The 288,358-nt window shown below is 37.8% G+C and overlaps 3 protein-coding genes across 7 annotated transcripts; 1 reads left to right on the forward strand and 2 right to left on the reverse strand.

The window, feature by feature from the left end:
- The first annotated feature begins 19,917 nt into the window (after nt 1-19,917).
- arhgef10la (Rho guanine nucleotide exchange factor (GEF) 10-like a) lies at nt 19,918-182,509 on the forward strand. Of its 5 annotated transcripts, XM_067388019.1 has the most exons (28): nt 19,918-20,096; nt 48,785-49,039; nt 52,473-52,494; nt 58,523-58,677; nt 64,214-64,303; nt 66,102-66,229; nt 69,822-69,905; nt 78,415-78,523; nt 79,709-79,812; nt 80,913-80,990; nt 84,478-84,657; nt 89,266-89,382; nt 90,641-90,733; nt 93,001-93,171; nt 97,503-97,648; nt 98,414-98,586; nt 103,015-103,130; nt 105,685-105,812; nt 110,469-110,540; nt 115,062-115,162; nt 127,808-127,929; nt 142,868-142,954; nt 150,586-150,797; nt 153,694-153,851; nt 157,596-157,738; nt 173,247-173,418; nt 176,588-176,710; nt 179,507-182,509. In XM_067388019.1, the coding sequence occupies exons 2-28, from the start codon at nt 48,790-48,792 to the stop codon at nt 180,040-180,042; spliced, it is 3,870 nt and encodes a 1,289-aa protein (XP_067244120.1). In that variant the 5' UTR covers nt 19,918-20,096; nt 48,785-48,789; the 3' UTR covers nt 180,043-182,509. The 5 variants fall into 5 exon arrangements, with proteins under 5 accessions (XP_067244120.1, XP_067244121.1, XP_067244122.1 ...); XM_067388020.1 differs by lacking the exon at nt 110,469-110,540; XM_067388021.1 differs by lacking the exon at nt 69,822-69,905.
- On the reverse strand, nt 34,812-46,407 carry LOC137021861 (fap1 adhesin-like). Its single transcript, XM_067388837.1, has 3 exons — nt 46,353-46,407; nt 38,038-42,478; nt 34,812-37,920 (listed from the first exon to the last, which is right to left on the reverse strand). Exons 1-3 carry the CDS (start codon nt 46,405-46,407, stop codon nt 34,812-34,814), a joined length of 7,605 nt encoding a protein of 2,534 aa, XP_067244938.1.
- Nucleotides 52,537-57,145, reverse strand: LOC137021503 (uncharacterized). The gene is made up of 3 exons (XM_067388024.1): nt 56,331-57,145; nt 56,206-56,255; nt 52,537-56,131 (listed from the first exon to the last, which is right to left on the reverse strand). Exons 1-3 carry the CDS (start codon nt 56,357-56,359, stop codon nt 52,590-52,592), a joined length of 3,621 nt encoding a protein of 1,206 aa, XP_067244125.1. The 5' UTR covers nt 56,360-57,145; the 3' UTR covers nt 52,537-52,589.
- Nucleotides 182,510-288,358: the final 105,849 nt, after the last annotated feature.

The raw sequence follows: 288,358 nt of genomic DNA on the forward strand, positions 1-288,358 counted from the left end.
AAAGAGAAAGCCTTCCCTATTTGCAGATTTTTCCTAAAGAGAATTGCTTGTTGATAGCAAAATGCCAACTGATTGACACTACTTAATTTTAAAATTGAATTAAATGTTATTTAATTAAATTCAAAAATAAGTGTATGAAATAAGGGAGGCTTGGGTGTGCGTGAATATTATTGCCAGCCAATAACACACAGGACCCAGAACTAAGAGTGAATAAAATAAAACATTAAGTAATAAAGGGAATGAATTTCCAAAGTAAACTAAAGAAATAACTTGAGAGAGAGAAAAGACAAAAAGGGAATGGATGAAATAACACAAAGTGGAATAAAAATAAAATAAATAAACTGAAATAAAATAAAATAAAGTAGATCTGTGAATACAGGAAAAAGAATACAAGGGAAAAGAGAATTGACTTATCTGACAGTGTCCACCAGGGGGCGCACTCTCAGAAAGTGAATTCCCTTGTTGGAAGGGAAACAATTTAAATTAAAAATTTAAACGTGTTTAAATTAAATTTAAATCAGTAAACCACATTCCAACAATGATTGGAAAGCATAACCACCAAAAGCAAATTACTTTTACAACTCCCCGCAGTATAGAGAAGCAAAAGATAACTTGGAAATAATTTCAGTTCAAAGTATGGAGCGGCTTTAACTCAGAACGTCCACGCGGTGGCGTCACTGAGTCCACACAACCAATAAGTAGGGAGGGGTGGCACACCTGAGCAGACTGCCCTCTGGCGTCTGGTCAGAGTTACTGCATCCCCTTTCTTTAATTCGTGATACAAAAACGAGCGCGCTTGTGGGTTTCTGACCCTTACGCTGTTTTAACTGCACGGTCACGATTACAACTATAGAACCTCAGCGGATTCTTTCATAAATATATGTGTACCGTTTTACTCACGGGTACACAACTCTGGGAATCAGTCCCTTTGGTGCAAACTTTAATGCACGCGAATATGTAACTTTTGCGGGATTGCTTCGCCGCTGTTACTAATCAACATTGGATCAGAATGCTGATATAGCTCCAAACTCTCACACATCAATCGATAAACCAGACGGACTGCTTTTCCGATTAGATCTGTAACGGGGATCACGTGGTTTTGGGTACCTAGTCCAAACGACGTAACCCAGGAGCAAACCGGCTATTGTGAATTTTTGGACGACACACGAAATTCAGATTTAATAGCGGGTAAATATAAAGGCCTTTAAAAGAGATTTAGTGGGAATATTCGCCACTATACTCCTTTCAAAACGCGTTGAATACGATTCAATTCGTTAATTCAAGCGGAAATTAATATTCAAAACTGTAACTTACTGCAAAGATTGTCGTCCTTCACAGATACGAGCTTGAAATATCAATAGACTGCAGTGTATTTCACGGTCAACCAAGGCTAGGCCTGCAGTGTTTTTAGACACAAACAGCAGCTTGTTAACGGTGCGTAGAGAGGACTCGTGCGTCTTCTCACTGAATAAAGCGCGCATGTAAGTTAAATCATACACAAATTATTCTACATTGCTCTTTTACCGAAAACCAAGTTTAAAACGTTGCCCGCATTCTCCACCAAATAATATATGTAACGAAATGTAGCGGTTATTAATCAATTTATGGATGAAATATGAATATAATAATTCATAAGGTTATGAATAAATTATGATTCATCATCGACCCAATGGGGAATTAAACATATATTGTGAATCAATTACAACGAATTATAATCAATTACATATATGATTAGTTCTGGTTTAATAATTATTTAGAGAAACTGCTCGTTTGTCCAGCAAACTAAGTCCCTCACAGAATATTATAAACGGAGTTATTCTCTGGCCATGAAAATAACTAAAGCATAAAGCGATCGAAAAAACGTTAAAGTGACTTGGGTTTTCCGCTGAAAGAACAAACAGAACAATCGAGCATGAATAACGTTTTAATATATGCAAACTACGAATACAGAGGTTATACATCTAAATATATATACAAGAAAATACACACCTATGTACAAGAATAGAAGTAGAGAAGGAAAGAGAGAGAAGGCAAGTAGCAAACTCACAACCAGTCCTAAGCCAGCACGGAAATCAGTTTCATCATCTAAGATTGAGAAACGGCAGTATACTTGCATTGGTTGCGTGTGTCGAATTTCAGGTTAGCGCTGGTGCAGTTCGTTGGCTTCCTCCGTTCAGCGGGAAGATTTGAACTGAGGACGAGAGTGAGTTTCGCTGGAAGATGGCGATCCCGAAGCTGAGCGCGATGACAGCGCGTGGTCACCGGAGGGGTCCGGGAAAAACGTGCACGAGATGCTCGTGAGACAATCGGGAGAGAACACACAAGAAATTGTGCGTCTTTGCTTTTATGACAGATAAGCCGACACACCTCCTTGAGGTGGGGTAGCCAATAACATGGGTGCAAAGTTGGCGGGAAAGCTTTTCCTTTGTTTGGCCTCACGACTTAATCTGCATGATTTATGACTCTCAGATCAGATCTCCAAATGGAGTGCGTTCTTCACAGTATCATTAAACACATAGAAAAATGCATTTATCAGCGGTGTGACATATCTCAGTGAATAGCTCGTGTCCGGAGCTTTACGGAGAGACCAAACTCGATAGGTCAGAAAGGCATAGGAGAGAAGTTATGGTTTACAGACAAAATTATATCGTTAAAATGCACACTAGCACAAATACACTCATTTAAACACTAGGAAACATGCATAGGCCCTAGAAATATATGAAATATATATTTCAGCATAGTGGTAGTTTACAAATACAGTTCAAAATGTATGATTGTGTGTTTCTGTGTCTGTCTGTGTGTGTGTTTTTGTGTGTCCCTGTGTGTGTGGGGTGTTGGAATGTGGATCTGGTCAGTCTCTGGGGGGGTTTTACAACCCAGTCCAGCATGCTAAAAGCGTTCTGAACATTCCAAAGTTTATTGATTATCCTGATACGTGTGCATACGCTACAGATGGCAGGCCACTTGGCTGGGATACAGACTGGTAAGAGGCCTGTGCTGATTCAAGGCCACTGGTCTGGACCACAGATGGGTAGCGGTCTTGTGCTGATTGCAGGCCACTTGGCCGGGACACCAACTGGTAAGAGGCCTGTGCTGACTGCAGGGCACCGCGCTGGACCACAGATGGGTAGCTGGCTTGTGCTGACTGCAGACTGCTGGGATGGGACACGGACTGGTAAGAGGCCAGTCCTGGTTGTGGACCACTAAGCTGGACCACAGATGGGTAGCTGGATTGTCCTTGTATGCCACTAGGCCTGGACACAGACTGGTAAGAGGCTTGTGCAGATTGTAGACCACTGGGCCGGGACACCAACTGGTAGCGGGCTTGTCCTTGTTTGCCACTGGGCCTGGACACAGACTGGTAAGAAGCTTGTGCTGATTGCAGGCCACTGGGCTGAACCACAGATGGGTAGCTGTCTGGTGCTGATTGCAGGCCACTTGGCCGGGACACCAACTGGTAAGAGGCCTGTGCTGACTGCAGGGCACCGCGCTGGACCACAGATGGGTAGCTGGCTTGTGCTGATGGCAGGCCACTTGGCCGGGATACAGACTGGTAAGAGGCTTTTGCTGATTGCAGGCCACTGGCCTGGGACACAGACTGGTAAGAGGCCAGTCCTGGTTGTGGACCACTAAGCTGGACCACAGATGGGTAGCTGGATTGTCCTTGTATGCCACTAGGCCTGGACACAGACTGGTAAGAGGCTTGTGCAGATTGTAGACCGCTGGGCCGGGATACAGACTGGTAATGGGCTTGTGCTGACTGTAGACCGCTGGGCCGGGACACCAACTGGTAGCGGGCTTGTCCTTGTTTGCCACTGGGTCTGGACACAGACTGCAAGCTGGCTTGTGCTGATTGCAGACCACTTGGCTGGACCACAGAAGGGTAGCTAGCTTGTGCTGACTGCAACCTGCTTGGCTGGGACACAGACTGGTAAAGGGCCCATCCTGGATGTGGGCCACTAGGCTGGGACACAGATGGGTAGCTGGCTTGTCCTGGTTTGTCACTGGGCTTGGACATAGACTGCAAGCCGGCTTGGGTTGTTTGTTGGATGCTTGGCTGGGCTACAGTCTGATAGCTGGCTTGTGCTGACTGCAGACCACTGGGCTGGGACACAGACTGGAAGCTGGCTTGTGCTGATGGCAGGCCACTGGGCTGGACCACAGATGGGTAGCTGGCTTGTGATGACTGCAGGCCACTGGGCCGGGACACAAACTGGTAGTGGGCTTGTCCTGGTTTGCCACTGGGCCTAGACATAGACTGCAAGCCTGCTTGGGCTGGTTGTTGGATGCTTTGCTGGGCTACAGACTGGTAGCTGGCTTGTGATGACTGCAGGCCACTGGGCTGGACCACAGATGGGTAGCTGGCTTGTGATGACTGCAGGCCACTGGGCTGGACCACAGATGGGTAGCTGGCTTGTGATGACTGCAGGCCACTGGGCTGGACCACAGATGGGTAGCTGGCTTGTGCTGATGGCAGACCACCCGGCTGGGACACAGACTGGTAAGAGGTTTGTGCTGACGGCAGACCACCTGGCTGGGACACAGACTGGTAAGAGGTTTGTGCTGATGGCAGGCCATTGGGCTGGACCACAGATGGGTAACTGGCTTGTGCCAACTGCAACCTGCTGGGCTGGGACACAGACTGGTAAAGGGCCGGTCCTGGTTGTGGGCCACTAGGCTGGGACACAGACTGGTAAGAGGCTTGTGCTGATGACAGGCCACTGGGCCAGGATACAGACTGGTAAGAGGCCTGTGCTGATTGCAGGCCACTGGGCTGGGACGAAGACTGTGAGCTGGATTGGTCTGGGTTTTGGATGCCGGACTGGTCCACAGATTGAGAGACAGCTTGTTCCAAGTTCTGACTGCTGGCTTGAGATGATTGGAGGCTGAGCAGGGCCACAGTTTGGTATCTTGCCTGTGCTAGTTGCACACTGCTAGGCTGAACTGTGGAATCATTGCTTGACTGCAGTAGTTGCTGCCCACTGAGCAATGACACAAGTCCAGACCCATAGCTGCTTTGTCCTAACTGATAGCTGGGTAGTGAGGACTCGTTTCTTTGCTTCAAGTTCTACCTTTCTCATAAAGCCTTTGAAGTCTGTCCTGGTACGGTACCAGAAAATAACTTGGAACCAACTTGAAGTCTACTTTGAGGCTTGACAATGGGCTGCACTGGAGACTGGTAGCGGACTTTTACTAAATGGCCACTGGACTGGGAGCTGGTCTGAATTAGTTGCCGGCTACTAGATGCCACAGACTCACTACTAGACTGTCCTAAAGTTTGATAGTGGAGCTGTGCTGGTTTGGGTAGAGACTCAGTGCTCATACTTTTTGATTCTGTGGCCACTGCAATGGGTACAAGACTGCCATTACCAGCTGAAGATATCAGAGACCCTTCAACTTGACCTCCAGCATCAGAGTCAGAACCAGGCATATATACATTAGTCATTGGTCCAAAACTAGAAAGTCCATTTTGAGGACTATAGCTTACACTGCTATAGACACCCTTAACTTGTGCAGCACTGTAAGTGAAATTCTTAGACTTTCGAGGACTGATAGGATCTGATACATCTTCGTAGCTATACCAACTATAGGAACTCTGCGATTTCACATCCTGCTTGGGGAGACCAGCCTCATTGTTATTAGGATAACTTCCAATCCTGACACCAACTGAGAAAAAAAAAAGAAAAAAAAAAAAAGAGGGGAAATCAAACAGACATGTTGACAAACCGGAATTATAGAACTTACTTGAATATACCTTACCACTTCCAATAAGGCCATGGACACAAAGACTGAGAAGTGCCAAAGAAAATCTGTAAGAGAAAAACTTGTTAGACATGTTTTGCTTTACAGAACAAGTAAAAAAAAAAAAAAAAAAAACACATTTAACATTATACCTTAAAAGTTGGATAGTGGTACCCTCCATGTCCAGCCTAAACTTCAGCAACAAACCACCTGAACAACACCACTACAAAATCATAAAAAACATACTTGCACCCCAACATATATAAGTGCTGCTGAACTGGACTTTTTATAGTGTCAGGAATTGCCATTTACCAATTGTTTCCTGACAATCAGTTGTCATGGGAACATGTAATACTCAATTATTAGGTTTAGCTGTCACCACCCAGGTGAAAAATATACTCTATTTTTGTGTACTAATTTTGTACTTAATATACTAAAAATTCTTCTTTAGTACTTAAGATAATCTTAAGAACATCTAAGTGTATTCAAATGTGCTATTTTGAGACACCATGAAATATGAACTACTTGTAGTACACTATTGGTTCAAATGTACTATAAGTAGTATCTAAATACATTGTTTAAATACAGAGATATTACATTAAAAGCACATTCTAGTTTATATTTCATGGTGTCTCAAAATAGCACAGAGTAGATATTCTTAAGATTATCTTAAGAAGAATTTGTAGTATATTAAGTACAAAATTAGTGCACAAAAATAGAACACTTTAAGTACATTATAGAAATGTACTTTTTCTTCACCTGGGCAGTGTCTGACCATGACAACTACCATTTCATTTATATTTACTTTTTATATACTATAATTTCTGGACACACAAACTGTTTTCTGGGATTAATTAAAATATGTTAATTTTTATTCTATTTAATGTCAGAATACATTTTAGGGAGCAGTACTATGCTGAATGTTCATAAGACTTATAGCATTAATCTGGTCAAGCACCAAATTAATGTGTTTTCTTTCAAATTTGTACCCATGGCTTTTTGTTGTGTGATGGTATCAGTGATTTTAAAGTATATTAAGCATATCGTCTTTTGCAGTAGTTTTAACTTAAGGTTCAAGATAACTGCGTAAACTTCAAATGTGGGGAAAAATTCAGTTAAAAGTTTGCACACCAACTCATGCTAGAGAAACCTCAAATGATTTCTGTGAAATACAAAGTCAGCGTCCACAGTCAAGGGACCTTAAATCCAATGTTATAAAAAGATCCACTAACATAAACTATTGCTATTTTGCAGAGATAAGAATGTGGAAAACAGACAAGTGAACCATTATTTTGATTTGTAGCTTACTCAGTGTATTTGTTTAATGTGTTATAAATTCCCTCCAATAAGATTCACACTGTTGCTTTTACTAATATTTCAAATGTTTGAAAATTCCAGTGGGCGTTTACAACATGAAAGCAAACCAATCAATGTTGGGGGTCCTTCAGGACAGGTTTGGGAACCAGTGCTCTAGAGGTTGGGAACCAAGACTGTAAACATTTTTTCTGTGAATTTACAGGTAATTACTGGCAAAAAAGTTGCCAATATTTTACTGTTAATTTTACAGTTACTGTAATCTACATTGCAGTATGTTGCAGTAAAAATACCATGCACTAACTTAATTTGCAGAAATCGACTGCCTTAAATTGTCTGATTGCCATTTAAGTTCATAAACTTATATTTATAACTGTATGAGCATATTATTCACACTGTAAAAAATATTTCCACAATTTAGTTATTTCAACTTGTTTTTTTGTGTAGAGATAACTAGATTGTCCAGACAACAAGAAATTTTAAGTTTTCTTGTCCTCAACTAGACTGAAAGTTGAATGAACAAGTAAAATGGTTATTTTAACTCAAAAATGTATGTTTAAACAACTGCAATAGACTTTCTGTTGAATTAACAAGTATAATTGTTATTTTAATTTATAAATGTAAGTTGAAACAACTGCACAACATTTTCTGCAGGTTTTACTTCAATTATAATGCTTTCATAGCAGTAAACTAAACAATTTACTGTGTAAACTAAACTTAATTTATCTATCTATCTCGCTGTCTGGTAGATTGCATTGTCTTAAACCCTGAACTTCAAGCTTTTAAAACCGCTGTAAACATACATCTTCAAACTTAACGACATTAAATATATTTCAAACTTTCTGCTCAGGTTTTCTCAAGCCAGTGTCAATGGTTGTCTTTTAGTTATCACTACTGTGGTATATATAGATTAATTACAGTGTATTTTATTTTAGTGTGTACATTAAAAATAGTTGTTTACAATTATGAGCACAGATTAATTAAATTACACCAAAAATTTGTCAAGCTGCTTCAGTTTTTATTCATGGTCAGATTCCAATTCATCATGGGCGGAATTGAGCGATTCATGAACAATGAACCGCTCAAGATGATTCGCTGAATCATTTTTTTTTCCTTTGAGAATTTTCGAGAAAAGCCAGCGGAAACCGGATGATTTTCCATGTTGGACAACACGTGTCTTCAGAAGAAACTGAGTGATACAGAGTAAGTGTGACATTTTATATTGTTAACGTGGATTGCTGCAAGTTTTTATTTCGTAATAAGCGTTTTATAGTATTGTGTTATCGAATAATATAGGATTTGTAAAGCAATTAAATGTTTGTTATAGTCGCAGTGTAAATATTGTCCACAAATCCGTCATTTCTGAAATCATACATTAAATTCATAAGTGCAAATGACCATTATTAAAAGCAGATTTTCAGAATTATATTATCCATTTCGAGTCAGAGTGTTTTGCAAATAGAAGATTCGCTCATTGTAACGTACTTCTTCGTGTTGACTCACAGGTTCAAAAGTTGATTAAATGCTGCTCGTTCTCCAACTGGACCAAACCGGATTTTTACCTCAGTCACTTCATCAGATGCAGAGCGCCAGATATAGGCAAGTTTTCATCACAGTCTTTGAATTAAAAAAGTAACTGTCAGATTGAATCGATATGGGTGATAGAAATAATTAATATGTCTGTGGTTTGAAATGTCACGGTTTTTCATTATTAACGTTACTATTCAGAGTTTGGATTTTGCGCGGCCTTGAGCCATTTCGTCGCGCTTTCGCTCTTGTTTTAAGAAATCTAAATAATAGGGAGAATTACACACAATGTTGTCAAGAATGTAAGATTATATATGTGTATAGAAGATTCGCTCATTGTACTTCTTCGTGTTGACTCACAGGTAAAGTCAAGTTGATTAAAAGCTGCTCGTTCACCAACTGGACCAAACCGGATTTTTACCTCAGTCACTTCATCAGATGCAGAGCGCCAGATATAGGTAAGTTTTCACCACAATCTTTAAGTGACTGTCAAATTGAATCGATATGGGTGATATAAATAACAATTAATATGTTTGTGGTTTGAAATGTCACGGTTTTCATTACTACTCGGAGTTTGGATTCTGCGCGGCCTTGAGCCATTTCGTCGCGCTTTTGTTCTTGTTTTAAGAACTCTGAATAAAATAGGGAATATCACACAATGTTGTCACGAATGTACGATTATTGAGCGTATTTCTGCAAATAGAAGATCCGCTCATTGTAACGTACTTCTTCGTGTTGACTCACAGGTTCAGTCAAGTTGATTAAAAGCTGCTCGTTCACTAACTGGACCAAACCGGATTTTTACCTCAGTCACTTCATCAGATGCATAGCGCCAGATATAGGTTTTCATCACAGTCTTTGAATTAAAAAAGTAACTGTCAAATTGAATCGATGGGTGATAGAAATGACAATTAATAAGTTAGTGGTTTGAAATGTCACGTTTTTTCATTATTACTATTCAGAGTTTGGATTCTGTGCGGCCTTGGGCCATTTCGTCGCGCTTTTGTTCTTGTTTTAAGAAATCTTAATAATAGGGAGAATTACACGCGATGTTGTCACGAATGTACGATTATTGAGTGTATTTCTGCACATAGAAGATGAGCTCATTGTACTTTCTCATGTTGACTCACAGGTTCTGTCAAGTTGACTAAAAGCTTGTTCGCCAACCAAATTTTTTACCTCAGTCACTTCACTTCATCTCAGTTGCAGAGCACCAGATACAGGTCAGTTTTCACAGCAATCTTTGGAAATTCTTTAAATTAACTAAATTATCAATTTGTGATGCGGGTAACTTAAAGGGATGGTTTGGACTAAATTCAACCTAGGGTCATTTCCACCATGACCTCCAGCCAAACACCTTTGGCTCTTTTTAACCTTTTATTCATCAAATATATTAGACAGCAGAACTGTTTCCAACACTCATAATAAATCAGAATATTAGAATGATTTCTAAATGATCATGTGATAGACTGTATGTTACATGTGACACTGAAGACCGGAATAATGATGCCGAAAATTCAGCTTTGCATCACAGGAATAAATTATTTTTTAAAAGTATATTCAAATAGAAAACGTATTTTAAGTTGTAATAATATTTCACAATATTACTGTTTTTTCTGTATTTTTGATCAAATAAATGCAGGCTTGAGGAGCAGAAGAGACTTCTTTCAAAAACATTAAAAATAGTAATGTTTCCAAACTTTTGACCTGTACTGTATATACAAACAAAACACGTCCGTCAAGTGAACACATTTTTTTTGGCAGAGTTGTAACCAGAAGAAGAGGGGAGCAGTTATTTTGGGCCTTCCATACTACATGAGGGAGAAACCAGAAAACATCTTCAAAGTTTGTGAGGTAAACATTTTAGTACTTTTTTCCATTAACACTGGAATAAGGATGCACCAATATCACTTTAGTATGATAGTGATGCTTTTATTTGGTACTTTTTATATTTTGGTGATACCGATTATAGATACCTGTATTTTCATTGAAACCATAAGAATATGAATCATTATTTGGCTTTCCTTCAGTTATGTTATGCTTAATTATGCCTTTTAAAATGTATTGTATTGCTATATCATATTTTATCTTTCAAGTAGAGGTGGTCGCGTGATATAGCAAAAATATCACAGCACGATTATTTTCAGGAATATCACGATTATTTTTCATGTTGGTTTTACTATTTTTCATGTGACTGATCAGTACATCCAAACTCATTTCACAATATTAAAAACGCAAAATGCAGAATCGAATCATTAATTGTGAATCATCAGTTTTAATTGTGTATTGTGTTGAATTTTTCTGAATTTGCAAAAATTACTATTGAATCAAATCATTTCGCTGTAAATGAAGATAAAAAAGTACCAAGCAAACTGGATCTCATTCAACAAGTATGTGTACAAATGAATTTGCATATGAAATCTGCATGCTAACATTTTCACAAACAAATAATCCTTTATCAATAACTTCTATTCTAAAACTAAGGGGCTGTTTACACGAAAACTGAAGTGAGCACTGAACACGAAGTTTCAAAGCACAAGGTTTCGAAAATGATACCGTTACCTTCTTCATGTAAACAACAAAAACATGAATCTGAAAACGGTAACATAATGCGCGTATGTGTAGGTGTTTTTTGATGAAGTGACATCGCCAACTACTGACGTTTTCGCAGATCCGTGTGAACAAGGATCATTTTGACAATAGCCGCTTTTCCACTGTCGGGCCAGTGCGAGCCAGGGCTTAAAATGGGCGGGGCGGGGCTAATAGCCTCGGGCCTGTAGCACGAGGCCAGAATAGTGCAGCGTTTCCAGTCAGGCCTGAAGCTCCGCTGCTCGTCACTAAAACCCGCCCTTTACACGCCTCTCAGGAACAACGTCATGCAACCCCATCGTTTCACCAACAAAGAGAAGTTATTACAAAACTAAGAAATAAGTCACTGGAACTAGCGCGCTCACAAAACGAACACGATAACAGCGGCCTTATGTGTGCATGCTTTGTTACATATTCAAATTCAAAAGCATCAATGTTTTACTATAGAATAAATGATACATTGATCATAATGAATCAATTTATCAGGACTCAAAATTAATCACACAGAAATAAATGTATTTCTATTTTATTTATTTATTTTAAACACTTATGAAAATAGCCTGCTTATTCAGTCGAGACTGTTACTGTTTATTTGTAGCCACAGTAGCCTATATACGTCACATTTAGAATGAAGGATAACTCTATTTTCACTCCTCTAGCCCCAGCTGGCCCGCTTTGGCCCAAGGTTTTCGTCGGGCCAAAAAACCCTGGCCGTTGGCCCCGAGAAAGCCCCGGCGAGGCATGATCAAGCCCCAGAAGTGACAGTGGAAATGCGACTGGCCCTGGCATGCACTAGCACGCCCGCTTTAAGCCCGACAGTGGAAACGCGGCTAATGTTGTTGTCTGTTTTTAGTACATCATTGTCATGTAAACGTACCCTTATTCTGAATTTTAAAACACAGCTGATTGTGCATAGTGCACACCTCCTTTTGACATTTTTCTGTGATTTTTATTTGATAAAAAGTAGAAGAATATTCATCAGATTACTTGAATAGCTCTATTTGGAAAATCATTCTAGAAAAATTTGATTTGCATAGACAAACATTTTATTGGCATAGACAGTAAAAAAAAATACACGATCAAAATGTAAACTGGCGTAAAATGTATGTTTAATGTGGTAATGAAAGTTCTAGTCTACTGCTAAATCTTTAATCTCTCTCTTTTTTTTCAGCCAACTGACAATGAGGTCGATGTTGTTCAGAGTGTTAAGGTGGGCATCTTGTCAGTGAGCGAGGACACCAGACAAGATTGTGCCTTCCCAGGTAACGTCGTGAATATGGCTGTGATACTGGAGGGGGAGATTGTCATTGTGGATCTCCAAGACATTCCAAATGCCTTTGTCACATTGTTTGGACTGCTTTACGCTTTAAACATTAGCTATCCCAAAGAGCTGCGATACACCTTTGAGGTGATCCAGCGGATCTTCATGAACATTGATGGGGAAAGCTGCTCCGCTCAAGTTCATGGACTGAAAAACAAACTAATGCGGTGAAGTGCCTGCAACCATTGCTATTTCCTTTTTTTTTTTTTTTCAAGAGTAATGTTCAATTTAATTGATGAATTTGTTAAAGCATCAGCTTAGTTGAGATTAAGGTGGTATGAAACCAATTCGTACGTCTTTTAATGTGTTAATGCTTTTCAACATTCCTTTCAAAAAGAAACTCTGTGAACAGGATTTTTCTATATTGTATGAGTTAATTGCAATAAACTTTGTACTGAAAATTGTATTAGTGATCGTTAATTTGCCATACATTTTTGTTTAAATCAAATGTAGCTTACAAATTAATGTTCAAGTAGTAATTCATTATTTGGTTCTGCTGCAGGTTTTAAAGTTTCAAAACACCACTTTAGTTGGCTGAACTTATTGGATGTAGTTTAGATAACTTAACTTTACTTGGCTGAACTTATTGGATGTAGTTTAGATAACTTTAACTTTAGTTGGCTGAACTTAAGTTTGAAGTTTAATTAACTAAATTAAATCAGTTCATTGTACTTTATAACTTGTCAGGTAAACCTTTCCAAATTTGTCAGGTACACTTTTCCAAATAAGTTAGTTTAACTCAAAAAAACCCATGCAAAAAGATAACAAAAAATAATGAGTTAAGTCAACAAATTTTTTTTTACAGTGCACTTGAAATTTTTTTCAACTGAGTCGACGAAAAAAAAAAAAAAAAAAAAAAATTAAACAAATTCATTAAAACAAATAACATCATGTTAGCTAATAACAGCACATATGCAATTAGCTAATAGATCACTGCATCAACAATCACACAGTTACTGCTTTTAAACAAAGCAACATGCAGTATAACATCAGCGTTTCTGGATCATCATTGACTAAACACAGGCTCTACTCTTCTGCACAATGGTGACACGCAAAATCCAGACAACAGAACCCCTTTAAATCCCAACAAAACATTAAACACCAACATCTAGTGCAAAAACACATTAAAAAAAACACTTTAATTCAACATTTACTGTGATCAATTATTGAGTTGTATTAACTTAATACTTCCGTGAAATTAACTTGTTTCATTTAATAAATTTGACTGTTATGTTTTACAGTACATTGCCGTTTTTTCATGATTTTACAGAAAACTAAATGTTTTTCTACAGTTTGTTGCTGTAAAATGAATTTACAGTTTATTACTGTAGAAAAGTGTTTTGCTATGCGTGTTTATTCGTCTTACACCTTTAACCCTTTAAACGGCACAACAAAACCCCCATTGTATAATGAACACTTATAGTTGTCCACACTACAGAGACAAATTTTGCAAATCCTAAAAGATTCCTATAATCCTAAATCTGTAGTCTGTGATCGCTAGTTTGACATTCACAGACAGCCGGTTAATCATTTTGTGATAAAATTTTACCTCAGACGAAATTCTGGCAGTGTCAGAAGATTTGGCGAACAATCCTCCAGTGTGACTTCTCCTACGTCGAACATCAAATTATCTTTGTTTTTCAAGACAAGCCGCGTTCAAAATTAATGATAGAGATGTCTTTGTTAGCCACCATTAAAGTCCCGTGTGTAACGCAGCTCATTGTCATTGAATGTTTATGTTTTGATAATGTAAAACTGCAGACAAGTTTTCATGCGCACGTCCATTTTTAACGCGTCTTGACTGTCGTACAGTTTGACATAAATAACAGCTGAGATCCCACAGTGTGACATGAGGATCATGTTCGTACAGTCTGAAAAGCAATCATTGTAAAGGACTATTATAAATCACACAGTGTGAACCCAGTTTTAGAGTAACACTGAAACAGTGTTGAAGTTAATAAGATAATTCGGTGATGTCTGAGAATTAGCAATAAACACCAGCTGTTAACAAGCTCTGAATCACTGAAAGAAAAAAAAAAAATCAAAAACAGAAAAGAAAAAAAAAAACAATCAGATGAAATCAGTTAAAAATTCATCAAGAATCATCATATGAATCTCAACAACGGTATCAATCAACAAAAAAGATAAACAGATCAACTCTGAACATCATAAAACACACTACTAAAAGTCAACACAAAAACAACAGCAAAAATAAAGGCAAACAGTAAGAATTAAAGAAAATAACCAGGCAATTCAGCTGCATAATTTATTCATGCCACAATGCATGCTGGGAGTCATGGATGATTTTAGTACTATGCTGGTACCCAGCATGCATTGCGGCATGATGCTTTTGTCACCATTGTTGTGATTCATATGCCAATTCTTGATGTCTGTGTGACTCTTTCAGTAGTTCAAAATGTTTTCAAATAATTTTCATTATTTTCTGGTTGTAACAGGATTGATTATCCTGGTTGCCAGCCCAAACTCTTCCCACAACATTTTTTGGACTGGAAGTTCTGTCTGGACTCGATCCATTGTGGAGTAATTATGCTCGGTTACCAGTAGGCTGAGCTAATCAAATTGCTAAGGTGGGCTTTAATCGATGATGGACAGGCTATCTGCGGTTACGTAACCACCCACGTCATCAAAAAGCGTTTGGGTTGAATTGGTTTTCACCAACCAAATCTTGGGAAAGATGTGTTTGCCGTCCTTCCAACGGGATTCGGCAAAAGTTTAAGTACAAGTTCAACATACGTCACTTACTGCGTTGCTCTGATTGGTTGTAGGTCTATCCAATTGAGTGCAGAGTTGTTTTTTTTACTGGTTCGGTTAAGACACGCCCCAAAATTCAAGTGCAATGGAGCAGTATCAGACTCACATTCTGCCTAGAATATGAGTATGACGAAGTCAGGCTAATGACTGATGGATCTCATGTGTAAAATCACAGGAATTCCACAGTAAAAGCATAAAACATCACCTATATAATACTAGATTAGACTCTGATGAGATCAAGATCAGGCCATAAAATGATGATTGCAAGCATTAATAATGGGCCAACATCATCTGATCACAGTTTCTCTTTCACCGTAACAAATGTGTTTTGAAAAAATATTTACAGCAGCCAAAATAAAAATAATGTTAAAGAATCAAGGGTCAAGAGTACAACTAAAACAAACGCCTCCATCGTGGTAACATCAAATGAAACAATAAAACAACATCTAAACCTCAGTTAATTCTCAATAAGAACTTCTGTAGACGTCTGACAGAAATAAAGTCAGTCTGGTTAGTTATAAGTGAAGCTGGTAATGCTGTTTGTGGAGTTGTTTAATCAGATCTTGATAGATTTAATGTCTTCTTTTATATTCAGTTGATTTAATCTTTTTCTGTTCTTGTTGTTTCTCTTTCCTTCATTGATTCTGCTTATTAACAGCAGGTGTTCATTCACTCTCTCAAGTTTACTATATTAGTGAAATAATGTAGGATATAGGGTGTGATTTGGAACACAGCCTCAGAGTGTCGACTTTGAGCGAAGTTAATTCATAGGCTGCGTTCCACTCTAGCTTTAGACACGCACTCGCGAACTTCCCTAAACACTTCCCCTCAGGGGAATCCCTGCCGCCATTTTGAAGCGTGTTCCACTTCGTGAAGTGGATGAGGGAAGTTTATATGGACAGACCTACATATGAGTTTACTTCATATGTCTACTTCTTATGTACACTTCAGGCAGCTCCATAACCCACAATGCAACACGATCGTGACCTCACCACAAATCATGTTTAATTTACCCCACCACAAACTCTATGATATATTAATAATTTTTTTAAACATTTAAAAAACACATATATGCATATAGAATGCTGTATTAAAAAATTCTGTAAGGAGACAAAATCAATAATAAATCAGCTCCATTGCGGATTCCAAGTGATCAAGGGCTTAGGATGTTCCAGTTCAGCCCATCGCATAGGTTCCGCCAGTAGTTAAGAAATGAACTGGAACGCAGCCATAGTATATTCCTGTAGGCTACCTTCTCAAAAATGTCACATATTACCCAGAATGCATTGTTTTCTACAGTATATTATTGTTTTGATGGAAAACAGCATGTTACTGTAGAAATTTGGCCTTTTTTACAGCAATTTTTTACATTGTAGTTGCGCACCGCTAGGCTGAACCATGGAATCATAGCCTGACTGCACTAGTTGCTGGTCACTGGGCAATGGCACAGTGGGCCTGGACACAGACTGCAAGCTGGCTTGGGCTGATTGTTGGATGCTTTGCTGGGCTACAGACTGGTAGCTGGCTTATGCTGACTGCAGACTGCTGGGCTGGGAGACAGACTGGTAGCTGGCTTGTCCTTTTTTGCCACTGGGCCTGAACACAGACTGGTAAGAGGCCTGTGCTGACTGCAGGCCACTGGCTGTGAGCTGTATTGGGCTGGGTGTTGGATGCTGGAGTGGTCCACAGACTGGTAGCTGGCTTGTACTGATGGCAGGCCACTGGAATGGTCCACAGATTGTGAGACAGCTTGCTGGCTGCTGGTTTGAGAAGATTGTTAGGAGGCTGAGCAGGTCCACAGGTTGGTATCTTGCCTGTGCTAGTTGCACATCACTAGGCTGAACCATGGAATTATAGCATGACTAGCTGCTGGCCACTGAGCAATGGCACAAGTCCAGGGCAGCGTTTCCCAAAAGCATCGTAAGCTTAAGTTGATCGTAGCTCCATTGAAACCAATGGAGCTACGATCAACTTAGGCTTACGATGCTTTTGGGAAACGCTGCCCAGACCTGTAGTTGCCTTGCCTTAACTGAGCAAATTACGTCCAGAAGACGTCTTTTTGAGGTCTTGTCTCAGGTTGAAAAGACGTTCATTGAGGGGCCAGAATGAAAGTTTTTATGACGTCTTTTTTTGACGTTTTCTGGACAATCGATATAGACGAACACACAGAATCACCAAATCAAAATTTTTAAGCCACCATCGTGGAGATGAGTGTTTGTTTTAGTTGGGCTCTTGACCCTTGCCTTATTACTATCAGAGTTTGTTTGGGCAGTTATCTGAGTCATAACAGCCAGACATGGAAAGTGAAATGATCAGGTGTTGGTTATGGTTTCACATAACCATTATTTGACCTGAATCATTGAACTCATTTAGAGCCCAATCTCTGAGATAGATTTACATTGTTGATTACAGTGGAACTGTGATTTTACAGCACAAAATCAGCTTTTACAATATGATTCAAATGATTTCAGAAAAGGTGTGTTGAACAAGAAAAAACTATTCATTTAAGGCACACACAGACATCAAGAATCAGCCTGTGAATCTCAACAGTGGTGACCATAAAAAAGCATGTTGCAGTGCATTCTGGGAGCCACCAATCAAAATTCATCCATGGCTCCCATCATGCATTGCTGCATGAATAAATTATGAGCTTAATTGTTTCAGTAATTTCATTTATTCTCATATTTTATTTTGTTCTGTTTATGTGACTTTTTAGTAGCTTGTTTTTTAATGTTCAGAGTTGATCTGTTGATCAGAATATGTTGCTTGTCACCGTCATTGAGATTCACAGGCTGATTCTTGATGTCTGTGTGTGCCTAAGAGAATTTATATTATAGAGATTTATATTATATTGATAAAGCTGAGCTTCTGCTGTAGAATCATGGTTCTGCTGTATATATAATATACTCATATAATATAAATAATAACAATAATATAAAATTAACTCAGAGATTGGGCTCTAAATGAGTGATTCAGGTAAAATAATGACCATGTGAAAACATAATCAACACCTGATGATTTCTCTTTACTTGTCTGGCTGTTATGACTCAGTTAACTGCTCAAACAAGCTCTAATATTAGTCAGGCAAGGGTCAAGAGCCCAACTAAAACAAACACTCATCTCCACAATGGTGGCTTAAAAATTGTGATTTTTCTCCTTTGGTGATTCTGCGTGTTCATCTATATCGGATGTCCAGAAGACGTCAAAAAAAGACGTCATAAAAACTTTCATTCTGGCCCCTCAATGGACGTCTTTTCAACCTGAGACAAGACCTCAAAAAGACGTCTTCTGGACGTAATTTGCTCAGTGGGTAGGTTGTGAGGACTCGTTTCTTTGCTGCAAAGGCTTTATGATAAAGGTAGATCTTGAAGTGTGCACTGGCCTGGAACCAGAAAATAACTTGAATAATGAGCAGTTCATCAGAAAATGGAACATAATGTGTTATTTGTATGTGTGTAGAGGGTCAGTTTGGTTGCTGGTCCATAAATTAATAAAAAATTATAAAAAAAAACATGTTCATTTTGTTGAATTTTGCTGAGTTTTACATACAAACTGTTGGACTTTTGAAATGAAATGTGTCTTCATTAATGATGTTGTTACATTTTATTTATTTTAATGGCCTTGAAAACAAATGAATTCAGCATTGGGAAAATGTCCCCTAAGTAGCTAATTCATTAAAATATAGTTAAATGTTACCACATTTAAAGTACTGTATTGTGTAAGATTATGTAATGTTCAAAGTACATGAAATGTAAAAATGTGCGCACGATTTAGTAAATTGAGGGGACAAATTAGTAAATCGTGCATATGATTTATTATTTTTTTCTTGCATATCATGTGCGGGACTCCGTAGTTCTCTGATCACTCTTGCGATACTTTAATGTCATACACCGATCAGTCTGTACAGCGCTGCTTCAAGTCGAACAAGACTAAAAGCGTCGCCTGTGGTCGGATTTCGAGTCGTGGTTCTCAGATTTCATAATGTTTAAGAACACATATATAATTCACGACACTTTCTGTCCACTGTTCTTCTAAATATACATCAATTTTAATCGAACCACAAGTGTGATGCTTTTTTAGTTATTCTTTTAGTGGAAATACCTAAACCTCAGCATCGCATGTTGAAATAGGTGACATTGAAGAATCTCTGTGAAGTCGTCTGCATGGCACATGCATATATAAACCATTTTCCAAATATTTAATTTATACAAATATAAATTACAGTGATATGCTTTTAATGCCATTATTGCAGAATACTGATTGATCACCAACTTAGCTAATACTATTTATTCCGCTTTTGGCCAGCTTGGAGATACTGTAATCCCTGTATCTCTTTCTGTCTTTCTCTCTCTCCCTCCCTCCTTCTCCAGGCTTGTCCTTCTATGTTTTTCCCTTTTAGACCCTCCCCCTTGGTCATCTAACCTGACTTTAATTGGACCACAAGTCTGCCAGCAGCTTAGCCATTGGTGGAGCTTAACAGCTATTATGCTTGTTCTGAAAAGCCTAACTGTCCAACAGCAGGGGAGGGAAGGAGCGAAAGAAAAGAAGGGAGTGACAGGGGCCGGGGGAAGAGGGGGGCTCATTCAGCCTACGAGAGCAAGGAGGAGTGAAGCAGTTAGTCTGGAACTTGCTGCCTGTGGGAAAGTAAACAACGGTATTTGCCGCCCTCTCAGAGGCCTCGGTCCGACAGCAGCGGATAAACAGAGGATGAGGATGTGTTCAAGGAGGCAGCTGATTTCATAGCAGGAAGTGCATGGGAGGTTGTTGGGATTAAAGTCCCTCTTGGGAGGTGCTGAAGCTTTCCTGTGGAAGTACTACTGAGGACAAAAAGGTGAGTTGTGCTATTTATTGGTCTATCATTCTCACATTTTCTCTCATACACTAACACTCTAAGTTTGCTCCCCTTTCATACAACAATGCATGGGTACCATGAAAAGGGGTCTTTTCTGTAGAGTGGGGGTAGGAGAACAGAAGACAGAAGAGGAGGGTGTGCACTCTTCCTCATTTCAGTGGCTCGCTGGGGAACAGAGGGGTCTTACAAAACTCATTAAACCCAAAGAGACCCCCTCACAGACAGTTAAAGCAATAGTTAACCCCCCAAAATGAAAAATTCTGTCATCATTTACTCACCGTTTCAAAACCTGCCTGAAAAACAATTTTCACTCCGAAATTGCTAGAAAGTTTCACAAACAATTACAAAGAAATGACAAGTATCACAATAAACATGACGTTTTAAAGTAGAAAAAATGAAAGAGTATTTTCTTGTAAAACATACTCCAATAATCTTTGTTTTATTTACAACGTTTAAAAGTCCTTTTTTACAGTATGACTTTTTCAGGAACAGTGGAAGTCTATACAGTGGAAGTCAGTTGGGTTGAGTGCTGAAAAAGTATCTACTTTTCTGTGTTTGACAGAGGAATAAAAGTCTTATAGGTTTGGAACGACACAAGAGTGAGTAAATGATGCAATTTTCTTTTTTTTAGGGTGAACTATCCCCTTAACCCAGTTGTAACCAGCAGAATTTCTAACACAGATGGAACCATGAGGTGGTAAACGCAATCCAGGACCTGTCATACAACCACATATCTGATTTAGAGAGAAATAAGAGTGGAATTTCAACGTAAGATCCATAATCACACACATTGTTTAGTACAGAAGAGCCTCAAAATCCTGGAACTCCTAATCTGAATCTAGCAGCCATTCAACTTTCAATGACTTCCCTTTGCATTTCCAAAATTAGATGGTTTAAAAAATGGGCAGTGTTCCATTTCCCTCCCTTTCTCTGACAGTTCAGCGTTGTTAGCAGTCCATGCATGTCCGTGAGAGAACTGCAGCACAAATGCACCCTCTCAGTGGTCTCTCCAATCCAAAGGGACACAGCTGGGCTTTTGGGGTCTGTGTACGATTGCAGGGGCCTCCTAGCGGATGTCATACTGGATATTGGGTGGAGGGAGCTCCATCCACATGTTAGCGAAAATTTGAAGGTTCCTGCCTGACATCCTGAGGTGTGTGAGAAACTCGAAAAGTCTTCTGAAAGTGAAAGGTCCTCTTTTTGAGAACACATTACACAACAGCTTGAGGGAAACGAAACACTATATGTTTAGCAGGTGAAAGAGGAGCTTGTGCTTTTTATGTGATTGTTTCAATAGACATAAAGACAGAATTGAACGGATCTTTTGAATCTGTGCACACCAAACCACATCATTCTTTGAATGTTTGAAGATATGATTGAACAATCTGAATGAACAATAACCTGTTACATGACTCTTTTTGTTGTGAGTTTTGTGGCTATACTGTGTTTTAGCATGCATCGCTATTTTACCAGGTGGCTAATGGAATTCCTTGCTTCAGTGATTTACACATGTTGACTGCATTTTATTTTAAAGAATGAGAAAAAAGGATAAGGTCAAACATTTTTTTTATTTTTTATTATTGAAACACATGCATGGATAAATTGTTCACAGCAAGATCTATAACATTTATTTAGAAAATAGACAGGGTTAATTTACATTTCGTGCCAAGTTTAACATGTTAATTTGGAAAAGTACATTACAGACAACCCCAAGGATGAATAATGCATCCTTGCATGTCTGTGGTCTGCAGAATCAGCCATTGCTGAGCTGGCACATTTAGAGTATGTGCGTTTGTGACAATAGAGGACATGTAGAGGTGTGTACACAGCCAGCCCACTGTTTAAATAGAAGGTTAAGGTGCTGTTTCCATGGACCCTGCCATTAAGTCAAATGCACTGGTGTTATTGTAAATAACTTTTGTCTCTTAAAATTTGACACATTTTAAAATGTTGCAGTGTGTTCATTCATCCTGAGCACATGTGCCAGTTTAATACCCTGTGGGCAAAGATGACATCATCAAACTGTATGAATCACAGACGGCATATCTCTGAGCTGTCTTGCAATAACTCCAGCTATTTCATGAGATGGACACTTGGGACACTGATAAGAAGTGGAAAAGGAAGTCTCCTCCTTGTACTGATACACTTCCACTTCCATATATAACATGAACCAGTAATTGTCAAATGGTTCAAAAATGGGTTGCAGACTGCAGGGAAAAACAATAATAAATGTGAAATAACATATATCTTCTGTTATGTTATGTTGCTGTCAGAAGATGTCAGCAAATTGGGAATGACACCAGGGTGTTAGATTGCAGATTTTTCAGAAAGTTATTGATCAAGTTGATGTGGAGGTCTTGGAAATTCATGTATTCAATATGATACAGTACATTTTGTTTTATAGTGTTAAAAATTCATCTGTCACTTACTGTAGTTGAAGCTAGGAAAATTAGGCAGAGTTATTGATCTAGAGAGTGCAGAGAATTGTACTGTACTGGTTTGGTTCCGATTGGGCAAAAAAACCTAGGACTAGTTAGCAAAAGTATATTTTTTTACATAATCGTGAATATTTAATGAATGATTTGATTGACATCAGTGGTTCTTGAGACAAAGTTGTTCAGCATGAGGAGATCTATCAAATTATATGAATATTGTGTGTATGCGTGAAACACCCGTGATTACAAAGCCGTAAAACTTGTTAGCGCCAACTAGTGGCTGATTTCTTTCAAAATTCTTAAGGACCTCTAGGCCCATAGTATTGATGCTGCAGGGTCCTGCCTTGTAGGCCTAAATAATATTTAGCTATGTAAAAGCCAGCATTATATTCTGGATTTTAAGAGGATTCCAGTTTTAGATTGAATAATTTTGCCTAAATTATACTTTTATTGATATGTTATTGTTACAAATGAAATTAAAATATATATTTTAGTTTAAAACTGTTAAATTCAATATTTTGTAATGTCTTTTCGAAGATTGGAGAGATACATGAAGAGCAAGGGAGCTTTTATCTGAAATGTACATACACTGTTCAAATAAATTTAATTTGACAGGTAATGGTTTGTCATTATACAATAAAATACCTGTTGTTTTACAGATATTTAATGTAGCTTAAATAAACAGTAATATACCATATGACACACTGCATTCTTGGTGATATGTTTTTTTTTTCGAGAAAGTGGCCTACAGCAGTATAATGTGAATTAGCAGCGCTCAAAGTTGGCACTCATCACACCCTATACCCTCATTCGCTATTCCTTACATTAGTTTACTAATAAAGTCTACTTGAGACAGTGAATTACACTGATGAACACCTGCTGTTAACAAGCAGAATCAGTGAAGGGCGGAGAAACAAAAGAGCTACAGCTGACTTCTGCCACTGCCTTGGACGAAATAAACTAAAGGTGAAAGAATAAATGAAAAGTTTCAAGATCTGATTTAACAACTCCACAAACAGCGTTACCAGCTTCACTTATTACCCCGCTAGAAAATGTACGTTCCCGGAACATTCTCAGAACATCCCCACTGGTGTTAAGGATAAACAAATTACCTCTGAACATCACAAAACAACCTCCTAAGGTCACAATTTTTTTTTTTTTTTATTGTCACCATTGTTGAATTTCATATGCTTAAAGACACTGATTAAAACTCTGTCTGTAAAAAACTTGTAAAACAAAAAACTAACAGTTAACACACAGAGTTTAGACTTAAAACAGCGACTCAGAATACTCTATGACAATGAAATCACCATTATTATATAAGCAAATTCATCTGATCAGATTTTCTCTTGCAATCTTTGTTATAACAAGTGTGTTTTGAAAACACAGTTAAAACAACCAAAGAAAATCTAATGTTAAAATACCAAGAATCAAGAGCACATTTAAAGCAAACGCTCACCTCCATAAAGGTGACTTCAAACTTATTTTCTTTAAAACATCAACATCTAACATGTCACCTGGTAATGTTTCCAGAACGTTCAGAGACGGTCACGATGTGGAGTTCTTTTAAGGTTTGGGGGACGTTATTTGGTGGACCTTCAGGGAACATTCTGGGAATGTTTAGGGGACTATTACTATAGGACATTCTGTTAACTTCCCAAATGTCCTTTTTGTAATGTTCTCACACGACCATAAAATAACCAAAATAGAACGTCCCCCTAAACTCATATCGGGAACGTTATTAAATGACCAACAGAGGACCATCGGGGAATGTTCTGTTAATGTCCCAAATGTCCTCTTTGTTCTTATGTGACCGTAAAATTAATCAAATTGGAATGTCCCTCTAAAGTCGTATATTGAATCTTGAACTGCAGCACTTTCATTACCAAAAGAGGAAGTTTAAGGAACGTTCCGAATGTTCTGTAAAGGTTCGGAATTTTCATCACCTTTAGAGAACTTTTAGTGAACGTCGCCTTCTATGTGGGTACTAACCAGACTGACTTTATTTTTGTCAAACATCTACAGAAGTTCTCATTGAGGTTTAGATATTGATGTTTTTTTGTTTTATTTAATGTTACCATTGTGGTGGTCAGTGTTGGCTTTGGTTGGGCTCTTGACCCTTTTCAACATTATTTTTCTTTGTCTGCTATAACTATACGTTCAAGGTATATTTGTTAAAGCAAAAAAAGTACAAAAAAATGTGATCAGATAACTTTGGCTGTTTATTACTGATCTAATGGCCTGATTCACTGACCTCTTTCTAATCTATAATTATATGGGTGATGTTTCTGTGATTCTACAGCATGATATACATCAGTTTCATCACAATCAGATAATATGAACCATTTTTAAAAGAGTTTGTACTCATTCAGACACATACAGACATCAAGAATCAGCATATGTTGACAATCAATAATGGTGACAAGCCATGAAGCCAAAAGTCAATTTACTTACGGTTACATTTCTTAAACAAGACATCCTTGATGATGTATGCAGCCTTCAAATGCGACCTCCGGAGGACGCAGCCTCCGAAATGAGACGCAGCTACTGACTCATTCATGACTCCCAGCATGCATTGCAGCATGATTAAATCATTCCACTGAGTTGTTAATTCGTACTATTTGCTTTTGTTGTTGCTGTTGTTTTTGTGTTGACTTTTAGTGACTTGTTTTGTGATGTTTATAGCTAATCTATTTATCTATTTTGTTGATTGTCACCATTGTTGAGATTCATATGCTGATTCTTGATGTCTCTGATTTTTGCGTATGTGCGTGCGAGAACAAGATTAAAAGTCTTTTATAACTGGTTGCTCAAACACTGCTTCAAAACTAAGGTGTATTAATGTAACCCTTTTGTTAAGAAACTCAATGAAATCAGAGAATTATGCTATGTTGTTGTCAGAACATAACTTGATCACATTTCTTTCTTGCCTTTTTTTGCTACAACAAATGTGTCTTAAAAACACAGTCGCATATGTCTACAGAAGTTCTTCTTGAAAATTAACAGAGATTTAGATGCTGTTTTATTGTTTCGTTTGGTGTTACCATGATGGAGATTAGTGTTCACTTTAGTTGGGCTGAATGAAACAATAAAACAACATCTGAGACACTGTTAATTCTCAATAAGAACTTCTGTAGACATCTGATAGACATAAAGTCATTCTGGTTGGTTAATTAATTAATCTGTTAATACTCTTTTTGTTATTTTTTATCTCTTTTTTCTATGGGACTTCTTTTAGAGACAAAAAAATAGGATTCCTCCATGCAAACCTTCATCATACTGGTGTTGAGACCAGCGGGTGAAGGTTTGGCTAGTTATGCTGTAACAGCATCTGCAAACTATTTATAGCCATTATTAGCTGTGTATTCTTGCTAAATAAGAATTTCTGAAAGCAATATGCATATATTAGTAATATTCATTATATTGCCTGATTATATTTCAAGGAAAATGTGAAATGAACATATTTCCCTATATCTGCTGTCTTGGACATCAAGACACAGCTCTACACAGCTCAGCGGTACACTTCCCAAAAGCATTGTTGACCAACTATGTTCGCAAGTTCTGTTGTTATCAGCACAATCCTTTCTCTCCATCAGTGCTTGGATCCACCATTTCTCACATCACATACCACTGACCTTTTGACTTGTGATCTAACAAATAGCCAGGCATTCCTCAGTGATGAATGCAGAAACAACGCTTTGTGAGTTTGTTCCAAGGTCTGATCACAAGAGTGCCATTGTGTGTGGTGTAACATGAAGTGGGTTTGCTGGAGAAACTGTGTTTGTGGTCCACTGTAAGGGACAGAAGGCCTTGGACACAATGGCCTTATCAGAATTTACATGAATAGGGTTTCTAAAAAACATGTCTGGTGTCGGTCAGGCTCCCTTACTTACACTATAGCATTTTTATGCATAGTAGGCTCCATATATGGTTATTTCGGGGAGGAGATGTATGCACAATCTTCTGCTGACTGGGTTTTATAAAAGGAATTTGCGCATGTTCTGGCGTATGCTTGGTTTTATAAATGTGAAAACTTCTGTGCTCACGCAAAATCTAGCTTTTGTGCGTGCGTACACTTTTAGGATAAAATCTATGTAGAAATTGTAGGGTCATTTAAAAAAAAAGAAAAAAAACTTTGCACATCAGTTTTGGCCACTATGTTTAGTGTGGTAAGTTTAGCAATAGTACTATTTAAGAGCCTGCTTACTGTGAACTGATGGGTCCAAGTCATCACCGGTGCACTGCTGAATTTTTCCAGTTATCAACAAAGGTAATTACTATTTCATTTCTACAGTCAGAGCACTGACTTGAAGAGTGGGAGAAGTAATTACAATTAAAGTTATAAAAAGTTTATTCAAAGTCATTAAATGTATTAAAATGCATTATTAATTATTGTTTAAGTAATATTTATTAAATTTATTTAAAGTTATTACATTTCTTGTAAGGTCAGTTACAAAAAGAATTGTCAATTAAGTTCATATTGTTTTATCAACTCCATGTCATCATATAATTCCAATACATAATATCTTCATTGGAAAGCATGTGTCTCCTCTTCTTTGCTGCCATCTAGTTACTCCTAACTAGGTTAGGAGACCTCTCCTAAATAATTTAGGAGCTAAGACCTAGTCTTAACACTTAAGAATAAGTATGATTCATAAAGTTTCCTAAGTCTAGGAATAAGAGTAAAATTACATCATTCTTAGAATTTTGATGCAGTTAAGACTAAAAGTTTACTCTGAGCGGCTTAATACATACGGCCCCTGCTCAATAACTCAACCCCGAACTTCCCGCTGCCCTGTATCTTGCTCCCTCATTGGTTGTAGGTCATCGCCGATGTAATTTACAGTCACAACACATTTCACACAGCAGGATTTTTAATTGAAGACATGTCCAGATATTTAGCATGCCAAATGTCTCACGGGCATTGGTGATGCATCATTGATTCTTTTAGATCCGCACACTATATGATTGTCACTCACATGAATGAGCACCTATTTGCCTCTGATTCCCAGCATTTGTCAGCGATTTTGCAAAATTTGTCAGCAAGTGAAAATCAGTGTGAACTTGGCCTAAGACACATTCAAGCAAGTATATCAAATAATAATCCATCCCAAGTCATGTCTCCTCTGCAGTCAGGAGTGTACCAGTACTTATAGCACTGGTAAATTTCTAGTTTCAGTCACTCCCACACATCTGAAAGAATTCACTGCAGAGCTAACTTGTTACTGGAAAAATAATGACGACATTGATAAAATACTGTAAGGTTGCGCCATAGCTTACTATTATAGCACATTAAATTTAAAGGTGCCCTAGAATTAAATACTGAATTTATATTGGCATAGTTGAATAACAAGAGTTCAGTACATAGAAAAGACATACACTGAGTTTCAAACTCCATTGTTTCTTCCTTCTTATATAAATCTCATTTGTTTAAAAGACCTCCGAAGCACACGCAAATCTCAACATAACACAGACTGTTACGTAACAGTCGGGTGTACACCCCCAATATTTGCATATGCCAGCCCATGATCAAGGCATTACACAAGGGCAGCCAGTATTAACGTCTGGATGAGCACAGCAGAATCATCAGACTAGGTAAGCAAGCAAGAACAACAGCGAAAAATGGCAGATGGAGCAATAATAACTGACATGATCCATGATATCATGATATTTTTAGTGATATTTGTGAATTGTCTTTCTAAATGTTTCATTAGCATGTTGCTAATGTACTGTTAAATGTGGTTAAAGTTACCATCGTTTCTTACTGTATTCACGGAGACAAGAGCCATCATTATTTTCATTTTTAAACACTTGCACTCTGTATAATTCATAAACACAACTTCATTCTTTATAACTCTCTCCAACAGTGTGTAATGTTAGCTTTAGCCACGGAGCATACTATCAAACTCATTCAGAATCAAATGTAAACATCCAAATAAATTCTATACTCATATGATCCAATCCATGCACACATGCATGACGAACGCCTTGTAAAGATCCATTTTGAGGGTTATATTACACTCAAAAAAAAAATCAGGCTAAACATAAGTTTTATGTAATTGAATTACATATAAAATTTCCATCCATTTGGATTACATAGTTTTTACATAAACAAACTAATAAACTTAATGTGATTCATATTTGTAAGTCATATGTAAATGAAATAGGTAAGATTTATCTAATAGTATGCCCAGTCTAACACTGCTTAGTGTTCATGTGTTTGTGCACTACTGAGTTAAAGTACCATTGAAGCATGTGTCAGAGTTAATGAGATAATTAAGTGATAAATTGAGTGATGATTGACCATTATTGAAGACACCTGATGATAACAAGCAGAATCACCAAAGGAGAAAATCACAATTTTTAAGCCACCATCGTGGAGATGAGGGTTTGTTTTAGTTGAGCTCTTGACCCTTGACTATTTAGGGCCTGAGCACTGATGGTGTGAGGGTCCTATTGGAATTGCTCAGTGCCAATTATTCTTCTTCTCCAAAATGAATTGCATTTTTGAGGGCCTAAATGTTCTCGAAAACTCATGAAACTTTGCACACGCATCAGAAGTGGTGAAAATTTACATCTGATATGGGTTTCACAATTAGGTGTGGCAAAATGGCTCGACAGCACCACCTACAAAACTTCAATTAAGCGCCCTTCGTGCTACGTTTCACGTACAGTTATGAAATTCGGTAGACAGATGTAACAGCCCAATACCTACAAAAAAGCCCCTGGGTGCAAAGTTTGTAAACCCAACAGGAAGTGAGATATTTTGAATTTTCTCTACAAAATTTTGGCAGTTTTTACCATTTCCACATGTTGTACTTTAACAAACTCCTCCTAGAGCTTTAATCAGATCAACATCATATTTGGTCAGTCTAATTTAAAGGCCTTTGAGACCTTAAATTGCAAAGATCTAGAGTTTTCGCTGAAAGGCATGTCCGTGGCGGACTGGCAAAGTTCGATGTTTCGCCATGAAACAGGAAGTTGTTGTAACTCGGGCATACAATGTCTGATCTGCCCCAAACTTCACATGTTTTATTAGAGTCCTGACCTGAAGACATCTATATGACAATATTCAGTTACAGTCATAGCGCCACCTGGGGGCAACAGGAAATGACATGTTTTACACTGTGATTAACTCCTCATAGAGATTAAACCAGATGAACATCATATATGGCCAGTCTAATCTTAAGGCCTTTGAGATGTTAAATTGCAAAGATCTTGAGTTTTCGTTGAAGGGTGTGTCCGTGGTGACCGACAAAGTCTGATGTTTCGCCATGTAAGGTGAATCACTTTTTTTGAGGGCCGAAACATACTTGAAAACTCATGAAACTTTGCAGATGCGTCAGAAGTGGTGAAAATTTACATCTGATGTGGGTTTCAGAATTAAGTGTGGCAAAATGGCTCGATAGCGCCACCTAAAAAAATTCAACGAAGTGCCCCTGACACTACGTTTCACGTACAGGTATGAAATTTGGTACACACATCTAACAGCCTAATATCTACAAAAAAGTCTCTTGGAGTGAAATCTGAAAACCAACTAGAAGTGAGATATTTTGAATTTTCTTTGCAAAATTTGTGCAGTTTTTGCCATTTCCAGACGTTGTACTTTAATGAACTCCTCCTAGAGCTTTAATCAGATCAACATCATATTTGGTCAGTCTAATCTAAAGGCCTTTGAGACCTTAAATTGCAAAGATCTAGAGTTTTCGCTGAAAGGCATGTCCATGGCGGCCTGGCAAAGTTCGATGTTTCGCCATGAAACAGGAAGTTGTTGTAACTCGGGCATACAATGTCTGATCTGACCCAAACTTCACATGTTTTATTAGAGTCCTGACCTGAAGACATCTATATGACAATATTCAGTTACAGTCATAGCGCCACCTGGGGGCAACAGGAAATTACATGTTTTACACTGTGATTAACTCCTCATAGAGATTAAAGCAGAAGCACATCATATATGGCCAGTCTAATCTTAAGGCCTTGGAGATGTTAAATATCAAAGATCTAGAGTTTTCACTGAAGGGCGTGTCCGTGGTGGACTGACAAATTCTGATGTTTCGCCATGAATGATGAAGCTGTTGTAACTCAAGCATACAATATCCGATCTGCTCCAAACTTCACATGTGTGATAAGAGTCCTGGCTTAAAGACACCTATATGACAATATTCAGTTAGCCATAGCGCCACCTGCTGGCAACAGGAAATGGCATGCTTTACACTGTAATTCACTACCAGATTCACGTTTCATTATGCCACGAAGTACCAAACATGCTAGAAACACATTAAATATGCAACACTTGGCTGAGTGCTAATGTATGCAAATAACGCCACGAAAGAAACAGGAAGTTGTTGTAACTCAGGCATACAATGTCCGATCTGTTTCAAACTTCACATGTTCGATGATAGTCCTTGCCTGAAGTCATCAACATGGCAATATTCAGTGACGGTCAAAGCGCCACCTGTTGGCCACAGGAAGTGTGGCATTTCGAAATGACTTTGGCATAATTCTCCTGTATTCACTCGCTTACATGCATGTTGCCCACCGTTCACTGTTTTCCTAAGGCCAACAGGTGGCGGTGAGCCCGTGTGCGAGGGCCCTTTCATCGCTGCTTGCAGCTTTAATTAATATTAGATTTTGTTTGGGCTGTTGTAACAGCTAGTCAAGCAAACAGAAAAGATGATCAGGTGGTGTTGGTTATGTTTTCACGTAATCATTATTTGTGTGAATAATTGAACTAATTTAGAGCTCAATCTCTGAGATAAATTAACCTGATTGATTGCAGCAGCACTGTGATTTAGGGATGTGCACATCGATGCTGCAGTATAGTGATGAGAAGTTCGGATCATTTTACTGACTCAGACTTTTGAGTCTCGTTCAACAAAATGAACAAATCTTTTTTCGAGTCATTTCGTTCATTTTAGCAAAATGTAATTAAAATGTTACGTGTTACTTCCCCAACACATCTACTACTTATGCAAACGCTGATCCCACTACAAACAATACAAAACTACAATGCTATAAGATTCAGAAATGATTAATTCATTACCTGGGTCTTCAGTTTATGACAAGCTGATAAGCTCACCTCACCTCTTGTCTGACAAGTCTTCGGGTTTAAGTCATTCCTTAATGACGTGACAGGCAGTCCCATGCTAAACCAACGTATTCTGAGCCAGTAAGAGCATTGATTAGTTCATCTCATGAGTCTTTCGGGTTTTTGAGTCGTTCCTTAAACACGTGACAGACCCATACACTAAGCCAATGCATTCTGAGCCGGAAAGAGAATTGATTAGTTCTTTTTATGAGTCTTTTGGGTTTTGAGTCGTTCCTTAATCATGTGACAGACCCATACGCTATTTCTGACATTTCTGTCACTGTTTTTGTTACTGTTTCTTGAGGATCTGTGGTGTGTTATTATAAATAAATAAAGCCCTGTTATAAATAAAGTATTGATTAATTTATCTTTTTGACTGTCTATCTGTAAATAAACACTAGGCTATATAATAATATAATAATCCAAGCCTACACTACAAAGTATTTATAGCCTAGTTTGTTCATTTTTACTCCAATTTTGAGTTTGCTGTTATAATAATTGCTTTTCCTAGTCAGACTTGACATATTAGTCTAATATATGTATAAGAAGATTGCTCAAAAAGGACATAATGACATAAATTAAAAGCAAATAACATTTTGAATTTGAATTATTAATGTTAGTTTAAGACATCAAGGTTATGATAACTTCAGCTTCAGCTAACAGTTGTAACACAAACTCAAACAAAACTGAAGAGATAACGTTATTTACTAATAAATATAATGTGCTTGGGTCACACAGCATATGACGGTGTATGTATGATATATATATATATATATATATATATATATATATATATATATATATATATATATATATATATATATATATATATATATATATATAAAGGAAAAGCTCTCGCGGACGCGGTGGTATGACGTTACACACCGATCGGTCTGAGGCTGCGCACAGTGCAGTGTGCCACAGTCACAACCTATGGTCACAACACGGCACGCAATGTCTCACGAAAAATGGCATGATGGCAGAGAGCAGAAAACGTAGCGTGGTGTGGTGCTACTTCTCAACAGCTGAAAAAAGTATTGCCCGATGCAATATTTGTGATAAGAGAGTCACACACTGCAACAATACAAGCAACCTTTTTAAACATTTGCAAACAACACATCCTGAAACGTATAAAGAGGCTTAACAAAAACAAGTTGCCCAGTTTTCAGCTGCCCAGTCTTTCTCTGCCCAGCCTCCCTCTGTCCGACAAAAGACGTTATACAGGAGAGTTTTCAGGGAGGCTGGCAAACCCTATCCAGGTACAAAGAGCACAGTCTTTAGTTAACTTATTATAACTCACTGTCTCTGTCGTAACCATTAGACGAATAAGAAAAACAAATATAAAGTGCGTAGGCTATTTGTGTGGGGTGTCCTGGTATTCCTTACGTTATGGGGGACAAAACGTTACCACTAATCATAATCAATAATATGTTTTTTGAAAATGTTACAGTGTTTTCAGTGACGTAGATTTAGAGGAATATGTTTGTACAGTATAAAAATCAGTATGGAATGTCCCCTTAATGGTAGGAATACCAGTATGTGTTTATGTGTGTGTGTGTATTTTATATATATTAAATTTTATATATATTAAAAAAATAGTACAATAGAATTTTGAAGAATAAGAAAAAAAAAACTGCCAGTTTAAAAATAAGAAATAAGTAAAAATATGCAATTTATGTTGTTGGTATTTTTGTTTTATTAAGATTTATGTTATTTAATCATTATTTTTATAAGAAGGCTGTTTAAACATTTTATTTATTTGTTGTTAAATTTGATTGTCTAATAAATGAGTTATTAATGGCCAGAATGTGTATGTAATTTGCCTTTAAATTAGCCTTTAAATTAAAATTAAAAAAAATGCCTTAAAATTAACATTATTTTGAAAAAACACATACACAATTAAAATTATAAGCAGTATCGGTATCAGTAAAATTGTAACAAAAAGTGTCTGTATCGCATCACATGAAAAAAATGCGGTATCGCCCATCCCTACTGTGATTCAATATATCCAAAGCTATTCTCAAAAGTTGTTCAGAATAAAAAAAAATGAAAGTTTTTCTGTTAGGCACACACAGACATCAAGAATCACCTGTGAATCTCAACGACGGTGACAAACAACATATTCTGATCAACAGATCAACTCTGAACATTAGAAAACAAGCTACTAAAAAGTCACATAAAAACAGAAAAAGAATAGTGACAATAAAAGAAATTACTAAGACAATTTAGCTCATAATTTGTTCATGCAGCAATGCATGATGGGAGCCATGGATGGATTTTGATTGGTGGCTCCCAGAATGCATTGCAACGTGCTTTTTGATGGTCACCATTGTTGAGATTCACAGACTGATTCTTGATGTCTGTGTCTCTAAATACATTACCCAAGAGCCCAGCTAAAACAAACACTCATCTCCACGATGGTGGCTTAAAAATTGTGATTTTCTCTTTTGGTGATTCTGCTTGTTATCATCAGGTGTCTTCAATAATGGTCAATCATCACTCAATTATCTCATTAACTCTGACACATGCTTCAATGGTACTTTAACTCAGTAGTGCACAAACACATGAACACTAAGCAGTGTTATATAGCCTGGGCATACTATTAGGTAAATCTTACCCATTTCATTTACATATGACTTACAAATATGAATCACATTAAGTTTATTAGTTTGTTTATGTAAAAACTATGTAATCCAAATGGATGGAAATTTTATATGTAGTTCAATTACATAAAACTTATGTTTAGCCTGAAATTTTTTGAGTAACTCGGTGAACTTTGTATTTGCCGTTTAAGGAAAGCGCGAGCTCCGGGGTGGGGGAGCACAAGATTTAAAGGGGCTGCAACCTATATATCGGTGCATAGTTAATGATGCCCCAAAATAGGCAGTTAAAAAAAAATGAATTAAAAAAAATAAATAAATCTATGGGGTATTTTGAGCTGAAACTTCCCAGACACATTCAGGGGACACCTTAGACTTATATTACATCTTTTAAAAAGAAGTTCTAGGGCACCTTTAAAAGGGCCAAGAAGTAAACCTGTTCAGTGGAAACGTTATACCATAAACCAAATAAAAATTATAAAAAAAATAAAGTTTCCACTTCAAACACCAAAGAGACAGACATTTGCCAATGATTTTATTGGTTTCAAAGGACAAAAAAAGAAAACCGCTATTGTTGCAAGAGCTTGAACCTGCTCTGGGCTGAATGCTGCCTTCGAGCAGGTGCAGGAGCATTTTGAACTGTGACAGACTGGTAATTCAGAGGTGTTGGAAACTGAAGTGTAGACTGCACTGACTGCAACACAGACCTGTAGCTTGAAGACTTGAGACTGCTGGGCTGCTCCAGGGCTTGGGAACTTGATCTGGATTCAGACTGGTAATTTGATTGCCCAGGCATTGAAGAGGTCTGGAATCCAGGCTGAGAGACAGCCTCATAATTTGACTGCACCTGGGGCTGGTACCTGGACTCCACTGGGATGGCTGCAGGACAATAGCTGTGTTGAGTTAGAGACTGGAGGCTGGGCAGAGTTTCAGACTGGAAACCTGACTGCCCTGCCATTGAAGACATCTGGTATCCAGACTGAGAAACGGTCTCAGAACTTGACAGTGCCTGTGACTTGTAGCTGGACTGCACCGGCATGGCTTGGGGATTGTAGCCCGACTGACCTAGAGACTGGGGGCTAGGCAGTATTTGAGGCTGGTAGCCAAGAGGCAAGAAGCTTGTTTGTACCTTTGGAGCAAGAGGCTGTCGGCTTGGAAACACTAGGGGCTGGTAGCTTGGCTGTTCAGGCAGCTGAGCTGGTCTGAGAACAGACTGGAGTGTGGATTGCAGTGGTCTGGGAGGGACTTGGTGGCTGGGTTGCACCACAGACTCATAGGTAGGCTGCCCAGACTTCACTGGGGCCTGGTAACTTGGCTGTACAACAGATACAATTTGTTGAGCTAGGGATGGAGAACTAGGTCTGGATGGAGGTTGAGAACTAGACAGTCCTGGTTGGCCTGCAAGCTGGTAACTGGGCTGCGATACAAATTCCTGACATGAATAAAGCTTGGAGTCAATCTGATAAAGGTGTCCACCTTGGGACTTCACTGGCTTGAAAGTTTGTCCACTCTCCTGGAGTTCAGACTGGTAGCTGGCATTTGACTGTTGGCTGCTGGCTTGTGCATCCTGTGACCCAACTTGCTGGAACACAGATGGGTAGCTGGCTTGAGCTGGTTTTAGGACACTGGGCTGACCCACAGACTGGTAGCTGGCTTGTGCATTCTGTGGCCTTACTTGCTGGAACACAGATGGGTAGCTGGGTTGAGCTGGTTTTAGGACACTGGGCTGACCCACAGACTGGTAGCTGGCTTGTGCATTCTGTGGCCTTACTTGCTGGAACACAGATGGGTAGCTGGCTTGAGCTGGTTTTAGGACACTGGGCTGACCCACAGACTGGTAGCTGGCTTGTGCTGGTTGTTGGACACTGGGCTGGGCCACAGACTGGTACCTGGCTTGTGCTAGTTGTTGGCTACTGGACTGAACTACAGAGCTAAAACTTGGTTTCTGAAGTGGCCTGGTACTAGAAAAGTCATTAGAGCCAAACTGCAAGCTACCTTTTTTGGGCTTGAAAATAGTCAGGCCACTGGGCTGAGTCACAGACACATAGCTACCCTGTGCTGGTTGCTGGCCACTGGACTGGGTGACAGATTGGCTGGCTTGTGCTAGTTGCTGGCTCAAGGTCTGGGCTGCAGACTGGCCACTGGCTTGCACTTGTTGACTGGCCTGTGCTAGTTGCTGGCTGGAAGTCTGGGCTCCAGACTGGCCACTGGCTTGCATTTGTTGACTGGCCTGTGCTAGTTGCTGGCTGGAAGTCTGGGCTGTAGATTGGCCACTGGCTTGCACTTGTTGACTGGCCTGTGCTAGTTGCTGGCTGGAAGTCTGGGCTCCAGACTGGCCACTGGCTTGCAATTGTTGACTGGCCTGCGCTAGTTGCTGGCTGGAGATCTGGGCTCCAGACTGGCCAATGGCTTGCACTGGTTGACTGCTAGGCTGAGACACAGAGGGGTTAATAGCTTGTGGGAGTTGCTGGCTGCTGGGCTGAGGCACAGACTGAGAACTGGATTGAGCTAGTTGCTGGTTGCTGGGCTGGACCACAGACTGGTAGCTAGCTTGTGCTGGTTGTTGGACACTGGGCTGGGCTACAGACTGGTAGCTGGCTTGTGCTGGTTGCAGCCCACTGGGCTGGGCCATAGACTGATAGCTGGCTTGTGCATTCTGTGGCCTTACTTGCTGGAACAGAGATGGGTAGCTGGCTTGAGCTGGTTTGAGGACACTGGGCTGACCCACAGACTGGTAGCGAGCTTGGGCTGGTTGTTGGACACTGGGCTGGGCCACAGACTGGTAGCTGGCTTGTGCTAGCTGTTGGCTACTGGACTGAACTACAGAGCTAACACTTGGTTTCTGAAGTGGCCTGGTACTAGAAAAGTCATTAGAGCCAAACTGCAATCTACCTTTTTTGGGCTTGAAAATAGTCAGGCCACTGGGCTGAGTCACAGACACATAGCTACCCTGTGCTGGTTGCTGGCCACTGGACTGGGCGACAGATTGGCTGGCCTGTGCCAATTGCTGGCTGGAGGTCTGGGCTGCTGACTGGCCACTGGCTTGCACTTGTTGACTGGCCTGTGCCAATTGCTGGCTGGAGGTCTGGGCTCCAGACTGGCCACTGGCTTGCACTTGTTGACTGCTGTGCTGAGACACAGAAAGGTCAATGGCTTGTGGGAATTGATGGCTGCTTGGTTGAGCAATGGCCTCATAAATGGCTTGTACTGGTTGCTGGCCACTGGACTGGGAGACAGGTTGGCTGGGCTGCGCTAGTTGCTGGCTGGAGGTCTGGGCTGCAGACTGGCCACTGGCTTGCACTTGTTGACTGGCCTGCGCTAGTTGCTGGCTGGAGGTCTGGGCTGCAGACTGGTCACTAGCTTGCACTGGTTGACTGCTAGGCTGAGACAAAGAGGGGTTAATAGCTTGTGGGAGTTGCTGGCTGCTGGGCTGAGGCACAGACTGAGAACTGGATTGAGCTAGTTGCTGGTTGCTGGGCTGGACCACAGACTGGTAGCTAGCTTGTGCTGGTTGTTGGACACTGGGCTGGGCCACAGACTGGTAGCTGGCTTGTGCTGGTTGCAGCCCACTGGGCTGGGCCACAGACTGATAGCTGGCTTGTGCATTCTGTGGCCTTATTTGCTGGAACACAGATGGGTAGCTGGCTTGAGCTGGTTTTAGGACACTGGGCTGACCCCTTGACAGCAAATTAGTGTCGGCCCAGATCCGGCCCACATCCGGTCCGCGTGTAATCCACATGTACCAGATGTGGGCCGGATCTGGGCCACACTATGTTGCTGTCTGGGCCGCAGACTGGTAGCTGGCTTGTGCTGGTTGCAGCCCACTGGGCTGGGCCACAGACTGGTAGCTGGTTTGTGCTGGTTGCAGCCCACTGGGCTGGGCCACAGACTGGTAGCTGGTTTGTGCTGGTTGCAGCCCACTGGGCTGGGCCACAGACTGGTAACTGGCTTGTGCTGGTTGTTGGACACTGGGCTGGGCCACAGACTGGTAGCTGGCTTGTGCTGGTTGCAGCCCACTGGGCTGGGCCACAGACTGGTAGCTGGTTTGTGCTGGTTGCAGCCCACTGGGCTGGGCCACAGACTGGTAGCTGGCTTGTGCTGGTTGTTGGACACTGGGCTGGGCCACAGACTGGTAGCTGGCTTGTGCTGGTTGCAGCCCACTGGGCTGGGCCACAGACTGGTAACTGGCTTGTGCTGGTTGTTGGACACTGGGCTGGGCCACAGACTGGTACCTGGCTTGTGCTAGTTTTTGGCTACTGGACTGAACTACAGAGCTAAAACTTGGTTTCTGAAGTGGCCTGGTACTAGAAAAGTCATTGGAGCCAAACTGCAATCTACCTTTTTTGGGCCTGAAAATAGTCAGGCCACTGGGCTGAGTCACAGACACATAGCTAACCTGTGCTGGTTGCTGGGCACTGGACTGGGCAACAGATTGGCTGGCCTGTGCTAGTTGCTGGCTGGAGGTCTGGGCAGCAGACGGACCACTGGCTTGCACTTGTTGACTGGCCTGCGCTAGTTGCTGGCTGGAGGTCTGGGCTGCAGACTGGGCAGTGGCTTGCACTGGTTGACTGCTAGGCTGAGACACAGAGAAGTTAATAGCCTGTGAGAGTTGCTGGCTGCTGGGCTTAGGCACGGACTGAGAACTGGATTGAGCTACTTGCAGCCCACTGGGCTGGGCCACAGACTGGTAGCTGGCTTGTGCTGATTGCAGCCCACTGGGCTGGGCCACAGACTGGTAGCTGGCTTGTGCTGGTTGTTGGACACTGGGCTGGGCCACAGACTGGTAGTTGGCTTGTGCTGGTTGCAGCCCACTGGGCTCGGCCACAGACTGGAAGCTGGTTTGTGCTGGTTGTTGGACACTGGGCTGGGACACAGACTGGTAGCTGGCTTGTGCTGGTTGCAGCCCACTGGGCTGGGCCACAGACTGGTATCTGGCTTGTGCTAGTTGTTGCACACTGGACTGGGCCACAGACTGGTAGCTGGCTTGTGCTGGTTGAAGACCACTGGGCTGGGCCACAGACTGGTAGCTGGCTTGTGCTGGTTGTTGGACACTGGGCTGGGCCACAGACTGGTAGTTGGCTTGTGCTGGTTGCAGCCCACTGGGCTCGGCCACAGACTGGAAGCTGGTTTGTGCTGGTTGTTGGACACTGGGCTGGGACACAGACTGGTAGCTGGCTTGTGCTGGTTGCAGCCCACTGGGCTCGGCCACAGACTGGTACCTGGCTTGTGCTAGTTGTTGGCTACTGGACTGAACTACAGAGCTAAAACTTGGTTTCTGAAGTGGCCTGGTACTAGAAAAGTCATTGGAGCCAAACTGCAATCTACCTTCTTTGGGCCTGAAAATAGTCAGGCCACTGGGCTGAGTCACAGACACATAGTCAACCTGTGCTGGTTGCTGGGCACTGGACTGGGCAACAGATTGGCTGGCCTGTGCTAGTTGCTGGCTGGAGGTCTGGGCTGCAGACTGGCCACTGGCTAGCACTTGTTGACTGGCCTGCGCTAGTTGCTGGCTGGAGGTCTGGGCTGCAGACTGGCCACTGGCTTGCACTTGTTGACTGCTGTGCTGAGACACAGAAAGGTCAATGGCTTGTGGGAATTGATGGCTGCTTGGTTGAGCAATGGCTTCATAAGTGGCTTGTACTGGTTGCTGACCACTGGACTGGGAGACAGATTGGCTGGCCTGCGCTAGTTGCTGGCTGGAGGTCTGGGCTGCAGACTGGGCACTGGCTTGCACTTGTTGACTGGCCTGCGCTAGTTGCTGGCTGGAGGTCTGGGCTGCAGACTGGGCATTGGCTTGCACTGGTTGATTGCTAGGCTGAGACACAGAGAAGTTAATAGCCTGTGAGAGTTGCTGGCTGCTGGGCTTAGGCACGGACTGAGAACTGGATTGAGCTAGTTGCAGCCCACTGGGCTGGGCCACAGACTGGAAGCTGGTTTGTGCTGGTTGTTGGACACTGGGCTGGGACACAGACTGGTAGCTGGCTTGGGCTGGTTGCAGCCCACTGGGCTGGGCCACAGACTGGTATCTGGCTTGTGCTAGTTGTTGCACACTGAACTGGGCCACAGACTGGTAGCTGGCTTGTGCTGGTTGAAAACCACTGGGCTGGGCCACAGACTGGTACCTGGCTTGTGCTGGTTGCAGCCCACTGGGCTGGGCCACAGACTGGTACCTGGCTTGTGCTGGTTGTTGGACACTGGGCTGGGCCACAGACTGGTACCTGGCTTGTGCTAGTTGTTGGCTACTGGACTGAACTACAGAGCTAAAACTTGGTTTCTGAAGTGGCCTGGTACTAGAAAAGTCATTGGAGCCAAACTGCAATCTACCTTCTTTGGGCCTGAAAATAGTCAGGCCACTGGGCTGAGTCACAGACACATAGCCAACCTGTGCTGGTTGCTGGGCACTGGACTGGGCAACAGATTGGCTGGCCTGTGCTAGTTGCTGGCTGGAGGTCTGGGCTGCAGACTGGCCACTGGCTAGCACTTGTTGACTGGCCTGCGCTAGTTGCTGGCTGGAGGTCTGGGCTGCAGACTGGCCACTGGCTTGCACTTGTTGACTGCTGTGCTGAGACACAGAAAGGTCAATGGCTTGTGGGAATTGATGGCTGCTTGGTTGAGCAATGGCTTCATAAATGGCTTGTACTGGTTGCTGACCACTGGACTGGGAGACAGATTGGCTGGCCTGCACTAGTTGCTGGCTGGAGGTCTGGGCTGCAGACTGGGCACTGGCTTGCACTGGTTGACTGCTAGGCTGAGACACAGAGAAGTTAATAGCCTGTGAGAGTTGCTGGCTGCTGGGCTTAGGCACAGACTGAGAACTGGATTGAGCTAGTTGCTGGTTGCTGGGCTGGACCACAGACTGGGAACTGGCTTGTGCCTCTTGCAATCCACTGGGCTGACTCACAGACTGAGAACTAGATTGAGCTAGTTGCTGGTTGCTGGGCTGGACCACAGACTGGGAACTGGCTTGTGCCTCTTGCAATCCACTGGGCTGAGTCACAGACTGAGAACTAGATTGAGCTAGGTGCTGGTTGCTGGGCTGGACCACAGACTGGGAACTGGCTTGTGCCTCTTGCAATCCACTGGGCTGAGTCACAGACTGAGAACTAGATTGAGCTAGTTGCTGGTTGCTGGGCTGGACCACAGACTGGGAACTGGCTTGTGCCTCTTGCAATCCAATGGGCTGAGTCACAGACTGAGAACTAGATTGAGTTAGTTGCTGGTTGCTGGGCTGGACCACAGACTGGGAACAGGCCTGTGCTTCTTGCAGCCCACTGGGCTGAGACACTAACGGAGAAATGGTTTGAGCCATTTGTTGGCCGCTGATCTGTGCACGGTGCTGGCTGCTTGGTTGAACTATGGCTTCGTAGAGGTTTTGTACTGGTTGCTGGCCACTAGCCTGCACCACGGACTGGTCACTGGACTCAGTTAATTGCTGGCTGACTAACTGACTTCCATGTTGCACTATTTGGTAACTAGGTTGTGACTTGGACTCATTTTTTGGCTGCAAAGGCCTGGGAACGCCAAAGCTTGGATACTGAACTGGCCTGGAAACTGAAAAAAGTTTGGAACCAGTTTGCCAAAGTCTATCTCTCTGAGGCTTAAGCATCAATCTACGGTCCACTGCAGAATGAGAGCTGGCTTGTGCCAGATGTTGGCCACTAAACTGGGGCATGGTTCCAGAGACTGATTGTGCTAGTTGCTCACCACTGATCTGGGAGACAGACTGCACTAGCTGTTGACTTTTGGGCTTTGCCATAGGCTCACTGCTGGTTTGCAGTGAAATTTGGTAAGCAAGCTGCACAGGCTTAGGAACAGAATCATTGGTTTGCTGAAATGGCATCAAGACCAATGAAGAATGCATGGTGTCAGAGCCTTGAACACTAGTTGACGGACTTAAACCATACCCTGATGTGCCCATACTCGCTGCACTACCCACAGAGCCATAAACATGACTGCCACTTCCAGCTGAAGCAACTTGAGGTCCCTGAAGTTGGCTTCTAGTGTCAGAATTAAAACCAGTTTTTTCACCCAAAGAGCCAGTCTGAGAACTGTGGCTTCCAGTACCATATCCTACCCTAACTGCAGCACTATAAATGTTCTTGGAACCCAGGGGCTTGGTTGGTTGTGCTACATTTGGGTCACACCAGCTGGAGAAACTCTGTTGCTTAACATTATCCACTTTAGGGTTATGATATCCAGGATAGTCTCCATTGGTGACAGAGCTATAACCATAAACTATAATAAAAAGACAAAAGGCATTATTAAAACTGTGTTGACAATTAATTTGCATAGTTTAACTGGATAAACTTACCATTAGAAGCACTGTCACAAACAAGGATTAAGAGTACTGCCAAAAAAATCCTGTAAAACAAGTTATTTTTAGCAACTGGTAGAAAAAAAATGTACTAATAAATACATAAATTAATTCAAAACAACATACTTCAAAAATTGCATAGTGGCATCACCCATATCCAACCAAAACTACCATTAACTATTCTCAACACCCACTACAAAAAGAAGAAAAGTTGAACAATGTAAAATTGTTACTGAACTGGTCTTTTTTTTAATAGTTCCTGCCTCTAATGATCACCAATCACAGTTTAATAGCTTATTGCCTCAGACCAATCAGTTGTTGCAGGAACCTCTAATGGATCATTATTTGTTTCAGGTGTCAGATGGTTGGTGCCATATATTTTATTTTTTATTTAATTTTTAAATAAAATTCTAATGCATTCATTTGGTGATGCTGACCTAAAATCATTATTATTATTATTTTCAGAATATAGGAGTAGGCTAATGATTTGGAATAGAATATGATGCTGTGTTAATCAGCAGATACTTAAATGCAAAGATAAATTCTTGAAGAAGTTTAAAGTTGCATATTAAATAATTTAAATGTATTATCCAGTCTAAATGTATAGCCCAATTTAGTTCACATATATTATGAAGAAATGCATGCTATTAGAAAGATCTTTTTTTTTAGCTCCAGCGGCGGTATAAGCTGCTACACGACTGTAACAAAAATGTTGAACTTGAAAACTACTTTTGAGCAAGTGCAATTGATAGTTGATGCTGACTGTATGAAATGGATCAAACAAAAACGTTGTTCATTAAAGGTACAGTTTGTAAAATTTTTGCAGTAAAATATCCAAAAACCACTAGGCTAGTGTTATATATTTTGTTCAGCTGATTACTAACAATATCTCTAATGTTTTCAACTACTTGTAAATCATGAGAAAATTCCCATTCTAAACAGTGACACGGGGCAGTGCAGTCGCCTGTCAATGACGTCAGTTACCTTTGTTACCGCCTTTACTGAGGTAGAAACCACATAACAACAGTGCCGTGGACAAATACGGAAGTAGTGTCTAGCGTCCAGCAAACCACTAGCTTGCTTTAAGCAGTTCCTTATTTACTTCTTGCACGTTTTATGGTGGATTGTGTTAATTATTTCTGGAACATAATTACTGTTTACCATCTGCCGCTGGTTCTGTCGACAAGGACAGCTCCCGTAAACTCATGACCGGAAAAGCGGAAGCGGCGCCGGCGACTGTGTCATAATAAAAGTCCCGCTGCTCGTGAGGCGTGTGTTGATCAATCGCTCCAGCTCCTCGTTCAGCTCCCGCAACACTCGGTCCTGCGCTACTTCATACTACAGTAACGTTAATAATCGCATCCACGAACATGAGTTCTTCCAGACTCCAATCCCTATTCTTTTGCACCGTCCGTTGATATGGAGACCACATGTCCCAAGTTTCCACTCTAAAACGTTACGTCATCAAACTACGCCTTTGTTTTGAATAGGCTTCTAGCGACCTCTAGCGGAAAAAAAATATCACAAATTGTACCTTTAACAAGCTCTAGTTTTATCACATCACGCTCTGATGCACGTGTAACGCCATGGGTCATCAATGAATAATGAATTTGCTCTTCCAATTTCAGTGCATTAAGCCATGGTAAGCACATGGTTCCACATAAGCGCTTTAGAATGTCCCCAACATGCGCGCGAGCGGGAGACGTGCATTTCGCGCATCTCTCTATATAAATGTAAATGGCATTATGAACGTGGCAATTGCGGGAGTTATACGCAATACCCACAACCTCGCAGCAAATTGCAGCCCCCGCTAGCCTATACAGTTAATTACATTTACATTTAGTCATTTAGCAGACGCTTTTATCCAAAGCGACTTACAAATGAGAGTAGTAGAATCAGTCAAATCAACATGAGAACAACAGTATGTAAGTGCTGAGTGAAGTCACAGTTATGTTAGTAAAGTGCTCATAGCGAATTTTTTTTTTTTTTTAAATAAATACACAGATAGAAGATAGAAGAATATTAGTCAAGGTAAGTGCTACTACTACTGGGCCAAGTGCTGCCGAAAAAGATACGTCTTTAGCCTTTTTTTGAAAATGGCTAGAGACACAGCTGCACGGATAGAGCGTGGTAGGTCATTCCACCAGCCAGGAACAGTCCCGGAGAAGGTCCGGGAGAGTGATTTTGTGCCCCTAAGTGATGGCACCACAAGGCGCCGTTCACTTGCAGAACGCAAGTTTCTGGAAGGCGCGTAAGTCTGAAGTAGTGAGTTAAGGTATAACGGTGCAGAGCCAGCGGTCGTTCTGTAGGCAAACATCAGAGCCTTGAATTGGATGCGAGCAGCTACTGGCAGCCAATGCAGACTGATGAAGAGAGGAGTGACGTGCGTTCTCTTCGGTTCGTTGAAGACCAGTCTTGCTGCAGCATTCTGGATCAGTTGCAGAGGCTTGATAGTGCATACTGGAAGGCCAGCCAAGAGAGCATTACAGTAGTCCAGTCTGGATAGAACAAGAGCTTGGACAAAAATTTGTGTGGAATGTTCCGATAGGAAGGGTCTAATCTTCCTGATGTTGTACAAGGCAAATCAGCAGGACCGGGTCGTTGCTGCAACATGATCTGTGAAGGTTAGACAATCATCCATCACCACTCCAAGGTTTCTGGCTGTCCTGGAAGGAGTGATGGTTGAAGACCCAAGTTGAACTGAAAGGTTGTGATGAAGTGTTGGGTTTGCACTGATCACAAGCAGTTCCGTTTTTGCAAGGTTGAGTTGGAGGTGGTGGTCCTTCATCCAGGCAGAAATAGCTGTCAGGCAGGCTGTGATACGACCAGCAACCGTCGGATCATCTGGTTGGAATGAGAGGTAGAGTTGTGTGTCATCAGCATAACAATGATAGGAGAAACCATGATCCTGAATGACCGATCCTAGTGATGACGTGTAGATGGAGAAGAGAAGTGGTCCAAGCACAGAGCCCTGAGGTACCCCAGTAGCAAGATGATGTGACTTGGACACCTCACCTCTCCAAGATACCCTGAAGGACCTACCTGAGAGGTAAGACTCGAACCACTGGAGCGCAGTTCCCGTGATGCCCTTCAACATGAGTGTAGACAGGAGGATCTGGTGTAAGCAGAAGCCCTAAATTTACCTTAACATGTTTCTTCAAATAGAGGAATATGCTGACATCTCTATTAAATTGACGCTTGAATGTGCTTCCACAGCAGCATGAATAACAGCAGTTGGCACCATCTACTGCTGTGGTTTGATTTTTCTATGAGCGATTTGATTTGAGGAGTCACGAGACCGATTTCTCTCTCCCTATCCAATCACATTGATAGATACAAAAAAAATTAAAATTAACAAACATGTAACGATCAAAAGGGAGGGAAAGTAGAGGAGTAAAGTACAGAGATACACTCTGTAGGCCTACTCAAATAAAAGCACACAATTTTACTTAAAAATTACCATTTCTGATAAAACAACGTAATTACAGTAACATGAGTATTTGTAATTCGTTACTTTACATCCTTGCTCAGCACATTTACACAGATGTGCTGCTGCTAGCATCATCTGACTCAGTTTGTATTGAATTCAGACTCGAATCAATACAAACCGAGTCAGATGCTGAATGTTATTCACACAGGGATTAAATATTGAATTATTCAGTCACCTGTGTGAATAACACATGGTTAACAAATCCAAACTATCCAACACTTTTTCATTCTTCCAATTTAGCACAGGAACCACTTCCCTCACAATTCATCATTTAAATTAGGGGTGAAACAGATTGTAGTTGTTACGTGATCCGTACGGACCAGCCCTCACGCTTGCAGATGAGTTGCTTAGTTTAGCCATCATAGTAAAAGTTTATAATTTGCTCCTGCTTTGTCTCCTGCTTTGCACAGCTGCACACACCCGAAGCATGCACACATAGAGAGGCATGTTTCAGATAGCTTGCAAACACCAAACTGATTCCTCTTTCACATCTTCTTTAGTGATTGGCGATTCCGAAACACTGCATGAAGCTTCGAAACCTTTATGAATCTTCTGTTTCAAATCAGTTGTACAAAGTGAGTATCAATCTGCCAAAGTCACCATTTCGTTACATCATACTGTAACGAAATACATGTGCGTTAATGGACACATACACACAAAACTGTCAAAATACCCGCAAGTATTCTCGTAAACAGTCGGTTGTCTTAACTACACAGTTGATCGAATGTGTATCATTATATTGGATCTGTGCATTAGGTCTTCTTCTTTTCTTTTTTTTTTCACTTTATTGGCAGTTGGCAAACCAGTTTTGGTGATTACCGGCACCTGCTGAACTGAAGTGGAGCATCTATAGGAAATAAATATTTTTTTCTCTCTCTCAAAAAAAAAAAAGATTTTTATAACTCAATTCCTGTCTCTTATAAAAATCTCAATGTTTTATTTTCTATTTTCTGCAGCTCCTTTAGTAGGCCTAGTTTCATTTTTATTTGCTTTGCAGTGTATAAGGATGTGTTCAACTGTTTTTGGTTCATTACATGTATTGCACTTCCCTGTAGGATACTTATTGATTATTAGCATTTAACATGTGTGTCCTGTGCGAAGTCTTAGAAATTATAGATTCAATTATTGATTCTTCTTTTCTTACTGATAATGAAACCCAATCTCCTTTTCCTAGTTTTCTCTGAATCTTAAATAGGTGTCTCTTTCCTTAAGATCCTGACAGGTTTCATTTGCTGCCAAGAATAGAGGTCTTGGCTTCTGATTTACTCCTACGTGCATTACTGCATTTAAGTGAGTTCTTTGTTAGTTTGTTTATCTCATTGCTGGAACACAATGGAATCGGATGTAAATTCTTCTGTTATACAACCTGTAATAACAAATACACACTGCCCGGCCAAAAAAAAAAAAAAAAAGAAAAGTCGCTGTTTGGATTTTAATAGGCAAATACTTAAGAATCTATGATTGGATCATTATTACATTGATTATTATGTTTCTAGAATGTTATATGTTTGGCAACGGTTCTTTTAACCCTTAAAGATGGAGCTTTTAATTTCTTAAACAACCATAGGAAGACACATCATGGCCATATTCCAGGATGTCAAAATTCACCAGGGTTAAAATTGTGAAAGAATGGTTCAGAGAGCATGAAGAATCATTTTCACACATGAATTGGCACCTCTGAGTCCAGACCTTAATTTCACTGAAAGTCTTTGGGATGTGCTGGAGAAGACTTTACAGAGTGCTCACCTCTTGTATTGTCAACACAAGATCTTGACCAAAAATTGATGCACCTCTTGATGGAAATAACATCACAATATTCATCGTTAACCTGGGGAAAAGTGTGTTTAGTGGGACTGGAAAAGCAAAAAAAACACTGATGCATGAGCATCTGTAGGTAAAAGAGGTATTCACAGCTGTCTTATGTTCAATCTACTGCAAAAACACCTGCTCCTTCCCCTAGCAACTACGGGAGCTTGTGAGATTAGCTCTGACAGCCAGCCTTTATGATGCCATTACACACATTTACGTGGAATAACTGCAGTTAAAAGGATGTATGTCATGCTTCCTATAATGTTACAGAGCTCATTTATACATTTGGCATATTTAAGTGCATCACTCCTCTTGAAATGTTAAGTAAAAGGTGGAGTGAACTGATATAAACGTGTGATGACGTCATTGGAGGCAATAGATGATTACTCTTAAATGCACTATTAAAACCTGGAGTAGACTGAAACTCATATTGTATGGTTATCTTACTCTCTACATATTTACAATTCAAATACTCTACTCTAGTTTAAGCTCCCTACAAAACACAGTAGCACTCATAATGAAACACAAGTGCTTTTTGTGATACTGATTATTTGGGGCTTATGGCATCTGAACTCATTCACTTCTCTCCTACCACACAGCATCCAGTCTTAGGCTTTAAAAATGTGTTCAGTTTATGTCTCAGTTGTTGAATCTTTTTATGTTCATACAAATATTTTCATGTTAACCCCTCTGTTGATTCGCAGCCACACATTGCACAACCCATACACCAGTTCTGGTTTCCACTTGTATCATTCCTCATTCATAAGTAACTTTGGATAAAAGCATTTGGTAAATTAACAAATGACTGTCGACTTTGTCCCACATTCACAGCACAAAGGCCAATTTGGTCAGTAATCGGATGCTACCTTCTAAATTTATATAGCATGATGAACAGAATAACATTTTGTCATAACATCTTGTTTTACAGAGCCTATGTCCAAAGGTTCATCTCATCAGCAGCTGGAGGAGGATGTGGAGGAAGATGAGCAAAGAGAGAAATTCAAATTTGAAGATGAGTTTGGCAAACAAAAATGCAAGACTGTATCTGGAGAGGAGACATCAGGCAAATGTAGTGAGCCTGAGACACAGTCAAGAAAATTGGAAGAGACTCAGGAAAAACACACAGATCATCAATCTCAAGCCATCATTACAGTTACGGCTGCCGGTCAGGAGTGTACCACAAGTACGTTTCTATTTTCAGCCATTCCCACACATCTTTAAAGGGATAGTTCACCCAAAAATAAAAATTCTATCATTAATTACTCATGTCGTTCCAAACCCGTAAGACTTTCGTTCATCTTCAGAACACAAATGAAGATCTTTTCGATGAAATCTGAGAGCTTTCTGTCCCTCCATGCAACTGACACTTTGGCGTTTCAAAAAGTTCATAAAAAGATCCTAAAACTAATCCACATGAATTGAGTGGTTTAGTCCAAATTGCTTAAGAGATTTTATTGCTTTATATGATAACAGATTTAATTTAGGATTTTATTCACATATAAACATTAATCAATGAACATAAACAGAAGCTCAACTGAACCTGCTTGACATGTAAGAACAAACCTCTTGCTGTAGCTCAAATGTGCTGCGTAACACACAAGAATGAACCTCATTGGTTCTCGCACGTCAAGCAAACATGCTTGAGCTTTCATTTACCACAACTGATGTGTGACTAAAGCCTAAAGTCCCATCAGAAAATTTGTACTAAACCACTCAATTCATAAGGATTAGTTTTACGATCTCTTTATGAACTTTTTAAAGCAAGGCAAGGCTTATTTATATAGCACATTTCATACACAATGGAAAAGCAAAGTGCTTTACATAGAAGGAAAATAATAATTCAAATAATAAAAATATTTACAACAGATGCATAGGAATTAAAAATAGCATGCATAAGAAATAAAAATAACAATAAAAGTTTAGAATAAAAATTGATATAAAATATTAAAACAGTTTAGAATAAAAATAGGATACATAAATATAATACAGTGCAATCAGTCAGACATAGCGCAATGCACAGTTAAACAGATGTGTTTTGAGTCTGGATTTGAATGTGGCTACTGTTGGAGCACATCTGATCTCTTCTGGAAGCTGGTTCCATCTGCGGCTGGACTTATCGTACTTTGAGTGAGAACTTGGTATTTCTTACTGATGTGATCCTAATGATGGTTTGTTGGGTTTATATTCAGTGAGCATAATATCTACAATGTATTGAGGTCCTATGCCATTGAGTGATTTATAAAAAAGTAATAATACTTTAAAATCAATCCTAAATGTAACTGGAAGCCAATGTAAAGACTGAGGACTGGTGGGATATGTTCATATTTCTGGTTCTGCTCAGAATCCTGGCAGCAGCTTTCTGTATGAGCTGCAGCTGTCTACAATGTTTTGGGAAGGCCGGTGAGGACTTCCATGATACTTGCAACTGATCATGCCTAAATGCGCTGAGTCAGAGCCAGTTGCATTCAGTCTGTGTTTACAGTTGGTGTTTAAATTAGTGCAGTGTGCTGTCTAAAGATTCTAGTCTAAGATTTTAAGAAACAGTAATTGCCAGTCCTCACAAAGATTTTTCTACAAACATTTAATATTTGTGACTGATGCCAGCAATCATAAAAATAGCTTAACTGAACAGTTTACTCACCTCCAGTTCTCTGTAGAGAAAGTCCACATTGCCTCTCCAACCAGGACCTTATCCTGCACATTCTAGCTTCATTTTTTCTGTACAATTGGAACTGCAGATAAATAGAGCCAGCTATTTTACATCCATGTTTTGGTACAAGATTGTGTCAGGGCTCTCTAGTTTTGAACTGAGTTCAGAGTGAGATTTGAGCGGTGGCAGCGACGGGGGTTTGGGTGGGGACGGGGGTCTGATATGAAAAATGACACATTCGTACAAATAAAAAAATATTTATTTAATTCAGCATTTTAGTGTGTATGTGAGTGAGTGAGTGAGTGAGTGAGTGAGTGAGTGAGTGTGAGAGAGAGAGAGAGATAATGGTAATATAATCATACACATTATATTGTTGTTTTTCCTCAACATTATAATGTGAAACAATATAAACATGGTAACCATATTCCGCTTGAGCTTATAATGCTTTTGTTCTTTAGGCCTATAGTTTTTGTTTACACATATTGTTTAATGTTTTAAACTGAATGAAAATCTTGAGATAAAACGTAAACTTGTTGTGTATATTACCTAATTATAAGTTTGTTCAGAAATGGTGACGACAACTTGAATAAAAAAAAATTAAAAAACGTCTCTCTCATTTTCTCAAAATAACATAATTTAAAGCTGCTGTCCGTGATTTTTGGCCCTCTAGCGGTTAATAAACAGAACTGCACGCGTCTTGCGGAGGAACATTCTAGCCGGAGCTACTTTTCTCCGTGTATGTCTCTATGGCGAGTCACAAAGTTACTGTGATACTCTGCGGCGGGTCCTACCAGTCTGGTCTGAAATAGTCCGAATATAAACACTTATTATAAGTGTACCATAATGATTCAGGGCAAGACAAAAACACGGTTTGGAAAATGGATTTATGTTGTATATTCTCATTATATAATTTTTGTAAATTTTTAACACAAAAAAAAAGTTGCGGACTGCAGCTTTAAATACACGAATATTCGTTTTTTTACTAGCCCAAATATTCAAATACAATATTTTGGAAAAATGCCCATCCCTACTAGCTAGGCAAGTTCACGTAACGTACTCTGGTCAGACTCTTAACTAACCTACCAGCTGCCTGGACACAAATATTCCCCAGCAATTTGATGAGATGACTGTACTCATAGGATATGGTCCCACGTCGATCGAGATCAGTCTGTAGCCAGATGTGAATCAATGTGACTGACAGATGTCCTCTTCTAACTACTTCAGCGAGCCTCTCAGTGAGCGAGCCCGTGAATCACAGAATGTGTCGTTGGAATCAGAACGTAAACGTTGTGGCGGGAATATCTAAATCCGGATACAGCAATTCTATTTTCTGATTGGCTGTTCGGTAGCTATATTTTTTTTATTAGATTAACTGGTGCGTGGCAGGGCCTTCTGAACTCTATGGGGAACTCGCTTGATTCCTCTAATAGCAGTGCAACTTGTTGTGCGTTATCCTGGAGATTTCCCTGCGTGAGAAATACAAGGTGTGGCGTCTGAGCATGTGAACGGGTTGAAATGCGTGTGTCTCACGCCCAATGCATGAGACTTGAGAGCCCTGTTGTGTGCAGTTGAGTTATTGCCATGTTTGCCCATCATGACTCACCAATTGTTTAGCGTGTTGTGTAGCAGTCTGACTTCATTGTTAACATTTTTGCTCTAAGATTAAGATCTGTTTCAGTCAAAAGGAAAGGGTCTAAGTGTTTTTAGTTCAGTCTAAGAATGTTTCAGCAGCTTAAAGTCATGAGGGCAAGTAATTAGTGACAATATTTGTGTGAACTATCCCTTTAAGTATTCACTGCAGAACCCATTTGTTACTAGGAACAAACTATTGAGAACACTCAAGGTTTTGCTATAGATAGAAAGCACATTTTTTAGTAGACCTGTTTATTGCAACTGTTACACCAGTTAAACTAGTTGACTATGCAAAATGCTCACATTTTTCCCCCACCTCCTAATTTCTTTGCAGATTTGTCAGCCAGCAACAAGAGGTAAGTAACAGTTCACTTCAAACACCAGACAGACATTTGCTAATGATATTTTATTGACATTTCAAAACACAAACAAGTCAAAAACAGGTAGTCAGCTATTGTTGCAACAGCCTGAACTTGCTCTTGGATGAATGTGGCCTTCTTTGGGCAGGTCTAGGAGCATTCTGACCTGTGACAGACTGGTAATTCAATGGTGTTGGAAAAAGAAGTCCAGGTTGCACAGACTGTGAGACAGACTCAAAGCTTAAGAGATTGCTGGGCTGCTCCAAGGCTTGGGAACCTGATCTGGATACGGATTGGTAACTTGATTGCCCAGGCATTGAAGTCTGGAATCCAGGCTGAGAGGCAGACTCATAACTTGACTGTACCTGGTACCTGGACTGCACTGGCATGGCTAGGGATGAGTAGCCAGACGGAGATAGAAACTGGCGGCTAGGCAGCATTTCAGGCTGGGAACCAGACTGCCCTGCCATGGAAGACATCTGGTATCCAGACTGAGAAACCTTCTCAGAAAGTGACTGGTACCTGGACTGCACTGGCATGGCTTGGGAACTGTAGCTGGGCTGACCTAGAGACTGGCGGCTAGGCAGTATTTGAGGCTGGACGTTTCTAAGGGTTTCCAGCTTGCTTGAGGGTCCATAGCTGGATTGTATAGGTTTCACTAGGGGCTGATACACCTCTTGCCCTGGCCAGGCCAGAGGCTGGTAGCCAGGCTGCTGCATTTGTCTAGAAGGTTGACCACTGGGCTTAGATACAGAACCATAACTGGATGGTCCAGGCTTGGCAGGAGGCAAGAAGCTTGGTTGTACCTTCAGAGCAAGAGGCTGTCGGCTTGGAAGCACTGGAGGCTGGTAGCTAGGCTGTTTAGGCAGCTGAGCTGGTCTGAAAACAGACTGGAGTGTGGATTGCAGTGGTCTGGGAGGGACTTGAAGGCTGGGTTGCGCCATAGACTCATAGGTAGGCTGCCCAGGCTTCACCGGGCCCTGGTAACTGGCCTGAACAGACTCTATACGCTGAGCCAAGGATGGAGAACTAGGTATGGACGGAGGCCGATACCCATTCTGTCCTGGTTGGGCTGCAAGCTGGTAACTGGGCTGAGATACGAACTCCTGGCATGAATAAAGCTTAGACCCAATCTGATAGAGTTGTCCGCCTTGGGACATTACTGGCTTGAAAACGGTTTGTCCACTCTCCTCCTGGACTACAGACTGGTAGCTGGCATGTGACGGTTTGCTGCTGGCTTGTGCATCCTGTGGCTGAACATGTTGGAACATAGACTGGTAGCTGGCTTGTGCTGGTTGAAGCACACTGGGCTGGGCCACAGACTGGTAGCGGGCTTGTGCTGGTTTTAGGACACTGGACTGGGCCACAGACTGGTAGCGGGCTTGTGCTGGTTTTAGGACACTGGGCTGGGCCACAAATTGGTAGCGGGCTTGTACTGGTTTAAGCACACTGGGCTGGGCCACGGACTGGTAGCTGGCTTGTGCTGGTTGTTGGTCAGCAGGCTGGGCCACGGACTGGTAGCCAGCTTGTGCTGGTTGTTGGTCAGCAGGCTGGGCCACAGACTGGTAGCCAGCTTGTGCTGGCCGTTGGTCAGCAGGCTGGGCCACGGACTGGTAGCTGGCTTGTGCTGGTTGAAGCACACTGGGCTGGGCCACAGACTGGTAGCGGGCTTGTGCTGGTTTTAGGACACTGGGCTGGGCCACAGACTGGTAGCGGGCTTGTGCTGGTTTTAGGACACTGGGCTGGGCCACAGACTGGTAGCGGGCTTGTGCTGGTTTTAGGACACTGGGCTGGGCCACAAATTGGTAGCGGGCTTGTACTGGTTTAAGCACACTGGGCTGGGCCACGGACTGGTAGCTGGCTTGTGCTGGTTGTTGGTCAGCAGGCTGGGCCATGGACTGGTAGCTGGCTTGTGCTGGTTGTTGGTCTGCAGGCTGGGCCACGGACTGGTAGCTGGCTTGTGCTGGTTGTTGGTCAGCAGGCTGGGCCACGGACTGGTAGCCGGCTTGTGCTGGTTGTTGGTCTGCAGGCTGGGCCACGGACTGGTAGCCGGCTTGTGCTGGTTGTTGGTCTGCAGGCTGGGCCACGGACTGGTAACCGGCTTGTGCTGGTTGTTGGTCAGCAGGCTGGGCCACGGACTGGTAACCGGCTTGTGCTGGTTGTTGGTCAGCAGGCTGGGCCACGGACTGATAACCGGCTTGTGCTGGTTGTTGGTCAGCAGGCTGGGCCACGGACTGGTAGCCAGCTTGTGCTGGTTGAAGCACACTGGGCTGGGCCACAGACTGGTAACTGGCTTGTGCTGGTTTTAGGACACTGGGCCGGGCCACAGACTGGTAGCGGGCTTGTGCTGGTTTTAGGACACTGGGCTGGGCCACAGACTGGTAACTGGCTTGTGCTGGTTGCACCCTGGAGGTCTGGGCTGCAGACTGGCCACTGGCTTGCACTGGTTGACTGCTGGGCTGAGACAGAGACAGGTCAGAGACCTGTGGGAGTGGCTGGCTGCTGGGCTGAGCTACAGACTGGGAGCTAGCCTGCACTTCTTGCGGTCCACTGGGCTGAGCCACAGACTGAGAACTGGCTTGAGCTAGTTGTTGGCTGCTGGGCTGGACTACAGACAGGCCAAAAGCCTGTGGCTGGCTGCTTGGTTGAGCTATGGCTTCATTGATGGCTTGTACTGGTTGCTGGCCACTGGACTGGGAGAATGAGTTGCTGGCCTGTACTGCTTGTTGGCTGGAGGGCTGGGCTGCAGACTGGCCACTGACTTGCACTGGTGGTCTGCTTGGTTGAACTGCAACAATTGCTTGTACTGGTTGCTGGCCACTGGCCTGAACCATAGATTGGCCACTAGACTCAGCTAGTTGCTGGCTGACTAACAGACTTCCTCGTTGCACTATTTGGTAGCTGGGTTGCGATAATGACTCATTTGTCTGCAGAGGCATGAAAAAGCCAAAGCTTGGATTCTGAACTGGCTTGGAACCTGAAAGAAGCTTGGAATCAGTTTGCAAAGGTCTACCTCTCTGAGGCTTAAGCAGCAGTCTACGGTCTACTGCAGACTGGGAGCTGGCTTGGGCTAATTGTTGGCTACTGGACTGGGCCATGGTTTCAGAGCTTGTTTGTGCTTGTTGCTGACCACCAGACTGGGAGACAGACTGCCCTAGCTGTTGACTGATGGGCATTGCCACAGGCTCATTACTGGTTTGCAGTGGAATTTGGGACGCTAGCTGCACTGGCTTAGGAACAGAATTATCGCTTTGCTGCAATGGCATCAATACCGAGGAAGAATGCGAGACTCTGATGCCATGAACACTAGCTGACTGACTTAAACCATACCCTGACATGCCCATACTCACTGCACTACCCACAGAACCATCAATAAGACTGCCACTTCCAGCTGAAGCAACTTGAGATTCCTGAAGCTGGCTTCTAGTGTCAGAACCAGGTTTTTCACTTGTCACGGGACCACCTGAAGATCCAGTCTGCAAACTGAGACTTCCAGTACCATATCCTCCCTTAACTGCAGTCCTATAAATGGTCTTAGAAGCCCGGGGACTGATTGGTCCTGCTACATCTGGATCATACTGGCTGTAGAAACTGTGTTGCTCAACATAATCCACTTTAGGATTATAGTCATAAGCTATAAAAGACAAAGTGGCATTATTAAGACAGTGTTAACAATTCACTTGAATAAAGTAAACTGAATAAACTTACCATTCACAATACTATCATGAACAAGGATTATGAGGAGTGCCCAAGAAAGACTGTAAAACAATATATATTTTTTTAGCAATTAGTAAAAACATTAAATAACAAATACATATGTCAAAACAACATACTTTAAAATTCGCATAGTGATTTCACCCATGTCCAGCCAAAACTACTGTCAAAAAACCTCAACACACCAACTAAAAAAAAAAAAACACACTTTTAAACACCCATGTAGAACTGTTACTGAACTGATCTTTTATAGTGCCTGCCTCTAACGATCACCAGTCACAGTTTAATAGATTATTGCCTTAGACCAATCAGTTGTTGCAGGATCCGCTAATGGATCATTATTAGTTACAGGTGTCACCAATTTCACATGATGATATTTGGTTTGTGCCATATATATATATAAATTCATTTTTAAATAATATTCTAATGCATTCATTTGGTGACTCTGATCTCAAATGATTTTTATTTCTTGGCATATATAGGAGAATAAAAATAAAGTTTAAAATAAGTTTAAAAACTAGAGAAAGTTGCATATGAATTAATTTAATGTAATAGTTTGAATGTACAGCCCAGTTTAGTTATGAGGAAATGCACGCTAAAGATTTTGTAGTATCATTCCTGTGAGCTTTCCTGTGGTGAAAGTTGCTTTCAAAAAGAGATCCTCTTCAGCTTATGCTACCGTAAAATTCTGCTGAATGGATGTTTCCACCATGAAGTTGTCAATACTGCTGCAGGTTGGACCTATCAATAGCCTTTTCCATTGGTGGGGTGTGTGTCATCACTGTTTATGCAGATCTATTTCAGCATCTTGACTTGGTTTGTACTGTATTCAGTATTTCAACCCTGTGTGAATAGTCTTGCTTTTAACATGGTTAACACATCCAAACTATAGTAGAACTTACCTGTTCACTCTTCCCCTTTAGCACATAAACCACTTCCATCACAATTCATTTAAATTTTTTATTAGATATAAGCATAGTTTAATAGTTTGCTGTGTTTTGTGCTGTGTAACTCTGTTTGCAACATGTTCACAAGGCAGAGGCATGTACACATTACCCATGCAACATCCTTTCCCTGTTAACCTGGGGAAAAGTGTGTTTAGTGGGAGTGGAAAAGCAAAAACATTGATGCATGAGCATCTGTAGTTAAAAGAGGTGCTCACAGCTGTCTTATGTGTGATCTACTGCAAAAACACCTGCTCCTTCCCTTAGCAACTACGGGAGCTTGTAAGATTAGCTCTGACATCCAGCTTTTATGATACCATTACACACATTTACATGGAATAACTGCAGTTAAAAGGATGTCACACTCCCTAAGTCCCTATGTTACAGAGCTCAATTACATTTTGGACTTGGCATGTTTATTTTATTGCATGTCAAGTGCATCACTGCTCTTGAAATGTTAGGTAAAAGGTGGTGTGAATTGATATAAACGTGTGAAGACATGTCATTGGGGGCAATGGATGATTACTCTTAAAAGCACAAATAAATCACAAATGTGCATACTATCCATCCTAAATTGTATGCAAGATTTGAATAAGCATGTCCCAAAGCATAGTATATTGAAAAGAGTATGCCAAAAGTCCCCAGATGGCCTACTATTTCCGGTAGATTTTTGAAGTGTGGATCCGTGCACACTCTAACAGCTAATATTGCCCACAACCCATTGTGCCTTGGAGGAGGATTCGGTTCAGAACTGCAAACACAAATAAACAGTGTTAAAACACTACAAGCATGGCAGATGTATGTGGCTGACGGTTAAGAGGAGATGTTTAGATGAAGGGGATTGAAAGACTAATAATCAATATTTAACCTGATAAAAAAATATTTAATGTTATCCATTATTTCATCTGCAACAACAGTGTGATCTTTTATAAAGGTACGTTTGGCCATTAACTTTTAAATGCATCAGTATGCAAAATTATAAGGAGAATTCTACTCATTACAGACCCACGACTGGGAGATTAACATACTACTTCTTTTCTCTCCGAAATTGTAGGAAATGAAATGTGGTGGATGTTAACTCTGACAACATGATTGTTTTTTTTTTTCACGTCAATTTTATGACGTGATAGGAGGTCCCAAAGCTTGCCTACTCTTCTGCTACACACTCAAAAGTATGTACTTTTTCTTTACAAAAAGAGTACGTACTTTTAGGGTGTAGACGCAGCAGAGTAGACTGTGGAAATTGAATGTTGAAATACATTGTTCCTACCACGCCCCACCCAGTCGTAGGCTTGAGCTGATCTCAGTACAGTTATACCCTTGAGAGGTCAGCAATAATATGGCTCTATTTTTGGGGAATGTTCCAGAGATCAAGCTTTCACAGACTCTGCTGCACCAGAAGAATTAAATGAAGAGGAAGACCGGACTTGCACTGTGCTGAAGACCGAGAGGGAAGCATGCTCTATTAAAATTAATACAGAAACAGAAAATATCAGACATAGCCCAGCACAACATGCCGAAGGTAAGAGACAAAAATCAAATGTTTTACAGCTTAAATATCTAATGTAATACCTGAGTGATGCAGTTGGCTTCATTTGTTTTCTTTCATTATTATTCCTTTAACCACAATTTTTGGTTTAATTAGATATTTAAGAAGATAATACATATGGTGTTAAAAACAAGAATATGTTGATTGCTAATTGAGTATTCCATTTTTTTTACCAGATTTACATTGATGGATTCAACAAAAAGCAAAGAAGTGCTTGCTATTTATCTCTGTAATTCTTCACCACTCTTTTATTATTATTATTATTATTTTGAACTTGAAAAGAGGTCCCTTCTTCAAACCTTGCATCTGAGATGATTTGACAGATCTTCTAATCGTCATAACTGATCTCTAGCTTATTTGGTTCTTCAAACAAATTTGTGGATCAGATTAAAATATCTGGATTAAGTTATCTGAGATTACTGCACGTTCTTGTGTTCAATGGAAAGCGCAGATGTATCAGTACTTGAAACCATAATCTTCAATGCAGCCATTGGCTGGCGGCAACGTAATGACGTCATAAAAGAACATCACACACCTGACAAAAAACTTGATGGATTTCTGGACCAAGCGATCAAAAAACAAAAGTTATAATAGGTGAAATACTGTGTGCCCAATTATTTCCATTATTTCTAGAGTTTGCAGGCTTTACATTTTTATTTCAGTGTTGTAATTAGCAATTCATTTAATTTTACCTGTGAAGCAGATTTGTTAGATGACAGCATTAATAAAAGTTTATTAGGGACAAGAATGTTTTTTTCATTGCACAGCTGGCAATTTTTTTTTAATCACTCTCGCGATACTTTGATGTCGTACGCCGATCCGTCTGCGCAGAGCCGATGCATCTCGAACAAGCCTATTTGACCGGTACTTACCCCCTTTCCACCAGCACGAACCAGGTGCTAGTTCGGAGTTGGTTCAACTAAGAACCGGTTTGCCTTTCCACGGGCTTGAGAGCCAGGTCTTACGTCACTGTATACGTCTCATATTTCTTAGCAAAGCTAGCGCTGCAGCGCCAAACACAAACACACCAAGCTTGTTCGAGATGCATCGGCTTCTCGCATAGCGATGGGCGCATGACATCAAAGCTTCACGAGAACGATCTAAAAGCACAAGGAGTCGTATGCTCAACAAACGCTCCCGCGGATCCGCGGCACCCGCCGAATCGGTCCGCGCTGCTCCGATGCTTCTATCAACAATCGCGGATGTTTAACTACTGTTGATGCTCATGGCTTTGCGAACCTACATCAGCTCAAACACGGCTCGCCGTAATTTGTATATGGACGGAGATTACAATTGATCTGCTATTAGCTCGATTAGCTGCTATTTCAAAAATGGCGGTCACAAGTTTCTTGTTGGTCACAGTAACCCCGCCCCTAGCTCCTGACGCAAGCGGTTCTTACTTCTAGCCCAGCAATGTTTTGATGCTACTTACGAACCACTTTTCCTGGTTCGGAGCTGGTGCTTTGTGTGTCGAAAGACAAAGAACTGATTTGAAACTAGGCTCTGGCTCCGAACCAGCACTCAAACTGCCTTGGTGGAAAAGGGGTAACTGAGGTCTGAAGCCATAACGCTCTCACACAGTGGAAAATACATCGCGGAGCAAAGAGGACACTGACAACGCGTCGACAGACAAGACAGAGCAGGTTACTTTTGATATGAAACAAAGTTTCAAATTTTGTATTTTTCAAGAAATTTAAGTAAATACCGTTTTGTGGCTCTTTAATAGGGGAGAGCGGGGTAAGTTGTCACAGTCTTCATAACTCCAAAACTAGAGGCTCTATCTCAAAAATCGCCACTTTGTGTGACTTTTTCTATATAGTCAACTTCCTGTTCACATGTGGTCGCTCTAATCTGAGGTTAGCACAATTTTCGTATTTTTTGGCTTAAAAAGTAAAACATTTGCACTTTAAATTTTATGTAATACAACTTTGTTAAATATGAATGTTGAAAATTATTATTTTGCACAACATAGAGGAGACAATCTTTGTCTTTTGATACTTTAGCTGATGTGCTATGTTGAGCTAACCTTGAGATTTAGCCATCATTAGCACACATGTCAGTTTGGGGCAAGTTGTCTCAATGACTTTGGGGCAAGTCGTCACATGTGACAACTTGCCCCAGTACAAATAAACACATAGAACATGCTTAAAAAAGAGGTTCAACATGTTAAGTCAGTTATGTTCAGAGATTATACATGTTAAATTAAGCGAGTTATTTGCAGTATTCCATTCAGTTATCATGGATCTATGTGCAAGCCAGAGAAAGTTTGAGTTTAATGTTCAAAGTAAAGTGGTCTTGCCACTTAATGTGTTTTGATTGAAAAGTGTATTCTTTGGATTGAAATAATTGTTTTTCCAAATTCTCTAGGCATGATTGTTTATATTTCCAGTTCTGGTTTGAATTTAAAAATTAAAATCAATAACAATTAAGTAGTTGTGTTCTTATTTTTAGATAATCTAGTGTGAAAATGTACCCGCCGATGGGGGAAATTGTCACAAGTGCACATTCTCTATTCAACAGTCTACAACTTCGTAATGAGATAAGATATTAAAATGTAATGAATACAACATATGTGCCCAAGACTTCCTTCTTTCATTTCGTATGACATTTATACCATTGTGATGTATGGTGCTCAGTAAATGTTAGACAGTGTGAAAAGTGTTAACTTACCCCGTTCTCCCCTTGTTGTGACAGATCGCTGTAGCCCCTCATTTCAAGCGGCTTGTGAAATGATCATCGGGTCAGATGTAGAGTGTGTTTGCGTGCATCTTTTAGCGTAAATATGTCTTTCAGCATAAGGTTTTCAGTCCCAGACTGTGTTTGATTGTTGCAGGTAGGATGTTTCTTCATCTCTTCCTACTAGATACTTTATAACATGAATGAACATGAGAAGAAATGTTTCAACCACGGAAAGACGTCAGTACACACTATTTTTCAAGTTCAAGTCCACCGATGGTAATCTATTTACTCTGACAGCGGATTTGGTGTTATGATTGGTTAGATAGCCTGTCAATCAAACTCCTGATGACATCCAGCAAATAATTACTGTATTTTCATTATTGTAAGGGTATGTTTAGGGTCAACCCTAACACGTTTATTAATGTGTAATCTGTTAAGAAGCAAATTTAATTTGTTGTTATTCTATGGCGGGATTTTGCATCAATTCCGGTCGTAGCTGTGTCCCTTCTAGCCACAACTAACAGCTAGCAGGCAAAGCTGTAAGAAAAACTAGAAAAATAAAAACTGGTCATTTTCTGCCAGGACATTATCTGTTAAGTTGTTACCCTGTGTAACCCTAAAACACAAAATTCAATGCGTAAACACCTGTGAAAAATCAATAAGGATAATTCCTTCATATGGACACAGTACAATGTGCCCTATTTTTACAGACTTCTCTTAGAGTGTAGCACACTAACTACCAATACACTGCTTAAAACTATCTTTTTCAAAAATAAAAATATCTGATCATAAAGATGTTTATATTATTTTTATATCTAAACAAATCTAAATTAACATTTTTAAATGTCATTTTCAAACGTCATTTTGCAACTTTTAGCAACAAATCGTCCCTTCTTGAGCAACTTCCCCTGAAAATTAGTTGGCAACACTGCATACTAGCGTTAAACATAGCGCCAGCTATCTGCTGTATGAACTACCTTTAGTTAAGTGTTTTCCCTCTGAGTCCATCTTTATGTCTGATCAATTGGAAACAATGCTTTGGGTAATTTTAAAAGGAAATCGTTCTGGAAAAAAAAAAAAAAAAATCTTTGTGTCACACCGAGCAAGTTTTGTTGACTTGTTTTGATTGATGTTGACTGCACTAGAGTTTGGGAATACAGTGTATTCCCAAGACGATCACAGAAGTAGCACAAAACTTACAAGAAGTACTCATATTAACACATGTCTGTGTGTTAGCTTAGATAAACACTGCGGCTTGTGTGAAGCAGCTCTAAGATCATAAAACCCTCAAAAAAAAATAAATAAATAAAAAAAATTAAGCAAAGAACAGCAATTTTTTTTTGAAGCTCTATTCTCTGTCAAGGGAGTTTCCAAAAAAATTCATAAGCATTGCTTTTATACAGTAAACACACACACACACACACACACACACACACACACACACACACACACACACACACACACACACACACACACACACACACACACACACACACACACACACACACACACACACACACACACGTTTGTTTTTGTGAATTGTGGGGACTTTCCATAGACTTCAATGCATTTTACACTGAACAAACTGTACATTCTATCCCCCTACCCTGCCCCTACCCCTAAACCTAACCCTCACAGGAAACTGTGCAAACTTTTACTTTTTCACAAAAACTCATTCTATATGATTTATAAACCCATTTACATTGTGGGGACCGCTGGCTGGTCCCCACGATGTAGGTGAACTCAGGTTTATATTACATCATGGGGACATTTGGTCCCCACAATGTAATATAAACAAAAGCACACACACACACACACACACACACACACACACACACACACACACACACACACACACACACACACACACACACACACACACACACACATTAATGGACTCACACACTGTAAAAAATGAATGTGATTTTAACAGTAAAATGTTGTAAACGCTACGGGAATTTTTTTTTTAAATAGGTTAACAGTAAGTTCCAGACATTCATGCAATTGTCACAGTAAAATGCTGTAAATTTTACGATTTACAGTCAAAATCTGTAAACTGATGTACCCACAATTCCAGTCCATTCCACTCCACTCCACATTTGAAAGTATTTAGTTAAAAAAAAAAATCATGTTTTTGTTATCAGTTATGTACATTAGGGTTTTATGTTGCATATTCAGTTGTTTAATGAATGTTTATTGCATTATGTAAGTGTTGTGGGTTATGCGTTTGCTTGAATGATTCTCTGCACCTTCTTTATAATAGTAAATACTTCAGCTAGTGGAAAAGCTACTTGTGTTGAACTCTGATTCTTCATGTGGCTTTCTCTTTTACCACCTGCATTATTATGGTGGTTGTTAGTATATGTTAAAGGTACAAAACAGATTTTAGTTGTAGTGTGCATTGTTGAATTTATTGGTTTACATAAAAATTTTCTTAAATTACAGTTTTATACTGTAAAATGTACAGTTTGTTCTGTAAATGTGTTTACAGTTTTTCTGTATTTTTCACAAAATTATTCTGGCAACCACAGCTGCCAAAATTATTTTATTATTTTGTAAAAACTATGGATTTTTTTTTTTTTTTTTTTTTTTACAGTGCAGTCTTTAAGCTTGTATTTCCTTAAAGTTACAATGAAATCAAAATTGACAATTCTTTTTTTTTTTAATGGAATATTGTAGTATTTATTATAAAGGATTTATCCATGATTAAATCCTGTTGGACAAAATCAAGTCCCACCCTACATTTTTTCTTGTTTGAGAAGCCATTTCACTTGGATATACATCACAATAGAGAAGAAAAGACTATTGTTTAATTTTTTTTTCTTTCCAGGTGAGGCCTCTGCCGAGTCTGAACACCAGATGGCCGATCTGGAGGTGATCTATGATGATGTGCCCTGTGAAGATGTGTCTTCAGGAGAAGGTCAGTGTCTGTTTGTGTCTGTCTTTCAGCGTAAATAGATCTCCCAGTCCCAGACTGTGTTTGATTGTTGCAGGCTTCTGAATGTTTCTTCAACTACAAGCACTTTTATGTAACAGGTTTTTTTTTTTATAACAAAATAAATGTTACATAAAACTGTTTTGGAAACTTTTTACTATACTTTTATAATTTATCTCTCTACTGTTAAAGCTTCTCTCTACTGTTAAAAATTCTATAGTTTTGTTCTTCCAGATCCCAGTCTTAAAGGTGCCCTAGAATTAAATATTGAATTTACCTTGGCATAGTTAAATAACAAGAGTTCAGTACATGGAAAAGACATACACTGAGTTTCAAACTCCATTGTTTCCTCCTCCTTATATAAATCTCATTTGTTTAAAAGACCTCCGAAGAACAGGCAAATCTCAACATAACATCGACTGTTACGTAACAGTCGGGATCATTAATATGTATGACCCCAATATTTGCATATGCCAGCCCATGTTCAAGCCATTAGACAAGGGCAGAACATCTGGATGTGCACAGCTGAATCATCAGACTAGGTAAGCAAGCAAGGACAACAGTGAAAAATGGCTGATGGAGCAATAATAACTGACATGATCCATGATAACATGATATTTTTAGTGATATTTGTGAATTGTCTCTCTAAATGTTTCGTTAGCATGTTGCTAATGTACTGTTAAATGTGGTTAAAGTTACAGTCGTTTATTACTGTATTCACGGAGACAAGAGCCGTCGCTATTTTCTTTTTTAAACACTTGCAGTCTGTATAATTCATAAACACAACTTCATTCTTTATAAATCTCTCCAACAGTGTGTAATGTTAGCTTTAGCCACGGAGCATACTATCAAACTCATTCAGAATCAAATGTAAACATCCAAATAAATACAATACTCACATGATCCAATGTATGCATGCAGTATGCATGACGAACATCTTGTAAAGATCCATTTTGAGGGTTATATTAGCTGTGTGAACTTTGTTCATGCTGTTCAAGGCAAGCGCGAGCTCCGGGGCGGGGGAGCACGAGAATTAAAGGGGCCGCAACCTATATATCGTGCATAGTTAATGATGCCCCAAAATAGGCAGTTAAAAAAATTAATAAAAAAAAAATCTATGGGGTATTTTGAAACTTCAGTCACATTCAGGGAACACCTTAGACTTATATTACATCTATTACATCTTTTAAAAAGAAGTTCTAGGGCACCTTTAAAATATGAAAATACATCACAAAATATACATACAGTACATATATTTACAAATGATGATTAAACATTTTAATATTTTGTATTATTTATATCTGTTTTTATGCAAATTACTACCAATAGATGAGTCAACATTTGGTTTAAAGTTAGTGTACTTGTTCACCATGCTTGAAATAAAATATCTGACAAAGAAAATAATCACGGGTGAGCAGAATATTTTTAATTGTGCATAATTTCTAACCAGACTGTTGTTTTGTCAAATTATACAATAGATATGAAAAAATATGTGTGTATTTAGGATGCCAGTTATGAAATTAAGTTGCTGTTGACACCACAGAATGTTATCAAACACAATGTCTCATTTGAGATGTGGTGGAAATGAAATTTGCGAAAAATTAAGTCCACATGGGCCAAAAGTGCCTCTAGTTAAAGAAACACCCTTCTAGTCTAGTTTGATTTTTATGTGTTATGTTACAGTTGGTAGATTTTTTATTTTTTTTTGTAGCAGCATGTCATTGTCAGAAGACCTACAGTATTTACAGGACTGTACTGAAACCTGCATTGCTCTGTGTGTCAGCTGACTTGATCTATGAGGACGTTCAGAAAGAGGAGGACTTGCAGGGGCCCAAAAATGACTGGAGCTCAAGTGAGTTTGAAAGCTATGACGAGCAGTCCGACTCTGAGAGGGCGCCAACCCGCAGCAAGGTGCGTGTGTGTTAGTAGATTCCCACAACTGCAATAATTACATCCTGCCAAACGTCTGATTTATCTTCAGACACATTTCCACATTCCTCATAATGATAAACCACAAAGGTCCTTAAAAAGATTTAAACCCTCCAAGGTTGCAGGCTGATTGATTGGAATGTGCTTCGATGATTTATTTGAGATGCAGGCTCTTGTGGTACTTCGAATGTCTGTGAAGGTTTGCCTTGCCACCACAAGAGTGCAGTGTTGGCCAGCACTTGCCTAATCACTACTAACAACGGGCGTAACTGACACACTTTTCCACTGCTCTATATTGCTGCAAATTTGAATTCAGTGTGCACTGTGTTATCTGCCCTCACACGTTCATGAGGTCACACTGGTATGGAAAACACTTTGCCCAGGCGGCAGTCCCTCAGAAACCAATTTCCCATGGCCAGACTCACCTTTACCTCCACTGAATTAGGCTCTATAAGATTCCTGCTGCCAGACGACTCACGATAAGCAAGAATTAGATTGCTGAGTCTAATACCACAGTGATTTGAGCTCAGTTTAACCAGTTATTCCTCCAGCTTTTTTGTGCTTGTATAATTGGAAAGGAATGGCTTTCTTTCGAAAGGTGTCAAAAGTTCCTTTAGTGGGCTTGTTAAGAATAAAATTAACTCTGAAGAACAAATAAGCAACTGTCTTCACAATAGCATGGGATAATTGGGATTGAGTCTTTGTGATTATGTCAGAAACCTTTTTGTTAAGAAAAAAATAATAAACAGAATGTTAAATGTATGCAAAGCATATTTCTCTGTAGAAATTGTTTCATACATTTTTTTAAAATGATAATGTATATTCATAAATATTTTATGTTTTTATTTAGCAAGGATCCATTTAATTGATCAAAAGTGAAAGTAAAGACTTTTACATTGTTACAAAGGATTGGTTCCTGTTTTTTTTTTTTTTTGTGTGTGTTTTTTTTTTTTTTTTTTTGTGTGTTTTTTATTAAGAATCAAATAATAACATTCTGGGAACGTTCTGTTTAGGTTTTCTTTTTTGCAACCAAAAAATAATGTTCCCAGAACATTGCAGTGTGGTCATCTTTCAATTTCCTAAAAATAACTTTGTATAGAATGTTTATGATAACATTGATGATAAGCCTCCATACATCCAATTTCCATATTGCTTATACTATAGACCCCTTAAAAGTTTGTAAACATTGCAACATTTCCTGGTGGGCGGGGCTTAGCTGGAGGCAAAAAGAGATGCTGGACTCAATGTTGACAAGCATAAGTTAGCATGTTTTAGGAGGGATTTATTAAACATAGAAGCAGAAGAAGGTTCAAAACTGTCTGAATATGTACAGTCACTGTCTATGCGGGACCGTGACAGCTATTTTTGTAAATTAACTTAAGTTTTGGATATTTCCTAGACAACATATGAATTACTTTCGGGTGGTTCGGGGAATTTTGTCAAGGCTTATTGTCTAATGTAACCTAACACTGGGCTAACTGATTATGGCTAGCAATGTGGATTAATTTAAGAGACCATTCATTGATGGCACACACATCTATCGCTGTATGTTTGTTTAACATTTAAGCTAGCTAGTGCGCTGAAAGTTGGCGACTTTTCACCTATAAAACAGAAACTTGCTGATTTGTACTAGATAAAACCAACACACCATTACATCGATTATTTTACCTGATATGAAGTGTGCACTGCAAACACGAGTATTATTTATGATCATCTCCGTCCAGTCTGTATGCCGTATTACATTCAACCACAATTATCTTTTTGATTTCTGTGAAGGAATGTCTGCCGGGATCTTGTAAAACTTTAGTTTTGAACCAAAAGTGCTGTTCCTTTTATTCTGGCAGCCAAAAACACAACAAGACGACATTTTAAAGTCAAAACCTCAAACTTTTAGCGCGACCGCTATTAGTTCTTATTCTTGTTTTGCCTCCAGCTAGAGCGGTGACGTCACAGTGACAAAGGCGATTAAGGGGTCTATACTGGGTAGCGGGTGAGCTGGATGATTACTGATGTACAGCATTACTGATGTTGGAACATTAGAATATCGTTAGGGGAACGTTAGAATAATGTTATAATAATGTTAGGGGAATGTTAGAATAATGTTAAGGGAATGTTAAAATAACATTAAGGGAACGTTAAAATAATGTTAGCATAACGTTAGGAGAACGTTAGTATTACATTATAGGAACGTTAGAATAACATTAGGGGAACATTAGAATAATGTTAGGGGAATGTTAGAATAACGTTAAGGGAACATTAAAATAACATTAGGGGAACGTTAAATAATGTTAAAATAATGTTGGAATGACGTTAGAATAATGTTAAAATAACACTAGGAGAATGTTAAAATAATGTTAAAATAACGTTAAGATCAGGGAAATGTTAAAAAAATGTTACGATAACGTTAGGGGAATGTTATAATAATGTTAGGGGAACGTTAGAATAATGTTATAATAACATTAGGGGAACGTTAGAATAACGTTAAGGGAATGTTAGAATAACATTAGGGGAACGTTAGAATAACGTTAAAATAATGTTAGAATAACGTTAAAATAATGTTAGAATAATGTTAGGGGAACGTTATAATAACGTTAGAATAATGTTAAAATAACATATCCTAAAAAATTTTAACATGCCCCTGATGTTATTTTAACGTTATTATAACATTATTTTAACATTATTTTAACATTCCCCTGATGTTATTCTAATGTTATTCTAACATTAATGTAATCATTCCCGTTACTTTAACGTTCCCTTAACTTTATTCTAACATTCCCCTAATGTTATTAAAACGTTATTCTAACATTCCCCTAATGTTAGGGGAACGTTAGAATAACGTTAAGGGAATGTTAAAATAACATTAGGGGAACGTTAAAATAATGTTAGAATAATGTTAAGGGAATGTTAAAATAATTTTAGGAGAACGTTAAAATAATGTTAATGGAATGTTAAAATAACATTAGGGGAACGTTAAAATAATGTTAGAATAATGTTAGGGGAACGTTAGAATAACATTTATTTATATAATATATATATATATATATATATATATATAATATATATATATATATATATATATATAATATATATATATATATATACTAAAATTTTTAGAATGCTCCATCTGACACAATATTTATTGATTCAGGAATATCAGAGGCAGTGAAGACGGAAAGATCAGATGAAGGCATCTTATGTGACAGGATGTTTCACAAACAATGGATAAGCACGAAATGACTTCCTACCTCTGTTTTGGACCAGCCTGTGGCTTTGTTTTGGAAATGAGGAGGTGCTTGTCTGAGATTCGCATTAGCGAGGGTGTACATGCATGCTGTCATAATTTTACCTTCCTCTGTCTATCCCATGCTGCTTTGACTTAAGAATTAAGTCACGCCCCTGGTGCCAGTCATTTCTTTTGCAAATGCTTTTGTGATTGATCCTGATTTTGCCTTGCCCTCATTCCTTAGTTTTCCTCACTTTTATGCTTACCCTTCCTTCCTTCCTTCCTCTCCATGTTACCATGCTATTGCGCTCTCACCAATGGCCTGTGTTGTTGCCGTGACGATACCCGTAGCTCTCCCCCGATGTGCGACGACTGAGAGAACGTTACACCAGGACCAAACAGGAGCTAGCCATGAGACTTGGGGGCAGACACCAGGTACACTCATCCACGTATGGGGAACAATGGGCTTCGGGGGGTGTACTAGTTCAGAGCTGTCAATAGAGGCGATCACAGTGACCTGCATTCAAGATTACACTTCTTCGCTTTCACACTTTTCCCTGCTGAAAGGACTAGTATGAATTTCCATGCTGGTTTATACTGTTTTATTATTGCTGACCAACATAGCCATTCTATCCACCAGCCAAATGGAGTAAAAAAGACTGGTGGCATACTGACATCCCATGCTTGGGACCAGCATCCAAAGAACAGCAATATGCTAGTCTTTTTCAGCAGGGTAAGTCTTCATTCTTCAATTGAGATGTCTCTCTCTGTCTTGTTTTTCTGTCTCTCTTTTTTGTCTACGTTGTGTACTTATATATAAAATAAATAAATAAATATATATATATATATATATTTTTTTTTTTTGTAATATAATTTAATATAATAATATGTTTTATGAAAACAAATATAAAATAACTTATAATAGATTGATTTACAGTTATACAATACCACTCCAAAGTTTGGGGTAAGATTTTATAGAAATTAATAGCAAGGATGCATTAAATATTCTGTCATCATTTACTCACCCTCAAATATTTCCAAACCTATATGAATTTCTTTCTTCTGCTGAACACAAAAGAAGATATTTTGAAGAATGTCAGTAATCAAACAGGCCCCCTTGACTTCCGTGTGTGAAAAAAGTCAAAATATACTCTTTTGTGTTGAGCAGAAGAAAGAAATTCATACAGGTTTGGAACAACTTGAGGGGTGAGTAAATGACTATGTAAATGAACTATCCCTTTAAGTATGGAAGCATATGTGTAGCAATATTCAATTTGAAATGTAATATGCAAAATGGCAATGCAATATGTAAAATGGCAATGCATTTCTGTATTTAAATTTACATTTTCCATTCCATATATGCAATGATTGGAGCAAAATGATAATTCAAATTCAATAATAGAATTTACATTTGCCATTTCCTACAGTACGTTTAACAAATAATTTAAACATATATTTTAATGCTTTATAAGTTGCAAAATTAAAATGAAAATGTATTAAAGAAATTATTATATATGTTTAACACGGTCAAGCCAAAATTGTAGCAAAATTATCATTTAAATGTTATTTTTCTTAATTGCATTTACACTCAGTGTGATTGCATTTTCATTAAATGCCCCGCAATGAAGTAGCAAAATTCAATGTGGATTTGAAAATGCATTTCCAGCCGATCAAGTTCCCGCCCCGCCCTGTCAATCACTTCATTAAGGCGGGGCCAGGTGTTGGAAACATGGCGGCAGCAGAGTTATGAAGATCGAGGCATAAACTGGCAGATGATGCTGATCAAGAACAGATAAATGTCAATGTTCCTGCAGATGATGCGCTTCTGTCAGTCATAGAACCAGTACGTTATTAGCATAGATATTTATGGTTAGGCGTCTCGCAGTGAACGCGCCTGATGCTCGTGAGGTGAGCGTGCTCGCGCAGCTCGAAGTGCTGAAACAGACGCTTCCTTTACTCATAGAAATAATCTTAAAGGAACACTCCACTTTTTTTGAAAATAGGCTCATTTTCCAACTCCCCTAGAGTTAAACAGTTGAGTTTTACCGTTTTCGAATCCATTCAGCCGATCTCCGGTTCTGGCGGTACCATTTTTAGCATAGCTTAGCATAGTTCATTGAATCTGATTAGACCGTTAGCATCGCGCTTAAAAATGACCAAAGAGTTTTGATATTTTTCTTATTTAAAACTTGACTCTTCTGTAGTTAAATCATGTACTAAGACTTTGCTGCCGTTCCATGGCTGCAGCAGTGCAATGATATTACGCAGCGCCTGTGAGCCCCTGCTTGCACAGGGAACGTGCTTTGCAACCATGGAGACGTTTGTGAGAGATGTTGCGTAATATCATTGCACTGCTGCAGCCATGATACGGCAGCAAAGTTCCTTGAATATTACGCCTGAATGAGAGTATAGTTCCTAGCCATATCAGCCTAGAAAATCGCAACTTTTCATTTTCCGCCGGTCTTAGTACACGATGTAACTACAGAAGAGTCAAGTTTTAAATAGGAAAAATATCAAAACTCTTTGGTCATTTTTAAGCGCGATGCTAACGGTCTAATCAGATTCAATGAACTATGCTAAGCTATGCTAAAAGTGGTACCGCCAGAACCGGAGATCGGCTGAATGGATTCGAAAACGGTAAAACTCAGCTGTTTAACTCTAGGGGAGTTGGAAAATGAGCCTATTTTCAAAAAAAGTGGAGTGTTCCTTTAAATGAGTCAATAAATGGTCCTCTGCCGCCATCTGCTGGAAAAGTGGTAATTGATGTGATTTTTATTTTTAACTGATAGTGTTTTCTATCAAATTTATTTCCAACATCTTAAAACATTCAGTTTTACAAATCCAGTAGGGCCTTTGGGATGTGCTGGAACTGGAGTTTTGTGGCATGATGGCTGAAAATGAAATTTTCATAGAAGAAAAAAAAAAAAAGATTTAAAAATGACTCATTGCTCAGACTGAGAAGAATGACTCTGTGTAGCTGTCCAGAGAGACAAGATATCACCTGAGTGAATTTTAGGAGCATTAGAGATGGCCTGGATGGGGTGCTTTCTAGTGTGTGAAAGAGAGGTTTAAACATTATTTTTTCGAATAGAATTTATTATTATTATTATTAATAAAAACAACACATTAGCATCCAGATGGATTATAGTTTTATTATTATAAATGATGCATAAACAATCAGAACGATAAAAAGAGAAAAACAGACATCATACTGATAGAGCAAGCAATAATCTCGGACATCTTGTTTAAGATTATTTCTATGAGTAAAGGAACCTGCTATAAAGCACTGCTCACTCAAAGCGTCTGTTTCAGCACTTAGAGCTGCGCGAGCGCGCTCACCTCACGAGCATCAGGTAGTTAGTGCCGATTTCGAAACACATGCTTCATGAAGCTCCGAAGCTTCATGAATCATTTGTTTCGAATCAGTGATTCGGAGCGTGTATCAAACTGCCAAAGTCACGTGATTTTAGTAAACGAGGCTTCATTACGTCCTCACTGTTTCGAAACATTTCAAAACAGTTCGAAATTTCAGTGGTTCACCGGTAGAGGGCGATGATAAAGTTAACCCATGAATCATGCAGATTCACTGAGAAGCATTGAACAAGTGTCTATGGGTTTTACCTGATCTCCGATCAGTTTTATAAATTTGTAGATGTTTTAATTAGACATTAGAATAATTCAAATGAATAATGGTAGTTATTAATCCCTTATTGGCCTGTTTAGCTTGAGCCATGGAACAGAGTAACAAGCCTTGAAAATTGATAAAAGAACAGATATACAGTCACTCTATATGTAGCCTAATCCTATTAGAGAATTAGTAATTTGCATTTAATAGATTTTACTTTCATTAAAACATTTGCAACATATTTGTAAAAGGTGTTTTTACTGCATGTTTAGTTTGAGTTTTGTTGCATTTACACTCTTTTGACCACTAGGGGTCACCGTGGAGTCGTGTCAGATTGTTTCGAAGCCTCGAATCATCACGGCACATTTGATTCAACTGCTTCAGTGTTTCACGAAGCCTCGCTCTGCCCATCACGAGCATCAGGCGCGTTCACTGCGAGACGCCTAACCATAAATATCTATGCCAATAACGTACTGGTTCTTTGACTGACAGAAGCGCATCATCTGCAGGAACATTGACATTTATCTGTTCTTGATCAGCATCATCTGCCAGTTTATGCCTCGCTCTTCATAACTCTGCTGCCGCCATGTTTCCAACACCTGGCCCCGCCTTAATGAAGTGATTGACAGGGCGGGGCGGGAACTTGATCGGCTGGAAATGCATTTTCAAATCCACATTGAATTTTGCTACTTCATTGCGGGGCATTTAATGAAAATGCAATCGCATTGTGAGTGTAAATGCAATTAAGAAAAATAACATTTAAATGATAATTTTGCTACAATTTTGGCTTGACTGTGTTAAACATATATAATCATTTCTTTAATACATTTTCTTTTTAATTGTGCAACTTATAAAGCATTAAAATATATGTAGTGTAGGAAATGGCAAATGTAAATTCTATTATTGAATTTGAATTCTCATTTTGCTCCAAACATTGCATATATGGAATGGAAAATGTAAATTTAAATACAGAAATGCATTGCCATTTTACATATTGCATTGCCATTTTGCATATTACATTTCAAATTGAATATTGCTACACATATGCTTCCATATTTAAGGACCCCCATATACTTCAATATACTTAAAGCGGAATCGAAGAATGAACCGCTGTGACGTCATTTAGAGCAAAATCAGGCCAAAAAGTTTTTGTTCGTTTTGTGTTCGTTTGCCAAAACAAACTTTCCGGAGAAGCGGAGAGTAGAAAATGTTGTTGTAATTCTAATTGAAAGAGACACTTACACTGTTTTTTTCATGTTTAATCCAGTAGAGCAGCTTTTTAACAATCTGTTGTATAAAGTGTGTCGAATTGCAGAGCTTGTGCAAACATCCACATCGCTATGATCAGATGTTTTCCTAACTACTGTTTTCTCATCGCTGTCATTTTTGTTTATTTTGTTATTAAGAGGAGAACGCACAGCACATATTAACATATTCATTTAAACCCCGCTCTCAGCAGTTAACAGTATACCACTGCTCACATATCTCAAACTTCTTTTTACCACAAAGCGAAGAACGAAAAAGAACTGGGCCTTTAAATTGATCAAATGTGGCAGTAAAGACATAAAAGCTACAAAAGATTTCTATTTAAAGGAACACTCCACTTTTTTTTTTAAAATAGGCTCATTTTCCAACTCCCCTAGAGTTAAACAGTCGAGTTTTACCATTTTTGAATCCATACAGCCAACAGAATGTAGTTCCTAGCCATATTGGCCTAGAAAATTGCAAATTTTCATTTTCTGTCGGTCTTAGTGCATGATGTAACTACAGAAGAGTCAAGTCTTAAATAGGAAAAATATCAAAACTCTTTGGTCATTTTTAAGCGCGATGCTAACGGTCTAATCAGATTCAATGAACTATGCTAAGCTATGCTAAAAGTGGTACCGCCAGACCCGGAGATCGGCTGTATGGATTCGAAAACGGTAAAACTCAACTGTTTAACTCTATGGGAGTTGGAAAATGAGCCTATTTTCAAAAATGTTCCTTTAAATAATGCTGTTCTGTTAAATTTTCTGTTCATCAAAGAATCAGCACAACTTTTTCCAACATTTACAATAACAGAAATGTTTCTTGAGCACCAAACAGGATATTAGAATGATTGTACTGGAGTAATGTTGCTGGAAATTCAGCTTTGAATTCACAGGAATAAATTATACTTTTTTTAATATATGTAAAGGATTAGTTCACCAAAAAATGAAAATTCTGTCATTAATTACTCACCTTCATGTCGTTCCACACCTGTACGACCTTCATTCATCTTCTTAACACAAATTAAGATATTTTTGATAGTCACATTGACTATTTTAACCATGTTTTTAGTACCTTCCTGGACCTTGAAGGTGGTGGTTAAATTGCTGTCTATGGAGGATTCAGATACCTTTTAGATTTCATCAAAATATCTTTGTGTTCTGAAGATGAACGAAGGTCTTACGGGTGTGGAACGAACTGAGGGTGAGTAATTAAAGACAGAATTTTTATTTTTGGGTGAACTAACCCTTTAAATAGAAAAGTTATTTTAAATTGTTGTAATTTTTCACAGTTGGACTGCTTTTACCGTATTTTTGACCATAGAAATGCAGCCTTGGTGTGCATAAGTTACTTAAAGGTGCCCTAAATTGTTTTTTTTTATAAGATGTAATATAAGTCCTAGGTGTCCCCTGAATGTGTCTGTGAAGTTTCAGCTCAAAATACCCCATAGATTTTTTTTAATTAATTTTTTTAACTGCCTGTTTTGGGGCATCATTAACTATGCACTGATTTTTTTCAGCACGGCCCCTTTAAGAGATGCATTCCCTCTGCTCCACGAGCTCTAGACTATATTACAGTGCACAAAGTTCACATAGCTAATATAACCCTCAAATGGATCTTACAAAATGTTCGCCATGCATGCTGTATGCATGCTTCGAATTATGTGAGTAAAGTATTTATTTAGATGGTTACGTTTGATTCTGTGTGAGTTTGAGGCTATGCTCTGTGGCTAACGGCTAATGCTATACACTGTTGGAGAGAGTTATAAAGAATGAAGTTGTGTTTATGAATTATACAGACTGCACGTGTTTAAAAATGAAAATAGCGACGGCTCTCTAGTCTCCGTGAATACAGTAAGCACGGGCGAACTGGCCATCTGGCATACCGGGCACTTTCCCGGTGGGCCGACGTGCTTTTTGGGGCCGACGGTCGCCGACCGCCAAAAAAAAAAAAAAAAAAAAAATTCTCTCGGCCCATGAAAGTGGTAGGCCTAGATCGGCGGCCCAATGCTTTTTCATTTGACACTGGGCTGCTGGCCCAAAACACTTTAGTCAAAAATATCACATAGGCTATTTTTTTCCTTCTGACAGACGCGGCTCATGAAACATGTAGCTTAGCAGCCCATTGGTTGCTTTCTTGATTGACACTGGACTGGCTCAATCATATCTTTGAACAGCACCATCTATAAGATTTCTGCCTGCACGCAATATAAAAAATAGAATTAATAACCACGCTATTGTGCATAAATTATATAAACCTAAAATAATTATGTAAGTAGTAAAGCAATACAAACGCAAACGGGCGTTTTAAGTTTATTAAACATTTTGAGTCACCCCTCCCTTGCCTCACAGTGGTTTGGTCCACCGCGCACGTCACACTCGCTTGTGCTTAGATTCTGTAGAAGTCCGGCGGCGCCGGCGGGAGAGAACAGTTCTACAGACAGATGAGTTCCAGTAAGTCGGCTGTCAAGGCTATTTTATTCAAAAACATCGGGTGAAGTGATTATTTTCTCTTTAACGCTGATGGTGCTGAGTAATTAGTCATAACAACAACAACAACAACAAAAAAGATGATAACTGATGAATTTGACTGAATTTTTTCCGCTATTTCCGATTACTCCGCTATTTTAGAGATTATAATGTTACCTAGCTTGTTTACCATAGCTTGTTGGATATAAGTAACCCACACCAACAACAATTAACATTGTGATAAGAATAAGTAAACTGTAATAAGGCTAATAGATTTACTGTTGTGTGTTGGGTTATGCTCAGTGTGTATTCATCGTATTTTGGTGACTTGGTTGTAAACAACTAAAAATAAATAAATAAGTAGAATAAATTTTATATATATAAGCGGAAGGACGGGTGGTATTTGTGATCTTATGTGGTGGTGGGCCGGTCTGGGCCAAAAAGCCAGGGCCGATTTTTGGTCCCAGTCCATCCCTGACAGTAAGAAACGATGGTAACTTTAGCCACATTTAACAGTACATTAGCAACATGCTAATGAAACATTTAGAAAGACAATTTACAAATTTCAGTAAAAATATCATGATATCATGGATCATGTCAGTTATTATTGCTCCATCTGCCATTTTTCGCTGTTGTTCTTGCTTGCTTACCTTGTCTGTGCACAGATCCAGACGTTAATACTGCCTTTCCTTGTCTAATGCGTCGAATGGGCTGGCATTATGCAAATATATGTTACGTAACAGTCGGTGTTACGTTGTTACGTTGAGATCCGAGTGTTTTCCGGAAGTCTTTTAAACAAATTAGATTTACATAAGGAGGAGGAAACAATGGAGTTTGAAACTCACTGTATGTCTTTTCCATGTACTGAACTCTTGTTATTCAACTATGCTGAGGTAAATTCAAATTCTGATTCTAGGGCACCTTTAAAACATAAAAAAAATCTTACTTACCCAAAACTCTTGAACAGCAGTGAAATTTTAAACTTCTTACCATTTAAGCAATCACATATCCACTTTCCAAGGCACTTATCATTGATTGGTACATACCGTCTGTCTTTCCTTTTGCTCTTTGTTGAAAGTCCCTCTCTGTATCTTTCTCACTTTCTTTTATTCTGTTGTAAATAAACCATTCAAATCGCTTCCACTATAAAACATTCCACTTTGCTTCAGCTTCCCTAATCTCTAATTTGATTTGGATGAGAGTGGGATATGGGCACACTTGTGTGTATATATAAAGTAAACAGCTCTCATGTGGTTCAAGTAAGACTTTTCCACATTCTCTCTATTAATGACCTGGTTTTGCAGAGATGGGTCGCCCGCCGCCTTTTTTAAAATATAAAAATATCTCTGGAGCCTGATTTCCTCTCACACACTTAGGATCTTGTGGCCACTAAAACAGATCTCTTTTGAGCACACACCCAACTGCCACCATACTGCACTGAACTGGTGTCTCACAAATGGCAGGCAAATCCGAGCATGACTGTTTACGCTCGAGGGCTTGAGATGGTCGACCTTTTTCTATAAGGTTGTACCACGTCACTGGTTCTAGAGGAACACCAGCTGGGCTGCCCATGATTTTCTGTTCCCCTCTGGTCCCTTTGCAGGTCCATCAGCTGATGCGGGCGGCACGTAGCGGAACGAAAGATGGCCTGGAGAAGACCAAAATCGCTGTGATGAGGAGAGTTTCATTCCTGCATAAAAAGGACCACTCAGGTAATCTAAGAATGATTTCATTTGAGAATTTATCTTCTTTCAAGCACTCATCCTGACCCTGTTTCCATTGATAGAAAAAAATTCTATTCAGGAAAGAAGCAATTATACATTTCTAATGTTTTTTTTTTTTTCCTCAAAGGAACAGGGCTGTTCATTAAATTAAGCTAGACCTCTTTAGAGATGGTAGATGATCTGACAGCCACAGAGTCAGACATGATAAAAAGGTTGATGGAGTCCAGTACCTCTCAGTGCTTTCTTATATTCTGCTTTTAAGTAGAGAATTGACTCCTGGAGGTAGAGGCTGACAAACACAATGGTGTGAAATATTTGGGAAGCAAGAAAGCATTATAAATCAGACTGGGTCTTTAATATAAAAAGGGTACGGAAAAGAGCTGATGAGGGCATTTGGTGCACAGGAAAATTGGCTGGAATTGGTCCCCATAATGCCCTTCTGCACAATGGGAAAGACTGGTGCGATGCCTATTGAAACGGCACTCTAAACGACATACCACACAGCGTATAGTGCTAAACATTTGATTTGGAGGTTCGGTTATAATTTCTTTTATTATTTTTAGAGACTGCAAAAACCTGAGTGAAGATTTTAAGCCTTTGGGAAAAGGTGCAAAATTGTATGTCAGATGGTTTTCTTTTGTAGCCATGTGAAGTGAAAGAATGTTTGGATGTGGCTTAGAACAGCCTGTTCCATACTAAGTTTGAATTAGGGCTGCACGATTAATCGCATGCTATTCTCACGCGCATTTCGTCAGTAAAGCCGGTTCCCTGATTACCGCTAAATCGCCATCACCTGCTTTCAAATGAAGCGGCATTTAATAGACAGAGCCGTAGATCACTGAAAAGCCACGCAATATCGCGTTCATATCGCAGATGAATCGCCTGCGATATGAACGCGATATTGCGTGGCTTGTCTGTGAACTACGGCTCTGTCTATTAAATGCCGCTTCATTTGAAAGCAGGTGATGGCGATTTAGCGGTAATCAGGGAACCGGCTTTAATGACGAAATGCGCGTGAGAATAGCATGCGATTAATCGTGCAGCCCTAGTTTGAATGTTCTTTTTTTTTCTGTTTGAGCATCTTTTCTGAGTTGTAATAAGAAAATGGGTGAATATGTATTCTTAGCTTTGCAGGCATATATAATATGAACATGCTTTTGTGAATGGTGACAGATGACACTGAGGATGATACAGGGTATCTGGATGTGATGGTATCAGAGGCAAAACACCCACCTGCACAACTGGGACCAATGCCAGATGGGCTTAGCAGCCAACAGGTGTGTGTTTATGTGTTTATTTGTATAAAAACATTTTAAATTGAGTATTTACATAGTCCATGCCAAAATATACACATTTGAGGGAATCCATCATTTTGGTAGTAAAATGTGCATGAATATGTTCAACAAAAATTAAGTTTTCTTTTCAAATTCATACAGCTATGTCATTCTGACCATAATGTCTTGAACTTTAATTTATCTGTTTTCCTGCTTACTTTGGATGTTGTCCAAATTTAAATCAACATTTACTGTAGTGAAGGCAAGAAGACGGATTTGTACTTACTCAAAAATAGAATTCTGTTAATTTTTTAACCTAGAAATCTTCTGCAGTACGGCTTTAAAGTTATATAGGCCACATATGCACTTTCCCTGTGATTTCATCACACATAAAGAAAGAGGGAAACATTTCTGATGCACATTAAAAATACATCAACAAATAGTTGTTCAGTTCGGTTCCGTATGCACTGCATAGAATTTTTGTAAATGCATTTCTCACCACCTGCATTTTTCTGTAGTAAATTTGGTTGTAGAATGCAGTTGTCACTTTTGTAAATTACTGTACTGTGTGTACAGTTGTACACCAGTATTTTTCTTGAAACTGCACATACAGTATGACTTGACGCCCTGCAACTGAAAAAAACATGCAAATAAAAAAAAAACACCAGCAAATTAAGAAAATATCTTCATCAGTTCGACAACCCATGTGCTGCAAATACTCACAATGTTTTATTCAGTTGCAGCCCGTTGAGCTCTCTTGGTCACCGTAAATTTGAGTTGACAGTGGATGTAAATCTATTTTAACAAAAAACATTAACATCTCTAAAAATTGTAACAACCTCATTTTTATCTCGCAAAATCTAAATATTCTGGGGTAGTGATGTTTAGTTCCGCTTTTGCCTCGTTTTCTGTTTAATTTTTCTCAAACGCAACAGAAATGGCGGTGCAAAAGTTTGCAAAAAGCAGCTATTTAGTCACAGTCTAGTGATAAAGTAATTCATTCAAACACATTTATGTTACAAAATATTACTATTTTAAATAGAAATAATATTTGATTTCTCTGGTGTCCTACTTACTATAAATGTTTTTCTTCTTATCCACAGATTGTCCGACGCCATATTTTGGGCTCCATTGTGCAGAGTGAGAGGAGTTACCTGGATTCTCTTAAACGGATACTACAGGTAAAATGGATGATTTTCTCATGCCGTTGCATCTGTCACAAGAACAGCTGTGTTGGTGAAATTAACATTTTTTTTTTGATAGATTCAGTAGAGTGAATTTGCAATGACAAAAATGTTTCCACATAAGAGGACATTTTGTAACCTTTGGTAAGTGTTTTTTTTCTTCAGCGTACTAAGATCAAACTGGAGCTCAGTGATTTGATACTTCAAATTAATTCATAATCAAATAAATTCAGAAGAGTAGTTAAAATGCTAAAGTCAAATTTCATTGCCACTTTTACTGTTTCTTAAAATGCTTGTTCTGTATACATTAAAACGTTTGTCAAAATGTCACTACTTTTATCGTGAAATGGTTTAATTCTTCTCTTGATTACACATCAAGGGCCTAAGCGCATGGTCTGAAGCGCATAGCACGTGTGCACTTAGGTCATGTCTGAATTCGCTTTTGCTAGTTTAACGATGGAAAAAATGGTCCAAGAGGGTTGTACCTAGTCTCTTAATGAGTCATGGGTGTGTTTTGGGTGTAACTTGCAATAAACCAATCAGAGTATCATCTTCCATTCCCTTTAAATGCCAGGTGCACTTACACCATGGCAAATTACTATTTATGTGGCGGAATATAGACACGCTCAACCTGGGGAGTCAGTTTAAATACATGTGTGTATTGCCATGATTGGTCAAATACACCAAAACACCAACAATGCACCTGAATGCACCTCATTTTCAGACCAGCAAACCCATGGCCTAACAGATGGGCGAGTGCGTTTGCTCTTTAAACAACGTGGGCGCTGGATGTGAAAGATAACTGCGTCAGGCTGAAACTAGCAAAAAACACATGCGTTGTGCATGGGTGTATGATAAAGCCCTAAAAATCTTTGGAAGGGTTACAAATAATGTCAAGGCTCCTTCTTAATGTGAAAGTCCATCTGTTTAAAGGCTCAAAAGATAACGCTATAAATTCTTTAATACTGAATTTTGTTCACATTCTTTAAATGGAAGCATGCAGGTTTGGTAGGTTTCGTAGTGTGTAGTTTCATTACACATAATTCTGATCTCAGCCAGTGGTGGAGAGAAAAGCATTTGTTATCACACTCCTTTGAAGGCACAGGCAGAGTATAAAATTGAATCACAGATCAATGACAGCTTTACGCTCTATGAAATCTAGTCATTCAGGATCTATCTTCAAGCTTTGTTGTCAAATCAAAGCTCTGTTGGGTGTACTTTACTATTCCTGCTTTCTTTATAGCATGCTAGACATGGTCTAGGGTGGTTAGATCAGGTAAAGTGGCCCCAAAGTAGGGGATAGGGGTCTGCTTAATTAAGTTTAGTAGGGCTGTTATGGGCAGAGTCAGACGAATCTTTAGAAAAAGAAATAGTCCCATTGCCTCATCCTTTGTCTTATTTTCTCTTTGTCGATAATTCATTAGCGTTGGAGACTACAGGGTAGGAAAGAAAGCAGCCATGAAAAATCTATTGTGTCCACAATCTAACTAGCAAAGTGTCTTTGCATTTAAAGATTAGCTCTTGTAGTTTATCTATGGACATCACTAGCTTGTTTTGCAATTTAAGGAAATCAAGCCTATCAAACATTTAGCTTAATTTAAATTTGAGAATGTTGCAAGACAGTCAAAGCTAATATCAGTGGGAGAATTAATAGTTAGTTCACCCCAAAATTAAAATTTTGTTAACTTTTACCCAGCTATGTAATGCTTTATTTTTTTCTTCTTTGTCATTTTGGATCTTACCAACCTTTTTCACTTTTTTGTTTAGTATTATTATTATTATTATTATTATTTTAAATCTTTGCAACATCAGTTGATAAATAAAATGCAAGCCACTGAACCACCGGCACCAATGATCAGAGTCTGAGCAATCGCTTGACACTGCACAAGCGTGTCAAATACAGAAGGTAGGGGACTTCCGATTTCAATATGAGCGGGTAGCAAGTGTTCTACAATAGCTCCACACTAAATCCAGTAGAACATCTTTTAATAACCATTTATTGTTAGGAAATGAACAAAGTTTTGATGTATAATTGATTTATCCATGTTGACAATTTAGTATATTCATAGTTAAACATGCCAGCCAAGACTCGTAAACCAGCGGATCAGGCCACGCCCTTGCCTACCTCCGTCTTGGACTCTGCTACAGAAGACCTACTGGCTGAAAATACTTAGGACACGGGCAAGGTAGCGATTCTTAGTGCAAACGCCTCTCTGCGCTCTGATATCGGGGATATAATAGACTCCAAGATTGAACAACTTGCTGTCTCTATACAAGGAGAGCTCACCGCGTTCCAACATGGGGCCAGCTCTGGGATTTCAGCTTAAATATAAGCAAAGTTAAAAATAAGACATTTAAAATAAATATAATTTATGTTGATGCATTCACCTTCAACTGATTTTTCCTTCAAAATTATTCTTATTATAATTGTTATTATAATAATTCATAATAAAAATAATAAGTATTATAAGAAATTATTATTTATTATTATTGAATGTAAATGTATAATTAAAACTGCTGTCCGTAACTTTTTTTTTTTTTGGTTAAAAATTATCCAAAATCAATTTGAGCATGTACATAACCAGCCAGTGTAAGGTAATCTCCTTACCTAAGAATGATTTACAACAGTAAGCTTGTAATAACGTTTTATAATTCGGATGGTACTGGTGGGTTTTCCAGGAAATTCAAGCATGTGGCCGTTTGTCTTTGCATCATTGCTTCATGTCTGTTTACATAAAGAATGAGTTCCAGCTAGTAGGCTATATCACATGTGAGGCGGATCATTTATAGCCCTTTCTCACAGCAGCTGCAGTAATTTATTAAAGTTATCATTTTGATGGCAGATTGTATGGTTATGACAAATTAACGTTAGTGATTAGACTGTACAGAAATTGAATTCTACAGGTAACACTAATACACACTAAATACACAGTCACACAATGCTGCTGTTAACAATAACAATTTGAGAACAAAATATAACAATAATAATAATTTGCACAGTTTGACATGATATGAGCTAAGCGATCATTAGATTTAATCACCATTGGCCGAGGCACAACACGTAAAGATAATAATTCCGCAAACAACTGCAACTGCAGGTTTCAAACGGAGATGGCGACAAAGAGGCAAACTTACAGACTGCAGCTTTAAATGGGAAATAAATAGGGCTTGACTTGCATGATGTGAGCTTGGGTTGCTCCCATCTCTGTCAAATACATGCATTATTTCAAAGATGTATTCATATATGCAAATTGGACATTTTGAATCTTGTATTCAAATGAATGAAATGGGCAATGCACAGTGATACTTTTAGTAAGACTTTTTTTTTTCACCTCACTGTTAAGATTAATTCAGCACATTTTAATCTCCCTCCCTTGTCAAGGTGAAGCAAGTCAGAGCTGTGAATGAATTATTCCTCCTGTATAAATATAAAAATATTTCAGTAATAACATAAGAAATGTCTCCATTTCTCATGATCCTTTAGGAATACCAGCGACCTCTGATGGAGGCAGAGCCTCGGATCCTCAGTGTCAGGAAAATCCGTCCCATTTTTTTCCGTCTGTGGGAGATCATGCAGTGCCACTCCATGTTCCAGATTGCCCTGGCATCTCGGGTGGCTGAATGGGACTCTTGTGAAAAGATTGGTGACCTCTTTGTTGCTTCAGTAAGTATGAAAATGCTTGAAAATGACTAAACTTTTGAACATTATGTCACGATTGGTCTGTGGTCTTCGAGTTTAGTTCATTTCTTGAGTCAATCCCCATGTCTTTTGTCTCCAAAGTTACTGATTTGGTTTCTGTAGTTACTAATTATGTTCATCTCGTTTTGTACTGTGCATACATGGTCTGTTATTGTTAATATTATGGTTGTCGGGGCTCAATGCTAAGGATTTTGTCTACAGGCCAGGTTAGGCCAGTGGTTCAAATTTTTACTTGCCAGGCCAAAATTTTCACTTGCCCCATAACAAAAAAAGTAATAAAGTAAAAGAAAAGAAAATGGGCCACTAAAATGAGCATAGTTATCGTTTTCATTGTTTTAATACATGTATCCTTAAATACGGTTATGACACCGTACACAATATTTAAATATTGTTAGACAAATAAACAGTACACCGTAAAATCAACTCTGCTTCAGTGTTATTTTAACACTATTCAGAGAGGAACCAAATGTTATCTGAGCAGAGTTAAAGTTAATGGGATAATTAAGCTATTAATTAAGTAATGATTGAACATTAATGATGAACACCTGCTGTTAACAAGCACAATAACTGAAGAAAAGAGAATCACAAGAACTACAAGTGACTTCAGTTGATTTCAATTAAATGGTTTTGGCTGAAGGTAAAAGACATTAAATCTCTCAAGATCTGATTAAAAGATCTGATTTACTGATTTACTAACCATATTGACTTTATTTCTGTCACACATCTAAATAATTTCTTATTGAGAATTAACATAGGATTAGATGTTGGTGTTTTATTGGTCAATAAAGTATGCCACCATGGTGGTCACGGTTATGGTATGGTCATGGTAGTTGGGTTCTTGACCTTTTTATGTTTTTAAAATAATGTGTTTGAGCAATTGCAATAGTGTTTCACAGCAAACACTTGTGCATTGCCGAATCAAAAGGCTAAAGGAGATGTTAGATTTTTCTCTGCAACAATGCATATGTTGTTGTAAAGCAGTGAAGTCAGTGCTTATATGCTGATATAGTCATTGTGAGATGGCCTGATTGTATCCAAAGAGGGACCAAATGTTACGAGTAATAGCACAGATAAATGTAACAGAACAAACATATAAATGAAATAAACACTGCTTTTTAGGTTTTTCATGTAGGTTTAAACAGGAGAAAGTTTTACAGAAATTGTAATCTAATGTAACTATATAACTAAAGAAATGTTGAAAATATAAGACATTAAATACTGTTATTTGAAATTATTTTAAAAAATGGAAAGATACTTTAAATGTGCCAGGAGGTGGCAGCAAGTCACTGTTAATGAGTGAGTCATTGAATGAATCGGTTGAATCTCAAACAGCTGATTCGTTCAGGAAGTGTTGAGACGTAAAACAATGCTGTGGACTGTTTTTGTTGGCGAAAATGAATGAAGCAGGCTATTTGATGAAGCAGGCGATAATGTTGATCATTAAATCAACAATTGCGATATCATGTATGATATATATCGCACACCCTACAGCACTGGCCCGATTGGGCAAGTGACCGTTCTGACGCATCAGATGTATCCTTCGCAGCCTTAAATCGCCTACAGAACTTTGAACACAATTCACAAAAATAAACTGACAGAAAATGAGTCTGTACTAAGCTTGTCTGAGTTTATTTTGAAATTTAAGACAAAATATAATGTTTTTGGACAGATGTGATCTTTTGTTTTGCTGTAAATTAATCAACACTAAACTGCCAATAATGTCATTCACTGTATTGTAGGGGTGTGACGAGATCTCGTCACTATATGTGATGAGATTTCTCATTGAGGCGAAAAGTAGTCTCGTGGCATTGCCATGACAAAGTGTTAGGATGATTAGGAAATAATATGCCACCGCTACGTTTACATTACGCCTCCACTGTCATTTTGCTTTGTATTTAAATAAAAAACATTTAATTCAGTTGGATAACGGTCGCCGCCGCTCCATATTTACAGAGTATGCGCGATCGCTGAAAGTGAAAGTAAACGCGAGCGCGCATTCAAACGCGATTTCAATACCCCGCATTTTGAAAGCGGCTCCCTGATGCATACAGATATCTCTCAGTATAAAAGCTATTTTAGGCTGAGCATTGTAGTTGTAATCATCTCTTAGCTCTGTATCAAAGAAAAATTTGGTCTTATTTGCACTTTGAATATTGAAAGAGTGTGATTATGGTTGCACCTATTGTAAAATGTTACCATAAAAATGAATAACAGTTTTCTCTTAATCTTATTAAGCACAAACAATAAGGTTTCATTTGTTAACATTAGTAATGCACTGTGAACTAACATGAAACTAACAATGAATGACTATTTTTATTAATTAACATAAACAAAGATTAATAAATACTGTACCACATATATTGCTCATTGTTAGTTGATGTTTGTTAATACATTAATGTTAATAAATGAGACCTTATTGTAAAGTGTTAACATTTTCATTTATACTGTCTTATTTCTATGATCAGCTTGTGGAAAGGAGTTCAGTTAGGAGGTCAAAGGTTGTAGAAGCTCATACTTCATGTACAGTGAGGTCTGAAGAGACTCATGAAATCATACAGAAGAGAAGTCAGTCAGTTGAGTTTTTGGCAAAACCTTTTACAGTGCTTGAGTATTGTTGTCTTCTACTGCATACTCAGAAAGTAGAACTGAAATGACATTCATTACAAGATTAGTTAAAACATTTCAAATACACCTGCAGAATATTTTTTCTAGTCATGTATTTCGCCATTGAGGATTTCTTAAAAATAATGTGTAAAAATCTTGTCTCGTCTCGTGAACTCAATCTCGAGTCTCGTCTCGTGAGCTACCTGTCTCATCACACCCCTACTGTATTGCATTAATAGAAAGCCAGTTAATATAAAGAATTGTAATACAAAGTATTTTAACAAAATTAAGTTTAAATAGTATTTTCGTGCAGTGACCGCAGGGGCAGAGACATTTATGACTTGGCCATGTGCTCTTACTAGACAGTCTCATTCTAGCGTTTAATGCTGAGGAGGACACTAACCTATGAGCCTTCGAAGGATTGGACTAGGAAGGACACAGCCTTCCATTTGGGAAAGCACCTTTTGGCTTCACCTTGACCTTCGAGCCCAGGCCTCCGCCTCCGCCCATCGACTCCACTGTGGCTTCTTGTTCCCTCTGCTCCTGCACGTTATCTGTTCTCCTGCGTTTCAGAGTTTTTAGTTTTGTTTATTAAAGACTGCTAGATCCTTGCAACAAATCTCTCCTTTGCCTTCAACAATCCGTGACAAACCGAGCATTGTGTGTTGTTATGCTTCTTTGCTGGCAAGCTGTTTCAGGTACTAACAGCGCTCAGTTTATTTCAAAAGCATAGCCAATTACTATGAGTGAGGATGGCTTTCTCTTACCAAAGTAAGCATGTTGGCACCATTGGGCTGCAGGGCGTCTAATAGGCTAATGAATGAGGTTTCTGTAGTGACCCTCCTCACAGGCAGCAACCATAAGCTGCTCTCATTATTCTTCTGTTAAAAGACTGCATTTGGCCCCTCTGACCTGCTTTTATTGCATAGCACTATTGGTCTTTAGTCCCTGGAGCACAAAGTAGTACCATAGAGAGAACACTTACAGCTGAAGTTGCACTGCTGTGAATTGAAAAGCAGAAAATAGAGCCACAAACTGCATGACATGCATCATATTGCAACAGTTTGCACAATTTTTCTTTTATCGAATGCATATGTACACTTTTTGGGGCAAATTTGTTAAGGTTTAACTGCAGACATAGATAGCTAATTTATGTGCATGCACTGTCTTTGTTGTTTTAGCGCCAAATTTATTATGCAAATCAGGTAATGGCACAAAAACACCCAAATTGGCTTTTTAAAATGCAGAAATTGTACTGATCTGCTGTGCATCTGGATGTATGCTTGGTTATGACGTTAGTATTCACTATATTGGATCATAAGTTGAATTATTTTGCTATGATCAATAGAAACTGTATACAAACATCTCTTATTAATAAAAATTTAGTTTAATAGCTGTTCGTAGCACATTGCTAATAGTTTTTGCACTGAAATACCTCGTGCTGCAACTGTTTCGTGAATTTGCCCTGTATGTGTGTTTGTTGATAATAACATCCTTACCCATGTGTATCATTTCCTGCCATACTTGGCGGCCCCAGAGGGAAGGTACAGTTTGACAGGGGTTAACATCTATTTGTGGCTCGTTAATGTCCTCTCCAAGTCCTGCGAGCACTGCTGCTGTCAGCAGGTCTGTTCAGCTTCAATCAAAGCAGAGCGAATGGATGGCTGCCATTTTGCCTGCTCTAAAACACCCAGCAGTAATGGACTGTCAAAGATGTTTAGGTCCCTGAGATGGCAAACAGTGCTGCTGCGCTGCATAAATACCACACTAAAATTACTGTTTACTTCCATCCCTTTGCCCTTTAATCACCTTTAGAGTGGCCTGCCCACCACAACAGCAAAATTCAAGAGCAGTCTCAGCTCAGAATGAGGAACTATACATATTGATAGATGCCTAAAGCAGAAAATGAACCTAAAACCAAGTGAAATATGATTTATCTAAACGATCTTCTCTCTGCATTCCCCATAGTTTTCGAAGTCAATGGTGTTGGACGTATATAGTGATTACGTCAATAACTTCACCAATGCCATGGCCCTCATTAAGAAAGCCTGCATGTCTAAACCAGCATTTCTGGAGTTCCTCAAGGTAAGAGCTGATATTTGCTGCCAATAGCCTTAAATCACCTCTGTCTATTGCTGAGCTGTGCTGCTATATGGATTATTGACTTCTTTCCTGACACTTTTTTTTTTTCTATTGCACTGGAAAAAAAATTATTAAGAAGTATGTTTTCTCATGTTTTTCAAACATGTGAATTTCTCCTGTGGATGGTTTTAAAGGATTAGTCCACTTTTAAATAAACTTTTCTTGATAATTTACTCACCCCCATGTCATGCAAGATGTTCATGTCTTTCTTTCTTCAGTCAAAAATAAATTAAAGTTTTTGATGAAAACATTCAAGGATTATTCTCCATATAGTGGACTTCAATGGGCACCAAACAGTTGAAGGTCAAAATTAGTTTCACAGCAGCTTCAAATTGTTCAACACAATCCCAGATGAGAAATAATGGTCTTATCTAGAGAAACCATCGCTCATTTTCTGAAAAAAATTGAAAATTATATAAGTTTGAACCTTAAATCTTGAACTAGCTCTCTTCTTCTTCTCTAAAGTTAATGGAGTCAATGATGTTTGGATCACACTCACTTTATTTTGTCTTTCTGCAATGGCATTTTTTTTTTTTTTTTTTTTTTTTTTTTTAGTTAAAAGTTAAAAAACAGTACAGAAATTCCTTGTTTTTCTTATTAAAGATTAATTCTCCAAAAAGTCTTAATATCTAATGCAGTGTTGCTTCTCAAGTAATTTGACCTTTTTTTTCAAGGAATTTTCGATTATTTTATTAGAAAAATGAGTCACAAAGACTAATTAAAAACACATGAAGTCATTGAACATTAATTTTAATAGCTTCAAGGTTAGTTTATTTTTTATTCAAAAAATTTTGCCTTGTAAATGTGAGACTAAGGTTATCTGTTCTTTAAAGTTACATAAAGCACAAAATATGTGTGTGGTGTTATCATGGCAACAGATTTTCACAGTATCTGTAATATTTAACATCTGTAAAAGCAGCTGAACTCCACAAATACTTAGTTAACTGTGGTCTAATATCCCTGCTTTGAAACCTGCTGGAGGGTTCTCAAGTGCACCTACTCTCTGACAGTGTGCAGCCTAATGACTGCCATAGTCTGCTAGCAGGCACAAAAGAATCAATAGTATAATGCTAACCTCCACCCACCTCTCTGACTCCCTTGAGTGTCAAGATTCTTCCACTCTGTATGTGGAAATGACTCTGTCTAACCTTTTCTTTTTATTTACTTTTCTCTCAATGGGCACTTGTCCTTATTTTTGCAGAAGAAGCAGGCATCCAGCATTGACCGCATAACCCTTTACGGTCTGATGGTGAAGCCTATTCAGCGTTTTCCTCAGTTCATACTCCTCCTGCAGGTCAGTATTTACCCATAAACTATTCACACAGTGCTGTCGTTCAGCGTGCTGGAGGGGGCACACTCCTTCAAGTAACTGGAAATTAGTTGCCAAGCAAGTCTATTAGAAACTGAATGACTGGCTAAGACCATGCCAGGTCTTCTGGCAGCTTGTTGTCTCACAAGCTTATTCTCCCCTTGGCTCACAGCCATGACTCAGCATTGGGTGTGTATCATGGACTCAATGGTCTGATTTTTATACAGAGAACATGCAGAAACCAAAAACATGCATGCACTTTGCTTGAATACATGGGGTAATTCACTCAACTTTCTTCTGTGAAACCCAAAAGAAAAAAATGTTGAAGAATATACTTGTCACTACTTTTCACATAATATAGGATAATACTTTTCAAATATTCTGCATCCATCCATCCATCCATCCATCCATCCATCCATCCATCTTTGTGCCCCATAGTCAAATGGGTTTGGAAAGATGTGAGGCTGAGCATGTTAAAAAACAAATAACAAACATATTATGTCCTCTCATGTCCTTCCTTCACTTTTGTTCATTTCTATGGACAAGGAGCAAGTGAGGAATACAGTGCTGAACTTTCTCATGCGGGAGGAGCTGTGGCACTTCATTTCATACCTCAGTAGGCATCGATTACCTGTGAATTTTGATAGATAAGTTATGAATGTGAATAAGGATTTTTTTCTTCAATGCTCTGACTTTAGAGTAGTGTTTCATCACATATTAAACAGAACAAGATCTGATGACAGGCTGAGACCTTTCTTTCATCTGCTTTCTCTCTCTCTCTCTCTCTCTTTTTTTTTTTTTTTTTTTTAATGTCCTAAATCAACCACAAAAAGACACGTTTTATTTGAAACATGAAATGAGATGTTAGGCAGAATGTCTAAGCTGCCTTTTTCCATTCAGCGTGGCTGGTAATTAAAATTTATTTTTAAAGGGCCAAAATATGCACCATGAAACTGTCATAAAATAGCGACTTTTTAAGTAAGTTATCTTTTTTATTGATAATCCTCTTATTTATCTCTGCATTCATAATTATTGACTTATGTGACTTGGACGTGAACCAGTGGTGCTTGATTTATGCTTCAAACAAAACAAAACAAAAATACCCTGTGAATATAAATAAAACATTAAATTCACTGTATATTGTCCTTAAAGTCTCATTTTGAGTAAATTCATTTTGTTTTAAGTATGTTTTGATATTGTTACAGAAAATGCCAAAAATTCAAGACAAATTACTAAGAAATTAACATTTTTGCAGTATACTATTTGAGAATTTGTTTTATTGACTAACACGGTAACATAGTTGGTAACATGGTTACAATAAGGTTCATTAGTTAATGTATTAACTAACGTGAACTAACCATGAGCACTACATTTGTTACTATATTTACTTATCTTTGTTAATGTTAGTTGTTCATTGTTTGTTCATGTTAGTTCAAAGTGCATTAACAAATGTTAACAAGATTTTAATAATGTATTAGTAAATTTTTAAATTAACATTAAAAAAGATTAATAAATGCTGTATAAGAACAGTTCATTGTTAGTTCATGTTAACTAAGGTAGTTAACTAATGTTAACTAATGAACATTATAGTAAAGTGACCACTAACATTAATATGTAGAAATAAAATATAATTATTTCCATTATTGAGAATTTTCATTTACCTTTACATTTATCACATCACTATTTAAATTGTACAGCATGGGTGTTATGAATGCAATACTGGCATTTTGTCTAGTTTAATTGGATCTGACTCAACAAAGTTGTAAATTTTATTGACGCCGGTTATTGACTGTTAATATGTCAGTTTACACTAAACATTTTCTGAATAAGTGAGCAAAATGTTTGTGTAATTAGAAAATGTTGGGTTGTCGCCACTGTCTATGCAGTCTCCACTCTTTCTCAGAGAGAGTTTGTGAATGATTGTTGTTTCAGTACACAGCTCTGTGGTAATGATTCCCGGAGGGCTGGCATCATGCTTTTCTCCTGAACGTGACATGTACCATTATTCTGACCCTCTTTTCTTGCTGTTGAGTGGGAGTAAAGGTACCGGCGGCTTTAAATGAATGCTAATAGTACTATAGAACATCACAATGGCTAATGTGTTTTCGCGGTAGAGGTGCAGTCAATATGCTCTGCCATTAGCTTCCTCGAATGATTATTTCTGCTTCTTTTACTTGTTCACTTGGCGTCTTTCTTCTATCCTCACTCTCTTATATTGCCGTTTTATTCATTCTCTCTCTCTCTGTCTTTAGGACATGCTGAAGAACACTCCCACTGGCCATGTGGACAGGTTGCCCTTACAATTGGCTCTGACTGAATTGGAGACCCTTGCTGAGAAACTCAATGAGCAGAAAAGGGTGGCTGATCAGATCACTGAGACGCAGCAGCTGGCTCGCTGTGTCAGTGACCGCTCTCTCAGCAAGGTGAGAAAACACACACATGCGCACAGTTACTCAGCTGTGATAGCAGGATGTTGTTGCCTTGATGTAATCACAACAGTATAATTCCTAATCCCAAAACCATTTCACGGATTCATTCTGACTTCCCTTTTCTTAGACATTTTTGCAATTACTTTTCACCAGCTGGTTCCAAGGTCATTATGTTCACACAGCTCCTTGCAGAGAGCTACAGATATGGTTCATCACATTAACTATGGACATGTTCCACAACCAGAAAGTATCACAATGCTTTTGTTTTAATTTTGTACAATATATCAGTTATTTTATCATTTGATAAAAAACTTGTGCGAAATGTCTTAAGCCCAGGATATGTTTTAGCAATCCTAAAAGATCATTACAAATCACATTATGCGACATGAACCTTTTAAACTTGGGTACGACAAGCATGTAGAATGTACGTACAATGATGACACCTGTTGACTCATAGGCTACGATGCAAGTTTCTATAGAATAATAAAACGTCATCAGCATGTGCTAAACAAAAAGACCACGATTAAACACACTTTGGCAGTTGTAGTTTTTATGTGTGCTGAAAAAAAAGAGGAAGTGGTGAAAGAGGAAGCTGAAAAGATGCTGAATTTCTGACACTGTCAGAAAATGATTGTAGGCTACCGTCGCAAGACTGTGACAACGGCCGTCTTTGAACCTCTCTTGCCGTACGACATAGGACCACCGATTAGAGCCACGATCACATGATGGCAATTTTTCGTCTGGGACAGCCAAAAATTGTGCAGTGTGTCCCAGGCTTTAAGTGGCAGAATATTTTTTTGGGGGCCACCGAACACTACTGTTAAAAAGTTTGGGGTCAGTATGGCTTTTTTCTGAAAGAAATTAATACTTATATTTAGCAAGAATGCATTAAATTGATCAAAAGGGACATTAAAGACATTCTATTCATCAAATAATTTTGAAAAAAAAAATAAGGGATCACAGTTTCCAAAAAAATATTAAGCAGCACAACTGTTTTCAACATTAATAATAATAAAAAATGTTTCATGATCGCCAATCAGCATATTAGAATGATTTATGAAGGATCATGTGACACTAAAGACTGGAGTAATGGGTTGCTAAAAACTCAGCTTTGCCATAACAGGAATAGATAAAATAAAAATGAAATGGAAAAACAGTTATTGTAAATAGATATAATATCAATATTACTGATATGAATGAAGTATTGGTGAGCATAAGAAAATTGTAAAAAAAAAAATCTTAATAAATCTGTATGAAACAAATTTTGGGAATCATAAAAGATTTAATTGTAGCACAAAATTTTCCACATTTATAATGGCAGATTCCTTGTTGATCAATTCTGCATTTTCCACAGTTCTCAGCTGCCAGAGAAGAATTTGTGTGACTGTGTTTGTGTGTATGAGAGAGAAAGGGAGAGGTTTTCAGTTAATAATGTTGATACTAGCTTGTCTATATATTATTCATCATAAATATCTTGTTATTTAGTGTTCCCTTCACATTATATTCGTATAACTGTACCTCAGGTATGCTTTGAATAATGAAAAGTCTGGCCACGATAGCCTGTGGGCACTTTTCTTTTCAAGGCAAAACAATGCAGATATTAGTGCAGGTCTTGCTTAGATTTGTGCGGTACCATTTCAGTTTCTTCAGTCTGCCAGAACATGACACGATTAATAACGTAGAACAACCAGGCAATGTTTTCAGTCGTGACCTAAGCCCTGATCATACATTTTGACAAAATACAATATTTATGTTGCACAATATGCCTTAACTTTTAAGCCCAAACTCACTAGTCACACGTTGTAAAGGTAATTTTAGACCTAGCTTAACTAATAATCTAAGACAACTGAATGCAATTTAATAATTTGTTTTAAAGCTTACATTCTATTACAAATCTAAACCTTACTGTATGCTCACGAGGCCACTGTTGGTTTCCATCACCTGACAAGCAGCCTTCAAACAGCCTGCCAAGTACCTGGACATTACTGCTGACCCTGAAAATAACCAACTCATGCCCGTTATCACCGGCCTGCATTTTTCTTCACGGAATCATCAGCGAGCAATGATGTCCATTAATGCGCTACAGCAGTGCCTGAATACATGGCAGGGGTGTTTCTCTTCCATTACCTTGCTCATATCACTGGCCAGCTGCTGCAAATCCGAACAAATGCATTTCTGAATAAGAGGAATTAGAGAGTAAATGAGACACTTAATTGCAAAGTCTAAGTTGCTTTCAGTATCTCTTGTTTGGTTCGCTTGTTTTACTTTCTCTCTTTATCTGTCTATATCACTGTGTCTCTCGCCTTCCTCTGCTGCAGTCATTTGTCTCTCTCTCTCTCTTCGCCCTCTCTTCTTAAGTCTGCATCTCTCTTACTTTCTCCTGATGTTCAAAATCCCAGAATGCATTGCGAGCTTAGGGACACAGGTTCAAACCCTCCCCAGTTTTCACTATGTCTCTTTAGATCTGTTGCAAAGAGACCTGCATTGTAACGCATTATGCAAGGAGACAGCATTGTAAGACATTATAGGTGCACTCTCCATGTGAAGGGTGTTCAAATAGGTATACTGTTTTCTAAGTTACCAAAAAAGAGAAATAAAATCCCAGAATGCATTGCAAGGTTAGGAAAAATGGGGAGGGTTTGAACCTATGTTCCTAAGTGCACTGCTCTTTCTGTATGTATTGTGAGCATGTGCACTACCTACTGTGAAGTGGCTCCAACCTTACAATTTTTTTCAGAGATTTCAGCTGCATTCCAGTGTGAAACAGTCAGTTCCATTACCCCATATACATGCAATGAAATATTCATCGTCTGTCTCAGACTATCTGAGTTAGTAGGCCAGTAAATATAGTATGGTGCACAGGCTAAGGCAGCGTCTCCCTGTCACTCTTCAGCAAGCACATCACATACACCTCTGTCTCCTTCTCTCTCTCACACACACACACACACACACACACACACACACACACACACACAAACATCCATCCAAACTTACAAACCATTGCAGTCACACTCTCAAGTCCCTGAAAAGGATATCTGTCCTTTCCCACAACATTCAGTTTACCTCTTCAGCCGTTGGGGGGCGCTCTAACTATATAAAAACACAGAGCCTGGAGCATGCCTTCTTACTGACTGAAGGTCTAATTTTTCAATGCATTTCAACAAAGGCCAAACAGTGTTGCCAATTCCCTCTAGATCCGGCGACTCATTTTGTGTGATGTGGGCTACAGAAGCAGATGCATTATTTATAAAACTACTCTCCTGACTGATCAAACACCAACACGCAATATTTATTGAGCCGCTGGACATTGGGTTTTGCTGCTGTGATGCCGCTTATATATATTTGCTGATGTAATGAGGATGAACTCTGGGACTGCCTGCTAACACAATACAAATATTTTTTCCCCTCATCTTGTTATGCATTCAGGAGAAATATAGAATGACTATACACTACACAAATGAACATAGCATACATGTCAGACCAGACACAGTTTGGAGGGTGTCTGCTCGTTTCTTCAACCAGTTACAGGTTTGGAAATGCATAAGGGTGTGTAAATGATGACAGATTTTTCATCTTTTCAAAAGTGCACTATGCAGGATTTTCAGTTAATGTTTGTAAACAAATTCAAACTTGGCCCCTCCTCACAGGCGGAACACTGACATTTGTGCAAGCTCTCTTTTTTTCAAATTGTGTTTATCATGTGTCATAAAAAATGTAATCTGTCGAGTTAAAGATAGCAGTCAATAAGGCAATAGCAACATTAGCACAGTTTTTTTGTGTGTGTATTGAGACCACAAAAGCTTCCTGAGCTTCAGACACAAACGATAAAAGTCCCGCCCTCACTCTTGCCGTGCGTCGTTATTGGCTGGAGCGACACACCCACTGGCTAAAGGTTGCAGCCAAGAAACGTCCCGAGCACAGGAGTTCAAGAAGAAAATAAGAAAATACAAGCACAGGGCAGTGACTCTGTAGACACAAACACCACCACACACTTCTAGTGGACCATAAAAAAATGTTTTAGAAGCATTATTTTTATATGAGTCTATTTTTTTCTTTTTTTTATAGTGCACATTCAAATTTATATATTTTGTGGATATAAGTCTACACTTCTCAATCCTATTTCAAAGATTTGGTTTTATTTCCCTAACCTTTTCCACTTCAAATGTACTGCTGTGTTTCCAATCTTTTGTGCTGCCTTTCTGTGAACTTTCAAGTATCTTGTACGCCACACTGTGGCCTCAAAAGTAAGTGTGTAGCCATGTAATTGGTAGCCTCTATTTTGTAAGACTTGCGTGTAATCAGTGTCTCCCCTGTCATTTCTTCAGCTGCTGAACTCTGAGCAGAGCTCTTTGATCCTTTGCGAGACGCTGATTGAGACGGTGTACGGCGAAAGAGGACAAGTCCTCAAGTCTAAGGAGCGAAAAGTCTTTCTCTTCGGTGACATGCTCATCTGTGCCAACATCAATGTCAAGTATGTGTTCAGGACAAGGTCGATTGACTTCTCTTTGTCCCTCAGTCCCCCCTTAAGGCCACACTGACGGATTGCCACTCATCAGCCGATCTAAATACAGACTTCTGAGTCTCCAGGAGCATTACTGTGACGTTGCCCCAATATGCCACAGTCATTGTGAGGGGGTTAGCCACTAATGGCTAAGGCACAGGACAGAATTGGGCACAGTCAAATGGGCCTTCATTATCTGGGAACAAATAGCAGGGTGTTTAGCTTCAACGACAGGAATTATCCTCATAGATCACAGGCATAAAGGCGCTCTTCTGTTCCACTCAAATAGATTATCTATGACAGCTCCATTGATCACATCTCAGCAGTGCAAAAGGTAAACAGCTAAGTGAAAAAGCTTGCACTTATACTGAATCTCAAAGCTCTTGAGCTAGTCTTTACACTGCAGCATGTTATTATAAAATCTGTTTTAATAAACCGTGGCTCGACATGCTCATTTAGAAGATCTTAACGAGGTGATAGTGATTTCACATTACAACAAAACATGAATAAAACAACCCCCCCAACAATTTGAGGTCCAGACTTTCACAATGTAATCACAGTTGATCTGTAAAAAAACATTTTTTTTATAGTTGTAAATAAAATGAGCATTGGGATATCTTTTACAATATAAATGTTTTTTTTTTTTTGTTTTTTTTTTGTGTGACCAAGTCAGGGTCCTTCTTTCTATGACTATGCAAATACATTTTGACATGATGTTGTTCTTGTCACCACCAGGGGGCCCCCTGACATCAGCAGTCTGGTTCCAGTAGGTCCCAAGTACACCCTGAAATGGAGTGCCCCCTTGCAGCAGGTTCAGGTAGTTGAAGTGGGTCAAGAGGGCTCCCAAACCAAGGACACTCTTTATCAACTTGGAGGCGTCAAGCGTTCGGGCGGCTCTTCGGGACCGGGTAATGGCAATGCTGTTGGCTCTGTTACTTTCTAAGCAATCGGATAACATGCACCCTTGATGTGAGTCGCTGAGACATTTTGAAATAATTGTCCGTTTCCTGTGAGAAATGCACCTTTTTATGGCCTCTGCAGATGAGTGTATCTCAGGCGAGGTAGATAAGAACAACAGAGGCACAGCCTAAGCAATCTTATTTCACTGTTTGATAGACCACAAACATATTCAGTGTGCTGTCATCAGTCTTGGCGCATTATTTCCACCTCCAGTTCCAATCAGAGAGAGCAAGTTCAGGAGATTGGCATCAGGGCTGAACGCTCTTACAAAACATTATTGTGTTTTGAATTCGAAGACGAGGAGGAGGAAGAGAGCAATTGTGGGGCACCAAGATAAATATGCTGACAGAGCTCCAGGTACAAAGTGTTATCAGGATGTACAGGTTCTGGCTGTTTAAGCCTTTTGCTTTCTGAGCTGAAATATTAATGGTGTTGTCTCTGGAACACCCATGTTGGATTGTGCACACAGGGGAGCAAGGAAATTAGATGACAGAAGATGTTTAATGCTGGGGCCTAGCAGACAGCTCGCGGGCAGGAGTCTTCACAAGACCTCTTATGCCCCCTATGCCTTATTTCTGTCCGAAATCATTATAAAACAGCATTCTGCCCAATTTATCTGCCTCAGTTCTCTTCATGCTTTTTATAACTCAGCAGTAGCCTCCCATCTACTTCCAATTTCTCATTCTCATCATTTTCTGTATCCTACAATTTAAATTTCAAAATACTGGCATGATTGTTTGACTTGAAGTGTTGCCAAATAATCAATACAAGAAATAAAAATAGTGACAGGGAAAAAAAAATTAAATATAGTATAAGGATATATAGTATAGGATAAATTTTATTTATGCACCCCTATGACTTTTTGAATATTTCATTTCGGTACCTCACATGTCTCTCTCTCTTTTACTCTATTCAATGACCTGTTTGCGCTGTTAGCACACACTTTTGGTTAAGTAACATGAAGCCACCACTTTAATCACTATTTTCCAGACACTCTTGTCGTAGTCTGGTTTGCTGTGTCTGAATGTGTCCATGTTCAGCTATTAATAGCAGCACATAGACACACAACCCTGTTTTGCCTGGCCCCGCATCACATCTCTCCTCCCCTGTGATGTCACTCCATGGGGCTCCTCGCCCAAATCAGATCCCATGCTCCCCCAGCGTACCTCAAAATGGACTCATTTTTCATCTCCTGCAGGCCCCAGTGCCCTAATTTATTGATGGAATAGGCCAGCATTCTAGAAAAGCAAGGCCTCTGCTGCTGCCAGTATGAAGCAGTATAAAACGGTAGCATACGGCAAATCTTAGAGCCCCTTGTGAGCCTTGAGATGAGGCTCTGCCCACAAACGAGGATGTTATGCACAGGTGCTTTATTTACAGTTTTGGTCAGAATTATTGGCACCCTTGGTAAATATGATCAGAGATGACTGTAAAAATAAATCTGCATTGTTTATCCTTTTGATCTGTAATTCATAAAATTAGCAAAAATCTAACCTTTCATTGAAAGAAAATAATTGAAAGTGGGGGGAAAATCACATTATGAAATAAATGTTTTTCTCCAAAATACGTTGGCTACAATTATTGGCACCCTTTTATTCAAAACTTTTTGCAACCTCCTTTTCCCAAGATAACAGCTCTGAGTCCTCTTCAATAATGCCTGATGAGTTTGGAGAACACCTGACGGAATCTCTCCAGATCCTTCAGATTCCAGCTCTATGTTGGTGCTTCTTCTCTTCAGTTCACTCCACTCATTTTCTTTAGGGTTCAGGTCAGGGGACTGAGATGGCCATGGCAGAAGCTTCATTTTGTGCTCAGTGACACGTTTTTGTGTTGGTTTTGATGTTTTTTTTTTTTTTTGGATCATTGTCCTGATGGAAGATCCAACCTCAGCCCATTATTGGATTTCTAGCAGAAGAGGTTTTGATTTTTTTTTTTTTAATCTGTTGGTATTTGATAGAATCCATGATACCCTGTATCTGAACTAGATGTCCAGGACCTCCAGCAGAAAAATAGGCCCACAACATTAAAGATCCAAAAGTATATTTAACCGTGGGCATGGGGTACTTTTTATCCATGTGTGCACCAAACCCATCTGGTGAGTTTGCTGCCAAAAAGCTTTTTTTTTTTTTTTTTTTTAGTTTCATCTGACCATAGAAGCCAGTCCCGTTTGTCGTTCCAGTCTTGTCTGACAACTGAATATGCTGGAGATTGTTTCTGGATGAGAGCAGAAGATTTTTTTGAATTTCAAATAATTTATTCTGCTGAAATATTTCTAGACTTCTGATATTTTGACACAAATGGTCATCTACAGCAAGTAATAATAATAACATACCTGCAAACTAGTCGCTTTTTGGCGAAATTCACCGTTTTGAATCTAAATATGTATTCATGTGAATTGCGTATCCAAAGAGTTTGTTTTTTAACAAACGACAACAAAAAAAAAACATCAGAAAAGCCGTTCAATGTCCAAAAACTTGTTAGTGAGCTACCAAAATGAACTTAGAGAGGAGCATTTTGATATATATCCACTGTGACTATAGGCCATTGTATATTCATGTACTTAACATGTGCTTCAATACTGAATGTATAAAACCGTTTTATGACGGCCACCATTTAAATGTTTAGGCTGATATTAAAAATGAGTAGAAACATAGTTATGTCATTTAAAAACGTATTATAATGTTATTATAAAAACTTCTTCATGTGTAATTTATATGCAAGTAGCTAACAAATTAATTAATTTTAACCTTTAATATTATAATGATGTACCAGCTGTGGTTCCCTGTATAGCTTACAGCACTAGTTGAGATATTTTTTTAATTAAGGAAATTTGCCATGTGATAGGCCCCAAATTAATCATTATTGAATTGAAGGTAATCAAATTGAAATCAAATCGCAAGCTTCTGTTTGTTGTTTCACTTTAGGCTGTATTGTGTATTGTGCTGTATTGTGTCTGCATAGGCCTCTGTTGGTGGCCAGCCAGCGTGTGTGTCAGTTTACATATGACAATGTGTGTGAGAGAGATAGACTAGTGGAAATGGCAGAATACCATGCAATAGTGTGAAAACTAGATCCCAGCACACCAACGGATTAGTCTGGATTACAAGTCAGCACATTCACCTGAGGCCAAGGTGGGCCACAATCCCACAAACCTGTAGGCCCGCCTGAGGCCTTGCCACGACAACCAGAAGAGCAGTCTGCCAGCTTGCGCTGTAGGGGCTCACTGTTCCTATTTTTATTCAAATGTGCCTGCTATTGATCAAGCCGTGCCAGTGACAGATGTCTCTGTGGCTGTGTGAGTTGAAGACCCTATTAAATTTCTAAAGGTTAGAAAGAGACAGACAAAACAGTGGAAGAAAGATGTAGAGGTGTAAAGAGAAGTGGATGGAATCTAGACAGTCAGTGAAAGGCAAAAAGAGATAGAGAGATGGTGTGTCAGAGACTGAGAAAGATCTCTGACAGACCTTCCAGCAGTACTTGGAAAATTAGGTTTAGGTGGGGGTCAACAATTGCCCGTGCCGCCCCAATTCTGCACACAGGTCATGCGATAATGCGGAGGTGCAGAAAGGCCAGACAGTCCTGCGGTCTTCGTATCCAGCTCCAGGATTTAATTACACTCCTCATTCCTGGGCTATCAGTCGGACACATAGAGCAGATTCACCCCCGCTATTGATTTTGCAGGCAGGGACCGCAAAAAAGGGAATGGGGATTCAAATCGATTGTACATTTCACGTCTAATGAGACACCTGTGTTCGTTTCGTCACCCTTAAAGGGCTTCATATTTCCAAATGGCTTCATTTTATACTCTGCTCCTTTTCCTTATAGTATTAGCCTCTGTGGCTACACAAACAATGGGAACAATCGATCTATCTTCAGTATCGATTCTCTTTGTTAGTGGAGCTACTGGAGAGTATTGACAAATGAAAGTTTTGTGATTGTCCAAAAGTCTTTAAAAGTTAAGTTGATTTTGTTTAGATTTGCATTAGGGAAAGTTTTCAAGTGAAAGACTAGAGCACAACGAGTCTTCCTCTTTAAAGGTCAGGTATCTTTCTGAAATTTGTCTTCTATGTCATTGTAGACCACTATCTGCAGGTCGCAGATCAATTATTTGAAATGGAGGAATGTGCATTGTGTAGGAAATGCTAAAGTGCTTTTTTATTTGAGCATAGCTCACAGTGTAACCGAGCTGTCCTGACTTGATTACATATTCGAATGATTCAGCACCTTACAGGAAGCCTTATCCACTGAAATACCATCTCATCTATCGAAAACCCTGGAGTGCAGGTGCTTTTCGCACTCCAGGGGTCATGCTCTGATAAAGCATGGTGTGAAATTTAAGTACTGGATAAGTGAAGCTGGTTATTTTTGATTGACAGGAAGTATCATTCTGGGTCCGCCCCGTCTGTATCAGGAACTGCAGGAGTTGCAGCATGACCTCTCAGTGGTAGAGCAGGTCACTCTGCTTGTGGGGACTTTACAGGGAACTTACCAGGTAAACAATGTTCACTACCACACATACAATAAGCCCATAAGTGTTAAACTGAAGGAAACTGACATTATACATTAAACATTACTTTGGGGCGAGGTTGGTAAAAAGTAATTGTAAACATGGCTCATAAATTGAAGTCGTGTCATTAAGTAAAACACACAAAAAAAATACAATTTATATGTTTAATGTATAATGTATATGAATATTAAAATGCTTGTTTTTATGTATACTACTGTTTGAAAGTTTGGGGATGTTTTTTTTTTTTTTTCTCATGTTTACCAAAGCTCCATTTATTTTATCAAAAATACACTAATATAGTGAAATATTACAAATTAAAATAACTGTTTTCTATTTTACTGTATTTTAAAAATGCAATTGTGATGGCAAAGCAAAATTTTCATCAGCCATTACTTCAGTCTTCAGTGTCACATGATCCTTCAGATATCATTCTAATGTGCTGGTTTGCTGCTCAAGTTACATTTCTTATTATTATACATGTTGGAAACAGTTGTGCTGCTTAATATCTTTTTGGAAACAATTATACATTTTCTTTCCAGGATTCTTTGTTTGAAATAGAAATCTAACAGAAATGTCTTTACTGTGTTTTAATTGAATGAATAAAATGACCAATTTATTTATAAAAAAAAAAAAAAAAAAAAAAAGGACTTTTGAATTCTGTCATTTATTACTCACCCTCATGTCGTTCTACACCGGTAAGACCTTTGTTAATCTTCAGAACACAAATTAAGATATTTTTGATAAAATCCGATGGCTCAGTGAGGCCTGCATTAACGTCAAGATAATTAACACTTTCAAATGCCCAGAAAGGTACTAAATACATATTTAAAACAGTTTATGTGACAACAGTGGTTCAACCGTAACGTTATGAAGTGACGAGAATACTTTTTTTTGCAGTTTCATGAAGCTTCGAAGCTGGTTCGGAGCCTATATCAAACGCCAAAGTCACGTGATTTCAGTAAACAAGGCTTCTTTATGTCATAAACGTTTTGAAATTTCAGTGGTTCACCACTGGGGTGTGTGACTTTGGCAGTCTGATACACGCTTCAAACCACTTATTCAAAACAAAAGATTCGTAAATCTTCGAAGCTTCTTGAAGCTGTGTTTTGAAATCGCCCATCACTAGATATTGTTGAATAAAGTCATTATTTTGTTTTCCACACAAAAAGTATTCATAACATTAAAACTGTTCATGTGACTACAGTGGATCAACCATAAATACGTCCTTAGTAACTTTCTGGGCATTTGAAGATAATTGTGTTAATCATCTTGCTTGCAATGCAGGCCTCACTGAGCAAACAGATTTCATCAAAAATATCTTAATTTGTGTTCTGAAGATGAAGGAAGGTCTTACGGTGTGGAACAACATGAGGGTGAGTAATTAATGACAGAATTTTTGGGTGAACTAACCCTTTAAACACATCAGCTTTAAAAATAAGATCAGTTGCACTTTTGGATAAATAAATGGAATTTTCATTATAAAAATATAATAGCCAAACACTGTCCCAAAATTATAAAAAGAACAAAGTCCAGGAAAGATCAAGGTAGAATATATTAAGCAGCAAAACAAAAGCAGTATTAGTCACACATGGTACAGCCATCTGGGGATGAAAGCCTTTGGGGTAACTGCGTTTTCAGCGTAATTAAATTGTGATCAAAGTTCAGCAACCAAAGACGTGGATCATCAATTGATTATCACGGCATCCGCTTGATAGTTGGACGACAACATGGGGAAACCTTCATAATCTGATCTGCAGTCAATGTTCAGATGGGAGATAGCTCTGAACAGCATGTCTACACAGCACAAGACTGCTTTCAAATCAGGACAGCTCCCCTGATGCCTTGACAGCCACAAAACCAATACAAAACAGCTAGATATAAAATGTAACGGCTCTTTGTCTTGCATGCTTTCTTGACCATAACCACGCTTTTGGCCTCTTTACAAATGACCAATTGCTACCCAAAATCTAATCAGAATAGAAATGTGCAAAGAATAGAGAATAGGTGAACTTTTGCAGACCTCATTGATTTTGCATGTATTTCAATTGGCTATGTCTTTTGGGAGGAGTGAATAATTTGGTTTACAAGAGGAAAGCCTTTATTATTTCTTCAATACTTGGAGGCCAAAACCATAATCAACATAACAAAAATGTTTTTTGACTTTTTGCAAGGACACATTAAATTGATCAAAGGTGACAGTAAAGTTTTATTTAAAGTTCTATTTGTTTGTTTTATTAATAATTTTGCATTGGCTATTATTGGGCCTGTGCAGTCCCTGATGACATTAAAATCTTTCAGTGTATTTTTAGTACTTTGTACAATTTCTGAACTGTGTTGGGTCAACGCTTGATATCCAATGTAAAGTCAAGGTCCTAAAGCACAACCAGTTTTTATATATATATATATATATATATATATATATATATATATATATATATATATATATATATATATATATATATATATATATATATATATATATATATATATTAGTGTGTTTGCTAGAATCACACTTGTCAATCTTTGCTGTGTTTTATAGAATCTGAACACCACAGTAGCACAGGACTGGTGTTTGGCGCTGCAAAGGCTGATCCGCATCAAAGAGGACCAAATTCAGAGTGCCAACAAGTGCCGTTTACGATTGCAGGTCCCTGGCAGACCAGACAAGTGAGTAAACGGGGCAAAAGCTCAAATTTTCTTTAGCACCCTCAATAAAATGCAAAAAAAGGACATATTAATAGGTTCAAGCCATTTGTAATCCAAAAACACATTTTTCCTTTCCTGATAACTCTTGATAGATTACATTTGCCTCAAGAAAGTTTGTAGTAAGACATGCTGCTAAATGGCTTCTGAGATCTAAACAAGAAAAAAACTATTTTGATTACTCCACTGCTTGATTTCAGACTGGCAGTTTTATAATACAAGTCCTGCATACATTCCCTGGTGCAGGTAATCCCAAGCGGCACTGAAATATAATGGCAGGTGACAAACATGTTAATGTTCATCTGCTACAACGTTAAGATGATGAAGGAGCCCGGCACCATGTTAATTTCCCCTAATGAAAGTGCATTACCCGGCTTTATTTGCGGCGTGTGTTAAAAGCCTACCCCTTGTCACCTTTAACGAAGCCAAGCGGCAAATTACAAGCCTAATAGCATGACGGGAAATCATTAAGTGATAGTTCTCAGATTTGGGAGATCAAGGAATGCTGGGAGTAAAGTTACACAGCCCCTTTCAGTCTGGGAAGTGCTACATTATGGCTAGTCATAGAGCTTATTCAATTCATTTAACTTAGTCTAGGAGCTGCTGTTTCCCATTTGGAGCAGTAGTGTCATTTCTCTTTGATGCGTAGACAGGGGCTTTAATGTACTCTTATTATGTCACATTAAGAGTCAGTGAATGTAAATGTGTCAAGGCGGAGGCTGCACATTTTTCACAGTGCACTGCACCTGAATGTGCTTATCTTAATGATGCAGAGTGAGAGCGGAAACTTCACTCATAGAATCGGCATGGAAGGAAGAGAAATGAAGACAGATTAGTGGAGGATTCAGCTAAGAAAAGAGCTGAGGAGATGGGGAGAATATGAGAGAAGAGAAACAGAGAGGTGAAAAAACATAAACTGTAAAGCACATGGAGCAGTTGACGTTTATTTATCCTTTATTTTCTGAGGAGAATGTGTTTTTTGGGCTAAGATGTACATGTAAAAATAATAAAAGCAATTTAAAAATTAACCTGTTATTACATTTTTAATGGGATAGTTCACCCAAAAATGAAAATTCTGCAATCACTGGCTATGTTTACACGCACAACTGATGATGTGTGCGTTTAAATGTCACAAGCTTCAAAACGGAATTGAGTTTTTGTCATTATACGGAGTTTCCCGCTGTTTGCACATACAGTACTATTCTCCCACATTGCTTCTTTTCTTTGTTTTAAAGAGCAGACTTAATATTTATCTATTTCGGGTCCTGATTAGGAGACGACGAGCACATGAACCGTTGTGCTATGCTGCTTATATTTATCAATCAGTAAAAACACCCCTTCCCACGCTCAAAATAAAGTGAGGACTGATGGGATGTAGTTTTGCTCCACTTCACAAACGATAGGAGGAGAATTTTAGAATAACACGACAGTCATTTCTGACATTTTATTTAACAACAATTGCAGCTCATTCCACACGTCATTACGCCATTTCTACATCATTGCATATGCGCAGTCCTTTCCAGTTTCGGTTTTCAATCCAATCAAGTGTTTACAAAAAGGAATAAACCACCCATTACAATACGACTGAATAAGATTGGTTTCTCTGAGAACCCAATGAGAACATGAGGGTTAAAACAATTCTTGTGTAAGCTCACTTGTCGTGTTCATGTGAACCATTTCAACACAAAAAAATTACTTTTTTTTTTTTTTTTCATTTGATCCTCACTACCTGACTACAAAGACAAATAGTGAATTGCAAGCTAAGAGGACATACAAGGGACTGATTTTCTGCCTTGGCACATGGAAGAGACTCTGCAGAACGTTTAATCTCTGTGTGCTTTCTCAACCTAATGTGACAGCCCTACCGGCCCAGAGCGCCTCAGTACCCTGCAGTCCTCCCTATATCTGTCAGACCCCTGCTCTTCAGGCCTGCTTGGTTGGCTCACGTTCTGCAGAACCCACAAGAGCAATCTGCTCAGTCAGATGTTCACCAGAACCCCTGCCCTGCTTCCAAAACAGTCACACTCCCTGAATTTTCCAATGCCCGAGTCAGCCTGCTGTGATGTCATAATGCATTGATGTCATTAGGATAGGAAACCAAGATACAGTTATTATTCACTTTTATGAATCTTTAGAAAAACGTGTAGCGCTACCAGTATAGACTGTTCAGACTGATACAGCAGGGCCAGTGTTATCCGATCCCCAAACAAATTATTTTAGTGATTCGAGAATATACAATGTAGTCTGAATTCCAAAAAGCTTTTATGAGTCAATATTTTTTTAGTGAATCAAAAACATACAGCACGACCGATGTAATTTTACTACTGAACAAATTACTTTTTTATAAGCCATTTATTTTTAGTGAATCAAAAACACAGTCCAACCAGTGCAATTTGATTCCCTAAACAAATCATTCTTATGAGCCAGCTCCTATTAGTGAATCAAAAACATTTAGTGCAGCAAATGTTGTCTGAGCCCCAAACTAATAAGTCCACCATAGATGTTCCTTTAGTGAATCAAGAATTTTGAATGTAGTCTGAATTCCAAATAGATTTTATGAGGTGATTCTTTTTAGTGAATCAGAAACGTACAGCACGACTCGTCTAATGTGATTCCCGAATGAATGTCTCTTATGTCTCCGTCCTTCGGATGAGACGTTAAACTGAGGTCCTGACTCTCTGTGGTCATTAAAAATCCCATGGCACTTCTCGTAAAGAGTAGGGGTGTAACTGGCCAAATTCCCTCCATAGGCCCTTACCAATCACGGCCTCCTAATAATCCCCATCCATTGAATTGGCTCTTTCACTCTCTCTCCTCTCCACCTTCAGCTGGTGTGTGGTGAGCGCACTGGCGCCGTTGTACTGTGGCTGCCGTCGCATCATCCAAGTGGATGCTGCACACTGGTGGTAGATGAGGAGAGACCCCTGATATGATTGTAAAGCGCTTTGGGTGTACAGTAGTACATATGAAAACGCTATATAAATGCCTCATTCATTCATTCATTCATTCATTCATTCATTCTTATTACCCAGTTCTGTTTGTGAATCAAATACAGCACAACCAGTTTAATTTTAATCTTGAACGAATGACTCTTAAAAGCCATTTATTTTTAGTGAATCAAAAGCCTACAGCACAACTAGTGGAACATTCCTGAAGAAAATGTGAATGGTGCTTGCAGTGGCAAAACTCGGCACTATGCAGATGCTGCAGTGATGCGTGTAACTGCAAGACAGCCAATGAAGTCTGTATAATGTTCTGGTGCTGAAATATGGCTTATTCATGAAGTTACATGGTTACTCTAAATGGTTACTATGGTGTGCTTATATAGTTTATGGGATGATATTTAAAGACTATTTGTCATTGTGAATCAGAAGAGCCAAACTCTTTTGATATGCCTTTTTAATGTTGTTATACGGTTGCTATGGTGCTGCAAGTGGTTGCTAGGGCTTGGCTATGAAGTTGCTACGTCATTACTTATTGGCTGCTTGATAGGCCGAGTCAAAAGAGCCTAAACCCAAGTCTCTGTGATCTTCTGATCCAAAGATATGATCTTACAAATTTTGTGCCATTTAAGTCCCAATAACCTACAGCACAACAAGTTTAATTTTAATCTTGAACGATTGACTCTTATAAGCCATTTATTTTTAGTGAATCAAAAACATACAGCACAACTAGTGTAATTAGTAATTTATAATTAATGACCCGTGTATTTAACAGTGAACTAATGATTTTATGTGCCGCCATTGCAGGTCCTTTTTAGCGAATCACTTCTAAGGGCAGTAAATACTGTAAGAATTGCATTTAGTTTTTCCAAACATAATGAAATATTGAATGGAATGGAATGGAATGGAATGGAATGGAATGGAATGGAATACAATAGAGCTGTCAGAGCTATAGTGCTCATTTGGCTGATGTTAATTGAATCTGGCTCACAACATTTGCTGGTTTGGTTTCACCCTCTTTCCCCATCATTTCCTCTCCTCTCTCCACTGGTCTATAAATAAACTTTTTGGCAACAAGGCCAAAAAGATCCTGTTAAGGAAAAAAGGAGAACATGATCACAGAGAGGCAGAGAAGAAAAGCTTTGAGTACAGAAAAAAACTAATTTAAAACAATCTCTTTCTCTCTTTGGTAAACATACACAAATCCTCTCTTTATTTACCTATCATTCTCTTTAACAAACACATGCATACAGACCCAGGGAGAGAGGCAGTTCCCAGCATGCACCCCCTGTTCATTGTTTTTCACCTGCTGTTAGTCTAGGAGCCTTTTCTACCTTCAGATAACTCCTCTCAGCAAGCAGCAAAAGGGACGGTGACACATGGAATTTCAAAGCGCTGCCATGGAGGCTGATGTAGATTCAGGATAATTAACATCACCCATTCAACTTGCCGCAGATCCGTGTGTGCGCTTACGTGTCCTGCCTATTACGCATTGACAAAAGCATGGCGGGTTGATTGAGAATAAAAATAAGGTAGTAGAAACACAGATGGCTGAAACCAAGGAAAGCCTGTTTTTCATACTAGAATGTTTTTTCTTCTAGGTCTTTGGAGATGTATTTCATGCACTGTATTTAAATTAGCTGTTTAGTCATATAAATTTTTTTGTTGTTGTGTCTAGTGGGCTTTTCACTCCTGAATTGGTTACTCCAAGAACATTCATTCTCCATCCTGGCTTAGTAAATAGCCCCAGGTAGTTTCAAAATTTCACCCTGCATATTTGTAAACCCTGTCTTAATGTTGTTATTTACATTTTACGTTTTAATGCATTTGGCAAGACACTTTTATTCAAAGTGGCTTATATTGCAATTAAATGTATATATTTTATCAACCATCAATACCATTTTATCACTTGAATTCCCTGGGATTCAAACCCATGACCATGGTGGTGCTACTCCTTGTTTGAGCTTTAGGAATTTGTTTATTCATGAGATTAGTAACATTGATTGGACAATTACAGATTGGCCACATAGATTCAATCTTCTGAAACACTACAAAAATCTAAAAAAAAAAGCCACAATAATGATAATTACTCCAGTTAATGCATTTGCTTTGACTGTTTCACTTACACTCTGAAATTAAACCGTATGAAAGCACATGAATATTTATTAAGGAAAGCAATGATGCAGTGATTTATGATTGGTTGTCTGTGGCTAAACAACTTCAAAGCAGTGCTAACCCACTTGTGTGAAACTTTGCTTAACCCAGAGTTTAAAAAAGGCCTAATCTGGTTTTAAAATTGTTAATCTAGGGTTATGTGTGAAATTGATAGGTTAATTGATCTTGGATTAATGGGCATAGGGTTTATAGAGCTTATAGACATAGAGTGCTTTCTCCAAAGCCACTTCCTGTTTGATTTACAATCACCTCCAGTCGGCACAGAGAAGAGCTGAGTGCCTTGCTTCCATTCCACCATCTGTCCTGTCATTCTGCATTAGTGTCACACACATGCCACAGCACTGACCTGCAGCCATAAATCAGTCTGTTCTCTGCTCTCCGTTCTGCCCTTTCTGCCTGGGAGTCTGCCTCCTCTGCTGTTTCTTCATTCAGGCCGCACAGAGACACACAAACTCGCACACCTTCTCACAACCACCCAGATTTTCAATCAGCCAGCGGGAGGAACCCAGGGCCGTTCTGTTTATCGTGTTTAGACCGATGTGGGTGCCCAGCTTTATCCCAGGAATCAAATTAAGCATTGAGCGCACTTATTCGACTCTAAAAAACAGCCCTCCCCTATCCCATCTCTTTTTGCTTATTTTTCCCTGTGAAACCATTGTGCTGAGTGAAGGAAATATCTGCAAGTTGTTGTTTGTGTTTGCCATTCTAGGAAGGAGCCAGGCACCACATAAAATTTCAGTCGGAATGCGCTTTCTTTATCTCTGAGCGTCTTCGAAGGTTTAGTTTCATTCTTCTATATCTGCATGTGTCTTTGCACTCCATGCTTTTCTTCTTTCCTTCTCTCTCTGACTCCTTCTGTCTCCCCTGGGCTGGGAATGAACACAGAGCAGGCAGAGGCTGCTGGTGTGACAGTATAACCAAGGCAGGCATCATCGTATTCTCCAGTCAATTACCTTCTAATGATGTTTGAATGTGAATTGCTTTCCCTGTCCCTGAGCCTTTGCTGAGACACTTACTTTAGTGGGCATAGTCTTAGAAAGTCAAAGTATTTTTACAAGTGTAGAATGGGTTCTTGACTCATTGAAGGCCTGGACAGTTGTGTAGGGCGAGTGCCAAATTACTGTTCGGCTCATAAGTTTGCATACTGCATTCATAAACCACACTCTACACTTTTCCTTTTTTTAAATAAGAGGAATCATAAAAACTAAATTTGGTTTTCAATGTAGTACTTCCCTTATAACATTCAATTCATTCACAGCAATTATATTTTAAGAACTTCAACTAGATGCTTTTGTTTGTATCTATGGTTCCATAAAGTTCCATTTACTGGTGAAAATCTATAGAACCTTTCCATTGCACTAAAGTTTCTTTGTAGGTTTTTTAAAGAAAACATTTCATGAAAGTCTGTTTTGGGAACACAAATTTCTTCCATTCTTCCATTTAGGAGTATGGTGACACCACACAATGACATCACAGATGTTGATAAAAACTGACCTGGAAAAAATGCATTGTGATTATTTTCCTATTTTCTGTGTCAAAACTGAAATGTGAACAGTAACATTTAGGATTAGAAATGTCCCAAAAAAAAAAAAAAAAAAAAAAAAAAAAAAAAAGCTTTTTAGAACCAAGTATGTGCAATTTTTTCGGATTTTTTTTTTTGTCTTTTGTCTCATATATTTATAAACATTAGTTATGCAGCTGCTCAGGACAGTACCAAGTGAAATCATTTTTTTATTATTATTATTATTATTTTACATACATAAATACATACATACATACATACATACATACATACATACATACACATTCTAATGAATTGCATTATATGGCAGTTAATTAATCAAATTAATCTCATATCAATTTTGGCTGAGAGATTATCCCCCCAAAAAATCATTTAAAGTCATTATTGTGTTAGATGAGAAAAACATTAAATAGTAATTACTAAAAGTAGCTTTAGAAAGAAATGTTTTGAAATGTTATTTCACATAAACGTTTAAGTCTACAATGTGGCAATAACATTTTTTTTCAGAAGCTGCATATAAAGTGGCATTTAGTAGGGCTGCACGATTTATCACGCGGTACGAAAAATAACTTTAAGTTCATTTAACTAAACGCGATTATAGCTTAATTGTGATTCTTAATGAGATTATGAAATCGCAAAGGCGATTATTTTGTTTTTTATGCACATCAATTAAGTGTCAATGAAGTATGGCTCCAAGTTCTAATCCATCTGAAAGCACTGTGAGTTTGAGTCGCTTATAATGTACATTTGAAACGGCAACATGCGTCAAACATCTTTCCAGACATGAGAAGCATTTATTAACATTTTGTCCAACAAAACACAACATTTAATAACATATTTAACATAACATACTGCATGGCATATTTGGAGTTTCTGCGCAAGAGCGCCCTCAGATGGAGAAGCGTTTAGGGTGAATTCAGATTGATTGGGACCCATTTTCCAAGTCATCTCAATGGCAAAAAGTGTCCCAATCACCCTGAATTCACCCTACTACTGATCACAGATCCGTACAGCTCTGACAAGCTGCGCATAAAATAATCGCAGCCTTTGCCAAATCGCATGTGGTTTAATCGAGATAAATCGTGCAGCCCTAGCATTTAGGTATATTTACACACTGTTTAATGCAGCTCTGATTCATTGAGGAACGAAGCAAGTGACCATCTTTATAAATGGTTCACTCAACTATTGGCTCACTCGATTTCATAAAATTTCTTGGATTCATTAAGTACTAAAACACCACCGTGTGTTGCTCAGAGACGGACAACAGTTCTGCTGTGACTTTTTGTTTGGAACTATTTTCATTGGCAATATTGTCACACTATTAACTTGTTTATTGAACTGTTGTATAAAATCAATATCACATTTACAATTCTGCAAATATTCGAGTGAAAAACAAACACTTGCTCGTGTGATTTTGCTAAACTATATCATGACATAAATATAAGAAAAAAACCTAGAGGGGCATTTTTGCACTCATATCTTGAATTTTAGTGGCATTTTTTTTAACTGCATTCAGTCGTTGCCCTGCATCATGTTCATAACTAAACTGCATACAATGTAGGATGACGTACATGTCTTTGCCGGGGCAGGGTAACACACCCTGCAAAATGATATTAATGCGCTATTAATTATTTTAACGCGTTATTTTTTCATAATTAATCATCGCACCAAATTAACGCTTTAAATCGACAATCCTAATATATATAGTTTTTGTTTTAGATATTTCTAAGTATTTATAAATAATGGTAGATGTATGACTGATTCTGCAAAGCATGTATCCTTATGAGCTCAACTGCACTTCACAAGAATGAACTTGCCTACTGTGGGTATATCTGAGGTTTAGATAACAGTTTATAATGATTGAATCAAGAAATTGAATCACATTTTCAATTTTAAACTGTCATTCTTCAAAGTCAAATCCAGATGTTTTTTTTTGGTGGCCAGTCTCCTTCAATAACTCATATTAAGAACCTCATCCCATCCAGAAGCACACGGTGCTCAGTCGTGCTCGTGCAATTGCCCCTTGTAGAAGGTGTTACTGAAAAGTTCTGGTCCATTAACCTGGCTAAACATCTTGGCTGAGAATGCAGATCAACTCAGTAAGCTCACCTCATCTCCAGGCCTGACACACTCCACCCTTCCCCACATAACCCTCCATGCCACCACATCCACAGTCTCTGTGACCTTCGTACTGCCTCTTTGAATAAATAAATAAAGAAAAATGTGTGCAGTTGTGGGAATCTCTATACCTCCTTCTCTGCTGTCTGCTTTTTCCTCCTCTAAGCACAGCTTCATGGAAAAAAACAGCAACTCAGCACACAGATCCAGACTCAGCTTGAGATCAAGCTGTATTGAGCAGAGTGGCAGCTGCTCTCCCCAGGGCTCCTTGGTGCACTGCAGCAAAACTATTTTATTGTATTATTAATACAGATAATTAAGGTGCCACCATGTTGTGATGTGTTTTTATGGAAATTTTACAAGATTATCTTCCTCAGAGGGCCATAGCAATGAGCCCATGTTGGATAGATCAGTGTATTTCACCACCTGTCAAATGTTTTTTTTCATGTACTGTAGATCTGGGCGTCCTGTAAGCTTCACTGTGGTCTTCAACACACCAAGCCCTGTCAGCAAGATCTCCTGGGTCAACCGGTTCCACTTAGCGAAGATAGCACTGAGTAAGATTGAATTTTATCCTCCACTAACCCATGACTTTAGGCCTTTTGATCTGAAACATTGACTGTGATTAAGATCTAAAAAATAAATAATAATTAAAATAATAATAATTTATTTAAATGTATTATTATTAGCATTACTATTATTAATTAGGATAGATTATCTTAGAAGCAGATGTGTGTTTTGTTGTGGGTGTTTATTCAGACCAGAGAATGTCTTCTGCATGCAGTAAAATAACAGACGATAAAATACAATTTCACAGTCTCATTGCTTGGTTATCTAATCTCTGCATTTACAAGTTGTGACTTGTTGGTTTGCTTTGTGTTTGTCACATCAATGATAAATCAGAGTGCAGCCATGATTTATTTTGGTCTTATCAATGAATAAACCAGTTTTAATATGCATTAACCCCTGGGCAAGGATATATTCAGCCACAGCATCTTAAACTAATTCCCTGAAGAAGTCATACCTCTTACTCCTATCACAAGCTAAAAGAAATAGTCTGTCTGGCAATTTTCAAAGAAAAATTGAATTTCACAAGAGCTTTAGCCTTGTCAGTAGTGACGAAATATTATAACTTCCTGTTTTCTTTTTCTTTTTGCCTTTTTCCTATCATATATTTTAGTACTCATCATAAATTGGGTATAATTTGAAAGCTTAACTTAATTCAAAATTCGTTTTAAATTCTGACATTGATACTTAAAATCCTTTTAGCGGGCTCCTCACAGTAAATCTATTACAAGATTTATTTTGACTGTTTTATAATCATTTTTTTGTAATCTTGAGACTCAAGGTTTCATATTTGGTGACTGTTTTGATTAAAAGTGATATTGTGACAGATATGTATTAATTTGTTAGGAGTATGCATAAACAAAATAAAAAAATAAATCAATGGAATGTGGGTTTCATCCAGTGGTTATTTTTGGTACAGCGCCTAAACAAAATCTCATAGGAACTTCAGTTTTTGTGATATCAACTTAAAATTTGGACTAAACTTTGTTAGACATATGACTTTGATTTTATAGCAATTTTAGAGTAAAAATTATTTTGTGTACAATTTTATATATATATAATGTAATATATATATATATATATTACAGTACATTTGTATACTTAAACTTCTATAACATTTCTACACATTCATTTCTTAAAAGCAATGATCTGAGTGTCATCTTTAAAAGAGACCAACCTTAGGTCTGTATTCCAAAGCATTCATGAATTACAGCCATTTAAGATTGGATAGTTTGGATTGCATTTTCACATCTATGCTCAAAAAAGAGGTGACAGCTATTTAATATTTAATTGTACATGCTCATTTTCCCAGATTTGTACATACAGTTAGTGTTCTCAGAAAGTTAATCTTTAAAAACACTAATAATTTAATAACACTTAAAAATTAAATCTTTAGCAAATCTCAAAATGTTTTTTTTAATACTTTACATTTATAATTTTGTGATGCTTCTGGTGGCATTTGAACTGACTGATTTTAGTTTTTAGTGTTTTATTTTTAATTAATCTACACTAAATATGAATTAGTAACTTTGGTCACACTTTAGATTAGGATCCGGTTCTCACTATTAACAAACTATTATCTACAACTTTTGTCTCATTAAACTCCTAATTACTGCTGCTTAATAATAGTTAGTAAAGTAGTTGTTAGGGTAGGATTAAGGGATGTAGAAAATGGTCATGCAGAATAAGGCATTAATATGTGCTTTATAAGTACTAATAAACAGCCAGTATTCTAGTAATATGCATGCTAATACACAACTACTTAATAGTGAGAATTGGACCCTAAACTAAAGTGTTACTGTAACTTTAATATCATAAAAGTCAAATTAATCAGGCGACTTCAATGGCTGGTGTGCAAAGCCTCTCTTATCTATGTATAGGTTTCTGTTGCAAAACAACTCCACATTATGTTCATATTATTGTACAATCAAAACATCTGGGCATTAATGTGTTAAATGTTGCTATCAGGGTCAGTGTGCCTTAAGCTAATGAGGTAGTAAGTATGCTTCATTGAAATGATCACAGTGAGGCATCCAGTTTGTTGTAAGTTGTGATAAAGCTCTTGGAATGTCATTTCTGTGCTTGAATTGAATGTTGTAAGAAAGCTGAAATCTAGCAGCTTGGATTTTGTTTTATTGATGCCATGCACAAAATATATGGGCACAGGGTTTCTGTCAGTCTGCAGACTGGGTCAGAGGTGTGGATAGTTAGAGATGCATCAAAAATACCAGTGACTGATGGAGTCTGACTTCTCAGACGTATGCTTTTGCATCTTTTTCCACACCAGCTGAAGTTTAAAAAAAACAAAAGAAGTGGTTTTACTTTATGAGGGGCATGATCAAAGATTACATCATGCTACTTGATGGACATACAGAGAAATGAGCACAAATAGGGCGAACTGGAGCTACGTCTTGGAACCAAGAGCTATAAGAGCCTTGACTGGAACCTGTTTTTACACTTTTAGATCAGATTTCCAACCATTCTAGGTGCAAAGTAAATTTGTTCAAGCCTTGCTCTTTTTTTGTTGTTTTCACAACAACAATAATGGCCTTACATATGCTGCCAATGGCTATTTGTGATCTGTTGTTGAAAAGAGCTTTATGGCAATAGGCAAATAGTAATCTCGGCTGACAGTAAGTGGATGTTGGCAGCGTAACTGGCAACCCCCCCCCCATAGCAAAGAGAGAATGACAAACCTTCCTGAGAGCCTTTCAAAAAAAAAAAAAATCTCCACTTTTCTTTTCTCTTTCTTAGCATTTTTTGTAAGAAGCCATTTGGCTTTCTGTGCATTTCCCTGTTTGCTTTCCTGCTGTTTCTTGGCTCGTCCATAGTTAGCTGTCAGATTTTTGTTCCATCTCAGCCAGGCTTGTTGACCAAAATGAGCTTTAAATTCACAACTCACTGTGTAACTTTCACACTTCACTTTACAGAGTCGTAACATGTCATATTTAGAATGTGCAGAAATGTGTATTTCAGAATCACATCAAAAAACAACCCAAGCGTTTTGTGCAGACTGTCGTTATCCAGCCTGCTGAAGATGTCGGTTACAACCTAATTTCATTACACCCACACATTGCCTACTCATTTAGCCAAATGAAATTACAATAACAGAAATGCTGGTGCAATTTCATGGGTGGCCTGTTGTTGCCGAGCTCTCTTACGTCCTTTGAGGATGTGTGGGTCTGATGTGGAAAGAAAAAGCCTTTGATTGAGGTCATTTGAGACCCTTCACCTCCCATCTGGCAGTGTATTAAAACACAAGCCACTTCCTTGTGTTATCAATCCCTATGATCCTCCATTCACTGTGTCCTCTTTGACGCATATTGATCCTTATTAGCAAGCTTCATAAGGTATTTTCTGAACCCTCCACCTGTTTTCCCCTACAAGTCCTGCATTGATGTCTAACTTTTGTCTGATATAAAATGCACAGAAGCTGTTTTGTCTGTTATGAGGGCCATTAACAGGCTTATGCTATGGGTAACATATGCTTGTATCTATAAAAAACATGCTGTCAGAGAACAGTGTTTGTGATATTGTAGTGGGATGCTGGGAACTCATGGGGCGTGAGATCGAGAGCTTCAACATGACTGTGGATGAGTGTGTCCTGAGGGTTCCATTAATTATGAAGATGTGGTTCAGAGATTGCCACGAGAACAACATGGGGTGCAGAGAAAAGGCCTGATTCTTTTTCCAAATGCTCCCTTGTTGCACGTTCACAGGTTCACCTTTAATTAATATGTTTGACACATAGACTTCAAGGGTTTCCATCAGAAATGTCCAATTCTAGTGAATCTCAAAATTAAATCACAGATTCAAGTTCTTGTGTGGCATTTCAGATCTTTCTCTCTCTCCTTTTTTTTTTTTTTTAAAGGAGGATATTTAGTTTAATTTTGATGTGCATTGCTGTATTTTTAATTCTGTCATGACAACTCTGACAACTCTTGGCATGGTAATGGGTATGGCAATGTTGATATATTTGGTCTTGTTGGAAGAGATCTGTTATGCTGCTGCTGCTACAGAGCAAGTTTGGGATTTGCTACTGCCAATACATCCAATACATACGCTGCTGTGAGCAAGTAAGACATGCTGTTGCTGTACAATGTAGCGTACATGAACTACCCGTAGCAGATCTACACAGGTAGAGCTATATATTATATATATATATAATAATGTATGAAACATTATATTCATTATATTGTCTGAATAGAAATGATATATTAAAACTAGATGATATATACTATATTATATAACCACTATGATATTTACTAAAATACATTCAAATATTTTAATATGTTAATTTAAATAATATGTATACATGAATATACATTACTACATAGATTCACTGCATTTAACTAGTTTTTCTTTTAACGTTATCTGGGTCATTGACGAATAAGGTTTTAAAAGTGTAAATAAAAAACACATAATGAAGATATAATTAATTTTGAAGTTTTATTAAGTGTTAACAATGAGATTATGTGGTTTTTATAATCAATTAATACTGCTTTTGTCATTTTTTACAATATAGACAAAATATTGTCATAAAGTCATTCAGTTTAACCAAAATTTCAGTTTTACCAAATGACGCTTTTGGTTATACCAAATGACGATATTTTCAAACAATGTTAACTGGCTGATATCTAGCTAGCTAGCAAAAGGACAATCAAACATTTTATATTTAGTACAAGTTTTTAAAATATTACAGCTTTTTCCATGTTTTATTGCAGTTGTACAAAATGACCTGATGTTTTGAGACATGCGTATGAGCAAGTGAAAACTTTAATTTTTCAAATAGTTAAGAGAGTTTATTACTTTGCTTCACGACCATGTGGTCCTTTGCAGGTGTCTGAATGATGTCACATCCTGTCACATGATACTGCCCACATGATTTGATCCAAAATGGTCCCTTTATATTGGTAACTCCGAATGACATTAGTGAAAATCATTTTTCCAGACATTCTTTCTCATAACAAAGCAATGACTTCTACACATAATTTTAACACAATTTTGCACTATGTTGATATATGATGTTCTAAAATCATGCCAGAATAAAAAATATATACATTCATTACATTCTTAGATATTTTAATCACAAATGAAATGGCTGTATTGGCCTTTGGATGACCTTTTGAAAACTTCAAAATCTTTAAAATATCTTAATTTGTAGCAAAATATAATTAAAACATTATGGATTCAATAAAAGCAATCTAGTTGTACTACCTTACATACTTTGGATGTCAAATCTTTGTTTTTTATTATTATTAAGGCCTTTGGGCAAAAAAAAAAAAAAAAAAGACCCATCACGTCATTGATCCAACTACTAATTTATGACTTGTAGCTTGGTATACAAGTTTCACAGTAGCTTCCTCAGTACTGGACTTGTGGCTGCTTATATTGTCAGTTGTAAGTACATGAACTCACACAAAGGAAGGCAGATTGATCACAGAGCTGAAGGAAGAAAGTTTCGAAACAGCAGGAGAGATATGGAGAGCAGTATATGAAGGCAAATTCTATTTGTGTGTGTATCTACTCCATGTGCAATAGTGGTAGACAAAAAACAAGGGGATGTGACTGACAGCAAAGCATTGTAAATTAAGCACTGAAAATAAGAGTGGGGAATCATTTGTAAACCTGTTATTGAAATGGATCAGGTTGATGATAAACAACAGGTGGAGGTTGGGATATGTGGGCATATGTCATCTGAGGAAGGGAAGCCAGTGGTAGTTTACCCCACTCCACCTGAGTGACTCACTCCATCTCCTCTCGCTCCTGATCGGTGATCACTGCCGCGGTCTGTCTGGCACGGCTACATAATGAGAGAAAAGAGGACTTTTAGAACAATTCTTTGAAGTTCTAGTGGTCTTAACCTGTCTCTTCTTTCACTCTACGCTCAGCAGAACTAACATCTATGGATGTCATAGCAACTGATCCCCCCCCCAACTTTCAAATGTGACCAAGTTAGGGAGCTTTCTTTCATCAAAGCACTTTCTGAAACCCATTGATTCTTCTAGGAAAACAGCATATGGAAAATGCTCATGAAGTGAAAGAAAAGGCATGAAAGGCATTGTTCACTCCTTGTGTATTCTAATGCTGTTACTGCACACAAAGAATCTTTTGAAGTAACTGTACAGCATTGAGTCTTATGCTTCCTTACGACTGACTAAAGTGTTTATTAATGGATTGTGACTTTTCTCTCTTTGTGTAGTACACGTTTAATTATATTTCCCGATTTGTCAGTATGATTTTTTTTTCTGCTGAAACTACATTCAAAACCCAAGCAACAGGATGCTTTATATTTTTTTATTTATTCATTTATTGAATTTTTATTTGTGAATCAAATAGCTTGTAATTTTTGGTTTTTATATGATATTATGTTATATTATGTCATTGACACGTGTATGCTTTAAATGCAATTCATATTAATATTTAGAAATCATAAAGCTTGCACAGTACACTATTACTTTTTCTTTTCTTCTAATGTGAATATATAACCGCATTAAGCCATGCTGTTATACATTCATAAAAAATTCATTTCATGATTTGTAAATGCAGTATTAATAGGAATTCAATAAACAATTGTGCTGCTCAGCATTGATCCCTGAAGTGTCGAGCATCCTGTGAACTCTTTTGTTTCGACTGTATCTTTGCTGCTTTTGTCAAAGTGTTTATAGATTGGCCTTCTCTGTAATTAATCATCACAGTAGATTTAAAGCCCACCGCTGTTAGTCGATAATGCCAAAGCATAATTAAAATTAAATCCCTATTATACGATGCTTCTGTATATTTGCTAAGCTGCTTTTGGAAAAAGACTGTAAGGTCCATGAGTGGTTACCAGCTATTATTGTAAATGACAAACAAGTTAGATGAAGTTCGGTGTATTGTTTTGCAGTACATAGCTGCTAATTAAAAATGGTGTTTGCACATTTGTCCTAAATAGATGTGCCTGCTTGTGCACCTTTCTCAAAGAGTCAAGGCAGCAAACTTCTAATAAAGCAGCAAGTATAGTTTCCACCAAGGCTGGTGGTTCAGCTATTCACAGCCTCTCTGTGTGCCGGTTTCCTGGCCCATTCTGATTAATGTTTTTAATTATGCATTTTAGATGGTACTGAATAGCAATTTGGATGTTTTAGGAAAAAAGCAATACAAGGGCATTAATACTGGGTGCTACTGTTAGGTGGTCATGTGAACCTTAAGAATGGCACAAATTGTGGGACAAAGTATTTAAAATTTCTCCAGAGTGGAAACCTCTGATTTAAACAACTTTAGAGTTACTTTTTTAATATATATAAGTGCAAAACCAAATATAAGCTTCATTTTTCATCCTTTAAACCTTCCAGGCACTGTAATCCATTGTAAATGCCTTACTCTAAATGCTCTATAAAAAAATAAAGAAGTAGCCGAGGCTAAATTATTTTCTCTGGTAATTGACATTATGCAACTAATGCTGCCAACTGAGCTTCTCTTTTATTGAACCAGAACATTTGTTCAATAGCAAAGCCTACAATAGTTCCAATACAATTTGTCTGAAACAAATTGACGACCCCAGTTCCTATCATTCTTTTACTTTCATCTGAGAGTTTGTTTGTGTGTGTGTGTGTGTGTGTGCGTTTGTGTGTGTGTGTGTGCTTTTTGCCTATATGCAGATGTATTCCAAATACCCTTAACTTTTATTTTATCCCTGTTTATCATTCAGTGTCTGCCTGGTAGAGATACCCGTTAGCCTCCAGCCCAAATCCTCTCTCCTGTCCATCATTCTCTCACCTCCGTTCTCACTTTCTGCTTCTCCTTTGTCTCTATTTCTCTCACACTCTGACAGCGGCTATCAATGAGCAACCCCTGGTTAAACCCCAGCCTCCCTGATGAGGTGCACACTTGTTTGCTTATCCTTTGCTAAGCGGCTTGAGTTTTACGACACAACATGAATAGAATGATGGTTGCTGCATTGTTAATGAGGGAGTGAAGGGAGTGTGTTTGGCTGCTGAGTTCTGGCTTGTTCCTCGCATTGTGTTAGCCAGGGTATTGGGAGCTTATGCGGGCAGAATGCATTATGCCCGAGTCATTAGCAGTGCTAGCCCTTGCTATGCAGGGGCATAAGACAGGCCTCAACATTGCTAATGTCTCATCTAACTTGCCACTGCAGCGTTTATTGAGAGTGAAACATCAATTATTGTTCATTATTAATATATTTCAAAGTGCTGAATGTCAATGCTTCCATGCATCCTAGTACACCGGCAAAAGCCAGTGTTTAATCTTCTCTGGAGAGTTTGATAATGTATGTTTGGACAAACTTGGGTATTTAATAATGTCTAAAGGTGTGTGAAACAGGAATATTGACCTTTCTGACAAAACAAAACAGCAAAGAGCACATTTCATTAGCTACTTTTATAGCTATCTTAAGGGTCACAGTATGTGAGTGCAGTGTGAGGTAGGTAAACAGTGAACATGATGATGCGCAAGTAGGGTTGACTGACAGCTAGAATTCAATTACAGTGATTTAGAAGTGAATTACACTCCTCGATCATCCTTCCAAAGGGCAAACTTGTGATAAGATCAGTTTTATTTAATGAGAAGATATAGAGAATTCAGTCCTGTTTGCAAAAGAAAAGGAGATGTGGGTGGAAGGACTAGATGCTTTTGTATGTTAGTAGAATTTGCTTTCATGCTTCACTGTGCTGTGAAACTATATAAACAGCCGCATCGAATGAAAAGCAGGTAGGCCTAATACATTTCCAAAGAAATCAGGGCCTTGCTTTTGTTATATCTGTCTGACAGTCAAGAGGGTCAGGGTTTTACAATTTACAATATAGCACCAATGCAGAGAAAGATGCATGCCTGGATACCATTTACTTTATGAAAAAATCATATTATGCTCTTTGGCTGAAACAATGATATCAAGCTCAGTGCAGAACCAGTGGGACTAACTGCTAAAGGTAACCAGCCAACCTTGACCCCTGCTAGTCTGTGCAGTTCACTAAAGCATAAATAATCATGTTGTCTTCTAAGGCCAGACTTGTTTGAGTCTGCATTTTAAATATTTTTTGACAAACCTTGCTGATACAATACTTTTATACAATGTTTTTCCTCTTTGTCACATTATGTGTGATAGTTAACATGCTAAATATAAATGAGAACAGACTTGTATGTATAAACAATCTGTCAGAACAAGTGGTGATTGCATTTTTTTTTTGGCATCAGATTGCTCACAGAAGAACTGCAGAATGCAAAGACTAATAGACCTATTCTTTATTTTCAGTTCTTCATGATCATTATCACAAAAAGTATAGCAGTCATTCCATAGGAGGAGTGTTGTTTGTGACCAACATACACTAAACACACACACACACACACACACACACACACACACACACACACACACACACACACACACACACACACACACACACACAAAATGTTTTGTAAACTTAATATACTAATTCAAAAAATAACAAACAATATATGCATTTATAGTTCTTTTTAAAATATTTCTAAAAAAATTCTAAGCTTTGACATGAAGAACTATGTATAAATGTGATTGATTTGGTGTAAATGAACTACAATTTATGACCTTGAGTTTTTATGTCGTCTCTTCATACCACTAATTTACAGCAAAATAATAATGATCTTCACTAAATTGCATGGACAAGAGAAGGGGACATCATTGGAGTCTTTATTTGTGACCCTGGACCACAAAACCAGTCATAAGTCGCATGGGTATATTTGTAGCAATAGCCAACAATACATAGTATGGGTCAAAATGGTCAATTTTTCTTTTATGCCAAAAATCATAAGGATATTAAGTAAAGATCATGTTCCATGTAAATTTCCTACTGTAAATATATAAAAAAATATATTTTTGTGAGTGGATATGCATTGCAAAGAACTTAATTTGGAAAAATGTAAAGGCTGATGATGATAATAATTATATATGTGTGATTTATAATGTATTCATAATATTAATTTGTATAATATTTGTAATATGTTAATATTTATACAGTGGGTACGGAAAGTATTCAGACCCCCTTAAATTTTTCACTCTTTGTTATATTGCAGCCATTTGCTAAAATCATTTGTTCTTTTTTTTTTCCTTATTAATGTGTACACAGCACCCCATTTTGACAGAAAAACACAGAATTGTTGACATTTTTTCAGATTTATTAAAAAAGAAAAACTGAAATATCACATGGTCCTAAGTATTCAGACCCTTTGCTGTGGCACTCATATATTTAATTCAGGTGCTGTCCATTTCTTCCGATCATCCTTGAGATGGTTCTACACCTTCATTTGAGTCCAGCTGTGTTTGATTATACTGATTGGACTTGATTAGGAAAGCCACACACCTGTCTATATAAGACCTTACAGCTCACAGTGCATGTCAGAGCAAATGAGAATCATGAGGTCAAAGGAACTGCCTGAAGAGCTCAGAGACAGAACTGTGGCAAGGCACAGATCTGGCCAAGGTTCCAAAACATTTCTGCTGCACTGAAGGTTCCTAAGAGCACAGTAGCCTCCATAATCCTTAAATGGAAGACGTTTGGGACGACCAGAACCCTTCCTAAAGCTGGCTGTCCGACCAAACTGAGCTATCGGGGCAGAAGAGCCTTGGTGAGAGAGGTAAAGAAGAACCCAAAGATCACTGTGGCTGAGCTCCAGAGATGCAGTCGGGAGATGGGAGAAAGTTGTAGAAAGTCAACCATCACTGAAGCCCTCCACCAGTCGGGGCTTTATGGCAGAGTGGCCCGACGGAAGCCTCTCCTCAGTGCAAGACAAATGAAGGACAAGACACCATCTTGGAGTTCTTCAGGTGTTTTTTTTAGCAAACTCCATGTAGGCTTTCATGTGTCTTGCACTGAGGAGAGGCTTCCGTCTGGCCAATCTGCCATAAAGCCCCGACTGGTGATGGTTGACTTTCTACAACTTTCTTCCATCTCCCGACTGCATCTCTGTTTTTAATAAATCTGCAAAAATGTCAACAATTCTGTGTTTTTCTGTCAATATGGGGTGCTGTGTGTACATTAATGAGGAAAAAAAATGAACTTAAAGGATTTTAGCAAATGGCTGCAATATAACAAAGAGTGAAAAATTTAAGGGGGTCTGAATACTTTCCGTACCCACTGTATATCTATATGTATTTAATGCATATGTACTGTATGTATATAATGATTTAATATTATTATTATTATTATTATTATTATTATTAGTGTTTTCTATATACTATTTTTATTTCAGAATAGCGACATGCAACTGGCACTGCTTTCATAGAATGACTCCGCTATACATGTGAAACACAGAGTAACTTTTTTTTCTTCTAAATCTCTCACTCAGGCAAATCAAGATTTCATTGACTGTGATAATGAAAAACATTATCATGTACATCAGCCAAACTATTTTGACAGATATGCAAATATTCCTTTAGAAATTATCCTAATAGTGTGACCACTGCTGTAAAGGCATGGAGAAATCCTATTTCTCGTAACCAAAGTTCATCTTCTTCATGAATTCTCTCTTTCCCTTTGTCCTTCAAAAAATTCAATTACTTTTTTAATACATTTATAAATAATGCATAGATTTGCCATTGCAGTAAGGATCAACTTTGTATAAAATGATTAGATTAAGAATTCTCATTTCTGGACTTAAAGTATTGAAAGGGGATTATTGCAAGGTGTTTGCAATTATCTTAAGAATTTGTGTGGTCTTATCCATAGACTTACTGTACTTACTGTACTTACTGGCGAAAGAAGTCTATCTGAGAGGTTCAGTAGAAGTAGAAGTTTTAGAAGTCCGACCTTCTGAAGTACGCCATTGATTGCATTGATTTTAGAGAGTCGGGTCCATTGTAAGTGGAGAGAAAATGGAGACAAAATCAAAGCGTTGACGCCCCTTAAATGTGTGTTGACCACAAAGCACTGATATACAGAGATGTCGCACTCTGGCTGTTTGCACACCTTCGATGAAATCTGAAAGAAATCATCTGGAAGCCCTTGAGAAACAATGAGACTAAACTCAAGCTAATTGGCCCTTAAGTCTCCCGCTCTGACTTGCGCATTGATATGGCTATGGTACATTGGCCGTCAAACCGTGCCACGTACCTTTCACACTGTGAAAACAAATTAGCTGAGTCCAATCTGACTGCATTTGTTTGTAGCCTATTTTCGTGGATTCTGTGGCTAATTCTGTGTTGATGCGCTCGCAAAGACGCAGGGGACCAGAAAAAACATGACATTTTTATGCAAGTCTAAGATGGCCATGATAGGTAATTACTGAATTGCTTTTATAGAGAGAGGTTGCTGGCAGGCATGTATTGTGCTTTGCAATTGTAAACACCTGTCAAAGTGGCTGTGAGGGAAGACCTAGGTGGCCCACACCTCCAGAATTTAGACATTAATTGAAACCTGGAGGTTGCTGCTTCACATGCTGAGATGGACACCTGCTGCAGGAATGAGACTCATGAAGGCTCATTAGTCTGCTATACTGAAAATATCTTCAGAGAGTGCACACTGGGAGCCTCAAACATTTCAACTAGTGCAATGCTTCAGTTTTTATAATTAGACACACTTATGAGATGTGATGTCACTCCGCATGCTCTGCTAGGGAAGAAAACAAATAATAAGCTAAGCCAAATATAACCTAATGTCTTGCAGGAGATGAAAACACACCAGGTTGGTTCTCTGCAGAGGATGATGGGAAGACAAAAGCTCCATTTTGGTGTCCACTTCTGGCCTGTCGCATGCCTGTCTTCAGCTCCAAAGCCCATGAATGGAAGGTGAGTCACTTCCAGTTACAAAAAGCATACTTTTTCTGCTTTGAAAAAAAAAAAAAGCTGATCAGAAACTTCCCTTGAGCAGAAAAAAAAAGATTATAGTTCCTTTCCTGAAGACAAAGTACTTTCAGCTGTATTCCATACAATCATTTTTTTTAGCTAGGAAATTAAAGTCCCGCAAAAGCAACCTCCACAGACAGAGTGTGACCATGGGATGGTCTTACGGGAACATTGCCAGGATTGTGGAATTACAAGGTGACATGGAAGCTTTCCAGTCACACTAGTTGGTGAGGGAGGTTGTGGATCAATAGGAGCTGTTAAGAACGGCAAGCTCCTCATATATCAAATGGTGAACTCGGGTAAGAGACAGAATAAAATGGCTTCAGAGTCAGTCAAAAAGGAATGAAATCAATTTTACTGTCTGGAAGATGATATTTCGTGCTAGATTTTAAGACCTAACAAAGTTAGGCGACTTACCTCTGAATGGTGAGTTTAAGTGCCAAATTACCACAGTCACCATGTGAGGGTGTTATAAAGTGATCATGCAATTACGTTAATGACTGTGGGACACCCGAGAATAAATCAATCAGGCTGCATTGAATTAAGCTTTTTGCAACCCAATAGATGGGAAGTCAAGGCTGTTGGTAAAATGGCTTGATCATGCGTTTTTTGCAACAGCTTGGAGCTCTGACAAACAGATCGACGGTATACTTTTTCCACATCATTTCTCTCCACAGCTGCTTTGGAGTTTATTTCATTTATTTATTTATTTTAAATTGTGTTTCTCTTGGCTCGAACTCTAAGGTGCCATTGCTTTGTGAAAACCAGCTGCAGTCTTTCAGCCACCTTTAACAAGAATTGTTATCTGGGTTGGGGCAAATTAATTTGTGTTCTAAAAAGCTTTGAACAATGTTCCTGGATAATCTTAGAAATATCTTTACATTTTAAAAGCCTGGAAAATTTATGAAGATTGATAAAATCCTAAAAGGTCATGGGCATTTTTGTATTTAATGCAGTCACAGGATTTTCTATAGTATTTACACTTCTTTTTCTAGTTTTAGTTTTCATAAATGATAAATTATACAAATTAGATTTCAAAATATACAAATTAGTAGATTTCAAAAGTCATGAAAGTCAATATTTTTTCTAGCTTAGTTTTTTTGTCTATAAATGATCTCTATAAGATAATAATTTAAAAAAATAATAATTTCAATTATTAATCGATTTAAAAAAATGGTTATGGAAAATCAAAGCATTTTATTTGAATATGTGGGAATCCTTTTTCAAACATTTGAGCTTAATGCTACCACCAAACATAAGATCTGAATGCTAACTGTAGTATGAAATTTGGTCCGGTTATGCTGGGTGTCTTTAGTAAAGTCCTGTGCTTCTATGTCTTGTTGAAAAGCAGGTTCTTGAGGAGGTGAGATGGGTATAAAGTGAGTGACTTTAAGTCACTTTAAGCAGAAGCGCCTTCAATGTTACTGACAGTATCTATCCAACCTTGCTCCTCCACTGCCACTACCACTGGGTAGCATGTGTTAGCCAGTGCCAAGGCCTCCAAACATCTTACTTTTATGTTTTGGCAGCTGATGTGCTTGGCAGATCATTCATTGGTGCATTGATTGGAAAGGGGGCACTTGAAAACCAAGATCAAAAGAGAAAAGCCGTTGGGGGACTCGTCGTCTCCAATAATAAAATAGAAGTTCTCTATCACAGCACCATGAACAACTGATCTGCACACACAGTTCTGCTGTTTTTGTAAGCCTGGTGGGTGGACTTGTTAGGCGGAGGAGATAACCGTTATCAGGTCTTTCACTTCTGACGCGGATCTTTGGGGTTTCTCTGTCCCACCCCTAACCAGTCCACTGGGCAATATCTGACCCACTTCTAAGCCTTACGAAAATCATGTAATACTGCACACACAGACTTATATTGTTCCTGAAATGCAGTACTAAGCTAAGAGGAGCGATGTTTATTTATATATGCTTGCCTAACCTGTATGCTGATGTTAAACCTGCTTTGATTGAACTCAGATGTCAAATCATGTCATCTTAGGCAGTCATTTTGTTGACCCTTTTGGCATTTTTATTCATGCGGACAGATGAGAGATACTGAGGCAGTGAAAAGGGGGAATAGACGTGTGCTAACCAGGTAGCGTTCACGTGGATGTTACGGAGGCCTGGCTATTCCTTAACACGCTAAAAACCCTCCACTAAAAATCTACTTCAGATGTTAAAGCTGTACGTTAGAAGTACTGAGAAGTATAAAGATGTCTCGTGGGAAGAGAAAGAAACAAAATCTGTTTCCCGATGAAGCATTAGGATGGAGAGAAGATGGCTCTTATTTGAGAGTGTTTTTTTAATACCGTGGAGATCCCATACCGGGTGCTTTGAAGTGTGGGAAGACATGCTGGAAAAAGGATTTTTTTGGAGGTATCAGGTTTGACTGTTTTCTTTTTTTGGGATTAACACGGGGGGGAAAATGGAGAAATGTTTTCTAAATCTCTTTTATAGTACTTAAACCCATGTCATGGTTCTGTCCAATGAAGCATGTCTACAGAAACTAGGGCCTTCTTCAGCTTATTGTTGAGGATATGTGCCCAGTCTAACTTAGTTTGGATATTTTTGCAGTTTAAATGCTATTTTTGTGACTCATGGTTGTGTTTTGATTGTCAATAGTCACTCAAGTCTTTAAAAGCAGCTATGGGCTTCAAGCAATAAGCTTAATGCATCACTGATCCCAAGTAAAAAGCAGTGTGGCTTGTTTACATGCAGATTCTTCATTTTCTGGCCATCTGAAAAAAATGTAAAGGTGCCGTAAAACGTCTTTTCAAAAGATGTAATATAAGTCTAAGGTGTCCCCTGAATGTGTCTGTGAAGTTTCAGCTCAAAATACCCCATAGATTTTTTTAAATTAATTTTTTTATCTGCCCATTTTGGGGCATCATTAACTATGCACCGATTCAGGTTGCGCGGCCCCTTTAAATCTCTCGCTCCCTGCCCTCCCGAGCTCTTGACTATAAGTGCAGTTAAACAGTGCATAAACAATGTTCACATAGCTAATATAACCCTCAAATGGATCTTTACAAAATGTTCGTCATGCATGCTGCATGCATGCATCGATTCCTGTGAGTATAGTATTTATTTGGATGTTTACATTTGATTCTGAATGAGTTTGAGGCTATATGCTCTGTGGCTAATGGGCTAATGCTACACTGTTGAAGAGATTTACAAAGAATGAAGTTGTGTTTATGAATTATACAGACTGCAAGTGTTTAAAAATGAAAATAGCGACGGCTCTTGTCTCCGAGAATACAGTAATAAACGATGGTAACTTTAACCACATTTAACAGTTCATTAGCAACATGCTAACGAAATATTTAGAAAGACAATTTACAAATATCACTAAAAATATCATGTAATCATGGATCATGTCAGTTATTATTGCTCCATCTGCCATTTTTCACTATTGTCCTTGCTTGCTTAGTCTGATGATTCTGCTGTGCACAGATCCAGACGTTAATACTGGCTGCCCTTGTGTAATGTCTTGAACATGGGTTGGCATATGCAAATATTGGGGGCGTACATATTAATGATCCCGAATGTTACGTAACAGTCTGTGTTATGTTGAGGTTCGCCTATTTTCCGGAGGTCTTTTAAACAAATGAGATTTATATAAGGAGGAGGAAGCTATGGAGTTTTAAACTCAATGTATGTCTTATCCATGTACTGAACTCTTGTTATTCAACTATGCCGAAGTAAATTAAATTTTTGATTCTAGTGCACCTTTAATAATAAATATTATTTATTTATTTATTTACAGCTTCATCTTATACGTTTGAATGGGAAATCAAATGGCTGGTAAAATTGAGCATTGAACAGTCACTGTGGTTGGTGGGCAAAAATTTCCCACTTTGGTTGCATCCTTCAGACTGACACTGTGAATTCTGACATGGTCTGGACGTACTTGTTTTATTGCCTGTCTACATTCCATCAGTACTGCTAGCATACTGCTAGCTTGAGAGTGGACCATTTGTAGTCCATAACGAATATGATACCTTCAGTACTCAATGATTGACTACTGACTGCTGACAAGATGGCACTATGACATCTCTTGCAATAGTGAATGTGTGGATGGAGTCTATTTATAGCACCGTTTGGAGGGGGACTGATATATGACACCAATGACTTGAAGCTGTTACAGCAGGAAGAGGAAGTGGAAAAAAAAGATAAAACTTACATCTCAAGCTGATGCTCAACACATGAGACCAAGACAGAAAGCACATGAAATATAGATCAGAAATGTCTTGGAGAAAGGTGCCCTTCCCCTTACATGGCAGCCCTCTGTTGATTCTACTTTTTTCTCCTTTGTTTTTTGTCAGCATGGAATTTTTTTTTTCTCCATAAAATCAGACAGGGTTATGCCTTCTGCAATCTTTTCTGTGCATATATAAAGCTTGTGTTTTTTTGTTTTTTTTCTCTCTGCTTCCTTTCGATCCCTCTGTGAGTTCTGCATTTCATCTTCCTCCTCGTCTGTGAAGAACAGACACCACAGCATGGATTAAAAGCTTTTTCCTTCACATCTCCGCTGGACTGCTGCGACACTTTTTCTCCTATGCTGCAATATATCCTGCCTGCAAATACAAACATGTATACAGTACGTTGAGCCGTATTTTAAAACCCCCATCTCGACTTACAGTTAAATCCAGGAGGCTTCATTGAGGCTTTGCTATTAATTGCTGATAGCTTAACCTCCTCTTCATCTGCCCTTTCATCGCCAAGGATCAGTGTAATTAATTAAGAGTGCTTTTTTTTTTTTTCATCAAATAGCTTTGGCCTAATCTGTCACTTGTTCATCTGCAGAGTTCAGGCAGGGCAAATGCATTGGGCCCTCAACACATATGGATTATGTTGGACAGGAAGTGTAAATCTGATTTCCTTTTCATTGTCAAGATCACAGAGCACCCGTCACCAGTGTTGATATAAACTTGCCGTCTCGGTCAAGGCTTCAAATCGCTGCACTCAGCAGAACCACCCGACACACGACTGGAGCTTGTCACTGTCCATTGCACAGTTTGGTGACAGCATACAACAGAAAAAGTCTCTCAATCTCTTGTTCTGAGGAGGACTTTGGTCATGTCTGCAAAATTGCAACCTTCAAAAGTAACGAGTGTTGCTCTTGACAGCAGTCATATTTTGAACAGGCAACAGAGCATTAGAAAGAAAAAAATATAAATAAGTAGTTGACCCAAAAATTTAAATTGTGTAATGTACATGTCTTCATGTCATTTCAAAGCTGTATCAATTTCATTAGTTTGAAACACAAAATCAAATATTTGAATACTTTTTCCCCCAAAACTCATTTAAGACGAGGATACTAGCCAAAAACAGGCATTTTCAAAATCTAGTGTTTTTTGTCCATTTAAGTGTCTATAAAGCGGCTTTCTGTGTGAATGTTTAGGGTACAGCACGCAGTATTGAACTGAGTTCTCTTTTGCGTCTTATTGCACTTGAATACTTTTAATAGCATTTTAATGAATCATTGGCTGTTGACATTCATTGACGTCAGTTAATGTTTGGAACTACTTGAGGATGAGTAAATGATGACAGAATTTTCATTTTTCGGTGAAATATCCTTTTAATTATGTTAAATATTTGTAATGCGTTAAACAGAAAAAGAAAAATAATGTTCACAATTTTGACAGCCCTAATTATACATACTGTGGTTAAGTGAAAAAAGCACCATAAAAGAGTCCAGATGACTTAAAGAAAGTGTGAAGAAAAAAAAAAAAGTATAAGTCATTATTCACTGAAAATCTTTCCCTCCATTCCAGCTCTCAAATTAAATATGATGTCATTATAAATATCATGTTAAATATAATGTCAAATCTGTTTGGTCATGAGACATGCAAAAAACCCATGACCACAGAGTTTTTAATGGTGCCATATTTGATATATGCACATTTTCCTTTAATAAAATAAGTTACCTTCATGTTTTCTTAAACTATAAGACTGACTTTTGTGGAACACAAAAGGTTGTGTAAATGATGTCAGTCTTTTCATTTTTAGATGAACTATCACTTTAATGTTTCCCCTACCAACCTTGAGTCTAGTCAGGTAGTTCATATGGTACCATCGCCAAAAGCTCCTTGACTGCCTGATCATAAATTTCCCCTTATCTTATCAATATTTCCTGTAGTCATAACCATCTAGCTAGGCTCAGAGACTCTTGCAAGCAGCCCAGGGTTTTTCCGTTCTTTGCAGTAGGCACCAAACAGCCCACTAGCACGGTGACATATCTGTTATGGGCTTGCCTCAGGGTTGTGACCAGGATTTACCACATTATGCTATGTGAATAGCCCATGGCGGCAAGGCTATCATAGCATCTGTGCAGAGATCTTGTTCTACGAAAGGCCAATTCAGTAATAAGCCCAGATGCCTTTCTGGCTTTGTGCTATAGCCCATTTGTTCTCCCCTTCAGTCATGAGAGCTATATTAGATCGTAATGATATCTCAAGTGAACTTGAGATATCGGAAGGCCATCAGAAATGGTGTAAATAGAGGACTTAGGACTTATTAGTAGATAAAGAAATGTGTAGTAAGTGACACCGAAAATGCCTTTTTATTCAGAGCATTGACAAATTTATTCAGAGCAAATTATCTATGAAGGGTATTACTAAACAGACAGAAAAGACTCATTTTAAAGGGATAGTTCAAGAATAAAATAATTCTGTCATATTTTACTCGTTGTTTGCTTTTGTCCATACAATGAGGGTCAAAGGATCCAATGTTGTTTTGGACCCCATTGACTCTCATTGTATGGACAACAGTCGGAACATTCCTTCAAAATGTACAGGTTTGGAACGACATGTGGGTGAGTAAATGAAGACAAGATTACTAAAAATACTTTTAATTCTTATCTGAATAATAGCAGAAATTTACACTAGCATTCCATCTCAAATGGATGAGATGTTCGCATTTGTCAGATTTTCCTGTTTTGCAGCACAGAAGTGTGACTTGGCTTCCATATTGTCAACTTTATCCAGCAGTAGAGGGCAGTGTGGATCTGTTCTTCTCATTCTGAAGGTGGCATTGCAGCACTGTCTTGAGAGCGAGGTCATCTGCAAAGGGGTTGATCTTTTGCTTTGACAGTTACGTGCTAATTATTGGAAATCATCATTTAAAGTAAGCAGTCACAGTCTTGTCCTCCACCCCTTTTCTTCACGCCCCCTGTGTTTTTGTGGAGAAAACAAAGGCCAGGGACTAAAATAACAACAAGGAGCAACACTTAGTGTGCACAAAATGAGTTAATTTAAATGCTTCCCATACTTTCAGTGGTGTATGGGAACATTTTGAGAGTAATTGTTTAAAGGTGCCCTAGAGTTAAAAATTTTATTTACCTTGGCATAGTTAAATAACAAGAGTTCAGTACATGGAAATGACATACAGTCAGTCTCAAACTCCATTGTTTCCTCCTTCTTGTGTAAATCTCATTTGTTTAAAAGACCTCCGAAGAACAGGCGAATCTCAACATAACACCGACTGTTACGTAACAGTTGGGATCATTAATATGTATGCCCCCAATATTTGCATATGCCAGCCGATGTTCCAGGCATTAGACAAGTGCAGCCAGTATTAACGTCTGGATCTGTGCACAGCTGAGTCATCAGACAAGGTAAGCAAGCAAGGACAATAGCGAAAAATGGCAAATGGAGCAATAATAACTGACATGATCCATGATAACATGATATTTTTTTTAGTGATATTTGTAAACTGTCTTTCTAAATGCTTCGTTAGCATGTTGCTAATGTACTGTTAAATGTGGTTAAAGTTACCATTGTTTCTTACTGTATTCACAGAGACAAGAGCCGTCGTTATTTTCATTATTACACACTTGCAGTCTGTATAATTCATAAACACAACTTCATTCTTTATAACATCAACAGTGTAGCATTAGCCGTTAGCCATGGATCACAGCCTCAAATTCATTCAAAATTCAAATGTAAACATCCAAATAAATACTATACTCACATAATCCGACGCATGCATGCAGCATGCATGACGAACACTTTGTAAAGATCCATTTTGAGGGTTATATTAGCTGTGTGAACTTTGTTTATGCAATGATAGAGTTCAGAGCTCGGGAGGGGGCGGAGAGCGCAAGCAATTAAAGGGGCCGCAGCCTGAATCGGTGCATTTCTAATTATGCCCCAAAATAGGCAGTTAAAAAATTTATTAAAAAACAATCTATGGGGTATTCTGAGCTGAAACTTCACAGACACATTCAGGGGACACCTTAGACTTATATTACATTTTGTAAAAAAAAGTTCGATGGCACCTTTAACACAGGGAACTAAAACATTTACAATCTTGGACTTAATCTGGAAATCGTATTTCTGTGAATTGAGTTTGTCTTTTTCTGAGCTAATTATACTGTCAGTTTTCTTCAACTGATCACCCCTCATGGACCGTTGCAAATTAAGCAGTGGTCGCACATCAACATTAAAGTGCTTTGCATGCTTGCCGCAGTGTAAACTCGGCCTCTGCAGGGAACCTGAAGCAACCTGGATCATTGTGTCTTCTGCTTAAATGTGGTTCATTAGCATTCTACCGCCATTAATGTGGGTATGTCTCCACCTTACCTGTCCCCCAAGGCTGATAAGGCAAAATGTACTGAAATTGAAAGTGAAGCAGGAGATTTGGTTATCTAACGTTACCACTCCCTTGTCAGCACCTGATTAGTAGCTGTTTCTTGTAATTATTATGATCAGTCGAATAATTTTAAACAGTTGTTCTGGGGGCACAGCTGTGCAGGATGAAGGGGTATTTAAAAGTGGAGCTTAAAGCCTGGGATATGTTCCTTGGGCCAGCATGGCAGCTTGGTAACAGTGCCTGCCGCTCAGTGCAGTGGGGATTTGAGGACCTTTTGTTCTGTGTTCCATGTCATCTGATCAAGGGGATTAAAGATACCCTCTCGTCACACCCCTCTGTGGTCCCTTGCAGTGGCATCCTCCAATTAGCTGGCGGGATTTTGGTGGCTCACCACTTTACCCTGTGCACACGTTCCGCTTGGTAGAGAGAGAAAGAAAGAAACAAAGAGAGATAGATATGGAGACGGAGAGATTTATATGCTCCAGACAACTCTTGGCTTCCACTCATTTTTTCAAGCCCATTATTTGCAGAACAGTCCATCGCTTTCATCTCCGAGATGCCGGGATTGTTGCGCCATGTCAGAGAAGTTGTGCTGGGCAGGGATGAAGAGATGTGTTGGATTATCACATAGCTGGATGCATGACAAAGTACAGAATGACTGAGCAGGACATAAGGAGGGAAATATCAATGCCTGCATGAATATGAATGTTGCTTAGTGATATCCTGCCAATGTCAGGTGGTGCTATGGTACACCAGTATGCTAAATGACTCGCAGCGCTATCCAGCCTAGCACTAATGTGAAATTTTCAATCAATTGTTACAGAAACCATAGCATATTATATAAAAGAAAGAAGAAAGAAATGTTGAAATAGATAAATGGTGAAAAGGTCACCAAAAAAAAAAATGTAATTCTGTCATTATTTTAATTGCCCTCACGTCGTTCCAAATCTATATACAGTATATTACTTTTTATGGAAATACTCTTTTTATTTATTTTTTTATTTTTTTAGTATGAAAATGAATTGGGGACTGGGGCTGTCAAGATCCAAAAATCGAGTGAACTTGGAATATAGTTCATGAATCATATGAACCACTTTTATGTTTTTTTTTTTTTTTTTTTTTAATTTGGAGCTTGACAGCCCAAACTCTCATTTACTTTCATAATATGAATGACACAAGGGAGAAAATGATTACAGGATTTTCTTTCAGAGGTGAACTATCCCTTGCAATTTGCATATGTTACTCAATACCTCAGCCATATAGGCCATAATCCAGCTCGTAAACCCAACACCAAGTAACTGGAGGGCTAAAATTTGAGAGGTCCAACTGAAAACTTATACTTCTGCTCACATTACTCTAAATATTCTATGCAAAATGCATAACAGATAGCACAGCAGGTTGACACTTTGATCTTTGCTTATCTCTGTCCGTGAAATTTAAATGATTGGATTTCATCCAGCTCATGAAATCATAACACTTGCAGCTCATTTCATCTTTGATCCTTTCGTCCATCTGCATTAGAGTCACCAAGGGATATTGGAAAACAACTAACATGTCGCTGTCTTTGAGACGGCGTCATTGTTTCAGAGGGTGGGACTTGGGCGATTTATATTAATTTAGTCACATTGAGGCTAAACTGCCACAACCTCCCACTGCCGCTTTAGTCCCACTGCCCTGTCACTGGTCCTTTCCCACACATGTATTGAATTCCTATAGGCTAATCCACTCCCATTTCCCTCTTCCTAATCCTGCAATGAAGCAGAATGCTAAACACACTCATGTCAGCCTTGCATTATGCAGCGTTTCTCTGGGTTCCTAGTGTCTGCAGCTCTCCCACACACCACAAGGATTAGCGTGAACGCTACGATACAGCATGAGCCCTGGACTAGCACTGATTTTTAGCCTGTCAAACATGTACAAATGCAGTTTGCTTTTCGAGCTGTGATAAGGTTAGCATTGGCGCTTTGTTATTGTGCTATCTTGACTTTCCCTGCCTCACCCTGAGGCTAAGAGTGAAGAAGTGGCAAAGAGGGCTCTAAAGTCTGGCAATTATCAGTTAATAACCAACAGAAGAGTTCTATTAGTGTTTGTTAGCATGTGGGAGCTACCTGTGATGGTGTTGTCAGGAGGATTTGAGATTTCTTTCATCGGAGTGAAGTGCCGCTTTGCTCTAGTGACTCAGGCTAGACTTTTATTCATTTGCTATGCTTCGTGTTAGCCAAGCTTTGTGGATTAAATGCTAACCAGAGTTTATTTAATGATGGTCTTGTGGAGTCCCAGCTCAGCCAAGTGTTTTAATGTGTGGTGGAGTTAAAGATGAACTATGCTCTGTTTTGGTATCATTGAGAGCATCGCCCATTTGTCTGTTTTAATCTGAAATGTAACTTAGGTTTTTATGGCTTAAAACTGAACATACAGAACAAACTGTACATAGTAGAAACGGTGGACAGAAAGTTTTGAATTTTACTCAAGTCAAATTAATTGGCGAACCACCTATTAATGGGGGCTATAGAACATCGTTTAAGGTCAGGGTTATATATCTCAGATTCCACTTATTTCATTAAAGGGGTGGTTGATTATGATTTCATTTTAACTTTAGTTAGTGTGTAATGTAGCTGTTAGAGCATAAACAACATCTGCAAAGTTAGAACGCTCAAAGTTTAAAGCAAAGGGAGATATTTTCTTTTAAAGAATTCTCTGTTTAAGGACTACAACAAACGGGTGGTAGGGACTACAACGAGCTTCTTCCCAGGTTGGTGACATCACTAACTGCAATACAGTATTTAACACAAATGCAATAGCATGTCATAAAAGCAAGATGACAACATGACAAGTTATAACCGTAATTAAACTAAACTATACCTGTGCTATCTTCATGCAGCATATATTCTCTGGCTCTGTAGGCAACTTACAACAGTTCCCACACGAGCAATTTATAGATTATCATGACCAAATATGCAATCAATTACTTTAAGATGGTTAACTCCACATCAGCTATAAAAATTCATCAACGAACCATTCAGAAACATCCTGTTGCATTCTACATGTTGTCACTTGTTCTTGATTCGCTCCATCATTGTCGGACTCCATTTTGAAAATAAAAGGCCAAACAATTTCTTACATTTTAAGTGAGTCTGCGTGAGGTAATCGGCGCTGTTAAAACCAGCTCTTGAAACTCCGCCCTTCTCTTGAGAGCAGCAGCTCATTTGCATTTAAAGGGACACACACACAAACTGTTTTTGCTCACCCTCAAAAAGTGACAAATTTAACATGCTACAAAAAATGATCTGTGGGGTATTTTGAGCTAAAACTTTAAATACACACTCTGGAGACATCACAGATGTATTTTAAGTCTTATAAAAGTGACATTCTATGACCCCTTTAATTAGTTTTATTTTTGCAAAGCCTACTTCTGCAAACTAGTAGTATGTCTTTTTTTTTTCTTTCTCATCTGCACCAAATTTTGCATGCATAAAGTTTATACTTCCATACTCAATAATTAGATTTTTTTTTTCAAGATTTTTTATTTAATTTATTTCAGCAAGGATGCAATAAATTTATCAAAAGTGACAGTAAAGTCATTTATAACTTAAAAATCTATTTCAAATGAATGCTGTTCTTTTGACATTCTTCAAATAATCATCAAATTATCCTTATGGTTTCCACAAAAATAAGCAGTATAACTGTTTATATAAAATGGTTAAATAGAAAACAGTCATTTTAAGTAATAATAATATTCCAGAATAAAACCCCAAACTCTTGAAATGTAGTGTAAATTTTTCATTTTTTCTAATATATTATTGTTGCAATTCAGAATATATTGTGTGGTTTTAAAGCAAAATGTTTCATAATGTGTTTAGAAATCATACTTCTAAACTATAACATATAATTTAACCTTCTTTTGAGGTCCCTTTGAGTCATAAAAGGTGACCAAAACTTGCAATTCCTTGTTATCTCTGAGAGTCTTTTGTGTAGTCTTCATCACATATAAAATGCTTTAAAGCACAGGTAGAATGGAGATTTGATTGCCGTCACAGAAAATCACTTCAAAGCATAACACTCCACTTGTTTTGCTCTAAGAATTCTGTCCCCAACACTCCTCAAGCCTGATGACTCATAATAATTGAATGGTTGAGTTGGTTTCTTCTATTATTCCGCATATCAAGACGAGTGAACAATTCTGTAGTCTTGCTTTTTGGTTAAAACATTGAAAACTTTTCTCAAATCTTCCTCACTTCCATTTTTTCGATGTCTGCCTTTTAAAAACATTCTCCTGTTTGTCTAGATTCTGTGACAGGCTATCTTTGTGCATTTGATTACAAGATTAAATGCAGACACATTGCAGATGAGATAGACTGTGCAAGGGAAGCTAATATGGGTTTCCTCCAGATGAGTTCATGGCCTATGGAAAGGATACTCACCACCTGGAGCTGGCATAACGCCTGTCACCCAGAAGGGTGGGGTGGATACCATGTAGATCAGTGGGTCACTGGGGCCAGCAGCTGTGTGGCCGCCCTCTTTCTTCATCAACAAATCTCTCCTTAATTAGCTCACCTAGTGCCCTTTCCCCAGACGAGCACCCAAACAGAAGTCTTCCATCAAATCTCTCCTCGGTTCCCTTCCTTCTCCCATTGGGATCTCCAGTGTTGCACCTGCATCTGAGCAAGAGGCTTAGTGGAATAAGGCATTATGATGCTAATTAAATGGCCTTTAAGAGTATTTAGTCACATCGAGCTGAGCTGCTGACTATGAACCACTGACAATGTGAACTGAGTTTGAATGATTGACACTGTTATGATTAATAAAAATCAGGTCTAATCCTGAACTCATTAACAGATAGTTCACCCAAAACTCACCCAATAGTTTCAACACTATTTGTTCTTTAAAACTGCTAAAAGAATCAGAACCAGAATTATTCTATTACTTCACATACTACACATAACCAACACAGTACGTACATGAGATCTGTTGCTTCCTTGTTCTTGGTCAATCTCTTTAATGGGATGAGCGAACTGAGGTTGATGTTGATAATACCTTGTACCCATAATTGCATGTTTTATAGCATCTTAAAATCAAGACATTCAAGACAAGTCATTTAAATACACAGCATCCTATGCATTTGAATTCGCCCACACTGTATAATAAGCATAGACCCATTGATGTTAAAATAACCCTTCGCTCTCTGACAGGTTATTATGAAGTGCCACGGGTCACAAAGCATGTTTGAAATCCCATACATAAAAAGAAGCATTCTGGATGGGCCACCATTCACCAGAAACAGTATATTACCTCTGCAGTTGGACAGGAGTCCTGCGAAGTGCCGTTTGAGAACCCAGAATAAATGTGTTGCTAGGGAATCATGTAGCATGTGTCTTAGACCCTGGGGGACTGCGACTGAAGCAGATATTCAGGCAAATGCACTTGCTATTCATCGGAGAATGGACAAAGACAAAGCAATCTCCACATGTGAAGATTGCCTGTGCTCCTCACTGAGCAACAGTGTTCTCAAGTGACTCAGAAGCCACAGTCTGTCCCTTCCCTCCACCAGCCGAGCTCTGCTGCCCGCAGGCTGCCATATGTGCTCCTGCCATGACTGGCATTTAATTACAAATTAGACATTTTCTGTCACTGCAGATGGACGAATTATATAAAAATGGGATAAACAGTAAAGATAGAGAGAGGAAACTTGGTATATTTGTGCAAAAAGAAGGGAGTGGTTTGGAGAAAGGAGAGGCAGAGCTTTTGACTGACTGAAACTGACATTTTGCTAGCATTATTTTGGACCTGTCTATATTTACACTTTGCGAAAGTGGGGAAATTGGGAAATGAGTGCTTGAAATAGCTAGCAATTGATGCCCAGTTTCCACTGGGGGCAACATAAAAAATATTCAGTCCTCATAGATATCAAACCCCCCTCTTTCCCTAATTAAATCAGATGTACTTTATGAAATCACTCCTAGCTTTTTTCACAATAAATATAAACATTCCCAAACAGCGGCTGTTTGTGGTCTGTTAATATGGCGTGATATCACGCAACATTATGGTCTCTGTAAATATGCCACCCAGTACTTGATCTGAGCCACATTGCTTCATTGTAATCATAAAATCATTTTCTTAATTTTATATATATTTTTTTCTTTTTCCTGTAAAAATATCTAGATGACCTTTTTTTTTTTGCGCATTTACAAAAAAAAAGCAGACTATTTTATATATTATTGATTGCATTTTCAGTTCTCAGGTCGAGTCATTAGGTAAGAATTTAAAAAAATGTTTCTTTTTTTTTATAGCTGGAGGCTGCTCTTCATAATCCTGTTCAGTGTGCTTTACTCGGATTCTCAGCGGCAAGCACTTCACTTCCTCAAGGCTACCTTTGGGTAAGTAAAAAACAGAAGCACATAAAATATACATATTATCATACACGAACAGTGAAAAGGTGACATCAGAGATTGAATAGATTGTAATTTTAATTTACATTTAATCATTTAGCAGGCATTATTATCTGCTAAATGATTAAATGTAATTATTATTCCTCACCATTAAAGCATACTTATGCCACACAGGTCTTAATTCTGAATGTCGCTTAAAACCGACAAGCATTCATTTACCATTAATTTACAGCGGAATAACTTGTATTCTGCAAAGAAACTGTCTTCTGCAAAATAAAAATGCTTTTCATAACAAGCCCTGTGAAATCACCTTTAAAAGTTTCACACAGTATTCTCGTTCTCCTCCCTCCTCTGGTGCAGTGGGCAATTTATCACATAATCCCCCAAAGCAGGGGGATAAATCCAATTCGAGCCTTGGTTGGACACAAAAGGACGCCCTTGCCTGTGTCTTTGAGTTAATTGTTTTTGTGGGTATTCTAAAGAGCACTGAGGGTGGACTTGGGCGGATTTAAAAGATACAGGGAGACATTCAGTGGGAAATTATATCTGGCCGGATTATGTCCTCTTTCCAGTGCCAAAATGTGACATTTGATCCTGAATCTAAATCTCACTCTGTAGCTTAAAGCGCAGGGGTCAGTTTTTTAATATATCTCAGTGCATCCATTTAGTCTCAATGGGGTTAAAATGTGCTATTATGCAACATTTGTAAACTTAATTTCTGCCTCTTGTTCAGATATATAAATGCAGGTAGGCTTGGTCTACTGCATAATGTAAGACCAAATGCAATCAAACAGGGCATGTTAATGTTTTGGGGAAGAAATAGTACTTTAATTTAACAGAGTTTGTGTGGTTAAAGATGTCAGATCTGTAAAAAATAGACTGAGGTTTGTTTGAGGCAATTAGTAGCAAGTAAGTTAATATTTCCGCTTTGCTTTCTGAGTTGTGGCTGTGAAATAATTATTAATTTATTATTTCTGGATGAACAGAAATTCAGATCCCAAATCGACTTAAATTTCCACAGTCTTTTGTACTCAACACAGGTTTATTATTGTAGATAAAGCCTAATTAAAGATTTTTAAAGTGTTAGTTCACCAAAAAATTAAAATCATCCCATGATTTACTCACCCTCAAGCCATACTAGCTGTATATGACTCTATCTTCTTTCAGACGAACACAATCTGAGATATATTCAAAAATATCCTGGATCTCTAAAGATTTATAACGCTAGCCTGTTTTGAAGCCAAAAATAAATGCATCCATTGTAAATATAATCCATATGGCTTCAGGGGGTTAATAAAGGCCTTCTGAAGCGAGTCAAAGGATTTTTGTAAGAAAAATATCCATATTAAAAACATTATAATCTAAAATAACTAGCTTCCGCCATAGTGCGCCATAAGCAAACTGCGCAAGTTGACTTGAGCCTAATGAGTAACCCCCTGAAGCAATGTATGACGCAGGATGGAGGAGAATTGTAAACAAATATGACTGTGCAACAAAGTGAAACTTATATCGAAATCCTCTGACATTTCTCTTTAAAATGTCTCGTTTTAAAACTTCTTTTCAGAAGGCCTTTATTAACCTCCTGAAGCTGTATGGATTATTTTTTATGATGGATGGATGCATTTAGTTTGGGCTTCAATACACACCTATTCACTACTATTATAAAGCTTAGAAGAGCCAGGATATTTGTAAATATATCTCTGATTGTTCATCTGAAAGAGATAGTCATATACACATAGGATGGCTTGAGGGTGGGTAAATCATGGGATAATTTTCATTTTTGGGTGAACTAACTCTATAAGTTGGCAGTTCTTTGTCAAAATAAGCTGCGATGTGGACCAGACTTTATCCTTTGAGTCAAAATTCTGGCTGTACAATCTTATAGCAGGGTTAAATAAACCCCTAAAGCAATCAACACATCTTCCGCTTATAGCAGGTGTCATTTTCTCGGTGAACTCGACTGGACTGAGAGATGTGAGAATAGAGGATATGATTCAGTCGTTTGCTACTTCCAACTTATAAGTCACTGATAGCACATCATCATCATCAAAACAGGCAGTTTTCACTAGTGTTCCAAATGAGCAGTGACAGTAATCAGATCACTCTAAGATGGGCTGCTGGAATTTTTCTCATGGCTTAGATCAAAATAATGATATTGTTTCTAATCAGTCCAAGACAGTAAGCCAGCCAGTCATCTGCCAAATTCACTCTTCTTAGCCTCTTCACCTGTAAGGCTGAGGCTCAGCTATTGATTTTTGCCTGTTCACAGTGTACTTCCTAGGATTTTATTTATTTGGTTAGTTGGTTAATAATGATCAAAGTAAGTAGTTGCTCTGTACGTTTGATGTCAGTGGCATGATTTTGGGCATGTCAACAGAGTAGGGTACGGAAGGCGTATTTGGGATAATAATTTATGCCTTTTGGTGCTGCTAGTGGCACAAGAATTATGCTTTATATCTTTTCTTTTCTTTAAACCATGTCATTGCAGTGGAGGCACAAACATTTTAAAAAATTTGATCTCTTTTGATTCATGAGAAGGCATTTTAATTAAATTGTCCACAGGACGTTGTATTGGACTTTGAATTTGAATTACAGGAAGTGTAATTCAGCATATACAGGTACATATACATATATGGTAACACTTTACAATAAGGTTCATTAGTTAACATTAGTTATCATGAACTAATAATGAACTGCACTTCTACAGCCTTTATTAATCTTTGCTAATGTTTATTTCAACATTTACTAATACATTATTAAAATCAGGAGTTGTATTAACATTAGTTACTTCATTGTGAACTAACATGAACAAACAATGAACTGCTGTATTTATATTAACTAATGCTAACAAAGATTAACAAATACAGTAACAAATATATTGCTCATGGTTAGTTCATGTTAGTTAATACATTAACTAATGTTAACAAATGAACCTTATTGTAAAGTTTTACCAAATATCTACACACACACACACACACACACACACACACACACACACACACACACACACACACACACACACACACACACACACACACACACACACACACACACACACACACACACACACACACACACACACATAAATATATATTTATACATACACTGCTCAAAAAAATTAAAGGAACACTTTGAAAACACATCAGATCTCAATGGGGAAAAATATCATGCTGGATATCTATACTGATATGGATTGGGTAATGTGTTAGGAACGAAAGGATGCCACATCATTTGATGGAAATGAAAATGATACAGAGGACTGAATTCAAAGACACCCTGAAAATCAAAGTGAAAAATGATGCAGCTGGCTAGTTTTCTGAAATTTCATTGCAGCAACTCAAAATGGTACTCAGTAGTTTGTATGGCCCCACGTACTTTTATTCATGCCTGACAACGTCAGGGCATGCTCCTAATGAGACGGCGGATGGTGTCCTGGGGTATTTCCTACCAGATCTGGACCAGGGCATCACTGAGCTCCTGGACAGTCTGAGGTGCAACCTGGCCTTGTCGGATGGACCGAAACATAATGTCCCAGAGGTGTTCTATTGGATTTAGGTCAGCCGAGCATGGGGGCCATTCAATGGTATCAATTCATTCATCCTCCAGGAACTGCCTGCATACTCTCGCCACATGAGGCCAGGCATTGTTGTGTACCAGGAGGAACTCAGGACCCACTGCACAAGCGTAGGGTCTGACAGTGAGTCCAAGGATTTCATCCCGATACTTAATGGCAGTCAGGGTGCCATTGTTTAGCTTGTAGAGGTCTTGCGTTCCTCCATGGATATGCCTTCCCAGACCATCACTGACCCACCACCAAACCAGTCATGCTGAATGATGTTACAGGCAGCGTAACGCTCTCCACGGCTTCTCCAGACCCTTTCACGTCTGTCACATGTGCTCAGGGTGAACCTGCTCTCATCTGTGAAAAGCAGTGGACGCCAGTGGCGGACCTGCCAATTCTGGTGTTCAATGGCAAATGGGCAGTGAGCACAGGGCCCAGGACGTCGGGCCCTCAGGCCACCCTCATGAAGTCTGTTTCTGATTGTTTGGTCAGAGACATTCACACCAGTGGCCTGCTGGAGGTCATTTTGTAGGGCTCTGGCAGTGCTCATCCTGTTCCTCCTTGCACAAAAGAGCAGATACTGGTCCTGCTGATGGGTCAAGGGAGAATGTGCTCGATAAAGAGCAAATGGGTGGAGCTTGTTACCACCCCCTCGCTAGACATCCAGCGAGGAGGAGCGACTGAACAGCCACACCCTAATCCTAACCTAACCCTACGCTCAACCCTATCTCTCCACCCCATTCGACATCCAGAGAGGTGGAGAGTTCTATCACCCCCCCCCCCACACACACACACACTTGACGTCCAGAGAGGAGGAGCTGGCCGTCATAGACTCTGCAGTACCACAGGGACCTTCTATGACCCTGTCCAGCTCTCCTAGAGTACCTGCCTGTCTCCTGGAATATCCTCCATGCTCTTGAGACTGTGCTGGGAGACACAGCAATCCTGATGTGCCATCCTGGAGGAGTTGAACTGCCAATGCAATCTCTGTAGGGTCCAGGTATCGCCTCATGCGACCAGTAGTGACCCTAGCCAAATACAAAACTTGTGAAAAACAGTCAGAAAAGATGAGTAGGGAAAAAAATGTCAGTGGCCTCCACCTGTAAATCCATTACTGTTTTGGGGGTCATCTCATTGTCGATGCAAACATTGTCCCCATCTAGTGCACCTGTTGTTAATATCATTAACACCAATGCAGCTGAAACTGATTAACAACCCCCTCTGCTACTTAACTGACCAGGGGTGCGTTTCCCGAACAACGATGTAACTTGCTGCTGAACTACCATAGTACGATGCATCACTGAACAAATCAACTAGCTAGTCACAACTGTTTCCCAAAACCGTATTGTCACAAATAATAACTTCTTTAAATGAATCCGTTTGAGATCGAATTAATGCTAGAAATTCTGCTATAAATTACAGACTTGGCATTAGAGAACTAATTCTCATTTTCCTCAGTTATTTTGCTTTATTTCCAGTTTAAATCAAATGCTTGTTCTTACATACTAGAGCACGTACGCACATGCGCACTCTCCAAAAACGGTGCTTTAAATCTCTTGACAAACTAAAATATATAAATGACACTTGTATATATTCGAAATAAAAGATATACATTTACTTGATGTCAGCTTGCTTATTTTGCTCAAGATAACGATTTATCAAGTTCACATGTCATAAAAACAGGAAACTATGCTTCTAACCACAGGTCGAAAGCTGTCGTTCCAACCACACAAGTTTGCGATGTAGTTTGCGAATGTTCGTTTGAACGATGGTTTCGGGAAACACCAAATCATTGAACTATGTAAGTAACGAAGGAACTTGCGATGTTAGTTGGCTAACGATGCTTTTTGGAAACGCACCCCTGATCAATATCCCAGGAGTTTAACTGACTTGATGCTATTCTCTGGTTAAAAAGTGTTCCTTTAATTTTTTTGAGCAGTGTATATAGATCTATACACAAGTTGATGATACTGTATGATGTATTTTGTATGATATGATATGATGTATGATAATGACATGTAATGAGTTATCACAATGTTTAGACTTTTGTTCTTTCTTTTTTTTCAACTTGTATGAAGTTTGTTCAAAGTTCTAATTCTAATACTACACATCAAGAATTGGACTGGAATTTAAAATGTATTTTCAGTTCAGTTCTGAATGGTGCATACAGCATTATTTTCACTATTTGTCATTCTCAGTTTGTCATCTATAAAGCCAAACACTTCCTAAAGAATGTCAAATACAAATGTTTGAATCTGCCCAGTGTGTACAAATAGACAGATGAAGTCTTTCTCCCCAGGCTACCTTTGCTCCCTTTAGGCTCTTAGTCAATTTTAGCCTAATTAATGTTCTGTTGTCCAGAGCTTTGGCTCTAAGGCTGGTTTTCATGGCTTTCTGGCCAAAAAACAGGGATGCGTCCAGGGCATGATTCCAGGTATCTACTCCTCCAAACAAGTACTGATGAGTTTGTCAGGGAACTGTAATTCCACCTAATCTGGATGAATTAAATTGAAAGAGGAGGGGTAGATCATCATCGTGTTCACGCACATGGATTTGGGCCTCTGTGAGAAAGTAGGCGAACAAGGGCCCGCTGGAGGTTGCGGCTCAGTAGCAAAAAACATAGGGAGATTCAGTTATTTTTTTGTGCCTCTTGCCTGAAGATAAGTCCTCCCTATCTCCCACTGCGTTGCCTTAACAGGCTGTTATTTGCTCTGCCTCGCTCTTCCCAGCCCACGAGACCTTGGCCATCTAGATTCTACACTGTGATACAAATCAGACAAATGATTGCATGCAAATTAGAGGGGAACTGTAAGGTTAAAGACTATATTTAGCCTGACCATTTTGCTCACATAACATGACTGAGAATGAGAATTAATCTCTGCTGTCTGGCAGCATCCCTCCCACTCTGCCATTGTTTTCCCTTTGTTTGTTTGTTTGTTTGTTTGTTTTTTATTTTATTTATATAGATATGTATATAGACTATAGATATTATATAGATATTTTTATTTATTTAGATATAGATCACACTCAACATGGTCAGCAACTGGTCTCAGTATCCTGTGGTAATCATAAATGATGGCCCCTAAACAAGTGCTATTTATAATGAGGTCAGCTGACTCTCTGCCATACTCTTCCCCTTTATCTCCCTCAGTTAAACCACCTCTCGAAGGCTTTTTTGTATGGATTTTGTAATTGGAGCAGTTTAGTGCCGCACAAGGAGAGATGAGCCAATTTGTGTGGCGGGCATGATGGGATGCTGATCAGTTCGTTTAATTTCTAATAGCGAGCGGCTTGCTTCCCTTGCATTATGCATGAACGAGTAATCATGAGAGGAGGTAAGCGGCCATGCAGGGGGCGAAGACAAACACTATTTTTCATGAAATGGGGGATTATTAATTTATGATGCAATGCGATCCAAATGTGTAACAAGAGTGCATTTTAAAGCAACTCTGTAGGAAAATGGATGGGAGCAGAACCTAGATCAATTGTTGAGGCAAGGCACCAGAGGATGGATTTATGAGCAGTACTGTGCTGAAGTCTTATTCTGTCAACTACATGTAATTTCACCAAGGATCGAGTTTGTCATCTCAGTCTCTGTCTTAAGAAGGCGATCAATCATCAGCCCAAAGGAAACCCTCCATTGTCAAACAGCTCAGCGGCTTTCAAAAGACATCTCTCCACCCCACCTTTTCCTCTGCATCAGCGATGAAAAGATCCCTGGAGTTTCAAAAAAAGATGTTTGATGTTATGGGTGATAGTGCATGAATTTTAGAGACTTTATTAAGCGAAAGACTATAAGTTTGAATTTTACGAGATATATGATTTTAACATTGCCATTACCGTGAAATTGAAAGTGACGAGACTAAAATAACACGCCTGGGAAGCTTAGTACACAGGAAGTGCAAGAATTTTTGAGGGAGTGGTTGAAAGTGGCAGAAAAACAGAAAGACCCTTCCCTTCTGTTATTTTCTTTCCCTACCTGTATAGTCATGGATATGAGAGCGGTTTTGGTTGGATGACTACCTATAATAGTGCTGTCCTTGCTCTGTTTTTTCAGGTAGCCAGTGGAGGTGATTCCTCTCAAGGCCAGGTGGACATTTTCTCCTTGAACAGACCCACACCTCGGCCTGTAAAATCCCTTCAGATGAGCGCTCGAGTGATGTGTCTGGAATATGTGCCTGAGCCCACCCCTTCAGAGGATGCTGAAACCGGCCCTCACAATTCCACTGGAGTTGGAAATACTATCTGTGTAGGACTTGATGATGGCAGGTAAGACTGTTTAATATAAAAAATTTTAACAGAGGAACAGAAAACACATATTAAATAAGTACCTATTAAATCAAGGCCCCATGCGTCCCTAAAAAGTTACATTTAGCTGTATCAATTTTAAGGCCATAAAACATCTTAAATGTATATAAAATGGCATAAGAAAAGTCTTATCATATTTGGAGACAGAAAAACAGGAATATGACTTGATGTGAATACTAAACTTCATTACAAATGCTGCACGTTTGTACTGGCTCGTGGTTTCAGAGCAGTTCGCAATCAATGAATGCTGCATGCCAAACAATTGCTTATGACCTACTGTTAAAGGTGCCCTAGAACCCCTTTTAAAAAGATGTAATATAAGTCTAAGGTCTCCCCTGAATGTGTCTGTGAAGAGTCAGCTCAAAATACCCCATAGATTTTTTTAAATTCATTTTTTTAACTGCCTATTTTGAGCCATTATTACATATGCACCAATTAAGCGTGCAGCCCCTTTAAATCTCCCGCTCCCCCGCAAGCTCTCAACTGCCTTAAACAGCAAACACAAAGTTCACACAGCTAATATATCTTCAAAATGGATCTTTACAAAGTGTTCATCATGCATACATCAATTCCTGTGAGTATAGTATTTATTTGAATGTTTGCATTTGATTCTGAATGAGTTTGATAGTATGCTCCGTGGTTAACGGGCTAATGCTACACTGTTGGAGAGATTTATAAAGAATGAAGTTGTGTTTATGAATTATACAGACCGCAAGTGTTTAATAATGAAAATAGCCAAGGCTCTCTTGTCTCCGTGAATACAGTAATAAACTATGGTAACTTTAACCACATTTAACAGTACATTAGCAACATGTTAACGAAACATTTAGAAAGACAATTTACAAATATCACTATTGTCCTTGCTTGATTACCAAGTCTGATGATTCAGCTGTGCACATTCAGACGTTTTGCCCTTGTCTAATGGCTTGAACATGGGCTGGCATATGCAAATATCGGGGGCGTACACCCCGACTGTTACGTAACAGTCAGTGTTATGTTGAGATTCGCCTGTTTTCCAGAGGTCTTTTAAACAAATGAGATTTAAATAAGAAGGAGGAAACAATGGAGTTTGAGACTCACTGTATGCCATTTCCATGTACTGAACTCTTGTTATTTAACTATGCCAAGATAAATTCAATTTTTCATTCGATGGCACCTTTAATGAATTATGACAATTTTTACCTTATGGTGTTTGTATCAAACCTGCAAACCCATCGCATTACTAAAAGCGCAGCTGCATTGTATACAGGGGTTAACACAGGGGTAGGTAAGTCCGGTCCTAGAGAGCTGAAAAAAACCCTCACCTGCCTTTAGCCTTAGTAATCCCAAAGAGCTTGATTAGCTTGTTCAGGTGTATTTGATTAAGGTTGGAGCTAAACTCTGCAGGACAGCGGCTCTCTAGGGCTGCATCCGAAGACTACAAAAATGCTGCCTTCTGAGGACACATTTCAAGGTAGTAAGGCATCAAGGCACGTCCAAATCCAGTGTTAGCTTCACTTCCTGTTTCCCGAGATGCCTTCATCTGATCGATTTTTTTGAAGGAAGCATAGATATATCCTTAGCTGCCTTTGATATCCCACAATCCTGTGCTTTCCATTCTGTGACAGTTGAGCTAGAAAAATAAAGATGGCGTCTGTAAGTTGCATTTGCTGCTCAGTTTGTGTATAAATGTACGATTTTGACCAACATATTTAAATTATGATATAATTTCTATCGAGAAATTAATACTGTAGTAATTAAATATTTGTTTAGCTCTCACCAAAGCTCGCACTATATTGCTGTAGATCATTAAACTGTTACGCTGCCTCAGAAGTCTGTCCGAAATCAATTTCGTGAGGTACCTTCATGCACAAACGCTGCCGTACAAGTCATTCTCTTATAAGACAGCGAGGCAGCAAGACAGCTACCTAGGTTTTCGGACGCAGCCTAGGACTGAACTTGCCTACCCCTGGGTTAACATTACAGGGGGTTATTAGCACCACCGACTGTCAGGGACTAAAATGGCATTTTCATTCAGTCAGTGGATCAGAAAGAAACTTTTTGTTTTTATCAAAACCTGTATTACTTGAACTATGAAGTCATTTAAAATGTACGTATTTGTAGTAATTTTATGGTTTATGGTTATTACCATAGACATTGCTCTACTCCAGCAATATGGTATACATTTTATTTGTGCAGGTCTTAAAAAAGTTCTTAAAAACCCTGCTTTAGATAACCTGTTAAATATAAAGGCATCTTTACACAACCCACCTTGGCCTGTAGTATTAAAGAAATTGATGCTGCTTTGGTTCTATGTAAATAAAATGCCACATCAATGCTGCATTATTTTCCTGTCGGCTCTCTCTGCTGTGTGTGAGAACCAAGTGGTAGCCAAGTCTAATAGCCTAATAGCTGTTTGTTTGGGCACATGTCTTGCAATAGGGGAAGTGAGAGTGGTTAATCAGATTTAAGGTGCCATTACAGACATTGCGGTATACACAAAGATAAGAAGCAGGTGCATCTATGCGTAGTAAGCTAAAAAGAGTTTTAAAAATAATTCTGCTGCCATGTTAAAACATTTGGGTAGTTTTATGGTGATTTGTACAGAAATGTTTGAAGTGCAGTCACCTTGGCAGAAATTAAATGAATTTCTCTTTTAAAATCACTGTGATTTTCTCAGTAAGCTCAATCATTTATGAAGAACAATAGGTATTCTGAGAGATTTGTTTACTGATTAGCTACAGAGAACAGAAATTTCCTTTTTAAAATATCATTACACAATATCAAGGCAAATGCACAGAGGAAATAAAGCATTAGCTTTCTTTTCTTCTTCCCACATAAATGTCCTTGAATATTCTTCAATGTTTTTCTCCCAAAGCATCCTGTTCTATGGCAGTATGGACACGACCGCCCAGTGTCTTGTAACTCTCCGTAACCCTGAGGGCTGTCCAGTTCTGTGTCTCAAATATTCCAGTAACTTCCTGTTCGCTGGCCTGCGGGATGGAACACTGATGGTTTACAGGAGACATCAAGGAGGTACGAGTTACATAATGCTTGATGTCTCATTATACTTATGTGGAGTTTGCCATCCTTTCTTTCACATCTTGCACTCATGCTGCCTTCAAGTGCACCTGAAAAGCTCTTACTTATGAGTTAGTTCCAAGTTGTCATTAATTCAAGTTGGAAATTAAATGAAGTAATACAAATATTATTCATTTTTTACTCTTTTTGTTGTTGTTTTTTACCCTGTTTTTATGTAGGCACGCCCCTTCCAATGTCCCAATTTGGGTATCATAAAGAATTCTGAGTTTCCCACTGGTAAATGTTACTGTGCCTAGTCTTTTAAGTATTAAAAAAAAATTTATATATATTATAATTTAACCTTTAATTTAAGGTCTCATCATTTGTGTGAGGATGTATATAGTTGTTTCTCTTTTGCTTTTATGTATTATGCTAAACAAAGCTAATTTATTCAGCATACACTGCCGATGTTTGTTTAGGATTTTGGATTATCACTTCGGATTTAAACGTCTATGTTATTTCTATCCTATTAGGCTTGTTTTTCCTTTATCACATTAGCACACAAATGGACAGTTGCATTCAGTATATTTTCTCTTTTCTTTTTCACACTAATGGGATTAAACACTAAATGGGTGGGATAATTAAGAGTGGTAATTATTAGTATGTCCCCAAATGAAAAGGACTCAATAGAGTGAAAGGGTAATCAAATCAAATTAATAGTACAAATGAATCTGATTGTCCCCGTGTTCAATTTGCTCTTTCATCAACCTTCCATTCAAACATTCAAGGATGTTTTTTTCGGTCCATCCTCTGTTAGTTGAATGCCTCAGTGAGTATTTGAAAGATATTAGTTCTGTCATGTATTCTGAATGCATTCAGAGATGAGACAGGAGCGATAAGATTGTTCTTGGTATGTATTAGTTAGAAAGCCAATAGATTCTGGATTATCTTGAAAGCAATTTATGATTTCACAAGTCTGTCCTCTGTCTGGGTCTGCGCCTTATTCATTTGCAGTAAGTAAGTATGGGCTAATGACAACACGAGACGGGCGGGCATGCAGAACTCTTGCATTCTGAGACATGATAGATAGTGAGGGACTGCGCTGTGTGTCTGTGTGTGTGTTGTGGGTGGTGCAAGGCAGACAACCCTGGCACAATGGGTTTATCACATTGCACTACTTACCTGGCTGTCAACAAGGAATTACTGCCACTGAAGTGGAAAGTAAGATTAATTATGCTGATGTGCAGTGTAGTGATTGAATATTGCTATTCGTATACTGGAAAGAAAGAAATTACAAACAAATATATTTCCCTGGAAAGTACAGGCTGGATTAATATTTATATTTATATCACACACACACAGTGGCAATCTGTGAAAATGTGAATAAGATAGAAAATAAGAGAGATCATACAAAATGCATGTTATTTTTTATTTAGTACTGTCCTGAGTAAGATATATTACAAAAAAATATGTTTATATATAGTCCACAAGGCAAAAAAAAATAGCTGAATTTATTAAAATGACCCCGTTCAAAAGTTTGTGAACCATTGGTTCTTAATACTGTGTGTGGTTACCTGGATGATCTACGACTGCTGTTTTGTTTTGTGATGGTTGTTCATGAGTCCCTTGTTTGTCCAGCAGTTAAACTGAGCTCTGTTCTTCAGAAAAATCCTCCGGGTTCACCAGATTTATCAGATTTCCAGCATCTTTTGCATATTTGAACCCTTTCCAGCAGTGACTGTATGATTTTGAGATCCATCTTTTTACACTTAAGACAACAGAGGGACTCAAACACAACTATTGAAAAAGGTTCAAACATTCACTGATGCTCCAGAAGGAAACACGATGCATTAAGAGCCGAGGGGTGAAAACTTTTGAACAGGATAAAGATGTCCAATTTTTTATTTTGTTAATATTTTTATATATATATATATTTTGAAACGTATGAGCAAGCCGAAATTGCTCGGCCGGAGATTTCTTGTTTTTTTTTTTTTTTTTTTTCCTAGATACATTAAGAGGGTATAGGACCATTTTGTTGTGTTTAATCAAAAGTATGCACAATTTATAAGGATAATAATGAGGTGTCTAACTTTCCAAAGGAAATACGTAAATATATTACACCCAGAAGCAATAAGCACCCATTTGAATGAAACAGCATCTCTCCCCCCTCCACTTTATTACTTTTGGAGCAATAAAGTAAAGACTGCATCTGCAGATGCTTTGAGTGTCCAGATAAGTCCTCTCCGCCCCTGAAGGTCTTTGTCTCTGAAAGAAGCAAATCTGAGGCGGCCTTTATTTGAGGATGAGGGGTTACAGAGTGGCTAAGGGGATATTTTCAAAGCAAATGCACGAAAAAAGTGGGAAGACTGACATTTTGAATATGCCATGCAATTAACCTGAGGAAGTCGGAAGTCATTGTAAAGCTATTCTGGTTTCAAAGGCAGAAATAAACAACTCGAAATGTTAATTAAATGGCTCGCTGCGCTTCCCTCTCCAATTTTGCTTCATTAACACACTGTGATGGGGGCGAAAAAGATGAAGAAAAAAGCTTATGTAATGCATCCCATAATGGTGTCCATGGTGGCTACGGCGCAAACCCTGTGATTAAAACTCAAGGAAAAAGTCTGGTGTGTTCTGAGCACACTGGAGAGAAATGTCTAAATTGGATTACACAACACGCCGCAGTTATTAACATGGCACTGTTAGAGCATTAGCATAAAAAGCGGCAGTTTTACTGAGGGAGATATGCAGTCCACAAACTGCAGTGCTTACTCTAGCTGTATGTTTTCAAGACGTAGCCAGAAATTATACAGTTCCACCACCAGTTATACATATTTGTCTTGCAAACACAAGGATTTACTCTTGAGTATTAATGAAACCAATTTACTTTAAGTGACTTGCCCAGGGCAAAAGCAGTGGAATTAGCATGCAGCACATTTTTGTAGCTGTGCTATTTGAAGCATTATTTTTTTAGGGCAATAACATGCGAATTTACTAGCATTGACTATCTTTGGCCATATTTGAAATGTTCCGCCAGATAGGATTAGCGATCTGCCTTCAAGCAAGGTATTTCACAGGCCTCATTGTATTCACTACCCATATACTTTTACCTCATTTCTCTTTTCTGTGTCATAAAGCTTTTAGAATTTGCAAGAGGAAATATTTTGGGGTATTTTCTGGAGATTACATTTTTAAAGCTGATGGCAATCAAAACAGTCATACACCTTGTGAAATGTTTAGTTTGTATACTTTTTAACAAGTACATAACACTCTCAGTTTGATTTGAATTATGAAATGTAATGGAAAAACTGAGGTAAATATAATTTGTAAGCTGAATGTTTTTGTGTATGATTTCCACTCAAGCTGTAATTTGGTCAGATTATGCATAGGTTTAAAATATATTTCATGTGTGTATTTAGACTACATTATATTCTAGCTATGAAATTAGCATTAACAGTTCATTTTTTACCATTGTCATTTCCACCATAAAATGCAATACATAATTTGAGATGTTGTGGCAATGACAATGTGGTGGAAATGATCCAAATCTTGAGGAAAAAAGTATGAAGTTTGTTTTAAGAGCCTGGTATGTTTAGGTAACTCTTTATACTTTTTTCTCAAGATTTGGATCATTTTTTGTCATTCCCACCACAGTGTCATTGCATAGTTGAAGAGAAGTCCAAAAAAAAAAAAAAACATTTGATGGACTCAAAAGTCAAAAAGTTGAAATTATTGTGTCTTTCTGTTTCTGTTTTGTAGGGGAACTGTGGAGCCAAGACTCCTGTAGAAAAGTAACAGTTGGTTCAGATCCCATCAGGACGCTTCTTGCCTTGGAGGACTCGGTCTGGGCTAGCTGTGCTAACACAGTTACTGTAGTTGATGGCTCCAGTCTGTCCACTCAGGTAGACTCATTCCAAAACTGTACTCATGTCATGCTGCTGATATGCTTTCACACCAAACTTTAGCAAATGGAAGAGCACAGACTATTTTCACGGGCACTTGGCCAACACTGACTGACAAATTAGCTTGTGTGTGAAGATCAATAATCCTCTGGGGTCTGTTGTTCACTCTCCTTTTTCCCTCTTACCTTTAAACCACACTGGATGAGTAAATAGCTCTGACGTGCTCACAATCTTCCCCGGCTGTCTCAAATATGGAGGCGACGTACCCCAGGGATCTACCCCACGGGCCTCCATAACCCTGAGCCTGCCTTTTAGTTCTACCTTCTTGGGTTTTATCTTTGGAATCAAACATCTCTTTTATCCTCTGAGATTTCTCTGGATGCGCCCATCAGAGAGGAGATTTGAGCTAGTGGTAGGTGAGTGGGCCCCTGCTGCTTTTTGGTTGATCCTTCACGGTTCAGGCCAGTGCTCTGTTTTGTTCGACTGATTACATTGTATCCCTTTCCCCGCGGAGCCATGCTGGCCCAGCAGCTGGAGGGGGAAGCATCTCCTCTGTAAATCTGCCTCTTTGGGACTCATGGCAAAGTGCCGTACAATGATGTGTGTCGGTGGGATAAGCAACAGAGCCTGTGAGAATTTGTCTCTCTCATCACTGTTTTGTAGGTAATAATTCCACACTGCTGTGTGCTACCTTGTTCCCATGACCCAAAACGATTGAGGCTGCTGGATTGCTATTGAGGTAGAATGCTGAAAGTATTTCACCTTTGGTACTGCAGAAAAAAACAAACATGGTCAGGCACATCTGCACACAGAGCAAACATTGGGACTGCAAAAAACTTGATATCTAGTTTTGGCCCATAAACATGTAGAAATCCCTTCCTTGTAGATCAGAACAATAAAAGCTAAGGAATGAAGTCCCACACTTGGTTAAATGAGAGGTTGTTTAAAAATGTTGCTTTCTCATAAGCACCGTCACCTAGTATTATAACGGATTAATGAGGGGTTAGGTGTGATGCTTGGATTGTAGGTGGAGGCTTGCTGTGTTTTGTCCACTGGTAGGGAAGAACAGTGATCTCCTGCTGTGATATTGTGATGTAGTATCTTTAGGGTGAAGTGGTGGGGGCAACCTCTGTCTCTATGTGTGACTCAGTAGCTATATTTCCATCCACCTATTTTTATGCACATTTTGGGATATTGCATTAAAAACACTGGATAGAAATGCCAAGATGCGCATAAATTCTAAAAACGCACACAAAAACTCATGCATTCAATTGAGGCATGTGCATAAACTACTATGGAAATACATTTACAGAATTAATCCCTCGATGTGCCACAAAAAAACTTTAAAAACGTCTGTGCACTCTGAGACACTCCGAGTCTTTCTGTCTGTCCATAATTTAGTTAGAAATGGATATTTCTGTCAATCCGTCCACAGTTTTGTTAGAAATGGATATTTCTGTCCGTCCGTCCACAATTTAGTTAGAATTAGATATTTCCATCCATCTCTCTGTCCACAATTTGGTTAGAAATGGATATTTCCGTCCGTCCACAGTTTAGTTAGAAATGGATATTTCCATCCGTCTGTCCATCCACAGTTTAGTTAGAATTGGATATTTCCATCCGTCTGTCCGTCCACAATTTAGTTAGAAATGGATATGTCCATCCGTCTGTCCGTCCACAATTTAGTTAGAAATGGATATTTCCATCCGTCCGTCCACAGTTTAGTTAGAAATGGATATTTCCGTCCGTCAACAATTTAGTTAGAAATGGATATTTCCGTCCGTCCACAACTTAGTTAGAAATGGATATTTCTGTCCGTCCGTCCATATATTAACAATTTAGTTAGAAATGGATATTTCCGTCCATCCCTCCGTCCATTAACAATTTAGATAGAAATGGATATTTCTGTCTGTCCATACATTAACAATTTAGTTAGAATTGGATATTGTGAATTAGATTCTGACATGATGATCACTAACGTTCAGTAGAAAAAAAGAAAATTTGAAAAGTCACTGCATGAGCTTAAATCTGCTCATGAATCTCTTGTGAATATGTGCATGACTTACTGTCTCACTATGTTACTGTACTGTACTGTATGTGGATAAACATACTTTATTTAATCTCACCACAAACATGATGTTTCAAGTGAAATGATCATTGTTATTTCAGCAAGCAGCTGTGATAAATTAACTTAGGATGTGCGTGCTTTACATGGTCTGCATTTTATTAATTTAGTTGCTTTTATGCCAGGCATATCTCAGATGTTCTGTGCATGTACAGTATCTCACAGAAGTGAGTATACCCCTCACATTTTTGTAAATATTTTATTGTATCTTTTCATGTGACAACACTGAAGAAATGCTACAATGTAACTTTGCTACAATGTAAAGTAGTGAGTGTACAGCTTGTATAACAGTGTAAATTTGCTGTCCCCTCGAAATAACTCAACACACAACCATTAGTGTCTAAACCACTGGCCACAAAAGTGAGAACATCCCTAAGGCCCAATTAGCCATTTACTCTCCCCGGTGTCATGTGACTCGTTAGTGTTACAAGGTCTCAGGTGTGAATGGGGAGCAGGTGTGTTAAATTTGGTGTTATCGCTCTCACTCTCTCATACTGGTCACTGAAAGTTCAACATGGCACCTCATGGCAAAGAACTCTTTGAGGATCTGAAAAAAATAATTGTTGCTCTAGATCAGGGGTCTCGAACTCAAATTGGCGGGGGGGGGGGTTTGGGGGGTTTCTGTGATTGACACCTCATAGGAGAGCCATATTAACCTTCAAGCGCAAGAAAGCACAACATTTCAGAAAATTTACTTTCCTTTGCATTATTTCTCATTTACTTCAAATTTCATTAGGCCTAATAAAATATTTATTATACCTATAATATAAATATCTTATTTACCATACTAAATGTAAACAGCAGTGTCTCTCTCATTGTTAGAGTGTAATATAATTATATAATACTATTACTAATATAATACTACTAATAAACTAATATAATATTACTAATACTTTAATATTAATTGAAATAGTCTGGTGCAACTTCTCACATCCAAAAAGATGCATGGAATAAAACAAATCAGTAATTTAGAAACAAAACCAACAACACTTGTGGCATGGAGGGGTCAGAAATAAACAAAAAAACTGGAGCTATACATCAACTTTATTCTGCCAAAAAATAAAAATCTTTCATTGTTACATACATTATTAGTTTTTAACATCTAGTGGAAGTATTTTCCCTTACTTTATGTTAGCTTAAATAACATTAAAATCTTGCACTGAACAACACTGTACTGAACAAATACACTCTTCTGTTTCTTGACAGACACCTGCAGCGCTTGTTCACACAGCTGAGACACATTTGTCCAAGATGCCGTTTGAGCATTGGTAACGTTTAATGGTTGCATTGGACACGTTTTGATGGTTTAAATCCGTGCTTGTGACGTAAAGTCGAGTGCTTTTACTGTAATTTAGGCAAGCGCGCTCATAATAGAAGCGATTGAGAGCGTGGCTCATGGTTGCATAGCAATGACAGATGCCACTGAAGCGAAAGCGCATTGGAAAGAAGAACGCTTATGTGACGCGATATGTGAATGCCCCTTAGAACGTCGACTTTTTCTTTGCATATCAGACAAGTAGCAACTAGAGAATAATAATAATAATAATAATCTAGCGGGCCGGATTATGTTTTATTTTTATGATCAGTTGCGGGTCGGGTAGAGGGGGTAGGCGGTCCGTAAAAGGCCCGCGGGCCGGCAGTTTGAGACCACTGCTCTAGATGATGGCATAGGTTATAAGAAGATTACCAAGACCCTGAAACTGAGCAGCAGCACGGTGGCAAAGACCATACAGCGGTTTAACAGGACAGGTTCCACTCAGAACAGGCCTCGCTATGGTCGACTAAAGAAGTTGTGTGTACGTGCTCGGCGTCATATCCAGAGGTTGTGTTTGGGAAATAGACATATGAGTGCTGCCAGCATTGCTGCAGAGGTTGAAGGGGTGGGGGGTCAGCCTGTCAGTGCTCAGACCATACGTCGCACACTGCATCAAATTGGTCTGCATGGCTGTCGTCCCAGAAGGAAGCCTCTTCTAAAGATGATGCAGAAGAAAGCCCGCAAACAGTTTGCTGAAGACAAGCAGACTAAGGACATGGATTACTGGAAACATGTCCTGTGGTCTGATGAGACCAAGATAAACTTATTTGGTTCAGATAGTGTCAAGCGTGTGTGGCGGCAACCAGGTGAGGAGTACAAAGACAAGTGTGTCTTGCCTACAGTCAAGCATGGTGGTGGGAGTGTCATGGTCTGGGGTTGCATGAGTGCTGCCGGCACTGGGGAGCCACAGTTCATTGAGGGAACCATGAATGAGCAGAGCATGATCCCCTCTCTTTGGAGACTGGGCCGCAGGGCAGTATTCCAACATGATAACGACCCCAAACACACCTCCAAGACGACCACTGCCTTGCTAAAGAAGCTGAGGGTAAAGGTGATGGAGTGGCCAAGCATGTCTCCAAACCCTATTGAGCATCTGTGGGGCATCCTCAAACGGAAGGTGGAGGAGCACAAGGTCTCTAACATCCACCAGCTCCGTGATGTCGTCATGCTCCGTGATGTCGAGTGGAAGAGGACTCCAGTGGCAACCTGTGAAGCTCTGGTGAACTCCATGCCCAAGAGGGTTAAGGCAGTGCTAGAAAATAATGGTGGCCACACAAAATATTGACACTTTGGGCCCAATTTGGACATTTTCACTTAGGGGTGTACTAACTTTTGTGGCCAGCAGTTTAGAAATTAATGGCTGTGTGTTGAGTTATTTTGAGGGTTATTTTGGAATCTGTAAGATTTAAATTAAAAAAAGTTTTCTATTTTTATATACTTGAAAATATAATTTATCCCTTTGATGGCAATATCGCATTCATTATCGAAGGCGATTCATCTGCGATATGAACGCGATATTGTGTGGCTTGTCAGTGATCTACGGCTCTGTCTATTAAATGCCGCTCCATTTGAAAGCAGGTGATGGTGATTTAGCGGTAATCAGGGAACCGGCTTTACTGACGAAATAAGCGTGACAATCGCATGCAATATAATCGCCCAGCCCTAGTGATGGCAAAGCTATGATTTTCAATAGCCATTGAGGCGCAAATTATTCTTCAGAAATCATTCATGATTCTTCAGAAATAAATATACTGATTTGGTGCTCAAGAATAATTTATTATTATCAATATTGAAAACAGTTGTCCTGCTTTATATTTTTGTTGAAACCATGATATGTAGTCTTTGATGAACTTCTGTAACTGTAAATAAATGTCTTTTACGGTCACTTTTGATCAATTTAAAGCATCCTTTCTGAATAAAAGTATTAACTAAAAAAAAACTTACTGACCCCAAACTTAGGGCTGGACAATAATTCAATATCAATATATATCGTGATATAATTTTTTTCGATAACGGTGATATGATTTTTAAACACATTTCCGGTATTTCGATATAAACATTACAACATTTCTCACTTACTTGAGGCGCAGCCGTTAGAAAGAGCAGAACAGTTTTTAGGGTCGTAGTTTGATCGTTTGTTCTTATTTTCTTTATTTTTATTTGACAGTAATCTTATTTTTAGGGTCACGGTTTCGGTACGTGCTAATAGCACATACCGAACTTTACCAAAACTGTGACCCTAAAACCGTGATACGAACCGAACCATGAGCAATTTGAACCATTGCACCCCTAGTGTCATCAACACTCAACAATGTTCCTGCCCCAGCAATGTGTTTTTGTTGTTTCTCACTGTTTTTTTTTCTGTTTTTACTGTTCACAATCTTTATCTTGGCTGAAGCACTTTTGTTTTAATCTATATTAAGGATAATAAAATCAGCCTACGTTATAGTTTAATGTTAAAGACATTAATATTACAAAAGTGAGTGAGTCTTATGTTTATTTTTTATGTTTGTCTGAAGGCTAAATACAAATAAAAGCTGAACATAAATTTATTTGTACTGTTTTTAATTCTTAAATATTATATAGTTTTATAGGAAGAGATTTCATAGATTTGGCAAATTCATTTTTCAGACGTTGTGGCCGTTCTTGGCAGTTTTTCTGAGGCTATTATATAGTTCATATCGATATCGGAATTATATCGTATCGAACAAAATTAAAAATTATATAGTGATATAAATTTTGGCCATATCGTCCAGCCCTACCCAAACTATAAAATCACAACAGTTTTAATAGTTGATAGAATTATTCTTCTAGTGGCTTGTCTCTGAAGAAATAGTCCAAGCAATATAAAACAAAAACATAGAGAGAACAAGAGAGAAAAGGCAAGCACTGCCGACAAGTCAATTAAAAGCGAAAACACATCAAAGGCAGTTTCAGTCTTCTCCCTTGCTCTCAAACAAAAGAAGCTCCCTTTGGCAAGGGCACGCAAACAGGTGCTAATCCCTGTCCGCTAGTGTGCAGAGGAGAGAACAGTGTCTTGCACCCACCTCACCCCCTCCAACTAATCTGCCTCAGCCCCAGACAGGAGAACTAGCTGTTTGTAAGAGTTCTCAGGGCTCCTCGGTAGCTCCACAGACCTCAGGGGGCTGCGTGCAAACCCTCGATAAGGAGCACAGCTCCCTCATGCCTCATTAGAGGATCAGGCATGAAATGGCTCCTCGTTCCCTGTGGACTTTTAAAAGGTGCTTGGGAGGGGGGTGTATTGTTTTCTGAGACAGTGGCTCCACTGTGAATCACTTTGAAATCAAAGAAACTGATTCCTGAGTCATTGAAACCTTCATGATGTGTGGTCCTTGAACCCACTGGTAGAATGGTGAGTTTGAAGGCACAATAATGCTATGCATTGCAGGAAAAGATAAAAGATGTTTGGTTGCATTGGAAGTTGCTTTTGTGTTTAGTAGAACTGAATATCCTTGTGTTGTTCTTTTATAACAGTTGCTTACATTTTAAAATAAAATGGTTAGCAGAAATGCGGATTACAAGCAAAATCAAAGTAAAGATTATGAATAAAGCCATTAGTGAAAATGCATTTTCTAATATAATTTATGAAATAAATAAAGATGTGGTTTAATGATTGCGTGAGATTTTCTGGAAGACTTTTGTGCAAGAGAACCATAGACAGTGAATGCTGGATCCCCATAAAACAAGGATCCCAGTGTTAGGAGACAATTTAGAATAAGCTCCATGAAGGATTACAACATTTTGAAATAAATTTTACAAGTTGAAGCCAATAAGGGGACTTATAAACTGCTGTAATGTGTGTTCCCCTTCTGGTGTTAATCAGCAGCCATGCTGCTGTGTTTGAAACATTTAGTATAGCAAGGACTTTTTTTTCTGAAAGCTCAGACAGAACAGTATTGTTTCCTTCTCTTTATATTTCAGAATTAGTTTATACTGTATGTCATAATTGTAACTTTATCTCACTGTGTTTTCTTTATATCTCACACAAATGTGACATTATATCTCATAATTTGACTTTGTAGTTTATAATTTCTCACAATTGGAACAATTTCTTTTAATTATTTATCTCATAATTGTTTTTTTGTCACAATCTTATATACTAAAGAAGAATTAGGTGTCGTTGACACAGAACATGTTTTTCTATTCCAATGCACTACTTTTCCATTGTTTTTATATATAAACGCACTAGAAGGACGTGCATGACTGTTGTGCTCGCGTCTCACGATTTTTGCAGTGCCTCACATGAGCTCCGCGTTTTTAAGATGCCATGTCAAGTTAAAAGAATTTCAATTTTTACCATTGACTGTAAAAAAACAAATATGGACGTAGTGTCCGTGACATCACCCGTAGGTTTCTGAAGAGCAATTTTGAAACCTAAAGCTGGCCGTTGCCATCTTGAGAGTGCGTCACCATGCGTCACGGATTACAGAAAATGGGCAAAGAGGTGGAACGTGAGTGGAGCTGAGGTGACGTGACAGCAGCGGCAATCCACCTGTCACTCAAGTGGCCGCGCACTTAATTATGCAGAACTTTAAAGCTTAATATAATTTAAACGGATGAGTAATAAAGGGCAAAATTAGTTATATAGACCAAAACCACAATTTGTACCAGCCTGTAAACATGTTTCTTTCTGCTGTAAAGTTAGGCATTTTAACATGGGGCTCAATGAGATTCTGCTCTTTTAGAGCCTGCCCCTAGCGGCCAGTCAATGAATTGCAGTTTAAGTCTATTCCGTATTCCGTAAGCTGTGTGCGCGGCCGCGCACTTCTGAAGCCGCGGCTGTGCAGAAAAAATAATTGCCGCGCAGAGAACAGACATGAAAATCATGTGTGGGGAAATCCATTTCTGGTTAAAATGAGAAACAATTGCAGTGCTCTGGACAACCGCTATAGAGTTATTGTCACTACAGAGTTAGAACCGGTGAATGCGGTTTACAGGTTTCATAGAAATAGAACGATTGAGCTGGCCCTGAGCCAAATCAGTCGCGGTAAGAATACTGTCATGTTTGCGGACTAAATACCTCAATACGAGAGGCAACGCGAAACAAAAATAAATGTGAAATAAAACGTCATGTTTTAATGAAAAGTGGTGGAAATAACGGATGATGGGCACAGAATACTAACAAAACTATGAGACATTTACAATCACACTCCCACCACAGGTGTAGCTTACAAACTCAAAATACATCAGTGATTTACCTCCGTTTAAATAGATTTTGTGTGTGGTGGTTGTGTGGGTTTCGGGGATGTTTAGATAACTATAAAAGAGTTAATGTTCACTTTTCTTAAAGATATTTAGCTATCAGATTTGTTTAAATGCTTCAGTTTGTTTTCCCTTTATAATATATTAAAACAAATGGAAGCATTTAAACTGATATAATACTGTATATCAGTTTAAATACTTAAATGTTATTATATTTTATTATATTATAATGTAAGCCTAATAAAAAAAATTTATCTCACAAGGGGATTGTTTAGGGCTCCTTGCCACGAAAAATCTTAACCTCCTGGTATATAAAATCTGGGAAATTCATAAGCAATAAACATGTAATTTTGATGGTTTAACACGGTTTGTTGCTAATAATTGACTGTACAAAAACACATTATGGTTGTTCCAAACCATCATTGTAACTGCTCTTATTATATTATTAGAAAGAATTGAACTGTCCTGCAGGAGGACAGAAATTATTTTTAATAGAATTTCTTGGTTAAAAACTGGTACAGTTAATACAGCAATGTGAAAAAATTTCAAGTAACCTAAAATGTGCTTAATTTAGTGACTGAACTGCTTGTTTTCAAACATATTATTTAATAAATCACTAAGTTACATCAAGGGTCAAATAAAAATGGCACATTTAAAGTTAAAAGTTACAGTTGCATGATAAAACCATTTTTTTTGTGTGTGTGTGTTTACGTTCATTGTACAGGTCTGATATAAAGTATGTTTTTGCACTCAAAAGAGAAAAGTTTTGCTTAGCGAGAAAAAAAATTAGAGGGAACATTGCTTGGGACCCTCGCGTTCTGTGCTGCACTTTTTTTAAAAACCATTCCTGAGAGCTGCATCTTGTATTTTTAGATGCAAAGACACGTTCTGTGTGAACAAGCCCTTACATTTCTTTATGGCTTATCTAGACTTGTGCCGATATTCAGTAATCACAATTTGTTATTGTTTAGTAAAACTTTGAAAACATACAGCTTCATTAGTTAACATGTTAATTCATTATCACTAAACTGACAATTAAAATACTTAAGTATTAATTATTATTAATTAATGTTAATTTCTTAGTTACTATTTAATAACATTACTAAAATCAAAATAACTTATTTAATGGATCTGAGATAAAACTAACAATGATCAGTTGTGTTTCTAAACCAACATTAACAAAAAAATAACACTTTCTGTAACAAATGTAGCTATTGCTCAATCTTAGCTAATGCATTAAATGGAGTAAAGTGTTAACTGTTGTTCTTTATAGCCTGATTCTTTTGCATTTTAATCTGTTTGAAAATTTCAGTCAGAGTTGTTTTTGTTTTATTACAAAAAGAGTTCTTAAACCTGTTAAACTATGACAAAAATGGTTTTGCAACTTATTTTAAAGGTCCCATTCTTCTTGATCCCATGTTTCAAACTTTAGTTAGTGTGTAATGTTGTTGTTAGAGTATTAATAAATTCTGTAAAATTTTATAGCTCAAAGTTCAATGCCAAGTGAGATATTTTATTTAACAGAAGTCGCCTACATCGAACGGCCAGTTTGGACTACATCCCTCTACTTCCTTCTTTAATGACGTCACTAAAACAGTTTTTTGACTAACCTCGGCCCACAAGAATACACAAGAGTTGCGTTTGTAGAGTGTGTTTGTCGCCATGTCGTCGAAACGCTGATTGACATGTTTACAATAACACTGAGCGCGTGCATCTCCAAGTTATGGTAAGAGGCGTGACCTTTCCGGGCAAGGTTCGCTAAGCTGCTGTCGAATCACAACACAGGAACCGCTGGCACAATCAGAACTCATTACGTATTTCTGAAGGAGGAACTTCATAGAACAAGGAAGTCATCAGCCCGTTTTTATGACAGTGGAAACAGCGGTATACAGATAAGTAAATTATGTGAAAAATACTGTTTTTTTTACACGCGAAACATGAACACGTTATATTGCACACTATAAACACAATCAAAGCTTCAAAAAAAAACACGAAAAACGGGACCTTTAATATCGTGATAATACCGTATACCGTTATAAAAGCTTCATCAATTAATTGCAACATGAAAATTTGATACCGTCACATGCCTAGGCTTATCTTTAGAGAGAATTATTGCAGCATTTTGGGATTTTCCAATACAGACAAAATGACCTGCACCATATCTAAGCATGGTCTTCTAGCAATAAAATTAAATAGGGACACGTGTGTGTGTGTATATATATATATATATATATATATATATATATATATATATATATATATATATATATATATATATATATATATATATATATATATATATATATAAAATATATGGAGAAATGTCCATTAAATCAAAATTTTAGTCACTCTAAACCAACTTAAAACTCCAAGAAGTAAATCCACCTCAACAGTTTTTCAGTTAGACTAGTGGCATCTAAAGCATCAAAGGATGAACTTCCATTTCCATAACTTTAACTAAGGATTTAAATGAGTTAGCACTACTGTCTAGAACGAAGATTTCATTTATACCAGTCTATATTTCTGAGTAGTACTTAAGAGGCAGTTATACCAGTGGCCCTTTGGGGCCTTAACATTGAGCTGGGTAAAATGTTAATAAAGACTCTTTTAAACATGGTAGTAGGTCCTCTGGTCAAATGAGTTCTATGGTTATTTCATTCCTAAGTGTCTCTCAGTTTATAGATATCTTATCTCTTAGAAAAGCTGCAAAATCATCACAGTTGAGAATTGAGCCCTTCAAGCTCCTAGAGACCAATTTACAGAACTAAGCACATCGGGCAGCTCTAACTGCATTACTGAACAGATCTGCTTGTCTTAGCATGTCATAGTCTATTTGTAGTTTTGCTTTATCTTATTTACGCTAAGCTTCCCTTCAGTTTGTTTTGAGATTGATAATATTTCCACTGTGTAATGGAGTTTTGACTGTAGTCGTTCATTCGACTGGTGCAACAATTCATTAAATTCATAAAGGAATAAGAAACAGGTGGGGCAAGCATTGATTTCATCTTTTACTTGATTTTCTTTCTTCTATGGAAAACAAAATCAATGTGACATTTTGCAATGATAAATGTTAAAATAATTTTTTTGAAGAATATTTCATGTTTCATGTTTTTGTCCATACAATGAAAGTCAAAGTGCTCCAAAACAACACTGGACGTCACTGACTTTCATGGACACACAAACACTTTTTCTTTTGTGTCCTACAGAGAAATAGTCATACAAATTTGAAATGACATGAGAGTGTTTAAATTGACTGTTCCTTTTCGGGTGAGCTATCCCTTTAATAAAAATCTTGACCAGAAAGGGACCCCCAGCTTAATCTCTGGATGAGGTATCTGTTGCTCAGCTGAAGATCTTTCGATGGAGGTTGACCAGAATACAGGCTAAAAAAGGCCACAGGCTAAAATCCAGGGTTTCCCAGGAGCAGCGCAATCTAAGTACTCAGGTTTTGCCTTTAATGGAGCCCTGTGGTGTTTTGCAGGGATCAGTGCAGGAACACGACCAGGGAAGGGAGAAATGTGAAGATGTGAATGCCCTCTTCCACCTCAGTGGCTGCTTTTGAGATCCACTTTCATTGTTTTTGTGTGTCTGGTAATACAGAACACCATAAATCAGCTCTGAACTATTTTTCAAACAGAAAGTTTGGACTTTGTGCAGGTACACGGTGTGCTCAAGAGAATAAAATGATATAAAGAGCCTTAAATTGCTGGTCATTTTGGTGGCTCATCATTAGAGAGAATTCTTTATTTTTGGATCTTCCAGTGTGGAGAAAATGACCTGCACCATATTCTGAGCATGATCTTCAAGCAATAATATGAAATAGGCAGGGTGCGATTTGTAGGGGGGACGGGGGGGATTTCCCCCCTTCTGGTCTATGTATCCCTGCCTCTGCTGAATTATTTAAAAAAAAACCTCCCGGGTAATGCTACTTCTCAAACCACCAACAGAGCATATAAAATACCAAAAAACATCAAGTAAAACGCTGCGTTTATATAGAACTGTCTCTTTACGACCACAACAAACTGGACACATTTCAGGCACGCATTCTGGCTTCGCCTCAGCGCCAGGCGCCAATCAAACGAGCGCGGAAAAGGTAACGTTAGGTGACGACGAGGGAGCTTCAGTTGAACAACAGTGAACTGCGGTCAGATGAGATGTTGTCAGGCTATGTGGGTAAAACTCTGAAAAATGAACATGACTGTCCAACAGCCTTTACACTATGCTCTTGGCTCACACTCAAGAATTGCATGCCCCAATGCGCTGGCGCGCGCTGCATAATTACTTTATTATAGCTTAAATAAAGCGCAAAAGAAACTAGGAGCAATGACCAGCGTTGTTCTGTTGTAAGTTAAGTCATGAAATATCCTCAAAACTGTTTGTGCATTTATTTGTTGACATGGTTTTAAATTGTTATCCAATTTGTTGGCCTTAAAACATCTTAAAACTGCACATATGTACACCACGGAAGTTTCGGGGGAGCATGCCCCCGTAACCCCCTAGCAAGCAACATTTTCTGACCTCGGTATGAAACCCTGTGTACGGCCTTATATTCTTATAATATTATATTCTATCTAATGAAATATGAGGTAAACGTGTATTTCTACAAATGTGCGCACTTTTGGACTTAAAGTTTGCATGCACTGTGGGCCCAAACGCGATTGAATGTAGAGGTTTGTGTCTCGTTATTCTATTAATAGCTACCGATTGATTTTGCATTTCTATCAGAAATGAAGAATTATTAGTGTCATTGTAGATAGTGGTGCAAATATCTAAGCTATCTAATACTTCAAATCTCAAGGTTAAATCAGAAGATTTAAGATTATATACCAAAAATAGTATGTAGTTCCACTGTGGTTTTTAACAAAAAAAAAAAAAACCTTTTCAAAACATCCCCCCCTCTGGTTTTTTCACAAATCACACCTTGAAAATAGGGCACTGTAACGAGGTCAGTAGACGTGGGAAGAAGGAGGCGGGAACCGGCGAACATTCAACAAAACTTTAATGTAAAATAAACAAAGAACAAAACGAAAGTAATGCCGACAGACCCTCGCGGACGTCTGCCGGCCACACAAACATAATAAACATAAAATAAAGTCCAGGCCTGGTCCTCTCTCGTCCTTCACTGTAGTCGCTCCTCCTTTTATGCCTCTGGAGCTCCTCCGTGAGAGACTCGAGGCCGTTCCCTCACGGCTCTCGCCCGCCCTGCTCGTCATAGGCACATATATAATATATAAATATATAAATAAATGTAAGATTTTCACTCTCTCATGCCACCTTGAATGGCTGAATGCTCATTGTTCTGATTTTCAAACTGCTTGAGTGTGAGAAAGACATTACAGATGTACTGTATTGAGAATAAAAGGGGAAAATAAAAACAAGATACATTTGCAATGGACTCTTTGTCATTATAGTTCAATTTTCAGTATGTGAGGTAATGGAGAAGAGACAGCAAATGAGAAGTAAACGGAGATGAAGTTTTGTAACTGCTTGTTTTTGTCATGCCTTATTGAGTTCTGTTCCAATCTTTTCTGCTTGTTGATTCTCATTGGTATTGGGTTCTCCAGTCCACCTTTCAGCCCATTAGCAAAGCTACATGACTGCAGTCTGAAATGAATTACCATTATTATGAGGGGAGTCTTAATGTCATGTTTATATGTTGTTGGTCAAACTTCTTAAATACAACATAGGTTAGGTAGTTACACGTTTCTGTTACATAGCATTAATATATTTTTTTTCTTGCTTTGCACAGAATTTGGTTCAATTTAAAGGGTTAGTTCACCCAAAAATGAAAATTCTGTCCTTTAATACTTACCCTAATGCCGTTCCACACCCGTAAGACCTTTCGGAACACAAATTAAGATATTTTAGTTGAAAGGCCTTCATAGGGAGCAATGACATTTCCTCTCTCAAGATCCATTAATGTACTAAAAAAAGTACATTTACTAAGTACATGTACTAAAAAAAAGTGTCATTGCTCCCTATGGAGGCCTCACTGAGCCATTTGTGTTGCGAAGATTAACAAAGATTTTACGGGTGTGGAACGGCATGAGGGTAAGTAATAAATGACAGAATTTTCATTTTTGGTTGAACTAACCCTTTAAATGTGAATTTTATATTCAAGATAATATGGCATGTATCATCCTTTTGGAATGAGAATTTGCTAAATTCCCATTGAATAAATTTAACTCAAATGCATAATGGGACTTCAGGATTCAAACGAAAATGTTCCAGTGTCGACAGTTTAGCAAAATGTTTGTAAGGACGACTTGCAAAATCCATAAAAATGTCTTACACAATTTGAATTGTCAAAATTGTCATAATGACAATTTTATACTGTATGTTAACATGAAAATTTTGTGAATTTAATTTATGTATTTCCATTATCACAATTATGTCTTTGTCTAAATCAATTCATGCATTGAGTTAATTGGGTGACTACAGGTAAAGTGTGACACTCGAGTTTTGATAGTTCACCCAAATAGGAAAATTGTTGTTCTGATCCTCATGCTGTTCCAAACCTGTATGATTTCTTCTGAGAAACACAAAAGAAGATATTTTGAAAAACTATTTATTTATTTATTTTGTCTTTACAATGGGGAAAAAAACATGTCCCTTTGTATTCCTCTGAAGAAAGAAACTCATACAGGTTTGAAACGAAATGAGGGCATGAACTATCCCTTTAATATTTCTTCTTTTTTCCTCTCAGTAGTGTAGCAGACATCTTCAGCTATTTAAAAAGGTTTTATGTGAGCAATCTGGCATGTCAACAAAGAAAATGTCCCACTTGACCTGTATCGATATGAATTTAGTTAATTCCAATCTCTTTGTCCTCTGTTCTGTCTTAGAGATTTGAGGTCCATCAGGACCCGATGGTGAGCGTGGCCCACATGGTGCGAGCTGGAGGGGGCGTATGGATGGCCTTTTCAGAAGGTTCCTCCATACGCTTGTTCCACACGGAAACGCTGGAACACCTGCAGGAGATCAACATTTCCACACCCTCGTCGTTTTACAACCCCAGTGAGTATCCCTCCTGTGAATCTCCATTCATTTGAATATAGACATTTTTTATGCTTTCACACATGCTTGATCAACGCTTGTTTCCATCTTTTTTTTGAACCACTCTTCTCAAGATAAAAAGGTAATAACGGAGAAGTTCTTTTTGGAATGGTTCCTGTAGGCTGGCTCTCCAGGGAGAGACCATGAATAAGTAGCTAACTTAAGACCCCGCAGAGCAGTAATGGAGCTGCGGGGTTACAGGCAGGAAAAGTCACAATGGCATAGACAAAGCTTTCCATTCGAAATGTTGCCATGGCAACGCTCTTGTCATGACTCCAGCAGCCGTGGCATGTTGGTAATGTGCCAACGTTTTGCCATTGTGCCTTTTCTTTGTGCAGCTGGCCTTAAATTAGTCTACATCCACTTTTTTCTACCTATGAAAACTCACCTTTAGCTTCTTAATCTCTCTTGGGTACTCTTAAATCTTCAGTTCACCAAATTCTTTGCACTTCATCCCTCCTTTACTGCTAGATGAAATGTGTATAAGCCAAAACCAGAGTCTTCACTACCTTTCTGTGAAAGGTAGCGCATGTAAACATTCAGCAAGGAAACCAAAAAGTTTAGTTTATAAATATTGCTTACATATCCACGCAGCAAACTCGCTTTAGTTCAGCAATTCAGCTCCAAACATCAGGCTATATAAAGAGAAGATCTGGGCGGCATCGCTCCAGTAGCTCACAGAATCCTCCAGAGCAGAATAACTCCTTTCAGACTGTCTAATAATGTTTGATTTCACTTGGAAGCGATTGTCCACGTTTAGCTAAAAAAAGCTACGATTCTCCAGTTGTCACAGGCAATTGCGATCAAGTGGAATAGAAAGGAGAAGGAGAAAAATAAAAGCAAAGTGGTGTTGCAGACTTCAGGAACTGGCCAGAGCAAGTTAATGTCAACTGTTGTGTTGCTACAGCAGCATCTAATTAAAAATAAATAAATAAATAAGATATAGCTCAGTTGTTTTTTTTTTTGTTTTTTTTTGTCAAAAAACAAGAATATCAAAGCTTTTGATCAAAGTTACAACTGTATTTCAGAAGACATGTGAAGGAATAAAGGCGAGTATTGTGGCGAGGACGTCTGCGAAGGTCCTGCAACCCCGAGGCTGTTGTCAAACTTGCGCAGCTAACTGTGTTTAAATATGTAGTTCATGTTAGGTGAGGTAACGCTACGATTCCGTGTTATGTCGGAGGGTTTACAGTCCACGGAGCACAAAAGTGAAAATAAGCTTTGGCAGATGCCTTCTTCCCCTTTTTTACTCTTGGCCCACAGAACATCCCGTTGGTTTTCCTGAATATGCTAATCTGTACACATCACACATAGGAAGACTGATATAGTTATTACAGATCAATGGTCTGCTAATCCCACAGGTTTGTTCACAAGTGAGGGGTGATGAATTAATTATTATCTTAAAGTCAACCGATTATTCTGCAGTTTCTCCTCCGCTAGAACATGATAAGCAAGCCAGAAATCTCTTTAACGCACTGAGGCTGAATCCTTCCACTCTAATAAGTGGGAAAGATGATATTGTACAGAAGAGAATCATTGAAAGTTTTATTTTCAGTTTTAATATATAATGTAATATAATAATTGATATATTTAATTTTATTTTATAAACTGCCAATAACTTTATATTGTAATTAGTTTCATTTCTTTATTTATAAAGCACAAATAAACACAATTGTTGACCGCTGTTCTGTACAGAAGATAAGTCTGATGTATGTATAATGTATAATATATGAAGAAAAACACACATAGTGAAAATAATAATAATAAAAGAAAAAAATTAAGATGAGCTAAACTAATGTACTTGACATGAAATAATAATAATAATAATAACCATTATAAATAAGTGCGAATTGCAGTGTAACAATCTCAAATAATTTTTATATTAAGCATGCAACTTTTATTATTTTATATTAATTGAAAGACTACATGGAATTTTTAAATGAAATCGAATGCATTGAAAAGAACTGTGATGAGTAACTTAAGATGTACACTTTCCTATATATATTTATATGATAACAACAACTTGTTAACATTATTTAATGCATTCAGCATCATGAGTTAACAATTTATATTCAATTAATTTATTTTTACAGCATTTATTAATCTAGGTTAATGTTAATTTTTCATAAATATACTATTGTTAATTCATCTTTGATTATAATACAATTATAATGGATTAACCCTTACATTTTAAATTAAAATTAAAATAATTGTGATGCACAAAAGAGTTGTAGTACGCATTATGCGTCAACTACAAGGACATCTAATAAAATATGCAATATGCATTTTTTTCCCCAAACCTCAGCATCTTATGTTTTCAGCATTCATGAATTCATATGCATTACTGTAGAGCTTCAGATTTATTTGACAATCTATTATTAAGGTGATCCCTCTTGCACAGAAAAATAATGTATAATAGGTGAATGTTCTGCAGAACTGGACAGCTGACATTTCTACGAATGAGTTCTTCCTAATGCAGTGCATTTGCTAACGTTTTTTCATGACCTTCAGTGATTTCCTTGTGACTAATTACATACAATATACTGAAAATGCTTCATTTACACATTATCCAAATACTGTCCCAGTTCTATAGCAACCTACAGACAGCATGCAGTGAAAATTAATCAATTAGCCACAGATCATTCATGCAAAGTAAGCACCATAATTCAAGCATGCGACCCCCATCTATGCTTGCTGAAGCCCCTCTGTGCTGTTCTTCTTTGAATTAATTATACTGTGGCTGCTTTATGATGTCTGAAGATGTCTGAGGGTCAGGGATTTGGGTATTGTAAATAAAGTCATTTAAATGTACCATGTTACTTTTTGTCTAAACGGCAATCTAAATGTTGTTATACCTGCACACTGTTATAATTGACCAGTTCAATAAAGCTGATGAGAAAAGCACTGTGAGCGGGGGTAATCAGCAGTGTGCTGGGTCTCCACAGAAAAGATGATTGTTGATGTAAAATCAGGCTATTCCAGAGTTTAGGAGCCAAATGCAAAAACGCTCTTTTTTGTAATATTCTTTAGCACAGTTTGTTCTTTTCGAAAACAGTATCATACTGCATAGATATAAAGAATGTTTCTCAGTTATGGTGATACCTGTATTTTTTTTCTTTTTCTTTTGAAGGTCAAAAGAGCATGAGAGTTACCAGCCTGCTGGTTTGCCAGGGGCTGCTATGGGTGGGAACTGCCCAGGGCATTATCATCACCCTGCCTGTGCCCAAGCTGGAGGGCATCCCCAAAATTACAGGTACACAGATGGTGGCTCTTCATGATACATAACCGCCTTTAGTCCTTTTGGAAGGTCTCCTCTACAATGATAGGACAATTATGTACTGATTCAAATAGTTAACTCTTTGTTAAAAGAATAGTTCACCGCAAAATTGGTCATTGGTCACTTTGGTCATTATTTACTCAACACCATGTTGTTCCAAACCTGTTTGCTTTTTTCTGTGTAACACAAAAGGATCATTTTGAAGAATATTTAAAAGTCTTTTCAATATGCCAGCTTGAACGGGAAGATGATCATGAAAAGCAACTTAAAGTCCCTGTAAACTCATTTTAAAGTATGTGTTTTGAGCTTTTCACACCACAGAAAAATGTGTTATTAACCACCCAGCCAAATTTGAATGATTAAAAAAATCTGCAAGTAAATGAAATAAGTTATCAAAATCTCGAAAAAATAGGCAGCGCTCTCTGCTCTCAAACGCTGGGGGCGTGTCCGCTGTCGGCGCTGAAACCACACCCACTCGCCAGAGCTGCCGTCTCAACTTACTTGTCTAATGAGTCAAACATACTGATGCATATAAACAAAAGAATCACGTTAGAGGGTTGCACATTTTAGTAGAGTTACTGTGGACTACCTACTAATTATAACATACGCAAACTCTGTAACTTACACTCATTGGTGGGCACGTAGCCTACTGCCAAACTGTTTTCGAGTCGACAAATGACGGTGCCGCGAGACGGGAGGAAATAAGAAAACCGAGCTGTATTGTATATTATAACAACCATGTTATATGCATTTGCGTGACGAAGGCATTACTAGCTAAATGTACAAAGGGCTGTATGACTGTAATGACACTCGAGACCATAGGCTCGAGACACAGCGAGTGAACCGCTGTAGAGGCGGCGCCACGCTCGGTGCGTCATCGACAGTTATATAGTGTTAGGGGAGGGGCTATGCTCAGGGGACGATGTGCGTCATTAGACCCCCGTTTTAGCTCCGCCCAAAAAATCCTGAGCAGAGACTTGGTGAAAAACTGTTTAACGCTCTAACTTCACAATTAAGCATTACTCAATTCACACACTTTGTAATGTGTTTTAGCAATACATTTGTAACATTTATAAAGTGTTTAGAAAGAATTCTCAGAATTGACTTTACAGGGACTTTAAAATAAGTTTGGGGTCGGTAAGATTTATTTAAAAAGATAGTTCACCCAAAACTGAAAATTATTCCATGATTTTCTCACCCCCAAGCCATCCTAGGTGAATATGAATATTTATCTTAAAATAGTAAAATAACAAGCTTTCGGCTTGACAGCCATGCACATTCGACGTACGTCCAAAAAGCCTTAAAGGTGCAATATGTAAGAATTTTGCAGTAAAATATCCAAAAACCACTAGGCCAGTGTTATATGTTTTGTTCACCTGAGTACTTACAATATGCCAAATGTTTGCAACTATTTGTAAATTGTTAGAAAATTGCAATTTTAACCAAGGCTCCAGTACGTGTGAGGAGTCGCCTGTCAATGGCGTCATACCCGCGTTACCCTCGGTTTCCGGTTTTATTTTGTAGAAACCATAGAAACACCAAAGACACTTTAATGTATTACATGTTTTAATAGACAACTGGGGAACAACTGTTTTAATATATTTATAGACAGAAAAACTAATTATTGCTCAATAGGTTTAGTCTTATTGTTTAAATCTAATTTTCTTGATTATTTTGCGAGTAGTAGCTACTTCACAATTTTTGTGAAGTAGCTAACATAGCATAATCAGATGCAGCTTTATTTTTAGTAACAGTAATACAGCATTTTCTCCATCATACAATATGTTTTAAAATTAATTCCATGCCATTTATCAACACAAGCATCCAGCATTTAATATGGTATTCTAAAATCAATCTATCTTACTGCAGTGTGCAACAAGTGTCTCAGAGCAGCTGCCGAGCAAACACTTAGAGTAACGTCATAACATCACTTTCAACACACTCAAATGTATCTAATATGATAAACAGAGCTGCGTTACCTCATACTCATGACCGGAAGCAGTGCCGGCGACTGTGACATAATAAAAGTTCTGCTGCTCGTGTGTTGCGCAATCGCTCCAGCAGCCTCGTTCAGCTCCCACAACGCTCGGTCCTGCTCTGCTTCAGAATACATTAACGTTAATCGCATCCATGAACATGATTTCTTCGCGAGTCCTATCCCGAATATTTCCACCGGTGTGTGATGTGAAGAGCACATGTCCCAAGATTCCGCACTCAAACTTGGCATCATCAAGCTACGCCTTTGTTTTTAACAGGCCTCTAGCGACCTCTAGCGGAGAGAAAATTTTACATATTGCACCTTTAACACCGGAAGCTTATTTTACTTTATAAAGTCTTAAATAAGGTTCTTACATAAATGCATTGATTCACTTCAGAAGGCCTTTATTAACCCCGTGGAGATGTATGGATTTATTTTTTTATAGATGGGTGTTTTTTTTTTTTTTCCATTCGCAATCCTTGGAAAACTTTGGATATTTTTAAATGTATCTCAGATTGTGTTCGTCTGAAAGAGAAGACCTAGGATGGCTTGAGGGTGAATAAATCATGGGATAATTTTTTTTTTTTGGGTGAACTATCCCTTTAATGTTTTTGAAAGAAGAAAAAAAAATAAAAATGAAGAGTATAATGACCAATTTTCTGAACTATTCCTTTAACTCAAAGTAATTTCGGTATGTAATATGCATTTAAATGTGTAATAATGTAAATCAAATAAGGTTTAAGGTTTTTATTACCATTTAAAGCTGATTAAAGCTGTGTTTTAATGTGGCACAGGTAAGGGGATGATGTCCCTTAATGCACACTGTGGGCCTGTGGATTTCTTAGTTGCATTTTCCAGCACTTTGTCTCCTGAACTTCTGAAGCGGGATTCTATGGTGGAGGGGCATGATTCAGCCTGTGGAGTGGAGGACCGGAGTGATTCATCCTCTCAGGAATCTCTCCAGCAGCCCAGTATTTCCACCCATGTGGATGGCAAAGGGAAGGGGCGGGGCGTGTTGCTACAGTACCGCCTCCGCTCAACCTCAGGGTTGCCTGGGCGTCCGTTAACCGCACGAGGGGACGAAGCCTCAGACTCGTCTTTAGAATCTTTGGAACACAGCATGGAAGATGGCTCTATTTATGAACTCAGTGACGATCCAGACATGTGGGTCAGGGGTCGGCCCTGCGAGAGAGAAGGCGTGAGGCGGGACAGGGTTACCTCAGCTGCAGTTATCTCAGGTGGGAAGGGCTTCCGTCGACTGAAGGAGGGTTCGATGGCGGCCACCGCAGAAAACACACTTATGATCTGGCAGCTTCCTCTCACTGTTTGAGCTGGAATTATGTTGAAGGAAAAGTGAAATTAAAATTTTGTCATCATTTACTCACCCTCATGTCATTCTACACCTGAATGATTTATTGTACTGGTGGTGATGTGCTGGTGACTCTTTTTAATGCCATTACAATAAATGGAAACTGGAGATTTTAAAGGGTTAGTTCACTATAGAAATGAAATGTATGTAATTAAGTACTTGCCCTCATGTCGTCCCAAACCCGTAAGACCTTCGTTCATCTTCAGAACACAAATTAAGATATTTTTGAAGAAAATGAGGGTTTCTGAACTGCACATACAATAGGCAGCAATGTCATTGCACCTTTTGAGGTCCAGAAGATATTTAAGACACTGTTAAAATATATTTGGGACGACATGAGGGTGAGTACTTAATGACAGAAATTTCATTTTTGGGTGAACTAATATTTTAAGCTTCAAAAAAAAAGATACAAAGCATCATTAAACTGGTCATTCAACTCATCCTTTTAAGTTTTCTAAGTCAGACAATACATTTGTGTGATGAATACTAAGGCATTAATTCACTGGTAATTTTTCTCTCAAGTGGATCAGTTTAACAGGATCATTGAGTCTGTTATCCTCAATACAAATCATCCAGACCAATTTTATGGCTGGCTCAGCTGATTCATTGAAAAAAATCAGATTCAGAAGAGCGGTTTTCAGATCGAGATTTTTGGTGAAGAATGATGTAAATTTTGATCTGTTTCTTCACACAAAGCTATCGGCGATCTTCGTTTTTTGATGCTTTTTTTTTTTTGTCATTTTTGGAGCCTGACAGCTCCAGTCCTCATTAATTTTTATTATACTGAAAAATGGCAATCAGGATATTCAGAAGGAACAAAGTAATATGGGTAAGGAACAACTTGAGAATGAGTAAATGACAGAATTTCTTTTTTATTTTGGGGTGGTCTATACCTTTTCATTGGGGATGTGTGGTACAAAATATGTGATGCTCGGGACTCATTTTTCCAGAAAAAGAATATCTCCGATATTAATTGATCTTGCGATCTCTGGAAATCCAGATCCTCCTTTGAAATATATCCCATAACTCAAAGGCTCATAGTGATAAATTCTCAGTTAGTAGTTCTTCTGTCACTCGTACTGTACCTGTACAGTACTTGGAAGGTATTTCAGAATGCTGATCCATGTATTTAATCTCAGACTACCATAATCATGGCCTAAACTATTCAGACAGAACATTTCCTTGAGGGCCTCAGTCTGGTCGACCTTCAGTGAATCATGTTCTTTGGAGTTTACCAGGCCACAGAGCTGCTAGGGATTTTTTTTTTTTTTTTGTATTCCCCCGTGTCTGAAAAAATCATATCAGTGGAAAATGAGAAGCAAAGTGAAAGAGGATTCCATGCTTTTGTGCAGTCACTCAGAGAATACTTTCACCCTTTGACTCTTGATAATAAGAACGTATGATTCTCAGTTGAAAGTCAAGGCTGGGCAGGTCAGTGCTGTGCGAGTGTTAAAAGCTTGTGAAATGGATTTCAAAACACTTGACAGCCTAAATTTTTGTGATGGTGAATTTTTCTTATAGACACAACCTGAAAATATTTTCACCATATGGCAGTCATTATGAAACTTCTGCTTAAATCACCATTACTTAACAAGCAAGTTCATTAGCAGCTGGTAGTAGAAAGATACAAGCACCACTAATTGCAGGAAAGTTGTGAATCTTGTGAAGCTTTTGATGTTTATTTGATCTTGTTGAAGGGCATTCACTGCCGATATTTTGTGTAATATCGCAGTTCCATCTGCAGGCTGCAGTTGGTTCCCCTCATTCTTTGTTCCACATTTAACATATTCAATAGTCTTCCATTGGGAATTGTGCCAGATGCACATTATATTGTGTTTAAGGGAATAGATTGAAGTTGTTTTTGTTACAAATGAAGAAGCAAATAAATAATAAATTCATTAATGTATAAAACTCTTACGTTTAAACACCAGCTTGGCTTAAATTGGAGCCCATCTGAACCAGCGTAGACCAGCAAACCACCTTAGGTTGGTTTTAAGCTGTTTTGATGACAGCAAATAAACTAAACTTCTTCAGCTACTGAATAATATAGTTAAATGATTTATTTTTCAATTCCTCACTACTTTGTCATCATGCATTTTTCATACCATGCAACATTATGAATGTAAGAAATGTGTAATTTGTCCTGGTACTGCAAACTTTTTGTTCAAACTGTTAAATTGTTTTTTATTTGCATTATAATGTAAAACATTTATGAAGGCCATAATATCACACTGAATATAATATCTGTAGCGTAACAATAGTCATTCATTGTTTGGATATTGAAGTTGTAAGTAAATGTGAGTTAAATTTAACATGAATAATACAAATTGTTCATTGTGCATCCATATGAAGTAACTACTTGAAGTTTTCATTTGTGTCCCAAATGCACTGAATTTGTAGGATTTTTTTTAATACTAATAAAATGTAGTCTCATATGTTTGTCAATTCACTGTTACTGGAATAAAAACGTTAAAAAAAACGACCACTGTGTTTGATTCTTGTAAACAGCAGTGCTGGTATCCATGCACATATTAGCATGAAATACACTGCATTCCAAATTATTATGCAAGAGACAAATCAGTAAGAGTTCTGTACAATAAACATTCAGATTTTAGTTTTTCTAAGAAAATGTTTGTTCGTTTATTTATCCATGTTTTTTTAGATAACTGGTATCAATCTCAGACAAAATAATTTGCCAGATCTATGGAAACCCTACTTAGAGGTTGTTCCACATTATTAAGCAAGTCACAGTTCTCATGCAATATGGGGAGGAAGAAAGATCTTTCTGGAGATGAAAAGCATGAAATGGTGCAATGTTGTGCAAAAGGCATGAAAACAACTAATATTGAAAACTGAAACTGAATGGAGATTATTGAATTAACAGAAGATTTGTGAGTGATTTAGAGCACAGCAGAACACAGTCAGATAAAGGTTTATTAATGAAAGTTCCTACCAAAAAAATTAATTGTATTAAAAGGGCAAACGGGTATTTGAAGCTGTTGTTGTCTCTGCAGTCTCGAGAAGCTCTCCATGCTGGCTGGCAGTTGTGCGTAAAGATGCATTTCAGCCACTCCAAACCAAACCTCACAAAGAGAAACATTTACAGACAGACAGCCAGCATGTACAGCTTCTTGAGACTCCAGAGACACCAGAAGCTTCAAATACCTGTTTGCTGCTCAACACTGGCTTTTTTTATAGCTGCCCTTTTAATACAATACATTTTTTTGAAAGGAACTTTCATTAATAAACCTTTATCTGACCGATATCTGCTGTACTCCAAATCACTCACAAATCTTATGATATTTCGATAATCTCCATTCAGTTTCACACAATATTAGTTGTTTTCATGCCTTTTGCACAACATTGCACCATTTCATGCTTTTCATCTCCAGAAAGATCTTTCTTCCTCCCCATATTGCATGAGAACTGTGACTTGCTTAATAATGTGGAACAACCTCCAAGTAGATCTGGCAAATGATTTTGTCTGAGATTGATACCAGTTATCTAAAAATACATGGATAAATAAACAAACAAACATTTTCTTAGAAAAAACTCAAATCTGAATGTTTATTGTACTGAAATCTTACTGATATGTCAATTGCATAAAAATTTGGAACGCAGTGTAAATGTGCGAAACCCTGACTATTCTTAGCTTTTTTCATCTCTTGTTGACCCACACAAAAGCAAAAATCCCTGTGATTACATACGATTTACACAGAGATGGTGGTAAAGTATGACACATTAAATGACATGCCAGACTGGAAAAACTCATAAGCTGCACCAAAAGGTCAGATCTAAATAAATGTATGCGTGTTGGGACGGTGACAAACTCAACCACTGCTGCCGCCAGAACATCTTAGATTTGAAAATGATCAAGACCTCTGCGCTCAGCAGAGGTACAAGGGTTTGTTCCAGATTCGAATCGTTCATAATGCCCTAATTTGCAAACTGTATTATATCATCTTATGCAAGCTATTATGAATATAGCCAAAAACTCTGTTGCTGTATGTTTGTTTGTGGTCAGTTATGTCATAATTAGGCTATCAGAGTCCGAAGTTCACAGATCCTCACATTGAGCACCAGCACCATTTTGTTTGAAAAAGGGGTACTTGTAACCCAAGGACTCTTGGGTGTATTCAAATGGCGCATGAGATGTGTAAACACAGCTGTGAGAGTGGAATGAAGATTCTGGGTTGTAAGGACAGACCAAACCTCCTGCTGAATCTCTTCATCCTAGTCCTGCTGGCTTCAGAATGCTGGCCTTAGGCAGATACATGACTAAGAGCCCACTTAAACCCACGTTAGTGTAGTTTACAGCATGAAGGGTGTTTGTAGTTGCGCTGAGCACAATGTGATTTGCGACCAAATTGATTGGAGATCGCAGTTCTGTGAAACAGCTGCACTTACATGCTTTTTCCCAGAGAAGTTTTGTTCGTTACACAAGAAAATCACCCAGGCGTGTTATTTGCCAAGGAGAAAAACATCAAGCAAGTCGACCTTCTGATACTCTGCATATTTCGTTTTAAGGTCAATTATTTGCACTTAGTGTTGTGTTACTAATGTACTAAAATCACAACTTTGAGACAAACTAAGGCACCTTAGAATCATTCATCTGACCTTGGCCGTAACTTTGTCAGTATTTGCTGAAATGTCCAAGCGTGACCGGTAATATCTGAAACTTGCCACGTTATTACAGACACATTGATCTTTGCAGAAAAAACGAGTCGAAGTAATGGTTATTCCAATTGCTTTTCAATCTGCATAAGTCATTTCATTTCTTGCGAACCCTTGTAAAATATTCCAGTGGGACAGCAGCAGCACAGACAAACCGAGATCACATGGTGCCACATGCTGAGTCAGTAACGCAGGACGACTGCGAACGTTTATTCACCCAACATAAGCCAGTGATTGTACAGCAGTGCTGAATTGCATTTTAAAACAGTTTAGCACTAGAATGGCCCGTTTACCAGCCGCACTTTTGCCTTGGAGTCAACAAAGAGAGGCAGGTTGCAGTGCAAGCATTTTGCCTGACAAACAGACCGAAAACAGCAGATACACTTGCGTATTGTGGCACTAAAGGTGTCAATTAACCCCGCCCTGAGAGAGATTCGCCTATCACACAACACACCTGTGAGCGCACCGCATGCTCCTCCTCAAGCCTTAGGAATAATTTGCATGGAGATGAATATTCTGCTGCTGAAAGCTTGTTTTATTTTTGAAACAAATCACAAATGCATACATTATCTTTAAATGATTCGTGTTTAGAACGCAAATGACTTCTCTGCTGCCGTATTTGGATTTTTCCATTAAAATATGTTAAAGAGGCATGTGACTTGTGACCAAGATGTTTAGTATTTGTGATTTTTGGCTTAAAAATATGAAATGATGTCAGACCTGTGTGAAAGCGAAATGTACGCTGATGTATTTAAGGATGACAGTTGGAGCATGAATTGTTAACCGGCAGCTTCAAAGAAAATACAAAGCTGAATTTGAATGGCGTTTTTCTAATACACAGGTCTATCAATTGTTCATTTTTCTCTGTTGGCTTCACTGACCATTGGCTCCAATGGTTGGTAAAAAAAAAAAAAAACTTTTATTTGAAACCAATGAATCATGTACAAAATAAATGAAAATTTGATCGACACGCACTGTGTTAGACACCCAGGAGGAGACTTGTGGCATATCCATCACATGTATAATACAGTGGCCCCAAAAAGTAGAGGGAATGCTTGTTTGAATTGTTTTGATTTTCATTCTATTAGATATTAAATATCAAACCTAGTGGGATCTGCAAACAAAATGAAAACTTTTCTGTGAACTAACTTTTCAACTTTATTGACTATCCATCCAACCCTCCATCCATCGTACAGGGGTAATTTGGCCAGAATCTTTTTGATTGACTTCATTGGATGGACAAAAAACTGAGACATTTCTCTAAATATCTTCTTTTAAGGTACAGTGAAGAAAGTTAAACAGGTTTTGTATGACATAAGGGTGACAGAATTTTCATTTTGGGGTGAACTATCCCTTTTAAAAAAGAAATAATGTTACACTGTAAAAAGAAAAAAAATCGAAGTTGTAAATAATTGGAATATGTTTTACAAGAAAATACGATCATAGTCTTTCTACTTGAAAATGTCACATTTAATGAAATGTATTACTTGCCATTTCTTCCTAATTATTTGTGAAATTTACTAGCAATTTCTGAATGAAAACTTTCAAAATAAATCCTACAGCATTTTTCAGTGTAGGCTACACTGTACAATATAAAGTCGCTATACCTTTCCGTTTTTTTAAATTCTGAAGCTTGGAAAAACTGAAAAACAACTGGCTTCTATGTATTTTAGTGGATGCATTAAGTCAGAAGTTCACACAGGTGTTCAGATTAATCACTTCTGTTCCACTAACATCTGACAACCAGTACTTTTTGTCCCCATTTGATCTATTATCATATAAATATGGGTAATATGAAAGAAATTCGAACGTATCACATTTTACTGCATTTGGCCTACCAACGTCAGTTGCATCGCTTGCATCATTTTTTGTAAAATATTTCATGTGAAAAGTGTGCTTGTGCTATATCTTTCTTTAAAATTAATGTTATGTGGTTAGATATTTTGTTATGTAATACAAAAATATTATTTTAAAAGTCCAAATGCTTGGGCTTCCACTGTGCAAACAATTCAGTCATTTCGAAAATCTCTTCTTTCCTTGAAAAAGTAATCTCAGCCTTTTGTACCCAGTGCTTTTTTAAACTTCCAAGAGGTTTACTGCTCAAAAGTGTTTAGGCCTTGATCTCAACTCTTCGACTACCTCTGTAGAACCTGGAAAAATAGATCAAATGTTTGTTTTGTTAACCAGTGTTTTGTAAGCTAGGAACTTTAACATTTAAGTTTTTTTCCTTGTGCTTCCCTACCAGTCGCATTTGGATTCAATCCATGGACGAGTAATAGTCTTATCTGACATGAATCTTTCTGAGATTCTGCAGGACAACAAAAAATATGACGCATCCTGTAAAACAATAACCGAGGGGGCAAAGCAATTTTTACCATTTCCCCTGGTATTCTTTCTGAGAGGCTGTTGTTCTACTATGTGCAGTGGCCTGATCTGAATCAGGTACCGCATCACTCATAGCTGACAAATAGATGGCATTCCCATGCCATTTATTTTCAACTAACTCTTGTGTGACAGATGCACCCTGAGCAAAGACGCCTGTGAGTGAATGTTAATGGAAGAGATCTTTTTCACCTGGCCTGTTCTTCCCAGTGTGAAAGCCTGCTTACATGCACAGCATAGCCAAATCATTCAGAAGCCCTCATTCAAGGTCTCCCTGAAAAAAAAAAAAAAATGTCTTCTCGTCACCCTTCTTCAAAAGATGGTGAATGTATAGAATGGAGACATTTAAAAGTGCATAGTGTTTTGTGTTTTGCAGTACGACAATATGGGATTATTATTATGTCCAAATACATAGTATTTGGAATGCACCAAATGATTCAGGAACAAGTGACAAGTTTTTACTGATTCATTTAGTGACAAGTTTTTAGTGAGTCATTGAATCATTCACACAACCAATTCTTTCAAAAAGATCCATTCAGAAACAAATCAAGCAAATATCTTTGAGTGATTAACTAAATAATTTACTCTGATTTTTTATATTTACTCAGATATACTTCCCTACTACATAGTAAGTGAAAAAAAAAAAGCTGTAGGCAAAAATTACCCAGATGATCTACTACTTCCGGTAAGAATCTAAATTGTGCATCCATTGAACACTACTATCCCATGAGGCCAAGGGAGAGGATTTGTGAATACTATAGAATATGCTTTTTAATGTTTTCTGTAAGTGATTTTGGATGCAGCAAGTTTTTATGGGTGAGCCAGTGAATCATTTTATAAATGTGATTCACTGAATCATTTACGATTTGTTGAAAAACATCGATTCACTCAGGAACGCCATTACTGTGGCTGTTTCTCAATTCCAAGAATGCAGAGAACGGACTTGAAAGAACGATCTCGGACACAGAACGCCTCCTTGTGAGAGATGTGCGATCTTGTTGCTCAACTGACCAAACTAATGCACAATAAATACAACATAACATCATAAACATATGTCATAACCTATTAGATATTTCTTTCATATTATTATAGACATGTTTTCATATAATTTTGAATGTAAATGAGTAGCCTTTGTGTTACCTATGCAATGTTAAGATTCTTTTTTATAGGGCAATAAAAATACTGCAGGTTTTCTTCAGGTTATCATCACTTTATTAAAATTTAAGCAAAACAAACGGACAAATGTTTACTTTCACGTATTTGCGAGCTTGTAGCAGGAATCTCATATGTAAAAATGAGAACTTTAAAGCTTGCAGGCTTCCGTACGTCCACTACCCGCATCGTCTTCTGACTGGGCGTCAAACTGACTGGGTTTCTAAAGAGAAAAGGTTTTGTGAAAAAAGTGGAAGACTTAAACACAAAGTGTGTAAAATAAACTGTTAAAAGAATTTTATGATTTGATTATCACCAGTGATAGTATTTTATTCTGTGTCGTCATCATTCAGGTTCGATTTTAGCTTTAATTCACTTTTTTTTTTTTTTTTTTAACAAAGCTGATATAGAGTGCCTCAGGGATGACGCATTTTTTTAGGCAAAACCCGGAAGCGAGTTAGCATTTTAGGACTTCTGGTTCCAACGCCGTAAAGTCTATGGGTTTTTTGAATGGGTTTTTGCTAAATCGCCTGAAATAAGGTCTGTGGTTAACAAAGCCTCTAAATACTTTCACATTTTGATCTATGACATAAAACACACCAGTTATAACCCACTTGTGATTTTTTAAACTTTTACTGTGTCTTCAAATCGGCGTTTGCTAACAAGTTGCTAAAAAGGACTACTTCCTTTGACGGGGACTTTAGAGGTCATCATTGAAAACGGGACATTTTTACAGCATTTCTCATGAAAAATTGGATAAGTATTCATAACAGCACAGATCATAATCAGCGAGCATGTTTATAAATAAAGTTGTTTTCTAAATAAAGTTTGAGGAAGCTTGGTGGTGACGACGTTGATCCGCGACCATGGTGTGCTGTAGTCCGTTTATAGCCTACTGTTAGCCTTTTATATCTGACAACATTATTTAGGCTTCAGAATCTATAAATGTTGTGTTAACTTGTAAAGATTATCTTGATAGACAATATGTGTAAGTGTCATAACCCTTTGTTAAACAGCTTATGCTTATTTTCTGCGATTTTCCAAAAGTCTATGGGGAAAAATGCATAGGCTTTCGATCGAGGGAACCCGTGCTCCGCTAACTTCCGGGTTGGCCTACAAAAACACGTCATCCCTGGGGTACTCTATTGCCATAGAATCTAGTAGACTGCTGAGTCGCTTTCACCCCAAAATGGTGGAAGCATAGGGCTGCTGCTGGGCGCTGGTGTTGCAATGGAACGTTCTATTGAGTTTCCCTTCTTGTCAAGTTCTTTGTCAATATCAAGTACACATCCAGGTACTTTCATGCGTCCTCTGTCCTTGCGTTCTTGAGTATTGAAATTGAACTTCAACGGTTGATTATGTTGTAAAGCGTGAACACAAGGACGCAAGATAGCTTAAGAATGCATATTGATGGCTTAAGATAGCTTAAGAAGTGCAATGGTGGTTTTGTTTGAAAATATTTCCATTGGTGGGACAAAAATAGACAATGTAACTGGCAATATTGTCTAAAATTTAAAGAGGGGTCTAATGCTATTTCATGCATTCTGACTTATTTACACTGTTAAAGAGTTGGATTATCATGCTAAACATGGCTAAAGTTTCAAAACATGAGTTGGACATATGACGGAGTATTACTGTGCCAAAAATACTCTTCCAAATCCTCACGAACTTCGGGGTCTTTTTTTCAAGTATGGGCCTGTGTGACATCAGAATGGTCGGAATCCTTGTACGGGCACTTCTCCTGGAAGAGCGCGTGCACACGTCGACCAGAGCAAGAGCGAGAGCACGCCCACCAACACGCTTCGTTCGGCTTTACGGAAGTCATCAGCAGCGTTGCACAGGAGATTTGTCACTTTGTTTTTAGACCACGAAATCAACAATGTCACCAAAGAAGTGTTTTTTTGGTTGTGAGGGGAAAGATAACCTTGCTTCCCAAAGAATCCAGTGGAGCTGAAAGATTTATGCTCAAGCATTACATTGATGCACTCTTGATATTTGTTATTAAAATAACCATAGAAACTGATAGTTTCAATCAATTTTTTATTGGTTAAAATGAATGGAGGATATCTTGTGTTTTTCTGTGGCTGCTCGAGCCCTCAGGATCATTGCTTATGGTTTCATAAACAAGGCCCAGTTCTTCGCTGGACTTACAGATCGTTTGAAATTGAAAGATAGAGCACTCACAGCGGTAATGATCCTGGTCATCCAGTCGGAACCGCAGGTGGTGAGTAAAACTGCTTCAAATGTCTGTTTTGTTGGCAGTAGGCGCCTAAGTGCATACAATGTAAACAATACGAACATAGTGAATTCATAAATTCATCATTCACTATACGCTATATTCATTATAGTGATTCAAAAGTTATCCACAGATAATGCAATAGTGTATTGTGTGTGTTTAAATTTAGCTGACCAAGACGATCTCGACACAAAAGCTGCGCATGCTCGTGACAGCTTGTCACTCTATCTCCGCTCACAAGACATGCCTCCAGGCACTCAGCTGTTTTCGGAAAGACTCAGTACAGCGTATGTATCTTTTATAAATATGATGAAACTAAAGACTTTTCGGCGATATGAAGGATGCTATACTACTCTATAGGTACTTAAGTTTAACATGAGATTGGCAGAAACTGTGTGTGATTTATTTAAGTTATTCTGTATTAACGTTTTAAAGCAATATCACACTTGTAATAGTGCTGTCAAGACCATAGCATTCTGCGGCGTCTTCATTCTCAATGTAATATTGTAAAGCGATAATGCACTGTACATTATCACAGAATAACCCCCCTGGCCTAACATTGTCAGAGTATGTTTTGCGATAATGACCAGCTGACTGTACCTACTTGCTTACTTAATGTAGTCATGCCAGAGGAGAAATAGGTGTGTAATGACATAAATGAGGAATGCTTGAAAGATTGCAGCTTGTTTGCTTTGCATTTGCTAGCAATATCCCGAGGACATCCCAGTGTGCTAAGAAAGCCCATGTGCTCTCGTGCTGCTGGTTGTTTTCTTAAGCATGAAAACAAAAGTGTTCGCCTGAGGGAGAAGCAGCTGTCACCAGGGATACGAGCTGGCACACAGTTACGGGAGCAATTCCCAAATATGCTATCAATATTTTACTCTGTACAAACCAGTGAGATGTTTTTATGCATGTTAAGGGAACATGTTGTCTGTGCTGGTAAATAAAATAGGTACTATAAAATTAATATTTCAATATGAGCTACAAGTACCATCAACAACAATACATCAACTCTGCTCCAGTGGATGGCTATCATTAAAAAAAAGGCTTTTTTTCTTTATGATGTCAAGACAGTTGCATCACCTTCACATTTTTTGACTTTACGCTCCATGGGCCTCATTTATAAAGCATGCGTATGCACAGGTTTGATCTTAGAGTGTGCGTACGCTTAAATCCACGCCAACGCTCATATTTATAAAAACTATCTTTGATGTGGAAAAGTGCTTAGAGCCACGTCAGGGTCTGAGCAGACATACACACTTTTCACTTTTTTTACGCTTGTTTTCTGTGTGTACGTTCATTCTTTAAATCACAAGTACACACATCAGAGAAATGATCGTAAGATCAAATTTAGGACGGTTACTGCGCAACATTTTATAAATTAGGCTCCTTGAAATTATCAAAATGGGTATTAATTCAAATCACTGTATGTATGAATTGAGTTGTGTCATGTCATTGACTCATAGATGTACAGTGAATTTAATGAAAATCATTATGCAAATGATGTCCAGCAAACACACAAAGTATCAATTACGCAATTTATTGATAGGTTTTGGTAATTTCATTAAAGGTGCCATCAAACGTTTTTTTACAAGATGTAATATAAGTCTAAGGTGTCCCCTGAATGTGTCTGTGAAGTTTCAGCTCAAAATACCCCATAGATTTTTTTTAATTAATTTTTTTAACTGCCTATTTTGGGGCATCATTAAATATGAGCAGATTTATGCTGTACGGCCCCTTTAATTCTCGTGCTCTCCACCCACGGAGCTCGCGATTGCCTGAAACAGTGCCTAAACAAAGTTTACACAGCTAATATAACCCTCAAATGGATCTTTACAAAGTGTTCGTCATGCATGCGGCATGCATGCGTCGGATAATGTGAGTATTGTATACTGTTATATTGTTTACATTTGATTCTGAATTCATTTGAGGCTGTGCTCCGTGGCTAACAGCTAATGCTACACTGTTGGAGAGATTTATAAAGAATGAAGTTGTGTTTATGAATTATACAGACTGCAATTGTTTAAAAATGAAAATAGCGACGGCTCTTGTCTCCGTGAATACAGTAAGAAGCGATGGTAACTTTAACCAAATTTAACAGTACATTAGCAACATGCTAACGAAACATTTAGAAAGACAATTTACATATATGACTAAAAATATCATGGCTCATGTCCGTTATTATTGCTCCATCTGCCATTTTTCGCTATTGTTCTTGCTTGCTTACCTAGTCTGATTATTCTGCTGTGCACATCCAGACATCCTGCCGGTGTTATGTTGAGATTCGCCTGTTCTTCGGAGGTCTTTTAAACAAATGAGATTTATATAAGAAGGAGTAAACAATGGAGTTTGAGACTCACTGTATGTCATTTCCATGTACTGAACTCTTGTTATTTAACTATGCCAAGATAAATTAAATTTTTAATTCGAGGGCACCTTTAATTCATTCACTATCTGACAACATGACTATACGCTGTCCCAAATGGCACCCTAAACACTTGCGGTCTTACAAGTCCACACTTTTGTGACGCAATGAAGAATTTGACTGTCGGGAAGAAGTCATCTGAAAAGCAAAAGTGCGCATTGAGGGTGCATATCGACCTTAAAGGGGGCGCTCATGAGCACCCTTCTTAAACCTAAAATGACAAATGGGACCGTAAATGCATATGAAATGTGCCTTTTGGGACAGGGCCAATGAAGTAATACACAGCGCTATGAGCACAGTATAACGGCTGACAGGACAAGAAAGTTTTTTTTTCTGAGGTGAGAAACATTTTATTTCTTAATGTTACGCAAATAATGTTAGAATATGACACTGACATATATATGCTGCATCTCATTTTGAAGGCTGTGTCCTCTGGAGATTGCATTTGAAGCTGCATATGTCATCGAGGCGGTCTCATTTAAGAAAAGTAGCCATTAGATTGCAAAGTAACAAAGAAATTACAGTATTATATTATAGTTACTTTGATGACGTATGCAGCCTTTAAATGCGACCTACTGAATCAGGACAACACGTTTTTCACAGGCACTCTACGTAAACTACGTTTGACAGAAGTGTCAACAGCTTTCATGCACGTCTTTCAAAATAAAAGTCTTACATCAGAAAAAAAATAGAATTATGTTTGTTGTTGTTTCTTTGACTGCACTCCGCATCCCACTCAGAATGGCCTTGCCACCCACCAGCTGAGAAACACTGCAGTAGTATATATTTTTCAGTGAAAAGTAACCGCTTATACTTGAACTCTGCTCTTGAACAAAATGTGGACAGTTTGAATGCAAATAGGCTTAATAAGGGTTCAAAGCAAGAAAGGTAAGAAGTGCTAGATGGAATATTTAAACTCAACATTTCTTTTCTTTTTATAACAGAGGGAGGTTAAGCAGAAAATAGTTCCAGCAGTGCAAATGCAACTGCTTGACAGCAGGTGGATCTTAAAAGTAGTGCACAGGCTGTGTCTATTTTTATCTTAGATCATCAATAACCCTCATTACGCAACATGATACCATCTTGTTTTCTTGTCACATAAACAGATGTGTGAAATCAAAGTGCTCTGAGCCATTCTGTCCACAGGCATCCCTGAAAAGTTGCTTCATAGAAGTAGAGTTAAAATAAACAGGATTTAAATAATCTATATTCATTTTTTTTTTTAAAAATCACCTCTCCTTGTGTGCAACCGAAACGTGACTACCGTCTCGATTTCAGGATCAGGTCCACTGTTCCCACTGGGTGATTTTGTTTGTAATGCAGCCCAACAAATGTGCCGTGACAGATGGGACATAAAACCCCAAATCCTCTGTTAAAAAAAAAAAAAAGATGATAAAAAGGAGTGTGTGAATTCACATTTTAGCTTCAGAGGCAGAACAAATGCTATTTCTGGATCATCTAAATGAACTATCAATCTGTCAGAAAGCATGACTTCTAATTGAGCTTTCAGTGGAAATGTTCTACCCAGTTTTGAAACTAAATCGAGGAAATGGGAAAATCTGTCGGATGATGTGACAGCCCAAGGTTTCTAAGGATATCTTCAAAAGTGCTGCTAATGAAGTACATACTTTTAAGCCCATCAATCATAACTGACAAGACATTAGTGTTTTAAAGTAAGCAGATGATACAGTAGTAATTGCTAAGCAGGCAGAAGTCGAAGAATGTGGCTTTCGGTGTCAAAGTAACATGTTTTTGCCTTGTGACCAAATCACGACGAGCCCTTGATTTTCAGTCTGGCTGTGCAATGCCCTGCTGGGTGCTTTTACAGTCATGCCTTTCACAGAGAGCACAACGGGGTTTTGATCAGATAACAAGCCCCTCATGTTAAACATGCCCTTCCCTGGTTTAAAGCGCTGTCATATCTTTTAAAAAATGCTTTCATGATGTCATGGCAGCCATTTCATTAAGGGCATCATTGCCATTTATAGCAGCCAATGGAATAATCAGTACAGTACAATTACGGTGTAACAAGCTTCTAATAGTTCTCATGACTGGCTGATCCATTAAAGGTGTCATCAAATTGAAAATTGAATTTCCCTCGGCATAGTTAAATAGTACATGGAAAAGACATACAGTGAGTATCAAACTCCATTGTTTCCTCCTTATATAAATCTCATTTGTTTAAAAGACCTCCAAAGAACAGGCGAATCTCAACATAACGCCGACTGTTACGTAACAGTCGGGGTGTACGCCCCCAATATTTGCATATGCCAGCCCATCGAGGCATTACACAAGGGCAGCCAGTATTAACGTCTGGATCTGTGCACAGCTGAATCATCAGACTAGGTAAGCAAGCAAGAAAAATAGTGAAAAATGGCAGATGGAGCAATAATAACTGACATGATCAGGATATCATGATATTTTTAGTGATATTTGTAAATTGTCTTTCTAAATGTTTCGTTAGCATGTTGCTAATGTACAGTTGAATGTGGTTAAAGTTACCATCATTTATTACTGTATTCACAGAGACAAGAGAGCCGTCACTATTTTCATTATTAAACACTTGCAGTCTGTATAATTCATAAACCCAACTCCAATCTTTATAAATCTCTCCAACAGTGTAGCATTAGCCGTTAGCCACGGAGCACTATTGAACTCATTCAGAATCAATGTAAACATCCAAATAAATACCATACTTACGCGATTAGACATGCTGCATGATGAACACTTTGTAAAGATCCAATTTGAGGGTTATATTAGCTGTGTGAACTTTGTTTATGCAATGATAGAGTCGAGAGCTCGGGAGGGGGCGGAGAGCGCAAGCAATTAAAGGGGCAGCAGCCTGAATCGGCGCATTTCTAATTATGCCTCAAAATAGGCAGTTAAAAAAATTAAATAAAAAAAAATCTAGGGGGTATTTTGTGCTGCAACTTCACAGACGCATTCAGGGGACACCTTAGACTTACATTACATCTTGTAAAAAAAAACGTTCGATGGCACCTTTAAGGCTCAAATGAGGAGCAAACAGGGAATTTTTTTTTTTTTTTTTTTTTATGAATCGAATATCCAGGGGAGATAGGGGTAAGCTGTGTTGGGTAAGTTGAATCATTGGGTGTACTTAAATACAAATATGCACATGAATGAGTTGTTTAAGGAATAGTACATTATTCATATTTTTACATCCATAAACCAACTAGGAGAATATGTTATCTCCGAAATATTAAGCAATTTTCAACATTTTTTTAAACATATTTGTTAAACTGTTAATAGAAATACAAGTCTGCGAAGTTACTAAAAGACAGAACAAATTAAAATATTATTATTCCACATTCCATCGATCAAGGTTGCAGAAAAATATGAAATATCGCTCCCTTCATGCAGTTCCCCAACTTGCGGTATAGCTTCTTCAGTAAATCATTTTATGGGAAAAAAAAAACCTTTATAATTTTCTTTCAACCGTGGGATTTTCTGTGCCAGCGCCCTTCAGATTCTTTGAAGAAATTTGGCTTGCACTTCACGTTCTTCAGCGAAAAAGTATTTCGTGCATTTCGATTCAAAGCTATTCACTATTTGGTGAGCCACTGGGCATCTGGCATATTTTCCCCACAGCTTTGAGGCAAATGCTTCATTTAATAATTCATGCTAATCTTTAGCCACATAATTATACATTGGCAGTTCACCAACATGCATATTTTTAGATCTTTATACTTTTGCTTTGACATAAATCTAATTTTATTTGTCAGAAAATGTACTTTGACATACAAAAAGTTTTAAGCATGACAAAAACCTTCCTCAAGTGTATCTGTCAGTTACAGGCAGCTGTAGCTATTTGTAGCACTGACACATCTTATTCCACATAGGACTTATACATACAACTCACACCGAATTCAATTTAATTCATTTGACACTAGTGAAATGTGAGTCCTTGTTTTCTAGATGAGTTAATGGATGAGTAATTGTATTTGTTTTGTAGTATTGGGAAACTCAATACACCTTTGCACTGTGTCTCATCTTTAATGAGGCGACAGCAACACAATGAACCTGGATGAGCATGACTGGCCTTGACCGACACAGACGTGTGTTTCACCCTCACTAAGTGAGTGAGTGAGTGAAATCTATACATCATATTGATCCTTACCTCTGGGTCATAGCGGTTTAGCTCGAAACCAAAAGGTCTGACACTATAAAAACAAACCAACAGTGCCATGTAATTGATCCAGTCAGAAGCTACGTGTTCATTTTTGGTCACTGTTATGTCATAAAAGCTGTCTTTGATAACCACAGAAATCTGATATCGTATTCATGGAGTGCTATGGGAATGAAGCACAATGTACAGTAAATTACCAGTTTGTACTGATAACCACAGAAAGCTGTTGTAATTTATACTACCGTTCAAAAGTTTGAGGTCAGTACGATTTGTATTTATTTGGTAAAGAAATTAATACTTTTATTCAGCAAGAGCACATTAAATTGATCAAAAGTGACACTAACGACTTTATTAGATACAAAATAATAAATGCTTCTTTTGAACTTTGTATTCATCAAAGTATCCTGAAAGTAATCTATCATTGTTTTCTCACAAATATTAAGCAGCACAACTGTTTTCAACACTGATAATAATAAAATGTTTCTTGAGCAACAGAATGATTTCTGAAGGAGAGCCTGGTCTCATTGTTAATACGTAACTTTCAAAGACACAAAATGTACATTTTTGGATAGGTGCTGAAATGTACAATATGGAAATATTGGCAGCATTTAAACATTAAAAAACTTAAACTTAAAAAACTGCCGAAAAAACTTAAAATATTTATGAATCTTTCATGCCATAAAGGTATATGTATAATTTCTCTTTTTATCATTGTATAGATAAATGTAAGATCCTTAAATCCCACACCGAACTGAATCGCAGTCATTTCTGGTGGTAATAGTTTTTTATAGGGTACAGAGCAGAATTTAACGTATTAATCCATGAAAATATGATAAATCCGGCTTCTATCCTTGAAGGCGCACACTCATTTCATTTCAAATGTCAATCCACTTAAACACGGCATGTCGCAATCTGTGACGAAGCAGGTGAGAGAGCCAACGAGCGCTTGATATCAGTGCCGTAAACCATGTCGTTATGCTTCTCAAGTTCCCAACTTTCAAATTTGAATCATAATAATGAGTGCAGGATTTGACTGTGACGGTCGCTGCTGAGAAATCGTCGGATAAAAGGCTGAATTTGGATCTGTTCCTTACAAACATATGGATTGTAAAGATTTGGAGTACAGCGAACAAATAATATTGATGTGATTTATGAATTTGTCGTGCTTTGGTGCATCTTATGGTTGTATCGTCAGTCGCTGCATAGGAGAAAACGTAAATTGTTTACTGTATGTATCCAAGTTTGATTGTGTATGAATTCCCATGTATTAATATTAAAATCGCTGCATTGTTGTTGATTCTGTTGTATTCAATTGTCACAAAAATACATGTTTTTAGTCAACGTTTATTCATCTACTTAATATGAAATAACATTTCTGTTCGTGACTTGTGCTGCAAACTCGTTTCGGAGGATTACATAATGTTAAACAAGACTACACTTTAATACGGAAGAGGATTAGGGCCAAGCAATAATACAAAAATAAAACCATCTCGAGATTAAAGTTGTTAAATTTCGAGAAAAATCTCATTAAATTTCGAGAAAAAAGTTGAAGTTAAATGTTGAGAATAAACTCATTAAATTACGAGAAAAAAGTCGAGATAAAATGTTGAGAATAAAGTCATTAAATTACGAGAAAAAAGTCGTTAAATTATGAGAACAAATTCGTAAAATTACGAATTTGTTCTCATAATTTAATGACTTTATTCTCATAATTTACTTTTTTTCTCTAAATTTAATGACTTTTTTCTCTAAATTTAACGAATTTTTTCTCGTAATTTAACGAATTTTTTCTCATAATTTAATGACTTTATTCTCAACATTTTATCAACATTTTTCTCGAAATTTAACGACTTTTTTCTCGTAATTTAATGACTTTATTCTCAACATTTTATCTTGACTTTTTTCTCGAAATTTAACGAGTTTTTCCTCGTAATTTAACGAGTTTAGTCTCAAGATGGTTTTATTTTTTATTATTGCTTGGCCCTAATCCTAATAACATTTCTGTAATTGTTTAACGTTAACCATTTTATAATATTTAGTTTGCTGTGAGAGACACAAAAGATGTTTTATTGCTGTCAATATGTAAGTATTTTACGTTTTAGTGCTATAAATATGTCAATATTGTATGTTTTTGTGTGTATGTAAATGTACGTGTTGTAGAACCACACTTTACGTAAAAATACACGTATTCTCATGAGATCAAATTGCAAAGGATCACGTGACACTGAAGACTGGAGTAATGGCTGCTGACAAAATTCTGCTTTACATTTTAAAATAGATTCATTTTATATGAGTTTTTACTGTATTTCTGATCAAATAAATGCAGCCTTGGTGCACATACAGTAAAAGACTTCTTTAAAAATCATTAAAAAAAAAGTCCTACAAGAAGTCTAATGTGCAGAAAATTACTGGTTTGAACTTTTCATAGCTTTATTTAGATTATAAACAATTAATGAGGTAGGAAGTGTGCCACACCCAACAGAGCTACTGAGCTACTGCGTGACCGTGAAAGCACAGAGGTTATGTGGTTATTTAATTAAATATACACTGTGAGTTCTCAGCTACTTTTCAACTCCCTAATGACCCAAAATATGTCGAGTGGGAGAGCACTTGTCTCCTCGCCTCATTTGTGTTTATTGCCAAGTTCAGCAAATTTATTCACTGACCTTATTTCCTGCTGCATTTGTTTATCCGATGATTTCAGTTCAAGTAATTATGGCCTTACTCGCACCTTCTAATTTCTAATTTGTTAATACCGAAGAGCAGATGCTCCGGCAGGTAGCCACAAAGAACGGTTACAATCTACCTGCTCGTTTGAAAATGGAGGACATCTCGGTTAGCTTCAAATCATTTTAAATATACCATATTATCCCCTCTGAAAATCCAGCCGCACACTGTGAAATGGCTGCGCCAGTGAATTGCAGCAGAGGATTTCCTATAATCATATGGTGTTCTAAAACAAACACAGATGAGGTTGAAGAGTCCTAATGACATTTTAGACACATTTAACAAGAGGGCTGTGGATTGGAAAGGATCTCTCTAACCTGATTTGCAGAGATGAGCCTTCCTTGTTAAGAGGTAATGGTCCCATTTGTAATACAATAAAGGGAATATGAGATTGCTCTCCAAAAAGCTGGGGCTTAATTATATGTAATTAGGCACGTTGCTTTGGGTTGCTTGTACGAGGGGCCAACCCCTGGGTAAAAACGATGTTGTAATAACTCTGAACGTGACAATATTAACATCCAAAATAAAATTATTTTAAAAATGCAACACTGTCTATTCCTTTGGGTTATGAATGTTTAATGAGGAACGGAATGTCATAGAAAAAGGCAGTACTGTGAAAATATGTTTTTGTCAATGTGAACATGGAAATTTCTGCATTAATTGAGGACAAATACTGACTTTAGATTTAGGGGCGTTTTCCCGGACAGAGAGTAAGCCCTAGAATAAAAATGGCCCTTTAAACCAGGTCCCGTATTTATCATGCTTCTCAAAGTGCCGTTTAGTGCTGAGAATTCATGAAATTTACTCCTACTTTCAAACTTAAGCATAAAAGCAAGTTATGAAATTTCTTAAAGCTAAGAATCACTCTTACTCTCCCAGTTATTTAAGACAGGGAATTAGGAATTAGGACTTGCCAGTAGGGGTGCTGAGGATACAGAGATGTGTGCAAATCTTTCAGGGGAGCAAGAATGTTTTTGAGATGTTTGACGATGAGCAGTTAATCAAACGGTATCGTCTGGACAAAGCAAGCATCATATTTTTTTTTTTTTTGCTGTTGCTACCATTGCCAGCCTTGGATTTGCTTCTCAGTTCCTTGCAATTTTAAGTTTTTCTTGGTTCATTCCATGTTTTATAGGCAGCCTCTCTGCCAATTCAGATTAGCACAGTTGGTTTTAAATGAATCTGGTTTATTTTAATTCAGGACTCCATAGTTCAGGTTTTACTAATCTGTACTTCTGTGTTTCAGAAAACCATTTTGTAAACCACGATTAACTATTCTAGATTAAGGCCTACTCCTAATTTAAACCCTTTCTGGGAAACCGCCCATTAGAGTTCAGTTTTAACAACATCTCAGAAATTATGTGGCAACTCATTCATATCATTAAGTCTCTTGATGCATTTTAAGATGATAAACAGCAAATGGAATATAACTTTCATACACTAGATTTTTTCACACTCAAAGTGTTGGAAAAGCATGTTCTTGTTACAATCTTTTTTTTCTTATTATAAGCATAAACCTGAATTTTAGTACTAGATTTATGCATAAAACAAGAAATAAAGGAACAAAAGACATTTATGCTATTTCTTGTAAATAAATCAGTAAATATATAGAACTTGTGTTAAGACTGGTCATTAATTTTTCTTCGGAAAGACGGGAGGGAAAAGTGCATTTTTTTCTTTCGCATTTACTTAAAGGGTTAGTTTACCCAAAAATGAAAATGATGTCATTAATTACTCACCCCCATGTCGTTCCACACCCGTAAGACCTTCGTTTATCCTCGGAACACAAATTAAGATATTTTTGATAAAATCAGATGGCTTAGTGAGGCCTGCATTGCCAGCAAGACAATTTACACTTTCAGATGCCCAGAAAGCTACTAAAGATGTATTTAAAACAGTTCATGTGACTACAATGGTTCAACCTTAATGTTATGAAGTGACGAGAATACTTTTTTTGAGAAGCTTTACGAAACGTTTGTTTCGAATCAGTGGTTCGGAGCACGTATCAAACTGCCAAAGTCATGTGATTTCAGTAAACGAGGCTTTGTTATGTGATAAGTGTTTCGAAATTTCAATAGTTCACCACTGGGGGGTGTGACTTTGGCAGTTTGATACACGCTCCAAACCACTGATTCAAATCAAAAGATTTGTAAAGCTTTGAAGCTTCATGAAGCAGTGTTTTGAAATCGGCCATCACTAGATATTGTTGAATAAAGTCATTATTATGTTTGTTTTGACGCACAAAAAGTATTCTCGTCACTTCATAACATTAAGGTTAAACCACTGTAGTCACATTAACTGTTTTAAATACATCTTTAGTAGCTTTCCTGGACTGAAAGTGTTAATTGTCTTGCTGGCAATGCACTGAGCCATCGGATTTTATCAAAAATATCTTAATTTGAGTTCTGAAGATGAACGAAGGTCTTATGGGTGTGGAACGACATGAGGGTGAGTAATTTTCATTTTTGGGTGAACTAGCCCTTTAAGGAGTTTTTTCCTTTTCTCCAGTTGCTTTTGGCTCATATGGGGCTTTAAAAACGCTATACTCTTCATAAAGCTGGAACAATATGTATTGTGAACAATGCTGTATAAATAAATTCAATTCATTTGCGCATTTATGTGTGTTCTCAGGGGATATTTAACGTGCTTGACCTGAAGAGCACCACTATGTTCATGGCTGTTTTATTTTAATTGTGACTAGGCCTTATTGAAGACATACTTTAACCTACTTTTTGCCTATCATGCACTCACATGAATAAATATTTGCATCTCTGAAGAGCAGAGCCTCAGGGATTATCCCAGCAAGTGCAGTACAGCATGTAAGGGTAGAAGTAACACTTGATGTTAAGTGCGTAATCCCTGATCACAGGTGCACTATGCTTCATCAGGTCTCCGGTGAGAGAAACAGAAAAAGAAGTAGCAGAGAAGGTGAAAGAGAGTAAATTAGAGAGAGATAAAGGCAGAAAGAAGGAGAGATACAGTGAATGTGAATAAGCCAAACTGACAGCTGTTAGTTCCAGAAAGGCACAGCATGCAAATGTTTCCCTAGGCGGAGAGGTATGGAGTCATGGAGGACAGTCTATTGCTTTAACTTAGTACTGCACTGTAAACGCAAAAATGAAACTCTGTCATAATTTACTCACCTTCATGTCGTTCCATACCCTGCTCAAAGGAGTTTCTTACTTCTGTGGAACACAAAGGAGAAAATTTGAACAGGTACTGGATGTTCTCTGCAATGCAGTTATAATAAAAGAAACTTTTTACACTGCAAAAAATGATCATAATTTTAAAGTCGGCATGAAATGGAGTTGGCGATAGTCTTTTCTTCACTATTGTGATGTATATCCAAGTGGACCAGCTTCTCAAAAAAGAAAAACTGTAGGGCGGGACTTGATTTTGTCTATCTGGGAATTGATTGGATGGTTGTGATTTGCTATTGCTGTGATCTCATTTGAGTGACAGGTTGTCCCACCCCCTCTCCAGTAAACATGTCATTAGAGAAGAGATGATGTTGGGATTTATTTTGATTAAAGATCACAAGGGAACATGATTTTAAAATAATAATAATAATAATAATAATAATAATATGCATTGTTTAAATTAATATATTGTTAGCTAATATGTACATTGTACATTGTGTATATGTACATTTCTGAAATTACATAACTTGGACAGTCACCTCTGATAACAGATTACTCTAAATTGTAATGTTGACATGCATTTTCTGTCAAGCTGCTTTGAAACGATATGTATTGTGAAAAACAATTCAAATAAATGTGAAATGAAATGTGCACAAATACATAATTTATAATAAATACTGCAATATTCCATTAAATAATAATAATGGTAATAATTTTCAATTAACTCTACTGTTTGTATTAATAAAGTACAGTTTTTGGAAAGGAAAAAGTAAAAGTCCTCTTATAAGTTACAATGAACATGATAATGGTTTTTAAATGAAATAAGTTTAAATAGCTTAGCTTATGTACATTATAGGGATTTATATGACATTTTTAGTGAAATTAATGTTTATACTGCATTATTTTAATGTCATGTATGTTAACATGGTGGTGTTTATATTTGTTGACACTGTGCATAGCCTAGTACTGTATTTACTTCAGCTTGTGGAAAGGCTACTTGTGATGAACTTTGATTTATCAAATGGCTTTTTCTTTACTTTAAAAGATGATTTTAGTAATTTGGTAGGCCTATATTAATTTTTTATAGTATGCTTCACAAAGGATGCAAAAGCAACTTACTTCGTATATTTGGTCAAATCTAAGCTAGTTTTATCTAATTACCTGACGCTGGTTGGCTGTTGATTTACATTTCATTGTAATATTGCTTGTTTTGTACAGTATAGGCTTTTCACACTGCGCTTAACCCTGGGTTATCATCATTCTAAACACCACTTTTAACCCCAGGTAAAGGAGCATTTCACGCTTGTAATTTAGATACGGGGTTAGCACTGCATTTTACCGGGGTTATGAAACCCTGCTCACCGCATTGCGGTGCCAAACTTGTACAGTGTGAAACAATGCGGTGTTAGAATTTTAGTGAAGTTCACAACATAATTTCAGGAGGAGTGAACCCATCTAATCTTTCAATTAGTGAAACTCAAACATACTCTCAAGAGGAGGGAACCCTAATCTTTCAATTACATCCAGAGCATATAAGCAGCTACTCACCCTGCTCTGGCATCAGTTGTTTCGATATCCCTCCACCTCCCCAACCCCACCACATAAATAGAGTACCCCAGGGATGACGTGTTTTTGTAGGCCAACCCGGAAGTTAGCGGCGCACGGGTTCCCTCGATTGAAAGCCTATGCATTTTTCCCATAGACTTTTGGAAAATCGCAGAAAATAAGCATAAGCTGTTTAACAAAGGGTTATGACACTTGCACGTTTTGTCTATCAAGATAATCTTTACAAGTTAACACAACATTTATAGATTTTGAAGCCTAAATAAACTACAGCACACCATGGTCGCGTATCACCATCACCAACCTTCCTCAAACTTTATTTAGAAAACAACTTTATTTATAAACATGCTTGCTGATTATGATCTGTGCTGTTATGAATACTTATCCACGTCTAAAGTCCCCGCCAAAGGAAGTAGTCCCTTTTAGAAATTTGTTAGCAACCGCCGATTTTAAGACAGTAAAAGTTTTAAAAAATCACAAGTGGGTTATAACTGGTGTGTTTTATGTCATAGATCAAAATGTGAAAGTATTTAGAGGTTTTGTTAACCACAGACGCCTTTTGCCTTTGGCTTGCTTAGTTGGGGACACTTGACATTTGACTTGTCTTTGATATTCAACAGTATTCTTGACATTTATTTAACAGTGCTTCTGATCTGCCTGCATTGACACTATTCTTTAAGAGCTGATTTGCAGCCAAAATGTATGTACCAGTTATCAATGTAAAGCTGCTTTGACACAATCTGCATTGTAAAAAGCGCTATATAAAGGTGACTTGACTTGACAGACCTCAGTTCAGGCGATTTAGCAAAAACCCATTAAAAAAACCCATAGACTTTACGGCTAAAATGCTAACTCGCTTCCGGGTTTTGCCTACAAAAATGCGTCATCCCTGAGGCACTCTATTAGGCATCTCATCTATCATACTCCATGGGGGGTATATCCAAGCTCGAGTTGAAGCTGCTTCCTTGAACCCCTCCACAGTGGACAGTGAGCCAAATACACTTAACCTTATTAGCTTAAAGATTTTATGAGGAAACAAACTCGTGAAAAACTAGATGCTTAGCAACCAATAAGCAGTCATGGAAACACAGCGCAATGTATATATGTAACGGAGGCCAGCTAGTAGTTGCTTTGCAAGTAAACAATGTCTGATTGTAAGCAATGTCCGATTCAAGAGCGAATCAGAGCTTTCACTGATTCAAAAAACTGTCTGAAGGATTCATTCACAAACTGATTCAATGATCTTGTTAAAGAGCTCACTGATAAGAGACATTAAAAAATCTCATAAGATTATGTAGGCCTAGTTCACTTAATATATAGACCACTTTTATGATGATGATTTTTTTTTGTCTTTTTGAAACTATGATTCTAAAATAATGAATAGGTCTGGAACCACAGTTCCAGTAAGTGAGTAAATGATGACAGAACTTTTACTTCATGGCTGAAGTTTTTTCTCTTCTGTAAATGTAATGCTTCTTCTTTATTTGCTCGGCTATTTTTTTATTGTCTCAAACATCTGGATTCTATTCACCAAGAGGTTAAAGCAGTTCACAAGAGCGCTGGAATACCTTGACAAATACTACACCATGTTATCGTGTAAGATAAAGGACTTTGTTCTATTGCTTTTTATTCTTGTCGCTTTCTTTGTGTAACCAATGTTCCTGCTATCTTTTTACAAGCTAATTCTTCCAACACTGTTTTAAGCTTGCATCAAGCAAATAACTATAACAATCAATTCTCTTAAGTTAAAGGTTTCACCTCTCCCTCCACTGTGACATTATATTGATCATGTGTAAACAGCATGCATTATTAATTTGCTACCCCACAATAGAGAAATCAATGCTGAGGTATCTAGCAGTAAAATCACACAAAGCTTCGGTTTTGAGACTTTTCTTTGTACACTTTGTGCAGGGAGCCTTTTTACTTAAAAAAAGTATTTCAGAAGGCTGCGAAGATTTTTATTCTGTAACCATCTAAAATGAGAATCTGGATGAAAGAGAAAACTTTTTAACAAGGTTTGGAGTATATAGATTTTGACAGCTCCTATGCCAATGCTTATATGAAGGCTGTTCTATAATCAACAGCCCATGACTTCAAATTAAACACCATATGTCCACATTCTGATGTATAACATCCTGTCATTACATTTCATGTCAATCACAGTCTCATTTGCATACAGTATCTATAAAACACTGAATAAATTGCTCACAGCACTTTTATCTCTCTTTCTCATTGTATTCAATTCAATCACTGGCTACTCCAGAATGGAAATTCCCCTAAATACATTGATATGTACAGTCCCCTGAGGCATTTATTAATGGATAAATCACATCTCAAGATATTTTACTACAGCAAGGCAGGATGTAGCATATCAAAGTGTAATGTAGTTGTGTCTAATGAAATCAACTGCTAGCTGCTATAGTCGTAATTGTGAGCACTCTGGTTGCAATGAAAGTTAATTACTGCCTGAGCTGATGACAGGGAGATCTATAATACCTGGAAAGTGCTATCTGTTAGCATTGAAATTCATTACAATGGCAGTTGCTTATGCCCGTTTCATACACGACATGCTTTTAGTTCGTATGCGGCATGGTTATTTTAGTGCCCATGTTTGCAGGTTACAGCATTCATTCCGCACATGGATGCGGTCCGGCAATGGTCAAAATGAACATGGATTGGCAATTTTAAGTAAGCAGAACCATCAAGTTTTGACTTTGTAGTACTCATGCATGTTAATTGCTCCTAACTTGAAGTACTGAGTTAGCTAACTCATACATTTTTAACTTGAAATATTTGAGTAAACTAATTTATACATTTAACTTAAGATTATCAGGTTATCTCAACATAAATATTTTGCTAGCTATAACAAACAAATTTAGAAAATAAATGCCAACTTGCTAGCCTGTTAACAATAAAATGGTATACTTATTGAATGAGTACAACAACTTAAATGTGCCCTAGAACGTTTTTTTACAAGATGTAATGTAAGTCTAAGGTGTCCCCTGAATGTGTCTGTGAAGTTTCAGCTCAAAATACCCCATAGATTTTTTTTTAATTCATTTTTTTAACTGCCTATTTTGGGGCATCATCAGAAATGTGCCAATTCAGGCTGCGGCCCCTTTAATTGCTTGCGCTCTCCGCCCCCGAGCTCTCGACTCTATATACATTGCATAAACAAAGTTTACACAGCTAATATAACCTTCAAAATGGATCTTTACAAAGTGTTCGTCATGCATGTTGCATACATGCACCGGATCATGTGAGTATAGTATTTATTTGGATGTTTACATTTGATTCTGAATGAGTTTGAGGCTGTGTTCCGTGGCTAACGGGCTAAAGCTAACATTGCACTGTTGGAGAGATTTATAAAGAATGAAGTTGTGTTTATGAATTATACAGACTGCAAGAGTTTAATAATGAAAATAACGACGGCTCTTGTCTCCGTGAATACAATAAGAAACGATGGTAACTTTAAACAAATTTAACAGTACATTAGCAACATGCTAACGAAACATTTAGAAAGACAATTTTGTGATTTACAAAATATCACTAAAAATATCATGTTATCATGGATCATGTCAGTAATTATCGCTCCATCTGCCATTTTTCGCTATTGTACTTGCTTGCTTACCTAGTCTGATGATTCAGCATTGCACATCCAAACGTCCTGCCCTTGTGTAATGCCTTGAACATCGGCTGGCATATGCAAATATTGGGGGTGTACATATTAATGATCCCGACTGTTACGTAACAGTCGGTGTTATGTTGAGATTCGCCTGTTCTTCTGAGGTCTTTTAAACAAATGAGATTTATATAAGAAGGAGGAAACAATGGAGTTTGAGACTCACTGTATGTCATTTCCATGTACTGAACTTGTGTTATTCAACTATGCCAAGGTAAATTCAATCTTCAATTTTCTAGGGCACCTTTAAAACATGTAATTGTTCTCAAACCAAACAGCCTGCGCCACTTGTCACCATGATGGTAACTCTGCTAAAACCCATATTAACAAAAAACTCTTCTAAATTAGTATAACAAAACATTAATCACTACTAAATCTCCCTTTCCAATCTTGAATAAATAACACTTAACTTTAGCATTTACTCTCCCTTTCGAGTACCATGGGCAAAGCATGCTGGGAAATAGAAATCCCTGCCCAGTTTCAGTTAAACTTAAGTTAGTCTAAATTAAAAGTAATGAGTTCATACAACTCCAAACAATGAAACAGTTCAGTTTACTTGAAATATGTCAGTGCTGTGAACTCAAAAGAAGAAGAAAGTTCTAAATACTCATAACAGTTAATTTAACTGAACTAATTTGTTTAATTTAAGTTTGTCCTACTCAAAACAATTAAGTATTTTGAGCATTTGGGTTTACAGTGATAGTCATTTCACCATAAATACATATAATTTAAGTCTACTGTTTCACAGTCAACACATTACTTTCTGGCCTGGGTAAAGCAAGGAAAACTACAACTTACCTCACATTTAGAAAAACATAACACAATGTAACTGACGGCACTGGTGTCTTTGTGGAGGTGCTGTATGAGCCGCAGAATTTCTGATGTTTTAAATGCAAAAGGCATTATGGAAGTCCACTGTTTATGCTTTAACAAATTTGGTAATTTGGCCTTTCAAATAGCTTGTAAATCTCTCATTATGATATCATCACCAAATATTGGATCAACTTGTTTTCTTTCAGTTAGCACAGGTATTGTATTTCTTTTTAGAACTGAAAAAGAGTTCTCTCAAGCTTATTAACCTAAAAAAAAAACTGGTGTATATTATCAGATCAGTAAGGCCTACGATCAATCAGTTCCAAAAAGAAATACAAAACCTGTGATAATTGAAAGAAAACAAGCTGATAAAAGATTTATTTACACTTTGGTGTCCTTGTTACAGCGCAATTATACATTTAAGTACTGAGTAATGGCTTTGAGGATAGTTGAATATACAGTAATTATGCATAATTTAGTCATAGTTAATACTATAGTAACTATATGTAACAACTAGGACACTGTGATACTACATTTTAACATAAGTACCATGTTTAAATGTTTTGCCACTTGAATATATAAATCTGTATAGAAGTGATAATGGAATAATATGTTTTTTTATTATTTTAAATTTTAATACATCTATCTAGAATTCGGGTTACAAGTCAGACTCTCTAACCATTAGGCCACAACTTCTCACCAAAAAGTGCGGAAACCGGTACGGCCGCAACCGTTGCACCAGCCTAAGGATGGCCCTACTGTGTGAAGAGCTGAGAAAGTATTTTCAGTCAATTTTACATACGTACCGCACATGCACTGCATACACACTGCAAACAGATCATGTGTGAAACGGGCGTTATAATGTATTTGTGTATAATGTATTATAAAAAGATTTTGAATAGCCACTAATGGAAAAAGGTGACGTTAGGGCAACTGCTAGTTTGGGCTTACTGGACTCTGCCAACGAGCTAGGGCTTGACCTTTGACTGACGAGTGTGCATGTCATCATTAGTGTGGACAACTTGGGGAAATGGTCAACTGAGGGACAGCCCATTTCATTTTAAGAGGGAAGGGCTGACAGGAAAGCAAGACACATTAGCCTTGGTCATTAAAAAAGCTTTTGTGGTTCACATTTTCAGAGGAAATGAATTTTACTGTGATGCGTTTTAACTTTTATCAGAGCCCAGCAAGAGTTGGCATTAGCGGTTATACTTCATAATAATAACAACATTAAAAATACATTATACATTACGTAATGTTTCATAAATCTTAATGTACATTAATACAGATGGAAATGACATAAAACATTGAGTCATATATTTTCATACACATATGTATGACATTCTGGGGTAAATTCTGGTAATTTAGAATGAGAATGATACTATAATATAGAACTATATATTAATGTTTCTCATTTCTTGGCTGTGCGATCCTTGGTGCTTATTAAAATCCAGCACGTATATCATTATTATTGTAATCGAGTAGATGCCATTGTGAATTATGAATTATCCATATTATCTATATTTTGAAAAACTATGTAATGCCTTTCTTCTGAGGAAGAAAATGACAACTATCTCATATAATGTTTGCCCCCAGTTCAACCTCAAAATCAATCAACTAAATTGATCACAACTGATTTCAGACAAGGTAATTATCAAGTGATAAAAAACACAGACAGCACAGTCTGAAAGCCCACTTTCTATTTCATTTATATATGTGAAATTAATTTAAATTACACTTCTGGGTTTGGTGCGTCGGAATCCAAAAATAAAAATAAACTTCCTATAACTTTTAGTTGCAAAACATAGAAGCTAATGGGTTCATGCTAACCAGCAAAATCTTGATGTAAAATCTGGAACCTAAAGCAAAATTATTATTAATATTTAGTTAAAACCACTGCATAAAACCTCAAATGACTTGAAAGTTCTTTGCTTTTGGGTTTCTCCTGCTGATTCAAAGACCTGACAAGGGTGTGCCTGATCACACAGTACAAATGAGTCACAACAGAGCTAATTGGAAATATAGAAATGGAATGCCTGGCTCGGAAAGGTCGTTACAAGGCATTCCTACTATTACAGAGCGTTCACAACACAAGCACACAAATAATGAGCCGAATCCTATTGAGGGTATCAGTGCAGCTCTGTCATTATCAGATGAATGCACAAAAGAAACATGGACCAGAGACAGAAGGGAATGCAAGGGACCTTGGGAGGACTTCATTAATAATCGGCGTCACCTTTTGCTATTTAATTGATTTGTTTAATTAATTCGGCTGCACATATCGAGTGAGCACACAACTGTCGCATTGCTCCTTAGGACTATTAAATGGCAAATGGTTTGTTTGCCTTCACGGAAGCGAATTGCGCCGTATGCTAATGCGGAAGGCAGATCATTTGTTTCAGGCTTTTAATGAAAAGAGCTCATCAAGAGGAGCCAAGGAGACTGTTAATTATCCCCAGTCCATTTTTTACTCATCTTGAAGCATGCAAGTGTACACAGAAAATGATGTACATCATTATGATTGGTATGGCTAGTTTATGAGGTGTTAGCTGCTTCTTTGATATAAATGGAGTACAGTATTAGCGAGGGTTAAATTGGGATTTTGAACATGGGTGTAATGATATGTAGACTCAAAGAGCACAAAGGGAGAATAGTTAAACCAGTTTATTGTTACGACTTGAGTTTATAGACAGCATCGACAGGTAACTGTATGCAGCAGATGGATGTGTGAAGATGAATGGTAAGTAACAGTCTATTGTTGAATGCAGCAGATGAGGAATGGAGGGGATGGATGGAGCACACATCTCAGTTGCTGTTGACCAGAGAGAACACACAAAGACAGGGGAAATGCATGGAGAACACAAGAGGAGACGAAGGAGATGGAGTGGAGATTGTGGAGTGTTGGGGTAGGTGACTTCTTTGCTGAATAGTAATGAGGTAAGTAGAGGATGATGGGTGTGACTGAGGTGTGTGCTTAAGTAGTCCATGGTAAATGGGATGATCAGGGACAGATGCAGGTGATTAGTGGTGAGTGGCCGGGTGATTGCTGAAGGAGTGCAGGTGATCAGAAGGAGGGATGATGGGAAATGTAGTTTGAATGGACTGGTGACTGTGACAGTTGGAGGACTAGGCTCTCTATATGAATAAATATACTGAGGACTATAAACCATAAACAGGGTAGTCCCATATTTAATTTCTGACAGGAATTTTTGCATGTGATCTAGGACTAGAGTTGTCAAAAGTACCACCTTTGGTACCACGTCGGTACTGAAATTCTAAAAAAAGTGACGCTTTGAGCGCTGTTGAGCGGATTCGTTAACACCTCTGATTGGCCATTGTGTTCATGGCTCATCAGATATGTCTATGATTGGCTTCAATGTAAATAGTCGTCACTGACGCTCTTCAACGAGCGCTTACACAGATACACATGGGAGATACACAGATCACGGACCAGTCTGCTGATAGATTCCTGCTTTAAAGGCACTCCTGCTTTCAAAATACTTTCAAATTCAAACACTTCCGTGTTTTGATCATTGTAGCCAATCACAGACATATCCGATGAGCGTGTGAACACAATGGCCAATCAGAGGTGTTTATGAATCAGCGCTCAAAGCATCACGTTTTTTAAATTTCAGTATTGGTACCAAAGTCAGTACTTTGGCCATGGTTACTATGCCTTACAAGCGGAAACCAGGGATAACGCAGATATTATGTCGACAGGCGACAAGTGACAAGGGAGGGATGGGCACTATTTAAAATTGTGAATTTACAAATTCTTGGAAACATTTAGGATAATGTAAATACACAACTGGATGAAATATATAACCGTGCAAGTGGTTGTTGGATATTTTAATATAAAAATCATACATATTGTGCCTTTAAATGTCATTAGCGCATAAGTTTAGAGAAGTTCATACTGTAAATATATTGTTAAATATATACACTATATTAGGGCTGGGCGATATATCGCATGCGATTGTCACGTGCATTTCGTCAGTAATGCCGGTTCCCTGATTACCGCTAAATCGCCATCACCTGCTTTCAAATGGCGCGGCATTTAATAAACAGAGCCGTAGTTCACTGACAAGCTATGCAATATCGCGTTCACTATCGCAGATGAATCACCTTCGATAATAAACGCGATATTGTGTAGCTTGTCAGTGATCTACGGCTCTGTCTATTAAATGCCGCTCCATTTGAAAGCAGGTGATGGCGATTTAGCGGTAATCAGGGAACCGGCTTTACTGACAATCGCATGCGATATATCGCCCAGCCCTACGCTATATTATGAATGTATATCTTGATGTCTTATTATGCATGAATTCTTTTAACAAATTTTCTCAAAAACCAAGTGTTTATAACAGCCACCATTTACAGTGATTATATAAATGGCAGTTCAAACCTAATTATATTGTTAGAAGCAGAACGTCCTCTTTTTTTTAGTCTATAAAAAGGTTTAATGGGCCAAAATGACTCGGGTCATGAATGGTCTGTGATTACCATCCGGATCAATCCTGCCCAGATAACCCCTGTGTACTAGCTTGTTTTGATATTTAAAAAGAAAGCAGAGAGTGGTCTGTTGGGCGGAAGACGGAGGGAGAGGAAAATGACGAGGTGGAGGAACAGATGGGTGTACTCGCACTTCCCACAGAGAATCCAAATCAAAGGAAAATAACGCCGCCAACATCCCTTAGTGCTGAATCATCACACTTCAAACTGTGGATAGAGAAAGAAAGCACAAAAGCTGGAATTTCTCCTCTATCCAGATCAAAATGTCCTTGCTGGGCAGTTCATTTTGTTCGATTTAATTTTTTTTCACCAGCTATGAAATGACAGTTCTGTCATGTGACCCATTCGTCCCCAGAAGCACTCTTAGCATGACTAGTTTTCCCTCACAAATCAATCATCGAAGATTAATTAGACAGTACTGTCTCAAACCTCCTCTCAGGCATATCAAACTTATTTTCTGACCTAATTGTCACTTTGATGACATGTTTAAGGCAAAGAATTTCAGTGTTTGACATTTCATTAGCTGCGTAATTGGAGCGGCTGATTAGACTGACTTTGATACTCAGTGGATTTGCTCTGATCTTGTTCTCCTAGTAGCACTTAAACACCTTTTCACCAGCTCTCTGGCACTGGTGGGAACTTGTCATCTGGTGAAGCCAGTGTCAAAGCACTGCCTTTTTTATCAATGCTCTTTGTGCATTTTACGTAGTCACATCCACCAGGCCTGTAGATGGAAGTACATTATTCATGTTGCCCAAAAGCCCTCTCACACTCTGACAAGTTCTTTTTAGCCTGCGAGGAGCATGCCTGTCTTAAAATTCATTGTCCTTGTTAAAACAGAGCTTTCGGCTAACAGGATTTGCTCATTGCAAATGTCATTGGATATGTACAACCTTTTATGAAAAATAGGGTTAAGTATCGCTGCATGTACAATATACTATTTATAACCTTTAGGCACAAGGAGTCTCCACCTGTTTGCTGCACATAATATATAACTTCATTAATTAATTATGGTGCGGTTATGAAAGATTGTTGGAATATACATTTTCCTGAACTTTCCTTTCAAGGCAACAGAACTCAAAAGGCTCCTAGATAGACTTCAGTGGACAGCAGGCTATGTAGAGAGAATATTTTGAGTAGTAACCTTTCTGTGGTCCTCTAAAAATGGCAAGAGATCACAATGTAGTGTATTGGAGTCATGAAACAATCTCACTTCAATCGCAACTGTTAAAAACAACAAAAGAGCTTCTGAAATGAAACTGTTGTAAGGGATTTAGGTAGGCCAGGCATTTATGTGGCTGTGCATGGTGCTGTTCTTGGACATGATGTATCTACATGTAGACACATGCCAAAATACCCATCTGGTTAATATAGCCTTGAGAGGACCACATGAGAAAAATCGTACACTAAAATTTGCTTTTTGCATATCAAAGTAAAAATGCCATGTAAAATGAGAAATTATTCTGAATGTTACCCTTTTTGAACACAAATGGAAGAAATTACATACATACCCAAATTAAAATGGTTGCAGAACACAAGAACCCTTTTAGATTACAGGCATGACTTAATAAAAAATAAAAAAATAAAAATTTTACAGGCAATAACTGATTTTTTTCAGGTTGTTTTCTTTCATTTTAAATTGTAGTCAAAACTCTGTAAAATTATCACTAAATTAACAACTCGGCTGTTATTTTAAGTATTATGACATCAATGACAAATTACAGTAATTCACTTTTTTAACAGAAAAATGATTGTATTTTTACACATTTTTTCTGTTTTCTTAAATTACATACAAATGTATGTAAAATTACAAAAATAATCTATAATAAATACAATAACAAAACAGTTAGATGATAAAATGGTCAAATGACTGGCAGCAACAGCTGCCAAACAAAAACCATAAAATTAAAGTAAAATCTCCTTATTTAAATAAGCTGGCACTGGCAGCAACAGGACATTAAACACTAACAGATCTCTCTAGACATATAAAACGTCTTAATGAGAATTAACAGAGGTTTAGGTTTTGACGTTTTATTGAAATAATAAAGTTCTAAGTCACCATTATGGAGGTAACATTTGCTTTAGTTGGGCTCTTGACCCTTGACTTTTTCTTTTTTTTTTTCCCCTCTGGCTGTTTTAGCTGAGTGTTCTGATCAGATCAAGTTGTTTGCTTGTTGATGGCGATTCAGTCATTATATGGCCTGATTGACTGATCTCTTCTATGTTAGCTATTAGTTTTGCAGCATTAAAGGGTTAGTTCACCCAAAAATGAAAATTCTGTCATGTATTACTTACCCTCATGCCGTTCCACACCCGTAAGACCTTCATTAATCTTCAGAACACAATTTAAGATATTTTAGTTCAAATCCGATGGCTCCGTGAGGCCTTCATAGGGAGTAACGTCACTTTCCCTGTCAAGATCCATAAAGGTACTAAAAACACATCTAAATCAGTTCATGTGAGTACAGTTGTTCAATATTAATATTATAAACCGACGAGAGTATTTTTGGTGCGGCAAAAAAACAAAATAACGACTTATTTAGTGATGACCGATTTCAAAACAATGCTTCAGGAAGCATCGGAGCATTATGAATCAGTGTATCGAATCATGAATCGGATCGCGGTTCAAACTCGCCAAACGGCTGGAATCACGTGACTTTGGCGCTCCGAACTGCAGATTCGATACACAGATTCACTGTGCTCCGATGCTTCCTGAAGCATTGTTTTGAAATCGGCCATCACTAAATAAGTCGTTATTTTGTTTTTTTTTGGCGCACCAAAAATATTCTAGTCGATTTATAATATTAATAGTGTTGAGATGTATGCAACAATGGTGACAATAGCTTGTTTTGTGATGTTCAGAGTTATTCTGTTTATCTGAAAATGTTGTTACCATTGTTGAGGTTCATACGCTGATTCTGTCTATTGTGCAAAAAATAATTTCTGCGCATTGACTTTTCTGTTTTATTATTTTGAATTTTGAGGTTTTTATGTGAAATTTTTCAAACTAAGTAATGTTCTCAGAGAACGGATTCTGGGGGCTTAATTTATAAAGCATGTTTACGCACAGATTTGATCTTCGAGTGCGTGCCGTGTACACTTAAATGCACGCCAACGTTCATATTCATAAAAACGGTCTTTGACGTGGAAAGTGCTTAGCGCCACGTGAGGGTCTAAGCAGACATAGGCCTACGCACTTTTCCTTGTCAGATTACTGCATGTTTTTGGAAATCTAAGCTATTCTTGCAGTTCGCCATTCTAAATTAAAGGATTTGGATGATGACTGGTGATGTTTATATGTAAATAACATTAAGTGTCGTTTACAATGCGGAGAACTGAAACCATTCAACTGCGTGCAAGTTCAAGATCATTTGCGATTTATTTCACATCTAAAAGAGAGGCGCTCGTTTTCTGTTTGTACGTTCATTCTATGAATCACACGTACGCACATCTGAGAAATGATTGAGATGATGAGAAACTTTGGACAGTTTCTGCACAACATTTTAGGAATGAAGCCCTGGGTGAGATCAATAAATTAGATCACTCCATGAAAAATTAACCATCTCATCAATTATTTTTCTCAAAACTTTTATTATAATGATTGTGCTTTAGAAACACAGTTACAGAAGCTGGAAAAAAATTCAAGTTAAAAAGTCAAGGGTCAAGAAAACATCAATAAAAAATCTGTTTCAATAAAACATCAACATCTAAACATCAGTTAGTTCTTAATACAAAGCTTTGAAGGAAAGAAATAAAGTCAGACTGGTTTGTAATAAGTGAAGATGCTGAGACCTAGAGAGAGTTTTGTGAGGTTACCATTGTGCTGGAGAATAGAGCCTGTGCTTCAGTCAATGTAGAGCCCACAAACACTGATGTTATGCTCTATGTTGCTTAATTTAAAGGCAGAAAGTGTGTTGTTGATGCAGTGATAGTAAAATCAGCTCATGCATGTGTTATTGTTTCCTAGTTGTTAACTGCAAGATATTCATATTTTACAAAGAATGTTTCACAATAATAATCCTGAAAATACTGTTTTTTGTAAAACATATAAAGAAAATTAAGATATTTTACCTGAATTTTACAGTTTTTGTTTGGCAGACACTTCTGCCAGTCATTGACCATTTCTTTTTTAAGGATCTTTAACCATTATTTTCATTAATGGTAAACATTTCCCAACATAGTGTCGGGCCAGATCCAGCCCACATCTGGTCCGTGTGTAATCCACATGTACCAGATGTGGGCCGGATCTGGGACACACTATGTGGCTGTCTGGATTGGCACCCTGTGCTGCCATGCATTTCACTATTTTTTATTTTTATTTATTTTTTTTACAGTGTAGTTCACCCAAAAATGAAAATTCTGTCATTAATTACTCACCCTCATGTCGTTCCAAACCGGTAAGACTTTTGTTCATCTTCATAACACAAATTAAGATCTTTTTCATGACAACTGAGAGCTTTCTGTCCCTCCATAAACAGCCTACGCAATTGAAACTTTGATGGTTCAAAAAGTTCATAAAGAGATCATAAATGTAATCCATACGTACTGAGTGATTTAGCCCAAATTTTCTGAAGAGACATGATCGCTTTATTTGATGAACAGATTGAATTTAGGCTTATATTCACATGTAAACATTCATCAACACATATCAGTTGTGGTAAACAGATGCTCAAACATGTTTTCTGAAGTGTGCGAGAACCAATGAGGTTCATTCTTGTGTTATGTGAGGTTTGTGAGGTCTCATGCACCATTCAGGTTCAGTTGAGCTTCTTTTTATGTTCACAGATCAATGCTTATATGTGAGTAAATGTCTAAATTAAATCTGTTCATCATAAAAAGTGATTGTCTCTTCAGAAAATTTGGACTAAAACACTCAATTCATATGGATTAGTTTTACGACCTCCAGCTGGCAGCTGTGACAATGGTATCCAAAAGTCAGAATGAATTAAAACCTTAAAGCTCCAGTATTGGAAAATCAGCAATGTTTTGAAAAAAAAGTGACATTATTCCGGTCAAAGCCACTTTATTCTAACTGCTTTATACTGTATCTTGTGTATTGTGTTTATTTATTCACTGATTAAAATGTGCTGCATTCAGCTCACAACAAAAATGTATGGTATTTTGGAATAATTTATGTAAAATGAGGAGAGAAGCCATATGGACTTTGCATTGAAAAGATATTTGTTCTGTTGTGCTGCTAGCACAGATTTCCTGCTGGCTTCTGTGTGGTGTGGAGGTGATCAATTCACACTGCAATAGGAGGAATCTGACAGGAGGAATCCTGCCTGCTCAGCTGAGCTTCTGTCAGACATTGAGTGGACACTGACAAATACATCTGACAGCTCTGATATAAAACATATCTGCCTCCACTTGCTTTATATTATAATGTGTTTATTTTACTTGGGTATGTGCATTTTACATAAAATTTTTAAGCCATGAAGGACAGATCTGAATCTGAAACCACAATAATTTCATCATTATGTTGCCTCAGTGTCTCTGGCTGAACATGCTTAGACATAACATGAATATCAAAGGTTCGGCACAGGTAAACACATGTGTGCAACAGGGCGAAGGAAACTACATCTAGCCATGGCTGACTCAGAGTGTATAATTGGATATGACAAAGTTCAGCATTCCTGGAGGGGAAGATTAAAAACACATCAGCGAATGTAGCCCCCTTGGAAATGAATTGATTATGACAGAAAGCCTTGATGAATAATAAATTTGGACATTATCCTGGGAAATAATGCCTAAGGTGTCCAGTGCACTGCTGAGAGATCCAGGACAGTGAGAAATGAGAAATGGAAACACAAGGCCAACACTGTTTTTTCAACTTTTGGCAAGAAGATCAAATACTTACTGTATGATTATTTTATCCTGTATTTCTACTGACGAGCATATGTTGATTTTGAAGAATGTGACAGTGTTTACAGAAAAAATGGTAAGTGTGGCAATCAGGGTGGGGCCAAGAGCCATGGGAAAGGAGCAAGGCCAATGGCATGAATGCTAATGAGCATCACCTGTGTGCCACACTGGTGTTACAATATATTCGGTTCCCGAAATATTCTGTTCCACTGGGTGGCGCTTACGTGAATATTCATGATATCCTCCTTTTGTGGGCGTGTCCTTGAGAGAATGCGCAAGCAAATGGAACTGAAAATATCAGTACACGCTCCTCAAATTGCAACTGTTTAATAGATCAATTCGTAAAGGTAATAAAATATTCCTTTGACTATACCTTTGTAACTTTGTTTTGATGCTACAGCAGCTACTTGAATGTTATTTTTGTTCAAAATATTATAATTATGATAGGACATTATAGTTTAGTTTCATTATATTTAAAGTTTGACAAGGCAGGATATTGCAACTCAAAACCCTGAAATGTCAAACATAACACATACTCAAACAACCTTATGTAGGCCTACCTGATTTAAAACCATTTAAAAAGCAGTCAAATAAAATAATTCTGATATTAATAATATCATTTATTTCTGTGAGGTAATACAGGTAATACGCTATACTTGTTATTATCACCAATGTCAGAATATGGTTTTGTTTTGCTTTTGTGATGTTTCCACATTACATTCATCATCTTGTAAAGTCACTGTCTGTTTCAGACTGGATGTGAGAGCTGAAGTCTTGGATAGCTCTGGCACTGTGTGATCTGGACGAAATGAAGGCTGTTCCCGAGTGCCAAGACCCTGTTTTAATATTTACCTCACAACCTCACATTTAGCATTTCTTCTTTTCACATTTTGTCTTGAATGTCTTCTTTTCACATATTGTTTTTGATTATCTTTTCAATTTGAGTTACATTTATAGAGCAATTACTTCTGTACTTGTTATGACATTTAATGTCTTTTTCAAGTTAGTAAAGTAGTGTCATTTTAATGTTGTTTTAAAAAAAACACACCAAAAAAAGAAAAGTAAATTTTCAGGATAATATTTTAAAGATAATTTTGTGCGTTCCAAATTAGCTTTACAGATCTTTAGAAAGGGTTTTAACAATGTTTGTCATGTTTTTCAATTATTGCACATGCACCTATAGGTCAATCAAGGTCAGTTATAATAACTTAGGACACTATAAAAGGCCTTTCTACTGACTCTGAAAAACACCAGAATAAAGAAGCCCAGGGTCTCTGATCACCTGTGTGAACGTGCCTAAGTCCTGCTGCAGGAGACATGAGGACTGCAGATGTGAACAGAGCAATAAACTGCAATGTTCGTAATGTACGATTCCTGAGACAGTGCTAAAGGGAGTCAGAAAGACAGCTGACTGTCCTCCCAGTTTCAAACCACATGTAACCATAAGTCCCACCAGACATGTTTGAGATTGTGAAATGCCTTGATGGAAGCGTGGAGTAACATCTCACAGCAAGAGCTGCAAATCTGGTGCTGAGGATGAGAGGCTCTAAAGCAGCTGGTGCCACATCAGACTATCAAATACTCTGTCCATCAAATGTCTGTCAAATTTGTTCAGTTTATGTCTCAGTTGTTGAATCTTTTTGTTTGTACAAATATTTTTTTAAGAAATTTGCTGGGGGGAAAAATGTGCTGAAAGTGAAAAACTCAATTTTCAAAAAATGTTGTTGTTGCTTTGCAGCAAAAATATGTGACAAAAAACATCAAGTGTACATTTACCTGTTTGACTTTAATGAAAATTTGTCATGATATCCAGTAAAATATGAGAAAACAGGAAATATTTGTAGTTTAGTGTTGACAAGGGTAGCCTACTACTTAAGTCTTAGGCCTACTGTGGTGATAAACACTGAAAGTATCAAAATAATCAAGAAATTAAGGATGACACAAAATATTCACATCAGGCTATAGCTTATATACTTTTTATTAGGACACAGATACATTTGTAGAGGTTTATTTCAAGTTGTCAACACTATGCAGTACTGTAGTCACAGAATGACAACAAAGGAAGCAAACTAATCAAACTATTTCAACTTTTTAAAGCCTCACAAATAAAAACGCTAAACAGAAAACACATCAGTGTAAAACAAGGTTATTCGCTCATGTTTGCTCTGCTGTATCCTTCTGTTTATCTGAATGCCTGTACTCAATCAGGAAAAATAGCTCAGAAATCCCGGAAGCTTTCATTGAAGCACGTATCGAGGCTTGTATCGTTTTAGACCAATGACGTCACTGATGACGCTTGAAGCCTCGCTTCTGCCTGACTGGTTAGAATCATAGAGGTTCGAATGGTTCGACTGGAAGCGGTTCGAATCTTGGCGCGACATTTTGACAGAAATATAAACCATGGGATCCCCTCAGAATGTGTGGTTTTAGAATAATAATATCGTCCATCCTGCCTGTTATGACCAAATAATTTATTTACACACATTTAATAGCTCCATTCATTTAAAAACCAATACGTTTATTACACAGTTATGTTATACAATCATTATATACAACCAGAAAATAGTCATTTAGTCTTTGTGGAAATTGATTTTTTTCTTCACTGTTATTTCTAAGCCTTAACTGCCGCAAAATAAAGTGTATCAAATATCACATCAGGTCATCTATAATGAATCTGCATGTTTTACACTCTTTTGACCACCAGGTGGTATTGTGAGCAAATTAAGCCTTGAGAAATGAACCCTTTTGTGAACCACTTGGCTGAAAAGCTTCAATGCTTCATGAAGCTTCATCAAAGACTATAGAATAACACAAGACGTGTCACTCGTATTGTTTTGAATGGGAGAAAGTGTAACGCGCAATATGGCGGAATAAGTCCCGCCTTCTAAATAAGAGCCAATCGCCGACAGGTGAAGATATCGCATCACTTCAGCGGCTGTTAGAATTACCGGTTTCTATAGAAACAGTCAGACGCGCGCCTCCGAGACGCGCATTTAGGTCTGCGCATGCGCATTAGCTTGATCCAGCCTGAAAAATAGTTTTTTTTGTCATTATTCGAGCGTTTAGAAACTAAATTTATGAGCTGGTTGTTGTTAAATTTCATTGGTGATTTCAAATATGAAATTTAATCGTAAGGTTGGTGAACAGTTTTGGAGAATTTGATGTTTCCCCATTCAAAGAGATTGCATGATGCCCAGGATGCCCGAGAGGCGTTTCAAAGATGGCCGCCGAGTAAAATTACTTGTCTTAAAGGGACTTTGGCTTCATCTCACCATCACTAGGTTCACTGAGTAAATCAAATAATCATTCACTGAAGCAACTCCTTCAGAAACACTGATTCATTCAGGACCAGGCACGTGCACAGGTAGGGCTCAACCTGTGCAGAGCACATGCCCTTTTTGTCCTTACACTCCGAAGTGCCCTTTTTTGGGAGGTGTTTTATTTAATTTATTTATTTTCTTGAATAAATAATGGTATTGGTCACCCTTTACGTCTGTATGTCTGATTTACAAATATATTTAGCCTAATAAAGGTATTAAAAAGAGCTTGTGACAAAATCATTTTGGATCCGCTCAAACTAACTGTCAGTCATACCTCTTAACTCCGCCCCCTGAGTGCGCGAACTGAAGTTCCACAGCAGAGCAGCTGAACGTCATGCAACGGTAAATAAATATCATCTTGTTGTTTGAATAAGTAGGCTACAACGTTGTCTTTACGAAAGAAATATTGGTATGTCTATAAAGTTTCACATTTTATGCATTTGAGGCCTGAGACCGGTGGCGGAGAGATAGGGAGGGGGCTAACTTTAGCATTTGCCTTCTAAGTTAGTCATAGCGAATAGCCTACAAATAGCCTTAAATAGGCTGTGCATACAGTACAGTAGTATTACATCTTTTATAAGACAGCCAAAAACTGAGCGCTCATAACCTATTGATGATGACGTAGCACGTAGCCTAGATAATTTTTTTAATCTAGTATTGTATACTCCCCGCTCGTCTTCACATGTAACATAGTAAAACCTGGTTTTACTACAGTAATGTTGTAGTAACTAAAAAACATTACAGAATCGTCAGGTCACTGTGCTTATTTATATTTTATCATGCAGAGTGTACTAATGTGTGTGTATTAATGTGTTGAGAGGGACATCCCTGGATCACAGTGAAGTCAAACATCTTCAAACACATGGCTCACACAAGATTGCTGTTGTAATTATTTTTAAAGAAGCCCTGAAACCCTGTGTGTATATATATATATATATATATATATATATATATATATATATGTATATGTATATATGGGGGGGGGGGGGTGCCCTTTTCACGGCCCTGTTCAGGACTAAAACGAATGACTGGCTGCATCCGAAACGGCATACTTCCCAATTATATAGAGGTGATCAGATATGGTACTGCATGGATAATATATTGCAGATATACTCATGCAGTATAATATGGTAAATTATATTACATTTCTTATATTTCATAATAATTTACATTTTAAAAGTTATAGATTTTCAAGTTAGTTAACAAAAGCACACCTGCATGTACTAAAGCTTCTACCAAAGAGACTATCACTGTGCACAGACATTACTTTTTAAGTACATTTTTTATAGTCTTAATGGTATTCAGCCAATCATAAACCTAACCACATAATCTACTCTTCAGCACAATGGTAACCCCAAAAACTCTCACACACCAGAAAACCTTTTAAATTCCAACATAATACAACTTTAAACTTTAACGGATCTCCCTCTATATTTATATTCAGCAAAACACAGGAAAAAGCACTTAATTTTAACATTTACTCTCCTTTAACAGTCAGAAGCAAAGCATGCTGGGAACTAGAAGTCTGTTGTAACCAGATTGTGTAACTCATTCCATGAATGTGTGTATATATGTGTGTACAATACATTCACATTTATATGGGAACATGTATGTGCCATATATGTACACAATAAAGGATAAAACTTTATGAATGTAATGCTATTTTTGTCTTCATTTTATATGTATCAATATATATAGCCATACATGGTCAATGCATATATTGCAGTATATTGAAAAATAAAAGCACTAGTTTTCCATATGTATTGTGTAATATATTGCATTATATTTTGCAGTATATTCCCATATATTTTTGTTCCGTAAGGGGAGCACACATTTTTTAGTGGTTGTGAAGTAATTATTCAAAATAAGTACCTACTTAAGAGAGATTTCGGATGCAGCCCCTGTCTTCATGAGAAGGTCATTGAATCCTTTCAACATTTTCAAAAAAAGTGATTAATTTACCCAACAAAACAAGTGACTGACTGAACGGGTGAGTCACAGGGACATTCACTCAACTGATTCATTCAAAACAGTGATTCATTCAGAAACAAAACAAATGAATGTTATTATGACTGAATCATTGAATCATTCACTCAAATACAGAACCAATGCTCTGAGACATCCAATGCTTGTGGTGACTAACTGAAATATATTGTTTAAAATGAAAGTCACTTAATATTATCTTCTTGTTTATTTAACTGCAAAAAGCAATTTCACTCTAGCAATCATGCTTTAGGCAAAATCAACCAGTGAATTGCTTACTCATAGTTTTCTCTTCATATAAAGCTGGGATGTAAAAACTGTTAACATCGAAATTCCAAACTTTGGCTTTAAGAGATTAAACTTACGGCGCTGAAATTGATGCTGCCCGGAAAAATCTTAAAATAGCTTAAGATAGGACAAAGTACTTCATTAGAATAAGAACAACTTACAGAAATTCTTGAGTCTGAAGATGAAAGACCTAGGCTTGTCATCTCAATGACCCAACAACTTGCTTTTCAATTTGCCTTTCTGTGCCAAATGGAGTTGATTCCAGCACGGATTCCAGATGAATAGCCTCAGCCCTCTCTCTCTTTGGCGTTTTTTTGTTTTTTTCTGCTCCTCCCTGACCCTGAAGATTCATGAGTGATGTGAGCGAGCTGGATCACTCCATTTATAACAGAGACACAGCCTGACTTACTGATTTATGAACAGTCATGTTCTCACTGGAATCCATTAACTGCAAGGGTCATGGTGGCTTTGAGACAGATAAATACGTAAATGAAGGGAAAGCCTGTCACAACCCAATGCAAGTGGGAGAGGGAATGTATAAACTTGTTTTTATGCTATCACGACATGATGTTGAATCATATCACAGACTATGAATTGATTAGCAATTCATAGAGCAGGATTTAGGGGGCTAGGGGGCTCTGGGATTGAGATTATTTAAGGGGCACTCGTGGCCTTATGGTTAGAGAGACAGACTGGTAACCCGAAGGTTGCAGGTTCGATTTTCAATACTGGAAGGAAATGACTGAGGTGTCCTTGAGCAAGGTACCTAACCCCCAGTCGCTCCTGGGGCGGCACAGCAAAAAGGCTGGCCGCTGCTCCGTGTGTGTGTGTGTGTGTGTGTGTGTGTGTTCACTACTCACTACTCCTAATGTGTGTGTGCTAACAGGATGGTTAAATGCAGAGGACAAGTTCTGAGTATGGGTTACCATACTTGACCTTCACGTCACTTTCACTTTTTTCAATTTCATTATGTTAACAAATGACCTCAGCTAGAACAAAATTATGGAGAAGTACAAAATACACAAAAATGTTACTTTTAATACTTAAGTACATAAAAAAAATAAATAAAGTACTTTTGTACTTTTACTCAAGTAAAATTAAAAAGGAGTACTTAATACTTTTACTGGAGTAATATTTTATTACAGTATCTGTATATATACCTGGCATATTCCCAGAATTACCAATTACCAGGATGTAAAAATCCGCTCAAAGCAGAATATAAAATTATGAAATTATGTAAAATTGATCCAATTTTCTCTTAATTTTGATATTGTTATAAAAGAAAACAAATATAAATATAGCTGCAAGCAGCAATTCGGGGCCAAGCCCCAGTAGGGGCAGTAGCGCAATACGGAGCAGGAAGAGCAAAAACAGCAGAAATTGAATGTACATGCAAAACATCTGGTTCAGAAGGACAGGTGGAAATGAAATGAAAATCAATAGAAGTTCAGAGAACGAACACGGAATGAACTAAAATACTTGTATCTCATTGAAGAGGAATGAAGATTAGCACAATCCTTATTTGGATAAAAAAGGTATCAAAATGACTCATTACACACAATTGTATAAAGGAACCCCACACAAGATTCGAATCCACGACCTCCGGGTCCAAGGTCCATTTCTCATCTCATTGCACCACTGTGCAAGTGAATGTTTCCACACCTGCCGAAGTTTATTAGTTCATGTGAAAATGAACTCAAAATGAAGAATTCTTATAAAGCTGCACTTTAGATCATTCTGCAGCTCATCATGCTGTAGTGCAATACAGAGCAGGAAGAGGAAAAACAGCAGAAAATGAACAAACATGAAACAGCTGGTTCAGAATTACGGGCAAGAATGAACTCAGAATGTACATAAACTTAGATGAAAATGAACACAGCATGAAACAAAAAGCATTTATTTCTAATCCAGGAGGCAGTAAAGGAATCAAAACACACTATTTTATAAAACCGCTCCACCTGGGATTCGAACCCACTAACTTCGGATACAGGGCTCTTCAGATAACTGGCTTTACACATTGAGCTACTTGAGGATGCACATTCAACAGACTGTGGAAGAAACCTTTTAGTCTAACAAAGAATTCACAAAAAAAGCATTACTTAGCATGCTAACCATATTAGCATGCTAAGCTAACTTAATGCTAATGAAGCTCATGGTTAACTTGATAACTGAAGAGCCACATTAAAGAGAATGACAACTGGTTAGCATGCTAAGCAATTAGCATGCTAAGCTAACTAGCATAAGACAACAAACACAAGCAAGGTCACATTCAGAGATGAATATCTTGGGAATGGTAGCGAATATCAAAAATCCATTCAGTCATTTCTGTGCGGCTCGGTCCAAAGATCACCTGAGCTGATTTTGGACAAAATTGGACAAAAATTGTAGGAGGAGTAGCGAAAAAACTGTTTTCCATTTATTTCAATATGGCGGACAGGTACATTTAAGGAAAATGACAAATGACACATCGTCGGAATCGGCATAAGCCAGGGAATAAAATGACATAAAGCATACACATTTTGGAAAGTGTTTTCAAAAGTTATAAGTGGTTTTGCAATAATCATTACATCTGTGGAACAGTAGGTGGCGCTGTGTTGAAACTTCTCAGGTACCTTCAGGACCTTCTAAAGGTCATACATACCAATTTGTGTGAAGATATGTCAAATTGTTTAAAAGTTATTGCAATTTATGACAAAATTCAAAATGGCGGACACGTGGTTCATCCGATGTTGACGAATTCGATATCCTCGGATTCGGCATGGCACAGGGAATCCATAGACACCAAGATCTTGATTTTCTAATAAAGTGTTCAAAAGTTATTGGCCAAAATAGCCATTTTTCAGATCTCATGACCTGTAGGTGGCGCTGTTCCCAAATTTGGCATGGAACCTCAGATCATGGTCTTGATCAAGTGTACCAATTTTAGTTTTGATTGCTCAAAGTTTGGCCGAGATACAGCCTCTATAGCAATTTTGGGTCAACCTCGTTAACTTCGTGACATCATAACTTTTGAACAAAGATGAATAAAAAAAATCTGTTCAGTCATTTCTGTGCGGCTCAGACCAAAGATCACCTGATCAAAGTTTGGACAAAATTGGACAAATTTTGAAGGAGGAGTAGCGAAAAAACGGAATACTGTACTTTTCAAAATGGCCACTACTGTACTGGGTGGAGACTAAATGTAAGATATTGAATGTGATCAGTATGAAGAGAGGAATCAGTTGTATTGACATTCATTTTTCTGGAACAAAGGGTTCAAAAGTTATAACCTTTACAAAAGTGAATATTTGAACTGGTGCTGGCGCTATAGACTTAGTCCTAGATACTCCAAAGTTGGTCAAATTACTTTTAATTACTATCACTACAAGCATGCCAAATTTGATAATTTTCCTTCTTATGGTTCATTGATTACCATACAGGGGGAAGAAGAATAACTACGAATTTGGACATAAAGGAATTGCATGTGATAGCTTCAGATTAGACCAGTTTTAGGCAGAATGCCTAGAACAGACACAAGTTCTGCATCTTTTCCTGCCACAGTACCTCATGCAGTCTGGGCATGTGTCACACTGAGTTTCGAACCCACGATGCAGAGCATTCGGGATCCGTGGCGTAACACATTGAGCTAATCAGCCATGCAAGTTCATCAGTATGCTAAGCAGAGGTTTCAGTGTGAGAAAGAGTTCACAAAAAAAAAGCTTCATAGCATGTTAACCATATTAGTATGCAAAGTTATTTAATGCCAACTAAGTTTTGGTTAACCTGTTGACTGAAGACCACATTAGAAAGAATAGCAATAGTTTAGCATGCTAAGCAATTACTGTGCTAAGCTAACTAGTATAAGACAACAAACACAAGCAAGGTCACATTCAGAGATGAATATCTTGGGAATGGTAGCGAATATCAAAAATCCGTTCAGTCATTTCTGTGTGGCTCGGTCCAAAGATCATCTGAGCTGATTTTGGACAAAATTGACCAAAATTTGTAGGAGGAGTAGCGAAAAAACTGTTTTTGATTTAATTCAATATGGCAGACAGGTACATTTAAGGAAAATGACAAATGACACATTGTCGGAATCGGCATAAGCCAGGGAATAAAATGACATAAAGCAGACAAATTTTGGATAATGTTTTCAAAAGCAATTTTGCAAAAAACATTATATCTGTGGAACACTAGGTGGCGCTGTGCTGAAACTTCTCATGTACCTTCAGGACACTCTGATGGTCATATGTACCAAATTTTGTGATGATATGTCAAATTGTTTAAAAGTTATTGCAATTTATGACAAAATTCAAAATGGCGGACATGCTTTTCATCCGATGTTGACAAATTCAATATCCCCGGATTCGGCATGGCCCATTTTCTAATAAAGTGTTCAAAAGTAATTGGCCAAAATAGCCATTTTTCATATCTCATGACCTGTAGGTGGCGCTGTTCCCAAATTTGGCATGGAACCTTAGATCATGGTCTTGATCAAGGGTACCAATTTTTGTTTCGATTGCTCAAAGTTTGGTCGAGATACAGCCTCTATAGCAATTTCGGGTCAACCTCGTTAACTTCGTGACATCATAACTTTTGAACAAAGATGAATAAAAAAAATCTGTTCAGTCATTTCTGTGCGGCTCAGACCAAAGATCACCTGATCAAAGTCTGGACAAAATTGGACAAATTTTGAAGGAGGAGAAGCGAAAAAAACAAATACTGTACTTTTCAAAATGGCCGCTACTGTAATGGGTGGAGACTTAATGTAAGAAGTTGAATAGCATCAGCATGAAGAGACGAATCAGATGAACTAAATTTAATTTTTCTATGACAAAGAGTTCAAATGTTAAAACCGTTAGAATGTTGAAATTTTGAACTGGTGGTGGCGCTATAGAGTTGGTTCTAGAGACTCCAAATTTGGTCCAATCACTATTCATGAGCATCTCTACAACTGTGCCAAATTTCATCATTTTCTCATGTTTCGTTGATAGGGCTGCCATAGACTCCCATTCGGGAGGAAGAATAATAATAATAAAAGGTAAAACGTACAATTACAATAGGGGCTACAGCCCCTTCGGGGCTTGGCCCCTAATTATTGGGAGTTTAATATTTTATTCAAAACAATGAGTCATTTGTGATGCAGATGTGAAAATGTCCTAACCTGACCATTCAAATGTGTTTGTACGTTACATTACTATAGAAAACACTATGCAATCAAAGTGCATGTGTAATGGACGTAGGCCGGTAAGAGCTGTGTGTGTAAACCTCACTCCCCTGATCTCAATAGGCACTCTATATGGTGTTATTATACTGTCAAATGTTGAGAGCGCATTATTGTGAAAAGCAAAACTGGACACGAGATCTCAAATATACAGTGCTCTCTCCTCTCGCTCAGATATTGCGTGCGCGCTCAAATTGTGCCCTGCGCGCTCGTGAATCTCTCCGTGCTCTTGCACTAGAAATTAATTTGCTTCTGGATTAAACGCTGTCAAAAGTTATCAACCAATCAGAAGAGACGACTGATCCATGGAAATGCTACGTGGAATCTTATTGGCTGAGAGTGAACTGCACGTGGAATTCTTTCGTCAAAGATGGATATTTAATTTCTTTACAATTTAACAATATTTAATAATATTAATCAAAATGTAGGCCATATCTTAGAAATGGCTCGGAATGTGGCACTTGGATGTTTTCTATATTAATAAGCTTTATTTCAGGTCAAACCCCAATGAACGATTTATCCAAAACCATCATGTTATCCAATATCATGGACCAAAACATTAAATTAAACATTAATTTAAAACAAAATATTAACTAATTTAATGTTATAAATCAGTATATTTAGAAATGTGTAATAAGTTATAAAATAGCCTACACTGTAAAAAATGAATGTGATTTTAACAGTAAAAGACTGTAAAAATGCTGCAGTGAAAAACTGTCAGTTGGTTTACAGAAAGTTTCCATACTATATACGGTGAATAACTGTAATAGATCTAACGGTACATTTAATGTAATTTTACGGTAAAATACTGTTAAATTCACAGTTTTTGGAAGTGAAAAATAACAATTCATTGTAAAATTTTCAGTGAAAAAACGATTCCCACAATTCCCTGTGTGACACTTCACATTTGATATATTTTCATAGAAATAACTCTGTTTCTTCTTAGTTTTTCTCTTTTTTTTTCTAATTAGTTATGTACATTAGGGTTTTATGTTACATCTAATGTTGTTAAATTGATGTTTATTGCATTTTTAAAATTTCATGCATGTTACCATGATGGTGTTTAGTGTGTGTGAATGACACTGTGTGCACCTCTATATGTTAGCTTGTGGAAATTCTGCTTGTGATGAATTTTGATTCATCATGTGACTCTTATCACCACTGTGTTTGGTGCCTGTCAGTGTATTATAAAGGTACAAAACGGATATTAGTACTTCATTAGGTTGGTAAATTAACATTATATTGGTTAATGAAATACGTTATTTTACAGTAAATTTAACAGATTTTTTTTATGTTGCTACTGTATTTTTTTACGGTAAAGTTCTGGCAACCACAGCTGCCGTTTTTTAATCGTAAATTTTACTGGGATTTTTTTTACAGTGTATTAAAAAATATTTATTAATTTAAATGACATGTTTCATCCAGTGTTTTTAAACAAATCTCTTGAATTAATGATTGTGATACATCAAATACATTTTAACAGTCACTGGTCACCACCTACTGGCAGAACATTGTAACAACATTAGTTTCAACAGTCATTTAGCTACTCATTTTAATTGCTGAAATCAGTGTATATTCAGACTATAAATTGTTATTGCAATACTTGTGTTATTATTTAATGTTTGCAACACAGAAGTAGCAATATGAAGCTGTTTAAAACATATAGCTTACATGACCACTGCTTTCAGCATGCAAAAGCAGGTTTAAATATTCCGGTATGATCGTAATTTCAAAGGTTTAAAGGGATAGTTCACCCAAAAATGAAAATTTGATGTTTATCTGCTTATCCCCAACACATCCAAGATGTAGGTGTTTTTTTTTTCTTCAGTAGAACACAAATGATGATTTTTAACTCCAACCGTTGCCGTCTGTCAATCAAATAATGTAAGTGGATGGGAACTTCTACTATAAGAGTAAATAAAACTTGCATAGACAAGTCCAAATTAAACCCTGCGGCTCGTGACGACACATTGATGTCCTAAGACACGAAACGATCGGTTTGTGCAATAAACTGAACAGTATTTATATCATTTTTTAACTTTAATACACCACTATGTCCAACTGCATTCAGCATTCGCTTAGTGAGGTCTAATCGCGCTCTGACAATGGCAGTGATGTCTCGCGCATATACTTCAATGAGAGCAAGACATCACTGCCGCTGTCAGAGCGCGAACCGATCGTTTCGTGTCTTAGGACATCAATGTGTCGTCACGAGCCGCAGGGTTTAATTTGGACTTATCTATGCAAGTTTTATTTACTCTTATAGTAGAAGTTCCCATCCACTCGCATTATTTGACTGACAGACGGCAACGGTTGGAGTTAAAAATCATCATTTGTGTTCTACTGAAGAAACAAAGTCACCTACATCTTGGATGCGTTGGGGGTAAGCAGATAAACATCACATTTTCATTTTTGGGTGAACTATCCCTTTAATAGACATAACCAAATCGTTGTCATTTAGGAATAAGATTGCGTTCTTTTGATTAATCGTGCATACATAAAAGCTTATAGCTAAAGTATTTTGGTATTTAATGTTTTACCAGACCTCAAAAGAAATTCTCTGTGGTGGTATTTGATCTCCACATTTTAAGTATTTAGGGATGATCTGACCCTGATCTAAATAGTTCTGTTTTAAATCAGAAGATATTTTTTGTAATTCTTTACAATAAGGTTTCCTGTAGCTCAGTGGTTAGAGCATGGCACTAACAATGCCAAGGTCATGGGTTCGATCCCAGGGATTGCACATACTCAGATACAAATGTATAGTATAATGCAATGTAAGTCGCTTTGGATAAAAGCGTCTGCCAAATGCATAAATGTAAATGTAAAATTAACATTATTTAACTGCATAAGTTAACATTAATAATGAATTGCACTTCTACAGCTTTTATTAATCTTTGTTAAGCTCTCGACATTTGACAGTATAATAACGCCATACTCTAGCAACTGACGCTAGAGACTGCGGTCTTTAGCCTCCTTGTTAGAGGAGCCAACTCCCATGCCAGCGGATCCGGGTTCGAGTCCCTCTTAGAGCAGCAATTGGAACAGTTGGAGGGGTTACTGTGCAGAGCATATTTAACCATCATGAGAAGAATAGCATTTGTATGGCATAGTAGCTGCATTAGATCCCATCATTGCTGCTAATCCTTAATTATATGTTCTTTATTTCAACAGGGATATGAGATTCATCTTTGGCCCATTTTTTGAAATAAACTGCAACACTGCTCGGGGGTCTTTTCACCAGAAAAGCACAGCAGGGCCGGTAACACAACTCCCTCTGAAATGTGTTGCAATTTAAATGCTTTGACAGGTACAAGCGCTCTGTGACAGAGAAAGGCTATTACAATAAGTCTGTGATTCATTTCGTAGCTAAGAGGAGACAGCTTTGCGGGTTACCCTCACAGATGATCCTTTTCAGTCAAGATCAACTCCCCTGAAAATACACTGGGAACCTCACCGGTCTCATTGCATCTGCTCAAACAAACTCGGTTAGATGGTTACAACTCTATCTTCTGTCTTTGAGGTGGACCTGTGTGACTGGTGTTAGCGTCTGGCTGGGAATAACACAGATTGAAGACACAGAAGGACGGTGCAGAAATAAAAAAGATAAAAAGCTGATTATTATTCACCCAGCGAGAGGTAATTGAGCCTGAATGGCCTTGCGTGCATAAATTCACACATAGCGGTAATATCCAGAAATGTATCTCTAAATAATCAGATGTCAAGCAAGTTTCCTGTCAGGAGAGTGATAACAAACATTTCTCATGCTGTTTTCTCTTGTTTCTACAATTATCAGAGATAATCAAAGCAATTATCCTAACTTAATGTCTTGGCATGTGCAGCTCATTACCTTTAAAAACACTGAAATTAAAACGTTAAACTAATTATCAACAACTAAATACAGAATTTCTGCATTTACTTCAACTGTTTGGTGCCTTGTCAGTATTAATGCCCTCCCCCCTTCCATTTTAATGCATTTCTAGGCCAGGCTACTGAAGAAAATGTTTTCACATTTCATTTCCTTCCAAATAATACCACTTTTCATGGGGTCTCTGGGGCCAAAGTCACGCTCGTCTTTATTTAACAGCAAAGATATTCACTTGTCCAATAGGATAACCCTTCCCCCCTGAGGGGTTGTGTTTACTCTTCTAAATGACCTGCGAAAAGAAAAAGAGTTGTTTTTTGTTGATAAAAAGGCAAAGAGCACAATAGGCATGACAGAATAACACATTATATTTTAAATATTCCATTTCTTCACATCTGCAATACGTAGCCAGAGATAAAAGCAGATCAAAATGCAAAATAACTGTGATTCATTAAAGCAGTTTACTTACTTTCTAACCAGTCCTGTGTGAAAGGGGCAAAGGTCAGAGCTGAATGCATTTCATCCGTTCCGCTTTCACCACCCTCTTTTTCTCATCTAACATTTGCTGCGAACGACTAATGAATACTTCAGATTGAATGAAACCTCCCGAAATCTCTGGCAGATGGGTGTATTATACATTCTCATTCTGCTCATTAGGTTAAGGTTTACAATGTATTGTAAGGCTCATGACCTCACAATGATAGCACTCACCATCATTACAGGGTTTAAAACCCACTCTCGATCCATTCATAACTGCATTTACAATATCAAAAAAAGTCTTCATTACAGCTCAATTGTAATATAATGGTATCAAATTAGATTCCACTGTCTCCAGTAGCACTATCCATATCTGACTGGCAGCTAAATATGCAGCCACAAATGATTCATAACAGCTCTTTATGAGTCATGGCACTGACAGAGAGAATGTAAGACAAAAAATAGGAGACAATGGGATTATTTGATTAGACGGAGAACTGAACATAGTAGTTCGCTCCAAGTTTCAGCTTTAGTTGGGAAGTGAAATCAACAGAAATGCTTGAAATTTCAATTCCATTATCTGTTTCCATATTTTTCTCTCCTTAAAAACTTAAATGACTTGAAGAAGGCTTCGAAGAGGACATCTGGTGCCTTGGCGAGCCCAGTTTCCATAGATGTGATATACGCCACCACATTAGTCCTTGACAGGGAAGAGTTGTTTTTGATGAACTGCGGTACTTCGGTGACAGCGTCTACTCTCATGAAGAATATTTACACTAGCACAAGTAGAGGGCTGTAAATAAATGGCTTTGTGGTACACCGCCAGGCCACACCACACCACAGAACGGCTCTTCTCTTGCAAGACTGATGGAAAGAACGAGAGTGATACAGAGAAACTCTCTACCAAATACTGTACGTACACTAGTAGCTCTTAGGAGTAAAGCAATTATTGATATCTTTTGCAATGACAAAATTATCTGCTACTGTATCTGTATTCGGATAGAATGGGGTATGGGCAGGCCTTAAGTGTGTCAAAACTAAAAGATAAGCTTTTTTAGATGTAATTTTATTCCATTTACTATAAGCCGTCTACAGTTCATATAATTATTTATATTTATTGTTATTACAAACTTAATGTAAAATGTCAAGAAATGTTCAGTGAACTGATTCTTTTGAATGTTTGCCATCATAATATCATGTTATTTCATAATAACTTGTTATTTCGAGATATAAGCCGTTATTTCAACATATTCGTTATTGCGACATAACTTGCTATATCTCATTATTTCGACATAACTCGTTATTTCAACAAAATCTTGTTATTTCGACAAGTTGTTATTTTGACATAACTCGTTATTTATAGATATTAAGCTGTTATTTCGACATAATATCTGGTTATTTCGACATATTAAGTCGTTATTTCGACATGAGCCATTATTTTGACACAATAACTAATTATTTTAACATAATAACTAATTATTTCGAGATATAAGTCGTTATTTTGACATAATATCTGGTAATTTTTAACATATTAAGTTATTTATATATAACTCGTTATTTCAACATAATATCTTATTATTTCGACATATCTTGTTATTTCAACATAACTCATTATTTCAAGATATTAAGCTGTTATTTCGACATAATATCTGGTTATTTCCACAGAATAACTCGTTATTTCAACATAATATCTTATTATTTCGACATATCTTGTTATTTCGACATAACTCATTATTTCAAGATATTAAGCTGTTATTTCAACATAATATCTGGTTATTTCCACATATTAAGTTATTTCAACATAACTCGTTATTTCAACATAAAATCTCATTTTTTCGACATATCATCTTGTTATTTCGACATAAACTCGTTATTCCGAGATATTAAGCTGTTATTTTGAAGTCTGGTTATTTTGACATATCTCTTGTTTTGATAATATCTCATTATTTCGACACAAGTCGTTATTTCGAGAAATTAAGTCATTATTTCGACATAACTCATCATTATATATATTAAGTTTAATAATAATAAAAAAATAAAAAACGCAGGAAATTCAACGTCTTCAGTGGTGCAGCAATAGCAAGTCAGCTTGCAGCCCTGGCTTTTACCACAATCGCCGCAGATTTGAATCCGCCTTTTGCCGAGCTCGCTCTTCTCTATTTTCCTATTCCTATTTTCACATATCACATCAGAAAGGCATTGAAGAGAGCAGAGTACGGCCGCTTCTAAAGCATGCAGTGCCATCTTAAAAACTAAACTCAGAATCGATTAGAAAGAGAATCGCGATACATTCGGAAAATTTCAGAATCGATCCAGAAACATTTCTCGATTCATGATTCAACGATTTATTGTCCCAGCCCTACTATGTACTGCTCGAGACAGACAGAAATGATATCTCAGTCAGGTTACAAAATAACACGTTTCAAAAAGTAAAAAATATACATGATATAGTATCTTAGTAGTTTAAGGTTTCCATTGAAAGGTTCTGATTTCTGATACGTGCACAATGGCAGGAGACGGTCGTCCAATTTAAACTTGAATGGACATTTTAAAACTTTTCCCATGAGATTAAAAGTATGCTATAACCTATTTGGGTTTGTGTGCAGAAATGACTTTCATAATTTTTCCTGGGCTCCATGGAAACAATACAGGTTACAGGTATGGAACAAGATGTGGGTGAGTAAATTAATTTTCATTTTTGGGTGAATTATTCCTTTAGGGCCTTGAACATTGGTCTTGTTTTTCAATTCGCTGTGAGAGACACCATAAAGGGCCACAGCCTAACTCCAGTCACCTAGAAAAGTAGCACGTCTAATAAGAATGTAGATAGTGTATTGAATTTCTGACTGTTTCACCGTATTACTAAGAGAGAACAATCGCCAGCCCCTGACAGCAATGGCTGGGGAGTCTGCTCCTTCAGGGGAGGACACTCTTCCCTTTCATTACTGTTTGTTCAATGAGATGTTGCCCTTGGCCGTCAGATGTGTGTTAAGGAAGGACTTTGAGTGGTCACCCTGAAAACACGACAGTAACTGAAGCTCCCTCTAATCTGCATACCGACTGTCCAGATGATTTAGGAGGATTCTTTAACTGTCTGGCTTGTACCATAATTTAATTAAACAAAAAGTAACTTCTGGTGGGCTGTCAATCCAAAGTAGGAGTTCACTTGTGTTATCCATCCTGAGGTAATTTAGGACTTTCAAACTGTGATGTGTGAGAAAGTCTACATTGAGTTCACACTTTTATCATTTTTCTGTGATGTCTTTTTTCCTCATTGCTGTCATGGATAAATATAGAATACATTATATGGAGTTTGCACTTCTTTCTGGCCAATTATGAGAAAAAAAGAGAAAGTGAAGACAGAAGAGAAAAATATTACAGAATATAAACAAGTGCAATATATTGAATGCTTCTTAATTCCATATTTTATATATATATATATATATATATATATATATATATATATATATATATATATATATATATATATATATATATATATATATATATATATATATATATATATACACAATTTCAGAATAAAATGGCCAACTCCTTGCTTAGCAATTTATATATCGTAAATACACACAATTAAGTAAAATGTTCAAATTATTTGCACAATTTCACAAAATGCAGCTTAACTGGAAATTACACAATAAAAGCATTATGTTCAAAAGAGATATTTTCTTTGGTTTCATTGTTTTCTTCACACATCACAGGTTTAATATTTCATCTCAATGCCCTTCACTGACCATGTTGTCTCAACACTCATATTATTTGGGCAAACTTGTGGTGGAAATGAGGCCATAACTGTAAGACTGTGAGAAAAATAAAGTTATAGATATGGATATGGATACAGATATAGAAGTGGATATAGATTTATTGAAACTGTTTGTTTATTTTACTCTGTTTTGATTTTTTGATAGTTTTAAAGTCCCCCTGTAGTCAATAATTTTACCCCTTAAAACTCATTTTTGATCACCAAAATGACATTTTTAAATGTTTTTTCCTTTAAAAAAATCCTTCATGCTTTAGGTTGAATGTAACTCTACACCATTGCCTCATTTAGTATACGCAGTTCTATGAATATGCAAATTAGCCCCGCCCCCACTCTCTCACACAAGCTCAGAGATCCACTCATTGACGATCACGTTGACATGATTGGTTACAACTTACAGGGTAAGTTTGTGACATTAGAAACACCCACGATTGCAAACCGTGTTTTTGAGAAAGTCTTTGGTTCGCTGCTGTTTCAAGGAGAAAATACTCAGCGATGGGGTTGACTGATGTTTTGTCATTAAAAACACCACATAGACATATAAACAACATTAAAAACTTGATTTGTTTTGTTTTTTGTTTTTACCACAGGGGGACTTTAAACATAAAAATTAATATTTTCATAGCAAATTTTCGTAGTTTAATATAGAAAGTCTGTGTCTAGAAGAAAAGTAAAACAAAGTCTAAAAGACATTACAAAATGATCAATCCTCACGTTTTATAGCTATATTGGGCCTTGCAACAATAAGCATAATGCGATGGATCACCTAATCACACTTAATTTGAGCAAGTTTTTACTACTCATACATTTTTAATGTAAGAGAGGCCCCTGGTTTATCCATGTCTACACGGCCAATCTAACATGCTGGCTATCTCCTCTTTTCTGTTTGCATCTCTCTTGAGTCATGTATTTAATGTGTTTCTTTCCTCCTTGCTTTTATCTCTCATCTAGTTGGAGATAGCATCGGTGAGTGTCAAGCAAAATAACGATGAACAGTGAGTCTCTCCATGCATGATTACACACGCACAACCCCTGATGAACATCAACACACACACACGTGTGGGAACTACACAATCGCGCACAATGCCAGCATCTCATTAAAAACACTCCAGTTATCAAAGGTCTGCTCTTGTTTTCCATTTCCAGAGTGTGGTCACTGAACACTGATGCTTGTGATCTTTCATTTGGAATTTGTTTATTCGTTCTTGGGGTAATCTTCATTGTTAAACCTTAAAGATGACTTCTTGGAATATAATTCATGGTTTCTGAGGGCATATTTCAGGTCGCATGTGTTAAATGAAGCGTTTCTCTACTATACACACGGGTCCAGGAACACAATCCAGGCTTAGCACTGTTTTGCACTGTTTGGCTGTAGGTTATGCATCACTGCTGTGCCCACATTGTGAGCTCTTCTTCACAAGATCCTCCAGTCCTCAGCATGGGCCCATCTTCCTGTCTCTATATGGGCTGCAGTTATCATACGGCCCAGAAAATGAGCTTGGCCTCCGATTCAGCCCATCACCGCTGCCCTCCTGGGGTTTCCCAGCATTCTTTTGAGAAACAGATGGGCAGGTTAATACCTGGGCTGTTTTTCGATGCTTCATACTATCTTATCGCAGGCTGGCAATACCCAGGGCAAAGGGATTTTACTGTCCAGCCACAGCGCAAAAGCCGGAACTGTGTCATGGTGGAGGGCTTATCATGGTCTCAGCAGCCACACACCCTACCCGGCCCTGTGAAGCTCAGGGAGGTCTGCTTCTGATTTACACATGCTTTGCACCGCTGGCACCATCTTGGCTCCAACAAATATGCATCATTACCATCATTACTGGTTATGATGCTGATGGAGGAAGACAATCACTGTTGTAGGGTTGTTTTACCAGGCCGTTAATGGAAGGTTCATAAGGTGCCAAGGGAGAGAATAATCTATTCAGCACCCTGTCGGGATGCAGAGCCTTCCTTTGTAGTTCGTTTTTTGGGTGGCCACAAGAGAGAATGGTGAATAATGGTTTCAGATGTGCTCGATTCATGCCAACCACTGTCTGTTTAGTTTTGACTGATGCCAAATGCAATATAAAGCCTCTATAATTTATTTATTTCAAAGGCTATTTGCCTGAACCAAATCACTAAGTGCCAGACTGGCATGGTCATTATTAAAAATGATGAACATCATGTCATGTTTTTGTATCATTTGAAGGCGAATCATCTCTATCTGGAGACCAATTCGCCCTAACACGTATTCTAATCGTTGTTGCCTGAGAGGCAAAACTTGGACAAAAGAAATTTTGATGTCAAACTGAATCTTCTTTTTTCCAAGAGTTTGACATTTTCTATTGCTTTACATGCTTTAAGACCCAATAAGTGAGAATTGGAGATGTCATTTTGGCCTGAGGGTAGTGGTTTCTTAGACATTTATTGTTCCCAATATTCCCTACTTTTACAAAGAATTGTTCACATAAAAAATAAATAAATAAATAAATAAAAATCTAAATTCTAAGCACACCTCAGGCATCTGTTTATATAAGACAAACCAACAGACATCTTTACTCAATTTGCTTTAATTTAAAGGCATAATTTGAACTATTCCCATGTTAACTTGGGAATGCTTTTGGACCATGTTCTAGTTGAAACTCAAGCCACTCTGAAGGATGAAAATCATTTAATTAAGTCCCCATAGTTCATTAACATTCATACTAGGCCCCAGCCACAGATTATGTACACAACATTGAAAAGCTGACAAGTGCTTTAATTCATAAGTTATTAACTTTTTAAGCACCCAATTACACCAACCGCATAACTTAAACTATTCCAAATCCACTGGGCTTTGTCAATAAATGTGTGTGGTCAATTCTAAGCTTCTTAAGCTGACAGTATAGATGAGAGAATGTGTTGGTTCAAATAACATTTTATCCAAGACAAACTGGCACAATTGCCGTACTACTGCAAGCTGGCAGAAATGTGCTTATGCTGAGCAAAAAAATGAGTCATTTTTTTGATGCAGATATGATTGCTGAGACACTGTGGAATATATCCAGAAGCTGAAATATGGAAATTCTCTCTACAGACATTTTGTCTGGCTGTGTTTGGTGTATATTGCTGATATTGTTTGTCCCACACAACTCATCAAGGATCAGTGGAAATGCTGGCATTTGTTTTTCATTGCCACGTGGAGATCTATAGTGAAGAGAAAATTGGGAATGTTAAGCTGCGCCTGCTTTGACAGATACGACAACCGACGAAAAAGAGGTTTAGATCAAGTACAGGTTTTGTATTGATCTCTGCATCAATTTGAAATTATATATTCAAACAACAGGGCACTGAAATATTAAAGATCCGAGAGTCAACTAAAAAAATTTTTTAGCCGTTTTGGCCATTCATTTACATGACATTTGGCAGCCTGAAAATGAAAGCTTTTGAAATCGAGTTTCAAAGTGCAAGTTTTTGAAAACAATATTGTTATCCTCTCCATGTAAACAACAAAAACATGAATTTGTGAAAATGGTGATGCACATGCGGGTTACATGTTCAGTCAATAGGTGCGTAGTGTTTCTTTACAAAGCGACATCGCCAACTACTGGCCTTGAGCCCGGAACACACCAAGCTGACGGTTGGCCGTCGGGGAGTTTTTGTTCGTCGGCTGACTAACTTTTCTCAGTGTGATCCGCACCATCGGCTGAAGTCAGCCAATTTAACATGTTGAATCGGCGTTGGAGCTTGTCGGTCAGTCGGGCCATCTGATCATTCTGTTCAACTACTGCCACCTGCTGGTACAGAAATGTATTTCTTCTTACGCAGGTGCAGAACGGACGTGCTACTTGGCCGTCGGTGTTGGTTTGGTGTGTCAGGCCAACTTTGGACCCAGATGCTGCCGACGTGAGCCAACCCCGCAGTCTGCTTTTGTCGCCACTAGTTCGACGGCGTCGGCTTTGTGTTTTCTGGGCTTTTCAGGCATAACAAAGCATTTTTAGTCGCTTTTGCGGATCCCTGTGATTTTTAGTACAACGTTGTCATACCCTTAGACTATATACCTTGACTGAATATGAAAACTTCATATCCATTGCATTACAAAAAACTGGAATTTATTAGATAAAAGCACATTATAGTCATTAAAATTACTATTTCTTATATCTTTAAATAAATTAAAAGGATAGTTCACCCAAAAATTAATATACTGTTACAATTTTTTTGTGAACTGAATCAACTGATTCATTGAAAAAAAATCTGACTCAAAAGAATGATTTATTCACTAATTGGACATCACTTCTTTTATGAGGTCTCCAAGGAAAATTTTAGTTTCTTCCTTCACATTTTGCATGGCTTCAGAAGACTTAGAATAAATGAATCACCTTTATGATGCCTTTTTTAAAGCCTGAAAGCCTATGACAATTTTGTTTTTTAATTATTTTTGGCTGAATGTTTCCTTTACCACCCTATCTATCATACATAGCATTTGCAAAATGTATTCTACCACACTCCAGTATCAGTTCTTACTCACATCATGTTGAATCCACACACAGAGTTACAAGAGATGAAAATGAGTGTATAAAAACTTCACCTGCCTTTCTCCTTTGATCTGCTAATTCTTACCAAACTTGCCTGATGTGTCTTAATTTCCTCTCTTTCATGTTTGCTGGTTCTGTCACTAACACACAACCCCCAGCATTCCCGAACCGTATGAGCAGCACAGACACTTTGTTTGTTATTCCCAACCCTTTCTCTGTTCGCCCACAGTTAGTAATGTGCAGTAGTGTGATAAAAGACAGTGAGGCACGTTGGCATTTCAAATGCAACGCATACTCTCACACTCTGCAGCAGAGCATTTGAAGAAGTGTTTCCTTTTAACAATGTCTCCCGAAGAGAGGGGTGGATAGTTAAAATGCAGCTTTACAAAATATTCTCCATGGGGTCTTCTGTACAATCTGAAAACCTTGTAAATGTGCTAAGTTGGTGTATTTATTGATCCATGTGAATGGAACCATATATCTCTATGGCACATTCCTCATATACCAGAAAATCATTCAATACTTTGACCTTTTGAAAAGGAGGACCTCTATAGTGCCTGTGGCCCATTGACACCACTCTGAGGTTACTAGTCTTCATTAGGTTTTAATCACATTTCATCAAAAGTGTTATGTAAGATCATATATATAATTTATTAGAGCCAAAATGGGTGTGGGATGAATTTTGTATGCAACACATAAAGTGACAAAATCCCTAAGTAATGTCATCATCTACAGGAAACTTGTCATAAAGTGACATTACGCAAGCTATAACGTTAATTAATAAACCAAGACAGGGTGATCAGGAAAGTAATGAAAAGTGGACCAAATAAATATGGAAGATATTAAATATTATAAATAATGTACAGAAAAAAATTGATCATATTGGTCACATATCCTATTATAAAACAAAAGCTATATGGGTCATTGACAAGAAAGTGTAAAAAATAAATAAATGGAGATATAATTAATTTTGAAGATTTGAAGTGTTAACAATGAGATTATGTGATTTTTTATAATCAATTAACACTGCTTTTGTCATTTTTTACAAGATGGACATAATTTGTCACCAAAAAAGTCATTCGGTTTAACCAAAATTTCAGTTTTACTGAATGATACTTTTGGTTATACTGAATGACGATATGATCTTTCAAATGATGCTAACAGGCTGAGAGTTTGCTATAGCTAGCAAAAGGACAATCAAGCATTTTATATTTAGTACAAGTTTTTAAAATATTACAACATTTTCCATGTTTTATAGCAGTTGTGCCGCATGACCTAATGTTTCAGGACATACCTATGAGCAAGTGAAAATGTGAATTTTTCAAATAGTTAAAAGAGAGTTAGTTACTTTGCTTCATGACCATGTGGTTCTTTGCAGGTGTCTGAATGATGTCACATCCTGTCACATGATACTGACCACATGACTTGATCCAAAATGGTCCCTTTATATTGGTTACTCCAAATGACATCAATGAAATTCATTTTTCCGGACAATCTTTCTCATAACAAAGCAATGACTTCTACACATCATTTTATAAAATCATGCCAGAATAAAAAAATATGTACATTTATTACATTTTTAGATATTTTAATCACAAATGAAATGAATGTATTGGCCTTTGGATGGTTAAACGAAATGACCTTTTGACACTTCAAAATCTTTTAAATACCTTTATATGTAGCAAAATATAATTAAAACCTTTGGGATTCAATAAAATATATCTAGTCGTACTACCTTACATGCTTTGGATGTAATATCTTTGTTTTTTATTAATATTAAGGCCTCTCACCCGTCATGTCATTGACCCATAAACCAGTCAGCCCATTAGCACTGCATGCATCTTAGTAGTATGCTACCTTATTATATCTAACATACTGTCTGAGAGCAAAACTAATTATATTGCAATCTGTTTCTATTGGTCACTCTTGCTTGGCATGATATTTTTGCCCCACCCTTTATACATATTCAAAAATGTCTTTTGAATTGTCACATGCTGTATAAAGGTAGTGGAAAATAAATAGAAATGGCATAAATAATTAGAAATGATACTTCTCTCTATTCTGCATGTAGCAAGATAACCAGTATAAAATACCTGGAAATATTTGAAGAGGCATAATCATTGCTTTACTTCCATATTTACATACTTAATGTACTTATGATTTTTATTTTTTTTTAAAGCAGAGCAGGAACAAAAAACAAAACAGAAACTGATGTCATGGAGTATCTACAAGTAGACATAAATGGTACAGAAAAGGTTATTAAAAGCATATACAGAAAAGGTATATTAGCCAAGTATGTCTACAGTGAAGTGCTTTCCAGTCCTAAACAGCCTGTATGGATGTGTTTTCATCCACAGTTCTCACATATTGTCAGATTTAAAGTGATTCTGTATTAGGACATTGGTAAGTTGCAGCAAAAGAGACTTAAATCCCACACTAAGCCTGCGCCCAGCCCCGACAAAAGTCCAGAGCCCTAGACTTAAATCTGACGTGCAAGTGAATGGCCATCAGCCGAACTCCTACTTTGACACAAATTTATTTGCTTTTAATCCTCTTACGGAGTCCGAAAACTAGCCATTTCAAAGTCAGGCCGAAAAGAATTTAAATTGCATACAAATGAGGCCTAATTCAGATTTCTCAGTCTGCTTGTCCCTCAGTGACCACATCCAATTTTCAGCGTAATTTTATCAACTTGGGTGAAGCAAGTCATAGACGGAACAAGCTAATGCCTAGAAGACTAGCCACTCAGTCAAGCCAATAGGAGGACATTATTATACATTTACTGTTACAGATATAGAAATATTATGTTTTATTCACGGCAAATGATTATAATTACAGATTACAGACAGGGTTCTAAGAATATTTAGTCACTGACCAGAATATATATATATATATATATATATATATATATATATACAAGTCTCTAATATCTGCTCTCTTAGCAGTCTTGTAACAGTCACTGTAACCTCAATAAATGCTAATATGCTAATATGAATGACAGCTGTCAACAAAAATGGAAATTGCACTCATGAAGTTATGGGGTTATTCGTCTCTAATAATTTAGAATTTAATTTCCATGGCTGTGTCTCAGCGGGAGTGTACTTTTTGTGAAAATGTGGCATGATGAAAATGTCTGCGAATGATTTTATTCAAAATTCACAAGCTTTAGAAGCCACTTAATGAGATGGAGTGTGAATCGAGTGTTCATAGGGGTAGGGTTGAGTTAGTTGGAGGCCTATAAACCTTCAGACATAAAGGGTTTAAAACCTTTTAAACTTTTAAGCCAACTTTCAAAGAAAGTTTGAACTTTGAACTTTGCTTTTACAGTATAGTTTTTATTTAAAGGTGCCCAAGAATGCATTATGTAATATAAGTCTAAGGTGTCTCCTGAATGTGTCTGTGAAGTTTCAGCTCAAAATACCCCATAGATTTTTTTTTAATTAATTTTTTTAACTGCCTATTTTGGGGCATAATTAACAATGCACTGATTTACACTCGGCGCCACCCCCTTAAATCACGTGCGCCCTGCCACACGAGCTGTCGACTATTTACAGCGCATTTACAAAGTTCACACAGTTAATATAACCCTCAAATGGATCTTTACAAGATGTTCGTCATGCATGCTGTATGCATGCTTCGAATTATGTGAGTAAAGTATTTATTTAGATGGTTACGTTTGATTCTGTGTGAGTTTGAGGCTGTGCTCTGTGGCTAACGGCTAATGCTACACTGTTGGAGAGATTTACAAAGAATGAAGTTGTGTTTATGAATTATACAGACTGCAAGTGTTTAAAAATGAAAATAGCGACGACTCTTGTCTCCGTGAATACAGTAATAAACAATGGTAACTTTAACCACATTTAACAGTACATTAGCAACATGCTGTAAGACTAATGCCAGACTGTCTGGACCGAGAAAAGGGCTACTCTTTGAGAAAACAAAGGAAATTAACATTTGAATCCCCATCCGAGACGCAATCACACCGCAGCATTGCCTTAATCTACATTTCCCTTAATTCATCCCCTCTTCCCCCATCTCTTCTCTCTACATGCAGAGATGACCTGAAATTCACCCCAAATCTATATGGTTTAATGTGAACAGTTATCATACAACATTATACATGTTTGGTATCATTTGAAATGTCTCAGTGCGACTGGTACAAAGGTCTCATTCCCACAGAAGTAAACTAGAAGGTAATAAAGGTTTAAAGATTTTAGAGATATTTTGCTCTCTTACATGTAATGGGTGTGTCCACCTTCACAGGGTCTTTCATGCAAATGACCTTCTGTCCCCAAAAGGTGTAAACTACTCAGTCTGGGACCCTGATTAATGCAAATTCAATTGTGAAGTCATGTTTCCATTTGAAAGAAGTTTCTGTCTTGGTCTGAGTATTTAAAGAGATGTTGCAGGAGACTCAGGGCTCGATCCTGTAATCAGATCAGATCAGCCCACATTGCTGGGTGTCCTTCAGGCACCCAGCAATGTGCATTTTTCTAATGTCAGGTATGCATCTTTTACTCTGTTCCTGAGCATTTGATGTTTGTATTGATCATCTTTGAGATGATTATGTAATTGGCATGATACATTTACCTGACTAATAAATTGTTACATTTGACTTTATTCTGACTTACTCTGAAATTATTGGCTCTAGTAGATTACGTTAAGTCCATAACCCCACAAATCTACGCTCAGGTTAGTAACGGACTAAAGTACAGTTTAGGTGGAGCAGTGGGGCACACCAACTGATATTTTAAAGCTCCGACTAGCACATTGGCATTAGTTAAGTATACTTAGACTGTGTAGGCTAATAATGTTTTTTTTTTTCCTTTTAGAGCAACAGAGTGTTGCTAGATCAATCTGAACAGGGTGGGCCTCAACCTCTGGTTATGGTGAGATTATTCTAACTAAGTGTCTGTGGGTAAACCACTGCGTGATTATGTAAAGTTACCACTAGAGGAAGCTAAATTGGTCAGCCTGATTTTATGGTAATGGTCATGGCCCCTAGTTAAAGTAATCTTACCTTAATTCGGTGTGTTCAGATCTATGGGGACTAAATAAACGTATTCTAGAATGAGCAAAGTGGGTACGGCCTCTAGAATATTAGTCATCGCCTCTGTCTAATGACCAAGACTGACGAGATTGTGTGTATGAGATCGTATGCCCGGCCGGTGCGAGACTCAAAGTGTTATAGGAATCCGAATGAACAAATACAATAAGAGTAAAGAGTTAAATAGAATCATCAAATGTATAGATAAATTTTCGTATAAATTGTCAATTATCAATTGGCATTCAAACCTAAATTCGAGGTCATAATAAAATGGAGTCAGATAAAGGTTTAATTGGAATTAAACTATTTTGCCACAATGAAAAGACGAACGCGCAAGAAACCTTCCCCGCCCGGTGGGAAACCGCCGTTGGGCCGATTGGGCGGGCCTTACAATGCTAACGAAACATTTAGAAAGTCAATTTACAAATATCAGTAAAAATATCATGCTATCATGGATTATGTGTAATCCCTTGTCTAATCCCTTTCATAATGTTGGGAACATGGGCTGGCATTACGTAACAGTCGGTGTTGTATTGCGATTCGCCTGTTCTTCGGAGGTCTTTTAAACAAATGAGATTTATATAAGAAGGAGGAAACAATGAGGTTTGAGACTCACTGTATGTCTTTTCCATGTACTGGAAATTCAATTTTTGAATCTAGGGCACCTTTAAATTCATTTTTAATCCTTTCCTTTGTGTCCAAAATTGAATAGCAAATCTGCATCATATTTAATGTTAATTCTGTTTAATTAAAATTCAGGAGTCATTCTTAATTTAGTTCAGGTTAAAGTAACTGTTAAGCCGAGTTCAGACTGCACGATTTTCAAAGTAGTCAGGTCACTGTTCTTTTCACACTGCATGACTATCTTGGCCAGCATTCAGTCGCTGCTGTGTTCACACTGCACGATGGATCGGCAACAGAAGGTTTCACACTGCACGACTTTACAATAGAAAGAATCGCCAACAACTCTGTCTGGCACACAAACTACGTTTCACAACCAAACACACGCGAGCCATGACAAGGAAACAACGCGATATCACACGTTCAAGACCGGAGTTCTCACATGAGACTGGCCCTGCGTCTCAATCAGCTCCCTATAGCTCCCTATGTCTTAAATCAGTATATAATGAAAGTGAATGTGGCTGATAAGCTGATCAGTGCCCTGACTACTGAACTAGGGAGCTGATTGAGACACACTGTGGGATTCATTTTAAAAACAGTAGCCCGCAAGCTTGAAATACAAATTGCCGGTGCGCTGATTTTCAGCGAAAACAACATAAAGAAAAGAAAAATATGGAGGAGGAAATGTTTGGGGAGACATGAAGAACAAGGATTGTGTGTTCTGCAACGACAGTTGGAACTAAATACATAACTTTTCAATGTGCCGCTGTTGCGGATGGTCAAGCAAATGTTTGTGCTTTGGTTCTGTTTGATAGAATTGTAATGTTTATGTGTAGCCTACAAAGCCGTGCTTGCTGATATAGACCTTTTTCACACTTCCGGGTTTTTGGCTTCCGGAATGAGCCACGCAGTGTAAAAGATTTTCCGGTTACAGTGATAGATAGCCTCGATCAGAACCAGTTCGGGAATCAAAGTCGTTTTACGAATTAAATGTCTTGAAAATGTTTGAACGGCCTTGGTGAATTATTGGTGAGACTACAGAGCTCGCATTAAGAGCTAAATTTAATAAATAATTTGAAGTGATGGCGGTTAAACTGGTTATACTCTTCGTGTATGTTTGGCGCGGCTGTGCATTATCGCGCTCCATGTGCTGTAAAGACAGTGTCTGTGTCTAAACGTGCATACTATGCGACATTATTAATATTCAGTACTATTTAGGGTGGATAGTATGCACATAATGAGATGTATAGAGTGTTTTTAGCGACGTGCTGGGGAAATGATCGACTGGTAGATCCCTTATCACACAAGCCTGATCCTCTGATTCGTGAAGCAGGACTGCTCGCACCATGATATTTCTGGATATAAACACTTCAGTCATCTCTCACTCATTTTCCTGTCATCATCATCTTAAAGTGTGTATTATACGCAGCATTGTTGTGCTATTGCAACATGCAAAGACTGATAGTTGTGTACAGTGTGGTTTTGGAAATTATGTCTTAGTTTAATCATTTTAATCGATCAGGATTAATTATAACATATGCTTGAATGTGGGATGTGATGCCGTATGAGACATGCTATATATTTTTTAAAACGTAGCTATTAAACTCACGACAATATTATGTATCTCACGACTTTATATCCCACATTAAAGTATATATTGGGAGTTAATTTTTTTAATTACTAAATTATATAAATGTTCGTAGTACGTAATACGATCTGGGAAATTGCTGAATGCGTAGCTGCGTAGCCTTTGCTATGACAGCTGGTGATATAAATCCATCTTCCGGTAAATTCGATCAACGGTCTGAGTGGCTGTATAAGCTACAAACAAGTAGAAAATAATTTATTTGTAGATTATACAAAAGCTATTTGGAAAACAGACAAAACAGAAAAGGTAAGAAGCGATATTTGAGAAAAGAGCATATCAATGTAATAGCCGTAGACGCATAGCGGAACTAACTTTACCCTGCGTCACGTGATTTCCGATTCTTGTGAAAAAGGTCTATTTTGGTCTATAACTCCTCCCCGAACTCACCGCTGCTCTGTATCTTGCTCTCTCATTGGCTGTCGGTCATCGCCGATGTAGTTTTTCAGTCAGAACACTTTTTACACTGCAGGATTTTCGATTCTCTCACATCGCGTCTTTGCTCATTCACACTGCGTGATTGTCACTCTTGATTTGCCTGTGATTTCGGGCATTTGTCTGCGATTTCTCAAAACCTGTCGGCGAGCCAAAATCTATCTATCTATCTATCTATCTATCTATCTATCTATCTATCTATCTATCTATCTATCTATCTATCTATCTATCTATCTATCTATCTATCTATCTATCTATCTATCTATCTATCTATCTATCTATAGCCTATATATATATATATATATATATATATATATATATATATATATATATACGAGTCTCTGATATCTGCTCTCTTAGCAGTCTTGTAACAGTCACTTTAACCTCAATATATGCTAATATGAATGACAGCCCCCTTAATAACCAAAAAACATATCAAATGTTCAAAATAAATGTTATATAAATATTACACTTTCAACCTTTTAGCTTAAAATAAAACAGAAAATTAAGAATCAACAATACAGAGAAATGGTGCATCAAATTAAACTATAAACAAGATTAGCAATAGTGTTACATAGATGCTGGTACAGTGTTACTAATGTTATTAATGGGGGATAAAGGTCTCAAATCCCAAAGGAGCTTGATTTTTTTTTGTGTCACAGTAACTGTGTGCCAGTTTGTGTATATTAAGTATTTTATTTTCTACTCTGAATAACTTGACCTGTACTGTACAGCTCTAGTATTATCCCTTGTCCACATTTACTGTAGCAGGTAATGACATTTGTTTATGAGCAGGCTTCTCTAGTGAGACGGGGCGGAAAAGTAAAACACAAGAGATTCATGATTTCTTTTCAGTGAGAGGGGTAAGTGGAACATAGAGCGGGCACAATCCGATAAAACTGCCCCAAATATGAGGTGTGGGTTTGAGAGCTGTGTCCATTCTCAAAAGAAAGTACCTCCCTAAATGCCTTAATCACCTACGTTCAAATTAAGCCGTTTACCTATTAATTTTCACATTTGTTAATTTGTCCCATATCATGGCTGAATATGCATTGGCCCAAAATATAGTTTGGGCAAATGCGTATTTTTGTACACAGCAGTCTGCAGGCTTGCTCTGCCTTCTGAACTAAATTAAGAATGACATTCAAATCTCGATTCAACTCCTGAATTTTAATTAAACAGAATTACTATTAAATATGATGCAGAATTGCTATTCAATTTTGGATACAAAGAAAGGATTAACAATGAATTTAAATACAAACTATACTGTAAAAGCAAAGTTCATCCAGACAAACTTTGAAAGTTGGCTTAACAAAAGGTTTTTTTTTTTTTTAAGTTTTAAACCCTTGTCTGAAGGTTTATAGGCCTCCAGCTAACTCAACCCTACCCCTATGAACACTCGATTCACACTCCATCTTATTAAGTGGCTTCTAAAGCTTGTGAATTTTGAATAAAATCATTCGCAGACATTTCCATCACGCCACATTTTCACTCCCGCTGAGACACAGCCATGGAAATTAAATTCTAAATTATTAGAGACGAATAACCCCATAACTTCATGAGTGCAATTTCCATTTCCGGGCGACTGACTGAAAGAACTGACCCCACATTCTTTTGTATTCGCAGGCTTTTCTTGGGATTGTTATTCGGTTACTTGCCACTGAAGAGCTCTAATTTGTAACTGATAAATGCCCTGTCGAATCCAAAGAGCGAACTTAAAGCCATCAATAAAAAAGAAGTACAAGCCTGCCTTGACCTTTTTTCTTCTCTGATTTATATACACTTTTATACCTAGGAGAGGTTACAGTGCATTGTGTTCCATAAGTCTTAACAGTGGATTGTGCTACAGACGCCCTTCACAAAGACTGTGATGACGTAATAAATAGCCTTTTTAAGAAAAGCGGAAAAATTGCCTTCTCATTCACATAAGCACATGCCTCGAACATGATTGAGGCGCACAGATTAATGTCAAGATGAGTGCAGCGGAGACATTTAGAGATGAAAGTGCCCCGACTTAAATGTTGGCCATGATTTCTAAGCACTTATTCATGGCTAATGGAAGAGTGAAAAAAGAAGAAATACAGTGCACTACATTCTTTATGATTGAAAGAATAGCGCTGATTGGTGGAATATTCCATTTGACAGGCCTCCGCTCTCGATCTTCGCATCGATGGTTCGAATCCAAAGATAACCGGTCCTGGAGAAAGGCATCCTGTCAGCCATTATCACAAACAGCATTATCTCAGTTGGGTGGCACTCGTAGAGAAATCCTCGCAGCCATTTTCACATCTAAATGACCTGCCATTCCCTTGTCATATTTAAGTTAAACAGATTCTCCATTAATCAGCTTAGCCCTACATCCCAAAGGACAGGGAGATAAAAGGAATCTTCTGGAATCCTTGTCATCATTCATAATGATTTTGGAATCCATAACATTTGTTAGAGGTTGTTTGACTCACTGTAGATGTTAATAAAAAAAGGTGCTGACTCTTGAGTGATGCCTAATTCCTTGTAATATGTTTTTCAGGAAGTGACAGAGTCTGCGTTGCATCCATCAGCATATCCAATATGCATGGGGGGCGAATGGAGAGTCTGATGGGCCTAATGTATTATTTTGGTGAAAGCCTGCAGGCAGTAACGATTGACGGCTCTGAGGAAAGTTTAAATATGTAATTACACAGATGGATGGGTATTCTAACTTGCACGAGCTAATCTTAAGTCCTAGTAATTAAGGGCTTCTTTTCCATCTCATGCTTTTTTAATGTGACATTCTGATGTAAACAAGTGTTCTGCATTTGCACCATGTACATCTGCTAATGTTTGGAGAAAAACCTGCGCTTCCAAAACAGTTTTGCAGACATTAAAATAGTCGACGGCATCCTGAATCATAGATCATAGAAACGGCGTACAGGCGTTTCCCCAAAAGCATTGTATAGCATTGTAGCACATCGTAGCTATACTGGAGTAATTGTACAGTGCTAAGTGCATCATATAAAGTTGCAGATATAAATAAAATCTAAACTTAATATTTAAAATGTATTTAATTTTTACAGTAATACTAATGTACTTTTATTTAAGTTGATAACATATATATATATATATATATCTCTTAATGGAAATAAATGTTGTGATGTTATTTCCATCAAGAGGTGCATCAATATTTGGTCAAAATCTTGTATTGGCAATGCAAGAGGTGAGCACTCTGTAAAGTCTATTCCAGCACATCCCAAAGACTTAAAGGTCTGGACTCAGAGGTGCTAATTCATGCGTGAAAATGATTCTTCATGCTCCCTTCCCACCATTCTTCCACAGTTTGAGCCTGATGAATCTTGGCTTTGTCATCCTGGAATATGGCCATGATAAGTCTTCCTATATGGTTGTTTAAGAAATGAAAAGCTTATAAATGAAAAGCTATTTGCCTATTTAAATCCAAACAGCGACTCACAGTAAAAAAAAAAAGAAAAAGTAAATTGACATTCAATTCCCTGCATGACAATTCACATTTATTTTCATTGAAATAACCATGTTTCTTCTTCGTTTTTTTTTCTAATCAGTTATGTAAATTAGGGTTTTATGTTACATAATGTTGTTACATGAATGTTTATTGCATTTTTTAATTTCAGGTGTGTTACCATGATGTATTTAGTGTTTGTGTGAATTACACTGTGTGCAGCTTCTACTGTGTATATTAGTTTTGTTCTTCTCAGCTGGTGGAAAACTGTTTGTGATGAACTTTGATTCATCATGTGACTCTCATTACCACTCTGTGGTAATCTCAGTGTATTATAAAGGTACAAAACAGATATTGGTTCTTCAATACGATGGTAAATTAACATTATATCAGTTAATAAAATATGGTATTTTACTGTTAACTTAACTATATAGTAGCCTACATTTTTGGCAACCACAGTTGCTGGTTTTTTTTTTTTTACTGTAAATTTATCAGAATTGTTATACAGTAAAAAATCTATAATACAATTACAATAATGAGAAACATTTTAGCATGGAAATCAGGCATAAAAAAAGGAACTGTGCATGTAGAGGGCGCTCTTAGGAGCGGAAACATGAGCTGCGTCCCAATTCGCCTACTTATACTACGCCCTAAAAGTATGTACTCTCTCTTTGAACAAAAAGTACTTACTTTTGAGTGTGTAGCAAGAGTAAGCTTTGGGACATACTATCACGTCATACAATCGCGTCTTTTCTCTCTGTCGCATCCTGTCACCGTAAACTGGCCTGTCAATCATCTTACATCCTCCACATTTAATTTAGTTAATTTCCTACCATATCGGAGAGAAATGCAGCACGTTGATATGCAGTCGCGGGTCTTTCATGTGGAGAACTCTCCTCATATTAATGCATAATGATGCATTTAAAAGTTAATGGCCAATCAGATCTTTACAAAAGTCCACATTGGTATTTGCAGATGAAAAATAACACGTATAACATTAAATATATATTTTCTATCAGGTTAAACTGACCCGTTCGATCGCATGTATCTGCCATGTTTTGTAGTTTTTTTAAACCAGTTGTTTGTAGTTCTGAACTGAATCCTCGTCCAATGCGCAATGGGTTGTGGGCAATATTAGCCTTTATACACTGTTAGCCCGGATAAATTGAATTTACTTAAAAAATTTGAGGAAACTGGTTGCCCTAAAAAAATTAAGTAATGATTAAGTAATGTGAACTTAATAATTCAAGTTCATTTAACTTAAAATGTTTTGTAATATTAATTACTTTGTAGTTATTACAACTAGTATATTTAAGTTCAATGTACTAAGCAAGTTAACTTGCCACCAATCAAAATTCATCCATGCCTCCCATCATGCATTGCTGCATGAATAAATTATGAGCTGAATTGTCTTAGTAATTTTCTTTATTCTCACTATTTAAATTTTGCTGTTTTTCTGTGACTTTTTAGTAGCTTGTTTTCTAATGTTCAGAGTTGATCTGTTTATCAGAACATGTTGCTTGTCACCGTCATTGAGATTCACAGACTGATTCTTGATGTCTGTATGTGCCTGAAATATATATATATACAGCTATGGAAAAAATTAAGAGACCACTTAACATTGATTTCTGAACTTGGAGTCTCTTAATTTTTTCCATAGCTGTATATATTTTTTGTGTGATAAGGACAACTTAAAAAAAAAAAAATTGTATTATAGAAGTTGATCCTCCGCTGTAGAATCACAGTGCTGCTGTAATCAATATTGTAAATCTAACTCAGAGATTGGACTCTAAATGAGTTCAGTGATTCAGATCAAATAATGATTATGTGAAAACATAACCAACACCACCTGATCATCTTTTAACTTTGCTTATCTGGTTGGTTTTTATTGCAGTTAAAACTGCCCAAACAAAATCTAATATTAAAAAGTTAAGGGTCAAGAGCTCAACTAAAACAAACCCTGACCCTCGATGATGGTAACTTAAAAATTGTGATAGGAAATAGTAGACCATCCGGGGACTTTTGGCATAATCTTTTCAACATACTATGCATTGGGACACACTTATTTTAATCTCACATTCTATTTAGGATGGATAGTATGGGCGAGCCCCTAAAAAAAAAAAAAAAAAAAAAAAAAGTGCTCTTAATTTTTTTTTCAGATACAGGCCAGAAAAGCTAGTGGCAATTCGTCAGTGCAGAAACACAGAGAAGCCTGAATAGATCTAGAAAGGGATGACAATATATACGCAGTTGGTGATTTTTCTCCAAAAGTATCACTTCATCTTCTGAACTGGGATGTCAGAATAATTTAAGCCACGCTAAGAAAATGTTCTTGCTCAGGATCAGGAGCATGCAAGTGTTTCATCAATTTCACTCTTGTTATTTTTAGCGTCACAGCCTACTAGAAAGCCCTTTGTCACAGCATTTATCTGTTCCAGTGTGACTGATGTCCATGTTTGATGACAGCCTGAAAAACACGTCCATCAAAAGCCGCACGTCACAGTTTCGCTCTGTCACTTGTTGATGGTTTGCTTGCCCAGGCAGCCTCCTTCTGTCTTTCTGTCACTGAGTCTCCAGCATGCCATGATGGCTTTGTAAATCACATTTCTGCATGCAAGGACACAAAAGCAGTCTCAACCTTCCATGTTTCATGACACCTCTTCACTGCAGCAGTAACCAATAGTAACCATTACATTCATTAGGTTCTTATCTGCTAACATTCCATGTTACGTGACTTCTCTTCTCTTCTCTTCTCTTCTCTTCTCTTCTCTTCTCTTCTCTTCTCTTCTCTTCTCTTCTCTTCTCTTCTCTTCTCTTCTCTTCATGTACTGAAAAACATCTCTTCAGTAAATTCAACTGAATCCAGATGATGTAAGCCGTTTATATACACCTGGGGTTTGGTTTTCATTCCATACAGATGAATTAACAGTTGGATGTACACGCTTTCTATGCATTTTTAAACACGTCGTTCCTTTGACTCACTGATTGCTCTTCAGAACAACCAACGCAGATGTAAAAAAAAGAAAAGATAATATCAAGAAACCGATAAACATGTTTCTGATGTATGTTTTGTTAAATCGGTGCAATCAGATTCAATGTCTTAGTTTAAATGACATTTAGTTCTCAGGATTGGAGTTCAATGTAATTTGCTGGATAAAGAGATTTCTTCTTTATTTGGAGTCATGATCCTTGGCCTCATACAGTTGAGCTTGAAGTATTTCGTCTTTGTGTCCCTATTATTCTAGACCAAACAATGGGAGAAATTCAATCTAGCAGTTCAAACACTGTACTTCTAAAAGTCTGATTTCTTGGAAGAATGTTTACATTGGGCCTATACCGGATTGATTGCAAATTGTAAAGGGCTGTAATTTTAAAGTGAAGTTGGAATTTGTCTTCATGATAATTTGTTCTATTGTTTGTTTGATTCCTGTCATTGTCAACAAATCCTTACTATGATTGTTTTGAATAAAAAGCTTCATTACTGAAAGATACGTCCAGTTGTTTGGAATACTACTATGAGGAAGCATTTGGAGAACGTTTAAAGTGATTCAGCTGTATTCTTAGTATAAAAGCAGTGAGGGTTCTGTGTGTCACTGATCTAATTTTGTGTAAAACATAAGCTGTTTGATCATAAGCGCCATAATTATCAAATTCCTTTTATACGTTAGACTCATTAATTAGTACATTGTGTCTTCAGTGAATCGACGGACACAGCAAGAAGTCCATTTGCATAAACTACATTAATTTCAAAGGGACTCACAAAAAAACTCAACAACAACTAATTTAATAAGAGAAAGTTTGAGAATCTTTTCATTAACTAATTAATTAATTTGCCTGAAATGGAAGTGGATCCTCATTTATGGTGTAATATTTGATTAAATAACTAAAAGAAAATATTTAATCAAACATTCTCAATTTTGGGGGGGGGGGGGGGTATGTGAACTTTTAACTCCAATTACAATCTTATAAAGGAAATACAGTATATATAAATATTTGCTTTAGTCAATCAGTTTACAGTTGGACACCCTTGCATTTTCCACAGGCTGTAAACCCAAGTAATAACCATTACATACATTCATTAGGTTCGTATCTGCTCACATTACTTTCCCAAGCTAGTAAGAGCTGTGCGTGTAATCCTCACTCCACTGGCTTCAAGAGGCGCACTGGGGACTGCAGTCTTTGATGGAGTATTTTATCCATCCTATAGAAAACAATTGTAGAATTAGTTTGTTTACTATAAAAGCTAGAAGTGTTGTGAGGCTTCTTGGCCTATTTAACTGTAAGGGTCAAACAAGTTTACTTGGCCACTGAGTATATTTTGTTTGTAATTTTCCACTAGCCAACAGGTGGCTGTGAAATGAACAAGACAATTGATAACTGCGTCATATGAAGGTTTCTTGCCTCTGGGGTGTATTGACTGGTTTGATACAATGTTTCATTTGGCCAATGGGAAAAGGGTTGACCATCAAATTGGCAGAAGGCCCAATAGAAATGAAGTCAAAAGATGAACAGTAGCTGGAAGCTGGTCACCCTTACTAAGAAAATTCTCTTACATAAGCAACACCTGCAATTATATTAGTGAAATGACTATGGCAGAAAGGTCGGGGAGGACATGGGAAGGAGGTGTGGGAGAAGAGCCCCTGTAGATGATATCATGGAGAATAACTGTAAGAGTGAATATTACCAGCCAATGATATTACTTTGGTGTGTTTTTTAAGAGATAAGAAAAATGTATAAAACTGTGCCCCCGGTTTAGGGAGCCTCAGATGCGGAGCTGGCATCTCACTTTGTTGCTTGACAATAAAGTTAAATACTTCTGAGACCTGGAACTTCAACTCTGTGAGTTTTTCTTCGAGACCAGAACTGAAGAGACAAAGAGACATTGAATTTGCCACGACATCTTCAGCGTCCTTGTTAGCATGCCCGCCTCCCATGGTGGAGACACTGGTTCAAGTCCCGCTCGGAGCGGGTTGAGTAAGACTGGCTACATGTGCTGAATTTTATTAAAAACTGGCTGCTCTATTCTGTAGGTGAATCAGTACTGGCACTGCCTATAACTTTAGAATGACCTTAAAGGGATAGTTCAGCCAAAAATTAAAATTTGATGTTTATCTGCTTACCCCCAGGGAATCCAAGATGTAGGTGACTTTGTTTCTTCAGTAGAACACAAATTATGATTTTTAACTCCAACCGTTGCAGTCTGTCAGTCGTATAATGCGCGTCAGTGGGAACTTCGTCTATAAAGGTGATGATACACGGGGCAACTTTTTGAGCAATGTTGCCGGGCAATGTAGCTGAGCAACGTTGCTTGTGTACTTTCCCATTGAGAATGAGCAACAAATTAATATCTGGATAAGTTAGATCGGTCGTGGGCAATTTTTTAAGATCCTTCAATCAGAATTTTAGCAGCCGATCACGTGACTGGTTTAGAGATTTCAGAAAAAATTCAAACAAGATGGCAGCCTCTTATATCTTTTTACGCTAGTAAATTGTCATGTGTCAACCCAAAACAGGGAATTTACCTCATATATTGCTTAAAATACCAACAACTGTCAAAAGTAATGCATGTAAGCTGTAATTAAGCCACTGAATGTTTTCAGTTAAATACTAAAAAGATGGAGTTAGTTTAATGTCTTTAGTAGCGTAGGCTGTAGGGTGTATGGCACATGAATGTAGCTTTTGATGCGATCGACGCAGGTTCGAATCCGCCTTTTGCTGAACTCGCTCTTCTCCCTTTTTCTATCACAAATCAGATCAGAAAGGCATTTATTTTTAATAAAAATGAAGAAAATATTTGAAAAGTTTAAATAAAGTGCCTATAAGTGTTTATAGTAAGGTATTTATTGGGTTGGCAATAGATTTGCTCCTCTCTGATTACACTGTAAAAAAAAATCCCAGTAAAATTTACGGTAAAAAAACGGCAACTGTGGTTGCCAGAACTTTACTGTAAAAAAATACAGTAGCAACGTATTTTAAAAAAAATATACGTTACAATAACGTATTTCATTAACTGATATAATGTTAATTTACCAACCTAATGAAGTACTAATATCTGTTTTGTATCTTTATAATACACTGACAGTCACCAAACACAGTGGTGATAAGAGTCACATGATGAATCAAAGTTCATCACAAGCAGATTTTCCACAAGCTGAGAAGGACAACACTAACATATAGAAGGTGCACACAGTGTCATTCACACACACTAAACACCATCATGGTAACATGCATGAAATTTTAAAAATGCAATAAACATCAATTTAACAACATTAGATGTAACATAAAACCCTAATGTACATAACTGATTAGAAAAAAAATGAGAAAAACTAAGAAGAAACAGAGTTATTTCAACGAAAATATATCAAATGTGAAGTGTCACGCAGGGAATTGTGAGAATGTCAATTTACGGTTTTTCACTGTAAATTTTACAATGAATTGTTATTTTTCACTTCCAAAAAATGTGAATTTAATGGTACTTTACTGTAAAATTACATTAAATGTACCGTTAGATCTATTACAGTTATTCACCGTATATAGTACGGAAACTTTCTGTAAACCAATTGACAGTTTTTCACCGCAGCATTTTTTACAGTCTTTTACTGTTAAAATCACGGTCATTTTTTACAGTGTAGTTGCTGCCAACTGTCTGTTGCCCTAATTAGTTGCCCTGTGTCTCATCAGGTTGCCCGTTGACCACAGGGTTTAATTTGGATTTGTCTATGCATGTTTTTTTGACTCTTATAGACGAAGTTCCCACTGACACGCATTATACAGCTGACAGACCGCAACTGTTGGAGTTAAAAATCATCATTTGTGTTGACAAAGTCACCTACATTTTGGATGCCCTGGGGGTAAGCAGATAAACATCAAATTTTCATTTTTGGCCCGGAACACACCAAGCCGATGGTCGGCCGACAAAGTTTTCGCAGTGTGTTCCGCACCGTCAGCTGAAGTTGGTCCTCATTGGCTTTTTTTCGGCCGGAGCTCGTCGGCCATCTGATCATTCTGATTGGCTGTTCTGCTACTGCCACCTGCTGGTACGGAAAGGCATTTCTTCTTACAAAGGTGCAGAATGGACATGCTACTTGGCCGTCAGGTGTCAAGTGTCGGTTTGGTGTGTCGCCACTAGTTCGTCTGCGTCGGCTTGGTGTGTTCCGGGCTTTAAAAGCACCTTACAAATATCATAGTAGTAAAAACTAGGGCTGGGAATCACCAGAGCCCCCATGATACGATATTATCATGATTTTTAAGTCACAATACAATATTATTGAGATTTTTGTGATATGCTGGTGAGTATTGTAATATCATATATATTGCAATAAATTACCTTTTTGAATTGCAAATGTCCCCAAAGGAAAACTTTGTCCACATCTGTTTTATCTAATAAGATAAAGTTCTCAGCTTCTTTATTTCACTTTTTTATTAAGCCAACCTTAATAAAACTACTGCCAGTCTTCTGAAGTCATCCAATAGTTTTTTTTGTGTGTTAAAAACACACTTTAATTAATATTAAATCTTTTCAGTCACTTCAGCCAGTTCACAAAATCAGTCTAAATGATTTGTTCATGAATCAGACTGATCCAACTCTCAAGTTCTGACTCTGAGTGAGTAAATGATGACAGAATTTACATTTTTGGATGAGCTATGCCTTGAATAATTCAGTTTGAAGCAGATTATTTCAAGTAAACAAGATATCTCAGCATGTTCACCAAACAACTTTTTTTTTTATTATTATTTATTTATTTTTTTGCACAGCATGCTGGTCTGTTACCCACCACTAAAAATCACAAAAAAACATGTCAGACAGACTGCCTGAATAAACAGAATGTCAACTCTGAAATTATTATTATTATTTTTTTATCTCTAAACCTTCACAAATCTCTTAATAAGATATCTGGGCAGCAAAGCTTTAAAATAACACTACAAAACAAGTAGTTTATTATTTTTGAAAGTTCGTAATTGAGTATCTGTGACTGGAACTACATGTTCTTGCAGACAATAAACACAAGACTTAATGAATAGACATCGGCTGAATTTCAAGTGCTCCCTCTGCCCTTGTGAAGTACGTACCACCAAACGTGTCAGCGTTATAATGCAGAAACGCCTTTCTCTGCGCCTCATTAGTTTACCATACAGGACTTGCTCTTTTAAACCTCTCATTAAACCCTGTTGATTAGTCTTTTACTCCTCAGGGTGAATGCAGAAACTCATTAAAATCCCCAGTCAGGACGGAGTGCAGTGTCACATTACGTAGCGCTTATCTATATCTGAGCCGGACAGTGATGTGTTCGGGGATGTGGAGACTGTGACACTTCGTTTCCAGCAGGTAGTGATTATTTTCCAGGCATCAGGATTTAATGGTGTTTGGCTCGCTCCGAGCGGGATGGGTTTCCGCACCCCTCTGACCTTTCCTGGTAGATACATCCCGCAAAACAAATGGCACGCATGTGCTTCTGTGTCAGTTTACTGCTGATAGAGATGTTCTGTTAAGGGAACCTGAATCACCTACGAGCTTGTCCCCCAGGTCACACCATTTAGATGCGACCTTCTCGTCGCCCCAAACCAATGGGTGCAGCTCCTCACCTACAGATATTGACCTTGGGATCTAGAATAGATGCAGGCTACTGTATATAGGCAATTGGGCCGCTGATGTTTCATGGGCTTTTTAAAAAAGACTTCAGTAGATGTTTCTCTCAACTGTCCTTGAAACGAAATATAAAAGTGTGCAGAAGCTTGACACTATAATGAATATGCAGCCTGAAAACAAGATGAATTCAAGAGTGTTATGTATGGAAAGATTTACAGATGTTATGACGTTTGCCAAGGCCACATACAAATTCGATCTTGCAACCCTTTATTATTTACAAAGGACATGGCTCATGAATTTAAATGTTGATGTTTCATAAATCAAATTAAATTCATTTGTGTCAAGACAGCCAAATGCACTTGTGGTAAAGTCAGCTGTTTTTGAACCACTTTTTGAAACTTGCACAGATTTTTTTTCTCATTTTTATTTATTTATTTCTTAGAATAGCGCAGTTCAGTCATGACCTTGCACTCTTATAAGTAAAGGTTCTTTCGTGATTATTGGTGGTTCCACGAAGAACCTTTAACATCCATGGAACCTTTCAACTGGGCAATAGTAAGAAAAGGTTTATTAGATTATTACAATGTTTAAGAACTGTTTAATGAAAAGAAACTTTGGGGAACCAAACATGGTTCTTCTATGGCATTGCTGTGAAAACCCCCATTTTGGAACCTTTATTTATAGAGTGTATTTTGTAGACCAAACTGGAAGGTTAATTTTTCATGGGTTCCTTTAGTACTTTCTAATGGGTGTTTAATATACAGTAGTATACTAGTAGAAAATAAGGTATATGGCCTACACTACTTGAAGAGACTTTCATGTTTTGTTCTAGAACATATTCTACAACATCCAACAACCTCAAATATTCAATTAGTTTGAATGCATTTTGTGTACCACTGATGAACAATAGAGATTTTGCAACTAAACTACATTTTCCATCATTATCTGTGGCAACACAGAATGATAAAATGCAGATAATTAATCAATTACTCACCTAATGTACATCTTTTGTTCTTCTTTATGTAACATATACCAATCAGGCATAACATTATGACCACCTTCCTAATATTGTGTTGGCCCCCCTTGTGCTGCCAAAACAGCCCCGACCCATCAATTCATGGACTCCACTAGACCCCTGAAGGTGTGCTGTGGTATCAGGCACCAAGATGTTAGCAGCAGATCCTTTAAGTCCTGTAAGTTGCGAGGTGGGACCTCCATGGAGTTTGTTCAGCACAATGCTTACAGTAGGTAGGTGGTAAGTATTAAAGTAACATGCTACTTTGATACGTTTCCCAGCACAACATTGCCCAAAGCATCACACTGCTTCCGCCAGCTTGCCTTCTTCCCAAAGTGCATCCTGGTGCCATGTGTTCCCCAGGTTATCGGCGTACACGCACCTGGCGATCCACATAATGTAAAAGAAAATGTGATTCATCAGACAAGACCACCTTCTTCCATTGCTCCGTGGTCCAGTTCTGATGCTCACGTGCCCACTGTTGGTGCTTTCGGCAGTGGACAGGGGTCAGCATGGGCACCCTGACTGGTCTGCGGCTATGCAGCCCCATACACAACAAACTATGATGCACTGTGTATTTTGATACCTTTCTATCAGTACCAGCATTAACTTCTTTAGTAATTTTAGCTACAGTTGCTCGTCTGTTGGATCGGACCACACGGGCCAGGCTTCGCTCCCTACGTGCATCAATGAGCCTTGGCCGCCCATGACCATGTCGCGAGTTCACCACTGTTCCTTCCTTGAACTACTTTTGATAGATACTGACCACTGCAGACCAGGAACACCCCACAAGAGCTGCAGTTTTGGAGATGCTCTGACCCAGTCGTCTAGCCATCACAATTTGGCCCTTGTCAAACTCACTCAAATCCTTATGCTTACCCATTTTTCCTGCTTCTAACACATCAACATTGAGAACTAAATGTTCACTTGCTGCCTAATATATCCCACCCACTAACAGGTGACGTGATGAAGAGATAATCAGTGTTATTCACTTCACCCGTCAGTGGTCATAATGTTATGCCTGATCGGTGAATGTCACAAGTGTTAAATAAGCTTGATGTCTTTGGGAAGTGAAAGTGAGAGAGAAATATGAAATTGTGCAGCAATGACATCATGTCATAATTTTGCAAACTCAAAGGGACTGTAGAAATTCCTAGGAGAATTTAAATGCAGCAAGTGCAGTGATATTTCAAACAAAAATTAAAATTCTGTCATAATTCAATCACCCTCATGTCGCTCCAAAACTGTATGACTTTCATTCTTCTCTGAAACACAAAAGAGATCTGAAAAAAATATCTCAGTAATAATAATAATAATAATAGATTTTTATAAAGTGAATTTCCAAAGCTCAAGGTTCTCTGTGTTTTTTTTTTTTTTTTTTTTTTTTTTTTCCATTCAATTTGGACCCCATTGACTTTCGTTGTATGGACAAAAAATTTTCAAAGTAACAAAAAATTCTTCAAAATCTTTTATGTTCCACAGAAAAAAGTCATACAGGTTTGAAATGGCATGAGGGTGAATAAATGATGACAGAATTTTCATTTTCACTTATGTTTTAAAACAATTCATTTTTAAAACTCCCAGTGTTTTTAAAATTATGTGTAATTTTATTGTACAACAAAATGTAAAGAACTCTTTTAAAAAACTTTAACAAAACACCTTATTTAATTCACAAATTGAAAACTGATATTCTAAAAACACACAGGATATTCCAGAGGGAACCATAGCTCGAAAATGCTGTGTCTTCTGGATTTTAACACTGCAAACTGAACAGCTCTATCCCCAGACTGCTTCCTTTAACATATTCCCATGTCTTGTTACTCTGCCCACATGGTGAGAATCTCATTTCAATTATGTAGTCACCCAGAGAATGATAATGTCCTACAATCTTCGTTGTGAGCACGACACCTCTACTTTGCGACCTTTCTGTCTACTAAGCGCCCAAGGGTATAGATAATTACTGTACTTGTAATTGCAGCAGGTGTCAGTGCAATGCTTTTGTTGCTGAGGCAATATGCCTAAAAGGTCATTTGCCATAATGAGGAACATTTAAATGTTTTGAGATATGCTGTGGCTTGAAAGCGCGTTTTGGAATTCCCTACAATTGTAGACTTAATGGAGGTTATCCTTTTCACATTCATCTTTCGGAATTAATGTTAATTATGGAAACGATTGATTGGCACTGGTCCGTTATGGCTTATCATAATTGCTTTGCCATGTATATCCGACGGACAACATTGAACAAATAGAAGGCAGTCCTGACGCAAAGTGCAACCGCAGCTGTATCTCCTAATTAATCACTAGACGCATTCAAAGAGTTAAGACATGCGGTATGAGGAGGGCACTGAAGGGTCTGCTGCAATTAAACACACATTTACAGTTTTGTAACAGCACCACTTTTTTTAATATAAACCGGAGTAATTGCGCGGCAAGTGGCAGCAACTTTGTTTTAGAAGATCTCGCTTAAAATGGGAAATGAAAAGCCTCTGAAAGCCTAGCTTTTGACTTTCTCATTCTCTAATGACTTGCGCGCCCTTGCTGTTTATTGTATTTTACCACATGGGTCCTATTTGCTTCCCCTTTGAAAATTAAGACGCTAATTAGTTCCCATTGCTTGTAATGCCAGAGGAAATGACATTAGAAGGATTATCAGATGGGGTAGAACATGCTTTGCCTCATGGAATCATAGCCACAGAACTTTCAAATGATTTGCATTCATTTAGATCCTCCATTCACCTAGAGCAAGTTTTCTGGAAGATTATCGTTGTTACAATGGTCTACTAATGAACAAACCTTGCCGTGGGATCTTATTTAAGGAGATGAGACGTTTTTCTGATACTTGATTATCACGAACGGTCGCCTGCCCGGAGCTAACATAATAAGCCAGTTCTTCAGAGATCTTATCAAAGAATGGTTTGCGCTAGGCGTACCGCGGTACACAGAGGTAAAAACAGAAAATAAAAAAGTCAAGTGCCACTGGTTTGTCTTGTTGCTTTAATTGGGTCACCAACTTAAAAAATGTACCATATTAAATTTGTTTAAAAAGTAAAAATTTGTAACTATAGTAAAATCCAATTCATATGTTAACTGTTAGTCAATATACAAGTAATGGTCTTGTTTATTAAAATAAATATAATAAACAGACATCAAAATGGTCTCCTACAAACATACATCCATAAGAATCCCCAAACAAACTCTTCCCTAGAGTTGGCAAGGACAATTACTGCACCTGGAAAAACAGTGCCTTTATTTTCTCCTTTACATCTGACACAGAGTCAGTAAGTGAAAAACTTACGGCTGCGACTAGACTGCACCTGGCAATAAACACTTCCCCTTTCCAGACTTCATTTTCATCAGAAATGGCAGTCTGGGGACATAGTGAGCTGAGTTTAATAAGCATCATTTTCCATATACATCCCTCTTCAATCAGTAGAGCACCACTGCAGGGTGGCTGAGCAGACTTGTGTTTTGTAAGTATACAGCAGCATTTGGCATGATACTCAAAACTCAAGAAAGGCGTATAGCACAAAGTGTAAATGACTTTCCACAGACGTTACAATTACGTGCTTGAAATCACAACTCAGTGTTGTCCATCATTTATGGATGCAAACTTCTTCCGTGTGGTTATGGACATGTTTTAGACACGGACATCACTCCAAACACAAGGCTTAAGGCATTTTGACAATCAAAGGTCTTACAAAGTTGAGCTTTCGGCTTTCTGTAATAAACAACCAAAACAACGAAGCAAAAAGAAGAGAGAGTGAAGCAAATTTTAGATCTCTCAAGATCAATCCCATAACTGACAGAGTCAGTGGAATACACGGATAAATCACATTTTAAAGCTCCACCCAAATGCCAGCAAATTCTTCAAACCATAGTATTTCTGTTTTTTATCTGCCAAGCCTCAATGCATTTAAATAGGATGTTTAACTTTGCTGTATCAGGCTCCAGTCTCTGGTGTGGGGGATGTGTAATTTAAGGCCATCATGGTAACATTTTCACTCAGTCACTCAAATATTTCAAATTACTTTCTTCTGTATGCTGCCTACATGGTAAAACACAATTAATGTTAACACTTTCATTAGGTTCAAATAAAGGTTCATTAGTTAACTACATTAGTTAACACGAACTAATAATGAACTGCACTATTACAGCATTTATTGATGTTTGTTAATGATAATTTCAACATTTACTAATACATTATTAAAATCAAGAGTTGTATTTGCCAGCATTAGTTAATTCTGTCTTGTGTAATGAGAGGTGAATCTTGCAAACATTCTGAAAAAACACAAAAAATCTGTTTGCAAGGCATGACAGGAAACTAAAATGTCAAACTTAATGGTAACTAAATCAAACTCTCTCTCTATAAATAAGATAAGTCAATAGATGGGCCATATAAAATGAGTAATGCATTATGAAAATAACATGTTTCAGCAAAAGAAATCAGGAAAGACTAAAATCATTGTTTGGACAAATGATAGCCATTACTGAAAATCGGGTGTGAAGAATATTGTGTCAAAGTATTCGCACAACACTACTACGAAAGCATTTGAGAGACTTCTTCAGTGGTAGCAGATGAAAATAATATATTATAACAATCAAAGTCCAAAATAAATTGTTTCCAAACCCTCTTGTTTAGTGGCCATGGTGATAAAATGACCCTTAATAAGAAAACACTGACTGTGGGCTATTCGGGTAATAGGTTTTAAAGGACTTGTGACTGTGGGTTTATTACTGCTATATGTGAGCAAAGTAATAAGACATTAAGGCCTGGTGTCACAGACAGGTCTTAGATTAAGCCAGGATTATGCCTTAGATCAATTAGGACATTTAAGTACCTTGTGCTAAAACAGCTGAAACATACATTTTAGTCTGGGACTGTGAAACCTAAAGAAAAAATGTATTGTAAATATGTATATGTATTGTTTACTGTCATCATTCAGGATAATACTGCATTACAAGCTAAAAAGGGTTTGCTGGCTCTAAGCCCAGATGCTAGAAGTTATATGACCTAAAATATACCACCATTACAAGCCCAATAGCAAGTTTTCATCTGTCACAGTCCACAAACCCCCTGTGACACTGACAAAAGAGACTAAACAGCTGAGCTACGTGTTGCAGCCCCATTCGGCTCAGCTAACTTCAACATGTGATAGACCAACAGATAGAACCCCACCACCTCCCTCCTCATTGTCAGCTAATGGCCTTACGGGGATGTAGCCATCTCACGGTGCCACGGACAATAATGTTCCCACTTCTTCTTTAGCCTCGAAAAGGGACTCAGCTAGTAAAGTTTCTAAACCTCCCTGGCCATCCACACAATAGTGTCATCCATCACAAACTGTCCTTTTGGAGCAACACACCCTGTTGCACTAGTCACCTAAAGAGCTATTGTACTGTAGCAATAGAGTCTTTTATATATTTCTTCTAGGAATGTGGAAGGCAAATAAAAACCTGTATATAATATGAATACATCTGTAGGTTGGAGAGGCAAGCCATTATGCTAGACGACATTTGCACACGATTTAAAAGCATGTCCATGACCTATACATGCATGAAATTGCTGTTTAACTTAGAGTGGGAAATTTGTCCTTAGCATTGAATATGCAATTTTCATTTCTGTGGCGACCAGGGCAGGCGAGAGCCGTGAGGGAACGGCGCGAGGCCGGTGGCATGAGAGTTAACGAGCTCCACCTGGGAAGCGCACCGGCCTTGAGTCTCTCACGGAGGAGCTCCGGGAGCATAAAAGGAGGAGCGACGACAGTGAAGGATGAGAGAGGACCAGGCCTGGATATTATTTTATGTTTTATTATGTTGACAAACTATGTTACATTGGTGCCGAAACCCGGGAGGAAGGAGTGACATGCTGTCGGAGAGCCCTCGCTGCTGAGGGGGATTGCGGTGCTGCGGAATTCGGGCAACACGGGAGTAAAGACTGCGAAAGGCTGCCTGAGGCGGTGGTACTGGAGCCTTGTGAAAGGTGGGACGGAGACCCAGATGCTGTGCTCCTGGGACGAGGTGGGGTGGCTGCCATCCTGGAGGGAGCGGAGGAGTGCCGTCGTCCGCCATGGGGAGGAGCAGGGGACGGCAGACTCGCTGCCGGCTGCTCTCAACCGGAGGAGCCATCGCCGGCCGCCAGGAGGCGGTCGAGGATCAGGCCGGCTGGCTGAGGACCAAGCGGCAGCTTGTCTGGGAGCCGGACCCAGAATTTTCTTTTTCTCTTTTTCCTCTCTCCCCTCTCTCGTCCTGTCGCTCCCCTTGCTTCCGTCTCCTTTCTCTCGTCTCGTCTATCCTTACCCCCAGGTGCTACGGCCGCTGAGAGGCCCCCAGGGGGAGTAAGCACAGTCACGGGAGTACCCCCCGGCCTGCAAGGGAACAGCGCGAGGCCGGTGGCGCGAGAGTTAACGAGCTCGACCTGGGAGGCGCACCGGCCTCGAGTCTCTCACGGAGGAGCTCTGGGAGCATACTTACGAACTATGTTACAATTTCTTTTAAACCTCTCCCTTTATCATCTATATTTATGCTGAACAAATGTAGCCATATTGTTAAAGAACACAGACTCACAATGTAGAAATGAATATGAGAGTTTATTGGATGATGCAGGTAAAGTAAAAAAGCAGGTCAAAGCAGTAATGCAATAATGGATGGAAATATTGACAGTTCTTTGTATTGCAGGTTATTGAGGAGGTCATGGACGAGAGCAGCGGTGCACACACTTCGGTGAGGAGAGTGGAGCATGGAAGGAGTCCGAAGTAGAAGATGCTGGAGACACAGAAGATCAGGGAGACTCGAAGGATCAAGAGAGACGATGGAGTAACAATACAAGGAGGTAAGTGAAGCAGGTAGGTGAGTCCTTACTCATGAACGAGTGATGCTGCTGTGGTGATGAAGAGATGACGATCAGGTGCAGGTGATTACTATTCTGGTGACAGTGATCTCTGTGACTGGGTGGTGATGGGACCTGGCTGATCTCTGATACATATACTGTACTTGATGGAAAAAAGAAAGAAAAGAGAGAGAGAAAAAAAAAATTGCATGAGTAATTGGGATGAGTAATCACTCCAACTTGCCCATAAAAAGCACACAAGTTGTAAGAAATCAAGATTAATAAAATCGTGACATGGAATACAATCCATGTACTTTCTTCTCTGAGGTGAATGACTATACATGTTATGTTAGTTGCAGCAAAAAGTTTACGCATTCACATCTGTCAACTGTCATTCTGACTGTCATCTGACAACTGAGTTCTGGTCCAGAGATATTTAACTTGGCGAAGAAAGAACACGGATACATTTTGGAGAGCTGTATTACATTTCAGTACATTTCTGTTTGTTTTTCACCATACCCTATCATATACCCCCAGAACACTTGGAATATACGCTGTGCCGCTTGGGAATTTTTGGATACTTTTGCATCTTTTTTAAAAACTTGTCATTGGTCCCTATTTACTGTCATTATATGAATGAGTGTGACTGGGAACATTTCTCTTTTTGTGGTCTGAAAAAGCAAACAAAAGTAGAACCAAATGGTGCTCTATAAATGTACACTAGTAAATGTATGGTGTCTTGGTATTATTATGGGGTTCTAACAAGAAAGTGTTTTCATTACAATCCCGTTTCTTTTGAAATATGCAAGACTACCATTATTATTTGACACAGAGCAACACTTTTGGAACACACTGGAATTTTACATACTTGTAAAACCTATACAGACCACAAGCAAGGCACAAATACTGCAGGCGTTGACTTTAATTCTAATACTGGGAGTCATTTTAAGCGGATCTAAATGGAGTGAGGCATATTAACATTTGAAAGACATCTAAACGACAAACCCAGGGAATCAAATCCAATGAACTGCGGCGGTGCTGTTAAATGTTACGTCGTGAAACACGAACCCATCAGAATAACGATGAGTATATTGGTTAATATAGGTCGGTAATCACGCAATGGGTTCATAATTGGAATGTATCTGACATTGATAAAGGACAAATAAAATGGTCATGCTTGACCTGTAACTGCTGATAAAAAGAAAGCTCAAATAGCAGTTAAAGGTTATCTATTCTTCCCAGATCTTTTCATTTGGATAATCGTAAAGTTTCAGTCAAAATATCATTTTTTATTATGTAAAGCTGATACAATACCTCCAATTGTTTTTCTTTCTTTCTTTTTCTTTCTTTCTTTCTTTTTCTTTCTTTCTTTCTTTCTTTCTTTCTTTCTTTCTTTCTTTCTTTCTTTCTTTCTTTCTTTCTTTCTTTCTTTCTCTCAAAATAAATCATTTGGATATGGTCATTACAGTAATAGAGAACCATGTCAACTTATTCAGGATGCAACACTCCATTCTGAAACATTCAAATAATTGTAATGATAATGGCGAGTTTAATGGCTAAGGTGTTTATTCCTGACTGCACAAAGATTCCAGCATTTAATGGATTACACTTTGGAGGTCATTTCCATTTATCATATTTGGCGATCAGACATCTGAATATTGCATCTGTTATGTTAATTGGGGTCATTTAACCTACAATAACAAATGTGTGTTGATAAGCTGGATCCGAAGGCACTTTTGAGTGAAACAAACAGCTACAAATTAGAGCTTTGACAGAAACAACAAAATTATAAGTATAATTCTTTAGACAAAAGCACTGGGATATTTCAGAACACCAGAACACATGCAACATGGAGAAAAGTAATTTTGCACGGGTGAGTCAGAGCACCTTTGCTTTAGCATCTTTTGATACTATCTGCATTAGAAGAGAGAGAGAGAGAGATACAAACTAACTAGCCAAATTGTCTGCAGCATATTCTATAAAAACCTTGTTTGGCATGATGGTTTTACCTAATCAGTGCATGCTGATAAGAGATGAGACAGCACACTGCTTATACAGCTGAAACTGAAATGGATCAATAAACAGCACCAAGAAACAGGACAAAATGGAGTCATGGCAATTGTAAAATCTCATCAATGTTTGGTTTCCAAGGGCACATCTACCGAAGATGGAAATATAGGCACATCAGGCGAATGCTGTTTTCCCTTGTAATATGATGTAATATGAGAGAAATCTTAATCAGAAGGCTCAATTTAGTCTTTCCACAGACTGTTTAGCATGTTTCTCCACTTTAAACTGAAGCTTTTCAATCCCCCAGGGCCCGATTCATACAATGACAAAAGTTTATCTAATGAGTCCTTGTTTCATTCATCATATAGTGTTGACTGCATGACTTGATCAAGGACATATCAGCTATGGGCTAATCAGCAGTTATCAGTAGTAGCTAAATCTAGTTCTCCATAGTGTTTATTACAAGTAACAACGCTATACATAGAGTACAACAGGACTAAATGACACCAGGGTATGGGCACATTTGATTTGATTTTCTTCAAAACCATTATATGCCAAAAAAATACAAAAAAGAAAAACAACCACACCTCACATTTATGTAGCAAATGAGAATCATTAAAATTACCAAATTGTTCAAGCTAATTAAATTAACTTTATTTTATTATTTTTTTCATTATTATTATTATTTAATAATTGAAGAAAATGTGAAGTATGGAATTTGGGGTAAAAAGTGCCCGTATTGTTGGGGCTAAAGGTACAATAATTGATGTGGTGATAAAAAGCTGGGTGACTTTTCCATTTGTTGACATGTCATGTCACCATTAGATTCAAATGGTTAATATCAGTCATTACATTGGATGTTTAGATTGGAGATAAATCACCAATCATATCTTACAAAAAACTAAAACTGCATGCATTGTGAAGAACATTGTTTTGGTTGTGCTTCTGCTCTGCATAACTGTTCAGCTCTGTATGACTGTCAGGTCTAAAATATAAACACATAGTAAGAAAAAGTTATAAATACATTTTCCTTAACCCTGCCATACCCTACTCATTAAATAAATTAGCTTCAGAAATTAAAAACTAGCGAGAAATGTAGTTAAACAGTTTTTTTTTTTTTTTTTTTTTTTTTTTTACAGCACTACATTTTTCTATTGACGTCCATACTCTTATGTCAAACAGAAGGTAAATTAATTTATTTCTGTATCTTAATTTGTATTTCTTTTTTTAATTATTACTCAGCATGGTAGAGCCTGCTATTTACTGACAAAACTGCCTGATTGGGCCACATACAGGGAAGATATTACCCAACACCTCAAAATATGATAATTTGCATGATATCTACCCATCACGTTCATTCATGCTAAATTTAGATTAAATTGTGCAGATACAACGCAAGGGGATAGGATTGACTTACGCTTTATGCATCCTTAATTTTCTCATTTGAGAACCAATTACTGAAACCTATGCTGGCGATCAATCTGTCAGTCATTTACTTTTTGCTTTGTGTTACATAATACGTCAATGAATTTCACTCATGAGTTGATAATGGTTAGTTTATCAATCTTTTGTCCTATTCATCTCATTAAATCACATCTCTGTCATTATAGTGAGTCTGATGCAAGGAGGATGACAATACCTGCAGAAGGTTATCAATTAGCAATAGGATCATCTCAATAGGCGGTTGTTTGGATGGCGAAGAAATCGGCCATCTTTTCCCATTCTACAGGAAAATGACTCCTGTCAGTGGAGAAAGACGTTGGAATGCAGTTAGTATAATGTCTCTTAAGGTTCAAATAACACACAAGATGCCATTTATCTGAATATAGATCGGCAATAAACTTGTTGTCACCCTACCAGCAGCATCTCTGGTTGACTAATTACTGATGTGCATCCAATTTCTGTCGTCCTCATAACTGTTCAGTCATGCAATCCTTTCCTCAGAGGAGACATTATGCAATTGGACACTCGTCATGCCATTAATCTTTCAGGACAAGTGCTTTGTTAAACTTTTCTGCCCATGTTTGGCATTCAACATGGCCTAATCACAAGCACACCTGATACACATTCGCCCATGAGTTCAGCTGTTTCCAGTGACGCTCTTCGTAGCTTTCTGTAACCGCTTCCTCTGACATAATCAGTTCGGCACACAGAATTTCTGTTTTCTCCTCCAGTCATTCTAAATCACTTTCAAAATTAATTTAGATAACTGACTTCTGGGCTGTATGTATGTCAGCTGCGCTTCATCCCTCCAACCCTTTGGCCCTGTCGGTCTCCGCCTTCCTTCTGGCACTGGCTTAGTCCTCAGTCCCTCTGGCACCACCTCAGTCCTTTGGCACCCTGGCTCCCCCTCGGATACTCGTCGCTGTGGCTCTGCCTCAGTCTCCAGAGCCATAGGCTCTTTGTCTCTGCCTCGGCTCAATCTCTGTCAGTTGTCCCCCAGGTTTAGTCAGCCAACCCTACTCCATGGCTCCTCCCTCCTCCTCCTCCTCCTCCTCCCTCCCTCAACTCCACTGTGGGCCATCGTCCTGGCTCCTCTCTGGGTCCCTGCCTGACTACTCTTTCTCCCTGGCTCCTTCCACCATCATCATCACCCTGGTTTCTCCTACGGTCACCTTCACTAGTGTTTCAGACGCTTCACCAGCACCTTGTCCGTCTCCAGAGCCCCCATCCTCCCTCCTCAGTTGGACTGTAATACGGCATGAAGACGTGCCTTTCTGAGGGGGCTGGGCGGTGGTGTAATGTCAGGATTATGTTTAATTGTCTTTTTGTTCCCATGTGTTTGTTTCTTGTCTTAGTTCTGTTTAGTCCCTAGTTAGTTCCGTTAGTTACTAATTACATTCACCTGTCAGTCATTTGTACCCTTATTACTCCCTGGCCTGGTTCCATAGACAGAGCTTAGATTAAATCAGGATTAGACCTTAGTTCAAATAGGACATTTAGGTAGCTTTTATAAACATACCTTAGAAAAACAACATTACTGGTGTGCATTTTGAGACAAAACAATGGAAGTGACGTATTTTAAGATATGTCTGTGCAAGTTGCTTTCATTTAAAACAGCTCAAACTAAGTCTATGAAACCAGGGGCCTGTGTATTTAAACCCTTAGTTTCATCTGTTGATTGTTCTGTGTTGTCTTTAGTTTATATTGTTATGTTATAATATGTTCTACTACTGTTAATCTTCTGTCTGGTTTTTGGATAGATTTTTTTCTGTTTATACTCATAATGTTGTGCACTTCATTACAGCCACTCGTGACAGTTAGATGAAAGTAAATGTAATCTAAATGTAAAAACTTTACATAAATGTCAAAAATACTGAACAATATCAGCCAATATTGAAAAATTAAATGTATCCATCAATGTGAGAGAAATTCTCCCATATTCAGGGTAAAACAAGCCAAATGAGTTGGCACCAGATGTGTTGTGTGTGAATGAAGCTTTCCTCTCATTGGACTGATGGACGGGGTCAGTTTCTTGGCAGCGGCCTGCCGCACACACCCTGTTCATGCAGTGGAACACAAGCCCCTGCTGAGCGCAGATCAATAACACCGACTGAGATTATTGCTAAAGTGGGTCTCCTGTCAAGTGTAACAAACACTTTGCAATTATACTTCACACAGACGTATCGACTGGAGAGGTGCTGTCGCGTATCACTTGTTAGCAGAAATCAGAAGCTGATGATCATTAGAAGACATTTTAATTAGCTCTATTAAAACAGCATAATATGATGGAGTGGTTCATGGGTAAATGCAAATAAACACAGATGCTGCATCTGAAATCGAATACTTCAACTACAAAGAGTAGTATGTCTGAATACCCAGTATTCAAAAAAAAGTAAATACCCAGGAAAGTACCCAGATGACTTAGTACTTCTGCTGAGATTCGGAAGTGTGTGAAAGCGACGGACACACTGAGGCCATGGGAGAGGATATGTGAATGGTGGTGATGTAAGAACTAATGCTGGTCACATGACCGTAGCAACATGGCAGATGTAGTACCCTTGAATTTCATTCATACTACCCATATTCATACTACATAGAACCTACTTTTTTAATGATCACAAAGTAAATTCAAATTCAAATCAAGTTCTTACTCAGAAAGTATGTGATTTTGGATGCAGCAAGAGTCTCTACCTGATCACAAGCGGCTTGACATCAGGGTCAATGCATGCTTTAAAGTCTAACATAAACAGACCTTATCATCTCCGGACCATATTTCCTCTGTTTGTGACAGCATTAAATATAGGCTTTGCTCCAGGTGGTTTACATGCTACTGCAGATTTCTGGACATCCAAATAATTTATCCACAAGTTCTTGTGGTGCTGTGAGGGGAAATAAACAGAACTCTGTGTAAAACTGTCACAAGCATCTGCTGAAATATTGACAGAAATGTATACAACATACTCATTATCCGAGCGTGTTAGGACTTTAGCACGGGGACTTGGAAGAAAGAAAATCCCACAGTTTGCTCTTTGCACATAAGAATCAAATATCCATTTCCAGGTTTTCATGCTCGGTGCCTATGGATTCCATCATTTTGGCAGCTCAGCTGTGCTTGCAGTGATTGCAATAGTCCACATATATTCCCCTCATGCCTGTACTATTTAGAAATTCCATTTGATTGACAGCCAATAGTTTCCTGTGAGTCTGCATGCTAGCAGGGGATGAGGAGGCAGCTGTCATGCTGCTCAGTGGCCAATCTGTCAAGACTGCCTTATATGCCATTTCAGTCTCTGCAAAAGTTCCCTTTCCTGTAAGTACAAAGAATACCGTTAAATTATTTGAATTTCAATGTTTTCCATCATTTGTTCCAGTATGAAAGAACATCATTATTTGTAACTGAAAACCCTGACATCAGTGCACATATAACTTAATCTTTGGTTGAATTGGCCAGTGACCTAGAAGATTTTATTATTACTATTATTATAATTTTTTTTTTTTTTAAATGTCCACTCAACATTTTTTGTCTGCACATCCCTAGTCTTTGCTGTCCACCTCCATTTAAAAGTTGTCTTCAGTATACAGGAACAATATAAAAAATGGTAAAATAAAAAAGTACCAGGAAGGCACACACAACTATTCAAAAGTTAGGGACAGTATTTTTTTTTTTTTTTAAGAATACTTTTATTCAGCAAGGATGCATTAAATTGTTTAAAACTGACTAGAAATACTTTAAAACTTAAAGTATTTCTAGTAGTTTCCGTTTCCAAAGCATATTAAGCAGCTCAACCATTTTCAACATGTTCTGTGAATGAAATGAAAAGCTACACACTCCATCTTTTAGGGTTAAAAGAACCGTTCCCAAACATATAACATGCTAGAAAAATAATAATCACTGTAATAATGACCCATCCATAGACTCATAAGTATTTGCCAATTAAAATCCAAACAATGACTTTGTTTTTTTGGTCAGGCAGTGTATTTCACACTGTATTTTTCTGTATTTTTGATCACATAATTGCAGCCTTGGTGAGTATAAGACACTTCTTATATATAACCAGTAATTTTACAATTATGTGAAAGAGCCAAGGCAACTCTTCTTAATTATTCTAATCAGAATTCAATCTTTGATTGGATTAACACCCATATTTCATGCATTGAGCGTCTCATGCATATTGCACACAAAAATGACCTGCGCTGACTGATATTGCTTTATGCAGCTTCAGTGATCAAGGGCACATAGATATTTTTATTAGTCCATCTGTAAGGTAAGCTGTGTTAAGAAAGTACTGGTTGCAGTACATTTGATTGAGATGCTTAGTATTGCATATCTTTATATTCCTTTATATATTATAAAGAAAGATTATAAGAAAAAAGTTAAATGAGTATTTATTTGGTTTGGATAGATACATTCTAACAAGCCTATTACTATTTTAACATAATAATTAGATTCATCCACACTGTTCTGTTATTGGGGCACAATGTTTTTCAGATAACCTCGTCCCTAAACATTACATAAAAAAAAAAATGGTGGCTTGATATGTTCACTTTATACAGATGCTCAGAAGGAGAGTGAAACTTTGTTTTACTAAAAGCTCATGCACAAGTTGCTGACTTATACATCACACCCTCTAACTTGTTTAGACTTGTTTCAGAGAAGGGAAGCTTGAATTGATTCTTCCCTGATGGACATTTGAACCATCCCCAGTCAGCATAAAGTTAGAGGTCACGGCTGATAAGACAATGATGAGAAGACAGGGTGTCCTCACATCCAGATGAATAATAAAGCAGAACCCAGCTCAACTGTTAAAAAGCACAAATGAATTTAAGTGTGTACATAAGAGAAATGATTAATGTATTTTTGCTGAATTGTCTTTTGTTTTTGTCAGGGTTTTTTCCTTACTTGTTTTTTCCTTGTTTTTTTCTACAGTGACCATCAAAGGTATATTTGATGAACAATGGTTATGAAGTTTATGTTTAGTTGGCCAAACAAAACAGAAAAGCCTAAAAAAAAACATGACATTTCACCTGAGTAGAACTCCTCTGCTTCGATGAAGTTAAAACTTAAAAATAAATAATTAAACATTTTTTCAGTATATAATGGTTTTGTTCAGAACTAAATAGAATATTAAATCGACTCTATTAATATATACATACAGACATACATACATATAAATCAAATCCCAAGAATTTATGTCAGTGTATCATCACCGAAAAAGATTCTCATTAAAAGCATTGATCTTACTGGCCACTAAAACATTTTACATATGGTGACATTACAAGTCATTACTTTTTGAAAGTCATTAATTAACATTCAGTTGAAAGAAAATTTGCTGCAACTACTCATCAAATATAGAGTCTTGGCAGCTCTTATCATTAAGAAAATGCTGGGTACGTCTACCAGAGCATTGTACTTAGGAGCCGTCTTCTTTGATCATCACACCTCGGAGGCAGAGTGCTCCATAAATAGAACAACAAAGAAAATCTTCCATATTCACCAAGAGTTGAATATATCCAACCTCCAAATGTTTTCTTTATAATTGTAACACTTTCATCCAAAACCTTTTTCCATTTCTTAGATCTTAATATTCCACTAACCTGAAACATTATTAGCTTATAATAGAATAATATACAGTGTAATAAAGTATATAGTAATAATATATGAAATAGCATACAATATAGAATAATATACACCGATCAGGCATAACATTATGACCACTGACAGGTGAAGTGAATAACGCTGATTATCTCTTCATCACATCACCTGTTAGTGGATGGGATATATTAGGCAGCAAACATTTTGTCCTCAAAGTTGATGTGTTAGAAGCAGGAAAAATACGATCATATATATATACGATCATATATATATATATATATATATAACATGACCTGATGTTTCGGGACGTGTATGAGCAAGTGAAACATTAATTTTCAAAATAGTTAAAAGAGAGTTAGTTACTTTGCTTCACGACCATGTGGTTCTTTGCATGTGTCTGAATGATGTCACATCTTGTCACGTGATATTGATCACATGACTTGATCCAAAATGGTCCCTTTATATTGGTTACTCCGAATTACATCAATGAAATTCATTTTTCCAGACATTCTTTCTCATAAAAGCAACGACTTCTACACATAATTTTAATACCATTTTGCACTATGTTGATATATGATGTTATAAAATCATGCCAGAATAAAAAATATATACATTCATTACATTTTTAGATATTTTAATCACAAATGAAATGGCTGTATTGGCCTTTGGACGGTTAAACCGAATGACCTTTTGACACTTCAAAATCTTTAAAATACCTTTATATGTCGCAAAATACAATTAAAGCCTTTTGGATTCAATAAAAAAGATCAAGTTGTACTACCTTACATACTTTGGATGTCATATCTTTGTTTTTTATTTATTATCATTAAGGCCTTTGGACAAAAAAAATGACCCGTCACTTCACGACCCATATACATATATACATAGTAAAAGTATGAAATAGCATATAGAATATTATAAAGTATAATAAAGTATCAAAAGGCATATATAGCATACTATAGTATCAAAATAGCATATAGTATAGAAAAATGTGTAAGTATGAAACAACATATAGTATAGGATAATATAGTATAGAATAAGATATAGTATAATATAGTATGAAACAATTTACCAACAATAAATAAAACACAAGAATAATAAAGTTCCATTTTAAGCATGTCAAACACAGAGTTATGAAAAACTGGAATGAATTTCTTTTTATAGCAATGAATACATCAGATGAGCATCCATTCATCATTTTCCCATCTGTGGGAAGCTATAACACATCATATAGACTGAATCAAGCATGCAGCTGGAATGAGCCTTATTAAAAGGTGATCTTGAGTACTGTGACGACACTGAGCTCAACAGAGGGATATGTTGCATATGCATTTCAGTGCTGAAAGCAACAACAACTCAGCAAAGAGCAACAGGAAGCAGGCAAACATCAAGAACAGATAGTCTAACTACTACTATTTAGAACTTTTGACCTTCAAAAAAATGCAAGAGTGATTGCCACTTTGTGTGTCTTTATCAAATCCCAGTGACATACAAACTTGACGAATGCCATTCAGAATCTGCGACTATGAAACAAGCCACCCAAATTTCAAAGCCCGGGGCATGTGACAGTCCAGTAAACATGAGATGATGCTTGACTAAGCTACAGGCCACAGAGAACAAATCAGAATAGCATGTCTGTGACAGACTATGAGTACAGTGGTTTTTAAAACCCACACAGGAATGTCTGCTGTGTGCTGCTAGATCAAGAGTGGAATGTGGATAGGTTTTAGATTTTCTGTTACAATTACTCATACATCATGGTATGTTTTCCTCTGCGCTCTTTGACAGCCAGAGTGCAGTGTCCATTTCACAACCTTATAGGTCACGTCTGTTGTTGTTTGGACACCGCGTAGAATTCAAATGGATTTTTGAAAACTGAGGGAAAACAAAGTTGACGTTGAGGTTGCTGAACTGTTTTCTAAAATTCCAACAAAGCACAACCTTCATCACTGGCCCCCCTAAAAAAAAATTTTTCAGAAAGGATTATGTAAGGAACTGATCAAAAGTGACAGTAAATACTTTACTTTTATTTCACTTTCTATTCATCAAAGAATCTTTAACAGCATCTGAATACTGCTTCAAACTTTGCTGTAAGGAAAAATGGAAATAACCATTTAACCATTTATGATGTAAAATTAGCACAGCTTTTAGTCAACATAACATTGGGTTAAAATGTGCTTAGTTATATTGTGTAAAATGTGCTGGGTTAAAATGTGTAACCCATCATTTGGTTTGTCCACTATTTATCTAGCAATGGGATATCAACTGGGTTGTTTTTAAATAATCAATTTTTTCTAAATGTTATAGTTGCTAATCTTTGGTTATTGTTACGCTAATGTATATTGTGGATTAATTTTCTGTTCCTATGAAGCAACTGTTGAGGTATGTTATATTTGTCATAGTGTTTAAATAAATGTTCTGTATTAAAAGGCAGACATTTCTATGACTATTTAGCACAAGTGCACAAATACTGAAGTGAACTAATTAAAAACAAATGCAATGGAATCACATTGAACTTCACCAAAACATATTTCTAGTGTTGTAGCAAAGACCAACTAAATCAAGACCTAGTCAAGACCAAAACCAGTGTGTTTTGAGACCAAGACAAGACCGAGACTTTGACTAGTGTATGTTGAGATTAAGACAAGACCAAGACTTTGAAACCAAGACAAGACCAAGACCAGTGTGTTCAGACCTAGTCAAGACCAAGACTTTGATGGGTTGGAACCAAGACAAGACCAATCCAGGACGAGACAGAGTCAAGACCAAGACTTTGACCAATGTGTGTTGAGACCAAGACAAGACCAAGACTTTGAGGGGTTGAGACCAAGACGAGACCAATACAGGGCGAGACAGAGTCAAGACCAATACTTTGACCAATGTGTGTTGAGACAAGGACAAGACCAAGACTTTGAGGGTTTGAGACCAAGACGAGAACAAGACCAGTGTGTTCAGACCAAGTTAAGACCAAGACTTTGATGGGTTGAAACCAAGACAAGACCAATCCAGGGCGAGACAGAATCAAGACCAAGACTTTGACCAATGTGTGTTGAGACCAAGTCAAGACCAAGACTTTGAGGGTTTGAGACCAAGAAAAGACCAAGACTTTGAGGGTTTGAGACCAAGACGAGACCAAGACCAGTGTGTGTTGAGACCAAGACAAGACCGAGACTTTGACTAGTGTGTGTTGAGATCAAGACAAGACCAAGACTTTGAGGGTTTGAGACCAAGACGAGAACAAGACCAGTGTCTTCAGACCAAGTTAAGACCAAGACTTTGATGGGTTGAAACCAAGACAAGACCAATACAGGGAGAGACAGAGTCAAGACCAATACTTTGACCAATGTGTGTTGAGACAAGGACAAGACCAAGACTTTGAGGGTTTGAGACCAAGACGAGAACAAGACCAGTGTGTTCAGACCAAGTTAAGACCAAGACTTTGATGGGCTGAAACCAAGACAAGACCAATCCAGGGCGAGACAGAATCAAGACCAAGACTTTGACCAATGTGTGTTGAGACCAAGTCAAGACCAAGACTTTGAGGGTTTGAGACCAAGACGAGACCAAGACCAGTGTGTGTTTGGACCAAGACAAGACCAAGACTTTGAGGGGTTGAGACCAAGACGAAAATCAAGACATTCAAGACATTAATGATGTTAACAAATAAAACATTCTGCAGCAATTCAGTGATATCCCCGCAGTTGTGGTCTTGACTGGTCTTGAAATAAAATCCCAAATCCTCTTAGTCTAAGACAGAAACAAGACAGGGTACAAATGTGGTTGAGACTGAGACAAGACCTTCAAAAAAAAAGTCTCGAGACCAAGACCGGTCTCGAGTCTACAACAGTAGTATTTTACCTATAAGTATTCTGTTCTAGTTTTATTCACCATCAAGTCATATGACTAGCTTCCCCCCCCATATAACACAAAGGAGAAATGTTAAAGAATGTTTTAATGTACTTACTAAGATTGGGGTAAAAGATGTTTGTGTTTCATAGAATATAAAATAAAGTAAACAAAGTTTTGAACTGTCCCTTTAAGAGTTCAGAGAGTTTTGTTTAATGAACAAAATGCTGGTCAGCCAGTCTCTAAATAGTCTGACTTCCTTGATGACCCCTATTTCAATATTTCTCTGTGTTTGCTAAAAGCACTGAATTGTGAAATGCTTTTGAGGACATTAAGCAATGAAGTATGAAAATACAGAAGTGTGTGAAAACTGCTTTTTGAACTTTATTAACACCCTTTCCTTTGATAAAAATTGGTTTGACAAAATTGTCTGTGGACATTGTAGAAAGCATAAAAAAAAAAAAAAAAAAAAAAAAAAAAAAAAACACTAGCACTTTCCTTTCCGCACAGTGATTTATAATCTGCAGCACTGTGACCAAGTCAAACATTTTGTGTTATTAGCATAATAATGCTAGCCTGGTTACCACTTCAAGTTTTAAGGCTCCAACTAGTGGGATACTTTTTGCAAAATCACCTCCCTCAGAGTCAATTTTTCATAGTTTAACAAAATGCTCCTCATTTGTGAGCCTCTGTCAGCTTCTGCTAATGGCAGACAGATGTGAGGAGAATAATTTTCATCAAGAATAGATGAACAGCCTGAGTTCTTATTAAGATTTCTGTCTATGTAAACTTACATTAAAACATGTTAAAAATAAACTAGACTCATCTGAAATATTTAATGAAATGTAGAGTATAAAAGCAAGGCGATCATGATGTTTTTAAAACACACTAAATTAAGGTGTTTTATTGTACACAAAAGTATCTGAGCATAGTTTTTTGGAGACAGGCTTGTAATGCTACAATGATGCAATGATGATGCAAGAAAAGGGCAAAGTTTGTGAATTAAAGAACAGACATTTATAAAGTTGTGAGTTCTTCTCCAACTTTTAGACCACACGAGTCTTGCTCTAAAAAAAAAAAAAAAAAAAATAGAGCTCTTGGTCCATAAAACCTGGCAGCATTGTCAAATACAACCAAAATTTCATCTTGAACAAGGGCATTTGAAATACTTTCTGAGTGGGTGTAGTAGGTTTATATAACTGGTTTTAATATGTCCTGATGCCCAATCAAAAAAGTCTGATGGGGGGAGAAAAAAAAAAGTTTAAAGAAAATTACAGAACCTCAGTAAAATTTCAGTGGTTTCAGTTGTTCTGATCTAAAACCTAGTGAGAACGTAACCTCAGTGGCTGATAAGTGAATGCGCTACATAGTCAGATTCCACGTACCAAATGCACACAAGGTTAGACTCAAAATAGTTTTCAGTACAAGCAATACAAGAAGAATGACACAATGTTAATACTTAAAGCTGCAGTCCGTAATCATCCGTGCTGAGGAGTCATGCCGAGGCACAACCTAAGTAAAGATGATAATTCCGCAAACAGCTGCAATTGCAGGTTTCAAACAGAAATGGCAACAAAAAGGCAAAGCTCACGGACTGCAGCTTTAACATACATAACACAAATATTTGGAGCACTGTAAAACTGAACAGTGAAATTAATTAAATTAAATGAGTTTGTTTCACTCAAATAATAATGAAAGTTCATTGTACTTAATAGAAAAAAGTAGCATGAACTCAAAATTTCATTGTAGTAAGCTGAACTTAATATGATTGAGTTGAACTGCAGCAGATTTCTAATTCCCAGCATGCTTTGTGTCAGACCATGTAAATAACTGTTGAAATTAAGTGTTATTTTGTGTGTTTTTGCACAAGATTAACATATGGAGATATAAGTTAATGTTTAATGTTGTGTTATGTTGGGATTCAGGGGGGTTTTGTTATTGTTAGTTTTGTAGGGTTACCACTGTGGTGAACAGCAGAGCCTGTGGTTAGGTTGAGGATGAGCTGCAAAACATTTAAGACCACATGTTGTTTGATTACATGCAAGTATGTAATGACTCTCTGATAATGTTTCTCTGATAGTTATAATAGCATGTGTTATTTGCTATGTAACATTTAACCAAGATCTGAATGTGATGTTTATGTAAATTAACTGTATGTAATTAACATTATGATGAGTTGGGAAAGGGATACTGGTGATGGATTGTTAGTGAGAGACACCTGTGCACCACACTGGCCTTGATCCGCTTCCATGGCTCTCAGCCCTGCCCCACTTGTCATAAAAATTTTAAGTTCTACCAACTTTTTAAAAAATGAGTTAGTTTACTTAAATGATTTAAGGTAATACGTTTCCTCAAATGTTTTGAGTATTCTGAACTTATTGAGTTTTACAGTGAGTAAAATAGCCAGTTTTAAACATTTTTCACCAATTTTTATATTACAATAAGACTGTTACAAATGTTTAGATCATTAAAAAAAAATTTAAATATTAAAATATTTTATTAATATTACAATATTACAAATAATGTTTTTTTTAAGAACTACTGATTAAAAGTGATACTAAAGACAATTATAATGCTTCAAATAAAAAAAATTTCTTTTTAACTTCTATTCATCAAAGTATCCTAAAAAAAGTTGATCACATTTCCACAAAAATATTAAGCAACGCAAAGGTTTTCCACACTGTTTCCTGAGCTCCAAAGCAGCACATTAGAATGATTTCTGAAGGATCGTGTGATACTGAAAAATGGAGTAATGGCTGCTGAAATTTCGGATTAGCCATCACAATATAAATTATATTTTAAAATATATTTAATTATATTGTACAGCCTTGGTGAGCCCTGCACACAAGCTTCTTTGAAAAACATTTGTTGCAGATTTGTTGAGATTGCTTTCTCCACAACGGACACATGCAATGCTGCCTTAGTGTTAAAAATGAGGTATCATAAGAGACAGCTTAAATAGTAGAAAAGCCTATAATTACAGCTTAAACAGACTCTGCACGGCATGTAAACATACAGCCTATTTAGCAGGATGAACAAGGTGTTAGAAGGTAATAACTAATATATTTAAAATCCTAAGTGCAACAGTATAAGCAGTTAGCAGAGGTGATCTTCTGTTGATGATGAAAGCCACTGCTAATGAGTATGTACTTACAAGCTCAAATGGTGTTGGACATAAAAAAAATAAAAAAAAACCTGAAAGGTGGGCTTATGGCATATAAACCAAAAGTAACATTTTTTCCCCCACATGCTTTTCGAAACCATGCCAAAGATGCTCTCTAAACGTACAAGGTGACATTTCCAAAGGTCCATTTCATAACACCAGAGTAAATATTAGTTTTTGGTGTCATACTCAGACAGAGGTCATAGCAATTTAGTTAGTTGGTGTGTGCATAATGGCAGGTTTAAGAATGTGTAATGGTAGTGACATCCTATCTGTTAGTCAGGGATGTTTCTCCTTTTTCATGCTTTTTTGAGATATAATAATGATTCCAATTACATGTGGAGGCAGACAGGCTTTCAAAAGTCCACCACTGGAGTGCCTTTTCACAGCCTTGGTGTAAGACTGCTTTTACTGCCAAGCAGTAATATCCACTCCTGTCATAGTGATGTCTCTCAAGTATGTGTGCTTTCATCTATCCACACTGGATAGTTAGAAGCATAAAATCTCAATTCCATGTAGGTGAAAAGCCATCATCTCTATCTCTCTTTCTTTTCCAAGCCATTTTGATAGACTTTATCTGATAAATATATTACATTTCAAGCTATGCCTTTTCTGGCCTTTGCCTTGTTTCATGGTAATAATATCTGACCAAATGTAATTTATGAGGCGCACAAGCACATCTGTTGGCACCCTGTTGTTTTTGGCAGTATCATCATTTTTATCATTGCTGATGTTGTTACAATTTCAGCTCTAAATAGGCTGTAACAAAGAATTATGGGATATGTGGGCTGCACAATTGCTGAAAACAAGGCTATTTACCAAATTTATATATAAATCCTCCACCAGACAGGTTGTCACTACCATTACACATATTTATATTAATTTTTATATAAATAATATATATTATTTATATAGTATTGGTATGTCATATTATATTTCATATTGTATTGTATTGTATTGTAAAATAATAATATACAAATGTGTACATATATATTTATTCTTGAGTTCTTTTCTTTTTTTGTGCTTGAAAGGACGAATACATACCAAACTTTGTCAAAATATCCTCGTAAACAGGAACAAAATAGTGAATATACTGGGTTATGTCTAAAGTGAACATAAATAGTTAGAAAAGAAAATTATGCAGTGTTATTTTACATTTGATTTCAATTTCTGAACTGTTCAGTTGTATTTATTTGTGCGTTTGCTAATTTGCTACTTTAATTCTTTAATCATAGTTTATTAACCTAGTTTATTAGTTGTTCTTTAGGCTGCTGTTTTTTGTTCTTGGTAAAAGACAGAATAAATATGTTTGATATCTAAATGTTGAGTTCCCTTTCAGTCGGTCACGTTCGACGTACGTCAGTAGTGACCGACGAATTGGGATACCGCTTAGAGAGCCCTATCAGCTTCGTGTAAACTAAAACAAGCCAATGGAATTGGCGTGCGATATTTGCATAATGCGCACCGCCTCCGACAGGTGTATATAAATAGGAAGCAGATGCAATCGCACTCTGTCTTTCGCTTCGGAGCCATACAGTGGTGTCCTATTTCAGAAGACTCCTTTCTTCGTTAGAACTAAACTGCCTCAGAAGAGGATTCTCAGCAGCCGTGTGTGTGCTGGTAGTTACGGCGCTTCAGCGAGGACGCGAGCTTCCGAGGAGCCGAGCTATAAGCTCTCAAACTGCTGTTTTCACAGCAACACGCCAAGAGTGATAGTGTGTGTGTTGCGATTTGGGCCGGTTCCTCGGTGTGTCCAGGGAGTGGTGTACCTGGCACATCGCGTCACTCCCTGTGTGCTTCAGCACGAGCGAGTTGACTGTTTCCCCTTCTAAAAGAGCTTTATAGACGAACCCTGACAGTATGT

Source organism: Chanodichthys erythropterus, chromosome 6 (assembly GCF_024489055.1).
Source record: "Chanodichthys erythropterus isolate Z2021 chromosome 6, ASM2448905v1, whole genome shotgun sequence".
Classification (NCBI taxonomy): Eukaryota; Metazoa; Chordata; class Actinopteri; order Cypriniformes; family Xenocyprididae; genus Chanodichthys; species Chanodichthys erythropterus.

Bases quoted from the DNA above. Each gene is read 5' to 3' on its own strand.
- LOC137021861 (XM_067388837.1), bottom strand. From the start codon at position 46,407: ATGGCTAAACTAAGCAACTCATCTGCAAGCGTGAGGGCTGGTCCGTAC. The intron at 42,479-46,352 runs GTAACAACTACA...TTTTTATTATAG, and splicing joins GGCTGGTCCGTACGGATCAC to TTTATGGTTATAGCTCTGTC. The intron at 37,921-38,037 runs GTCTGCGGCCCA...TTTGCTGTCAAG, and splicing joins CCAGCACAAGCCAGCTACCA to GGGTCAGCCCAGTGTCCTAA.
- arhgef10la (XM_067388019.1), top strand. From the start codon at position 48,790: ATGTCCAAAGGTTCATCTCATCAGCAGCTGGAGGAGGATGTGGAGGAA. The intron at 98,587-103,014 runs GTAATGGCAATG...TTTGATTGACAG, and splicing joins GGGCGGCTCTTCGGGACCGG to GAAGTATCATTCTGGGTCCG. The intron at 103,131-105,684 runs GTAAACAATGTT...TGTGTTTTATAG, and splicing joins CTTTACAGGGAACTTACCAG to AATCTGAACACCACAGTAGC.
- LOC137021503 (XM_067388024.1), bottom strand. From the start codon at position 56,359: ATGGGTGAAATCACTATGCGAATTTTAAA. The intron at 56,256-56,330 runs GTATGTTGTTTT...ATTGTTTTACAG, and splicing joins ATCACTATGCGAATTTTAAA to TCTTTCTTGGGCACTCCTCA. The intron at 56,132-56,205 runs GTAAGTTTATTC...TGTCTTTTATAG, and splicing joins TCATGATAGTATTGTGAATG to CTTATGACTATAATCCTAAA.